General features: G+C 49.8%; 9 protein-coding genes and 1 long non-coding RNA gene across 15 annotated transcripts in view; 4 read left to right on the plus strand and 6 right to left on the minus strand.

The window, feature by feature from the left end:
• The window catches only part of FAM78A (family with sequence similarity 78 member A), a 9,397-nt gene extending 620 nt beyond the window's left edge, over nt 1-8,777 (plus strand). Inside the window, exons 1-2 of the mRNA XM_056505408.1 lie at nt 1-580; nt 7,696-8,777. The exon at nt 1-580 is cut by the window's left edge and continues 620 nt beyond it. Coding sequence (XP_056361383.1) covers nt 318-580; nt 7,696-8,224 — 792 coding nt within the window. The 5' untranslated portion in view covers nt 1-317 and the 3' untranslated portion in view covers nt 8,225-8,777. The remainder of the gene's footprint in view (nt 581-7,695) is intronic.
• An 8,103-nt stretch (nt 8,778-16,880) lies between these two features.
• NUP214 (nucleoporin 214) lies at nt 16,881-55,980 on the minus strand. 4 transcript variants are annotated; one of them, XM_056505405.1, is made up of 37 exons: nt 55,891-55,980; nt 54,456-54,651; nt 53,651-53,802; nt 53,187-53,391; nt 52,646-52,716; nt 52,170-52,233; nt 51,807-51,910; nt 51,422-51,528; nt 51,213-51,279; nt 50,594-50,717; nt 48,622-48,783; nt 47,468-47,554; nt 47,098-47,359; nt 45,619-45,794; nt 45,030-45,118; nt 44,618-44,707; nt 44,134-44,283; nt 43,748-43,906; nt 41,586-41,689; nt 40,922-41,101; nt 40,412-40,497; nt 40,227-40,310; nt 39,662-39,907; nt 38,812-38,976; nt 38,221-38,329; nt 34,950-35,025; nt 34,178-34,286; nt 33,120-33,222; nt 31,508-31,581; nt 28,021-29,775; nt 26,533-26,603; nt 25,879-26,035; nt 24,439-24,588; nt 23,011-23,182; nt 19,662-19,804; nt 18,823-18,847; nt 16,881-18,147 (listed from the first exon to the last, which is right to left on the minus strand). In XM_056505405.1, exons 1-37 carry the CDS (start codon nt 55,930-55,932, stop codon nt 18,114-18,116), a joined length of 6,150 nt encoding a protein of 2,049 aa, XP_056361380.1. In that variant the 5' UTR covers nt 55,933-55,980; the 3' UTR covers nt 16,881-18,113. The 4 variants fall into 4 exon arrangements, with proteins under 4 accessions (XP_056361380.1, XP_056361381.1, XP_056361379.1 ...); XM_056505406.1 differs by lacking the exon at nt 47,468-47,554; XM_056505404.1 differs by having other exon boundaries at nt 25,879-26,032; nt 47,098-47,554.
• Nucleotides 55,981-56,039: 59 nt separating this feature from the next.
• Nucleotides 56,040-58,251, plus strand: LOC130260214 (uncharacterized). The gene is made up of 2 exons (XR_008841755.1): nt 56,040-56,200; nt 57,328-58,251. It is a non-coding gene; the product is annotated as an uncharacterized LOC130260214 (long non-coding RNA).
• On the minus strand, nt 57,999-69,951 carry AIF1L (allograft inflammatory factor 1 like). Its single transcript, XM_056505410.1, has 5 exons — nt 69,826-69,951; nt 65,315-65,381; nt 62,317-62,358; nt 61,039-61,201; nt 57,999-59,453 (listed from the first exon to the last, which is right to left on the minus strand). The coding sequence occupies exons 1-5, from the start codon at nt 69,901-69,903 to the stop codon at nt 59,366-59,368; spliced, it is 438 nt and encodes a 145-aa protein (XP_056361385.1). The 5' UTR covers nt 69,904-69,951; the 3' UTR covers nt 57,999-59,365.
• A 618-nt stretch (nt 69,952-70,569) lies between these two features.
• Nucleotides 70,570-89,424, minus strand: LAMC3 (laminin subunit gamma 3). Of its 2 annotated transcripts, none has more exons than XM_056505345.1 (28): nt 89,021-89,424; nt 85,115-85,419; nt 84,815-84,945; nt 84,103-84,269; nt 82,989-83,177; nt 82,725-82,842; nt 82,546-82,644; nt 82,201-82,337; nt 80,675-80,791; nt 80,179-80,374; nt 79,864-79,976; nt 79,416-79,634; nt 77,866-78,054; nt 77,506-77,751; nt 77,025-77,178; nt 76,776-76,918; nt 76,516-76,694; nt 76,289-76,427; nt 75,701-75,906; nt 75,363-75,439; nt 75,113-75,247; nt 74,676-74,820; nt 74,399-74,557; nt 74,045-74,147; nt 73,744-73,943; nt 73,473-73,619; nt 73,176-73,275; nt 70,570-72,548 (listed from the first exon to the last, which is right to left on the minus strand). In XM_056505345.1, the coding sequence occupies exons 1-28, from the start codon at nt 89,397-89,399 to the stop codon at nt 72,304-72,306; spliced, it is 4,737 nt and encodes a 1,578-aa protein (XP_056361320.1). In that variant the 5' UTR covers nt 89,400-89,424; the 3' UTR covers nt 70,570-72,303. The 2 variants fall into 2 exon arrangements, with proteins under 2 accessions (XP_056361320.1, XP_056361319.1); XM_056505344.1 differs by having other exon boundaries at nt 74,399-74,560; nt 75,363-75,436; nt 89,021-89,415.
• A 12,149-nt stretch (nt 89,425-101,573) lies between these two features.
• On the plus strand, nt 101,574-116,973 carry FIBCD1 (fibrinogen C domain containing 1). Its single transcript, XM_056505085.1, has 7 exons — nt 101,574-101,645; nt 106,388-106,864; nt 107,719-107,878; nt 108,566-108,702; nt 113,333-113,429; nt 113,597-113,776; nt 114,353-116,973. The coding sequence occupies exons 1-7, from the start codon at nt 101,574-101,576 to the stop codon at nt 114,610-114,612; spliced, it is 1,383 nt and encodes a 460-aa protein (XP_056361060.1). The 3' UTR covers nt 114,613-116,973.
• A 2,031-nt stretch (nt 116,974-119,004) lies between these two features.
• Nucleotides 119,005-119,376, plus strand: QRFP (pyroglutamylated RFamide peptide). Its single transcript, XM_056505355.1, has one exon. The coding sequence runs from the start codon at nt 119,005-119,007 to the stop codon at nt 119,374-119,376; it is 372 nt and encodes a 123-aa protein (XP_056361330.1).
• Nucleotides 119,377-123,806: 4,430 nt separating this feature from the next.
• Nucleotides 123,807-200,930, minus strand: ABL1 (ABL proto-oncogene 1, non-receptor tyrosine kinase). Of its 2 annotated transcripts, none has more exons than XM_056505036.1 (11): nt 199,845-200,930; nt 146,223-146,396; nt 145,187-145,482; nt 139,906-140,178; nt 136,038-136,122; nt 135,505-135,682; nt 133,179-133,363; nt 130,919-131,071; nt 130,199-130,288; nt 129,706-129,870; nt 123,807-127,379 (listed from the first exon to the last, which is right to left on the minus strand). In XM_056505036.1, exons 1-11 carry the CDS (start codon nt 199,978-199,980, stop codon nt 125,680-125,682), a joined length of 3,435 nt encoding a protein of 1,144 aa, XP_056361011.1. In that variant the 5' UTR covers nt 199,981-200,930; the 3' UTR covers nt 123,807-125,679. The 2 variants fall into 2 exon arrangements, with proteins under 2 accessions (XP_056361011.1, XP_056361012.1); XM_056505037.1 differs by lacking the exon at nt 199,845-200,930 and adding an exon at nt 155,189-155,749.
• A 5,280-nt stretch (nt 200,931-206,210) lies between these two features.
• On the minus strand, nt 206,211-210,557 carry EXOSC2 (exosome component 2). Its single transcript, XM_056505300.1, has 9 exons — nt 210,209-210,557; nt 210,023-210,124; nt 209,883-209,928; nt 209,521-209,610; nt 209,355-209,420; nt 209,149-209,217; nt 208,135-208,311; nt 207,835-207,963; nt 206,211-207,003 (listed from the first exon to the last, which is right to left on the minus strand). Exons 1-9 carry the CDS (start codon nt 210,508-210,510, stop codon nt 206,923-206,925), a joined length of 1,062 nt encoding a protein of 353 aa, XP_056361275.1. The 5' UTR covers nt 210,511-210,557; the 3' UTR covers nt 206,211-206,922.
• Nucleotides 210,558-212,409: 1,852 nt separating this feature from the next.
• Nucleotides 212,410-219,690, minus strand: PRDM12 (PR/SET domain 12). The gene is made up of 5 exons (XM_056505309.1): nt 219,477-219,690; nt 218,494-218,684; nt 217,333-217,488; nt 213,675-213,786; nt 212,410-212,792 (listed from the first exon to the last, which is right to left on the minus strand). The coding sequence occupies exons 1-5, from the start codon at nt 219,688-219,690 to the stop codon at nt 212,410-212,412; spliced, it is 1,056 nt and encodes a 351-aa protein (XP_056361284.1).
• Between the last annotated feature and the right edge of the window lie 8,307 nt (nt 219,691-227,997).

Below are 227,997 nucleotides of genomic sequence, written 5' to 3' on the forward strand. Positions count from 1 at the left end.
GAACTCAAGAGACTTTTTTTTAACCCAAAGACTGTTTGAGCAAGAGATTTAATGGGTCTTTAAAAGGGGGAAAAAATTTTAAAGGCCCTTTTGCTTCTGAAACGCAGCTAACCTCAAAAATAGAAGCAGTACTTGTAAGACAGATATTTGAATTAAGGCTTTACACGATGAATTTTCTATCCTATGGATATCAGTTTTGAAATTACAAACCAAGAAGATCTGTAATTGATCTAGCACCAGATAATTTCAATGCCTAATATTCCCCAGGATTGCTGGAGTACCCTAGGAGCTGCGTCGGACTGTACTCGGGGTATGCCATGGGCTGTATTCAGAGTATTAGCTGCAAATCCAAAGTTTTCCGGGAGAGTATTTCAGTGATTGAAGTGAAAGCCTCCATTGATCCCGTTCCCACCAGCATTGACGAGTCCTCCAGCGTGGTCCTGCGCTACCGGACCCCTCACTTCCGAGCCTCTGCCCAGGTGTTGGTGCCCCCTCTTCCCAAGAAGGAGACCTGGATCGTGGGCTGGATCCAGGCTTGCAGCCACATGGAATTTTACAATCACTACGGGGAACAGGGAATGTAAGTGTTTCCAAGGGCATGTGTGGGTGCCTGATGGGAAATGGGAGCGGGAGGGCCATGGCCTGGCTGGGAAATAGTGGATTGAACCAAAAATTATGATCCTTATTTAAAAACCCAGCCACTCTGGAACTTAACAGGACTTTCCCATGTGTTTAAAATACAGGAGAGCTTGTCCCTGCCCTTTTAAAGCAGGGGGTGTTCTTCTCTTCGAATGGGAATTTGCCCAAGCCCCAGCCAAACCCCGCTTGTTCTGGTAGGAACCCAAAAGCAGCATTATTTCACAACAGCTTTTGGGCTGCACAGGAGATCCCAAAACCCTGGGAGCAGCCCTGCCAGGACAGGCAGCCTTGCTCTGATACACGTTTGACACGAGTGGATCTCCTGACCTCCAGCTCCTCTTGCCTGCATCCCTCCCCATCCCAAAAGTGCGCATTGAGGAGCTCCAGGGAGGGCTGAGGGCTGACACTTGTGGCACAGATCCGTCCCTGGTGTCTCTGCTGTGCTGCTGCTGCTGCTGCTGCAGTGAGCCGTGGCTCAGCTCGGTGCCCACCAGCTTTGGGAGCACATTGAACGTCACAGGAGGAATCCTGCTTGCTTTGCCCACAGTAGCAGGCAGCCCACGGGAAAGCACAAGCTGGATTTAACCCATTGGTAGTTAAACCATCTGCATCACTTTGGAGCAGGGTGCAAATTTCACGTTGCACTCCTTTATGGGTAATGTGAAAGGGAATATATAGGTACAAATGTGAGGTGGAGGAATCCAGGGGCTGTTTGCACACCAAGAATCCCTGTGTTACTGGTCAGACAGTCATAGTGAGACAGGAATGAGTCAAATCAGAATGTCACTTCCCTGCTGAGAAAAGTCATCTCTCCCCAGTCCCCCAGCAGCTTGTTCTCCAAACGTTGCAGGCTTTGGCCCACAGCTCAATCAGCCCCAGCACCTGATCCCCAAACGCCTGCACAGAACAGCAATTCTGCAGCTCACGGTGCTGGGCAGCACCAGGTGCAGCAGCAGTGTGTCTGTCCAGCCACGGGGACAGAGCCAGTGCTGGCAGATGGGCCAGTGCCTGCAGGTGCTGGTGCTGCCCAGTCCCTGGGGTGAGGGAGGAAGGACAGGAAGGTCAGGTCCCAGCAATCCTCTCCCTGCTCATCCCCCAGTGCCCGGAGTCAGGGAGATGCTGGCTCAGCCCCTGAGGGTCAGTCTGGGCAGCTTAAAAAAAACCCTGAACGAGGAGGGAGGAGGGAGGAGGGGGACACGGCTGGGGAGCAGGGCTGACTTCATGCAGCGCCTTCCTGAACATCTGCACGCACAGCCCTCTCCTCCTTCCCTCCTGCTCCTCCCAGCCCGCTCCAGCATCACGGCCGGGATGCCAAGGGCACGGCAGGAGCAGCCCGAGGCCACACTGTCCCCCCCTGTCCCCGTGTCCCCTCCCTGCTCAAGCACAAAGTTTCTGCACCTGGCAGTGCAGCCAGGCTGATCTTGGTTTTTAAAGTATTTACAGCAGGCCTGAAATCTGTTTTTGGCTCCAACAGCATCTTTAGCAAGGACGATTTGTTGCTCAGATGTTCCTGATTCCAGGCCTTTGGGATTTGCATGTGTAATTCTCAGGCTCGTTTAGGGATCCTGTAAATGAAAATAGGAAAGTCCACTTTATATAAATACAGCTCAGATGCACTGAAATAGAGAGGACTGGGCACAGAGTGATGCTGCTGGTGCTGCAAACCTCAGAGTGGCCTTTTATTTCCCTGCACCTGAGTTGCCCTGTGTTTAAAACAAGGATTTGGTACAGCCTGCCCTTGCTGGAATGTTTTGGGACTAAAAAAAAAAAAAAATGAAAAAGAAAGAGTAAAAGAGTAAAAAGAGTAGTAGCTGCTGCTGTAAACAGGTAGAATTAAAGACTGCAGCTATGTATGAGAGCTTTTAGCTAGAAAATCATGGAAACAAAGATTTTTCCCTAGGAGATTCATTGACATTTAACTGATAACAACAACAACAAAAAAAAAAGTTACCCGAACACAAGCAGGAATTGCTGTGTTCCTGCACTCTCTTTCTATAGACTCATTGCCATCTGAAGGCTATAAATAAAGGCATTTAGGAGGAAAGGCCTCTTCAATGCCATTGAAACAAGACCTTTGCAGAGAGAGGGACACAGGACAGAAACCTAAGGGGAAGGATGGGCCAAGGCTCTAGCTGGTGTAACTCAGAGCAATCCCACTGACCTCCACAGAGCTCCACATTGATGCCAACAGACTCCCAACTTTCCATGACAGGGAGAGGCTCCATGTTTTTAACCCCTGTGGCAAACAAAAAACCCCAAACAGTCAAAAATCAGTCATCCAGCCGAAGCACCAATACTTACAGCAGGCTTTGGATTAATTCTTCACTTCTCTGCTGGGAAGTTGTTAGCTGTGCATAAGCTGGCCATTACATTGAGGATGGAAACAGCTGAGAAATACTGGAGCAGATGGAGCTGTGCATAATGCTGCTATAGGGATGGCAGCTACAGAGGGGATAATTTAGACACGCACGTTCAAAGTGGCACTGACAATCTAGGGGCTAAATGCAGCATTTTTAAATTTAAAGGAAGAGAATTAAAGCTCAGCTAACACATAAGTGCTGGCATTAGTTTACATGTGAGTCAGTAGATGCTGCAGGGAACATGAAAACCCCCAGCATGAGGATGTGGATGTGCTCTCTGACCCTTCTCTGTGCAGGGCTGGGGCAAACTCCTTGTTCTCCCCATGGCTGGTATTGCTGCTCTCCCATGCAGGATTTTACCCTTGTCCTTAGGAAGGATGCTGCTGTGCAGAGGAGGCATCAGGGTCAGTCCAGAGCTGTGACCTGTGCAGGAGCAGCTGGACCAGGTCCCTGCTGGCATCTCCTGGGGTTGGTGCTGGTTCCTGCACCTGGTAGAACCTGTGTCAGAGGCTGGGCCATGCTGGAATGGCACTATCCAGCCTCCTCCATCTCCATGGAGATATGCAAGAAGCTGTGCAGATGGAGATATGCAAAAGAGAGAGATAAATAAATTGGAGTTGGGATATGATCAGCCAAGAATCTAGAGAAGTTTCATGTGGATGTTTCTCCCCCTGGAAGACCTGATGGGGCTATTGCATCCTTACATCATCACTTCATCTTCCCAGGCTCTCTCCCTGGTGAGATTAAATCTTCCATGCCCTGCAGCAGGGACATAATGAACTCAGCTTGTCAAGAGAATAAACCCCCAGTCTCCAGGAGGGAGGATACAATCAAAAAACCCACAAGGGTATCTTTTCCAAACAAAGTGAAGGGAGGTCAGTTCACTGTGGGAATTTACCCCTCCAGGGATTTAGAGGAAAAGGCTTTGCTGCCCTGCAATGTTCCCTGGATCCCACTTGTGCTGTGGGCACCACCTTAGCCCAGTTACAAGGGTTGTCCAGCTGGACTTGAGTCTGCTCCCCCAAACCAGCAGAACTGTTCCCTTTTTCCTAATGGCAGTTCTGTGCTGGTTTCACTGCCTGAGCCAGCCATCAAACACTGCTGCTGGAGGCAGGAGCACACAGCTGGAGGGTGGGAGGAAGAGGGACCACAGCAGCACAGCTCTGTCAGCCAGGGAACAACATCTTAAATTTCCTTCCTGTTCTTCACTCTAACCCTGCCTTGACTTGTCTGACATGCTGGAGTAGGTGAGAGAGGCACTGTAAAGGAGAATTTAAAATTAAGCAGCTCTGGCTATCAGGTTTTCTTTCTCTCAGCGAGTCCCAAGTGCAGGCCAGTGGTGGAGGGAGGCAGGAGCAGGGATGTGAAATGCCAGGGTTTCACTACACCCACACGTGGCTCTGGTCCCTGCACCAAGCAGGGGCTGTCCCAGAGGGGCTGCTCTTATTTGGGGAGCTTGGAGAGGATGGTGTTGGAAGGCACAAGGTTGTGCAAGTCCATCTGGCCTGGGACTAATTAGGAGCTGGCTTTAAGCAATTTGAGCTGAGGACGCAATAGTGCCTGTCTGGAAAGGTTACCTGGATGTATCCACACTGGGCTGGAGGCTGCTGGGCTGGGTTTGCTGTCACTGCCCTGGGACAGATCTGGGAGCTCAGGATGAGCTGGGGGATTCGTTCCCTGTGACAGAACAGGAAAAAAAGTGTCTGAATGATGACTGGGAAGATAAAATCTACATAAAGCTGCTTGGCTGTCAGCAGCAGGGCTCTGGTTGTACCACAAGAAATAGCTCAAAGTTCCTTCTGGTAGCAAGGAGACATTTGTTCAGAGAGGTTTCTTGGCAGCTCCAGTCTCTGGCGATGCCCACACTGACTCTGAAGGTTTCAGAAGAGGCAGAAACAGGCTTGTCAGTGTTACAAGGCAGAACCTACTGATCCTGGAGCTGATCAGTGAGCCCACGAAACCAGATAGCTTGGTTTCTTTTCATGCCTCCTTCCTGCTATTGTCAGCAAAGTGTTTACTGGGCACTTTCTGGTCTCTCCTTGGCTCGACACTACCAGAGAAAGATGCTGATGCAGCCAAAGATCATTCCACAGCATTCTTTCCAAAATCATCCAGTTGTTGGCATATTATTTGCCATGGACACACTCTGCAAGCAGGGGCTGCCAGCCTGGCTGGCACAGAGGCTTTGCTGTAGCATTAGGCAAGGGGCAACCCCAGCAGCAGCCACCGTGCAGCCTTTGCTCTGCTCCAGTCATGGGATCATCATGAGGCCTCGTTTTTCTGCTCATTCCAAGCTGTGCAGATGAAGCATGATGGTTTTGAAACCCTGGGGTTAACCACAGTGGCTAGAATTAGGCACAGCGTGCTCTGTGAAGAAACACAGGCTGGTTTCTCCTTCCCCATTCCTGCCCACGCCTTTCCTCAAGCTGGGTGCCCTCCTGGGCCACCCTGAGCTCAGCTTTGTCCTGGGGTGCTGCAGGCTCTGCAGGCACCATCCTGCTCAGTCTCTGACACAGCTCCACCTTTGTGCTCTTGTTCAAATCCTGGGCACATCCTGAGAAGCTGCTGCAATTCCATACTGAGCTGGGGATGAAGATGGGGACAAGCAGATCTTAGAGGACCTGCATTTACTGAGCATCCTCTATCAGGTTGTCCTGCCATTCACCCACCAGCTCTGGTCTGAGCAGGCAGGAGCAGCCCTGGGACTCATTACCCTCCGTGGCAGCTCAGCTCCTGGTTTGGCACCTCTGTACCTGCAGAGATGCTGTGGCTGCACCACGCCTGTCACCTCAGAGTCAGCCTCCAGGACTGTCACATCTCACCCTGGGTGACAGCCAAGCTGAGTACCAGCCAGTCTGAATGGAAAGTAATCCTAAACCAGTGGCTGAAAGGGAGAGAAGAGCCCCCAGATGGGGTTTCGGAGCTGGGCTGTGCAGCAGGGAGGGGAGGGGGCTGCAGAGCACGACCTCTACTCATCCATCTGCGAGGGCTGGGTCACCCAACATCCCTGGAGCCTTCCCAGAGCCCTCCCAGAGCCTTCCCAGACCCTTCCTGGAGCCCTCCCAGAGCCTTCCCCTGCTCAGCTCTGCCGAAGGGCATGAGGGGTGGTGAGCCAGGATGACTCTGGTTTGCAGGGCAGAGCGTATAAACATCTCTGCAGTGCACAAGGGTCCTGGCAGGACTGCTCAGGGATCTCCTTTTGGCTGCCTTCACTACAAATTTTCTTCCAGGGAAAGGACTCCCTCTGCCTGCTGGCGACGGGCTCGGGAGGGAGGGATTGCTGCAGCCGAGGCTGACAGCCGCCAGTAAATCTGTGCAGGGAGATGTTGTGCTTGCATAACCCCTGCTCAGCTCCTGCGGCTCGGAGCATCCCTGCATCCCCGTCCTGCTGCTCAGAGCATCCCCTGCCCTGCTGCTCCCGGCAGCCCTGCAGCCCTAGGGCACACCACATCCTCTCTTGCACTTTATCTCCCGCTGGGAAGGTGTTTGTCAGGACCCCCTGCTCGCATGGAAAAAAGATAAATGAGACCTTTAAATCCCCCGTGCTGTCCTCTAGCCAGAGCCAGACACAGCTAAGTGCTGAACGATCCAGTGAGTACAAACATGGAGGCACTTCACGGTCATTAACTAATTAACAGTCAAAACAGCCTTATGAGAAGGTCACATCAGGCCTGGCCAGAGCAGCTCATCCCAAAGCTGTGAAAGAGCCAGCCAGGCCCACGAGCACCCCCAGCCACAGCCTCCTCTGCAATCAAGGGGCTATTTTAAGCTGCAGCACCAGACTCACAAAAGGCTTGGACAGTCACCCTGACCCTGAGGAGCCTCAGGGCGTCCCCTCTGTTTCTCTCCAAGATAAATCATTTCCCATGACCCAGCCTGCAGCAGGGAGCCACAAGGCTTGGGGGACTGGAGCACTGTGGCAGGGTCAGGTACAACCCCACTGCTGCTGCCACCCGGTCCCTTCTGCCACCTCCATGGCTGGGACATCATCCCTGAGTGCTGGGGAGTGCTGATTCATGAGCAAGAGAGAGAGCAACATCTGCCAGCCTGGTTTTTAAAAGACTGTCCTTAAAACAGCTGGTGTGCACTGAGCAAGTGATCTGTGGTTGTGCAGTCTCAGAGCAAACATCCAACCCTCCTTCTGAGACATTTACAGCAGTTTGCTTCTATTGGCAAATCTAATCTTAAAAATTAAATTGCAAGTTAATGAAAAAACCCACTCTAAGTTGTGACTCAGCAGTACAAGGTGACAGGGGACTGTTTTCACTCATATTCCTGCTAGAAACACTGACCTCTCTGTCCCTCTCACAGGTGAGCAGCACGGGCAGGTTTACAAGCAGCTCGACCTCGGGCTCTCTGATTACTGTAACACCATCCCCAGCCCAGAGCCTGGTGTGCAGCTGGGTCCTTCCAAGGGCTGCAGGAGGATGGGTTACACTCCAGCACCAGGCAGACAGCGGGGAGGGACAGTGGCTCATCCAGAGAGAAATTTAGGGAATGGATGGATTGAGAGTAAACCTGATGCTTTTAATGGCAGGGATGAGCTCTTTGAGCAGGATGGCACAAAGGGCACAAATTCCAGTAAAGACTGGAGAGGGAATGCATCCACAGCTCTCCCCTCTCCTTTCTAAAGTCCAGCATGTTTCTAAACTAATTAATTAATGCATTATCCATAATTTGCTATTGATTGTGGCAGGTCAAGTTGGGAGCTTCCAGATCTACTGGATGGTAAAATCCAGGCCATCAGTGACTCAGACGGGGTGAACTATCCCTGGTATGGGAACACCACAGAAACCTGCACCATCGTGGGTCCCACCAAGAAGGAGTCCAAGTTCAACATCAGCATGAACGACAACTTCTACCCGAGCGTGACGTGGGCGGTGCCCGTCAGCGACAGCAACGTGGCCAAGCTCACCAGCATCCACCGGGATCAGAGCTTCACCACCTGGCTGGTGGCCACCAACACGGCCACCAACGAGATGGTGACCCTGCAGACTATCAAATGGCGCATGAGGCTGGGCATCGAGGTGAACCCCAGCCGGCCCCTGGGCCAGCGTGCCAAGCTGCAGGAGCCCTCTGCTCAAGAGCAACCCCAGGTCCTCAGCAAGAATGAGCCAATACCACCCAGTGCCCTTGTCAAACCCAATGCCAATGATGCTCAGGTACTCATGTGGAGGCCAAAGGATGGACCACCCCTGGTGGTGATACCCCCAAAGCATCGGTAATACACGCCTGGCGTCCCGGCACCGGAGGGAGAAAACAAAACCCGCAGCAAAACAATCACTTAGGGATTAGGATACACACCTATAATCTGAGCAAAATCAAAATGCACTTTTTATTCATTCAACAAATGCAACCATTCTACCTTCTCCCATTGGGACGGATTTCACTGTGCTAAAGCTAAAGAGGAGACCTTGGACCGGGTCTGTCTCATCACTGGATTCCTAAGGGAAGAAGCTAACACTGATGTCTACCCTATAATTTTTTTTTTTTCTTCCCTACTTTAGTTCCCGTTTGAACTTCAGCCTCATTAGCTTGTCCAGAACTGCCCAGAACAATAAGAACATGTTATTTGGGATTTTAAGAATTATTTTTTTTCTTTTTTGGTTGAGAACGAAACAAGTTCCTGGAGCAAAAAGTTGACTATTTAAGATGAGGTATTTTTTTTTAAGCTGTAAGGTTCTGAGTTGCAAATCCAAGTCATGCGGCCTTATGTAGACTTTGCTTTGCATTGCCAAACTTTTGCCTTAAAGCTATGTTTGAAAATAAAAAAAACAACAAAAACCACCACCAGGCAGAATGTCCTTTCTACAGAATTCTGGAGAAAAAGTTTTGGAACAAGGAATAGATTGTCAGCGTGGCATGGGCTGATGGATAAAAAGGGCATGAAACTGGAAGAAGGAAGAAAATCTTCCTCTTTTTAAAACCTGGAACAAGGAAGCATGGAAATAATCTCAGTTTCAAAGCAATGCAAATAACAAACTTGCTGTTGGATGGCTCTCGAGGGGGAGCTCCCAGGCCACCTCCCTGCTTTGCAGGAGGGGTTGGAAGCTGCTCGTGCTGCTCACCCGTGGTGATCTCAGCCTCCTGGTAGCAGTTTAATATGGAATAACTCACAGCTGGAATTGTGGCCCAACACCAATCAGGGGGAATGTCCCACTGGGTTTGTCTTTAGGACACACAGATGTTTTCCCAGCTAGCCCACAGCCTCACCTTCCTGTGGATAAGAGCCAAGGGCTCGTGCACCTGCTGCTGTTGGTGAAGCTCTGTTTGCCCCTGAAATCCCCATGACGGTGCTGTACAAAGAGTGGGATATCAAAAGGATCCTGCTGAAGTCACTGGAGACCCACAGGTGTCAGCAAGGGCAGATCTGACCCACTCAGCCTACCCAGCCAGATCTGTAGTGCAGGAGCAGCCACGTCTGAAAATAACAGGGATCCACTCCTGGCAAACACAGCTGAGGAAAACTCTCCCTTCTGTGGTAACAAATCACATTGGGATTAACAGATCATTTCCTTCCCAGGGACCTCATGATCTACCTGACTGTCAGCAACGAGGTGCAGACAGGACCACGACACTGTCCCTGTCTGCCATGGCAGGAACATCCCCTGCAGCAAGGGGTGAGGTGCAGGCAGGGCAACACCTGAGCCTGGAGTGTGGATCCTCAGTGAGGAAGGAGCACTTGGAGAAGGAGGTGAAATCTGTCAGTTTTAATAAGAACCAGATGGCTGCTGAGATAACTCAGCTCTTCTGCAGAGGAGGATGAGGCAGAGGAGCATTTTGAATGGGAGGGATGGGTCTGAAGGCAGAGGAGGTTCTGTAGTAGAGGTGGCATCTGGGGGCCAGGGCACAGGCTGGGGAGTGGAGGATCTGCCCTGCTCCAGCACATGGCCTGAGGCAGATCACTTCCCTCTGCACCTCCTTCCCCCTGAAAATATTTCTTCCTCCTATTAACAACTTGCCTCAAGAGCTGGGACTAAGGAGAGTTCTGCATGCCAGGTACAAGCCTGGCCCTGCTGAGCTGGTCTGAACAGGTCTCACAACCCCACACACGCTGCTCAAAAGGCTCTCCCCTCGGAGAGGCACCAGTTAGCTGCTATTCCTATCCTCATCTTCCACACAGGACGTTACCAGCAAGGAATTCTCCTTCCTCACTTCTGCACAGCCACACCACCTCCTTCAGCAGCAGGTTCAACATCACCCTCTGCCTGGGGAATGCACGCCCAGAAGTTGTGTCCCCCACCAAGACAGCCTCAAACCAGCAAACAAGGATCCTGGGGCCCTGCAGCCATTCCCCTGTCCCCAGGGGAGCCCACCCTCCTCCATCCACTGGCTTTCAGCTGCTCCTTTCCACGGGCAGAGCTCCGAGGTGGGCAGTCCGGCTTGCAAACGGCTGGACTGATCAAACCCAAATCCACAAGCCTAAGGGTGCCTAAATCTGGCTTTGGGACTATAAAGGATGAAGCTAGGGAGACTTGGACTTGCACAGTCATTCTCTGTATTAAACTCAGTTTTCTTACCTGGATTCAGATCCAACTATAGCTCCACTGGCACAGCCCTTTGGGACTTGTCTGTATTTTCTCCGAGGCAATACATGCAGAAGAGGACAAACTGTGGGCTGTGGGTGAATAGCTGATCATGCTCTCACGCATCCTGGCTGCTGCTGAGTCCCATGGGTGGGAGCAGAAGGGGGATTTGTGTCTGGTATTCACTTTGTCTCCAGGTGCTGAGTACTTACAGTTCTCACTGATGTCAGCCTGGGTCGAAGGAATCGGACCCAGTTGTCTTAATTAGCTGCACGAAGGAATTCCAAGGAAAGATTTCTTCTCAGTCACCAAAAACCACATTCAGGGAACACCTACTTCCTTTTCCACTTAGCTTTGTGTTGGACTTAGTCTCCCAAGTAAATCTGGTTCCTCCTATTCCCCCTACCTGGTGGACTGGATACATCCATGCAATTTGATAGTAACCTCCTGGCTAATTTGTCCCATTGCACTGAACGGACCCAGCTAAGCAGTAAACACAAAATCCAAATTTCATGTTGGGGTCGGCTTTGCATGGACTTCTCCCTTCCCAAAGAATGCCTTTATCCCGTGCCTAGGTCGAAACGTGCCCCTTCACCTCCATCTGCATCACAGACATGGCACAGAGAGTGATGCTGCCTCTTCTGAGATCTCATGCATTGTGATTAAAAGTGATGTTTTTCCAATGCTGCTTCATTACCAAACTGATGGGGACAGAATGTCTATAGCAGGAAGGATGGCTGGGAGTAACAGGGGCTCTAAGACACTGCCGTTGCTACGGCTGGTTAATGGCCATGTGGTTAGAACAGGGATTGATACAGGGTTCCAGTGGGGACTTAAATGTCTGGGGACCCAGGGCAGAGTGGTAAATGAGCAGAGGTGAACCAAGCTCCTTCTCTGGCAGCTTTTTGCAGAACCGGGAATACACAAAGGATACACTGGGAAGGTGCTGGGGCACCGACACGGGATGCACGGATGAACGTGAGCATGTCTCTGCCTCACCCTTCCCACCAGTGATGCTCTCAGCTCTTTATCGACCCAAATCCCCCCAGGGCCATCCCTGTCCCAGCCCCGTGGTGGTCCAGGGTGGGGAGCAGCCCTGCCCAGGGCTCACTGCACCCAGGCTGGGCAGGGGCTGCCGGGCACGGCCAAGGCACGGACCTCGTGGTTCTCCTTCCCTGCCCTTGACACCGAGATGAGCGTGGGAAGAGAGGGGCAGCCCCTCGGGGAGTCAGAACAGACCCTCAGCACCTTGGGGAGGGGCAGAGACCGGCTGGGTCCGGCGGGGGAAGGCAAATACACCGCTGTCCCTCCTGCCCGACTCCCGGCGCAGCAATAAGAATCGTCCTTGGTCTTGCAGAGATACTGTGAAAACAAAACCAAGATGTATCGAGTCTGGACACTTACAGAGATGTAAAAAAAAAAAAAAAAAAAAGAAAACAACCCCAAAACAAAAAAATAAAACCCTGCTTTTATAACAGACAGAGAAATAAAGTGAAGTTTTCAAACGCGTCTGCCTGGAGTCGTTTGGGCGGTGGCTGTTTTTAAGCAAGTGGCTCTGCGCTCACGTTTCGAGGCAGCGATAAGCACCCAATCTACCAGCAGTTCTCTCTCCGTGTCAGCTCTTGGGCTGCAGCAGACAGAGCCAGGAGGTTTCTGGTGAAAAACAGCAGCCAACATCCTGCATTTTTCATCACCAGGCTGCTGCGCATCGCGGGGCGGCCGGAGCCGGGCCGGGCGCTGAACTTCCGCACGCTTTGGTTTCCTGACACCGTTTGCTTGTTTAGCAAAAGCCGGGTCAGATGTTCGCTGAAAATACCACATCTGGAGAGAGGCAGCAGCGCGGAGCCCTGGGCAGTGCAGAGGGGAAAGCTGCTGCAGTCCGTGGCTGGTTTGCAAACACCACCTGAATGCATTCCCTGCCCGCTCCCCAAAATTTTCACGTTCAGGTTTTGTTTGCTTTCCAGTAAAGGGAAGTGCTGCCATGAGTTCTGCAGAGCAGGGGGTGCCTGGCCAAGCACAGCTCCACTGCTGATCCCTTAAACTCACTGCAGCCCCCGTCCCACCGGCTCTGCCCAAGTGAGACACAGGTTTCTCTTTTTTACGTTTTTTTGGTCTTTGACAAGTTTTGCTGGTCTATGATCCAGCCGGCAAAGCAGCATCAAAGCTTCTCCAAAAAAGCACCAGAGCAGGGACCTGCTCTGTCTGCTGTGGTGTCAGAGCTGTGGCAGCGACACAAACAAGTGCAGAGGGGAAGAGGAGGAAGGAAACTCCCAGCTCCAGAAGAGGAATGTGCAGGGATGGAGCTGGAGCAGGGGAGAGGACAGATTCTGAGTGGGATTCCTTTCCACAGTGGAAACACTCCAGCCTCATCTGTTGATAGCAGGTTAAATTTAGATGTCCCAGTTCTGGAGGGAGGGAGGGGTGGGGAGGGGACACCAGCCAACTCACAGCTGCTTTGGTGAGATCCTGGAAAAGCCAAAAGCACCCGGTCACTTCTCCCTGCCCAGGGACACTGGAAAAGCCCCTGAGAGGGAAGAGGAGGCCAGAGGGAAGGTCATGAGTGCTGAGCCCTGTTCTGGTGCTTCAGGTAACACCAATCCTTGACTGCAGCACATCTCAAACTTCACCTTTCTACAAGTTTTGTCCCTTGGCTTTGTGATTTTCTAACTGATTTTTAAGCAGAGGCAACAGTTCCTTCATTTGAAGAAACCCTCTGACCTCTTGAAAGAGTTCCTTCTTGAAACTCTGCAGGGACTTTCCTCTGCTGATGCAAATCAGATTTTGTTCCTATATCTTGTCTCTCACATCTCCTTAAACTGTTCACGTGCAGCACCTGCAAATACTCCTTTCATTCCCTCATGTTCTCAAGTTTTTAAGCAAAACATTTTTAGCAATGTCTTGAAGAACCTTGAAGCACCTATTAAAAATAATATAAAAATGCAGTGCTGTGAATTGACATGTGATTGTAACAGTTCCTGAAACAACCTGCACTGAGATTCTCAGGGCTACCTTTGATAACTCTCATGAATTGGTCCCCAGAAAGCTTTTGGTTGTAGAATCCTGGAGAAAAGGAGTTCTCTGTGAGGGTGGTGAGGCCCTGGCACAGATGCCCAGAGCAGCTGTGGCTGCCCCATCCCTGGAAGTGTCCAAGGCCAGGTTGGACAGGGATTGGAGCAGCCTGGGACAGTGGAAGGTGTGGAACAGGGTGGAATGAGATGGGCTTTAGGGTCCCTTCCCCCCCAAACCATTCCATGATTCTGTGAAGAACCCAAACATGGGAGAGCAGCCCTGGAGAGTGAGGTGTGACTGAGCCATGGCTCATGCCTTGGGGGTTGCCCACATTTCCCTCTCAGCTCTGCACTGCAGAGAGGCTCTGTCTCTGTGAGGAGCCCTGAGTGGCAGTGACTGCAGCTCCCTGCTCTGAGAGGGGCTCACAGCTCCTGTCCCTGCTGGGATGGGGCTGTGAGGAGGCACAACTGCAGCCCAGGCTGGAGCAGCAGCAGTGGAGCCCCAGCCCTGGAGCTTATCTGCTGTGCAGGGAACACACAAGTGCTGATACAGGCACTGGCAGCACAGAGCCTGCAAGAGATAAGGACAGGCAGGAGAGGTCCTGGCTCTGCAGCAGGGCACAGACAGTGGCAGAGGAGGAGCTTTGTGACCTACTGGGAGCTGCAGAAAAGGAGGTGGGGATGGGGTGAGTGAGGAATATGCTGAGTGTGACCACAGAGCCCCTGGACACACATAGGTGTGCACAGCTGGAGGATGTGTTGACACATCCAAGCTCATCCCTGGGAGAGTTATGGAGTCCCAAAGGTTGGAAAACACCTCCAAGGGACAGTCCTGGAGTCCAACCTTTGGCCAAACACCGCCATGTCAATTTAACCAGAGCACTGAGTGCCTGCTCTCCATGGCTGCAAGACCCCAGAGCCTCATGGCTGAGAGGGACACAGGGATGGACTCACTGCTGACCCAGGGCTGCTCATCCCTGCCAGCCACAGCTGCCTCTTCCCAGCCCCTGGGGCTCCACGTGACATTTATCTAGGAACAAAACCTTCCCTGGCACTCCCAGACTCACTCATGCCAAAGCCTCATGCAGGATTATTTTTCCTTGTAAGCAATGCTGGAAGCAATGTACGAGGGACACATGAAAACTAAGAAGGGATAAATAAAATGTCATTTCAGCCTCCCAGCCTGGACATGTACATGGCTGAGGGGAGAAGGGGCAGACCAGTGCCCTGATTCCTGGGCAAAGGGGTGGCAGGAGGGGTGGTGCCACCAGCTGCCCTCACCTTTCCCAGACTCACTCCCTGCTCCCTGGAGCAAGGGAATGCTCTGCAGCACTTTTCCAGCCTCCACCATCTCTCACAGGGTCCCTGTGAGACTCACCCAGCAGCTCCCTGCTGGGGCTGAGCAGCCCTTCCTGCCCAGGCATGGCAGGAGCATGGTCTGGGCTCTGCATGGAGCACTGCCAGGATTTGGTCAGGGACACATCAGCCCTGCCCTGGGCAGGAGGGTGGCTGTGAGGGACAGGCAAGCCAAGGGATAAACCCAGCAGCACAGGATGAGCTCCAGCCCTGCCATCCCTTCCCAGCTCGACAGCAGGATGCCACTGGCATTTGTCCTCTGGTCACCTCCACACTGTGGCACAGAAAGGCCAAAGGAATGATGTCCTTCCCTTTCCAGGAGAGAGAATCAGACAGAGGGATATGGCCAAGACCACATTTTGAAATACCAAGCATTAAAGCCTTTCAAACGTGAGATTTAAGTAATTCTTTTTCTACCTCTGTTACAAAGCTGTGATTTTGCCTTATTTTTCCAGAAAAAAAAAAAAATCTTTTTTGCTGTTTTAGCCTTCAAGGAAGCAGAGTCCCTGTTTTGGTCTCCCAAAGGGTTTGGGGAGACCTTTTTTGAGGCTTCCCTCTGCCCACCACAGTGACACCATCCCTGTGCTGTCACAGCAGAGCACTTCCAGCACCTGGCTTCCCCCTGCCTTGAGGCCACAGCATTGTCTCAGGGGAGGGGAAAATAAGTGTGTGCTTTCATTAGAAATAATTAAGACTTTGCCTTGGAAGATTTCTGCTCATACTGAAAGAGCAGGAAAAGAGAGGCACAGAAGGCAAAGCTCCTCCAGAAGAGTGGAGTGAGGGCTGTTGGTTTAACCAGCATGGACAAACCACTGAATGAGACTCCAAGCCTGCTTAGCCCTTGAATTCTTCCCCCAGAAATACCAAGACTTGGATTTTCTGCATTAGCAGCTTTACTCTTTGGTGGATGTCCACCCACAGAACACTGGACAGAGGCCACTCAGCACAGGTGACACAGCCCATGACAGCCTCTGGCAGCCACTGCCACACACACTCCCCACTCCTTGAGTCATCTAATGAAAATGCAGATTTTCCAGAGCAGACTCTGCTGGGTTTTGTGCATATTCCTGTGGGCTTGTGGTCACGATCAGCCTGAGCTGCTCAGCTCCTCCAGCAGCTACTATGGAAACAGGGAGCAGCACCTGTTTCTCAAGGGCAGAGAGTTCAGGGGGTTGGGCTGTTTCAGATTGGGGAACAACTGCAAGAAAATGTACTTTCAGTCAGGGTCTGGGGTAATTCTAAAGGCACTTCACTTGCCAGGAGTTAAAACAGGTACCAAGCAGCAGAGCAGGGACACCCCCAACTGCTGCCATCATTCCAAAAGACAAACTTTAAATGGCTCAGCGTGCCAGCAGCACATTCTTACCAAGCCAATCTCCACAGCAAGAGGCTGCTGAGCTATCTGGGGGTGCACAGCTGATATCCCCCCAGGAGGTGTCACATGCCACAGTGAGGGGAGATTAATGCAAAGAATTTAAGGTCAGTGGTTTGGGCCAGCTGCTATTTATAAAGAGGAAGGAAAGCACAACAGCAGTGTCACCTCTAGGCATTAAATGTTGTCTTGTCAAGGAGAACACACTGGGAGGGGCATGCTTCAATCCTCCTGCAGCTTTTCTTCACCTCCAGACCAGCTCCAGTTTGGGAGCTTTCTTCTGTCCCAGTGCTGTGGTTCCTGGATCACCACAACTCTCCCTCTTCCCCTGAAGGGACTGGGAGGTTGCACCCAAATCCCAAAAGTGCTGTCCATAACACAACCCATGGCATGCCTGGGTGCAGAAATCCAGAGGATATGGAAAAGCCCTAGAGCCCATGGCCTTGCAAAGCCTTTCCACAGCTAAAAACTCCTTGTACACTGAATTTCTTCATTTTTAAAGGTAACCTGTCTAGCATTGTTCCCAGGTGCACAGACAAGGACACCTGGCTCAGCAAGGATAACAATTAGAAAAATATTTTTAGGCTGATTTGAAAAAAACAATTTGTTCAGGAACTACTGAAAATGCAAGTAGTTTATAACAGATATGAAAACAAGAAGTTATAAATTGTTTACAACTCCCAAAAATGATCACATGCCCACCAAACCAGAAAATGTTACCTGTCATCATATCATGTGATAGTAAAAAATAAAAAAGAGAAAAAGAAACAGTAGAATGTTTCTGCTGAAAACAGAAAATGCAGAACTCCTCAAAACATCCTAATAGGACCAAAAAGAAAATCCCATTCAATCTGCAAGTACTCAGCTAACACAGGAGCTGATAATCCAAATGTGTTATCCACAGAGCAACAAAACCTGATTGCATCATTTGGAGGTTTCATGGAGGTCAGATGCATCAAACAGAAAAAAATGTTTGGCCAGAAGCCTTCAGGGCATTCTTTAAAACATTTGTTTAGTATGTTCAAGTATAAACACATGAGAATTTCACAAATGATATTGACTAAAGCCAAAAGCTAAGGGGAAAAAGCACAATCTTATCCCTGTTAGAAAAAAAATAAAAATGTATCCAACAGTAGAATCCAACAGCCAAAGCCAAAAAAAGCAAAATCACTAATGCCTCTGGATGGAGGTCACATGTCTGCTTCCAGGGCCAGAAGTTTTCCCCAGAACCTGAGTTCCATTTTTTTGAGTTCTGTAAGATTTACAGAAAGGTAAAAATAGGAGAGCTTTTACTTCCCACCTCTTTGCTGAATGTTACTGCCATGGGAACGTGCTCTGCACGCTGCCAGCTTCTTCCCAGATAATTTCCTATTTCTCCACTAAGCCTCTGGCTCACACATGACTCAGTTTCAGCACTTCACTGAGATAAGCATGTGCCCCATCCTAGACTTAAAATTAGCAGGGCAATCTCAGCCCCTTCTTCAGAGCCTGGGATAATCAGGCATGCTATTAATGAAAAATGTGCTGGTTTATGTCAGGAACCAACTGGATCTACTCCCTTGTGTAGGCAAGGGATGGACAAGAGAAAGCTGAGCCCAGCACAGGGCTGGTAAGCCCAGCACACATCCATCTCCTCCTGATGCAGGGAGATCACAAACCCTTCCACCACAAAAACATCAAGCCAGATAAAATAGTTTAATATAGAGCGAAAACAAGTATTGCATAAAAATAAGCAAAATCTTTTTCTTAAAAAAAAGGTCTGAGAACTGGTATTTAGAAGAAAAGCTGGTTGGGTATTGATCATGTGGGTGACTCATGAATGCAGGAGCTACAGGAAGAGTTCAGGATGTTCCTAGCTTCTCCATCCACTAAATCCAGAGGAAGATCTGTGGAGCAAGATAAAAAGAAAACCACAGAAGTGAGTGCTAGAGCCTCCCTCAGGCAGAATTAATTCAGCAGATCTCTCAATCAAACCTCCAGTCTCCCTAGTACCAGGAGCTTTTTATGAGAACACATGAGTATTTCCAGCCTCTTTTACCTGAGCCTGCAGCAACACACACTGACTAGATGTAATTGTGCTTATTCTAGAGCCTGCCATCTGCAGAGAACCCTGTTCTCTCTGCCTGACAGGGAAACAAAGTTTAAGGAACTTGCTGGAAAGGATCCAGCCAGGCAGAGGCAGAGCAGATGACAGAGTTAACCTTTAATTGTAAATCATCTCACTTCAGCCACAAAAGTACCAATTTATTTCATTCCTTGTTTCAACCTGATAAATGGAGCTGACTCCTGATTCACACACACAGCCTGAGCACACACATCATGTCCTTGAGAGGTGGAGAAGGAGCAGGATCCAAGTGGAAATTCTCTTAAGAGACAGGTACACCTCACTGGAAAACTCACATCCAGAGCCTGGACTTTGAGCTCTGCAGCATCACCAAAATGGAAATCAGAACTAGTATTTAAATGCTATTTTCAGACTTTGCTCTTGTAAAGCATTCCACTCTTTATTCTGATTCAACTGGCACTTTTAAGGAAGAGCTGAGACACAAAATGGTACTTACGTGTTAGGTGATCCAAAACCAAAGCCTGAAAGAAAAGCAAGATAAGAAAAATAGTTGGTAAAAGGGAAAATGAATGTGTAGGATTTGTAGTAAATGTCCCCTCCCACACAGACTGAAAAATATTTCTTTCCTGCCTTAGGCCAGGAAAAAAGGATAGGCAAACAATGAAAGTCAAATCTCCATCTACAAGAGAAGTGACTTGCCTGGCTCCTAAGAGAGCTTGGCTTTCACTGCTCATCAGGCAGGTCATTCATTAGCAGCCCTGCAGACAATGTGCCTGGTTTGCTCCTCTCTCTCTCTGAGCTGTTTCTGGAGGTGGTTTGTGCTTAATGCAGGTCCCTGGTGTCAGGCAGCCACCAGGGAACGTGGCCTTGCACGGGCTCTGCTCTGAGCCCTGCCTAAATCACTGTGGCTTCACTGAACTGCAGCACAAAAACACTTGGCTGTTGGTGTTCCAGCTCAATTTTCCAGTGCATATTCCTCTGACACTAAGTACTTACAGCACAGATATACCCAAGCATGTGGTAATGAAGAAATATTCCTTATTTCTCAGTATTTTCCTTTGAGGAGAAAGAGCATCTCCACAAAAAGGGGTGCAAAGCAATAATCACCTGAGGTGTGCAGAGAAGTAGTGCTGTGCTGACAATGCACACAGCAGGTCAGTGATGGAATTAGGAGCTGGAGGCTGCAGCCCACCCTGCACCTCAGTTCTGGCCATGGTGCCTTCCCTACAGCACACCAGGACTAGGCAGAATTTTGGCAGGCAGCTGAATTCCCACCCAATCTCCAGGAAAAACCAGACACATGGGGGCTGCTAGGGTGATTTTAGCTTCTCCTACCTCCTCCACCTGTCCCAAAAGCTGAGAATCCACTGCTCTGTGTGCCAAAGCCTGAGCCCTGCTGGGACAGGGAGCCAAACGTGGGCGTGTTTTGGTTTGCCAAGGTGCCAAACGACGCCGTGTTGTTACTGGTGCCACCAAACCTGCAGGTTTGAAAGAGAAAATCTGGGTGTGCAAACATTGGAAGTTTTTCCCCATACCCATGATAACAGTGCATTCCTTAAATGAGGATACATCAAAAGGTGAGACAATTTATATCAATGAATAATTGTTCATTTTGGAAAGAGATTTCCTGGTTTGGGAGGGACTGTTGTACATAGAAAGGTCTATTCAGCTCCCATTCTTGAAGGCAAATATGTTCATGCTTACACAGGGTATGTTTTCAAGTGCTTGGAAATACCAACTCCAGCCATCAAATGGAATATTTTAGTTCACCCTGTGTGTGGTTTTCACCAGAAGTACAGCATTGTTTTGCTGCGCAAACAGGGCAGCAAACACAGAGTTGGTGTGAGCTGCTCAAAGCCAGAGCACAAATATACAGAACCCAGATTCCCAAATTTCAGAGGGTACCTTCCCCATTGCCCAGAGAAATCTGCAGATTTCTCAATTCCTTTCTCTCTCCAGCCCACTTTGAACCACAGTGCTTCCCTGAAGATCTGTACCAACCTGGCATTTCTCCCCACCACCTCTAACTAATCACTTCCCTAATTGCTTTTGTGGACTGAAATGAGAAACACTTTTATATATGGAAATGTGTCTTTCTCCACCCACTCTGTCCAACCAGGCAGCACAAAGCTCTCAGTATGACACACTAATGAGCCCATGACATGCAGCATGGTTCTCTGCCCTTCTTTCCATTCTGAATGTAAGAAACATTCTCAAAGAACAACCTTCAAGTTTAACTTACACTGGGCAAAATGCAGACAAGAAGATTTCCAAATGACAAGCTCTGCAAGTGCACAAAAATCCTAAAACCCAGCAGCAGCCTGAGCAGAGCTGGACATGTCACAGTGTGCAAGGCTGTGCCTCACACAAGCTCCTGTCACTTCTCACTTAGAACTCGACCTGACAGCATGTTAACCCACCTCTCCAGCCATCCACATCTAGGAGATTTAAAACAGCCAAACACAGAGCACATCGAGAGCTATCCCTGCAGATAAAAGACAGCCCTTGCAGCAATGTGACAAGAATTCACCTGGCAAAGGACATCCCCTCTCCTCTCCCAGACACTGCCAAGTGTGCACACTGCTCCCACAGACAGCAGCAGGCACCAGGGCCAGCTCAGGGACTTGCCATCTCTGGCCCTAATTTGGCAAAACAGATTTTTAAATTTTTTTTTTTAGTTTAAAAAAATAAACAAGCAAGATTAGGTGATGTGTTTAGAACAAGAGGTTTTAGATTGCTCCATCTACAACACAAAAATCCTGTCTACTTGTGTGAAGAAGAGGAGGTGAAAATATTGACAAGAAAACTTGTGGTTCAAACTTCTGTAACCAGAAGAGGCCTGTTGGAAAGACTGCACACAGTATAAGTAAGAAACAGCTTAATATGGACAGATTTTTTTTTCCAAACACAAAAAAGACATGAAATGCAGTCATTGCCTGGTAATAATCCAACCAATCTTGCCCAGATTTTCAGATCTTTTGTAAAGCTGCTGTGCAAAACACAACTTGAGGTTAGTTTATAAAATCAAAATATCATTTGCCCACCAATGCAACTGCAGCCTCTGAAGAAGTGTAGTGGTTTCTATTTCTGACACCCCCATGGTTTATTGAGTGATGCAGTTTTTCAGAATTGAAGCAGTATGAATCACATGTATTTAAGTCAGCAGAGTATTCTCAGGAACTTGGAGCTAATACAACACCATGTAGTTGCAAGTAACTTCTTCAGAACTGGGATTTTTGAAGTTTCACTTCAAGAGAAAGGCAGAAAGCAAGTCCTGGACAGATGCTACATTATACTGCAGAATTAAACTATTGCTCAACATTTTGTGGTGAGATTTGGATTTTTGTAAAGCTGCCTGGGAATTTTGCACACTCTTTAAAAAAGTTTTAAAAATCAACATCCTCAGGGAAGTCTGAAAATATCAGACTGAGTCTGTACCTTTCTAGTAGAGAAAAAATTGTCAAAACTTCCCACAAGTTAAGAATTATCTTTCTTGAATCTGCAGACTGCTTATGCAAGACCTCTTTTTTTCCCATCAACATGCTGCTTGTTCTGAATCCTATTTTATCTTTAAGCTCTCCATGTTGTCACTCAGTCTCATTACAAAATCCTGCAGCACAATGGCTGATGTTGGAACTGAACAAACTACCAGTTGATTTAAGCTAAGCCATCCCTACAAACACATCCTTTGTGAAGATTTAAGTAAGCTGCCTGTATTTAATTTCACCCTTTCCAAAGGGACTCCTCAATCTGCTGCACATTCTGGACAGCAGGAGCACCTGAAACCTTCAGGATTCCTTCAGGAAACCTCCCTCAGCTCAGGGGTACCTGCCCACACTTCACAGGGAACCAACAAGCCACACTTCTGGATGTCCCCCTGTGCCTCATGTAAAGGCAGTTCCTCCTGAAACCAGACAAAGAGACAAACACTTGTGAAATATATAAACACCAAGACTGGGGAGACATCCTGTTTCCTCTCCTCACTGAAGTTTTTCTCTTTTTAATTGGCTCTGTTCAGTCTGTAAATGCAGGACATGAAGGAGTGTTGCTGGCTGGCAGCACAATGCTGAAGAACTGCATTTGCTGCCTCCTGCAGCAGCTCCTTGGCAAGGTTTGGAATTTTGTATTTGCTGAACAAAGCAAGGAATGATGTGCTGTCTGCTCTGGTGCCAAGCACAGGCTTAGGGGTACAGGAACAGGTAAAAACAATCAGTGAGGGATAAATACAAAGCACTCTGGGAGCACAGACTGTTACAAGTGCCTCATCCCACAGGTGAGAGAACAGCCTGAATTCTCATTAGCATCTCTAGCCCAAATCTAACCAGAGGATAAAGTGTCTGGACAGAGTAACAGATAACAATAATTGTTATTTTCTTTGCTAGGCATAGTTTTTTGTCCTAGATTTGCACTCATTAAATACACACAGAGCAAATACCCTCACATTTCCTCACACAGCTGACATCTCTAAAGCTGAAGATTCAACACAGGACTTATCAGCACTAAAATGATCACACACATTCTTTCCTTTGGGCTGCCAGTTTTAGTTTTACACCTTAACTGACTTTTAAACAAACAAACCAAGGATGCTTTGAGCTTACCAATCAATGACACAGTATCTTCATGTAAAAGCAGAGGTAACCAAGCACAATCTTGTCATGCAAGAAGGTTTTTTTCCCTGGCTTACCCAAATCCTCCAGCGCTGGCTGCTGCCGTCCCCTCGCCGAACACTTTGCCTCCCGTTGAGCCCAGAGGGCTTGAAAAGGTTGGGGCTGAACCGAATGCTGGCACCCCTCCAAACCCAGGGGATCCCCCAAAAGTGGGAGGGCTGCCAAACACTGGAGCAGCACCGAAGCCACCTGAGCAAAACAGAGGCAAAAAAGGGCAAGAAAGAGTATCACATAAACAATAATGCAGAGAGAGAAAACAAAGAGCAGCTTCCCGAGCAGATATGGGGTGTTCATCCTGTCATGTGGACACCAAAGCACTCAGAGAACTTGTTCCAGTCTGCAGGGTGCTTTGTTGCAAAGGATAAGGGTAAAAGAAATGCCTAAATGCATGAAAGAAAGCTGCAACTGGCAAGTCTCCCCCAACTCTTAAGATCAGAGAGGAGATGCAAACTCGGGTTTTAGGTGCTTCAGTGGTGCTAAGATTCAGGATGCAGGCTATGATCTAATCCTGGTTTAAGTGGTGGAAACTAAAATGGAAGGATTAAATGCCAGGTCAGTGGAACTGCCTGCAGGGAATGAAGAACTTATCTCTGCTCTTGGCAATTTCTGTTCAGGGTTTAGCAGCCTCCTGCAGCTCTGAATGGATTTTTACCCAGATTATTTCATTCTGTGTTCATCTGCTGATATTATTGGCCTGTTTCACATGGAACATGAAGGACTCTTGCTCCTTTATTTGACCAGGGATGAGGATGGGATACACTGCACATTTTAATACCCAGGGTGAAATTCCAGTCCATGCCAAGGTAATGGATACTGTTTGGCTGTAAACACAAAAGGTCTGGAAAAAAATAAATGCTAAGCCTGAATTATTTATACACAGATCAGATATTTTGTTACCTCTATCTCTAGAAAGTTAAGAACATTGATCTCAGGGGCTGAAGCTTTGGTCAGCAAACACTCTCTTTAGCAATGCATATTAATATATTTCACTTTCCTTTTCCCAATATTTTAAGTAGTGAAACAGGGATAAAAGAGGTTACAAAACCCACAGCAAAGTTTTTAGGATAATATTCCAAGGAAGTATCTAAAATGGGAAAAATTTATTCAGTTCCATGTTCTGTACTCTTGACTGCACAGAACATAAGACCAGAACTAGATTCCACAGCCCTCAGCTCTTAAATTGCAACAGGAATTTTTGGAATGAACATTCCAAACAGGAATTTTTGAATGAGGATGTGGCTTAGTGGATGCTGCATAAGAGAGTAAAATTCTACCTTGGACCCACCAGTTAAAGCTCCATGCACTCAGCCATTAGTTATTTTTTACTTTTGTTCAGAGACAATTCTTGTCCATGCACAGAGTCCAGGCTGTGGACAGCTAAGTAGCAGAACATAAATATCTCCCAGACAGTGAAGGTTGTCCCAGTGGGTGCATTCCCAAAGTACCTGCTTTGTTAGGACTGGAGAACCCAAAGCCTTGGGAGGCCACACTTCCACCACCAGAGCTGAAAGTGCCTGTAGGCTTCTGCTCTCCAAAGGAGGAGCTGCCAAAGCCAAAAGTCTTTGCTCCGCTGTTTCCAAATAAGCTCGAAGAATCTGGGGAGATGGAGAATATTTATAAACAGCCAATACTCATAGCAGACAATATTCTACACTGCACTTCATTAGCTGAAGCAGGAGAAAGGAAAATGAGTTTTCTTTCCCCAACCCCAAGCACACAATGAACATCCCACTGAAAGCAACACTGAAAACGAGTTTTCCCTTTTTCTTACAGGACTCTGTAGTAGAACCAAGATCCATTCTGGATCTGATGGACCACTAACAATCCTTTATTGCTGAATCTAGTAAACCACCAGGAGGGATGATTTGTTGTCAGTAAATGACAATTACTCAAGTGAGAAATCCCAGCAGCTACAATCAGTCTCTCCACACAGCACAAATATCAGCAAACCACAAATTAAAGGTTCTCAGCTGTTTTGGCAATGCTCAGTATTTCTACACAAGATTATCTAACAGGACCTTAAAGTAGGAGCCAAACTTTTCCAGCCTTACTGAGAAATTACTCATTTTTTCATCTTTCATAAGCCTACAGGGAGTTTTTGCATCAAGAGGCAGGACACAGAACAAGCAAAGCTCTTCTCTGCTGAACCATCTGTTTTGTTTCATCACAAAACCCAGAACTGCATTAAATTATTAAATTAGCAAGGTTAGAAAACTGACCTCAACCATTAATCCCAATGGATCATTAAAGATGTAATAAAATAAATAGATTTTCCCTCTTAATGCTTGAAGTGCTACTTGTAATCACTTGCAGCACTTATTTTTTTCCCAGTTTTCCTTTGTTTCCAAACTTTCATGTTCAGCCACTGCTTCCCCTTCTCTGTGCTTTCTACCTGCTTATCCATATGTCACAGCAAATTTTGATAAAGTACCTTGCATGTGCTACATAAAGATATTAATTTTTAGGCAGAGGTTAGTAAAAATTCTGTTCTTCACATTTGATTCTTCACAATTTTTACAGACTTAGGGCAATGAGAGATGATCAAAGCTTTCTAAAGTCCACCCAAGTTGGAGGCAGAAATTCAGTGACAAGAATTTAGAGTATTTAATTTTAGGAAGGATTTGGCCAAGAATTCTCTACAGAATATAGATATTATTCACACTTCTTGCATCTGCTTGCTTGTTTCAGTGGTTTCCCTACTTGTTTTCCATAAACCTAGAAGAAAAATTCTGGATTACACATCACACATTCACCAGTTACTCCCTCAAAGCCTTTCATATCCACACAGGATTTACTCAAAAACAATTAGCAGCAGAAGAGCAGATGGGATCACAAAAGCAGATGGAAATCACAGCACATTTTGCTTTCTTGTTTTGTTCACTTACTCTGGGAAGCTGCAGATCCAAATCCTCCACTGGAGGAACTGAAGGGATTCTTATTGGCTGCATCCTGGCTTGGTTTTCCTCCCAAACCAGTGAAGAAGCCTCCACCTCTCCCACCACTTCCAGCTCCAAACAAGCTTCCAGTGGAAGAAGATGGCTGCTGGAACACAAAGAGGACAAAAAAGGGATTTAAGCAAAGTCAAAGCAGTGTTTCCCCCAAGGCTGCTCTGCTGGGCCTTCTCTCTGGATGTCTGAAGGGGCTGACAAATCAGACAGCAATCAACTAACAAAACGGAATGCCATGAAATTTTATTTAAATCTGTCTTAAATCTTGTCTACAGCACAGAATAATGCCTTTGAGACTTGCCCTACACTTGCCCTACTTTCCACTTAGCATGGAATAAAGGCAGGAGACATACTGCACCTATCTTATCTTGCACATGATAAAATGTTTGTGTCTCCATACCCCCTGGAGTATCCATGCAGATGCTGCTTTGGTGCTTACTACAACAGCAAATATCTCCAGTACAGACTGGGACACATTTTATTAAACACATCAAACTTTATATTTAAAAAATATATCAGAAATAGGGAACCCTAACCAAGTCCCCCATATGTTACAGCCCTTTGTTTCTACAAAAAGCCATAAATACTTGCCTGGCCAAAAACAGTGCCTCCAGTATTTGCTGCTTGCCCAAACACAGAACCTGTGTTACTAGAACCAAAACCTAAGAGAAAAAAAAGAAAAATTAACCACCAGAACTATGACCAGAGTGTAAGGTATTCAGGGAGGTAACACTAGACCAGGACAGGTCTTCTATGCCAAAACACAGGGACACAAATGATGTTACCAAACAAATACAAAGCATGTGCCAACACACAAATAATAAATTACATTGGAAGTTTATATGAAATTCATTCTCATTCTCTCTCTGGCCAACTTGAAAACAGACAAAAGAAGGCCTTTTCACTTGTGGGATTGTTGCTAACACTAAGAGAATTTGATTTCTGTTAACATGGCTACAATAATACTGCAAGTCGTGCACAAGCACTGGAGCATTCTGATTGCCCTTGTGTAAAGAGGATCTGAGCTTTGTTACTTGAAGACTCCTGTTAAAGATAATGAAATGTTTTGATTAAAAAAAGAACTCCCCTTTCCATTTCCCAGTTCACTTAAATGTGCCTTTTGTAATAAACCTTGCATTTCTATAATTAGGAACATCTTTCTTGAGCAGAGTTCACTTCCCACAATTTAACTATTCTCTGCTACTGTAGTTAAAATGAACAAGCAGTTGCCTGCAGTGCCAAAATTTTTAATTAAATGAACCTAATTAGCTTTTCTTCCTTAGAAATACATGCTCTCTATTATTACTATGCACTTGCCACTTTTTCCTGGGAGCTCTCTGAAGATTGTACAGACAAACCTTTGGAAAAGCCCCAGCAATACACTGAGCAGGTGAAGAAAAAAAAGGGACTGACCAAGGAGCTTTAGTCTGTGCAAGAATCCCATTTAACTGTGTGGACAGGTAGCTGATGCTCATGTTACTGCTGTATTTAATTTTGAGATGTTTCCAAATGCAAAAAAAAAGTAGACTTAATAGATTTTTCCCTGCAAACCCATCACATTGAGGGCTTACATTTTTTTGGCCATTCTAGCTGATGACACAATATTACACCTGGCTGTGCATCCACTGTTGCATGTGTTCAGTGCAGGTCACTGAAGGAGGTGCTGCATCTGTATTTATTCATTGCCTTGGTTATGGTCTCACAGCTGCTCTGCCCCTTTGGTGCAGCCATTTACAACACTGCCAGTTATTGTGCAACAAACAGGACAATATGTAATTCAAAATTAAATCAAGGTAGACTTGTAAGTACAAAATGAAGGCAGGATTGGATGACAAGGCTACACTCAGAGGCCTGCTGATGAATAGTGAAGCACAGCAAAAGCTTCTTTTGTCTCCAGCATTAGTCTGCTTCTCACATACACTGCAGCTCCTGTTCTTACTAATCAAAAACAAAACAAAACAGAACAAAACCAAACCAAAAAAATTAAACCCATCAGGTGCCATAGGGGAAGAAAAGGCACTGATGCCATCCTACTTTCCCCAAGCCAGACAGTGCCACTGGACAAAGCTCTGCTCTTACCTGAGGCCTGGCAGAAGCTGAACCCAGCAGAGGACGTGGTGGTGGTGACAGCAGCAGTGCCACCAAACACAGATCCCCCTTGCCCAAAGCCAGTGCTCTGCCCAAACCCAGGAGGGCTGCTCTGCCCAAAGAGCACCCCACCTGTGCTGGCTGGCTGGCCAAAGGAGAAGGAGCTGCCACTGTTGGTGCTGGCTGGGGCTCCAAACACATTCCCACTGCTCGAGGCTGCTGTGGAAGCTGCTGGCTGGCCAAAGGCTGGCATTGTCCCAAACCCAGACTGGCTGAAGGTGAAGCCACTTGAAGAACTGCTTGCAGGTTGTCCAAAGACTGGTGCTTGCCCAAAGGCTGGCTGGCCAAAGCCCCCCGTGGTGGTGGTGCCAAAAGCAGAAGTACCAAAGCCTGAGGTGGCAGCCTGGGTGGTGGCAGTGGCTGTGGACAGAGTGCTGGTGGTGAGCTGCCCAAATGGAGAGGATGCTGTGGTACCTGCTGGGAGCTGTCCAAAAACAGGAGGTGTGGCAGGAGTGGCAGCTGCTTCCCCGGCAGGCTGGGTGAATGCTGAGCCAGAAGAGCTGGAACTCGGCGGCTGAGCGAACACGGAGGAGCCTGCAGAAGTGGGGGCAAACACAGAGGCACCAACAGCTGGACTCTGCACACCTGTAGTAACATCAGAGGTAGCAGCCAGAGCACCTGTGGCTTCTGCAGGAGAGGCAACACTTGCAGTGGAGGTTGTTGCTGAGACATTCTGATCGGGTGGGGCAGCTGCAGAGACAGCAGGAGGCACTGGGGCCTTCAGATCGCTGGTGGAGCTGGCAGCAGCCACGGGGTCAGGGGGAGGTGGTGCCACCGTGGTCCCAGAGCCCTCGGGGACAGTGTCCCCAGCTGTGGCCTGGGGCAAGGTGGGTTCTTTCAGCGGCTCTGAGAGCTGTGCCTGGGGCTGTGGCACTGGAGGTGAAGAACCAGCTGCTACAGCTTCGTTTTCAGATGGTTTTTCTGAGCCAGGTGGTGATTTGGCATCCCCTGCAGACTTACTGGGAGTTGCAGCAGGGACAGCAGTTTGTGATGAACTTGAGAAGCCTCCAAATGGGAGGGTTGCTGAAGCAGGGAGAGTAGAAGGGGTGGAGGTGGATGTGCTCATACTGTTTGTCTGCTGAATACCAAATGAAAAGGTGGGTTTGCTGCCAGCAGAGCCTCCAAGATTAAACACCCCAGAAGACCCTGTGCTGGTTAACTGGACATTGCCAAAGAGACTGCCTGTGGCACTAGTGCTGCTGGACAGGGATGCTGTGCCAGCTGACGTGACTGATGTGGAAGCAGCTTCTCCAGCTTTTCCTAATGTCAGGGGAGCAGCAAAATTAAACCCAGAAGGTACTGTAGACACTTTAGCTGACTGTGTTCCTGCAGCACTGGTTGTTGGTGCTTTACTGGTGGTCTTGGCATTATCATCTACTTGGCCAACTCGTAGTCCTGAGAAGCTCCCAAGAGTTTCCCCAGCTAGATTGCCCTGAAACAAGTGATCTCCTGGCTTGGATGGAGCCATATCCAACTTGCCAGAGGTTGTGGGGGGAGCAGAAGATGATGTTGCAGCAGCTTTGTTTGACTGGGTGCCATCTGCTGAGGAGCCACCTCCCACCACACCTCCTGGAGCACTTGCTGGTTTGTGGGACCCAAAAGCAAAGGAGGTCTCAGGAATTGCTCCAAGTTTGGAACTGCCAGCAAACAAAAATGAATCTGGCTGGGCAGATTCTTTTGCAGGGGCTGTCAGGGAGAGAGAGACAGAGGTAACAAATCAAGTTAGGGTATGCAAAGCTCATTTATCATCCTTGCAATGATGGTCCATTTTAGTGCTTCACAGACTGTCAGTGTTCTTGCCTCAAAACCATAAAGCCTCTGTCCATCAGGTAACTGCAACCTTTATACTCATACAGGACACAACAGTGACACCTGAAGCCTTTATGGCCAAGGTGGCCGTGACAAATATGTTACTGTCACATCATAGCCTCCACTTAACCATTCTTCTCTTTAAGTACAGACAACTCCAGCCTTTGGCTCCTATTTCTTTTCCAGCAGTTCAATAAAAAACATAAAAGACCTGGTTATTACAGATAATTTTCTACTGATACCACTGTCACACCTTCTTACTTGGTTCAGGTAAAAAATTCCTGACATTTACTACAGCACTTTCTTTTTGAACCAATGGCTCAAAGCAGTTAAGGTCATAAAAATACTTTCTGACACTTTAAGAGTCTTCTACAAAATCAAATCTTTCTTTACAAATTCAGCTATTTATAGACCAACCAATTTCTATACAGCCTGTTTTCAGCTTTGAAAAACTAGAGACAAACTCTCAAATGTAACATAAACTGCTGTCCAACAGTGTGAAACTGTTGAAGTTGTTTAAGGGAGACTGGGCTAGTTTTATTTAATGTACTATCATTTCATTTCTGAGCACCAAACAAATTCTGACCTGAAAACACTGCATTGGTGTTTGAACAGAGTACAGGAAATCTGCATGGAGATCAAACAACAAAGAGCAAAAGCTTCTTAGCTGATCTGGTATTATCCTTGTGTTTTCCCCTCTATTAAGTGTATTTAAGTAACTGACACTCCATAATGTAGCTTTTTTTTTCCTCCTGAGGCCCTGAAATTACATTCTGTAGTTCTTCCATTACCAATTACAGAGACAAAGGTGCTCCTACCAGCTCACAGAACAATGTACCTGCCCTCACACAATGCTGTGGCTTACAAGTCTGTCTCCTGTACCTCCCACTCCTGCTTTATCTCTGTTATTTACCTAAGCTTTTATGTTAATCTTCCAGTTTTAAGCCCAGTTCATTCTCTCTCCTTAACATCAAGAGTATCAGTAGCATTACAGTAGCTGTGATAATCTAAGGATAGAAACAAGCCAAGATTTTTAAGAAGAGGTGATATATTTTATCAGAGATGCCAATAACATTGGGAGCAAATTTTTTGACTGTGTGATCTCATCTGCAAGACTGAAATTAAAGGCAGAAAGCTTCAAAAAGAATACAAAACAGATTTTATCAGTTCCCTTTTATGAGACTGGGCAAGTAGGGTCTACCTACATGGAAAGGCAGCCTGTGTATTGTCACTTCAATTTTAGAAGCACCACAAAGCCACTCCAAGCACTTCCCTCTGATTTTTAAAAACTCACTGGATAACAGCTCTATGTCAGTCCACCTCAGCAACTTTAAATCTACATATTAAAGACAGCATAGGAAATGACCACAGATGCTACACTTTTCATCAACTAGTGCCTCCTAAATGTTATTGGCAACAAATATTTTGCTTAATTCATCTGGGTGGCCCAGATTTCTGTGTATTACAGGGAGAACCTAGAGCATGCATGAAATGTTATTGCAATTTTAGTAATAGAACTGCAACACAGAACAAGAGCCACATGAATCAGGAAGAGGAAACACTCAGTTAAGAGGGAAGAGATGCTGTTTGCACACTCTCCCAAACCAACCTTGTGAGGGAGTGAGGCTGGGCGGCGTCTGTGAGGAAGCAGCTGATGTGACACCACTAAAATTAAATACAGACCTAGGAGGAGAGAGGAGAAAGGGAAAGAATGACTTAGCTCCAAGTGCTGAAATTTCCAACCATATGATGAGCACAACTCTGAGACTCAGATTTCCAGTACAGACTTGCACAAAGCCAGGCACACAGGAGCAGTTTCTCCAAGGATAAACAGGAAGAGAGAAGCACACACACACACACACTGTGCTCCATTTGTTCCCTCTCTAAAAAGGCTTCTAGAGGGTTAAAGACAGCCAGGGTTCAAAGTTCTTTTGACCACCCCCCATCCTCCCACATTCTTTCTTTTCTGCTGTGTATTTCTTCCCCATGCACCAAAACCTGATGGATTTGGGGAGACTGGTGAGAGGAGAAACCACAGTGGCAACTAGAGTTTAAAAGAGCTAAAAGGGAAGAGTCAGTGCACGTGCAGAAGGGAATAACTGGATACAACCATCCATCAGACAAGAGATCACTCAGTGCAAGACAGAAATGGAAAGTTATCATGACTATTTTACACTGAAAATGTTTTGTCTTGCAAAAATACTGTGATCTTTCATAATGAGTCTTGCAGAGATCTTCATTCCCTGAGGCTTTTTAAGCTTTCTCTGATTCTCAAAGACCAGCTGCTGAGATAGAAGTCAGGCCATGGGACTAAGACATCACTGACAACAGCACTGTATTTAGCATATGGTTTACACACTGAGGCACTGCACAAGGGACAAAGGCAGGGCTGTTTGCTTTTTGAATCTGAATTTCCATCACTCAAAAGGACTCTTTTTGCCCTCTGAAGAGCCCAGCAAGGGATTTGGGTAGCATCCACTTAAAAAAACATGCAGAGAGAAATGGGTAAGACTGAAAGAAACCAGCCATTTGAATGTGTATTCTGAAATACTTAATGTTGCACCCTTAACAGAGAAATTCACTTGAGTGTTAGATGAGCAAACATGAAGAATTTCAAAAAATCATTCCTAAGGAATTAGCCCACTCCCCTAAACATAAGATATAATCAAATAAAGATTTTTGCCATCCCTGAAATAACATTCCATAAGAGAGATTTCAGAGTAACTGTATGTTCATAACATGTGCCTTGTTTTTTGTTATTGTTATGTAACAGATATCACCAGATGGCTTGGGGCCCCTCTTGTCACCTTCATGAACTGATTGCTTTTCAAGCCAAAACACAAAATTTGTTCGGCATTATAAAGATAAATAAGCAATTCAGACAGTGTGACCATCAGTACATATTTCAAGTCCTATCTGGGAACTTGTTCAACAGTCCACTGTAGATAAACCCCAAAAGCAAGCCAGTCATCCTTTACTCTTGATTAGTTATACACTGAAAAATCCCAAAGCAACATGATATTGTGTCTCACAGACCTTCAGACCTCACTCAGCCTTCCACAAACAAGGTTTTCAAAGAGCTCTGGTACAACCCCTGCCCTCCCAGTGTAACATTTGCAGGTGCCATTTCACAGTACTGCACAGCTTGTAGGCAACACCTGCTGTAACAGCCAATATTCCTATTTAATGTCATTACAAAGAAATGTAATGTTCATACAGACCCTGCAGAAGTAAAGGAGAAGGTTTTGTTAAGCTGTATTGTTGTTGCTTGTACTGATGTCACAGTAGAAGAAACAGCTGTAACTGTTTTTGCTGTCCCTTGTCCTGTAAGTTACAAGAACAACAAATATACTTTTAAAACATATTTACAAATAAAAAAATAAACAAAGCACCCTGTCATCCATCTATCAGAAAAGGAGGGATTAGCTTGCACACACAGTCTTTAATTTAATAAATTTAAAATAAAAAAGAAGTGCTATCATATTCAAGAGCTGACATTTTCAATAAACCAAAATTTAAGAAGCATATGATTCCAGTTATTTTTACAGCTTCTTACCCCTGGCAAAGAGGCAACCTACATCCACAGATTAAAGGCAAAAGACCAACAGAGATGGATTTCAGACATTTATGCAAGAGGCTTATAAAACCATGTCCAATGCAAGCATTATTATCTAGCTCACATTAAAAATCAATTGCTTCCTTCCCCTAATGTTTTCTCTTTCCCTGTTAAGTTGTAAACTGAGCATTCCTTTCTTTAGAAGCTTCCCAACTCTATGAGACTGATCCCTATGTCTGAACTGGCTCTGAAGCTGATCCTATAGCTCAAAGCTCCATAGATCCTTCACAGGACTTAGATCAAACTTGTTCAGGTCCTCCTATAATGCTGTGTGTCTAAAAATCAAATCAGCACATTTAAAATGTTTTAAATCAGCAGGACTTTCATGTTTTAAAAACAAAGATCTGCTTCCACAGTAGCCTTGTGGAAGATGTGCTTTCAGCATTTCCTGATAAGAGTTACAAGTCCTGGGTGCACTCTGAACAAGGAATTGTGTCACTGAATTCTAGATGCAGGAACAGACAAAACACAGGGAGTACAGAAAACCACTCTCCTGCACTTCTGAACCTTTGTTTTACAAATTCTCCCCCTCAAGTCTGGCACAGCAACCTCTCAGTGGAGGCAAATCTATTCTCCTCAGTGTCCTCATTCTGTGGACTGTGCACCCTGACATGTTGCAAGAGACATCCAGGCCTTATTTCCACCTTCAATAAGACAACTTACCTGAGATCTTGTTGCCAGATGATGTTGGAACAGCTGTGGATGCCATAGGAGAGGGTGCACACACAGAGGAAGGTGGAGTCTGGCCCTTCACTGAGCTTGCCAGAGGTGTCTAAAAACACAGCACCACTTCAGGTCAGTGCAGTCTGTCCATTAACAAAGGTCCTTCTGACATTGGTTTGGCATTATCAGTGTCATGCAGGGACTTAAGGATAAAATAGAGGTGGGTGGTTGAAGCACTTAGAAGAGCTCTGCAATCTTGGGCCCATTATGTCTTGACACTTAAATACAGGGTCAGTCCTCAACCTTTTCAACAATTCAGCAAGCCTCCATGGGCAACAGCTCAGTGATTCCAGAGGACAAAGACTGCTGCACTGGGTTTTTTTGATGCATAGATATAAAACTCAGCAGCCTGTCAAGCATTAAGCAATATTTTCAGTAGAATAACAGGGTAATAAAGAACTCTCTCCCTTGATTGCCTGTAACTTTCTTTTTTTGGTGTGAAATTTAGTTGTATCTACCTAATACAGCCTCCTTTGCTGTTAGCTGCAGCCCTCACTGCAGCAAGGGTAGGGCCATTACAAAGCTGCACATCTCCAGAAGAAAAGAGAAGAGAAGAGAAAAAGCAAGACATAACATAGATATGCACTGCTGAGGTCACAGATACAGAAATGGTGTCAAGAATGCAGGGCAAGCTATGAAAATTAAACCTCCTAACTCTGCTGAGCATGCCCAGGTAAGTATTCCACAGGGAAAGGGTTCTATATCAAAATACCTGTTTAGCTTGATTTGTAGCAACAGTTGCCAAAACTTGATGGACTGCCTGGGCTGCAGAGTGAGGTACAGATGATCTTAAAAAGAAAAATTAAACAATTATATGAATAACTAGGCTGAAAGAAGATTTCCTCTCCTCTCAAAAAGCACAACTCCCAGAAGCCTTGAACAACAGCAGCTATTAAAGATTCCACACACAACTCCAAATGAACAAATCTGATTAGAGAATAAACCTCTTAAATGAATCAGCCACATTTAACAAAGGAAGGCTGTAAATGTGTTTAAACCTCGAGACTTAAACGATCAAGTCTTCTCCAGACACTCTTGTCTCTGAAGAGAGTCAGGGCTTTCTATTTCACAGGGAGTTGATGAAAAATCAGCAGGTAAGGGGATTACAATTTTATGCCTAGTGGATAACAAATTTAAGCAGCTTCCTTCACAATGTGGAGTCCAGACACGTACATGCAATGCTTAGAAATGCTGAGTAAGGAGACAGAGTTGGGAGGGGGTGGAGGGAGCATTTCCTGTCTTTGAAGTGTATTATAAACATTGACAAAGTCATGGCAAGCACTGTGATAAAATAAACCTGTATTGTACATTGTTGATTTGATGTTTTTGACCATGAAATAAAAACCCCCAGACAATTGCTGCAGAATGGCAGCATCTCATGGGTGCAGGATTTTACCTTGGTACTTGGGGGCACAAACATATCAAATCACTGTGGCTTGGGAACAGCCAACCAGTTTTTTAGCAGCTCAGTCTGTGGCCCAACAGGTTCAGAAGTTTCACCAGAAAATTTCAGAAGCTTAAATTCAACCATGATTGCACTCTCTTGGTGGCAAAGCCCAGCCTTCTTACCCAGACAGGTTCTCTCCATCTTGACTGGGACCAGAAGCTCCCTAAGGCAATAACCAATCTCTGGCTGAGGCTGCAAATCCCAAATAGTAAGCAAATTTGGATATCCAAACCATGAGGATTCCCAAACTGCATTTACTGTTTGGTCAGTTGCAGGCCAATTCACAGGAATTTTCTACCATATTCCAAAGGAAGAGGACACATACATACATTTGGTCTTGGATATGGTTTTGTGCCTTAAACAGCTTTGCTTCACTGGGAAGACCTTCCTTCCTTCCTTCCAGCAATGACTATTCTCTCTCTACATTGCCTGGCCTGGATTTGCCCTCTGCTCAAAGCAAAAGTCCAGCATACAATGAAAACTTCAAAATTAACACTGGAAAAAGTCGGTGTTGGGATGGTGCAGCTGTAGATTTCAAGCTTATACTGAGCAAAGAAGAAAACAACAGAAAGTCTGTGAAATTCAAGAGAGGGTGGGACTTGATCTCAAGATTTGACAATACTATGAAAATTCTGGGTTTGATTTCAGTTGTGGAGAATGGATTTTTTTGCACTGAAAACTATGCATTAGTAACTGGACTGGAAGCACCAACACACTGAGTCACAGGCCACTGAACAACTGATAACAACTGAAAAATCATTTCTGCTTAACAACCAAAGAGTGTGTTGTGGCAGCAAAAGGAAGCCAGGATGCCTGAAGTAGCAAAAATTGGTAAATTAAATTGCTGGGTGAATGCTCTTCATTTGAGTGCTGAATCTGACTGGCAAGCACTGTTCATTTGGGGAGAATTTTTAGAAAGTACATTTTTATGAGGTCAGCTATAAAGTAAGACTGTAGAAAGCCTCCAAGATACCAAGCTAGCTGGTGTTTTATAAATTAGAGAGATCAATCAATACTGCCAGTCTAAAACTACTTGAAAGAAAGACAGGTCTTTAACTACAGTTCAAGTGAAAACCAATCTCATTACAAATTGCTCACTCACAGCCTTCTCTATGCACAGCCAGTACTTTCTACCTTCTACATCATAGTTCTGATGAAAGAGAGGGTGGAAAACTTTTCATGCTCACAATACCACTTTTAGCCAAAAAATTCCCAAGCAGAGCTGTCTGCAAATCTTTCAAAAGATGTAGCAATTCCCCTCCCCATTCCAGTTTATCACTTTTAGGAAGAAATAAAATAGCAAAAAAAGTGCCCAAGCTGTTTCTCAATTAAAATACAAAAGAAACCATGAAGTAAATGTCAAGGTCAGCAGTTGAGAACCAACCACTGTGAGATTGTTCCCTTTTTGAAAAGCTGAACCAAAGGAATTTCACCTTTTTTCTTTGACAGTGAAGAGTACACACCAATGTGTGAAAGGCAGTGGTGATGCAACAACAGCAAGTGTTCAGGAGCTGCACACACAGCTCACAGTTATAGGGATACAGTATTTGCAACTCCCTATGTGGTGAATTTATCTCTTCATGCAGTAAGCCAAACTTTGCACAGACTTTTCAGTAGTGCTCTTGCCTCCCCAGCTCAGAACTGGCCATGCACTGCCCTGGTCTTTAGGAACAGCAGGAACTTCAAAAAAAGACAGTTTCAAGGTCATTACAATGACAGAGAAAAAGCTTAGTCCTAGGCTGGTGACAGAGCCTGGTGATAAGGCAGAAATCTCTGGAATGAGCTAAGCTGGCTGTTGTCTGCAGGAAGCAGGGCAGGGAAGCCAAGTGTTACAGCTAATTCACAAGAAATGGTAACAAATTCAAGGTTAAATACCAGAAGTCAAAGTTCATAGTTTAGTCAGGAGGAACAGCCTTGCAGCTTGTGGTGTCCCAAAGTGACTGACCCTCAGTGACACCCAACCCTTCAGTCAAAATTCTGATGTCAAAACATTTGAAACAAGTTTCCAGAAAAGCCAGAGCACAGTTCTGCTTCCCTTCAGGGGGTGAATCTGGGAACAGACAGAAGAGGAATAACTCCAGAGAAGGTTTTCTCTGCAAAGGATGACAAAGTAGAAGGAAAACACAGACAGCCTGAAGTCACAGACCACACTCAGTGACAGAGGGCTGCAATTTCCTCACTGAAAGGTACAACAGAGGTAGTGATTGGAGAGATACCAGGGCCAAATTTCATATTAGCAGTAAAACCACTGACTCCCAAAAGGAGAGGATGCACATAAATGCATTTCACAGACAAATGGAGAAGGAGGTTAATACTGGTCTCATCATTTGTTCACGACAAGCCATTAGCAAATCCTTGAATGACCTGGAAAGATCTTTCTTTCAATCCACAAACCCAGTACTCTTGTCTAAACACATCCACTTGAGGTCTTACACAGCCAGACTCACTGGAACACTGCTACTGCTCCCCACTGGCAGATGTGCTCCAGTGCAAATGCTACCAAAGGCCACCAGAAAGAAGGGCAGCACTCACTCACCCTATTACTGCAGAGACTGCTGGAGTCAGTGCACCAGACTTGAGTTCTCGAACATTCACCACCTGAGGAACATTCTTCAGAGTAGATTCAGTCAAGGAGGTGCTCACAGCTTTAAGGACAGAAAAAAAAGGAGGGGGGAAAAATAGGTAAAGATAAACACCATATTAAGCATTTAATTTCATTTAATATGGTCTGAATAATTCCAAAAAGATCCATCCAAGATTCTAGAATATATAGTGTACCTGGCCTGAAACATTTGGAACTTCAGACTTCATTGAGGAGAAGGACAAAAGAAGCTACAGTAATCTGTATAGTTGGTACATTTTTTGTTGTTTGCAAATCTAATTATTATGAACTCTCTCATACCAACATTGTAACATCTTCTATTAACTGAAATGGGAGTTTCTCAGCTGTTTTACACTAGCAGCTTACAGGAAAAAGGAAGACAAAGTAACACTGGGTAGCTCAGAGGTGCAACAACTACAGATGTGCACCATATTTTGTTTGATGATCTCCTCTGAGAGCACTAAATCCCTGTGAAAGCCCCATACAGCTGCTCAGAGGTCACTTGTGCAATTAGCCATTCTTTACCTGGGGACTGGTTAGCAGCCATCTGCCTCTGCAGAGCTGCAGCAGCAGCTGCTTGTGGTGCTGGAACAGTGACAGTGGGAGCAGGGGCCCCGTGTTTCACAGTCTTTGTTGCAAGCATTGTACTGTCTGCCCCTTGTGGGATGATTCTGTTCGAGGTTGCAGGCACTGAAAAAAAAAACAGATTAACAAAAGTATTAGTTAAATGTTTCTCTATAATCAGGGAGTCTTTGAAAGTCTTTGCTTAACTGCAGTTCCTTTAAGTACACAGCTTCCTTCTGACAAGAGTGGTGTGCAGGCCATTCAAACAATCAACACAATCTGTCCCTGGCAGATTCTGGTATTTCCCAAGGAATTTACTAAGTCTCAATAGATTTTATTTCAATGTATTAGAGGACTTTCAGTCTGCTGTAACAGACACTTCTGCTGACACTTTCTCTTTTCTTTCTGGCTCCAGAGATTAAAGAAACCTCTCTTGCACAAGGAAAACTGAGTGTATGCAAATGCAGTTCTTAGTAAGACTTGCTGGGCTCAGAACTCCTAACCTTGGCCACATCAACCAAACAGCAGTACTCCAGTTTCTTAGTCTTTGGGCAATATTTTAGGTCACTGCAATCTGAAAGAACCAGGCTATCACAAAAACACAATCAGTGAGTCAAAGTGCTTTAGTGCTTTTAGCTCAGGTTCATGAGGTTACAAAGCCACTCTGTTACTCCTCCTGGGAACCTGGCAATGTAAATCTGTATCCTGCAATCTCATTTCTCCAGGGCCTGAAGCACTGGCAGTGGATAAAACAGTAGTTAAAGCTACCCACAAGACCACATTGAGAAGAGACAATGCAAACATAACTCACACAAAGTACCCAGGGAGAGGTGCTGCTTCCCAAAGGAGGGAGACTGAGCCATCAAACCAGGCTGGACTGAGGGAGTTCGGACCACAGGAGCATGACGAGGGACTTGGACTGGGGCAGCCTCTTCTTCCTGGTCCACTGCTTGGGAATCATCATTCTCCAGTGACTGGGAAACTGAGGATGTTGAGCTGACTTCATCCAAATCTTCATAGTATCTCGTGGACAAAAAGGCAGATCGGGACAAACTTGCTGCAACATCAAAAACAAAATTCAGTATTAAGCTGAGGGAGCCATCCAGTGTAACAGCCATGACAAATGCACCCTATTTTAGGATGGTCTCCTATTGGCTTGTTTTACTCTTGGATTGATAGGATTTGACTTCTGAACTGCCTGGAAAGGCAACCTTCAACCAGACAGCAACTGTAAGCAAGTCCTGCTGAGAGCAGATGGGAGAACAAGTCAGGAAAAGTAGGAGTTAAGAAGTCAAAAGCTAGTTTCAGGTTTCCCACAGCAGGTAAGTCATTCTCCTGGAAAGCATTTCAGAATTCTATGGTAACTAAAGGTTTACCTGGAGCTGTAGACCTAATTGGTGGAGTTTTCCTCTTGGCTAGAAAATTCCTCAGCTGTGCCTGCTTCACTGGGGATAACTTAGCTGGAAAATAGAAGACAGTTATTAGTCTAGAGTCAAACTGCAAGTCAAAAAGAGGTAATTCACATTTATTGTGTGAATGCCAGGAAGAAAGGATAAATTACCAGGTGCTTTGGGCAGAGGTTTGGCATGTGATTTCAAAGTAGTTTTCATCAAATCGTTGCGCAGGCTTTCAAGGTCACTGTCAAAACTGGGACAAAGCAGAGCAGTGAAAAAACAGCAGCAGTAGAAAGAAACCAACTAAAGCAGGAACAAAATCAGGCCAAAGTAGCCACTAGAACCACTAGCATATCTGGAAGATACTGTGTGATGCATCTTTAACTATTTCAGAAACTTCAAGAGCCATTCACTCCTTCCCCTGAAGTCAGACACACAACCAGCAGTATCTCAGCCTGGAGGCTCTATAATCTAAAACTCCTTAAACTTTTAGGGGAAATTTCTGCTAAGCACTAAACAGTGTCCTACAATACAACCAATGAGCTTCTGTAATACCTGGGCATAGTTTAGCATAATCTTTAGGAGGTCCTGTCCTCCCATACCATGCCCACAAAACAACATTCTCTGGAGGATGCACCTGGGGGCAAGAGAGGAGGAGGAATTCATGTTCCACATACCTCTGAGCACTGTTTAGAGAGGTGTCACTGGGAACACTCCACTGAGATGTCTGGTTGTAGAGGCGGAGCTGCTGCAGGCTGTTCACCAGGTGGTTCAGCCTCTTCCTCTGCTGGTTGATGATTTCCCGGTTATTGGCCAGGGTGTTGAACAGGGTCTCTCGCTCAGGGACTATCAGACGCCTGCAGAGATCACATCAAGAAACGGGATAAGGACCATTCTGTGCATCTGGGCCACAGGCAGGCAAGCAAACAATGGTTCAGTGGTTCTGGCTACTGAAACTCAAGAAGGTCAATCACCAAAGCAGCTCAGTTCATCTCAAATACAGATTTCTCCTTGAATATCCTGCCAGTTTATTTATTTAGCTCATTTGCTTCAAGATGTTTTATTAGAAGAGGTTTCATTAGCTGCCATCAATGAATTTCTACAAAGCTTTCAGTTTTTTTCCATAAGCACTATTTGCACTGTACACACAGACACAGCAAGCTTGTAACACATATGAAGGCAGAGAGTCTGAACCTATGGCTCCCATTAGTTGTCTGAGCCAAGCTTTTCTCTCAGACCCTCAAAAAAGATGAAACTGTTAAACAGAACAAGGTCTTTGTTGATTATAGACTACTTCCCAATTCACTGCTGTAGCTCTGTAGTCCAGTTTCAATTACTTACTTCTGCTTTCTCTTCTGCTCCAGGTGCCGATCCCACTCCAAATCCAGAACGTCGTTCACATCCTGAACAGCAAACTTCACGTACTGGTGCAAGCGCCGGATTTCCTGCCATGCAAAGCAAAGTGAGCTTTCAATTCACTGCAGAAGTCTCAGTTTCAGTAGAAGGAGATGAAGACTCTGGGCTCATTCAGTCCAAGCCATAGGGTACTTGGCCATATTTCTGCCTGGAACATTTTCCCAGCATGACAAAACACAATAGAACCCAACATGGTGAAAATTTACATAATAATCAATGGGGCACACACAGGGTTTGGCCTGGACATTTCACCTCAGCTCTCAACCAGGAGCAAAACTGTCCATAATATTGCCAAAACACTGCCAGGTCTTTACAGAAAAGATTTTACAAACACCAGGCATTATACAACAATCTTCATTTCAAATGCCACTTCCAGAACATGAGTCATTTGCTCCCATCTTACAACACTGAAACTTCTAACAATTATAAGTGATCAAAGCTTTGCAGGCTACTCACACAGCTTTAGAATATTAGATTCACAGACTATGATTCACTCACACCCCCTCATTAAAGTAAGGAATTAATTTGACTTCTATAGGTAAGAAAATAAAAATAATTAAAAAGCAAGGACAGAGAGTAAAGTGACTTATCCATGGCTTGAACAAGCTGTGGATTGAACTCTACCCTTGCAAAATGGAAATGGGAACTGCAATTGGCTTCAGCTCACCTCAACAGAATGTTCACCTAGTATAATGAAGCAGCCAAGGAACACAGCTTGGGAAGAATTCCACTGCAAATGTTTTCAAGATACAGCATGAAATTCTAATGGGACATCTCCAACCTGAAAGCAAACCCAGTCCTGCTGTGGGCTTAGGAAACCTGGGCTTGGCAGTGTTTAACACTTTCTCCAGCACCTACATGGCAGCAACTCTCTGGACACCAAGTTGATACACTGGACATATCAGAGAAGTCTCAGGGTCTTGAAAACCTCATTGAAAACTAAGACAAAAAGCTGCCTAAGTGAGCTTTTATCACCCAAGAGAATGGGGATGATGCAGCCTGAGCAAAATTTCAGAGTCAGCACAGAGCATCCTCAAAGCCAACTTCCACAAAGTTCACCCAAAAGCTCTCTCCTTCCATTCCAATCCACTTCCACTTCTCTCCCACTGTGTTATTCTTTCCTCATGGTCCTTTCTCTACACAGTAAAACACATACTTCAAGATTATCATCTCTCTGAAGTCACAAGCATAAGCTTTAAATGTCACAGAGATGTGCTAGACATCAAAGCAGGCATGCAATTAAGACTGTGAATCAATCAACAGAATCCAGGTGAAGATTAGAGATCAGATCTAAAAGAAATTACTTTTTGTCAACTGATTTCTAATAACTGCATGCATGATCTTGATACCTACTGCCACAAAGATGACATTCAATTATGCCTTCATCCTGCCAGTCAAACCTCTTGAGGGAACTTATCAGTGTATAAAAGACCAAGTATTATTTGTAGGGCACATTCACTCTATTTTGCTTAGGGTTAAATAGTCCTTCATCACCAGAGCTGTAACAAAAAGTGCTTCACCCCTACTTTCCTCTTGTCTTTGAAAGCCTCTTTATGTACTGCTGGTTATTTTCCTTTGTGCCCCAGCTTTTAGAATATCATTAAGCTTTATGCTCCACCATCCATGAAATTAACCACACAATTCTGTAAGTCATAATAAATCATCACATTGTTCCATAAGGCACTTGCTGAAGATAAAAATAATTCCAAGAACTCTTCTATAAAGTGTAGGAAAAAACCCAACATTCTTTTAACTGAAATCCCTGAGCAAACACTACAGGCTGAGAAGGAACAGGATGTCAAGAGTCACATTCTAAGATTAGAACAGACTTGGATCTCAGGTGAACTACATCCCTTCAGAAGGAGTTTTGAATCATCACTGCAAATGGCAACAACAGAGAGGAGCTTCAGGAGAGGATTCCAGGATCTTTTGCAAACTCATGGAAACCAAAGCTCACCACACACTTACTAGACCATTTACTGAAACAGTGAATACTTTGGGCAGAACAATGCTGGGCACTTGAACACACAAGCCTGTTTTACTTTATTTAAAGCTCTCTATCAGAAGTTGGCTGACATGATTCATACCTGAAGCTGTGCTTCACTCTTGGGATCCAAAGGTTTCTTATAGAGCAAGTGTAAATACCCCGAGCTACGATTCTGTTCATTCTGTTCTTTAGCCTCTTCTACCCCTGCAAATCCCTCCAGCAGGGCTGTCTTCAGAATACTGATATCTCCATGAAGTGACTGAAATAGAACAGATGGGACAAGGTTCAAAATAACATTTTCTATTGCCATCTCTAGCACAAGGGGTTCTGCAAGCATCTGCCTGAAAGCACAAGGGCAAATGCCACCCCCTCATTAACAGAGCAGAGTCAGATTTTCCATCTACAGCTCAGCTGTAGCAGGTTAAGGAGGAACATCAGGTGAGGAAGAGTCACTGCTGGTTCACAGCTTGAAGATACTCTGCTCACCTCTGTTGTCTCTTTAATTTCCAAGAGGAAGGTGTGAAGATCATCTGACTCAGTTCGCAACACTTTCATTTCCTCTGGAGTTCCAACTTGGAAACAGGCTTTGGATGTCCGGGCCTTCAGCTCCTCCATCTCCTTCTGAAAATGTGCAATCTGCAAAGCCAAGCAGAAGAAAGGGCAGCCACTGAAAACACAGCAGGGACTGGAACAAATGTCTCAGCTCTTGGATCATGCCTCAACTACACCATAAACACTGGTCACTCTGCAGCCAAAGCAGGAAATTCTTCTTGAACATTAACAGGAAAGAATACTCCATCTTCTCAACACAGTGACTGAAGATGACTGAACAGGACACACAAGTAACTACAAACCAGGCTGATCATTTCAGGAAAAAATTCCATTCTGATTCCTAAACTACTTACAGACACCATCAGAACACAGCTGAAGTGTGTGTGTCATTATGAAAAAAACTGCTTGAAAATCTCACCTCCTCCCTGATTCCTGCTATAACAGGGTCTGACTCCTTCCATTGGTGGGTCTGTTTCTCTAAAGCTGTGCTGGGGAGTGCTGATTTGCCCTGGGGAAAAGAAAAAAAGACAAAACCAAAACCAATATTAAGGATATATCTATTACAGCAAGGAGCTTAGAATATCAAAGAAGGCCTGGTGTTAGAAACTCCATTCAGACTCCAGACACTCTGATTATAACATAGGTCAAAATACAGTTTCTAAAGACATGCAGAGAACACTGTTTAAAAACACAGATTAGCTACTATTTCAAAATCAGAAGTTAGCTAATTCTTTGACCTAAGAACACTAGTTCAGTCCAAGGAATTCTAAGCAATTCATGGGCCATGAAAAACATTCACCCTCCAAAGAACCCAGTCAAGTTCCTGTTACCTGAGTAGGGCCTGGCTTTGCTGCTGATGGGGTGATTTTGGGTGTCTTCTGCACCAAGGAAGCTGAAGTATTTTGAGCAGGACGTGCCACTGGAATTTAATAAGAACAACAGTAACTGATGAATTTATACAAAGGGCTGTGATCAAAAACAATCACCACCAAGTCCAAAAGCAGTAGTGCTATGCCCCTATGTAAGAACACACCTTCCTCAGGTGCCTTTTCACTTCCACCCACCTTCTCTGTGACTACTCTGAACTCTAGTCAATGCAGATAGAAAGTAAAGCAGAAGTTGCCCAGAAACATTCATAATCAGAACACTGAAAATGTCAGAACTTCTAGGCAAACTTAAGCAGCTGAATTTAATTATTTCACATATGGCACTCTGAAAAATAGAGCACAAATGGAAAAACTACTCAGTTTCAAGACAAAGTGATTCACATCATGATGATGTGCCAATCAGGAGAGCCTCTGGAGCAGGAAAAGCAGGAGGAAAAATAAGAAATAAGCCAAATGAAGCTCCCTATGTCCTAAAACTTTTAGATCTCTTTTTACAATGCATTATTCCCAACAACAGGGATCAGACTCCTACCTGTGGCAGGCACAGGGGATGAAGTCTTTAGTGGTGTGGTAGGAGGGGCTGCAACGGGTGTGGACTGGATCAGAGAACCTCCAGGAGCAGTTTTGGAACTGGTTGAGAAGGAAAACATTGTGGAAGTGCATTGACCACTGCTGCTCGTGGGAGAAGAGGTGTCTACAGCACCAAACCTGCAACAGAATGAATACATGAATGAGTGAATGAATAAATGAAAAAATGAATGAGCATCCCCTGGGATCAGCAACAACTCAAGCTCCAGATAAAAAATCATGACTGTAGCTTCTGGAGACAGCAGGAAGAAACCATTCAGGATAATTTCTGAATACATGGAACAACAAAGACTTCTATCTTAGATCCTCCCATGAGCAAAAGCTAAATGCCAGCAAAAAGTACTACCCTGCTCCAAATGCACCCCATCATTTTGTTCCAACTATAGCAAATCTGAGCTGCCCTTCAGTGTCATCCTCAGAGTAAGGCTCAAACAAAAAGTCTGCAAGAAAATATGAATTCCTATTAATTTGCAAACTCAGCTCCTCAAGGCAGTCAATTTAAATATTCAGCCAATTCACTGGTGTATCATTTGCTTTATACACAAATATAAAAAGCCCTAAGAGCTCCCATCAGATTCTGGTGTAGTAAAGATTTTTCTAATTCAAAAATAATCATTTGAACCAACAGAAATTTCTTATGATGCATCTACATGAAATTTCTTCTCCTTAGAAAGCAGCTTCAATTAACATAGCTCTGTGTTTTAAACCTCTCTTTTCTAAAAATAAAGTCTCAGGAGTTGGAGGGAAGAGTGAGTATATGACATCTGAGAACACTCAAACCCATTTTGCATAGTTTCTAATCAATATTATTTTTTTTCAGTCAGTGTGAATAACCTTTGAAGATTGCAGATTCAGTGCTCAGTGAGCAAGTGTTCATTTAAGAACAGAACCAAAAGGTCTGGCACCTTCTCTGCTGAACAGAGTGGCAAAGCAATTCATCAACTGTGGCTCCAGCTTCCTCTCAGGCTGGGGTAAGGAACCTTCAACAAACTGTCAGAGAAACTTGTGCTATCACCACCCCACTAAAGCAGCCCCAAGCAAAAGAGATTTCCTAGCAATCCTTAGCCATGACTTGCATCAAACCAAAGCATGGAATCACTATTTGATGCCTATGAAGCAAAGATATAAACCCCCCACTAAGTCTCTGGCAATTTATCAGTCTAAATTTTTGGCATTGTCCCTTGACTAGTACCATGCCCATGAACATAACCTCTGGCATGAGAAGCACTGAAGGTTTCCACAGCCACAACACTCTTGGATAAAGAGGGGCTTCCTCAGTGCTTTCTTGGGAATGTGGAGAACTTTTGTCAGGGCAAAAAGCCAGACACCATCTTCAGAACTACCATACATTATATTACATATATAATGCCTGCAGCAATTTAACAAGCATCCAGCCCCTGCATTCACTGCTGAATCTACTTACTTCTCATTGAGGTTCACTTTGACTGAAGAAGCTGAAGGTGCAAAAGATGACTTCTGAGCAGCAGGTGCTGTGGAGAGTGATGGCCCAGATGAGCTCTCTGCAGCTGGTTTAAAGTTCATGGACCCAAAAGGAAAGGAGGTGGCAGGAGCTGCTGTAGTGCTGCCTACAGAAGCAGGAGTTATGGATGTCTTGGAAGAAGCAGAGGAGAAGGAGAATGTTGCTGCTCCAGTCAGAGCAGGAGTCTGGGCTTGCTTGGAGGCATCTGTGGCAAAGGAATATTGTGGAGGATCACTGCCTGTGGAGCCAGGAGTCTTCACAGCTGAAGGCATGAAGGAAAAAGCAGCTGCTCCACTCCCTGCTGGAGGCTGACCTGAGGTGGGCACAGTGGGAGCAACAGCTGGTGCTGTGTCAGGCTTTAGAGAAGTTGGAGGAGTGGTTGGACTTGTGGCAGTACTCCCTGGAGAAAGACAAATGGGGAAACAGGAGGCTCATTTGGCTGCACTGACTAATGGCAGAAGGCATTGCAAGGCCAAATCTACTTGATAGGGACAGCTCAGCACTGCTTCTCTCACTGGACAGTGAGGAAGAGAGATGGCAGAGCTGGGCTTGCAGTCCCCAGTTCCAGTAAGTGATACAGAAACTGTAAAAAGCCACAATCAGTACAACAATCTGTTCAGATTAATGTTGTCTGCAGTTTCCTGTGAAAAAGCTTCACCTTCCTCCATTGATTTTGATGAGGTTCCTGCCATCTCAAATAAAATAAGCAGTCAGCACACAAGTTAGCCAGCACTGCAGGAAGGCAGGCTGCCAAACAACAGCATTCTGGCTGGGGAAGGAGAAGCAAATTTAGGCACAGGGAAGAAAATGGTGCATTTGCAATTACTTTTCCATGAATGCAGACAAGCAAAACAATCATCTTACCTGCCTACATCACACTACAGGACAACACATCTAAAACTCAAAACAAAACTGCTCATCTTCACCTGCTGACACAATTTTCACAGTGCTGAGGAAAGCTTTAAATAGAATTTAAATAGAATTTTGTTTAAATAGGATTTTGCTGCAGTCAAACACCCTAGTTCATATCACGACCTCCTGTGGCAAAACTATGGAGGAAAACCATCCCCTCTCTGAACTGTGGAGGCCATGCTCAAAGATGGGCAAAGAACCTCTTAAAACTGCTTTGGCCTTATTCTCCAAAGGCTGATTGCACAGGAGAGTCTAAATGCACAGCCTGCAAAGTGCTTAGATCCCACAAACAAACAGGGTTGAAGGTTGGACTCTGAGAGGTCTTTTCCAAACTAATTGACTCTGTGACTTGGTGAACAGAACTAGGTAATTTCACACTGATACACAAAAGACAGAGAACAGTCCTGGGAGCTCAAAACACCCAAGAACTGCTCCCCATTATCATTATAAAGGAAAAATATGCTTTCTGTGACCACATGTGTGTCTGACTACTGAACTGACAGTATGACAAAGATCCACAAATCCAGTGTTCCCCATAGCCCTTGGAGCACTTACCTGCTGACTTTGGAACTCTCTCCCCTGCCAGCTGCAGTGGCTCTGGGGTCACAATAAGTGACCTGACTCCTGGGTTTTGGTTGATCATGTAAAATGGGCAAAGCACACCATCCGTAGAGAGCAGGATCAGAAGTGGAGCTGGAGCAAGGATCTTCTCATCACCTGCCAGAGACCACACACATAAATCCTGCAGTCAAAGCTTCCTATTCTGTTCCTACTGGAATTGCCACCTCCATGTGACTTTCTCCACACAATATTTCTCACATTTCTCCCTTCTTGCTTTAATTTGCATCTTTTTTCCCTTACTTCTCTGTCAGTGCTCAGCTCTCTTTTTTCTTTTGTATTCCTTTCTGTTCCTGACTTCATGTTTCTTAAAAGGGTTATTTTGACAATTGAATGTCATGTCCTGAATGACAAAGCCCAACTTTCACCCATCAATTCCTGTGCCAAGCTTTTTCAGATTTTGAAGCAGTCATTTTTCCTCACTGATACTCTGCTCCCTCCTTCAATTCCTTTCAGCAATCCCCATATTCCATTGGGTCTTGGCATCTCATTAACATTCATATGCATAAACTACAAAATGGAATTGCTACATAGGAAGCTTTTTAACGTTAAAGAAAGCCAACATCAAACAAATATCCTCGAGATCTGAACCACTGATATAAAACACTTGTGTTTTATGCAGCTGCTTTGTGAGTACAAAAACTCTCAGCACAGTTAAAGGCCCCAGAACACACTTTGTATTTCTAAAATTCTGTAATGGTTTAACTGTGCTTAATTAAACACAAAAACCCAGACCCAACACATCTAGAGTGCAGGAAAAATCTGCTATAATACTGATGCTTTGTTTGTCAGGCAGTGCAGTGGATGGCCATTTTTCTGTACTATTGGTTCTTCAGGAAAAGCATGCTAAGGAAAAGCGGTTTCCACTCAGGAACATGCTCCAGGACAGATAAAGCAACCTAAACTTGCTGTGAACTGCAAAGCCAATTAATGTGCAGCCAAACCCTTGTGTCAGAACACAGAGAATATGTCTTCTCCAAAATCCTTTTTAAAAACTCTGAGGCAGCACAACACAGGCTTTAAAAAATCTGTCCTGACAGATTTCTTAATCCAGTAACTGTATAGATTAACAGAGAAAAGGCTTCAAATTCAATTTGGCATTCAAGTACAACACTTGACCTCAATTCCCTATGTAGGTTTTCTTTCAGGTAAAGGTCTCAGTTAACTGGCACCCTCCTGTGCTCTTCAGGAGCTCCTGACTGCAGTACCTTCCACTCTGCCTCAAGGCATCTCTATTTCCATCTGTCTCTGGCCTTCCATGTAGAATTCTCAGAATTCACTAAGATACAACACAATAGCTTCAGACTTTGACAAGGTACTTTGAAGTGCCTTCAGGCAGCACAGAAGGTACAGCAATAATGCAGCTGAGATGTAGAGCACAGCAGGGTTTAAGCAGTACAGGCCCTGTGCTTTAATGCAGAATTAAAACCTCAGCATTCACCTCAGCAATCTTTGCTGTTTCTGGCTTTGAAACCAACCCACTTTTCCCTTAGATCTGTGCAAATGCACTTGATACAAAACAGTTCTGCTAAAGGACATAAGTGACAAGAATAAAGAACACCACACAGGCAGCCTGAAATCCCTGGTGTTAGAACACAACTCCTTTAAACTCACTAAAATCCCAGTTCTGGGGAACACAGACATAACTCAGGAGCTTTGTTTGCCATGTCTGTTGGTGTTGTATCCCAGGATGCTGAAAGCTCCAGGAAAGAACTGTATTTAATACTTTGCCACTGAAACCTTACACAGAAGTAAAGCCACGTGCTGTGGGCTTGGTATAAAAACAGCAGGTGAGTCAGTCTGCCTTTCAGAATGATCTCCCAGAACTCTGAGAACAAGGCTGCCCTCAAAAATACCAAATATACTGAGATTTTTGGACTACTCCACAAAAAAGACTAACAAGACTTACTGATCACAATGGGCATGTTACTGGTGTAGTCTACAGCAACACCAACAGGCAGAGTGTCATCACTTTTATCTGTCACAGGAAGTTCTGCTCTGCTTGAGTCCTCCAAAACCCACGACTCCCAGTTCTGCAAAAAGTAAAATTGTTGTTCTATCAACTACTGCTTTCCTGTGACCAGCCTTCAACAGCTGAAACACCAGCTAGAGAGTATCAGCTTAAATTTGTCAGATTAGCAAATGCCAGAAAGATCAGGGTCCTGCACAGACTTGTGTATGACTTCTCATGTATCACTACATGTCAGAGGTCAGACATTTTTAATGCTTAACTTCAACTGATGACCTCACATCAATCACTTTATTATATTACCAAATTTTGGGACTGCCAAGTGAATAATGAAAAACAGACATCTGGTACTTGGCTCACAACACACATCTCTTGTTCATTTAAGAGTTATCTTAAGATACTGTAGAATTTAGAAGCTTGTTTACTTTTGGGATGTCTTAAAAAAATCATCATCTCATTGTATTCCAGGTCTTATATAGGTTATATTTAGTGAAAGAAAATGTACATTTGCACAGATGCAACACAAAATACATTCTACAAATGGAATAAAAAATATTACCTGATCCCCCTGCCTGGCAAGAATGCCAACTTCTGTGGAAGCTGCTGAAGCTGCCAGAACTAGGTCCCTGTAAGCATGGACACAAACAGGTTAAAATTAACATGACACTGCAAAGTCTACAAAAAGGAGGAACACAATCTATGGAGAAGAAGTGACCCCTCAGACACGCACACCAAGGGAAGGAGCTTGCCATGATTCCTGCCACTCACCAGTCCTCAACAAAACTGAGGAAGTAATGATGCTGTCTCTCAGTGCAGCTTGTGTAGCAGGGCTCCATGAAATTCACAAACTTCTCTGGTCTCTTCTCTTCCTTTTTCTGTAAGATCAACATGGCCAATTTATCTTTCAATGTACAAACCAAGTAATCTCCCTTAAATTTGACAAGGACACACCAAAAACATCAGAACTGCATCTCAGCAGAGAACAGATTACTCATTGATTTTCAGGTGGATCCTACTTCCTCCACTTAATCCCCCCAACCTGAATCCTATGATTCACAGCAGTACCAAACTCAAATTCTGTGTGGTGCCCATGTCATGAACAAGTCAGGAAGAAGCCACAGACACTTGTGTGGTTGTGAGTGCTGGCACTTACAGGCAATATGGCTATGACCACTTGTGGAGACATTTCCAGTGTCCCATCAGCCTCTGCATACACGATGGCAAAGACATATGTGCCAATCCAAAGCACATCCAAAACTGAAAGAGAAAGCACATACCTCAGCCAGGAACATTTTATAATAATACTTTCTTGTTGACTTTAACTGTGCACAGCACACAAAAAGAAATGACAAATGGCAACTAACTCCTGAACTACCAAGCTTAAGAATCACAAAAAAAATCACACTGTAATTTCATAAACAGTGCTATACAGCTGCTAAAACTAAAGACAAAGGGGGAAGAATGAGTAAAATACTTTTAAAGAGAAAACAAGTTAAGAAGTAATAAAAATATGTACCTTTAACAGGATTGTCTGAGTCATAAAAGGGAGGACAAGGGATTACTTTCTTCTCCTGCAGATTCTGCAAATAAAACAACTCTTAAATACACAGACAAGGCAATGAACAAATTCAGTTGCAAGTTTTTGCAAAAAGCCCAGAGAACTGGTTTAGAGCAACTCATCCATTCTTTAACACTCATAGTGGGCCACATTGAAATCATGAATTCAGTGACCAGCGCAAACTTTAAACTAAACCAAATATTGGCCTAAGACACGTGAATATTATTGAAGCACTTGGGTAGCATTACATGGCTCACACCATGTGCCACCTAACCAGATTCTGTAGTTTATGATAAAAAAACAACCAAGCCCCCCAACACCAAAAAAGACAAAACAAAACAAAAAAAAAAACCCAAAACCAACAACCCAGACCACAAAATATCACATTTCAAACTCCTGAAAAGGCATAAGGCCTTAACACCACCAATACTTACAGGCAGATATTGCACCACGGTGCCATTTTGCCTCCCTGCAGCCAGTTGTTTTCCCTTTGGGCTCCAACACACTAGGCAAAAAAAGAAGATAATTTCATTAGCACTAAGGAACAGGATAGTTATAAGGTGCCACAAAAATAAGACCAATAAATTAAAATGTTTTTTTCTTTTCCACTGAAAAAATAATCATGAATCTGAATCAAAGAAAGAGTCATCTAGTCACCGAAGGCAAGACCACACAGGTCAAAACCCAACAGGTGATGATGTCTATTTGCATGTTTTCCTGGAAATGAGTCAAGCCTGAGACATCACAAACCACAGGTGGGCACATTTGATAACTCACAAGACTGCTGCAATCAACTGGGAAAGAGTAATTCCATTGCAATACATTTTTTGAGTCTCAGAGTTTAAACCCTTCCCTTTTGTGAAGAATTTTAAGAAGCCTCCTCCTGAGACAAACAATTTGTATTTATACACCTCTCAATCAGTGTCTGCTCTTCAGTGTCCAACATTCTGAGTGCCCTTCAAGGCTGTCACTCACCAGATGTGACAGCAGCAGAGGATGGAAGTGTGGCATAGACCTTCACAGAGTCTGTGACCTGCAGGACAGAGATGCTGCCATCGGACAGACACACGGCCACCATGGTGGGACTGGCAGGGTTCCACTTCAGGTCATTGACCACAGCTGCACCTCCTGAGTCCTTGGCCAGTTTGTGACAAGCAAATGCCTGTTTCTGCTGTTTTGCCTTTTAGGAAAAACAAATACACAAGACAGTCAAAGTGGAGTACAAAATCAAACACTCCTGAAGTCATAGCTCAAAGAAGTTTTGACCTGCCTATAAATTAATGACTGATAAAAACAAGCAGATTTTGCGTTTATTGTGCAACTCCTCTACAAGACAACCCTCACAGAGACAGAAAATCCCACCCCAGCTACACCTCTTCTCTGCTGCATTCTGAAAAAAACCCCAAACCCAAGCCAAACCCACTTGGCACATGCTGTACCTGATTCAGGAATGTGCGGACATCAAAAAAGCTGATGAAGGGCCCGACCTCACTGGACATCATACAGACAGACAGGGTGAGATTGTCACAGCTCAAAGCCAGGTGCTGCATAGGAAACTTCATGGGAACCACAGTACCTTGAATATTCTCCACTTGAAACACAAAAGGAAAGGAAGATGGATTGAAGGGGACAAATTTAAATAGAAAGAGTTGTTCTTGTAAAATAATTCAACAAATTTATGCAATAATCCTCAGTCCCAGTAACAGCAGCTATCAAAGGTAGCACATAGAAAAACTGAATGAAAGCAAATCCCTTCCTCTCTATCAATATAATCTTGGGAGTTGCCGAATTTCTAAGAAAAGAAAATTCCACTTTCCTTCCTCAGTATCCCAAGTAATAATAAGTGGAAAGGTTTTTGGCTTTACTTATGTATGTACAGAGTGGAATAGCTACTAAGGAGAATGAAAACCATTTTGCAGCCAGGTGGTGGAGCAGTGGTTGCTTCCCCTTTCCTGGTCAGTCATCTAGTCAGAGTGGGTAACTCAGTGTGAAAACTTAGTGTGTCCCTCCACTCACACACATCCCTGATACATGCACAGGCTCAAAGCTCAAAGAATGGCTACCAACCCAGCAAAGAATGGCTAGCAACCATTCTTCCTGCCTCCCCACACAAGAAAATGTGGCAATTCAAATGCCTGACAGAGAATGGCAAGGACTTTAACATACCAGAAGCCAAGAGCTCCATGTTGTAAATCCCATATAAACCTGTCTCTGCCAAACCCAAGAGATTTAAGTGTGCCTTACCAATTTTATTGGGATCTTCTCCCAGCTGTTTCTGTATGATGAGATCTCTGGTGTGGAAGATCTGCAGGCTGGTCCCTCCACCAGCAAAGACCAGCCCATATTTGTTGGACACTGCGAGGAGGCTGGAGCGCTCTTTGGGGAGATCATCAGGGGTATCAAAGATGCGAACCTTCTTCAGAGCTCTGAACTGAAAATCCTGTTTGAGAGAATTGGGAAGTAGCTGTTCACATGCTGCCCAAGAGGAACAGTTTACTTTGGCTTCTCTAAGATACTAGGTGCAGGAGCCTGTCCATGAGAGCTGCAAATCCCTGCCACACACCCAGGCAGCCTCTGGCCACTCCATCATATATGAAAGACTCAGATCACACCACATTTTTTTTTTTCCATTGGTTAAATCTCACTTGTACCCAGTGCCTGTGTTTATAAAATCTGCCTGGGGACATCTGACCTCCTCAGGAGCACACCAAAACCAGCCAAGGGATAAGAGGAAAAGAGAAAGGAATAAAGAAAAGATGGGACAGGACCGAACAAAACTTGCTGCTACAAGGCACACATTTGCTGACCTACATGCCAGTAACTTCAGTCAAGCACCTGAGTTATTCCCAAAAGCTGCCACTAAATAAGTACATTCTTGCAATCTGAGGAGGAGGTAGGAACTCAGAAACTTCTGCAAAACAAACAGCCCAACTACCCTGTTTCTGAGGGCAGAAGGCAGCTGTCCAAAGACCCATAACCACTCCAGGAATCAGTTCCCCCATGTCCCTTCTTACCCAGCCTGACAGTAACACTGGGTGACACAGGACAGGCTAGGCTGGCACACAGCAAAACTCCAGCTCACACTGCCCCACAGCCACACATCTCCAAACCAGGAGATTCCCTGCACAAGGGAACCATTCTGTGACTCCCTCCCCAGGCATTAAACACCCCGCTACACCAAGGCCACGCCAGCCTTCCCTTTTTCACCCCACAGGCTTGTACCATACTATGCTGGAAAGTGCTCAAGTACTTGAGAGTCCCCAAGATTGCCCAGAATGGGTGTGGAGAGTCCCTCACTGGAGATTCCAGACCCGTTTGGACGAATCCTGTGCCATGTGCTCCGGGACCAACCGGCCTGAGCAGGGGGGTTTGACTAGATGACCCACTGTGGTCCCATCCAGCCTGACCCATCCCGGGATTCTGTTTCACAAACACTGCAAGGATGTCTCAAAAAGCCCCGCCATATCCCGAGCTGAACCCCCGGTTTGTCACCGCCACGGTCCCAACCAAGCATCCCCAGAACCCACCACGTCTCGCAGCCCAGGCCGAGCCTTCTCCAAGTCCCTCCGGCTCTCTCCCCTCCGGCTCCGAGCCAAGGCCCCCCGGCCCGAGTCAAACAACCCGTCAACCCTTCCCCGCGCCGGACTGCCCCTCACCCCCCGCTCTCGCCGTGCCTCACCTTCATCTCCCGCTCGGGGATCACGTCCATGTCGTCCCCCATGGCGGCCCCGCGGCCGCGGTCCCGCCGCCCGCGCCCCGCCGGGAGAGCCGCGCGCCGCTTCCGCTTCCGGCGGGGCCGCTCTGGCCGCGCCTCTCGCTGCTCCGGGTCCTCCCGCCGGGCCCTGCCCCGAGCTGCTGTGCCTCACGAACCCCCTTTGCGCAGAGTCAGACTGCAAAATAGCTCTGAAACCATCGAGCCCAAGCTGTGGCCGCGCACCACCTGGTCACCCAGCCCACAGCGCTGAGCGTCGTTCCTTGAACGCCTCCAGGTGCGGTGACTCCACCACCCTCCCCGGGCAGCCCGATGTCAAATCACCCTTTCTGTGAAGAGATTCCTCGCAATGTCCAACCCCAACCTCCCCTGGCGCTGGTTAAGGCTGTGTGCACCTGCCCGGATTTTTCCCTCACGTTCTGAGGCGCTGGGAGCGGCAGGATGCCCGTGCCCTGCTCCGGCCTGAGGGGCCGAGCCGAGGGGACAGAGCCAGGGATAGACAGAGCCAGGGATGGACAGAGCCAGGGATGGACAGGCAGACTCCAGGGATGGGCTGAGCCAGGGATGGACAGAGCCAGGGATGGACAGAGCCAGGGATGGACAGACAGAGCCCAGGGATGGGCTGAGCCACGGATGGACAGAGCCAGGGATGGACAGACAGAGCCCAGGGATGGGCTGAGGCACCGGGATGGACAGACAGAGCCCAGGGATGGACACAGACCCAGGGATGGACAGACCCAGGGATGGACACCCAGGGATGGACAGACAGACCCCAGGGATGGTTCTGTCTGTCCCTGCCAAGCCATGGGTGATCCTGGCAGCAGCTGCTCCACCTCAGCCACCAGCCCTTGGTGAGGGGCTCTGATGCTTTTCCCATGTCAGAGATCCAGTGTTGCTTCAGGTCTCAGGAACCACAGAAACTCCCAGGATCGTTAAATTGAATTCCTGACCCTGCACAGGACAAGCCAACAATCCCACCATGTCCAAACACTCCTGGAGCTCTGGCAGCCTTGGGGCTGTGCCCATTCCCTGGGGAGCCTGGGCAGTGCCCAGCACCCTCTGAGGAAAGAACCTTTTCCTAATTCCAACCTAAACCTCCCCTGATGCAGTTTCATGCCTTTCCCTCAGGTACAGTCTTGCTTCCTTGGGAACACAGGGATGCTCTGGGTCAGCCCATGTGCAGCTGCAAATACAGAAGCTCTGTGAGCTAGAACAGCCTTACTGTGCTCCAGGATCACACAAAAGCAGAATGTGCGGGCTTGATCACACCAGGTCCTCAATTTCTTTACTTGTTCAAGTTTTGAGGGATTCAGCTCCCACTCAAACAGAATGCCAGCACTCAACCCTATGGGACACTTTGAGAAGGGCTGTTTCCATCTCTAGCAGGTCATTCTCTTTTTCCAGGACCAAAAAGGACAAGGATTTCCACAGAGACAAGAAATGATGGCTTTGGGCAGTGACTTGAGCTGTGGCAAACCACATCCAAGTCTCCCTTGTGTAATATGCTTCCTTTATTTTCTAACTGAACAACAGCTTCAACATAGAGCCAAGAAAAGCAAGTGCATTCCCAGAGGCTACCAGGCAGCAGAAAGCAGACATGGGGCTGTGATCTCAGGGAAATTCTGCCCTTTTGAGAAACACATGGAAAAAGTGCACCCAGTCATTCCCCAGGAAACCTGGTCTCCCCTTTTGATAATTCAAATCAGACAAGAACCTTGGGCAATTGCTTCAAGAGCAGAGAGAATAATTTAAAAAATCCTCCCTCAAGAGAAGCATTGCAAGTGTCTGCTCTCAATAAACAAGTTATTCCATAAAGCAAGCACTGGCACCTGCTCTTTTTCAGTAAGTCAGAAAAAAACACCAGCTTTCAGGAGGTGGCCTCTGCATTTCATCACACAAACTCCATGGCTTCCAGTCAGTTATTACAGACAAAGATCAGATCAAGACAGTCCAAACCTATCTCCAAGATCTGTTTAAGGGTTTATATTAACAGACTTGGAAACCAGCTTGCTTAATCTGCAACCAATCATACAGACCAAGCTTCAGAGGAGATAACAATAAACACTGATACACTGTTGTAGCTTCAAAAGATTTATTTTCAGTCCTTGAAGTAGACTGGTGCTGCTTTTGCTCATAATTTTTCTGTCCGTTACAGTTTTGGTTTTAACACAAACAGTAGTGAGAATGTTTTTGTTGCTTTTTTTAATTATTTAAAAGTGCAGCCTTTGGCAGGAACAATCAGCCTAGTAGAGTTAATCATCTGTATTTCCTTTAAAAAATGTACTTGCTAAACCATGATTTTAAAAAAGTTAAAAGCTGTCAAGAACATTTAAAAGAAGAGTAGGGAAAGGGCAAAGAGCAAACACCTGGATTCCAGAAATTATGTATGGAACAAGAATAACCACAGTACCCAGAGCATGGATAGCACAGTCCCAGCTCATATTCCATACTTAAAGCCCTTGTTATTTTGCAGATTTGAGGGTTTATCCATCAGGGAAATGGATAGTCCCAGGGGACCAGGCTGAAACACATACAGGGAGGTCTGCAAAAATCAGAGGCACAGAGCAGCTGCCTGAGGACAGATCCTCACCTGCAACTGGTCTGGCCAGGCTCAGTTTGGTCACTCAGCTTCCTTTCAACTGGAGGTTTCACTTGCCCTGAGCATCCTGTGGGGCTACAAAGGCATCACAGCATGTTTCTGGACTCCATGGATGGGACAGACAGTCACCTGTCCTGAGATCACTCCTGGTCAGACCCAAGTTGTGATTTATCAGGAAGGGGGTCCCCAAGGTGGCTTTAACCATCCTGACTTGCAGTGGCTGGTGTTGGACCCTGAGATCTGCCTGCAGGATGAGCCCCCAGAGCAGACAGGAGCTGTCCCTGTACTCCAATGGACTGTGCAGGCAGATCTGTGTCCAAGCACATTCCCCTTATAATCAGACAGATGTGGGAGCCTGATTTACATTTTGGGGAGGTCAGGAGGGGAAGAACTAAGTCCAAAGTAGGAAGAGGAGGATGGAGCAGAGAAGGCACTTATTTCTTTGCACCCATGAAGCCTTTCAGGGGCTTTGTCCACATCTGGCAGCAAGGACCATATGGAACCTGTCGTGACAAGCACAGCTCTGAATCCATATGCTGGGAACAAAGTAGCTCCTCGTCTGAGAAATGCAAGAAGGGCAGAGGGAAGTGTAAAATCATAGGATATTTTTTGTTCTTTTTGGTCTCACATTATACTTGGTGCTACGACTTCTGTCTAACAGATCAAGTTGGCTAAGGGATGCAGCAGAAAGACACGAGCTGGAGGTCTCCAGCTTCCCTTGCTGTTCCTCTAAGGCAGGTTAGTTGAAAACTAGGACTGTCCACAGTAAAGAGTAACAAAGCACAGGTAACCTCTGTTACAGACCAGCAAAGCAAACAGTGCCCATTTTACAGCTTGTTCTCTTCAAGGGAGGCTGGCTATGTCTCTCTCTGGAGGTGGACCAGAAGGTTTTGGGTTTCTTTCATTGGCTTTTCCTTCAAACATCATGACCCTGCAAAACACAACAGATATTGACAATTTTTTATAAAGCAAATGCATATTTATCCATCATTGGGGGTGGCATTCTCTGCTGAAAAAGAGCATCTGGCTGCCTTACAAAGATAATTAACAAAGCAGGGAAAGCCAACAGAGGGCAGTGCTGCCAGGCTGGCTTTTCCAGCAGCTACCAGGAGTGGGTTCCCAAAGTCTCTGCCAGTTTTCCTCTCAGAGCCCAGAGGATTAGCACATTTTATTTAGACAGCCACTTCCGAAATCCCCTGGGCACACACTGCATGCCAAGTGTTCCTGATGCACAAAAGCAAATACCACTCCTGGCCCACCTTGCACACAACCACACAGCAGAACATTCAGAAGCCAACACCGAGCAAGCAACAGCAATTACAGCCAGGGGAGAGAGCAGAAACAAGGAGCAAGGCACTGGCTGCAGGAATCTCAAGCATTTTGCAACCACTAGCACTGTCTTCCTCCCTGAGGGCTGCAGCTACGCTGGGAATGCCAGCTGCCTCCATGGATCAAAGGGCTGTACTGCTCTTAGGACGAGTTTTACATTTCTGCTCCTGCTCTACAGGGTCTAACAGACAAAGGGGTGCCTGTTAGCAAGAGAAGGGACCTGTTTGTGAAAGCTGCTGCAGCTGGGAGGAGGGATGGAAGATACAGGACAGGCTGCAGGCTCAGTCTGGGTCTGTACAGAAAAAGGAGGAGCAGGGGTGGCAGAAATCTGTGTCTGCTTGGAAGAGGAGCATCACAACAGAGACACAGCACACAGTGGGGAGAATCTGCCAGCAAGCATGGCCCAGCTTAGAGAAACCACATGAGAGGTGGGTGCAGGATCCCTCCTCCCAACCTGCCTGAAGCCGGCTGTGCTTCTAAAGCTGCTTCGAAAAGGGGTGAGGAGGATGGAGAGGATCAGCTCCTATTCATGGTGGCTTCAGATACGAAAGCAGGGCCAGCCTCTGAGCTGTGAAAGGAAATGCCAGGCTTCAATGGGATGGAGATGGAGCCAAGCAAGTGTTTAGAAGCCATTTGTTAGAGCAGCACTTTCAGAGGGCAGAGGGGGCCGTGGGAGGCTAGTGCTGGCAGCCTGTACCACAGAAAACCTCTCTCAGCACAAGCCAGCTGTTTCAAGCATGTGTCCCATCTTCATCTACTGCCTGTCCCTCCAAGATCAGGCAGGGATGGAACATCCTGTGGCAAACAGGAGCCAGCAGTATTGGTGCTGGCAGGACCATCCTTCACTCAAGTCCTGCCACCATCCACAGGGGAAGTCTGTGTCCCCAAAGCCAGCAGGATCCTCAGGGAAGAGACAGGAAGAAGTCCTGCAGTGATGAATGCCTGCACACCCTCGGGAAAGGAAGGGGGTGGCTCCCATGGAGCACAGGGGAGGAAGCCTGTGCTAGCACACAGCAGGCAGCAGGCTCAGCCTCGACATGGGCTTATACACCCTGCAGAGTGCCCTGCACCAGCATCCTCATCTCCCTCCATGATCACTGGGTGTGCACAGCTCCAGCTGCACCAGACAGAGCAGCAGAGCAGCCTGGGTGCTGCTGCCCTCCCCAGCTCCATCCCAGGACACTCACAGTTTCAGCACAGCAGAGCGTTTCCCAAGCATCACGTTGACAAAGTCCTGGTACGAGATGGTGTCGCTGACCCCTCCAGTCACCTCAGAGATCATCCTCTTCAGTTCCAGGTGGGTCTTCGGAGCCCCCAGCTTCTCCATCATCCTTTTGACAGACATCAAATCTACAAGAGCAAGGCAATTGCTGCTGTCAAGGGGTGACCCCACTGAGCACAGACCAACCCCAGGGACAGAGCCATGAGTTCTCACCTGAGACCACCTCACCCACAACTCTGACAGCATTAAGCTGTTGCCAAAAGCCACAAGAAACCTTCCAGCTCACTGCCACTCTGCCCAGTACAAAGCATCACTTCCCAGTAGTGCAGCTGAAGATAAAAGTGCCACACACGCAGAGAAGAGGAGCAACTCTCCAAGTGCCTCAGAGACACGTGGGGACGGTGCTGTCTAGCTCGGATTGTGGTGCCAAGAATGACAAGGATGGGGAGGAGGGAAGCAAGGCCAGGGTTAAAGCTGGACACAAACAAGCTGTGGGGAGCAGACGCCCCTGCCCATGGCCACAGGCCATTTCCTCCCATTGCGCTGCTGCCTGCTGAGACCTGCGGCCCCTTCCCTCCGGAAGCCTGAGCCAGGCCCCTTCCAGCTCCCCACAGGCTCCACTCCAGCTGGAACACTTATGGAGGAGGGGAAGGAGGCAGCTGCCTCCTGGAAGGGCACAGAGCACAAGTGATTGCACTTTTTACGTAACTGCTGCTTTCTGGACGCAAAGCAGGGCTGCTCAGCTGAGCCAGACTCACACCCAAGTCCTCAGCTTCCCTCTGCTCCCCTCCTTGCAAAGCAAAGAGCTTCTCTGCACCAGAAGTGCTCATGGATTTATACAGCTCCTGTCTCAAGCCAGGTAAGCCCTAGGATTGTCCAAGTCCTGCAGCTTCCCAGCTCTGAATTCCCAGCTTTGTAACAGAGGATTGAGAAGAAGGCCTCCGTGGAGAAAAGAGGCAGAAGAAAAAAAGGCATTTAGAGCAGAAAGAAGTGGAGGAGATAAACAGAACTTCAGGAGAACAGCATTGAGAAGAGCTTAGATCTTGAAATAGGCAAGGAGATACTGAGAAAAAACTGAGAGGCAGGGGCTGGAGAGCCAAGGAAGCCCCTGGCTGGCAATCGAGATCCAAGCCAGACTGGACATAGGAAAATCCCAAAAGTTTTCCTGCTCAAGACCATGAATGCAGAATGAAACATCAGACAGGCTGTGGCCCTTCCAGCCCAGCATCCCTCAATCACTCACCAATCTCGCCTTGGTTGTTCAGGTCAAACTCCATGTATTTCTCTGGAAGAGACACAGAATCAGGTTAGCAGGGCTCCACAGCACAGGGGTGTGCAGGGCTTTGGAGCACTGCCTGCTTACAGCTCTGAAATAAAAAGCATTTGGGGATAAGATTGATATAGTGCTGAATGCAAAGTTCAGAGGGGGAGACCATCTCAAGGCCTGGTTTTAGCACCCTTATCTCAACTCCAGGGCTCTAGAATTAAGTGCTCTGTAATTGTGGCTGCTTTTCATTTAAGCTGAAGGAAAACACTGGCATGAGAACAAGGTATCAGCTGGCTATGAACAGCGTTAAAACGTTTCCAGCCAGAAAAACAAAGCTCTGGAACAGCCTCCCAGAAGGAGTAGCAAGGAAAACAAACCCCGAGCACTCCCGAGATGAAGCCTGATCGGATTAGGGGGGATTAAATGACGCAGTTGCCTGCAATAACGAGGGACAGACTCCACAGTGCTCCCACCCAGAGCAGCACCTGCCAGGAGAGATGCTCAAGGACCACATCAAGAGGGCAAAGCCAAGAACATGCCTGGGCACAGTGATGCTGGAGCAGGTTGTTTGCCTTCCAGCCTGCTGTCAAACACTGCTGACTTGAGCAACTCCAGCATTGTCAGAGGCACGGCCTGCTCCAGAAAGTCTGGTTAGCTTTGCAGGACAAAAACCTCACATGCTGTAACAGGCAGAGCACTGATTTGAGTTAGAAAATTCAGGAATTCAGTCCTGTGCAGTTTCTGCCCTTTGAAGTGGCACACCTGAGCTTCCTACACACCCCCCACCCCTTGCTAGCTGTTCCCCATTTAGACTTTAAGCTCTTCAGGCAAGGATTTGTCTGTCTTACAGACCATACAGCTCCCAGCACCGCAAGGGGCCCCCCATCACCTTAGCTCTACTAAATGAAAAGAGCAAGATGCCTGCTGGCACCATCCATCCATGCTGAGCTGGAGAAATCACCCTGCAGTGAGCACTCGTTCCCCACAACAGCTCTGGAGGACTCAAATTAACCAAACCCTTCCAGGCTGCTCCTTTGCCCCAGGAAGGAAAATGGAAAAGAGCTTTTGCCTCTGCTGCAGGGACACCAGCAAGTATATGAGTATGAACAGAGAAGTGGCAGGCTAATTTCAGGAGCCAAAGGGAAGAGTGGTTATTTCACACATCAGAGTTTTCCCAGGACCTGGGCTTCCAAAGGAAATTGTTGGGTTAACTGGACTGATGGGCAGGAGGTAAAGGAGTGGTTTGGCATATCTTCACCTGGGTCTCAGCCCATGGATTACTGCTGCCATGAGCTGACCAGGACAGACATGCAGAAATAGTGTGTACAAACCAAAGCTGTTCGTGTTTCAGGCAGGAGGAAATGTCTCCCTTCAAGCATCAAGCAACCAATCCTAGGAGAAATCAGGGCTGTAACACACATTTTTAGGGGCCAGAGTGATGCTTGATGTGGGACTGCCTCTCCCCACACCCTGCCTCACCAGAATGACCTTGTGCATTTGAACTTACCAGGGTCAGGCACCCCTGCATACGCCTGGGGCACAAACCCTGCTCTGCCATGCCCATGCCCAGCACATGTTTTCTTTTCTTCTGAGCTGACACTTAGCCAGCAGTGCAGAGAACAGAGGCAGCTTTACATCAGCCTCAGCTCACACATTCATGTTTCCCTCCCACCCCAGCAGCGGGGATATAGTGGGGCAAAAACCATGCAGGGTCCCTCCCTCACAAATACATTTCCACAAACACTGCATGGGGGCTCCATCTTTGCCTCCCCCAGGCTGGGAGGGGGGTGGGAATGTGGGAAGGACAGCAGAGAAGAAATATTCCCCCCATCATCACACAATGAGCTGATTGTTGGGGGAGCTGGAGGAGGCCTTGGAGAGAGGGACAGGCCACGGAGACAAACTCACGAGGCAGCAGGAAGAGATGCCAAAGGCTCTCGTTACAGGGAATTCTGTGCCTGTGACCTACAGTTGCAATGTTTGAAGAGCCCCAATTGTGATGGGAAAAAATAATGTGGGGCTGCAGCCAAAAGCCAAAGCTACACAAAAGGCAACACAAAGAGATCGGAGAGCACAGGAGGCTCCTCTGTGCCCAGCAGTGTAAGGGATCACAAAACGCCAGCCAGCTTCTTCCTTGCTGGATTGCAAAGCCAAAATTCAAAGGGAAATAGCAGACAATGTCTGAAATGGAAGCAAGGTCAGGTTCTATTTGGTTAGAGCCAGGCTGAGCACAAGCCTCGAGGCAGTGTGACGCAGGCATGTTTTCTCAACTGCCTTCAGCCACTGCTTGGAAAGAAAGGGGGTACACCAGAATAACCCTGCCAGATCTTGTCCTGTAACCAGTCTGGGGACAAGCTCCAGAGGACTCCAGGCTTTTAAGCTGTTTCTCTATCCCCTGTTCCTGCAAAAGGCCCAAACCTAAGCCCTTTGGCCAGAACTGGACATATCAGTGCTGTTCCCTCTGGTGTCAAGGGGCTGGGAAAGGACTAAAGAAACTTTTTCAGATAGAAAGTCCCCAACTCCTCCAGAAAGCAGCTGATACTTCTGCTTTGTGGAATGAGGTCCTCCTACTTATTGGAAAAAACAAAAAGAAAAAGTAAAGAGTCCAGCTATTGCACAGTCCATAATGCCAGTTAGCTTGCTGGGTAACTAGTCAGAAACCATCCTCCTTTGCTGCTCCCCAGGGTTTTGCCCGCACAGCAGGTTTTGCAGTAACAGCAGCTGCCAGGCAGGATGTCTGTAGGGTGACATGTGCCTGCCCTGCAAGTGGGAGAAGCACAAAGGCTTGTGTGGAAAACACCTCTCCAGAGAGTTTCACCAAGTCCCACAAGCAAGGAGGAAGGCATCAATCCCAGCTCAGTCACTTGTATTTGGCAGAGAATCTCAGGCTGGTGAGATCCAAGAGCTGAGGAAAATAATCTGGTTCAGAGCAAAGAGTAAGGCTCAAAGGACAGGGAAACCCTCCAGTTCTCACCTTTGAACACTGCCAGCTTCTCCTCCAGGTCTTTTTCATTACTGAACTTTGGGTCACAGAGAAACTCCTAAAACAGAAAAAAAAAATATCCTCAAGGTTAAAGATGAAAAGGAAAATTACCTAAAGGGTACCTCCAAAGGCAGCATCAGCCAGAAGACTCACAATTCTCAGAGTAACAGCTGAGCAACAGCACCAGGAGACTTGAAAATGGGCTGAATCCCTCCACACCTTGTCATTAACATTCCAGTGCAAGGGGAATCCCTCTGATGTCTCAAATTTCCCACTGGCAGCTTGTGGGAGGACTGAACCCCACCTGCCTTTGGAATAACTGCATGAAAGCCCCTGTTCTTGCTCACCCAAGGTTTCAGCTCCTCACATCTCTGCTTAAGCACACTTAGCATGTGGATTGGGCACTTATTTCCAGCAAGGGCTCCTAGTCCTTGCAAAAAGCACCCTTATCTCAGATTTCAAACTCTTAGATAAACTCAGAGGGCTTGCAAATAGAGCAGGCCAAGTTTGCAGAATGTCATACGCCCAAGAGGACGGGTATTTTGGGCTTAGGAACTCTCATACCAAATATCCATTTTCTCCCTCTATTGCTCAGGCTGGAGAGGAAACCCTGGATCACTTCTGGTCACTTGTCCCTAACCCCATCTCAAAAACCTTCAGATACCCAAAAGAACAGACACAGCTTGCACAGCCAGCTCTTCTGCTGTGCCCTGCCAGCAAGCCTCCCTGCAGCCGTGAGCAGCAGGGTCCTGCTCCTGTCCCTGCCCTCCCACACCGCCCAGCTCCAGCCCAGCACAGCTTAATGACTCGAGCTGTGTTCAGCAACAACACCACATTCTTCAGTGTAGAAATCATTAACATCTGCACAGCTTATGCATGGCCTGTCCAGAACAAACCCCTGGAGGGGTTAGTGCATGGAGGGCTGAGGCTGTTCCCTACTCTGGGAATGTGTTCCTCACCTGCTCCCCATGCTCATGGGTCACCAAGAGCCATGTGTGCTGATCATTGTTGGTCATCCTGATCCTGCTCCTGTGCTCTGGGTCCCACACACCTGGAGCTGTCCCTCCTTCCTCACTGGGGCAGGGGAGCTTGGACTGCCCAGGGAGTCCTCAAAGCTTCACTGCCAGTTATCCACTGCTCTGGCAAGACTTCTACCTGCAGCTGATTTTAGGGTTTTGTAGGAAGCTCACTAGGACAGAAGTGACTGCCACCCCCTCCTTCCACCCCAGAACTCCAGATGGGACACCAGAGACCATGGCCACCAAACCAATGTGACAGTGACTTAACTCATCACCATGGTCACCAACTCAAATTGAAAGCTGTGGTGAAAAGCAACATTCCTAGTTCCTTCTTTTGCTCTCCTTTGCCAACTCAGTTTCATTTAACTCAGTTATTTCTACCCAGGGGTATCATTTCCCAGCCCAACACAAAGGGCCCAATTCAGCTTCGAGACCTGGGCTCAGGCAGCAACAGGAGTCACCAGAGACCAGAGTAGTGTTACCTGCTGCCATCACCCCTGAATAGCCTCTGGAGAAGGCAAACATCACTGAAAACCAAAACAGAGCCAAAACACCTCCTGGCCACCAGGTCACAGCTTCATCCCCGCCCTGCAGGAATAGAAAGCAGCTTCCACCTCCCAGCAGGGCAGGGGATGTGAGGGCAGGGCACAGCTTCTCTCTGGGAGCAAGAAGCAGCACAGAAATGGTGAAGCCTGAAGGGAATGCATCCATATGTGAAGGCTGAGTGGCACACGCCCAGGAACCCACCAGCCCCTGGCAGTGTGATGAGAGAGCAGCACAGGTGACACTGCACACAGGATCAGGACTCAGTTCCCCTGTGTTTCAACTGGAGGGGGCTGGAGAGCCCACCAGCACCACAGCCCTGCTCCAGGTGCAAGGAAGCAGCAAGGGGCTGCATTTGAAAGGCATTCCACTCTCCACATTGTGTGTGAGCTGGGCTGTGACTTGGATAAGGAAAACACTCACAATGGCACACAGGAATTCAGTCCCCAGGGCCTGTGACTCAAACTCAGAGTAGCTGAAGTTCCTCCTAGAGCCCTTTGCTAAAGTTCCCATTTTAAGGGTCATGTTCTATTAATAAGAACTGCTTTAAAAGCCTCTCCCCCCTCCTGCTCTGAACAGCCTTTCTTGAGCTGTTGAGAGACTTTTCTAAGCCAATAAACTCAGCCAGTCAAGTCCCAGCTACCTGCAAGACAACCTAAGCAAAGCCAGACCCATCCTGGCTCCCCAAAATGGTGACTCCAACTGGCAGGCCAAGCTGTCACTGGGGTGTTTAAGTGCTGAATGGCAGCCACCCTGCCTGCAGGGGCTGGGAAGGGCTGAGGGATGCTCGTGCCTGCCCTGGATGGGAGCAGCAGGCACCTGCTCTCTAACAGGCTGAATTCCTTCCCTGCAGCCCAGGGCATTAGAGGGTAAAACAAGGTTGAAACTAATCTGTGCTGGATTAGACCTGCCACCTTGATGCACGAGGCTGGACAATGTGATTGCATTGCCTGAAAAGAGGGGAACAACCAAGAGGGAAGCCCAGAAGAGTGTTTCAGGCTGGAGCAGAGAAGCCAGCACTAGGACTCAGCTATCCTTCAGCAGCACATGTGCACTCTGTACTGCCTGCCAGACCCGTATCCCAGCAGAGCTCTGGGGTAGAAACCAGCCAGGAAAACAGGGCTGGAGGGAGCTAAGTGTTAGGATGAGACAATGAGATTAAGCCCGATAGGAATTTGGCCTGATAGGTTTTATTAGAAGCACTTGACTGTTTTACAGCCTTAGGGCTCTTCAGTGCTGGGGAAATCCCTGGCTCCAGCCACAGTATCAGCCCAAGTTTCTGTATCAGCAGCTTGTCAGGGAGGTGTGAGGCTGTTTGCTGCACTCCCCCATTGCCACATAGAGCTGGCAAAGCACAGCAGCGTGGGGGTTGCTGCCCTGAGCACGATGGCTTCTGAGGATCCATGGGCATCTGCCACCCGTGCTATCTGCAGCTCAAACCCCATCTCATAGTGCTGAGCCAGCACACAGGGCAGCAAGGATGCAAACAAGCAGCTCTGCCAGTGGGAAGTCACATAGCTTGTTTCATTTTTGTCATCCAAACCTCAGCCAAGAAAAGGCCAGAAGTGACAGCAGCTTAGGGGAGAAATAGGAACCTGTCCCCTGTGTGGGAACAGCCCCGAGCCCTGGGACACAGCAGTGGCACAGCAGCAGCATCCCAGGAAGCACAGCTTCCCAGACTCAGTCCTACAGTTCCTACCAGCTTGAGGATCATGCATCCTTACAGGATTGTGTATCCTTACAGGATTGTGCCTGTGTGATGCTGGAGAAGCAGAAACTGCAGCAGTAGGTACAACACAGTCCCTTCATCCTCAGCCTAAGGGCCAGCACCACCTTGGCTAGGGGAGATATGTTAGACCCAGCTAACACACCTTGGTGCTGGGTGTGCTGTGTCTGCCTTCCAGCAGCAGCTTACAAAGGCTCCTTTACAACACCTTATGCCATCTCTTTTTCCACTCTTATTCCACAGCACATCCTAATTTCTAGTTAATTGAGTAATTTCTAACGACTTAATTCCCTCTCCAGCAACCCAAACTTCACCTCTACTGTCTCACTGGTGGAGCATGCTGTCTGGTGGAGCATATTGCCACTTTTCATAGCTTGGTCAGTGTGAGGGCAAGGTGAGCCCATCTCCTCCGGGCTCTCATCTTGCACAGCAATTTGATTTCTGCACTTGTAACACCAATGTGCCACTGACTAAAAGAGCATCTAGAGGTGCTAGAAATCCCAGCACAGTTTGCTTCAAGGTTAAAACCTTCTTTTCACCCTCAGAACTGCTCTTAGCTGGGAGGGATGCCAACAGAACTGCCCCCACAACCATGCCAAGCAAGGGACAGGGTAAGCCTGAAGCTCGGGGGAGAGGACCTTGCCTGACCCTGCCATGAAGGGCACGAAGCCCAGTGCACTTTGCACTAAACCAGGAGGTGCCATTCCCTCTGCCCAAGGCTTGCGGGACGTCCAACCATCCTGGGCAACCCATTGACCCGCTATAGTGAAAAGCTAGGAGGGCTGGAGTCAGCTCCGACCAGCAGAAACTTCTCATTCCGGGAAGAAAAAGTTGAAGTGCTCGATAGAGCAGAGGGGAGGTTGAAGTGCTCCAGGAGAACAATAGCCCCCATTCTTGCTGGAGCACGTTCCCAAAGGGAATTCCATAGCAGCCAGTCCCCGGGCGCCCACCAGCCCCGCTCGGAGCCGCCGATGTGCGATGCACGGGGTGGAAAGAGCCGCCTGAGAGGGGAGTACCAGGAGCGGAGGGGATGGAGAGCGATCCCCGTACAAACCCCGCTTCCTCCTCCGGCAGGATCTCCTCTCCAAAGGGCTTTGGGCAGAGGGGTCGGCAGCCCCTCCTGCACCCACCGCCCTCTTCCTCCTCTCGCCCCGCCCGCTCCCGCCGCAGCCCCCTCCCCACTGGGGTCGGGTGGGAGGCGGCCCCAGCCCCACCTTGTTGATCTCGTCCAGCCGCCCGTCCTGCGAGGCTCTCCGCAGCCCCCCGCCGCTCGGCCGGCGCGGAGCCGCCATCGCACCGAGCCACCCCGCGCCCGCCGCCGCCTTAAATAGGGGCGGGCAGCGCCGGGCCGGGCCCTCCGCCCCCCGCCCTTAACCCATTCCCCGCCCGGCGCCGGCAGCGGGCGGGTGGTGGAGCCCGCATCCCTCCGTGCATCTCCCTCCGAGGGAGAGCAGCGTGGTTCCGCCGTGGGTACCCGAGCACCGGGGCACGCACTGCGCTTCCCGCAGGAGGGAACGGACCGGCTCCCTCTGCCCGCACCGCCCGCCGGGCGCGGCTCCGGGACAGCGGGGATCGCTCCGGAGCTGCGCCGGTACCGGCGCCAGAGGGACGGGGGCGGGATGCTACAGCCGCTTCCAGGCTGGATAAACCCTGGAGGGCGAGCAGCGGGAAAAGGGATGGCCCGAGGGACAGCCACGGCCGAGATGATGTGTCCCGGCCATTCGTGTCCCGGCCATTCCTGTCCCAGCCATTCGTGTCCCTGCTACGGTCGCACACCCCTGCAGTGTCCACCTGACACCTTATGTTAAAATTATGTACCAAAGTGAAGTTCAGTGGGAATTTTCAGACATTTGCCCCCCACCATCCCAAATGCAGCCGCATTTCAAGCCCTGCTCTTTAAAAGCAGCAAACTCAGGTACAGTGTGCTCTCCTGCCGCCACACAGGATGGACAGCTGTGTGTTATATTAAGAATTTTTAATGGATACAGCTCTAGGCAGGTGGCCCCAGCTAAAAGCACAGTTCCAGGGAGAGCAGGAGGCAGCGTGAACCACATCTTCAGCAGCAGGCACACAGCAGAGGCTTGACATTTCTGTAAGAGCAGCAAATTTGTGTGCTCACTGGAGATGTATAATCGTCCTCCCAGGGAGACAGTAAGTGGCCATGGCTCCCTGCCTCTGGCCAAGCCGGATCACGCTGTGCTCTCACTGTTCCATGGTTTTGCTTTCCCAGAGCTGTCCTTGGGCAGCAGCAGGGGAGCTCCTGCCATCACACCCCCACAGCACTGCAGCTCTGGCACCCCACTCCTTGGGCAGCTTTTGTGCAGAATTTGAAGGGTGATAGCTTTGTTCTCAGTAGGAAGATCCCGTGTTCCTTCCAGGCCACTGGACCCACCAGAGATGTTGCTGGGGGAATTCAACATCGATGGCAGCAATTTTACATAAATTACACAAGACTTCAGCAAACCTGCTTTGCAGCACTGTGAGCAGAAAAACATAGGTAAAACCAGTTAAAAAATGAAGCAAGCTCCAGCCTGGGGACTTGTTTCTGGTCCTATGGGAATGACTTCAGCTACCTGGAGTCATGGCACAGCCAGCACAAGGTGGGCTGAGCCAGGACCTGGCCTGTCCTGCAGCCCAGCCCACACGGGAGCACAGAGGAACATAAATGCCTTTCCTTTAAAGGCAATACAGCCACTGGGTTCTGCCACCCCGTGGGAGTGACACAGGCAGGAGCGGGTGTCCAGCTGCTCCCCATCCAGTCCACACTGGCTGCACAGCCTGCTGCCACCAGCCAGCTCCTCTGCAGTGAGGCACAGGTGCTGATGTGGGGCTGTGGGTGCTGCTACTCTGACATCTCCCTTGCCTGCATCTCTGGCACCCAGCCCCTGGGACTGGTGGCAATTGGCTGTTTACAGCCATGCCTGGTGACATTCAGTGAGCCAAGCAGAGCTGGCTGTGGCCTTGTGTTAGCCTGGAGTGAAGGAACAGCAAGACCTGAGCTCCTCTCATTCTGAAGCAGGCTGAGAATGTCCCACCTGCCTTCCAGGAGCTGGGTGAGGATCCATCTTTGCCTCTGCTTTGTTTCTGCTCATTAATTTAGCCCTCCCTGCTGTGAACTCCCTTCCCTTGGGAAGCAGGTGAGCTGTGTGCCCTCCAGCGAGCAGCTCTCTGCCTGGCTTCACCAGGATTCCTCTCTGCACCTCTGTGACCACAGCCCATGAGCATAACACTGCAGGGAGCTGTGCAGCAGGACCAGCTTCCAGCACGTGTGTGAGAGCCTCTCTCTTCTCCTGGGGCAGGAGGGAGTGCCAGGCAGCACAGCTTGGGTACATTACATACTTGGTAAGCTGTCTCTGCCCAGTGCTGCGATGGGAAGGGAGGGATGGAGGAGATCTGTGAGGATTCTTTGTTCACTCTGCAGCGAGACCAACGCTGGAATGGCTCCATATCCTGCACAGGAACATCAGTGGTCCCTGTAGGTGGGTGTTCCCCCATCCCAAGGACAGAGGTGGTGGCTGGAGTCACGCTGCAGAGTGCTTGGGTGTGGAAAAGGACCTGGGTGTGATACTGTACAGAGGGCAGTGTGAGGAGCAGGGGGAGGGATTGATGCTGGTGAGTGCAGAGTGTCCTTCCCTCTGCTATTCCCTGTGCAGGGTGGGCACAGAGGGCATGTGGCAGCAGCCAGTGACCTGTCACTTGGAGCAGCTCTCAGGGAGGCTCCTCAAAATGTCCTCCAAGTTCTGCTTGTCGGCCCGGATCTCAGCCAAGTCGCTCTCAAATGCTTGGATCTTCTCCTGCTGCCGTGCTGCCTCCTGCTGCAGCTGGCTGAGCTGGCCAGCCAGGGCTCCTGGTGTGGCCAGCCGCTGCCACAGCTGCTCCAGCTGCAGCCTCCCAGCACTCAGCACTGCGTCCACCTCCGTGTCCTGCTCCAGGTTACCTGGGCAAGGGGAGAGAGGACATGGCTGGGAGCAGAGAGATGGACACGAGATGTTCTGGATGTACTTCATGGCACCAGGCAAACTATAGGGAGTGGGTGCAGCAGGGCATGGAGGCTTTGCAGCTTCTCACTGATCACAGATAAGCAAACAGAACTGTGGCTCCAGGCAGGGCCTGGGCACTTCTCTATCTCTTACAAATGGGTCATGGTTTCCACTCTTATGCAAAATTTCTTGGATACAAAAGTCCTGGAATGCTCAGAAATCTACCCATGTGATAAAAACGGGAGGAGCTGGAGCAAGACCAACCAGCAACAAAGAGCAAACCCAGTCTAGCACAGCCCTCACTTCCAAAGGGGTTTTGCCAGCCTTGCTCCCCCCAAGGGAGATAGTGCACCTAGAGCAGATGTGAGCACACACATTCAGCAAGCCCTAATTCATTCTTCATGAGGGTTTTCCTCAAGACAAGAGCCTTAAAGAAGCTTGGCTGAGACCATGGATGATCTCAGCCAAAGAGCACCCAGCTCAGCCTGGATGGCCATCAAGCAGGAGTAGCAGTGAGCAGAGAGCCTGACCCCGAGAGCCCAGCCCTTTCCCTGGGAGCTGCAGCCCATTCCCCCAGGTCTCACCTAGTCTGTTCAGCAGGTCATTCAGGGTCTCGATGTCGGACAGGAGTGAACCCCGGGCTTCCTGGAGACTTTTTGCCATCTCACTCACCTCTGACCCCACCTTCCAACAGAGACAGACACCCAGGTCAGGGACACCATTGGCCCTTGGCTGGATGGTAGAGGAGATCCCAGCAGCATCCCCAAGGCACTGTTGCTGCAGTGGAGCTCCCAAGCCAGATTGTTCCCTGTGCTTGGGCTGTGGGCAAAACTGCTTCCATGCTCTGGAGTACACAACCTGCCCAATGAGACCCAGCTGACCTGCTGTGCTTCCTCCAGGTCTCCCCTGAGCTTCTCAGCCATGTGCTCCTGCCGGGAGAGCTCCTGCTGGGTCTTATTGGCACGTGTGGCGAGCTGGCTGGCGTGTCTGAGGGTCTGTTTGCTCCCCTGCAGCACAGCCCGTGCCCTCTGCAAAGGGACAGCGATGGGAACAGTCGGACACTCAGCCCTGCCTCAGCAGCCTGGGCTCTGCAGGTGATGGCTGCCAGCCTGGCCATGCCCAGCAGCTCCCCCCACATCCCTCAGCTCAGACCTTGGCACTCTCCTCAGAGACTTGCTCAGCCTCCCCAGCTCTCCTCTGGGCTGCAGTGGAGATGGACAGGGAGTTTCCCAGTGTTTTCTCTGCCTGTTTAATCTTCCTCTGAGCATCCACCATCACTCTGTCTTGCACAGTGGCCATCCTTCTCCTCAGGGCAGCCTGACTCTTCCGATGCCCCAGCACCTTCTTCATGCCTATGGGAGCAACCTGGCCATCACCAAACTGTCCATTTCTCCCCTGATCACCTGGTGAGAGCCAAGTTGTGGCTGGAGATTCTCTGACTGGTGCCTTTTACCTTCCAAGCTGGCCAGGAGGGACTTGGCATCGGAGAGCACAGCTTTTCCTCGGGACACAGCCATGGTGGCTGTGTCATGGGCAGAGCCAGCCTGGTCCTGCAGCTGGGAGAGGAGAGAGGAGGAATGAGGCTGGGGAGTGGGTGAAGGGCTGCACCTAGCTGGGAAATGTGAGATTCAGCCTGTTCCTGTTTGGCAGGCGAGCCCCTAGAGCCATCTGGGAGCCCAAGGGAAGATGTCTCCCAAAACATCCTCTCCCAAAACATCCTCTCCCAGCTCCCTGGCTGCAGCCATGCCCCCCCCCAGTTGTTGGAGCAGCAGGGATAGGGCTCCCCATTCACGTGAGCAGCAATTACCTGCTTGAAGGCATGAGTCCTTTGCAGCTCCAGGCTCAGCCCAGCTGCCAGTGTGTGAGATGCCTCCACAGCCTGCTGAGCCAACAGCTCCTGGGCTGCTGCTGCCTGCTCCAGCACTGCCACGTCCTGTGCCAGGTCTCCAGCCTGCATTGACAGCACCTGCTGCAGGATCAGGAGTGCCAAAGGCTCCATGAGATCATCTCCCAGCTGGGGAGGCAGCACTGGTAAAGCAGGAGGTGGGGATGCCAGCAGGAGCTGGAGCTTGGGTGCTGCTCACCTGCCCCAGAGCAGCCACCTGCAAAAGTCTCTCAGCCAGGTCAGCATGTGCCTGCTCCACAGCTGTCAAAGCTCTCCTGGCCTCCACTGCCGCCTCTGCCACGCCAGCACCCAGCTCCTCCTGTGCCTGCTGGATTTCCTCATACCTGCATGGACAGGACACTGCTGTCAGCCAGGGTGCTCTGTCCCATGAAGGATGAAGAGGACAGCTTGAGACCTGGCCCTGAACATAGCAGGAAATTCTGGGGGCTTTTCCTGAACCTCCCAGCACACAGCACCCTGCCCCTCTGCTTTACTGTGGTGCAGTGAGTTTGAAGGTGCTCAGCACGTGCCTGTTGGGCAGGTGCCAAATCACAGTGACCAAGTCCTGTAACAGGGACCTGGCCAGAGGAGAGGGGCCATGGTGCCCTGCCAGGCCTCTTGCTGCCAGCCCCTCACCCGTTCTCCAGCTCTCTCTGCATGTCCCGTGTCGTGTTCCCCTGCAGCAGGTTCTGCAGGAGCTCAGAGCTGGCGTTGGAGACACTCAGTGCTCTCCTGACCACTGCCTCCACCTGTGCCATGGACTCCTTGTGGCTGCAGGGACAAGGACACCCAGAGAGAGGACATCAGAACTGGTCTCCTGGCAAGGGACTGGGCCCCCTGCACCCCCAGCTGGGCTGACAGCTTCCTCTGCCTGTTCAAATCTTACCTCTTGGACAGAGCCTGAGCCTCCAGTGCCCAGTGGCTCCAGTTTGTGGGCTGCTGTGGGATTTCCTGGGGAATCTCCTTGGAACGCAAACAGCAGCACTGAGACCCTGGCAGGGAGCAGGCACCCCTGGACCCTGCCAGCCCAGCACCACCAAGAACCTCCCAAAGGGAAGGTTTATCCCAAATAGCTCCGCTTGACTCAGCTGCAAGGAGGGCTATACCCACATGGAGCCCAGGCTTTCCTGCTCACCCACTCTGTTGGTCACATCCCACCCCATCCCAGCCCCCCAGGATTGCCACCAGCCCCCTCAGGAGCCCAGGGCCACTGGGAGCCCCCACCATGGTAGCCAGGGTGTCTGCAGCGTGCAGGATCTCCTGCTGTGCTGAGTGCAGCACAGCCCTGATCTCCGACAGCAGGGTGCAGGTCTTGGGGGGTCCGTGGTCAGAGCAGCTGCTGGCCTGGCTGGCATTGCTGAGACGGCCTTGTGCAGTGTTCAGTGCCCCTGCCAGCTGCCCCACCTGTACCAAGAGGGTGGCCCAGGCACCTGTGGGCACACAAGCAGCTCGTTGCCCATTGGGGTTGTTTCCCTGCTTCCCTGTGAAGCTGCCCCATGTCCCAGCCCCTGCCTGACACCTACTAACGAAAGGGAAATGCAGTCCCCCTGGGTGCTCAGGAATTCAGCACTCAAAGGGTACCCACATGTTGGTGCTCAGTCCCCAGTAATGCCCATCAGTGCCTGCTCCAAGACCTCAGGGGTATGAGCATCCCTGCTGTGCTCTATCCTCCCAAAAATGCATGTGCCCTCCACTGCCCTCCCCCCAGGTCACACCACACTGAGCCCAGTGCTCACCTGGGACCTCCTTGCACCCACCCAGCATGTCACAGCACCCTGAGGGGGCAGAGGGTGAAATGAGTGTGCCCTGTACCTCTCAGGAGGTGTGGGCTGGGCAGCCCATCTCCACGGGCTGCATCTCCCAGCATGGCAGACTGGCCTGGGTGGGAGTCACAGCCGGGTTTCTGCAGCCATTCCTCCATCTCCTGCAGCCTGGCCTTCAGCTGCTCAGCCTGTGGGCAACGCACAGGGGGACAGGGGGGACATGAGGCAGTGCAGGGCTGGGGTGCTGTGCCTTTCTCAGCAGTGCACAGGCTGTACCTCATCCTTCACCAGCCCGTAGCAGGCAGGACACTGCTGGCAGCGGGAGCTCAGTGGGTCAAGGAAGAAGTTGGCCTGGCACTGGTCACACTTGTAGCCCACGAAGCCGGGGTGGCAGAGGCAGGTGCTGTTCTCGTGGCACTGCGGGGTGGTGGAGCCCAGTGGGGAGCAGTTGCAGGCTGCAGTAGTGGCAGAAAGGCATCACACTGTGGCTGCCAGCCCTGCTTTAGGGACAAAGATGCAGCCCCCACTCCTGTTACCTCGGCAGCCCCTGGCAGAGAAGCCGAAGAAGCCGTGCTGGCATCGATCACATTTCTTCCCTGTGACGCCTGGCTGGCAGGAGCACTGCCCCGTCAGCACGTGGCACCCGCTCTCCCGTGACCCTGTTGGGTGGCACTCGCAGCTGGCATGAGAAGGGGAGGGTCATGAGCAGGCAAGCAGTGCAGAGAGCAGGGCTGGGAGGATGGAGCCATGGTGACCCCTGCAGCCCCGTGCTGTGCCCCACATACCTCCTGCACCCCACGGTGGGCTCCAGGCCGTAGTAGCCAGGCTGGCACTGCCCACAGGCTCTGCCTGTCACGTGTGGAAGGCAGTGGCACTGGCCTGTGCCAGGATCACAGCCCTCCAGCCCTGGGTCTGAGCCCTTGGGGTTGCAATCACAAGCTGTGGGAGACAAAATAACTCTTAAATCCCAGCATGGGGCTGGTGGGTAGGATTGCAGGAATGGGGCACTGGGGCTGAGCTCTTGACAACATGGAGAGCCACATGCCCCATCAAGCAGGGGTCCAAGAGAAAGAGCCCCTGCAGGCCAGAGTATCTCCAGGGAAGGATGGCAGTGGAGCAAGAGGGGAAAGGGCAGTCTGGAACATGTAGGGGTAACCTGGACCATCCATCAGCCCCTAAACCTGCTGGGCATCCCCTTCCACCCTCTGCCTTCCCTGCTGGGAGGATTTTGGCTGCAAGTGAGCCGTGCCCGGGGGCTGTACATACGTGCACACTTCCCAGCAGGGCTGGGAGCCAGCGCATCGCCGTAGAAGCCCGGCCGGCACCTCTCGCAGTGCTCGCCCATTGTGTTGTACAGGCAGCGCAGGCACCGGCCAGACACGGGGTCGCAGTTCCCCACGGCGTTGAGATCCACGTTCCCATGGCACTGGCAGGGTTCGCAGGGGTGCACGGGACCTCTCTGCCCCAGGGGGTCCCCGAAAAACCCGTCATCACAGAGCTCACAGCGCTTTCCTGGGGAAGGTGGGAAGGTGGAAAGGTGGAAAGGCGGAAAGGTGGGGAGGATGGGGAGGATCCAGCGGTCCCCACGCTGCCCACAGCCCCTGTGCCCAGCCACCCCAGGCTCACCTCTCTGCCCCGGGGGGCAGTGGGTGCAGACCACCTCCCCACTGCCGGGCACCTCGGTGCAGGGCGAGCGGCCGGGGCAGGGGCAGGGCTTGCAGTCATCGGCGCGCCCTGCGAAGGGGTTCCCGTAGAAGCCGGGGCTGCAGCGCTCGCAGGAGGGACCCTCGGTATTGTGCAAGCACCGGCAGTGCCCTGCGGGGAGGGAAATGCAGCTGAGGGTCTGCGGAAACCCAGCCCTGAATAACAAGAGGGGATGTGCAGCTCCAAGCGAGGGGTTGCACATCTCCAGCCAGTCCTCGGGACATTTCCCCTCCTTGCCCTGCCTCTGGTCAAGGGTGAAGGATTTGGAGAGGACACGGGGGCCGCAGCAGGGATACAGGGAGGAGGCAGCGCTGGCACAGACAGCACCATCGATGTGTGCGGAGGCTGCCGGCGCCTGCCGTAATCCACAACACATTTCTCAGCGTCGAGGCGCGTCCTTTCCAGCCTGGCTTGCAAAACACGAGCAGCCGGGCCGGCACCCACCGGGGAGCATCTCCTCCAGAGCGAGCCGAGCCGGTGAGTCAGCCTTCCGAAATCGGCTGTGAGGAGGAGAGGGAGGAAGGGGAGGAAGAGTGCTCAAGGAACCCCCCACCTCCAGGCAGATGCTCTGCTTCACTGGAGAGAGAGGAGCCTGGGGGAGGATTTCCCCATGTTTTGTGAGGTCGGGTCATACCAGGAAGGCTGCGCAGGAGGGGGTGTTATTCCATTTTCCCCACATCCAGGCAGTCAGACGATGGAAAAGAAAGAAAAAGCGGGTGGCAGGAAGAAGTGGAAAAATAAACCAAAGGAAGTGCGCGGGCTGGCAGCGCCCAGGCCGGAACATCAAAGGCCTGGGGATTGTGCAGTCGGCGGCGCCAGCCCCGGCTCTGCGGGATGAGGGCGAGTTTGCAGAGATGCCGGCACGCTTTCGTGGGCTTTCCTGGGCTTTCGTGGGCTGGGAAGGGGCATTCGCCGAACACTATGCCTCCTCCAGCCCTCTCCATCCCGGCCGTACATCACTGTGACTCCCTACTGAGGAGAACCTGTCACCGAGGGGTTGGGCTGGCAGCACAAGAGCTGGCTCTTCTGGTGTCTTCTCTCAAGCCTGGCACCTCTGTGTTTTCCTGCTTTCTTCCTTGTTTCTCTGCTCAGGTTAACCCTCAGTTTGCAGATTCCAGAGCTGTGCCCAGTCCTGCTCCTCTCATCTGGCAGTGACCCAGCCTAGCAAAACCCTCTCTGCTGCCCTGACCCCTGCTCCCTCACTCCTCTGAGGATCAGCACCCTTCCCTTCTCCTCCTTAAAGGTCATAAAGTATCATGAAAAATGCTCCTCTAATTATAAATTACCACCATTATTACACTTCATTAATTATCTCTATCTTTGCAGCTATGAACCCTAGAACCACCCAAGCAATCCAACTTGTAAATTTTGTCAACCACAGCCTCACCGATGGTTTCCAGCTTCCCTCAGAACACGTGGATTTGTCACCCACACATGCAGACAGGTGAGTGGAGGGGCCGGGGGGTGCACACCTGTGAGGGGGTGGCAGTCCCCGTGCTGGTTGCAGGTGCAGGGCACACAGCTGATGAAGGGGCTGCCGAATGGGATGTCCCTCTTGAATCCAGGTGCGCAGGACTGGCAGAACTGCCCGGTGTATCCCATGGGACACGTGCACTCCTCCACCCAGCCCGCCCGGCTGCCTGGCCCGGGGCGAGCAGATGTGAGCTGGACCTGGCTCAGGGACAACCTGCCTGTGAGAGGGGAGAGCAGGGTGGGGATGGGATGGTGCTCTGCTCTGAAATGCTTCAGACAGGCATAGGACACCCCAAAATACCTCCTTGAGAGCCCAGGGGTGCTCACAGAGAGGAGGTAGACCTTGCCCCAAATCACCCCTCACAATCCCTCTCATCCTCAAGAGCTGCTTGGATGTCTCCAGCCCCACCCAGTTTGGTCCCATGGATGTTTTCTGGAGCCACCCACCTCTCCCGGGGCCGGGGCTCACGCGGAGGCGCAGGGCAGTCAGGTTGGAGAGCAGGCGCTGGAAGCTGAAGGCTGACAGCAAAGGCTCTGCACCCTCCTCTGCCTCGTGCAGCCTGTTGGAGAGGGAGTGTGGGAGGCAGGAAAGGGCCAGCCTGAGCCAGGTGCTGCAGGACAGCTTGGCTCCTGACTGGGACCCAGGCATAGCACAGTTAAGTCACCGAGGGGGGCAGAGAGTGTGGCTGAACCCCCAGGTACAAGGCAGCCCAGACAAATCAGGCACTGAGCACTAAACCCCACTGATGCCATGATGGATACCTGAAGGTGACAGCCTGCTTTCCATGCTGGGGCTGGCTCTTGCTGCTGGACATGGTGATCTCCATCCCCTCACCCTCCAGCAGCAGCTGGACCTGGAGCAGGGGCACCCCAGTTTCTGTTCTTGTCCTGTTCTCCACTCCCAGCAGCAGGGACAGGAGCTGCCCGTAACTGAGGCGCTGGTCCTGCAGAAACTTATCTGCAAGGGGAGAGAGAAGCGAAGTCTGTAGGACATGGAGGCACCAGCTCTGCCAGGACTGCCAGTGCTGTCCTACTCCCACCACCATCATCAGGAGCCACAGTCACAGTGGTGCCAGCTCCAGCCTGCCCTCCTGGGGTCCTGGTCCACTGTTCCAATATCTCCCACTGTCTCCTGCTACAGAAACATGCTCAGCTCTGTCATGGAGCCCAGTGCCTCCTGCACCAGCATAGCAGTGGGATGAGAGCACCACAGGATCCTCACAGCTGAGCAGCCCCCCAGGGACATAGTACACAATACCTGGTGCAAGAAAATCCACTGGCTGCTCTCCATCCCACTCGGTGATGATCTCCCGGCCAGCCCAGTGCAGAGGCAGGTCTGTGGTGCCTGGAGCTGTGGCAGTCCAGCCCTCTAGCCCTGTGTGACAGGACACAGTGACAGTGCACAGCTTAGGGAGCAGTGAGTCCCCACTGGCACAGCACCAGTGGGGTGCTGTTTTTGGGGGCTCTGTCCCTCATCCCAGCACTCTCTTGAGTCTTGGAAGGGACCAGCACTTTGTAACACCCTGCTCCACTCTGGCTCTGTGCTCTCATGCACTGGAGGGTGGCCTTAACCACCCCTCATCTATTTATTTTCTTAGAATTGCAGGAAATTATTATCTTTAAACTTTTGCCCCCTGCCTGTGCTGCCATTCTAACATTACTGTGGGCTGGTGAGCACAGGAAGCCTGAGGAGAAATGCTGGAGAAGCCCAGAAGAGATGGGGTGTAGTTGCATTAAGTAGATTTCCTTAATAAACCAGTAAAACTCCCCCCACTCAACAGGGTTAGTTATTTCTTCCAGCCCTGCCTGACAAACACTTGGAAATCTCTCAAGTGGGCTGTGCTCTGTTATCAAATAATCTGCAGTTTCACCCAGTATAAGAAAATTCCATCTGCAGTGGACTGGGGAGTGTTCTGGGGAGCGGGGCTTTAGGAGGGTGCTGTGGTTGCATCTCAACTCGGAGATTGCCAAACCAGTCCCCAAAGGAGCAGCCCCAAATTGACTGTGTGAAAGATGGAAAAAAAGACTCGGTTTAAAGCCTGGCTCAGTTTCAAGGCCGCGGAAGACATTCCAGCAGCACAGCAATCGGCAGCGCGGTTTAAAGGCAATTAAGATCGGCCCGTGCCTGGCGCACTCGCATCCATCTGGGAGCCGGCGAGGCGGAGCGGGGTGCCCGCCGTGGGTGCCCGTCCCCGCCGTGTCCCCGCACGGGGCTGCACACGCCGGGATGCGCGGCAGATGGCAGGGTTTCCCCGAGCATCCCGCCCGCAGCCAGCCCTGCCACGCAGCCCTGCCAGCAGCCGGGCGAAAGCACCCCCTCCTGCCCGCCCAGCCAAGCACGGGCAGAGAAGGGAATAACTGGGAAAGTTCCCAACAGGCTCCGTCCTATCATTTTTTATCTTTCCGAGATGATTTTTAGCGCTCCTGCATTCCCCTGGTGTGGTGGAATGTCCATGCCTTGCCCCACAGCCCTCCCCTAGCCGGGCACAGCTCCAGGAGCAGGTTGGCATGGGGAGATGCCACGGGGAGTCACGGAGAGCCTGTCCCCGTGGAGCTGGGGACAGAAACAGAGGTTTGACAGTAAAACAGGGGCAAGCCAGAGAAAACCCTCTCCACCCATCACCACCAGTTAGCTCCAAAGGGGGATGCTCAGCCCCAAAAGGTGGTTTTCATCTCCAAAGAGGGATGCTCAGCCTCAAAGAGGAATATTCCTTCCCAAATATTTTTGGCTGAAGCTGGCAGAGCAGAGCCCTCCGTTTCATCCGGGGCTGGGGGGATCATTACCGTGGCTGAAGTCGGAGCGGATGTGAATCTCCTCGTAGCCATCTGCCGCCCTGCAGGCGCTGGAGTGGCCGTAACAGAAGCAGCTGCTGCAGCCGATGGGGTTGTGGGGCTGCAGGTTAAACCAGCCCGGCTGGCACCTGGACACGGGGAGCAAACGGGAGTGTGTGGCACAGGGCAGGCAGAGCTGCAGGGAAGCACAGCAGTGCCTGTGTGGGACACTGGTGACAGCTCCCTGTGAGTCCAGCCCCAGTGGTCCAGAGGAATGCAGTCCCGCAGCCTTGCCACCAAGACCAAGACCGGAAAGGGACAATGTTCCTGTCCCCATGCCAAGACCACAGTGCTTACCTGTTGCACAAGTGCCCCTCCACCCTCTCCTTGCAGGTGCAGTGCCCCGTGTTGGGGTCGCAGGTGCCCACGCTGCCCGCCGGGTCACAGGTGCAGGGTCTGGATGGGGTGAGATAAAGGCAGGAGGTGAGCCCGGCTCCCCTCCCGCTGCTCCTGCCCGGGGCCGGGCTCCCCCTCACCTGCAGCCCCCTTCGCTGAGGCTGTGGTAGCCGTCCTTGCAGCGCTCACACTTCCAGCCCGTCACGTTGGCTTTGCAGACGCAGGTCCCCGAGTTGTCACATTGGGGCTGCAGGGAGCCTGTGGGGACCCCGAGGCTCAACCCCAGCCGGGGAGATGGGGAAACCTCGAGCAAGAGAGAATCCACCAAAACCGTCCCACCCAGCAAGCTGCAGCTGGGACAGTAAGTGTGCAGCCGGAGCCCCGCTGGGCACAGCCGCGCTCACCTGCGGGGTGGCAGTGGCAGGGCTGGCAGGCTCCCTGCGGCTCCCAGCGGTAATAGTTCTGCCTGCAGCTCTCGCAGTGCGGCCCCGCCGTGTTGTCGCGGCAGTTGAGGCAGTGTCCCCCGTGCCCGCTGCTCCGGAACAGCTCCCGGTCGTAGAAACACTCCTCGGAGCGGCCGCTGCAGTTACAAGCTGGGGGAGAGAAGGGAGGATGGGTGAGCAACCTGGCGGGCACTGGAGGTTACGGCAACCTCCTGTGGGGTTGGATGAGCCAGACGGACCCCTCGGCTCAGCAGCGAGAGCTTTCGGTGGCCCCTCTGCCCTTGCAAGCAGAGTGGGTGCAGTGCCATGCACACAGCAGGGGGATGCACGGGTGGGGTAAAGCGAATGGGAACCCTCGGGGTGCTGCTGTGAGCGGGAGCCCCGGGGTACAAACCCCAAAGTGGAGCAGGTGCAGGAAGGGCAGGAGGTGCCGGATGAGCTGGTGCAGCACCAGCCCAGCCCGGGGGATACTCACAGGGACACTCATACTCACAGGGACACTCATACTCACAGGGACACTCATACTCACAGGGGCAGTCATACTCACAGGGACACTCATACTCACAGACACTCATACTCACAGGGACACTCATACTCACAGACACTCATACTCCCAGGGACACTCATACTCACAGGGATACTCATACTCACAGGGACACTCATACTCACAGGGGCAGTCATACTCACAGACACTCATACTCACAGGGACACTCATACTCACAGGGACACTCATACTCACAGAGGCAGTCATACTCACAGAGACACTCATACTCACAGAGGCAGTCATACTCATGGGGGCACTCATGCTCACAGGGGCAGTCATACTCACAGGGGCACTCATACTCATGGATACACTCATACTCACAGGGACACTCATACTCACGGAGACACTCATACTCATGGAGACATACTCACAGAGGTACTCATACTCACAGGGACACTCATACTCATGGGGGCACTCATACTCATGGGGGCACTCATACTCACAGGGGCACTCACACTCACAGAGGCAGTCATACTCACAGACACTCATACTCACAGGGACACTCATACTCACAGGGACACTCCTACTCACGGAGACACTCGTTGGCCGCCTCGGCCGTGCCGCGCGCCCAGGGCCGGTCCTGGTAGAAGGGCTGGCAGCGCTGGCAGTCGGGGCCGGCCGTGTGGTGCTGGCACACACACAGCAGCTGCCCGGCCTCGTCCTCGGCGCACTCGCTGGCGTGGCCATTGCATTTGCACCTGCGGAGAGAGCCCGGCGTGGGGGAGCTGCTCTGAGCACCGATGTGGGCAGCAGCAGCAGTGGGACAGTGCCCAGTGTGTGACCCTGCTACTGGGGTGAGAGCAGCTCAGGCTATGCTGGCCTTGAGGCCACCCCTTGTGTCCCAGAGGCTCTCCCAGACCTCGGGAGGTCACACTCCGAGGGTGGCCTGTGCTAAGCAGCTCCAGCTGCTGACCCCGGAGATGGGACAGCAGCTACAGGTCTGCTGGCTGGCTGGGAGCCGTCCCAGCCCTGCTGCCTGTGCCTGCTCTCAGGGATGGGGAAATTTTCCACTTCTCCCTGCTGGGGGAGGGCATGTGCAGCACAGCCCACAGGCAGCACCAAGTGGGTCTCCAGGCTTTATCACCCACCTCTGCACTTCCAGCTCCAGTTTACACAAGGAGGGAACCACATCTGAGTAGTTTGCCCCCAAAAACACAATTCAGACATGACTGAGGTGGGGAGCAGCTGCCCCAGTCCCACAGCCCCAAGAAGGTCCCCATAATTCTGCCTGGGTGCCCCTCACCTGCCACCAACAGAGAAGTCAGATATGGCATAGTAGTACGACTGCAACACCTTGGGGTCCTTGAAGATGTCGTCCCCAAATGTGTTGAGCCGGTTCAAGGAGATGAGCAGGTCGGTGACTGTCACCCACTCCTGCAGGGGACATGGGGAAGGCACCTTGGTGGGGAGGTCTGGGCCACCAGCTCCCACCCCAACCAGGACACATCCTGCAGCTTTCCAAGCATGGATGCAGCACATCCCCAGCACTGTTACCCTCGATGGGTGTAATACTGTACACCACACCCCCCCGCCCTGGTGGCACCTGCAGCGCGGGGCTTCCATCGAAGTTGTAGGCGCTGGGCCGTCCCTCCAGGGTGGAGAAGGCCACGTTGCCCCCGCTGAGCGGGGAGATGTCGCTGAACTCGTCGCTGCAGAAGGCCACCTGCTCGTCCTCGCCCGGCCGCAGGAACTGCCGCGGCCGCTTGCCGTAGGTCTTCTCGCAGGACGCGCTGTAGAACTGGAAGGGCACCCAGGGCCCCCCGGCGCGGCTGCGCTTGTAGATGGCGAAGCTCTCGGGGCGGCTGGTGTGAAACTTGAGCCGCACGTAGGTGATCTCGTAGGCTTTGCCTGGGGACAGACCCAACGTGCTGCGACCCTCTGCTGGTCACCCGATGGGCACTGCAGCCTGAGTTACCCAACAGCATCCTGCAGCACCCACCGCTGCTAAAAATCACCACCCAGCTGCCCTGAACCAGCTTCTCCTCGGCGCAGCCCAGTCCAGATCCAAGCTGGCTCTTGCCCCTGTTCACTGCCCTTGTGTGGGTGCCCTGGGTGAGTTGTATGGGCAAAGAGCAGCTCCAAATCCAGGCTCTATCCAGGGAAGAGTTAGGCCCACAGCACTGAAAGCATCCCCAGGGCAGCGGAGCTTTAGGGATGGAGAATTGGAAAGGGTCAAGGCCAATCCCTTCCCAGGGAGCTGCATGCCAGGACCCGGCATCGCTTCCATCTTTGCTGGGATGAAGACAAAGAGAGGCCACCAATCCCTGGGGCATCCGGCGAGCTCTGAAAGAGCTTGAAAGAATTAGCAGAAAGGAAAAGAGAAAACACCAAAGTGAACATCAGACCCACTTAATTGCCAGAGATGAAGGACCAGCTCAAAGCCCGGATTGCTCCACAACAGCACCACTCCTGACAGCACAAAACAATTAGCTGCAAGGTTTTGGCTTTATTTGAAAAGATAATGAGTTGGGAATGTTTGAGGGGTTATTCCGGGACTAGGAAAACAAGCCTTTAATTGGGCCCATATGAATACTGTCGCGTATGCGCTGCGACTTTGCTGCGGGGGAAGCCGAGGCAGCCGGCTACCAGCGCTGGGAAAAGCAGCTGCATCCCATCAGGGATGCGGGAAGCGCCCGGCAGAGCGCCTGGAGAGGGGGACAGACCCGCTCCCAGCCCACCCGGAGGTGACGAGGGCCAAGAAGGGGCTGCAGCTGGGCTGTCCCACCCTCGTTTTGTGCCGCTGCGGGCCGCTGGCAGCGGGGGTGCCGCTGTCCTGCACCCGCGCAGGGGGACGCCGGGCAGGCGCCCGTTCCCAGACAGCGCGGTCCCAAGGGGGCTGGCTACCAAAACAGCGAGGTCGGGGCCGTCACCTCCCGGAGCAGTTTCCTCTGGGAGAGGAAGGGAGCGCAGTGCTGTGTCAATAAACCGTCCCTGCCCCAAGTGGCCCCGTGCGAGGGGAGGGGATGGACGCACTGGGGGAGCCCCATTTCGGTGCCTCCAGCTGGGGTGGAGGAGATTCACTTTTCTGAGGAATTTTCATGAGAGAACATGTGCTTTTCCCAGACAGGCTTTTTAATCAGCCAATTTCTCCTTAAGAAAAAAAAAGAAAATCCAGAAAATAGCCCAGACTGGTTGTCTCCTCTTTGCTGCTCAGGTGTGACATGTCCCAAAGCCAGATGTGCTGCTGGACAATGATGCTGGGAAGGGTGCACAGGCAGCACCAGGACCCCTGGGTGCTCTCCTAGCTGTGCTGTCACCTGAACAAAGTGTGCACCTGCCTCCCCCTGAGCCCAAACTGCAGTTTGTGCTGCTCTGGGGCTCCAAGAAGAGAATTCTGGAGAGGAGGAAAGGAGCATGTGGGACAGTCATGTCACCTACATGTCCTGCCATCTCTAGTCTCTGCCAAACCTCTGCTCTGGGCTCTCATCCCACAGGAAATTCACAGTCAGAGTCCCAGACACAGATAGTGCCTGATCTAGACACTCCAAAATGAGCCATTGGCATTCAGATTGCTTCCTGAGGAGTCCTGGTGACTGTTGCCTTTGCAATCTGCAGATATTTTGGGTTCCTTCCTGACGTCTGACAGGGCAACTGCAAGAGCTGTGCACACTTGGGATGATCGACCAGCTGCAAGCCCAATGCACCAGAACAGCATGGCTGGAACCTCACAGGGAGGAGAGATTTAAGGGAGCATAATCTAATTAACGCCAATCAACAACATGCAGGTAAACACGGGTCTTGTTCAAGTCATCCCATGTCTTGTTTAATAAGATCCCCAGGTAACCAGGCTGGAGAACATACAAGAGGTGTGACTGAGCCAGACAGGCAGGCTGGGGGGACACGCTGCACAGGATGAAATGCCAAATTACTGCTGGAGCTCAGGAGCAAGGACTCAGCCCAGGCTGCATTCCAGGGAATGCAAGGCCAGTTGGGCTTTCCTGCTTAACCCGAGTGAAATCATTAAGGCAGTGATACAAACATCTATGACTGGGACAAGAACAGGGCCTGGCAGCTGTGGGAAAGGTCAATGATGTACCAAGCACCAAAATGGTACTTTTTAGCATGGCAAGATATAGGAGCCATGCAGGAAGAGGGGTACCATTGCAGAGGATGCTCCAGCTCACAAAGGGCTGTAAGGACAGGCTGGAAGATGAGCTTGGTGCAACACTTTAGCCTTGGCTAAAGTGTCTGTGTTAACACAGACAGACACAGCAGGGAAGCCACAGGGACTGCACTCCACAGGAAAGCCTAGTGTGGGGTCCAAGAAGAACCACAGAGCTGGAAGAAGGACAGAGAATGGAATTGAAGCCCCGGGGCTCGCAGAGCCCGCACATGTCGCTGTGCCGAGCTGGGGCTGGTGGCCACAAAGTTGCCCGGTGGCACTGGCTCAGCCTCACAGGCTGCGTTCGGGTGGTCCGTGCCCCGGGTCACCCACGAACGGATGTGGGACAATCTGACAGCCCGCCTTAGGTGGACAAGAGGCTGGCAAACCCCTCTGTCAGGGCTGGCAGGAGCAGGGGGTGAGGATGGCAGAGTTCTCTTCGTGCCCGGCGGGGAGCCCAGCCCCAGCCCGGGGACAGGACCAGATGTCCGCCCGCTCGCAGGGGGCTGGGAAAGCAGCGACCTCCACCCGGCTGAGACCTCCGGGACACTGCCGGGGCAGGCACGGACCCTCCACCGCCACCCGGACCCCGCTGGGTCCCACCAGCACGGCTCGGTGCCACACCGACGCTCGGCTGTCCCCTCGCCATCTCCAGCCGCAGCCCCTCCACTACCCGCCTTCGGCATGCAGATGGCAGGAGACTGCAGAGAATGAAGATTTTACAGCGCTGGCCTCCAGCCAGCAGAGTTTAGATGGCAGGAAAATGTTATAAAACCTTTTTAAAATGCCAGGCATGCCCCTTGGGTTTAAGCACCCTCCAAGTGGGCGGCTTGTACGGTATTTAAAACACAGAGGGTCGGATGCCAGCTGGGGAAACCCACGGGGGTTGCACGGCGTGTCTGGATCTCGGCACCCTGAGACGCACCAGGCACCCCGAGCAACGCACGGGGGTGAAGCAGGAGGGGCTTGGCACCCATGGTAGTCACCCTGCCCGGGCAAGGCTCTCCCAGGATAGGAACCATCTGCTGCTCCACAGGCTCCACAATCAGTAAAAAGCAGCCTGGGGTGAAGGGGAGAGCAGGCACTCCGGGCATGGCTGGCTGGGAAGCAGCACAGACAGGAACAGCTTCTGGCATCCTGGGGCTGGGCTGATGGACAGGGCAGACCCTCCCGAGCCCTTTCAGTGCTTTGCAGAGGACAGCTCCCTCCATACACCCCCTAAAAAGCCCTGGGGAGGGTCCTGTCCTTAATCCAGCACTGCCAGCAGGAGCTCCAGGGTGCAGGAGCATCCACCCCCATCTCTGCACCCTGATCTCGCTGCCCTCCACCGGCGCTGCTGGCACTTACCCAGGTGCAGGGTGATGTTGACGGAGTTGGGGTACTGGATGCCGAAGGCCATGGACTGGCTCTGCCACCAGGTGCTCTCCTCCTGGCTGTGGAAGTCGGTGAGCAGGGAGGCGTTGTGGTGGCGCCGGGGGTCGCTGGCGTCGCAGCGGTGGCACAGGGCGCTGCCGTGGTGCGCTCCCATGTGCAGGCAGTAATCCTCCGGGGGCGACCCGCACGTGTTGCTGGCCCGCACGGCCCGGCCGAAGGCGGCGTTCTCGAAGTCGGGCATGCAGCGGCGGGGCTGCCCCCGAGGGTCCCGGCAGGCGGAGGAGCCCCCCGTCCCCAGCGCCAGCCCCAGCGCCAGCAGGGCCAGCAGGCAGAGCCCGGGAGGCTGTGCCATGCCGCGGCTCTCCTGCGGAGCTCGGAGCCTCCTCTGGATGGCAGGGAGGCAGCAGGAGGGACGGGACGGGATGGGACGGGACGGGGTGGGATGGGACGGGACGGGTCCCCCTACCCGGCACCTCCTCTCGCTCCGAGGTCCATCTTGTGGAAGCTGCTGGGAATGTCGAAATATTCGGATGTGAGGCAGAGCTGTGGAGTTTGGGATCCTCGCTGCACGTCCTCGTCCCCAGGCCGTGGGGATAGGACCATCCCCAAAAATGCTCCGTCCCCAAAACATCACCATTGCTTTGTGGGTTGGGGATTTGCATCTTCAGCTGAGCGCCTCCATTTCTCAGCCCTGGTGGTACATACCTCACATGAGGCTTTTTCCTTTACTTGGTGGAGGTCACCACTTTCTTGCGGCCCCAAAATCAAGACGGGATTAGGGAAAGGCTTTGAAAGAGATTCAGCGCCTTCTTCTCCCCACACTGATTTATGGGGCACTGTCTGCTCTCCCACTTACACCAGCCTGCCTGGGTTGTGGGTCTGTGACGCCCCAGTGCCTCCACGCCAGCACCCTCGAGTGGTGTCATTCCTGCCTGTGGCCATGAGCCAGCCCAGTCCCTGGACCCACGTGAGGGCACATTCCTGTGGAGGCATCTCCGTGGGGTGGCAAAACCAGATCATCACCAGACCTCAATAGCAGCTCTCAGCTAATGCTAATTATAGTCTGTGCCAGGGGAATCCCTCTGGGGACAATGGCACCCTCCAGATTTGACCCATGGGGGCAGGAGGGGGACAGCAAACGGGAAGCAGCAGCCTGGCATGGTGCATTGCCCCTGGGCAAACCCTGACCCACAGCCCTTGGGACTGTATTTGCAGAATTGGGATGCACAGGGGAGCTCTGCCTCTGACCCCCACACTGCTTCACTGAGCTGCCCACAAAGGCTCTGGAAACTTAGTACTCATTTATAATTTAAGCTCCCTTCCTCCCCTTCCCTTCTACTCTTATTTATTTTATTCTCCCTCCCCGTGCACACTGCGGGAGAAAGCACCAGAGGGGAGCTGTGAATCAGAGTCCTGGGCAGCAGCTCCCGCAGCAGCGCCGTCTCAGAGCCCCATTATCATATATTGACCCAGGCTCTGACAGCCAGAGCCAGCTCCTCTGGGAAGGGTGAATTTCCCAGCACCGAGCTGTGCAGCAGCTGCCTGGGAGTGGGCGGCCAGTGGAAACCCACTGTCAACCTCCAGGGAGAAAGAGAAGGGTTTTCAGCTTAATAATTGCCCCATGCATTTCCACCATCAGTTTTAAGGGGATTTGCATCCTGCAGAGATGAGGTTTTCCAGGTGTTTTGTTTTTCCCATGGTACTGGGGCTGTGAGCTCCAGACTGGAGATAGAATCATAAAATACTTGGAGTTGGAAGGAATCCAAAAAGATCATTGAGCCCAACTCTTAAGTGAATGACCCATATGGGTGATTGAACCCATGACCTTGGCACTATTAACACCGTGCTCTAACCAAACCTTCTGTGTCATGGGTTTGCCTCCTCCTCCTCCTTGGGATTCAGCACACAGCCATGAGAGGATCTCCCTGCCCCTGTTACAGAGGGGTCCAGGTTAGAGAGTGATGAGACCACACAGCCAGGGCTCAGGATGCAGAAGGATTTGGGCAAAACTGGTAAGTATCCCAATCTCACCTCCTGCTCCAGCAGAGCCCATGGGTGTGGGGGATGGCCCACAGCTTGATGGAAATTGGTGGTGACACTGCTGTGCTCAGAGTGGGGATGCTGCAGCTGGAGTGGGAGCTGCACGTTCCCAGGTGGTTTCAGCTGTACCCCAGACTGGATGAGCCCCTCAGTAGGCTCCTGCTGGGTGGTGGGCACAAGTTTGCCCCTTGCCCAACAGATGGCCTGTGCTTGCTGTGATCCACTGGTAACAAAGCCCAACCTCACCTGAAGGCTTCTGTACCTGGAGAGACTTCACCCACTGGTCCAGGACCTTGGTCCAAGCACTTCAGGGATGTGGTGACCAAGGCTGTGATGACACCAACCTGTCCAGGAGTTTTCTTCTGTCCCAACACAGACCTGGAACCCCGCAAGGGTTAAAAGCCGTGGAGGCGGAGAGAAGAAAATGTTCTTCTGATTTGCTTAATGAACGTTAATTAAGAAGACAGAAGATAGCTGATTCCTTCAGGGTAGAGATGAAAGGCCCGTTAATTAAATCTGGAGAGCAGGAACAGGGCCAACTGATCCTCCTCCTGATCAGACCTGACAAGGCAGCAGCGAGGTGTGTGGATCCCACAGCCCCTCATGCCCCACAGCCCAGCTCCAGGCTGGCAGCACGGCCAGGTTTTGACAGGGTGTGTGGCACTGGGTGCCACTTACCTGCCTCCAGCACCCAGGAGGCTGAGGGTGGCCCCATCCATCCCCTGGAGCTGGGGTGAGAGCTGGTCACTGCCCCTGGCTCCACTGCTCTCCTGGCGTGGTACTGTGAGATGGACACCCCTTAGTTTCCAGCAGGACCTTCTCCTGAAAGGATGAGCTGACCCTGCTGGAGGAAGGGGAAGACAGGATGGCCAGCTCCACCCTGAGGGAGAGGAGGAGAAGGTTTGGTCACCCAGCTTGGTTTGCCCCAGGTCCCATCACCCACAGGAGCTGGCCACAGGTTAAATGGCAGAGGTCACAAAGGCAGTGACCAGCACGGTGTGCCATTGAGGGACAAGCTGTGGGACACACACCTGCTGTGTTCCAGCACACACACTGCCTCACCTTCCTGGAGCAGGCAGCTCCTACCATCAGTGATGTGCCAAAAATGGTTTTTCTGCCTGTAGCTGAGACCTGGAGGCCGTGGCACAGTAACAGGATTCTGCTGGCAGCCTGCTGCCTCCATGCTCTCCTCCAGCTTTCAGCACAGGCTTATTTCAAAAAGCAGAGCAGAGCACCCCAAATCACAGCCCAAAAGCACAGCAGCCCTACCTGTCCCTCCCTGACACAGTGTCCAGTTCCCTCACTCCATCCCTTGCCCTGGGACTGGAGCAGGGCTGGAGGCAGGCTGAGCTGCAGGATGCCACGAGCATCTCAATGAGCACAGACAATGCTCTGCTGCTCTCCCAGCACACACAGCCCTGCCAGGGGTACAGATAGGGTGGGGGGTGCTCCTCGTCACAAACAGCAGCCCCTTGGGTAGAGAGCAGGAGAGGATATCTGCCAGCACACCCCCAACTCTGCTGACCACCAGTGAGGACCCCATCCCAGTGTAGTGGGAAATGGAACGTGCACTGTAAATAATGGCTGGAGCATCTCTCGTGTGCACTGGCTTATTTTGTAAACCTGAACTTTGCAAAATGTCGCAAAATGGAGAAACGAGAGGCCTGGGATGAGTAAATCTCTATTAGAAATTCCCTGGGATGGCAGCAGTCATGTTCTTGCTGGATGATGGCACATCCCAGCCCGGGGAGCGGGGTCATGCCTGGCGCTGATTGCAGAAAGTATTTAATTAACGCTGCCGTAAATGCAGCGGGCAGAGCGGCGGGCACCGTGCTGCTGGGCTGAGGGAAGCTGTGCCAAGGCAGACAGCAGACAGAAGATGAGGGAGGGCAGAGAAAATCCAGTAGATTTCTCTCCCTGCTCTGCCACTGCCTCGAGGGGACAGTGACACTGTCAGGATGTCCCCTGAGCAAAAAGGTTCCACCATCAGTGCCCAGACCAGTGGGGAAACCCCATAACGGGGACAGGAGCTCTCTCCCAAAGCAGCTGTCGGGACACACATCACTGTCCTCTTCCCTGATGCACAAATGGTCTAAAGTCACCTTTTCAGAGATAATCATCCCCAAATTCTCTCAATACCTGGCAGACAGTGAAAATAGGAACATCTCAGCTTCACTCGTGCATGACCACAAGCTCATCATCTCACTGATGAGCTGAACTGCTCCAGATATGACCCTACTCAAGGACACAGGGTGACAGCCAAGCCATCACTGTCCCCAGGACACACATTTCACCCATTGCATTGGGCTCAGGAGCTCGGGGACCAAGACAGGAGGAAGCACCAGGTCAGAGCAGGACCAGCCCGTTCCAGGCACAGCCAAAAAGGACCTTTTCTTGCCTGAGCTCATCAGCAGCTTAATGACACTGGCTAAAAAGCTTCAGAGTCCCTAATCACTCATCATATTACGGCTGCTCACAAGTGAGGCCAACCAGTACAAACCTCCTCAAAGCCTTTCTAATTAACGAGCAGAGGCTTAGGTTCTCCCAGCCCAAAAGCAGCATCTCAGATAAAACCAGCAGCCTCCTGCCAGCCCCAGTCCCCTTGATAAACCCCTTTAATGGGCTTGTCAGCATCACCTGAGGCCACCCCATTGGCTAACAAGGCGTATCTGTTCCCCCCTGCCTCTGTGCTGTGGGTGGGGAGATGTCCATCTGCCCATCCATCCATCCATCCATCCATCCATCCATCCATCCATCCATCCATCCATCCCTCCCCACCATGGCAGGACCCATGGGATGTCCCTGCTCCCAACCCTCTGCTGGATCCCTGGACATCTCCCCTGCCTACCCCATCCATGAGGTGCCTGGATTTCCCCTTCCCCAGCAGGGTGGGTGACAGCTGAGCAGCAGCAGATGCCACCAGATGGTCACCACAAGGAGAGACCCAGCTAAATCAGTAACTGGGAGGACACTGGAGCCCCTCATTTGCTGAGTGACCCCCTGTACTGGTCCCAAGGGAAGGGAGCTTGGGATGGTGGCAGTGAGCTGCTGCCCACAAAGCTTCCAGGACCTTTGCAGCACTGCAACACCTGCACTGGCACTGCCACAAAGGTTTGTGGCCTCTCTCACAGCCTGGGCTGTCCCCTGAGAGTGGCTGAGCACTCACACTTCATCACAGAGATGGTTTCTCAGGAGGCTTTGCAAAAATCTGCCTTGGAAAGCACTTAAGAACTTTCTGAGCCTGTTTTTCCACAGCCCCCCAGAGCCCATCGCTGTGATGAGTGGTGAGTGCTCAGCCCCTCTGCCGGGGCTGCCTCCCCCTTCCTCCCACTCCCATCAATCACACATGCCCCAATATGCTCTGTGACAAATATAAGTTGTTGCAATACCTTTGACTTTAAAGTAGGAGAAATAACTCCTCTGTAACGTGATCCACCGTGTCTTTATATTCCCAGGCGTGTCGCCCCGGATCGGGGCTGGGCTCTGATTTAATATTCTCATGGAAACCGGTGCCCTCATCCAATTACCACGGGGATTTCGGTGCAGGCAGCAGCTGAGCCGCCGGTAGCCCCAGGCAGGGGAATGAGCTCCCGGTATGGGAATGAGCCCCGGGGGCCACCAGACCCACGGTGACCTCGCTGGGATCACCCCAAAAGTGCTGCAGGGGGTCCCGAGTTAATTTGGCACCCCCAGATAGCCGCTATGCAAGGGCTGGGTTAGACTGGGAAGCACTGGTGGGAACTGGGAGAGCAGAGGATCGCTCCCTGCAGGCGGCCGCGAGAGCTCTGCGGGGAACATCCCTGGGGATCTCCACTTACCGCGGGAATAAAATCCTTCTGTTTCAAACGGGAGTGCCTGCTGCTCCGCACCCCCCTCCAGCCACGGAGGCTGGATGCTCCCTGGTAATCCTGCACCATTTATTTTCATTGGCTGACAGAAAAAAGTGCCGTCAGAAAAGCGATGTTAGCTATGCTGGCTGGCATAGAAAATGTTGCTTTAATTGTATTTTATTTGGCAATAAGAAGAGAGAAGCAAGAACAAACCCTCGAGATATCCCCTCTCTCCCCCCATATAAAATTTCAATTTAGTAATTTTATGACAGTGTTTCTGACAAAACCCAACAAAGCACATTAAAGTGAGAGAAGTGATTTATCCTTTTCAATGGCACATGATCTTTGGACACATTTCCCAGTCTATACATATTAAGATAGTTTTTTTTTAAAAAAACAACAAACAAACTTGTTTGGGTTTTTTTTTTCCCACGTCAGCTGTTATTTTTCAGCAATAAAACCCCACTATTTTTTCCAACCCTGGTTTCCTGTTTTCTGATCTCTAAAGGCAAGATCAGGGAAGCATTGGACATCCCATCACGGAGCAGCCCCACTTCTTCATCCTAGGTCTGGCCATCACACCATGTCCTGCTGTGATTTTACACTTTCAAGGCCATTTTCCTTGAAAATTTCCCTTCCATCCTATCCTCAAAGAAACTGTGTCATTGATTTACTGTTGAAACTGGAAGAAAGGGCTGCCTGGTGCTCAGCCTCTCCTGGTGTCCATGCCAGCGGGGACCTGCATGGGCTGGCCAAGATTTGGGGGTTCCCTGACCTTTCCCCAGCATCTCCACAGCTCAGGAGGATAAAACCTTCAAAACTGATGTGACATTTAGGAACCAAACCACCAATACACAAACCTGAGGTTTTTCCCTGTGCCACCTGGAATCAAACACTCTGAGTCTTGGCTAACCAGCCCAGCTCGGTTCTCCCACCCAGCCGAGCATCCTGAGCTTCCTTCCAGCATCCTGCAGATCTATTTGCTGCACAAATCCCAGCTCCCACCCCGTGTGGCAGCGACGCCTTCAAAGCACCGGGTGTTCCACACAGCGTGGGGGGGCTTGGGAAGGGGTTAATGGGTGGGCACAGGCAGCACTGGGGAGTTGCTAGGAGACTTGGGGCTCTGGGATGCTGGATGTGATGCTCAGCCAATGGAGGAGTCCTCTGAGGAGTAAATCTGCTAATTTGGGCATGGTTGACTGCCGGGGCTAGGGGTGGATGTGGGTGCTGAGCAGAACTGACCCTGACCCCCTCCTCCCAGCCCCACACTGATGCTTTCCCATCCTGCTCCTGCGGTTTCAATTAAACCTCTGAATTAATCTCTCGCAATAAACTCAGCTGCTATTGTAGTTTGCTTTGGGATTCATCATCACTTTTGTAGCAAATACAGCAATTAAACGGAGAGGTCTTGGTAGCTCAGGAGGGAAAGCTGAGCTCCCCCAGGCTGATGTTTGGGATTGGGGTACCCAGACCTCCCCCCGGGTTAGTTTTCACCAGCCCAAAGCCCTTCCTGGAGGCTGCTGAGGGTGAGGGAGCTGGAGGAGGCACCACTGCCCCCCCTCACCTGCATATGCTCCTCCAGATGGCCCAGGCTGCTGCTCTCCATGTGGGAAAAGGTTTTAAATTAAAATCTTCCCTGTGTTTTTTGGCGATTTTTGGCTGGTTTTCTTTCCCCTCACTTTCCAGCTCTCTGGCCCGTTTGCCATCATTGGGTATAGATGGAGAGGCAGCATGGTGGAGGTGGGTGGGTGGGTGGGCACAGGGGGGTCTCCAGCCAGGGCCCAGGCCCACAACCAGCCCCTCTCAGGCTGGGGTCAGCCCTATCTCTCCACAGCCTTCCTTGGCTGTGGGGAAACTGAATTGTTCCTTTCAGGAGATCCGGGGTTCTGCCGAGCCCCCAGCCAGCCCCTCTCACCAGCACCCCCCATCACCATCCCCTGCCCTGCCAAAAGGGAGGAGGGCTCCTTCAGAAGCCCAGCACTCTGGATATCCACCCCAGCAGGATCTGACCTGGCTCTGCTCCAAACCAGAGCCTTTTCCCACCCATCAGCTGCTCGTGATGACCAAGTGTACAGGACCTGGATTTGCAGAGAGGGGACGGGACGGGAGAGATGGATGGGATGGGATGGGATGGGATGGGATGGGATGGGATGGGATGGGATGGGATGGGATGGGATGGGATGGGATGGGATGGGATGGGATGAGCATGGATGCAGCTTTCCTGCTATTCACAAGCCTGGCAGAGGAACAAGACTCACATCAGGGCAGGATCTGGCCCCTCCAGGGATTCTGAGATGCCAACTTTTCACAGAAACAGCGGATTACAGCACATCAGCTCCAATCAATACTCTGCCGTGGCAGAAAGCAAAGGGAAAGGAGGAACAAAAAGAGGTTTCTCATTTGCAGGGGATTTGGGGCTTTTATAGTGTTTGGAGCGAGGAGGGAAAAAAAGCTTGAGAAAGGGCAGGGAAGGAAGAGCTGGGGGGAACAGAGCAGCACCCACCCCTCTGGGACACTGCTGCAGGGTGGGACCCTCTGGAACACTCGGGGTGCCGGGAGAGCGTGTGGGCATGGGGTGGGGATGGGATGGGTGCAGGGTGGGCAGGGTGGAGTGCTGGCAGAGAGGATTCTATTCTTTTCTATTCTTTCCTCCCCAGACCATCATCTGCAGCAAATCCCTCCCAGCTCTGGCCTCCTGAGAGGGGCAAAAGTGGAGGAGAGTGTTTGGCAGAGGGGAGAGAGGAGAAAAGATGCTCAGCCCCTGGTCTGGTCCTGCTGAGACCCTCGCAAAGTACAACCAGGCTTGGGAATGCCCTAAACAAAACGGGGGTGTTAAAGGAGGGTTTTTGAAAACCCAAATATCTTACAGAGAGAAGAGCAGAAGTGATGCCACTGACCCCGTGTGGGCTGCAGCCCAGGACCTCTTTGTGGGTGGTTTGTCTCATTGTCTGAGCCATCGATTCCTCCCGTGGAAGAAAAAGGCCCTGACACAGCGAGAGGTGTCCTGTCGTGTCACTCAGCCATGGGCAGAGCACTCAGCTCCTTCCCTGGCAGCCAAAGCAGCTTTTCCTGCTGACCGAGGGGAACAGGGCAACCTGCACAGGGCAGTGCTGGGGACAGGAGCTGGGGACAGGAGCTGGGGACAGGAGCTGGAGACAAGGCAGCCTGCACAGGGCAGTGCTGGGGACAGGAGCTGGGGACAGGGCAGCCTGCACAGGGCAGTGCTGGGGACAGGAGCTGGGGACAGGGCAGCCTGCACAGGGCAGTGCTGGGGACAGGAGCTGGGGACACACCTGCTCCTGTGCAGGGACCGGCACAGCACCAAAATCTCGGCGGGGAGAGCGCCCGGCTGGGACCCGGGCGGGCTTTTGTCACTGCGGGTCAGTGGCCTGGTGAAGGACCAGCAAGGACCATCCGGGCACCGCAGCGCTCTCGCCACGGCTGCTTGGGATGAGGCTCACGCAGCTCCTCTGCATTCTGCGCTCTCGCCGGCGCGGGGACGAAGAGCTTTGAAGGAGCTGCCCTTTCATTATTAATATGGTGATGATGTCTGACGCCGTGCGTGTGCAGCGGCGGCGCTGCTTCCAGTGGCTCTCTGCCAAGGAAAGCACACGCTGTTCTGGGGGAGGGCTCGGTGTCCCCCCCAGCCTTTCCCCAGCGTGTCTCGGACAGTCCATCTGTCCCGCACAGCCGCTCTCTGGGCCCGACCCAGCAGCTCTGGCCCCTGGCACCCTGGGGATGCAAACCAGGTGTGTCTGAACGCACCAAGGAGGGTAAAGTGCCACCGAGCCCTGTCTTGCGGTGTGCCGCTCTCTGTCGTGCCCTGTCCCCACGGGGCACAGAGCTGACCCCAGCCCAGCCGCTGCCCGGCACCCCCACTGCAACTCTACTCACTCTCTTGGACCACAACGTAGAAGACAGTGTCTGAAGTGTTTTTAAAAGACTCTGTTTAGAGCTTGGGTCTGATCCTGTGTTGCTTCCGTCGTTTTCTTCCCCCAGGCCAAGCCGGGACCCCGGGGCAGTGCGGGCAGCGCCGGCTTCGGGAGGGGAAACGCTGCCGGGAGCCGCAATTCCCCGCAGGACCCGCAGCCTCTCGGCATCCTCACATCAAACTTCTCCCCGCTTTTGCCCTCGGGCCACAGCCTGAGACATGAATCATCCTCTCCGATGCCTATCGATCGGGGCTGGGCTGCTGGCAGAGCCCCTCCGCACCCCCTCCCCTGTCAGCCCCAGGGAGGGTCCGTGCCCATCGATGCCCAAGACAAGGCGCACCTGAGCCCCCAGTCCCTCCCGGCACAGCCTGTGGGTACAGGCCTGTGGGGCCGCAGGTCTCTGCTGGCCATGGGTACCCCTACCCATGTCCCCAATCCCACAGCTACAGCCGGACCCTATGACAGGTAACAGGAGGAGACAAAGTGATGAGCCAGGCCAGTGTCCCCACTGGTCCCTTGGCCAGGGCAGGGCTCACCCTGAGCATCACTGAAGCTCCCAAAAACACCAACCCCTCTGCCAGGGAGGCAACCTCCATCCCACTGAGCGCATTGCTTGAAGATCGGCAGCAAGGATCAACACTGGGACAGGGACGAGCCGGACCCTGCACCTGCCCCCAGTGTCACGGTGCCGTGGGGACACCCCACACAGGGCAGGGCTGCGAGGGGCCAGCCCTGCTGCACAGCCCGGCCAGCAGCCTCCCAAGCATCCCATCCTGCACCACCTCCGCCATTCGGCTGTGGGTTATGTCAAGGTATGTTGGATTGCAAATTAACCGTCAGCTCGCTGCACGGTCCCGGCTCCATCTGCAGAAAATGAGTTGCTGGACTTGGAGAGTGTCCAGTTGTGCAGCTCGGCGTGCCTAACGCCCAGGGCTGACAAGCCACTGAATCACTCCTCCCCGCGCTGCCAGGCCACATGAAGCCAAGATGCATTTCTTTTTAATGATAAGTTTTTATTGTTTAGAGTTCAGCTTAAACAGCTTCCCGGGGGCCAGCGCCTCCTGCTTCCAGCACGGGCGAGCAGAGCGGGAGCCGAGCCCGGCTGGTGCGGGCACCAGCGGCACGAGCTGGCCGGTCTCAGCTGTAAAGGGAAGTCCTTGAAAAGCGTCCATGGGGAAGGAGCTGGGCTACCAGCCACGGGCATCGCCCGGTAAATCCACACAAAACATCTCTGCAGCCAAAGGCAGGATTTGCACCTGGCTGGGAGACAATGCACACACTCCACACGCACGAACACACACACAGACACGGGTACCCACGGCTGGAGGCAACGCCTGTGCTCCCCTCCCCACCACAGAGAGCTCTTTGGGAATATTTGCCAGCCCAGCACGCATGCAGCTCTTCCCGAAATAGAGTGTGTGCCCTGGAGAGAAGCTGATTGAACCCCTCAACCTGCCACGATCTGCCACCCCTGTGCCACACCTGCCCCACAGGGAGGCGGCCCCCACCCCAGTGAAGCCACACGGGAGCTGCTGGGAGGTCCCGACTGGGGCTGAGCTCCAGGGACAGAGACCCAGTGGGGTTTGGAGGAAGCACTATGCCTAGGGGACAGCCTCATGCTGCAGGACAAGGGGCTTAAGGGCTGCCCAGGAGGTTTCACAGGGGATTCTTAGCCTGGAGAGGGAACTCAGCCTCCCCCCAGCCGGATTGAAGCAGCGCTGAGCCGTCGCTGCTCTCACGATGTTCCTCTGAACCTCTCAGCAACGCTCCTGCCCGCAGGTCAGACAAGTGGCAAATAAAAGATTTACGGGAGGTGCGGCAAAGCTATGGGAAGGAAAACCACATCCACACGGGAGCGGCGGCACATCAGGCCAGGAGGGAGCCTTGGCACGCAGGGCCAGCACCCGGCTTTGGGCTGGAAACGCTGAGCTTTGGGATCGCTCTGACCCCGGAGGGGGTGGGGGCGGCTGCTGCCTGGCCCCGCCAGCACCAGCTTCCCACAGTGCGCTGGGATTTGCTCAGAGAGCCCCCTAGCACTTCGGCTACCCTTGGGCACAAAGGTTTTGGGGGGGTGGCGATGACAATGCCACCCCCTCCGCCCCCCCGCCCAGCACCCTGCCCATCCCTGCCCACCGGTGGGACTGAGCCCCACCAGCTTGGGGTGTTGCTCTGGAGGATGTAGGGGCGTTTCTTTGGGAAGGGGGTGAGCGGGTTCCGGGGGCATCTCCCGCTCTCCCGCCGGTCCCCCGCAGCAGCCCCGATCCCGCTGGTACCAGCCCCCGCCTTACCTGCTGCCGCTCCTGCAGCTGTGCTGCCACATCTGGGCAGCTGCGGAGCCCGGGGCTGGAGCGGGGGTTCGGGTCCGGGTTCGGAATGATTGGGGAGGCCGGGGGGCTGCGGGCGGTGCTTGGGGGGGCGGGGAGATCCCCCAGGGCATCACCGGGCGGGGTGCCCGGAGCGGGGCCGGGGGAGCCCCGGGGGGGATCGGGGCGGGCGGGGAGGGAAGATCCACCCCCGTGTCCGTGCCCGTGTCCTCCCTCCCTCCTCTTCCTCCCTCCCTCCTCCTCCTCCTCCTCCTCCTCCGCCGCCGCCGCCGCCGCCGCCCGTCCTCCGCCGCGGCCAGCCGGGCAGCGCGGACGGGCCGGGGGCTGCGCCGCCGGGGAGGAGGTTTGGGGGGGTTTGGGGGGGTCCGGGCACTTACTTGGGCTGGAAGTTGGCGGCGCGATGGGGAACGAGCGTTGGAAAACCGTGGGAGGAGCCTCGCAACTTGAGGATGGGCAGCAGGAGAAATCACAGGTACGGGGCGGGGGGCGGCGGGGGGCGGGGGGGGTCAGCCTGCCCGGGGGTCCCAGCGAGCCCCCAGTGTCCCCAGCGAGCTTTTCTCCCGGCGCACCCCAGCGTGGAGAGCTGCCCCCCAGCCCCCCGTGCGGAGCCCCGCGGGCTGCACCCCCTCACCCTCCCCAAATCAATGTGTTTATTACCCTGCATCCAGCTTCCCACCCAGCCCCGGGGCTGCCGCACGCCTCTGCCGAACCGCTACACGCTCCAAACTGCTTAAATAACCCTTTAAAGGAGATTCGGCATCTCAGCTCCGCGCTGCAGCCGGAGTCATCCCTCCCGGCTCGGGGGCTCCCGGCCGCTGGACCCGCTGTGAAGCTCCGGGAGCCCCGCTGGTTTTTGGGGGGAGGCCGGCGCTGCGGCGGGGTGCGGTGGAGCGGCGGCAGAGCCTGCGGTGACACGCGGGGATCCGGCACGTGCCGGAGCCTGTTTGCACATCCCGCTGCACGTGTGCCAGCTCCGCCAGCCACCGAGCACGGCCCAGCAGGTAGGGAGCCCAGAAACCCAGCATGGTTCGGCTTGGAAGGGACATTAAAGATTACCCAGTTCCAACACCCCTGCCACGGGCAGGGACACCTTCCACTAGATCAGGTTGCTCAAATCCCCATCCAGCCTGGCCCTGGACACTTCTAGGAACAGGCACAGGCGTGGATGCACGCTGAGTGCAGGCAGGGTGGGAAGAACGAGTGCGGAGTTATGGGCAAACGTCTCTGGGAAGAGCTGGAGGACAGCAAATCTCCAGCCAGCCTGCGAGTGAAGGGAAGGAGCCAAGAGCTGGCAGTGCTGCCCTTCCTCGGCACCGAGGAGCTGGGCAAGGATGGGGGGAGCAGCCGTGAGACGCGCCCGACCCCAGGTCGGCCGCTTCCCTGTCCCCGACACCCGCAGCAAGGCAAGAGAGGGGGAGAGGGGTTTCTGCCCGACTTCTTCCTCCTGCGCATCCTTCCCCGCGCTCTCTTCTCCCCGGTCAGCCCCTCCATGCCGAGCAGCTTCACCGGAGAGGGGCTGCGCACCCCGGGACACCCCTGACCCCCCGAGAGAGAAACCAGCCTGCCCTCCCCTCCCTGGCAGAGCTCCCTGTCTGTGCGCAGCCCCTGCCCGCAGGGATTCGGGCAGTGCCACCCGTTTGGAGCTGCCATCCCCCCGCTTTGGTGCCCCCCGTGGCCTCGAGGGCGAGCTGGGCAGGATGGATCAGCCCCATCGCCCGTGGGGGGCTCAGAGCGGGGCTGGGTGGTTCACGGTGGGTTTCAAAGGATGCACAGAGTTTGCCGTGCAGCCGCTGCTGCCCTCCCAGCTCCCGCAAGCTCCGGTGGAATCCCAGCCCAGCCCGCCTGCTGCTCACCCAGAGCCGCTCCGGTGCAATCCCATCCTTCCCGTCCTCTGCTCTCCCCGATGCGCAGAGTGTGGCGTGCCGTGGGAGCGGTCGCAGGCAGGCTCTGGGGGGCTGAGGAGAGCAGGAAAACGGGAGAGGGACTCAGTTCCGCAGCTCCGTGCCCGCGGGGAGCCGGCGGAGCGCGGGGCTGCGCTCCGGGAGCGGCTGGGACACGGGGAACGCAGCCCTGAGCCAGGCGGAGCAGCGGGGCAGGGTGGCGGAGAGGGACGGAGGAGACGAGCAGAGCAAGGATGCAAACTGAGCTGCTCAGGCAGCTGTGAATGAGCGATAGGCTCGGGGCTGGGGACTGACCCCCGCTGCCCCGGGTGAACCCCGGCAGGAAGGTGGGGGCACCTGGACTAAAGTTTGCACCAGCAGCTGAGCCTGTGCGATGCAAACCACAGCGTCCACTTGCCTTGGAAGCAGAGCACAGGTTCTGGTCGGTACCTGGCTGAGGGCACAGCCCGGGGGCAGAGCAGCAAGGCTGCAGAATCGCTGCCTGCCATCCCACAGCAGCGCTTGTCTGCTGAGCTGGAGAGGAGCAGGGATTTGGGCAGGAGCAAAGGGCACCTCCTCATCTTAGAGCAGCTCCCAGGGCAGAGCTCAGCCTCTCCTGCCACCAGTCTCCAGGGACTGGCCACCTCTGGGTGCCTTGGGGACAAGCCTGCTCGTGTCCTTCCCTTCCCACAGGCTGCAAGTTCTGGAGCTGCTTGTCTCCATCCCCAGCACAGCCAGTCTGGCTGGCTGAGTGGGCTGGGGGCTGTTTTGAGGGGCCTGTGGGGTCCAGAGCTGCTCATGAATTGTGGCTGGGTCACCAAGGACTCTGCCCCCATGGGTGACCAAGTGCAGACCTCCTGCCTGTGCCAGTGCAGGGCACGGAGAGCCCGACTCAGCTTTGCACCAGGGACACAACCATCCCTTAGATCCTGCCTCGGGCTCCCTCCCAGGCTCCAGAGCAGGTTTGCTCATCCCAAGCACCACTCGGTCTCACAGCTTCTGCTCTCCTTAGGAAGGAGTGATTAGAAGACACTGGGACCTCCAGCCCAATGGATGTCCCCAGGGGATCATCAATAACTGTCCCCAGGGCAGGGGGATGTCCTACAGCTGTCCAAGAGTCTTGGCAAGCATTCCAGGAGCTTGAGGCCATGGAAAGGCAGCAGGAACCCCAGGGATCGTGAGAGCTGTGGTCATGATGGGGCAGGAGTGTGTGGCAGGGGGTACCTGCAGGGTCCCATGCCAGCAGCTGGGCATGCTGCTGCAGTTTTGCTTTGCTGGAGGGGCTTGGAGGGACCCCCACCCATTTTGGAGTGCTGTTGGTGCCACTGGCTGAGTTTCCCTCCTCTCCCCACTGCAGGTTGCCAGGTAACACAACCTGCCAGCAAAATGCCGTGGGACTCATGGAGCTGCCGCCACTCAGGATCTTGCAGTCACAAACAGAGGGGATCATTTTGGAAGGGGATTGGCCCCCAGTTGCTGTTGCCGGTGGGAGGGCAGTGATTCTGGGGATTGAAGGCTGGAAAACAGCTGGATACAGCTCCTGGTGTGGTGGTACAGCCAGGCAGAACTGAGGGATTTTGTTGTGTTACAGCCCAGCTGGGATTTGTGTGGCCATGGGAAGCAGAGATCATCCGTTCATGGCTCTGTTCTGGGAGCTCTCACTGCTCAGAGGGGATCCTTGGCCTCTGCAGCTCCTGCATGTGCCCCTCTAGCTGGCATGTCAGCGTTGTGGGGAGCAGCAGCAGCAGGATGGGAGGGCACAAAGTCCTGGAGATGAGGGTGCTGTCACAGCCAGGACACCCACAGGGACCGGGGTCCCTGCTCACCCTGTAGATCCCAAAGCACCTGACATTGGCCTTTGGGGAGCAGCCACCCCTCCTGTCACTTCTGTGCTTGTGGGGTGCTGAGGGGCCCAGCTGAGCTCAGGTCCTGGGTGCCCACATAAAGATCTGAGCAATGGGCATCTGCCACCTCTGTCTGCCACCATCCTGCTGCTCCTGGGTGTCCCCTGTGCCCCCAAGCCAGGGCTCTGTGTCTACACACACCAGGCCAACTCCTCAACCCCCTGCTTGCCCAGAGTTTCCCTTATTGCCTTTGACATCTCCTTTTAACGTGCACCGAGGGGCTGAGCCTGGGGCTGCCTCCTCACAGAGGTCCCAGCAGGTGGCTTCCCATGCAGTCCAGTGCTGTTTGCATCTGCAGCCTCACTCCACAGAGAGGGGGAGAAAGCAGAGCATGCCCTGGGGCTGCTGGGGCATCCTTGGCCCCCCAGCCAGCCCCGCTGCAGCTGGGGTCACCTTAATGCAAATGGTTGCGTGAGCGGGAATGGAATGAAGGGTGCTTGAAGGAAGGTGTCACTCCAGATAGATGCTCACGGGAGGGGACAGGGCCTGGGAAATCTTTGCAGATGCAGCAATTTTCCCCTCGTTTCTGGGGAAAGTAGTCTTTGTCTCTCTGAATCTGCAGTTTGCTGCCAGCCCTGCAATTCCTTGTGACAGCCGCGGCCAGGGTCAGGGGAAAATCACAGCCTCTGTCCTGCAGGTGTAACAGGAGGGGAGGTGGAGGGGGACCGGGAGCTGACGGGATCGGGTGGCAGCTCACTTGCTCTGCACTGCCTGTGCTGGCACTTGCGGCTTTGCAGGGAGAAAAGGCTCCTGGTGGGCACGGAGCAGGTCCCACGGGCTGAGCTGATGGCTCTGAACAGCAGCAGAGCTGCCAGAGGGGCTGGGGGGGCCAGAGACCATTCCCACAGCAACTCTCCCCTGCCGGGGGCCTCTGGGACCGATCCAAAGGCTTTGGGAGCAGCTCTGCCCCCTCCAGCAGGAAATGAGGTGACAAGGGAGATATGTTTCCACTCAGGGCAACGTGACCCCAGCACTGACCCACAGCTGCCTGTGCTGCTCTCCCTGCGGTCCCTGCTCTGAGGGACACGAGGAGTTTTCCATTTTCTCTCCACATTTGTGCCCAGGGTTGCAGGGAGCCCCACAAGCATCTCCGGGGGAGGTAGGGCTGCTCCAGCCGAGGATCACGGCCGTAAATAAAACATGCGGCAGGAGCCGCGGCTGCCGTGCCTTGGCTCTCGTTATTATTTCATACCCCGCTCCCAGGCGGGTTTGGCTGCTCTGCTCACTCCGTGTTCGCCCGTGGCCCCCACGTCCCTGGCACAGCCGCAGGGCTCCCTGGGGTCCCCACCCTCCCTCCTCTGCCACCAGCACCCCCATGGCCAATGTCACTGCCAGACCCGCAAAGCCCGTGCGCTCTGAGCTTACCTCTGGGATGGAGGGGCGGGGATGGGGCTGCCCGAGGGGCGCTGAAGGTGTGTCTGTGCCCGCAGAGGATGAGCTGCGGGTACATCCTGTGCACCGTGCTGCTCTCGGTGGCCGTCCTCCTGGCGGTGACAGTCACGGGCGCCATCCTCTTCATGAACCACTACCACACGCCCGTCACCGAGTCGCCGCCCGTCATCAGCACCAACCCCGAGGAAGCCAACGCGCTGGTGACCATCGAGAAAGCCGACAGCTCCCGCATCAACATCTTCATCGACCCCAACTGCCCCAGCGCCGCCGGCACCCTGGGGCGCGTGGAGGGGCTGCAGACCTCCCTGCTGCGCGCCGTCACCGACCACGACGCCGAGGCCAAGGCCACCAAGAGCCAGCAGAAGGCCCTGCTGGTCACAGTGGCGGACGAGGTGGCCAAGCTGCTGAGCCACGCCGTGCAGCTGCGCGCCGACTGCGACGGCCTCAAGAAGGGGCACAGCGCCATGGGGCAGGAGCTCAGCGCCCTGCAGGGAGAGCAGGGCAGGCTCATCCAGGTCAGCCGGGGCTGGCAGTGCCAGGCAGGGCTCCCTGGGCGTAGAAATCCCTGTCCCAATGTCCCTGCTTGCAGCCCCTGCCCGCAGCATCCAGGGGAGAGCTCCAGGAGAAGGAGCTGAGGTTGAAGTGCTTGGGAATTGGGAGCTGGGAAGTGTCTCCCTGCTAAACTGCCCCGGTGCCAGGTGTGCAGCCTCCCACCTCGTGGGTGTCCCAGCTCCAGGTCCAGTTTGGGAGCTCCAGTCAGAGCCAAGCACACACAGAACCTTCCCAAGGGCAGTTCATGCAGCAATCAGCTCCCCCTCCTTTACAGTCCCCAAAATTTCCCAGCCACTCAGCTGTGCTGAAATGCTTACCTGGGTATGCCAGGTGTCGTAGCAAGATCCAGGGCATGGCTGGATGCTCCATGCCTGACCCTCCTGGTACCAAACTCCCTCTGCCCAGAGCTGCTTGTTTCTCACTGCTGCACTTTGCTGCTGCTGTGCCCCGGCCCCGTGTCACTGTCCCAGCCTGGGTCACCTCGGGGAACGATGCAGAGCTGGCGGCTGCCTCAGGACACGGCTATTCCTGCCGCCTCCGTCATCCTGTCCTTGGCCCACAGCTGCTCTTTATCCCGTGGGGTGGCAGCACCAAGGCACCCAGTTTGGGGATTTCTCCTCCCAGTAGGCGCTCATCTGGACCCTGACCCCTGCCAAAAAGCAGCAGAGATGTTTTATAGGATTTATGTCCCCAGCAGCCCATACCCTGCCATTGCAGAGCAGTGAGAGCAGGCAGAGTGGTCAGGGGGCTGGGATGTGGGAGGAATTTAACCATTTAACCACAATTCCGTGTCCCCCCGTGTGTCCCCTGCCCGCAGCTGCTGTCGGAGAGCCAGACCAACATGGCTCGGCTGGTGAGCTCGGTCAGTGACGTGCTGGACACGCTGCAGAAGGAGCGCGGCGGGGCGCGGCCCCGGCTCAAGGCTGACCTGCAGCGAGCCCCGGCCAGGGGAGCGCGGCCCCGGGGCTGCTCCAACGGTGAGCCCGCAGCCCTGCCAGCCCTGGGGAGAGGGGTGTGCCTGGGGCTGCTGTGGGAGGGAGAAAACCACCCGGCATGGGGCAAACCATCCTGCAGAAGGGATTTAATACAGTGCAGGGACTGGCAAGGAGGTGGAGGGAGATGGAAAGGTGGGTCCTGGAAGGGGGAGTTCTCACCCTGCAGCTCCAGTTGGTCATAAACCAGCCCAAGAGCCCCTTCACAACCCTGCACAGCATAGCAGGGGCACAGGCAGAGCACTGACCTCCATCAGGTGTGGAGGGTGGCCCTGCAGGGGCTCGGCACAAACAGTCACATCCTCAGCGTTGGGTTAGGATGCAGCTGAGCATTCCTGTCCTGGAGCTGGGAGCCCGTGCCCACAGCCTCCCTGGGCATCCATCAACTCTCCCTTGTCCCCATCTGGGGCCCAGCTTGCCCTTGCCATCACACAGGGACATGGGGTCAGTCCCTGCCAGCTGCTGGGGAGTCCCCATGGTGGTGGCATCCCCCTCGGCACTGCTCACCCTGAGCATCAGAGGAGAAGGGAGGGAAAGAGCAAAGCAGCACCAAGCTGGCAACCAGAGCTGGAAGCAAGGTTGGGAGCCTGGAAGAAATGGCAAGCCATTAAATTAGATCATTAATTAACCAGCTCTCCCCTTGTCCCACCCCATCCCGATGCCACGCTGCAGGCTCCCGGCCCCGAGACTGCTTTGACATCTATGTGAGTGGACAGCAAGAGGATGGGATTTACTCCATCTTCCCCACACACTACCCTGATGGCTTCCAGGTCTACTGTGACATGACAACGGACGGGGGCGGCTGGACGGTGAGCTGCCACCATTGGGGACACTGTGATGGCACTGCTGGCCACGGGCTGTGCTGGCTGCTGGGGGTGGGCAGTGACACTTTGGACACTTGCATGTGACATCAGCATGGGCAATAAATGTCAAGGGGGCCTGGCTCTGCACCCAGAGCTTCCCAGTGGGGGAGCTCAGTGCCTGCCCTGCTCTGGGGAGCTTGGCTGGAGCTGGAGGGGGGTTTCAGGCAGGGAGTTGGATGCCACCACTGGAATTTGTCCTTCTCAGCAGGCTGGGGTATGTTTGGGGCACAGTGTGGCTGTGCCATGGGGCATGTGGCTCTGCCTTGCCTCATGGGCCCAGTGAGTCTGTCCTGGGGCTCAGGGCAGACCCCAAACCCGGGTGTTTGGCCTCATCCAAGGCAGGGGTGCCTGGGGCCCCTCGGAGCTGCGCTGATTCACTCCCTGTCCGATTCACTCAGCTGCGATGGCTCCGTAATCACCGTGATGGGGGCGGGGAGCAGGGGATGGGGGCACACGGCACTGCCAGCCCCCTGCCCCAGCCATCAGCCGGGTGGCAGCAGCTCCCCCTGCCCTGGAGGGCATCACCTGGGTGCCAGTAGGACAGAGAGGGGTCCCAGGAGGCGGTGGGGTCTCACCAGGAGGGTGAGCAGGCAGCCTCTGCCCCGAGGACACGCTGGGTGAGCCGAGCTGGCCAGCACCCCTCCAGCTGGGCGCTCTAGGAAACAAATCCCCACCATCTGATGATTCCCCTAAGCAGCTTTGAGCAGGGCCAGGAGGGAGCTTAGCCCCCCTGCCCTCGGGGGCTGGCGAGCCTTCCACCTCCGAGAGCCCACCCTGGGCAGGAGGAACCGGGCTGTCCGGGGGTACCAGCAGCTGCAGGGGGGAAACTGAGGCACAGCCCAGCCCGGAGACCTCAGCTGTTAGGGGCTTGCAGAGGGAGAGGGGGACCCTCCTCCTCCTCAGGGTTTGGAGGGTCCTTGCAAACCCCGTGCACAGACTGCACAGCCTCCACCAGCCCCAGCCGAGCCTGAAGAGCAGCCCAAGGTGATTAGCGAGACACTCAGAGGCTTATTTAAATCTGCTGCAGGAGGGGGGCTCGGCTGGGCTGGGGGCACAGAGAGTGATCCTAAGCAGCAGCGGGAGGGTCCGGGAGTGGAGTGGCACAGACACCTCGGCTCTGCCCTGCCTTGGTGGGGAGAGGAGCCAAACCAGGGCTGGATCCCAGCGGTGCAGAGACAGCCAGAGCTGGGTGCCGTGGTGCAGAGCCTGGGAAATTTCCCTTCTTCCCTTCCCTTCCCTTCCCTTCCCTTCCCTTCCCTTCCCTTCCCTTCCCTTCCCTTCCCTTCCCTTCCCTTCCCTTCCCTTCCCTTCCCTTCCCTTCCCTTCCCTTCCCTTCCCTTCCCTTCCCTTCCCTTCCCTTCCCTTCCCTCCTCCTCTCTGGATTACTCCTGACATTTGGGTTTATTTGCATGTGGGTGGGTGGGTGGAAGCGATGGCAGCAGCTGAATCAATTTTGACTCGGGAGCTTGGGAGCTGCTGAGCTCAGCTTTAGCCTGGGCAGCTCAGAGACCACGGGAAGAGCTCAGGACGTCCCTGTCCCCCCAGCACGACCCGCAGGGACAGGGTCCTGCTTGCTCCCTGTCCCTGCCCTGGGGCAGGGTGACCAAGGCACGGCTGTTTTGTCCCCCTGGGTGCTGCTCACCGGCAGCAGGGCCACGTTTGCTGCTGGTGGGGATGTGGGTCTGGGTCAGTGCCTGTCGGTGCTGATGGGAGCATCCAAATGCTGTGCCCAGCACTGGCTGTGATTGCAGTGAGTGCCCTGTGGCTGCCCAGCCCAGCTCCCCCCTGGCACCCACCTCTGGCACTTTCTTAAAGTAATAATGTGTCAAAAAGGGAGGCTCAGCATCCCAGGAGGGCTCCAAAAGTTGCCTTTTCATTTGATGTTGTCTTCAGGATGTCTTTGCAAATGCCCCACACTCCTCCCACTGCCCCTGAGCCTTCATTGCTCCTTGTCTGGGGCAGAATCCCCTGGGATCAGCATCTCAGCTCCATAAGCAACAGTGCTCTGTGTGCCTCAGCATCATCTCCATGCACAGCATTTATTGGGAAATGGTGGAAAGGACAAAGAATGCAGAAGAAAAGGCTGTGCCAGCAGGATGAGGGCTGTGGTAACATTAAGTGACAGCTTCCAGCTGCAGGGGTGCCTGCTGTGCTGGGACCTGGTGGGGACAGCTCCAGCAGCCTGGTCATGCCCTGCTGGAGGGGTCCTGGGATGCTGGAGCATTGACACTGGGCTGGGGTGAACCACAGGCAGGGAGTGAGAGGAGCCTGGAGAAACACGTGCTGTTTCCAAAGGATGTGGTTTATGTGCCACCTCAAACAGGGAGGAGACAATTCTGGTGTCAGGGCCAGGCAGGAGCAGCTCCTGGGATGGGCAGTGGTGCTCACGGGCTGTCCCACGGGATTGGCACTTCCTGCAGACTGGCTCTGCACTGCTCAGAGCTCTCTGCCTGCCTGGCTGAGCCCTGAGATGGTGTCCCTGCTGTGGCAGGGCTCAGAGGACACCTTGGGGACAGGGCTGTGGGGTCTGTGCATGACAACCAAAACTGGACCAGGAGCCTGAGCACTGTGGTGGAGAAGGGATGGCTGAGCATGTCCAGACTGAGGAGTCTCAAGCCCACCAGGAGTTTGGTGGAGCTGAGGCAGAGGAAGCTGCCAGTGCCACAGCAGGCACAGGTTGGTGCTCCCACTTTTCTCTGCTTTTAACCCATTTTTCTGCTTTTGTGGCTTTGCAGGAGCCTGTCCCTGCCCCATAAGGGCAACTGGGGGAGGCAGAGAATGAGGGAGATAAATATTTCAACCTTGCCTTTAAAGAAGAGAGGGAAATCCTTTTTGCTTAAGAGGGGGTGATGCATATTTGATGAGGAGGAAAAGAGCAGCGAGGCAGGGCTGGGAGCACGATGAGCCCGCGGGTCACTGGTGCACCCAGCACTCCCAGAACCCTCAGAGGGTGATCAGGGCGATCACAGCCCTGCCTGCACATGGTGGGAGCACAGAAGGGGCACAGAAGGGGCTGTACATGCGAGATGATGAGGATGGAGCGGGAGACTCGGGAGGCTGAGCCTGGTGGGCAGTGGGGCACTGAAGGTGATTCACTGGGGTGATTCCTGAGCTGTGTCAAGGCTCAGGCAGTGGTGCCCTGTCCCACACGTTTCCCTGGGCACCACCCAGGCAATTGGCCTATTTACAACCGTGGCTCAAAGCCGATTAAGAGGCAGCACTGGCGCTGCATCCGCCGCCTTCCCCAACGAGCCGCTGCTGGCTGGGGAAAATCAGCTGCAGGCCCCTGTCCAGCCACGCTGTCCCCCTTTCCCAGCAAGCCTGAAGAAAGCCCCTTTAAGTGGGCTTAACCACAGCTTCTCAAGTGCTCAACGGAGGGATAAAAATTAAGGCTCTAATTCTAGAAGGTAAGTACAGCAGGATCAGAGCTGTGCCGTGCCCAGCAATGTGCCAGAGCCTCAGCCAGCACAGAGCCCCAAAAACGCCCGTCTGGGGAAGGGCAGACCAGGGAGAGTTCACAGGGTGGTTCTGCTTCACATGCAGGGTGAAACCCTGGGCAGGAGGGCAGAAGCAGCCAGGGGGAGAAAAGTGACTGACTTCAGGCTCATCCACATTCCCCAGTCCTGGGTGCTGGAAGCTCAGCTTGGTAACACAGCGCAGCTCTGAGGATGGAGTCCTCTGGCCCCTGGGCTGCCAGAGCCTGGGAGGATCTGCCCAAACCACTGAGTGCCCCAGCTGTCCTCACCATCCCCACCACGGCCCTGGGAGCATGCAGCTTGGTGGGAGCAGGGCAGGCTTGCTCAGCTAACTTTAATGCAATTAATCCAGGGCTGGAGGCTTAATTAAGTTCAAATGGTCGGGCATGAAGCAGCATTTTCTGGATGGCTGTCAATAAATCAAACCCAAAACTATGGATAAAAGGGGATAAAACACATAGGGCACACACACCAATGAGCAGATGGGAGAGGAAAAGGGAAAGGCTCTGAGCAGAAAAGCTGCATTGAGCCCTGGGATCTGGCTGGGATCTGGGGGCTCTGCAGGGTCAGAGCAGCCAGTGCCCCATAGTTAATTTCTCTGGGAAACTGATGAGGCTGTCACAGAGAGGATGCTTTAGGAGAGCAAGGAGATCCAGGAGGAAGAAATCAGCTGCTGGGTTTTTACACAGCTCTGAGCACCCACGGTTGGCAGGGGAGTCACAGTGGCCTGGGCTGCAGGACAGACCTCGGGTCATGCTGCCCGTGTCTCTGCTCCCACGGGCAGTAACAGATCCTGGCTGTTTGGCATCTGCAGGATTCCACTGCTCCAGGGACACACGATGGTTTCTGAGCTCTGCTCACACTTCCAGACAGGGGATCCTGTGAAGGGTTTTACCTGAACCTACCCACCCACCCCCAGGAGCCAGCAGCAATGATCAGCATTTCCCCGGGGGGTCTCCCCAGCATCCCTGAGCCGACAGGGTTCAATTTGTGCCGGTGCCTAATTAGGCAGGACAGGGAGGGGTGGGTAGCAAGGGGGGAGCAGAGGAGCCCCTCTGCTGGGAGCAGCCCCACAGCTGATGCTCTTGGTGTCTCCCCAGGTGTTCCAGCGGAGGGAGGACGGCTCTGTGAACTTTTTCCGTGGCTGGGAAGCCTACCGGGATGGCTTTGGGAAGCTGACAGGAGAGCACTGGCTAGGTGTGTGGGGCTGGCTGTGCTGGAGCCTGCACTCCCTGGGGAGGTCTGGGGTTCCCTTTGGGATGGAGGGGACACTGAGACCCCCCTGGACAGCACCCATGTGGGCAGGCAGGGAGGAGATGGACCCCTGGCCACCCATCCCCACGCTCACCCCTCTGCCTGGGCAGGGCTGAAGAGGATCCACCTGCTGACGGTGCAGGGCAGCTACGAGCTGCGCATCGACCTGGAGGACTTTGACAACGGCACCGCCTTCGCCCACTACGGCAGCTTCGGGGTGGGGCTGTTCTCTGTGGACCCCGAGGAGGACGGGTACCCCATCAGCATCGCTGACTACTCAGGGACAGCAGGTAGGGCAGCAGGATGGGGGGCACACCGGGCCCATGGGCAGGGGGAGCCACAGACCCCAGACCCGCTTGCTGGGAGCTGCCAGCTGCAGTCTGAGCAGGATGAAAAGAGAGTGGGGGGTAGGAGTTCTGAGAGGTAAGAGAATGAAGTAAGGGAGCAAAGTAAGAGAGAAGTAAGAGAGCAATTTTCCCGTTTACAACACAATAAATCTCCTTCTATGTTGAATATTCTAATTTCCACTAACCAATTTAGTACAAGATACAAATTCTCTAACATTTACATACAACCTATAGGAATCGCTACATTACCATGTTTTACTGCTTTCTCACCTCTAAACCTTCTTTGGGACCCTTCCTTGCCATGCCTAGAGAGGGTCTCTGCTGGCTCTTTGGTATTTGCAGCACTTGGTGTTACCTAAACAAAGGGAGAAGATCTTCAAGCATCCACATTGCTTCTTTCCAGCCCCTCAGTCGAAAGCGAGATTGAAATGAAAGCAGTTTATGGTTTCCATATCCTCAAAATCTTTTGCTAGGCAATCATATTTATAAGGTTTTCCTGGCTCGTCCTTCCCCACACAGGTGACTCCTTCCTGAAGCACAACGGGATGAAGTTCACCACCAAGGACCTGGACAACGACCACTCGGAGAACAACTGCGCCGCCTTCTACCACGGCGCCTGGTGGTACCGCAACTGCCACACGTCCAACCTCAACGGGCAGTACCTCAGGGGCCACCACAGCTCCTACGCCGACGGCATCGAGTGGTCCTCCTGGACCGGCTGGCAGTACTCGCTCAAGTTCACCGAGATGAAGATCCGGCCCCTCCGGGAGGAGAATTAGCTGATGGCATGAGCCCCTCCCGCCCCACACCGTGTCCAGCCCCTGCCCTTCCCACCGCCCTGCAGACCCTTCCCCAGCTGCCATCCTCCTCATCCTCTCTGAGGGGCCCTGGGGAGCGCCTGCTGCTGGGAGGGTGACTTTGGCTCATCGGCACACACAGACATTGCCAGACCTTTGGTTCCCGCTGCTGCGGCTCCCCTGCCCCCAGAAAAAGTGTCCAGAGTGTGACCCACAGCCCGTGCTCGTGGCTGGGGCAGAGAGGATGCAGGTGTTTGGGCAGAGGTGTCCAGCAGGAAGGAAAGGGGCTGCCTGCAGGGAAGGAGGGAGGGAGGGAGGGATGCAGCAGCCCAGGCAGGCTGGGCACCCCTGGTCACCTCTGCTCTGGGCACTGACACCTGGCAGTGGGCCTGCCGAGCTGGCAAGGGACTGGGGGCACTTGAGATGGGGAACCCCAGGGCCCCCCAAACCCCCAGGACTGGGATGAGGCTGCTGCTCCACAGCTCCAGCTCCCCCCATGGTGCTACTGGTGATGGGGAGGGCTCAGCTGGGTCAGCCTGACCGTGCCAGCAATTCCTTCTCCGGACTGCAGAACGTTCTCCTCTGCCTCTGCAAGAGCAACGCAGCTGGGGAGGGACCACCAGCAGCTCCTTAGTCCCCATGGTCCCTGTCCTGGCTCCTGGAGCCTCCCAGCAGCTCAGGACAGCCCAAAGTGAGGCAGAGCAGTGCTGCAAGGACACACACCCAGAACTGAGCACGGCACGGAGCTGTTTGGGCAGCGCTGGGCAAACAGGGAGCACAACAAGGACGAGGAGGAGGAGAGGAAGGCTCACTTCAAACGCAGCTCTGCCTGCATTTCACAGCCCCTCCCTCCCAACCAGACCCGGTGATTCACAGCCAAGAGCCGTGACCTTTCCCCAATCCCTCTGGGCAGCTCAGCCACCTCTCCCAGCGAGCCCCTCTGCTCGCTGCCGGCCTGGGCACCGTGCTCCTTTCCACCCGGCTGAGCTGCAGCACTGGCTCGGCACCTGCAGATATCCAAAGCCTTTCATTTCCTCAAATCCCGTCAAGGTTTTGCAAAAAAGAAGCCCCGAGTGGGGCTTAGCATCTGCAGGGCCCTGATAACCAGGCAGCAGCAGAGCACTGGCCCAAGCAGGAGCTGCCATGGGCTGTGGGACTGATGTCTCCTGCTGGCTCCCTGGAAGGACTCAAATGGGGGATTTTGTTCAAAAAAACCAAGAACCAAATGTGAGCAGACTCTGGGCCAGGAGGGGAGGGGACAGACGGAACCCTGTCACCCTTTACATCATTTTCTGCCTGTGCTACAGCAGAGCCCTGGCCCCAGGAAACACCATCAGGCAGACGGATGGACTGAGGAGGGAAGGAAAACTCCTGCAGTTTCCATTTCCAGGGGAGCTTAAAGCACAGGGAGATCAAAGGCTCAGCTTCCCAGCTGTGCCAGGTTTGTACTTCCCTCTGTGATTCTTCTTTTTTTAAGCCTTCCCCACCTCAGATCTTGTGCTGCTGGACAAGCTCTCTCACCTACTGGGTGAGTTCCCTGTCTGTCTGCCCTGACAGACAAATGGACAAATTATACATTGGAATCACCACAGCTTTTTGCTCTGCCAGAGAGGTTCTTCAGAACCCTGAGGTGAGGATGAGCTCTGAGTGAAGGGCACTCAGCTCCACGCACTCCATCCATGCCCAGAGCAGCTGGCCAGGCTGGCTTTCTGGAGCAATGGGAACTGGGGAGCTCAGCAGGGGAATTTCTCAGCACAATTGCAGGAGCCCTGACAGCTTCCAAGGATCTTCCTGTATTCCACTGGACCTTTCTGGAAAGGGTCCTGCCTGCACCCATCTTTACTTTTCGGTCAGTTATTTTGGTGGATTAGCTGTAGCTGGGTTTTCTGATGCTTTGGGCAGGAATGCACATGGAACCATGTGCCAGGTGGGAAGGCTCATCCCCTCCCAGACCCCTCCACTGGCATTCTGCTGTACCGGGGAGGGAACATTGTACGTTGGTTTGTTGGTAGCACACCCTTGTGTCACCCAGGAACCCCAGGGATTTTGTTGACTTGCACGAGGGGTATTTAATCCATGCCAAGATGCAGGATTTCCCAGGATTATTCCCAAGAGCTCACGCATTGCTCCATGGCCCCGGATTAGGTTAAACCCCTCTGTGGTGACACCTCCCTGGGAGGGGTGGGCAGGGGTGACTGGGGGTCTGGGATGTGCCAGGAGCCTTCCCAGAGAAGCTCTGGCCAGGCCGTGGTGTGTAGCAGTGCTGTGAAGTCTAGGTCGTGTGTGTGTCCAATGCTGTACATGTGGACTTTCCAAACTCCTTAATAAAAGGATCTCATCGTTACCCACCGTGTGACAGCTGTGACAGCCTGGGGACACTGCCAGAGGGACCTGTGTGACAGCCAAGGGAGTGACACTGGATCACTGCAGCTCCTCGCTGTGCTGGGGCCCATGGCACAGCATCCTTGGGAACTTGTCCACCACTCTGAAACCACCCTGCAAAACAAGAGACCCAGGGTCTGAGGAGGCTTCCCAGGGCTCCCTGCAGGACTTTGGGGTGGCCCTGGGGCTGGCAGGGTGGCAGGTGTCCGTGCCAAGGGGACCTGCTGCCTGCTCTGATGGACAGAGCACCGAGTGATGCCCTCAGTCCCTCCCTGCTGCCACCTCCCATTCCACTGCCACAGCCAGGACAGACCTGGAGGGGACAGCAGGGTGCCTTGGGGACATGTTCCAGCACTGGTGGCTGTGTGTGTTGACCAGGGAGGGTGGGAGCACCTGGGCGTGTCCATGTGGGGCCAGCCCCTAGGCGGGTTTGGGGATGCAGGGGTCTCCAGTGGTGTCTGTGCACACAAACATTTGTGTGAGACCCTCAACATCTGCACACAAGGACACACCAGCCAGGTGATGGGGACATACCTGGTCCCTAAATGAGACCCTCCATCCCAGCAGCATCCCTGACAACTGCCAGGGACACAAGGCCAGCTCCCAGCTGCTCCTCCAAATGAGGCAGCAAACGAAGGCGGCGCGTTAATGAGTGGCGTTGCTGTGCTCCCATTGTGGCAGCTCCACCAACCCCTGTCCCCTCCATCCCCCTTCAGCTCCCTCCTCGAGGATCCCACCCTCTCCTCTCTGTGGCCACACGTCCAAGGGTGACATGGCAATCAGCACCAGGGGCTATTTAATGGCCCAGGGCGGGCTGGCCGCTCATCTGACACAGAGAGGTGCCAGGGGCGGCAGCGCTGGGCAGCACCGAGCTGCAGAGGTAAGTGACTGGTGGCCGTGTGTCTGTCTGTCTGTCTGTCCCTGCTTTACACCCCTGCCTGCATGGGCAGCACAGCCAGGGAGGAGTCAAAGGCTGGTGGGAAGCAGCTGGAGACCCACTAGCACCGCCAGACCCCAGGATGGGAATTTGGCAATTTGGCTCCATGAGGGGCAACGGGGTGCAAAAAGGGAGAGAGCAGAGCAGAGGTGAGGTGTGAGAAAGGTAGGGGTGAAGCCAAAGTGAAGCCTCCAGGCTGAGGGGTGTTGGGAATGGCAGGCAGGGCTTGAGTGCACATGGATCTGGTGCAGGAGAGAGAAACAGCCCCCTTAGGCAAGCATGGAGCGACAGCCTGGCCCCAAACACCTGCTGCAGATTTTAGGGCAAAATCCCAGATAATAAATAATAATAATAATAATAATAATAATAATAATAATAATAATAATAATAATAATAATAATAATAATAGTAATAATAATAATAATAATAATAATAATAATAACCCGTTTCCTCTTTCTGAGCCTTTGTGGGAGGAGGAAGGGAGGCAGAGCAGCCCTGTCCCTGCTGAAGGTCACCCCACTGCCTGTGGCACTGCACGTCGCTCAGGATTTCACTCCCTTCTCTCTGCTCAGACCCCTCTGCCAGGGTAGCCCCGAGCCCCACAAGGCAGAGGGATGCTCAGCACCTTCCTGTGCCCCTGTGTCACCCAGGCACAGCGGCAGGACCCGCTCCTGGGGGCGGTCAGGGGGATTGATGCTCCAGGAGGAACAGGCAGCTCTGGAGCCCCCTGCCCTGCCCTGCCCGGCTCTCCCCCCAGCCCAGCACAGCCAGAGCCCGGCTGTGGAGCAGCTGCAGGGCTGGAATCTGTGAGCCCGGCAGGGCTGGAATCTGTGCGCACAGAGCCGCTGCCGATGAAGGGCAGCAGCTCTCAGGAGGCAGGGAGGCAGCTCAGACCTCAGCTGGTGCTTGGCGCTGGTGTGGGGGCTGCAGAAGGAGCAGTGGGTGCCGGGGGGGTCCAGCAGCGGCTGCTTTGGGATGGGGAACTGCCTCAGCCGCTGCCCGAGGATGCTCGGAGCTTCACTGACAGTCCTCCCCCTTTGCTGTGCTTGCCCCAGATGAGAGCACCCTACTCGCTGTCCTGCCTCTTCCTGCTGAGCCTGGGAGCCTGCTTCCCTCCGGGCGAGCGCTGGGAGCCGGGACCCGCGGGGGAAGGGGCTCTGCTCGGGGCCGGCTGGCAGGCGGAGGGCCGGGGTCCCGGCTGGAGGGCAGCGGCCAAGCGGAGGAGAAGCGAGGAGCTGGACGCGCTGCTGAGCATCGCCCGGGAGCTGCGGGGACACGGCGCAGGGCAGCGGCCGGGCCGGCGGGGGGACACCGAGCTGCTGCCCAGCGCGGGGGAGAAGCGCAGCGGCGCCCTGGGCAACCTGGCCGAGGAGCTCAATGGCTACAACAGGAGAAAAGGGGGCTTCACCTTCCGCTTCGGGAGATGAGAGCCTGGACTTGATTCTCCAGCTCCTGCGGGTCACCCCGTCCCGTCCTTCCCTTCCGTCTCACCTGGGTTTGCTCGGACTAAAGGCTGTCGGGGGTTTTGCTGCTGGGGTTGCCTTGGGGAGGGGGGAGGCTGCGTTTGCTCCACTCCCACCCCTGCTCCAGATCTCCCATCCCTGCTCCCGACCAACGAAAGAAGAGGAGGGTTCCTTAAGGAGGAATCACCAAATCCCTTCCCTGATGGCACACAGCTCTTGCTGGGGCACGGGGAAAGGGCCTGGGCTGGGCGTCCAGGGCTGCAGGGCTGGCACATCGGGACAGGCAGCGCCAGCAGGGCCAGGCAGCAGGGCTGGAGGGTTACAGCAGGGTAGTTCTGGTGCTGATAGCCCCCAGGGACTGCCTGTAGTCCAGGGCCAGCCGTCAGGGAGGAGAGGGTCCCTCCGAGCTCTCCACCGAGTTGCTGCTCTCCTGCCTATTAAGGAAAAGTCCCTCCGGCAGCAAATTCTGCTTAGTGTCAAGATGCCTCTTACACGAGGCAGCTCCTGCCTGCAAAACCAGGGCAGAGCAGCGGGGCTCGAGAAAATCTTGTCCTTAGCAACCCCTGGTGTGAGCACGGAAACCTGCCCTGGCACCAGCATTCCTGCCAAGCCCCAGCGCCCTGCTCATGCCCCCAGACTCCTCACCAGGGTCAGACACCGATGTCTGACCTTCACTGTCCTTGTCACACCACCCCAGCTCCTGCCTGACAGCCTGGCCCTTCCAACACCTTCCTGGCCTCATCACCACCTAATCCCAGCTGTAGCTAGTGCAGGATTTTGGGTGCACAAGGACTGAAACGAGCTCCTGCACTTTCCAGGACCATTGAGAGGTGCTCCAGTCACTGGTGGTGCAGCTTTGAGAACCATTAGCCCCAAAAGCCAGCACAGAAAGAACCCCAATGCCCAGCCACTGCCTTTCCCTCTTTTGGGCAGATTTAGCTCTGCCAGTCCCAGTGTTTTCCCTGTGCCTGCCAGAGGTACCAGCAATCAGAGCTCTAACTACCTGCTGCAGGCACTCACGGCAACTTGCACACCGAGCCACTGCTGATATTTCATTGCAGGCACAAAAATGAGCCGGGAGATGATTTGCAAGCGCTAAATTGCACCCTCAAAAATCAGAGACCGTGGCAGGACTTGGTTGGGGGAGTAAAAAGATTGAAAAAAACCCCTAAATCAGGCTGCAAGAGGTGCATTGTAATATCCATCAAGCAGACAGACCACTTAATGCAGTGCTGTGTGAGTCGTTCTGGCAGCAGCAGCAGTGGCTGAGGCTGAACGGAGGAGCTGGAAACAGTGATGGGGCAGCAGCAGGTGCAGGGAGCGATGGAGGCAAGGACCAGGAGACACTCCAGGTTTGCAGGGACACAGTGCCAGGATTTGGCCCTCAGGCGAGGAAACAATGGCTGTGAAGGTGAGGAAGGGCATTTCCTGGGAAATTTTTCCTGCAGCCCTGGGGATGGCACACCGGGAGCACAGCAGTGACCGCGGGTGGCACCCGGGGGCTGAGCCCAGGCAGGTCCCCACCCCAGGCACCCCCAAACCCCTCTCCATCCCTCCCAATTCCCTCTTTGGATCGGGACGCAGCGGAGACGGAGCTTTATCGATGTTTCCATGGCAACCATTTCCCCCCACCCCTTTCTTTTGAGTGTTCAAACCATCAATAAACACGCACTGATCAATTTTACCCTGCGCTGGAGTCGGGGGGAGGGATGGAAGGGGGGAAGGGGGAAGAGTTTTGGAGTAACTCTGGGTCAGTGAGGGCTTGTAAATGCCTGGCTTTGCTGTGATGGATCATTGCAGGGGAAAGTGGCACTGACTGCTGCAGAAAGGGGAAGGAAACCTGCTGGGCAATGCTGTGGCTGCGGGGATGCCTGGGCTCCTGCACTCAAGTCCCAGAGAGGAACAGGCTCAGAGCAGCCTCATAAAAGCTCACACATAATGAGGCTTTGATTGATGTGCAATAACCTCTGTAGAACTCACTGAAAATTGGAGCACTTACCTGGCAGGTGGGACAGAGCTGGGCTCAGCCCCCACGCCCCAGGGCTCCTTGATGTACAGCTTGGTGCCACCAGGGCAATGCCATCACCCCCTCACCCTCTGCCAGGAAAGGGGCTCCTGCCAGGCTGTGACACGGGGCAGGGAGGGGCCACGGCAGCCCTGGACTCCCCACAGCACACCTTAGGGAGCCTGGGAAGGGGCAGCATTCCAGGCTCCTGATTACTGCTCCTTGGTGATGATTGCTGGGGAGGGGAGGTGAAAGTGAATGGAAAATAACTGCCTGGAGCCTGGGGGTGTGGCTGGGAGGAAGAAAGGGGGAACATGCCAAGAACGACCCCTGAGGGGCTGGAAAGCCCAACTCTACACCCCTTCCCAGTTCCTCTGCTCCCCAGGGGACACCCAGACCCCAAACATCTTGGAGAGGTGGAGAGCTCAGAGCCCACCCACACACCAATCCACATGGATCAAACAGGCTCTGGATTCCTCTACACACGGCCAGTGGGGAGCAAAGCAGGCATTGCCATCACTGCTGGCACTCTCCATCAAACACACAATAACTTTCCCTGCCCAGGCACTACCCTTGGCCCTCCCCTGGCCTCTGCTCATCTGCTCCACTCCCACAGGCTGCCCCTCTCTGTTCCTCCAGCCCAGGCAGACCTGCAGCACGACAAACACTCACAACAGGAACAGCAAATCCCAGAAACCCCAAGGATCCTCTGCAGAGGAAGAGCCCGGTTTAATTGTGTCCCAGGGACCCATGAAGAGGCTCTGTGTATCATAACTGGGTCATGCAGGCTGCAGGAGCACAGGTGGGACCTTTACCAGCAGAACTGATGGTAGGACAAACACAGAACCCTCAACAGGGGGGTGATGGCTGGGAAAACGTTCAGCCCGGGCTGGTTTGCAGGTCAGCTTTGTGCTGAGCAGCACTGCCAGAGGACAGCTCTGAGCCCAGCCTCAACAGTGAAAACACCACTGGCCCAGCCAGCCTGACCATAAAAACATTTGTAAGAAAAAGAGTGAGCATAAAACACTGACCACATTTTACATCTTGTGACAAGCAACTTCTCAATAAAAAGCAAGATGACATTAAAGGAAAACTTAAAAGAGTGAACATTGTAATTTCAAAGACACGAAAACCAAAACAAAACCACAAACACAGCTATTTTTCCCCCAGAGCACTCTCACTTTCAAGCTCAATAGCCTTGAAAATTGGAGCAATCAAACTGTTAAATGCATCGATCTGTTAAATCAACTCCTACTGTACTCAGCTAAATTTAGTCTTTAATCCCCTCTCTCTCACTCCCAACACTGCAGATCTGGGGGCTCTCCCCAGCCAGGTCAGCACCCTCTGCCTTCCCACGACACCATGGACTGGTCCCTCAAGCCAGCAGATATGGAAATCACCAGGAGTGATTGCATTTAGGGCCAGGTGAAGCTTCTCCACCTTCCCTCAGCCCACAGCTACTCACCACATTCAGGTTTGGACACTGACTTCGCCAGAACTCCCAGAGTGCTGCTCACTGCAGCTCTTCCCTTTGCTGTCCTGTGCCTTGCCAAGTGAAGGCCTTTAATTTCGTTTATATTCACCTGTGCATCCTCCTGCTTTTCCTTCACCTTCTTCATCTTCACCACCAGCAGCCAAAGCAGTTGCTGTCACAGCATCCCAAGGTTTCCCAAGAGCCTTGTTCTCCCTGCCCTGGAGTGAGCAGATCCTGGTGCCAGAACCCACAGATGTCACCAGGGACTTAGAGAGGGGATTAGAAATGCAGAGAACTGGGTTACAACCCAAAACATCACTGTGGAACTGTGGGACCTCGGGCACACCACATATTGTTACCTGTTCTTGTTTCCTTCTCATCATTTTTCAGTCTTTAACATCTTCATCAATTAAAGCAGTGGCTCATTTTAGAGGCTGCTCAGTACCTGGAAATGTCCCTCCCTAAAGGTTTACCAGAAAGGCTGAAGGGAAACAGAAAATAAGAATGGGCAACCAAAACTGAAGGAGGGAACTGTATGAGGAGAGAAACTCATGGGTCATTTCACAGCAGAGGAGGAGGAAAAAACAACAGCAGCTGAATTACAGACTACAAACCATTAACAGAGTAAAAGTTTAGTCAAATCTCTGAAATAAATCTCCTTGAAGACAACAGCAAAGTCTTTGATTCAGAAGAGGTGATGACACAGTGTTACTCTGTGCATCTCCTTTTTTCTCCTGACTTGCCAGAACCAGATCAAAAGAACACAGGAAAAGGAAAGGGCTGCTGGCCTGGCTCTGACCATCCCACTGTGCTGAAGGGTCACAGTGAACCCAAACAGGGAACTCCTGGTTTTGGATGAGGAGTCTAAGGGGAGTCAACTGGGTTGGAAAAGCCTCACCAACAGACAAAAACAAGTTTTCCTCAACATTGATTTATTTTTAAATATACTACACAAGAGAGACTGGAATAAAAAAAAACAAATCAAAAAAATGGAAATAGAGAAAGAGAGAAGAATTGAAAGTCATGTACAGAAACAATCTGTACTGGACTAAATTAAAGGGGAAACGACCCCCTTAAGTATCACAGAGATGAAGGACAGAGCTATTTACACACTGTAAAAAAGACAAGTCTACAAAAGTGTGTAATAACGAGATACAAATGTATAATATAGTGGCACAATATGTTATCAAAGTAAAAACAGTACCTCCAGGAAAAAGACAATTCAAGGGTTGGGTTTTTTCTTACATTTTTAAAGGCAGCCTGTGGCAGAAATGTGTATTTTCTTTTGAACATTTGTCATGTGTTAAGTCATGGCTGTTTGTGAGGGTGAGAAGTGTCATGAACACACAGAGTGAACTACTAGAAATCTGATACAAAACAAACAGTTCCAAAGAGAACAGCATAAAATACAATTGAAGGCAATTAGTGTTTAAGATACACAAGAGGGGTCACGAGTTACAGGGGAACAGAAAACGGGAAATGTGTTTTTCTCATGTTTGGAACTGTTAAGAGGAGTTAAATTGCACTGTTAATAGCCCTAAACCTTGTTCTTTCACTATTGTCACGAGTCACAGTTAGTTCCCAGCATTAATTGGGAAGGTCACAGGACCTTGGCAAGGAAGGCCAGGAGTCTTGCTGTCAGCATGTTGTGGCAGTTTCCTGGGGAGATGCACCCCAGAGAAGTGTCTGCAGTCTCCACAGATCCTTGTTTGCTGCTGGATGGAACCACGCTGCCATGAAGGTAGGAATGTTTTTAACCCCAGGGAACTGGCACTGGAGCTCCTCCCAGGGGGTTCCAGTGGCACAGAAAGGCAGGCACCACAGCCCATCAAAGCACAGGGCTCTGCAGGAGGGCAGGGGCCAGGCTCCAGCTCCCTTCACAAAACAAAAAGCTGGAAATTCGACTGGAGACACGGCAGCTCTCACCCACTGTGATGTGCAGGCTCAGCCCAGCAGTGTCTCAGAACTCACCCCGAGCCGTCTCTTCCCACTGCCACCCTCCCAGCTGCTCTGTGACACCCACCCCAAACACCAGCCCAATTAGTGTCAGACAGCACCACAGCACATCCTCCCCCAGACCTTCTCCAGGCCTGCTCTGCTGCCAGGGAGATCCACAAACAGGCTGAGAAACTACTGAAAACACAGAAATGAAGGGTAGCAGGTGAAGGGTAGCAGAGGAAGAATTTGGGCAATCATCATTTGTAGCATTCTGTCATTAAAAAAACCTTACATTAATAATTTTCCCCCTTCCCTCCCAAGCACCAAATCTGTTGCACTAGTGTCAGGTAAATGTCAGACTTGGGCCAGGGCCGTGTGCTGGGCAAACTCTCCCAAGAAATGCAGTGGGTATATTGCTATCCAGACACTCATCCTCATGTACAGAGGGGCAGAGGGAGGGACAAAAATGGCACAAAGTCCTCCTGAGGAGGATGGCATCTCAGTGTCCACCAGTCTGGCCTCAGTCTTACTGGTCTGTCCAGAACAATAAAATATTAATAAAAAGGCATGGTGTAACCTCAGCATTTAGACTTGTAGTCCACAAGGCAAGAACTCCACAGATAAGACGATTACAAGAATATGAAACACAGGGAATGTGAGTTCAGAGGGTGGGGAGTGCCTCCTTAACACAGCCCTGCCCTTAGGGCTGGGGCGTCCATGCACAGTCTGCGTCCTTGGCACAGCCCTAACCCCAACGCCCCGCTCAGTCCACACCTTACTCTCTCCACACTGGCTTTGGCCCATTGTGACTGATTGATTCACTTGCTTTGTTTCTCAGCCTGGTTTCTTGCTACCTCTGAACGATGTCGCTGATTTCTTTGACGGAGCTGAGCAGTTTGCTGAAGTCCTGGGTGGCGGCAGGGCCGCTGCCGGCGGTGGCCGGGCAGATCTGAAGCTCCCGCAGGTTGTTCTCCAGCTTATTGATGGCCTCCCGAAAGGCAAACTTGTTCCTCATCTGCTGGATGGAGTCCACGTAGCTCACGCAGAAGGTGTAGAGGTTCTTGCCAGCCTCCAGGACGGCGCTGTGGCTGGCCATTTGCTCAGAGTTCTTGCTGATGGCGAGCCGCAGAGCCTCGGTGCTTTCCAGCACCACCCCTTTGGTGATGGTGCCACTGGCAATCCTCTCCGGGGGCTGCCGGGTCTTCCGCAGCGACACCCTGGTGGATATGAGGGGGATGAAGGCTGTGGATGACGTCTGCTCCCCGCCTGGGGCAGAGGGTACGGATGAGGAAGAGGCAGCTGGGGTTGCTGTGCTCAGCAGCAGCTTTGTAGAGGACTGTGGCTTTGGTACAGAGGGGATCCCCAGCTTTTTCACACCTTCCCCTGACTGGTTTGGCTTGACAGCATCACTGCCTGCAGCCTCTCCAACCTGAGTCAACTGTTTGGATTTCGGCCCAGACACCACATCTGCTGCTGCTTCATGGCTGGGGCTGTGAGAAACCTTCCCAGGCTTGGCAATGGAGGATGAAGACAGTGGGAGTGGAGGGGCTGGTTTCAGCTTCGATAACTTCCCTTTGTCCTTCCCTGCAGACTCCGAGGTCTGCTTGAGCCTCCTCAGGCGTGGCTCCTCAGAGGAAGCTTTGCTGGCCCCCACGAACCCAGCAGGGTTGGGTTTGGCAGCAGAGCCTTGGTCCATCATCACAGTGGTACCTAAGGCACTGGATTTGACTCCATCATCCTTGTGGAGCCCACTGGAGGAAGGAGGGGCAGCAGGTTGCCTACGGCCAAGTTTTGGAGTCAGGGTGGGAGGGCTGGAACCAGGGCTGGACTCTGCATCTTTGAACACATCATCAGCAGTCTCCTCATTCTTCTTAAGCAGCCGTGGAGGAGGGGTCACTGTTCCCCTGACAGACACATCAGCCTTGGCCTCGTTCGCCCGCTTCCGAGGCAGCGCCGGCTTCTCGCTTTTGTGCCCCCCGAAAGTGGAGGAATCAAACTGGCGCCCCGTGGACTGCAGATCCCGGGGCAGAGTCACAGATTTCCACTCCGTGTCCTTCGCTCCATGGGGCACACAGGAGGCTGAGCAGGACCTCAAGAAACGCTTGCTGGAGTTGGAGCTGCTCTCCTCCTCACCAGCCACCCCTCGGCCGCTGCTCATCGTGCTGGACTTCTTCCGTAAGTGGGGAGACAAGAACCCAGAGTTCCCAGTCACGACCCCATTGGTGACACCAGCCCCGTTGCTTGGGCTCTGGAACTTGGAGGGGTCAGCTGTGTCTGCAGGGGAGGCAATGAAAGCCCCGTTGCCAGCATCCCTGCACTCCTCCTCCCCGCCCGCCCTGCGCTCCGCGTGTCCGTCCATCTCCCTGAAGGAGCTGCTCCGTTTCGGAGGGGTAGGGGCAGTTTTCTTCTTCTTCTTGATCAGGGCACTGAAGAGGTTGTGCTTTTTGTCTTTTGGAAGCAGCCGCTCATCTTCATTCAAACTGCTCTCCAGGGCCACCCTCTCCTTCCGTGGGAGCAAGGGAGAAACAGCAGGTTCGTGATCCAGGGCATCTGCAAGGGAAAAGGAAGGTTTTCTGAGTAGTGCTCAGAGTCAGAATAACCCATTTTCTTACAGGATCAAACCAGTGCAGCACCTCCAAAAGGTGCAGGTTCTCTAAACAGACACAACTTCGGAGCAGAAATAAAGTAAGTGCAGCCACACTCAAGCCTGGACTGAATGTGGTCCATGATCCTGCATCCATTTATTCCTGAGGTGGCCGCCAAACTACTTTCCCTGTGGGTTTCTGAGTGGAAGAGCGACATACAAACACTACATGTTTGTGTTCTGATTCCCCTCCTTAATCTGGAGACTTGTCTAAACTTCACACTGTGAAGAAGATAAATACGAAGCAGCCTTTGCTTTAGTCCCTGAGCTATTGCTGTCTTTTGAATCGCTGACCCTCTGAATTAATAAGGCACCACTGTAACCCACCTCCATCCCCAGGCTCCTCGTTCGTTTTCCTGATGTCATCCTTTGTGGGGAATGGAAGTAACTGTTTCATGAGCAGAAATCCAGATCTATGTATGACACTGCAGGTCATATATAGAAGCTCAGCTTTGTACAATAGCAGAGACAGGGGCAGTGCCAGCCTCCTCCAGCAGCGCTGCTGCAGAGGGAAGCGATGGGGTGACCCTCTCTCCACTCACAAGCGGCACTTAAAAATGAATAATGGTTTATAATAAATTCATAGAGTCCTGAAGGTCTCTGTGTTTGACTGACAGAGGGGCTCCTTCCCAGGCCAAGCACTCCAGTGGCATTCTAATCCAAAGGAGGAATGCCTGCAGGGCAGCATATACATTTACAGCTTGACTAGGCAGCAAGAAGGGAGATGAAGCAGAGTCATAAGGAAGGATGCTTCTTAGTCACAAACTGGTGATCATCATGCTATGGGTAGGATTTTGGCTGAGGAATGGATTTTGGTTGAGGAGAGACAATTTGAAAAAAAAATAAAAATTGTGTACTTTGAGAGGACAACATGTTTACACAGAAACACTGCAATTACACCATTCCCAAGGGACTCAGAGAGACCTGGACAGCCAGAAGAGCCAGACCATGGCCTTAATGACACAGGAGAGGTTTAGAAATCCAGAGAAAACTAGCAGCTAGCACTGAGGATCAGCTTCCAGCTGCTGGACTTGCCATGGAAACACTGACAATTGGAAGGAAAACTGCAATAAAACTTTATTTTGAAAAAATTTCTTCCACAGTAAAGAATGAAATGATTCCCAGAATAATGTTAAAATCATATTATGCCTGCTGTACTTGAATTTCTCAAAGCTCTCAAGTATTTAAATGAAATTATTTTAACTTCAAAAGTTTGTAATAATAGGCAATTATATTTCCTATATATGGTAAATAACCTTCCTTCCTAAGTCACTGATACTTTCTTCTCCTGACATTTTAAATCCCCTCTTTTTTCCCCTCCTCTGCCCAGATGTACATTGGGTACTGAAACATTACTACTGGGTGAATCTGACACTACACAAAAGAGGTCAGTCACATGAATGGTCAGAAGAGGCAGCCTCAACAGGAGCTGCAAAAACCCACTGCATTTCATTTTACATTCTTGTATTTCAAACACAGAGCTACATACAGCTCCTGTACTCATTCAGCCTTTTACCACTCCTTTTATTACCTCGGAATGGAAGGTAAGTGCCTGAAAAAACTGATTGGAAGTTTAATTTTATGGAAGAGTCTGTAAATACCTTTTTGTCCCTCACTGAAATGATATTTGGTGCCTGCCAAGAGCAATACTCTTCTGTGCTGCAAGCACAAATCTGCTAGGATGGAACAGTGAAGAAACCTCCCTTATGGGGCTTGCTAAACCTGAGCTATCACCCTGCTTTAAATTATGCAGCGTGGTAGTGTAAAGTGGCTTGAACACAGCAGATTACCCAGGACTCAGATGCAGTGGGAGATCCCACTGATAGCTCCTGCCAGAGAATGGAAAGAGGATATGATCAGAGAGCTCTATGCTCAGGCTCTGGTCTTTAGGGAGCTGCAGGCAACAGCCATTAAGTTAAAAGAACTCCAAGGGCTTCTCTAAGCAACAGCAGGGAGATCACCAGTCCCTCAGCCAGTTAAGGATTCACACTCCCAGCTGCTGTGTGTATCTGGCTCCAGAATTAACAACCTACCTTTGCAAAAACTAATAAAAGGAGTTCTGGACCCAGGACAGCAAACTCAGCAGCCTGTCACCCAGAAACACAGCGCTGGTACAGAGAGATGGCACCTGTTATTAGGCACAGCTCTGCCTACGTGAGGGCCTGGAGCTAGATGTGCATTTTGTTTCCCCCTGTATTTCCTGCAGGAATAATGACTTTAATTAAAACCTACCACATTCCCCCTGGCCTCGAGCATGTGCAGTCTCCAAGCCCTCGTTGGCATCTTTGCTTTCGGCAGCTCTCCTCGATGTTCGCGTTTTGGTTGGCAACTCTGGGGCTTGCAGGAAATTGCTCACTACACTCCTCATGCCCTTCTTTCCCAATTCCTTCTCCACCTCTGCAATGCACAGAAGAAACACAATCACTGCAATCAACTGAAGATAAAAAACTATTGCTCTGTCTGGAATTAGTAGCACAAAAGAAATGCAAACAACACAAAAGAGGGGGTTCCTTAGGGTTGTTCAGTCATTTGGCCCTTTAAAATGAGATGTTTGCCCAGAAAAAAAATACCCACATGTAAACAAATAATTGCTTTCTACATCATTTACACCAGGTACTATAACACAGGACTGAGTTTCACTGCCAAGCAGTCCATAACAGGCAGAGTTAAGGATGCAAGCAGCCCTTTCCTCACCCCTGGAACTGCTGGTCCAACAGGGACCTACCATCCGAGATGCTGGATTCCTGAAACATCGTTTCAAAGGCCTGATGGATCTCAGCAAAGGAGGGTCTATCAGAAGGACTCCACTGCCAGCCTGAAAAAAAGCACACCACCACTCAAAACTTCCCTCCAGCAGCAGACACTCAGTACTCTGCACCAGGAGGAGCCAGAAATCACAGCTCCCTTCCAATACACTGAGATAAAATACTGACATGAAAATCTGATTTACAGGGTGCTGAGCGTCTGCAACCACTTTGGTTCAGTGACAGCTGCAGACACCCAGCATTCCCTAAATCAGGTTTTGGTGTCAGTGTGTGACAGTAGGTGCTGAGCACTGCTGGGGAAAAGTGCAGGGCACTGAGTCACGTTCCAAAAGGCCACAGTGAAGAGTCATAGTCAGTCCTGCAAGAAACCAAATGAAGCTCCTGCTTCATCCTTGGAGCACAAGCTTTTCTTTAAGTTGTCAGGAAAAAGGAGACAAAGGAAGCATTGAGATCCACAACAAATCTCCTCTCTGGGCCTGTGGGCTCCTAGTAGAGATGAACAGCTGGTTTCATAACATGCTCATCCTCTAGAGAAAGCAGTTTTACCTAAACACTTCCACACAGCACTGCACCTTCCCTGCAACTGGCAGGGGACTCTCATGCCTTGTGGTACATAGCCAGACTCCTGCACTTTTATTGCACCCTCCCAGAGCTACAAAGCAGGGCTAAGAAACACTTACATGCTCTCATGAGCTCATAAACTTTCTCAGGACAGCCTTCAGGACGCTCCATACGATAGTCCTTCTCCAACAGCTCATAGACTTGAGACAGGTCAATCCCAGGGTAAGGGGACATACCATAGGTTGCAATTTCCCACAGCAGAACACCAAAGGCTGCAGTAGAGAACAAGGGCGAACCAAAAAAAAAAAAAGGGGGAGGAAAAAAAATCAATAAGCTTTTTTTTCATCTTGAATCTGAGAGGCTGTTTAGTGGGAGTAGTCACTAAATGGTGCTGCACACTTGGACCAGCCCTGGGTGGCTCAGATCCCATGCTCAGCAGCAGCTTAAATGTTAAAGAAGCGTAACAAGCCTCTCCGTCAGCACAGACAAGTCTCCTGCGATATGACAGGGTAGAATTAGACTAATTTTCAATGTATCAGTTGTCTCAGACCTGAACGCCTTGAGATCCTTCAAGTCCTATTAGAGGCACAATTAAGAGACTTCACAGTGGATTAGCTGAAACCGCTTCACTGCTGCACTGCAGTCGCTCTCTCAGTGTGGCAGCTCCTCTCATTTGCAACCTCTCCCTGGAGGACTCGCACATTTTAATAGCTCAGTGTTTTTGGGGTGCCCTTGTTTAGCTGCAGTGTGGTCTGGAAGGGGAATTTGGGAGGCAGCAGTGAGAGGAAAGTTTCAGCAGTTGCTACCAATGAGATTTGGTGAGGGTGAAACATTTTGGTCCCAGGGAAAGCTGAATAGGAAAAGGGAGAGCACAAAAAGGGTCTTGGAACAGGCATTCAAGTGGCAGCAGTCAGTGGGGATGCAGGTCAGCCATGGGGTCAGGCAGCTAACCCAGGAGTCAGGCACACAGAATAAACCCAACACCAGTTCAACAACCTGCATGTAATTAGTTCAGTCACCCTATTCTGTTCTTAACCTGAAGAGAAAGCGATTACAATTCTGCATAAGTAAGGAAATCACATCACATTACATGGCAACGCCACCAAGGGCAATTTACATTAGACATTTCTGTGCACAATTTTCTTTGATTGCTGTCTTGAGGCAGTGAGGTGAAAACATCTAAACCCTGGCGTGCCCAGCAGCAGCCCTGGCCTGCGGGGACAGCTGATCTCAGATGAGATCCCAAAGTCCACTGCCCCAACTCTGCTTCCTGAGGTTACATTAACCCTAACTAAAGATACCCCATATTCCTTTGGGATCTTTCCTCCCCAGAGTACTCTGCTACTGAAAGGCACCAGGGATCCTGCACCCACCACAGCAGTACAGCAACATCCTAAGACTATGGCAGATACTCAGCAGCCAACACCACACAGAAACCCAAAGCAGCAGGAACACCTTTGTGAGCAATCACACACTCCTTGGGAGGCTGTTTTGGCTTTTCCTCCTCCCTCTACAAAATATTTTACATCAGCCATACACCTAAAAGTTTTCTCAGCATAAAACCTTTCTCTGCACATTTTTCTCCCCAACTGCAGAAAACTTCATCTCTGCTCCCCTACTGTCTGTTGGCTTATACACAGAGGATGCTCAGGATATCATTTTCCAAGTGCCTTTGGGACCACATTCCACAAACTTCTATCTCATGCCACTGGGCACACTTGAGAATTTGACCAACAGCTATGGCAGAGATATAAAACCCAAAGAAAGGCTGATAAAATTACAATGAGATTTTCTGTGGTCAGATTTGATACAATATAGCTCCATTCAGCTAAGCCTACTCTTATCACTAGCACTTCAGGGCTCTTCAATAACCATTTGTCATCAAATTTTCCCTCTGCTTCTCCTCATCTCATTGCAAAGATTATTCTCTTAAAATGCAGAAAGACAAGCTTGGAGCTATCACTAGACAGATACACACATAATTATTTTTTTAACATAAAACGAACGAGATTCTTTACTCCTTGAAGTAGTTAGAAAGTTTTTGGCTATATAATAATGTATCACTTCATGGTCCTGTGCCAGAACTTCACCAAGGCAGCAGCACTGGTGCCCTTCAGCCCCATTTCATACATTTCTATAAACACTATAGTATCTTTTCGTATTTGCCAATAACTCAAATAAAATCAGGTGGGCATTCTCTGTGCTCTGCTCTGAGACTGCCAAGCAGAGATTAACTCCTGCACTGACAAGCTCACAGAACAACATGGCTCAAACCAGGGAACCTGCTGCTCCCTCCTGAAATGTTCCACAGCAGCCTCATTTCACAGCCCTGGAAAAGAAGACTATCATCTGCATTCATCTGTCCATGCAAATTCTTACCCCAGACGTCAGATTTAATGGAGAACTTGTTGTAGGCCAGGCTTTCTGGTGCAGTCCACTTGATGGGGAATTTTGCTCCAGCGTGGGCTGTGTAGGTGTCACCCGTCATTAACCTGCTCAGGCCAAAGTCTGCCACCTTCACCAAGTGGTTCTCCCCTACAAGGCAGTTCCTGGCAGCAAGGTCCCTAAAAAAGGAGACCAAAAATAGGCAATGAGAAGTCCTTAGCATCTCACTTCTAGCAATAGCAAGGAAGCCTGCTGTTCCCGAAGAAACCTGGGCCTGTGTGATTATTTTGATCCAAATATTACACAGAAATTCTGGATTACACGCACACACACAAGAGGGAAAGTTATTTTCCATTCCGTTTTCATAAGACTGTCATCCCAACTTTTTTTTTTTTTATTCTAATTTGAAGTGAGAGCTTCAAGAAGCCCCCTCACTTTCAATAAAAGCTGCCACCCTCAGGATAAAAATATTTCAAAGAAATGTCAGCGCTCAAGTTATCAATAGCTGGGGATGAGCACTGAATAAACCGAGTTTCAGTTCCTCGCTTCTTGCCCACCTCTGTAGCACTTCAGTCACCCCAGCCAACACCAGTCACTATCCAGAGCTCCTTTTCCAGTCCTTGCTTAAACACCAGGATGAGCTCCCAGCCCTGCTCTTCCTCCCAGGTGTACCACCTTTTACAGCACAACTTGTTCACAACCAGCATTTGGCCTTTGCAAACCTGCTGGAGCCTCTGCTACCAGTACTGGCATTTTCAAAGAACTGGGCAACAAGCAGATTTAACTTTTTCTCTGCATTTTTTTCCACCACTGGCCCCAGTGCACGTTGCATTTGCCACTGCCCTGGCTTGTACATGCTGTTTGCACCCTTGGAAATGCTTCAGGAGGATAAAAATGTAAAAGCACAGAAGTACATTTCTCCTAATATTAGGTTTTGTTAAAAACACTTTTCCAGATTATGTCACATTAAACTAAAAATTGATTGTACCAGGAAGCTCCTATGAGATCTTTAGATATGAGGCAGACACTGCTGTTTTTGTTGCTTGTTCTGCTCAATCAGAATAAATTAAAAAACAGAAAAAGTACATCTTAGTAGATGCCCATTTAAATTTCACAGTGTTTTTGAATGTACCTTCTTATCAATGTTGATTACTACAATGTGTATCTAAATAAAAGCTCCTTTCCATAATCAAATTCCTCCTCCTTCCTGATTCATTAAATGAGGTCAGAACACTGCATTTGAATCCATGGAAGTGAATTGTGACAACACACTTCAAATAATTGGGTAGGTGGTTATGGGGGTAGCTGATAAGGAAAAATGCTACTATTTATTTTAGATAAATGGGTCATCAGAAGTAAGAGGAAATGAAATGAATGGCAGAGAAGACAAATGAGATTCACACAAAGGCGTTTTTAAAGTTTACTTCCTGCAGGCTGAAGCAACAAAATCCTTTCAACAGAGCAAATCAAAGGCTGGAAATTTTAATTGGCAGCATCACTGTTCAATTTATTGACTGATAGCAGCATTTAACCAGGCCTTTCAAGCAGCAAAGGCAACTCATGGCTCAGAAGAGCACCTAGAACTTTACACACCGGCTTCATATTTGTCTCTATGAAAAAAACACGTGCTAATTCCATATTCCAGTTAATTGGGCAGGAAAGGTCACACTACAGCACCGAGAGCATCTTGTACAAAGCTCAGGCACTCTCCAGCCCCGGCGCAGGATGTGTCATTACATTGCCAGGAGCCCATTTCTGCAGACGAGGAACGCAAAGCTCCAGCCATAATTGCAGCACACTTTAAAGGTCAGAGTCCCTGAGACTTTTAAGACAGAAGAGATGCTTATTAAAGTGAATACACAATCTGGACAATAGCATGGAACAATCCCTGCAGTGGAAAACAAAGTGAAGCAAACAAGAAAGAACAGGGGCTGAGGCAGCGCTCGGAGGGTGATTCTGCTGTGGGGACCTGCACACATCCAGCATCACCAAGTGCAGCTGGTTTGAAAGGCTGTTAGAAACAAGGAAGTGCCTTATCTGGTCTGTGAAAAGTCCATTACTTTGAGCTTAAATTCACATTTAAGGCCTTGCCCAAAATATGTAAGTACTGATGTGTCTTTCACTTGCATCTACTTCAAAGTCAAGAGAAAAGGGCTGAGAGAAAAACCCATCCTTTGGACAGGTTAATAGACTGTGCCAGATTTGCACCAGTGTGTTAAATATATGACACCAATCAACGCTGTGATAGCCTGAAATGGAGGAAAATCCATCAAGGAATGCTCTGTGCTCGAGATTCAAGGGTGCTCACTGTCCTTCCTACCTGTGGATGAAGTTTTTCTTCTCCAGGTACTCCATGGCTGAGGAGATCTGAGTTGCCATGTACAGCAGCACCACAGCATTCACCTCCTGCCTGTTACACTCCCGCAGGTAATCCAGCAGGTTCCCATACGTCATGAACTCTGTGATGATGTAGAAAGGAGGCTCCCGTGTGCACACCCCTGGGGAACAACATAAAGTTCACAATGAATGCTGGAGAATATCTTCAGGTTTCATCTTCAAAGGCAATTTGTACCTCCAGAAGGCAGAAAAATGGGGCTCGTGGAAAGAATGGATTCTGCTTGGAAGTGGTTAATAGAGGGGTTTAATTTTCTGCTTCAGGCTCTGGCAAATTAAACATTAAGGAGACGAGATCATTAAAAATCATGTATTAGTGGTACAAATTGTGAATTTTTCCAGACAATAAGTGTCTGTATTTAAAGCCTTGGTATGGTAAGCAGCTTATCTGCTCCTTAACATCCATATCACTGCACAAGGGTTTAGTTCAAATCCCTCTGCTTGGTATTTATCACTTACCTAATAATTGCACCAAGTTCGGATGCTTGATCTCCTTCATTACTGCAGCTTCTTTCAAGAACTCTTCCACCTCCATAGTATCCTCCTGCAGAACAATTGCAAAGCTTTGGCAAAGGCAGTGTACACAAAGGAGAAACAGATTTTTGTATTAGGACAAAAAAAGAACTGCAAACTGACAACATAAGCCACAGTTCTCACACAGTAATTTTTCCCTGTAGCCACAACACAAAGCCAGGGAGTTACAAACATTAATTTATTGTATGATTTTAAAAATACATATTTTTGTCATTTTCATACTAGCTGAGCTTTCTGGGGCAAGAAAATCCATATCCCTTTTGTGCAGGGTCTCTCACAGAATGCTCAGGAGCTGAAAAGGAAAAACAAGCTTGTTCCTAACATGAAATAAAAAATACAGAAAAGGAACAAGAATGAACATAAAAGAAAGGATACACCACAATCAAATGCTTGAGAGGCTGCTGAAAGGCAGGCCCTTGGGTTCAGTGGGCAGGAATAAGAAATCCCCTCTCTCAGTCAGGGAGGCACGACTGATGGCAGCCGCTGTGTGACTGAAAGCCTAAGATTTCAAAATTCATTTCTGGCATTCAGAGCCTGACCCATGACGTATCCATTCGTGTCACTACCAATTTGCTGGGTGCCATAAAGTTACTTGGCACAGCACAAAACCAAGGAAGATACAATCTTGCTCAAAAGACATCTTTTTCTGAAGCAGATCCGCCCCAAATGGCCGGAAGGTCATTTCAAAGTGGCACAAAAATACGGATCCATTCCTAAAGCAATGTTTCTTTCTAGATCCATATTTTTTTTCAGTGATGGATTAATGTTGACAGGCTACATGGACAAAGTGTTTTAGGGAAGGATTGGAAAGGATTTACTGCTGCTGGTGAGAACGATAACAGTGGGCTGCCACTGTGAGATCCAGCCAGCTCCCTGCTCTGCACTTAGCACTGAGGACATTTTTCCAACACTTCCATTCAATCATTTACTATTCATTGCCAATTAGCTTGATTGACAGCTGCGATTTGCTCAACACACTGTCAAAACTACGAGTGCAAAGGTCCTTGTGAGCAGAACCTTAAACTGTTCTCTTTGGCAAAGGAAACTGGGTTAATAATCCAGGTTGCAAAATTATCCTAAATATGCCTTTGTCTTATTCGTGCTACACAAACCTTGGAAGGTTTGTCCTTTGCATAGCTGCTCCACAGTTTGAAATTTCTTACCTCTCAGTGACCATATTAATAGGAAGGACACATACAGAGAACCACTGTAGCAATGACCTCTCTGAAAATTTGATCTTGTGAGGAAAGGACCAAGCTTTAACTGGCTTCTGGCTCCCACTATGCTAAACCATGGCAGAAATACAACAGTTCTGGCTGTCCAGCATTTTCCCAGCACAGCACAGGGCCATGCCATGGCATTAAGGGACACCAGGGTTACATGTTGCCTAATTTAAAACACAGGCTTCTCTGCTGGGGAAAAAAATAAAGGAGAGAGAAAAAAAAAAAACTGCAAAGAAAAACCAAAGGCAGTCCTAGGGGCAGCAGAGCCGAGATGAGCAGTAAGAAATGTGCTGAGCTGACCAGCTCACAGCAGCCCAGCCATTAAATGGCTCTCAGGAGAACCAGATGTGGCCAGAGTCACGACTGGCTGCGCTTGGTCCAGTGCAGGGCACAGATCTCCCTGGCCCCACAGCCACTGCCTTGTGCTCCTGTCCAATTTGGGGCTAAAAACACAAATTCAGGGCGTGCCCTGTTGTAACAGCCCTTTATAAATACTGTGTCCTGTGCAACTCTAAGGGCTGCCAGGGGTGGATTTTAAAAGGCAACATCTCATAACCAAAACACAGTCTTGCCCTCTCCAGTTAAACACTGAGGAACAGCATGTGCTGCTTCGATCACTTCTTCTCCAGCTCTGTGCCAGCCATGAGCTATCTTTAGATACTTGATAGAAAACTGAACAACAAATGGGTGTTCATAAGCATCATTATTCAAAAAGATGCTGGAAGGACTTTTCTCCTCCTCTCTCTTTTAGTCTTTGCTCTCCTTTATCTTTCCTATAGAGGTATCTGAGGTAGATGGGGAAAGAGCAAAAAGAATCATACAAAGTTTTGAAAAACATTCTCTCAAAGGAAAATAAAATGAGTCATCCGAAGATTTGGGCAGAAGCTGCAAAAGGCTTGTTTTTCCCAGCAGAACTAAGATATAAATGTGATTTTAAAATGTTTCCCAAAACTTTGAAGAAAGCTATAATCCCACCTGTCAGGCAGTAGACTAATGGATTTAAAGAAGGTGGATTATAAATTTGCTTTTAAGGATGGTTTTAGCATGCATAATTGCATGTTGAAGTGTTTCTCAACTCTCTTCTTGGTTATTCTTACACTCCCCATGGAACATGCTGCTCCATACCACATTATGAACCACTTTCAGTTGTGTTTCATTAAATATTTATTTATTTGAAAGAGCCATGGTCTGTATTAAGGTTTCTCCTTTGCACAAACAGATTCGATGGGACAGCAAGCAATTCATCTTTGTTGATGGGTTTCAGGGAGAAGAGAACGAAAGCACCAACTTCAGTTTGGAGCAAGATGGGAAGTCTGAAAGCATCAGGAATCCTCTCACTGCAGCCAGCAGCAGGAAGATGTTACTGCAGGCTGTGCTCCAGGGAAGAGCTGAGCTCTCCTCAGCACGAGCAGGTGTTCTGCTGAACCTGGGCACATCCCAGCACTCCGAGCCATCCCGAGCAGGGACAGCACTGGATGTCACAACACTAGATGTCACTCGCTCCCTGTGCAAGCAGCACTTGGACTCCCCCGCTGGGAGCAGCAGCAGGAACCTCCAGAGTACAGAAAAGGCCAAAATGAAAATACTTTCTGCAGCCATGGCAACCCAGAAGTATTGAGGCAGCCACTGCTCCGAGAGCAAGGAAGAAATATTTTCCCCAAACCAAGGAAAGGTTCTTCCCCTGACACTGAGGCATCTACACAGTTCTCTCCACTTCAAAATTTCCATTGCAAAAAAACCAAAACGAAACAAACTAAATCCCCGGTTTTGTTTGTTTCTGCAAGACCAAACCACGTCCCCATCCGAGGAGAGAGAACATGGTGTCAAGTTCACATAAACTCCTATTAAGCAATCAAATGCAATGTGTGCAGATGGTGCCAGAAGATCTCAAGACAGTTTTATAAACATAGATGAATTAAGCAATGACCTTATGAACTCACAGAGCACTATTTGCATTTCAAGAGACAAGGAAACCAAGATGCAGAAATCAGGGAGCAGAGCCAGAAACAGAACTGATTATCCAGTTCTTCATTAAAGCCACTTATGAATTTTAATATACCTTAGCTTGCATACCATTTTTCCTCCTCTTGTGTCTTTTGATAAGAAGCAGCTGTGAACAGTTGCTTAAGACTTCCAGGTATACAGGGAGTTTGTCTTTTGAGAAAGACGCCACATAAGACAGAAAATCAAAACATGTAAAGCCTCCCTGAAGCACAGCCTTTGAATTTTATGTTGACTGACTCACAATCCTCAATTTTCCTCAATACACCAGCTTGTGCTGGTGTGCTCATCCGTGAACAGCTCACCTTTACCACACCCTGAACGCGAGACACCGCAGCACTATTTACTTTTCTAAGGTTTCATCCATTCTCCAGTAAAAATTGTGCTGTTAACATCCTCCTTTGTTTAAATACAAGTGTTACAGGTATCACACAAACCATAAGAGTATCAAGCTCTTTAAAAATACTCTATTTCCACCCTACAGCACTCAAAGGGAGGGCTGCCATCACAGCAAATACCTAACTAGAACTGAGAGCAGGCAGCTGAATGGCGAGTGCTCTGAGTCCTACCTTGAGAGTTTTCACAGCCACTGTCAGGTTGTACTTCTTCCAGACTCCTTCATACACCTCTCCATACTGGCCTCCCCCCAGCTTGTGCTTCATGGTGATGTCGGTGCGCTCGATCTCCCACTTGTCGTAGTTGGGGGACACGCCGTAGATGGTGGGCTTGTTGCGCTTGGGCGCCGGGTAGTGCAGCGTGGTGATGAGCCCATCTGCCACGGTGGAATGGTGGTGCACCAGCTCTGCCAGGGTGTTGAAGCGGCTCTCTGAAGACACATAGAGCTGGGAAGCAAAGGGGAAGGGAGAAGCTCGTTCAGGTAGTGCCCCTCAGAGAGCTCGTACACAGGAACTGCACCATGAAATTGTGAAAGCAAAGTGCGGCGTTGTTTCTGCTCCAGCCGTGGAACTGTGAGCTCCACCAGCTCTGTAACCAGCTCCAGAGCCTGAAACAACCAATGCTTACAAGGGAAAGGCATGGATTCAGGAGAAAATACATGCACTTTGCCAAAACAACAGGGCAGAAATGGCTGCAAGTAGCACTAGACTGGCATGCTGTTGCTTGAGATGTCTTTTTTCAAAAAGGTTGGTCAGTGGGACATTTCCTGGAGAGTATGGGAGGATGTCAGCCTCAGTGTCTCATCCTCACTACTACTATCTGGGTTATTTCTACCTGCCTGAATTCTCCTTGAAGCATCCCTGGCAAACCAGAGTTTTCCCTGATTTAGGCCTAAGCTTCTGTAGAAGTTTAGCATGATCAGGAGCTGGTCTGCTCCATCCCTGTGATGGGCACTGATCAATAACACAGAAGGAAAATCATTACCACTGAATGAAAACCTGCTGCGAGGCATGATAACCCATATTTGTTACCTTCTTAACATTTATACAGAAGATCCATTTTAAGCCTAAAATCCTAATGCTAAAGATAATGGACAACTGACTCCCTCCCACCAGAGCTGTGTGTTTCCAGTTTTCATCCTCAAGCCCAGTCTTCTGCCAGGCAAGGTGAAAAAGCTAGAAATTTAATTATTAGAAAAGTGCTGGTTATACCTGAAGGACAGTGAGAAATCTTTTCATCAATGTGCATTTTGCATCATAATCTAGCCTACAACACAGAAGATGGAAGAGCTCAATTTGTCACAAAGGACCAAGTCTGGCAAGGGACAAGCTTGCAGGAAGAACAGCACCACGTTTGGCCACCCAAATTCCTGTCCAGTCCACACACTAGTCCTACTGCTCACATCACATGCCAACAGCTATGATCAGACTTCCCAAATGCTTCTGAAATGCTGGGTGTACACTCAACAGTTTCTGCATATGCAGTAGCCATCTGTCTGGGATTTCAGGAGGCTAGGAAGTTGATGGAGCTGCCAGGCATCCAAAAATCCCAGATTTAGGGTAAAATTCTACTTCTTCCACCTAGACAGAATTTTTGGATGGAAAAAGAAAATGCGTCAGTGAAGCTCCAGCAATAAGAGAGTATCACCAACAAAAAAGGATTTGCATGAGAAAAAAGTGTTTGCAGAAAGGGACAAAACCACCCTCAAACTTCATTAAAGACTTTTTAATGGAAACTGGAAAATAATGGCAACCTCCTGGGGAACATGTTCACTACTCTCTACCAAAATGAATCAGATATTCTTTTGGTAAAGTAACTGGGCCAAATCTCATTTCAACATCATGGCTAAAGAAACCCCTAAAAAAACCTGCAACACTTTTCATGATCAAAGAGGTGAAATCACCTTAAAACCAGATGTTCTCAGAAAAGAAAAGTGACAACATAAGAGGTTGTTACAACTGCTTGGTGTGGGTGACCAAGCATTAGCCAGTACAACCAAAATTTAGAACAAGCCATGCCTGTTTGGGAATGACTTGAAGTACTTGCAGTGGTATGAGCAGCTCCCATGTTATACTGAGAATTCAAATCTAAAAATATAAATGTAGAGAAAGCTCTAATACTTGGAAGTATTAGAGAGGCATGGAGAAGGAAGCTCCCCCATGGTTTTATGACAACTTGTATCTCAGGAAAACTAGAGATATTTGTATTTAGTGTGACAGATTGTATGATCATGTTATAGAAGGAGAAAGAAGCTAAATAAATGGCCAAAGATTTCAGAAGAAACCTGTAGCAGGATGAGGACAGAACAGGACTGCCCTATCCAGGCCACAAAAACAACACTCCATGTTTTAACACTCATGAAGTTTTCAATTTACATTAAGATAAACTTCCAGCAGTAATTATGTTTATTCTGGAGGCAGATTTTTTTCTAACCTCCCACTGATGACACCCAACAAGAAAACCATGTGGTGCTGCTGACTTATACTCTCACAGAGGTGACAGACCCAGCACCTGAGTTTTGCAGGGACTCAAGTTTGTTTTCTGGCTATGTTGTTGAGACATTATTTGGTCCATTTTTGTGTATAAAGCAAACCATAAACACCAATCCTGTTCTAAGCTTGCCCCTGCAAATGAGCTGTTCATCTGCACTTCTGCCACCAGACTATATCTCTTTTTCTTGGCTGGGGTGTTTTATACAGGTGGTTAAACTGGCCCATGCTAACCTCAGCACATCCTGAACCCAATGGCACTCCCACTCCCCACTCAGCAGACAAAACTGAACATCCACACCAAAAAATCCATGAAGGTTCATGTCTACATCCAATTCAGCCACTGGAGGATCCAAGAGACCCAAGCAGGACCTGCTGAGGACAGCAGGATTTGAAGAACTGGCTGGACAAGGCTGTTTATTCAGTTGGGTTACTCAATAGGAGGCTTTCCCTCAAGTACTATTAAGTCAGGAAAACCAAATTCTCTGTACCATGGAAGTGGTTTACCAGATGACTGGCTGCACTGTGCCAGCCAAATCAAGAAAGGTCACTTTTAATACCTTCCTTTAAAAAACACCAACCAACAAAACAAAACATTAGAGGGTGGTCCAGAAAAACATGGCCCATTAAAGTGGGAAATAAAGAAAAAATTCCCAGAAGAATTTTTTCAAAGTTGTTGAATGCCAACGCATTCAATACAATTTGTACTAAAATTAAGATGTACAAACCTCTGATCTCTCTGGTGCTTTCAATTTTCCCCCAGGAAAAGTCTGGGTAAGGCTTTGCAGTGCAGGACACAGCACTGTGCTGAGCAACAGCTGCTCCACATGTTCCTCTAATACCTTTCTCCCTAAGCGTGTTCTGTCAGGCACAGGATATGATCCCACCAAAGCCACTCATCCTTACTGCAGCACTGGGAGATATTAAATTCCCTGGACAGGCTGATTAATGATACAGCAGGCTGGGAGGGCCCCAGGTGCTCAGGGCAGTGAAGGTAAGAGCTTTCCCCCAGCACAGCCATGATCTGCTGCGAAGCTGGCGATAAATAGAGAGCGACACGAGCAGCACAGAGCAGGACCTGCTCCAGCAGCCTCCATTCCTCAGAGGGACAAACAGGGATATTGGCTGTTTCTCTTCCCAGCTCCCCAGCTTTGACAGCAGGGACAGGGTGCTGGAAGAGCACAGTGTCCCCAGCCCAGCAGCACATCTGCTGCTAAGATGTCGCAATTCACTGCCCGGCTCCTTAACGCAAATTGAAACCGATGAGGTTCAACACGCCAGGCTGAGAACTGCAGCACATGATGCATGGCCATGGCAAACTGCCCCTTCTGCAGGGATGCTGGCACTTGGCACAGCATCAGGAGGACTGTGGCTACCTCTTTGCTTGATCCTACAATGCCCAAAAGTCACAGGTCTCGGTCACTGCTGCTGCCGAATTTTGTATTTCCAACTACCATGAGCTGCAGATCTGCTTTAGTGAATTGTTCCAACCTGTGCTTTTTCTCAGAAACACCAATGCAAGCAACTTTGTGGAAAAGAAACAGTTAACCTGGCTAACACAGACCTGAATGGATTATTGGAGCTCTGCAGAATTATTTTTCTGGGATAAAAACAGCTCTGCTGGGATGAAAACCTTCATATGCCAAACTCTGTTACAGCTCAAATGGAGAACATGTGCTATCTCCTCATGGACACATGCTTATTTACACCAACCCAAGGAGCCTTCAGTCCAAAATGCTCACATGTGTGCACTGCTCATCTGTCAGCATCTATGGGAGTAGAAGGAATATCCACTACAGAGACAGGAGGTGGAATAATATTCCAGATTGCCATGTAGTCCTTCAAGTATGCTGCATGTCAGCACTTCACAGTGCTGATGCTGACCACAGAGAGTGTCTACATGGGAGGGAGAAGGAAGAATCAAAATGTTTTAAGTTGGAAATATGTTGCCTTAAATAACATGGTCAGAATTGTCTCAATTACAACAGATTTGCTAAAGCAGACAAAAAGTATTTCATCACTGAATAAAATCTGGTTGTCTTACTGGAGGCTTTAGAGTGCTGAGTCTGATAAATAGGAAACACAGTGTACTGGTTCCCAGTATTTTCATACTAAAGATTTTGCTGTCAGCATTGCTGTAGGAAGAGTAAAGCTCTCATAGGACAAAGGAAAATTTGGCACAGTGGGCTGCTACTACACTTGATTACTTTCATTTTTTTCTTTTGAAGAAATTTAATGGCACAGAATCTGTCATCTATTAGATGCTGGCAAGAAGAGCCTCGCAGCCATGCTCCAGACCCACACTTCAACTTCTGCACAGGATCTAAAGAGACACTGCTTAAAATAGATTTGTTAAAAAACAACATTTTCCAAAATCCAATGCCAGTAGAAATGTTTCCATGAAATTAAAACAATTTTCTGTGGAAAACTACACTTGTATGCTAACATTTCTCTGCAGCATCCACAAAGCACAGCATTGCAACACTGCTACAGCACACAACAATCTAGGGAAAAATGAAGGAACTGGGGACAAAGCCCATATAAAAGTGAAAGTGCCTACCCGTCTCCAATGATCACGCTGAAATACTGTAGAGAAATCAAAACAGTAGTTAAAAATTCTGCAGAACACCTCAGAAAGCATTCTGTCCCTAATATTTATAGGATTATTAGCAACTGACTTTTCTGATTTGACAGTCAGAGATTATCTTTTGAACATAAGGGACAAGAATTCACAGAATCTCTTGTTGCAGGTCAATTAGATTCTGCTCTATTTTCTCCCTTACAGTGTTTCACTGCTGATCTGTATTACAGTTTGCTGAAGCAATAAAAGAGTCTTGTCCCAGCCACGCCAGAATCTCAGCTCACTGTAACTCCAGCTGAGGAGCCCCGCGCTCAGAGCTGCTCAGCTGTGCTGGCCCTGGCGCAGAGCGAGGATCCCAGGGAGGTTTGCAGAGCCTGGACCCACCTTGCCGTCGGAGGCAGTGTTGATCCTGTAGTGGTAGACCCTGCCCTCGTAGCGCAGGGAGATGGATCTCTGCCCGGGGCTGCTCTCGCTCTCGCGCACCAGGAAGCTGCCGTTGATGCCGCTGCTCAGCAGGTACTCGGCGGCGTTGCGCGACACCGGCCCGTGGTACCACGAGTGCTTCTCCAAGCTGTTCACAGGGGTGATGTAATTGCTGGGCACCCAGCCCTGCCCGTTCTTGGTCTGAGCCTCGCACCACTCCCCATTGTGGTTGTAGCCCAGCACACGGAGCTTCTCACCTTGGGATAAGAAAATGGGTTTAGACACGGCGAGCCCGGCAGCTGAGGACAAAGATAAGTTCTTTCTGCCTAACAGATCATTAAATAATCTCTTATAAGAATAGGTATCTGACTCAGCAGGGAGCATGTGTTTCTCTTCAAGCTTGAGTGGACCTCTCCAAGCCAAATAAAGTCACATGCTTCAGATTTTTAGGCTCTCCTGCAGCTCTGCACCAGCTCCAATACTGCTCGAGTTTAAAAAATGAATCCAGCAAATTTTATTTGAACTGAGTTGGCTTGTTGGAGCCAGGAAAGAACTGAAGTGGATAAACAATAAAAAAATAATTTCAATTAGGAAGAAAAGTAGATGTGACTTGGAGTACATACAGTGTTTTCTTACTCAGTCCTTCTGGTCCTTATATCTGTACACTCATTTTTCATACAGGGACTGTGTTTTGGAGAACTGTGAAAATAAGAGGCCAGCCTCCAAAATCAGCTTAGTTTAATTTCTCAGTTCAAATTCTTGCTCCTAATGGAGGCTTTAGTTTCGACAAACAATTCCCTGCCCAATGCAATAAAAAAAGACAGTTATAACCTTTAGAAAGGTCATGACTTTGTGAAATATTTGTATTTGTTTAAGATGATTTCCCACACTAAAAAAAACTCCACAGGGTTTGGTGTAAAACTTAATTAACTCAAAGTGACTTTCCTTCCTGCACCTTCTCCCACATTCCCAGTGGATTTCTGGCCAGTGACCTTACCTTTAGTTATGCTGAGAGTGTTGTCCCCACTCGCCACAAAATCATACAGTGCAACAAAGAGATGGGGGTCATTTTCACTGGGGATGGAGAGAAGGTTTTCCTTGGAGTTCCAGCGAGCTGCTTCGCTCAGACCCTGCGGCTCAAAGTCTGACACTACTGGTCTCTGAAGGGCTTCTGGAGGAGAAAGAGGGAGAGAAAGGAAAAAACAGGTTCATTTTGGTTGATAAAAGCCATCTGGCCAACCCACACTCTGCCTTTCTAAGCTGCATTGTTTCGTGACACGTGTGCTCCTCGTGCGTCAGAGGACAGACACGGACAGTGCCTCAATGCACTTCTCCTGCCACATAGGCAGGACACTGCTGCTCCTCCCAGAGCCCCCAGCTCCAGCCTCTCAGGAAAGGCAGGAAAGGGAAAGCCCCTCTCCATGCCTCCACTAAATGCAGCTCACCTGTAAATCCTTTGGCTCATACCTAACTGCTGGAATGGTTAGATTTGAAAACAAACCCAGGACCTTTAAAAGGTAAATCCCTTAATTATCTTGTAAATGAAATGGCCAGAATGTGCAGCAAATGGAGCCAAGCAGAGTGAGATTTATAAGACGTGGTATTTAAGAAGGAGTTAGGTCTTTCTGTTCTTCACAGTAGTTTTAATAATTTATCTCCCCATTTGAGGACAAGGCAGTGTCTTTTTTGTTCCCCTCTTTCCTGCTCATCACTCTCAAACCAGAGCAGTGTTGAGCATACTTCTACATTTTTAGGAACGCTGAGACAACTCCAAAGACAGAGATTCTTGAAAACTGAGCTTCACAGGTGAGTAAAAACCAACCTCCAAAGTTTTTGTACACCACAGCTCATTAGGCATGTAATATTCAGTAAGTATCAGGCAAGTCCCAGTATATCAGGGAATTTTATTGCAGCTGTTCCTGCAAGTCCTTCACTTTGGAGCATAACTGCAGAGTTTGGAGCAGAAATACTCCAGATAATTGTGCCTCCTCACTCTTTAACATGCTACCCCTGACTGTGCTGGCACAGAGCCAGGACAATAAGTTGTGAAACTCTCTATTTTGAAGGGTCATTCTCCATCTGGATGAGTTTGTTGAGCGAGGTCACAGCGCTGCACACAAAGCATTGCGTCAGTGTGGCCCTGGGGACAGGAAACACGGCACTGTCACAGCAGCCCCTTGCACCATGGAGCTGCCCTGCATCACACAGCATCAACCCCAGCAGGGCTCTGGACACAGAAATACCATGCCAAGGGTTTCCTAGACTGTCAGCTCACCTGGGAGCACAGTACTGTTTTTATACCTGCAATACTCAGCAGCATTGTGTTGTTATACAGACACAGTCCCATCAAAACGTGGTTTTAACACTACCATTTGTTTGGCCTGGAAATTCAGTGTAAGATGTGCCAGTAAACCACTGAAGAACTGATGCAACTGACACCAGAAAAGAGATGGGTAGTGTGGATTGGTATATGTCCAAAATATGTTCCCAATGGGGAAATGCTAAAACAAAAATACCCTTCAACCCCACAAATCCTAACAATACACATTATTTTCTAATATTATCTTTGATAGTGTAAGTATGAGTAGTAGTGGTGGCCACTATTTATCCAAAGACAATCTGGCCTCCCTAATGGCAAAGGCTCTCTGGGTGGTTATTTATGTACATGAGTACTACTGTGTACATGAATACTACTGTATTCGTTGGAAAATGTATAAGATGTATGTGAGCAAAATAGCAAATACAGACACTGCTGGGGCTGTTTTCCTAGCCAAACTGTAACTGCAGGGAGATATATTTCCATAGTGAATCAGAGCAGTTAAATAATTCCACTTTCTAAATTATTCCACAGTCAGAAAAAATGGTAGTGTGTTGTGTGGTTATTTTAAAGCACCTTGACATCCTGGCTTCTTCTTCCTGTGTCCTGCAGGAGAATATACTTTAATAGCCTGGATTTCCCTCAAGAGTGACAATGAGAAAAGAAACAGAAAATTCACTTTCAGAAATTAAGCTATAATCATTTTACCATGAAAACACTTTGATCCTGTCACACCCATTAAGCTCCCTTATCAGTGATGGGAAATATTCCAAGGAGTTAAACCATCAGTGAACACCTGGAACAGACAGACAGACAGCAGAGCTGCAAGTGGCAGACACACAACCTCAGCAAGCAGCAATGCTGTGATGCTCTCCCCCAAACACTGGACAAGCTGCTGCTCTGTGGGATGGACCATAACCTCTGTTAGGAAGGAAAATGCCTCCCACACGGGGCACTGATTCGACAGGAAGGCAGGAAATCCAAGGCGGGCTCCCCTCCAGCCCCAGCAGGATCGCAGCCCAGCGGAGGATGGCGCAGGCACAGACAGGGATGGGATGTGGGAGCAAAGCCAAGCGCTCCACAAGAATCCCACCCTCCCTCCCTCGTGCCCAGGCCGTGGCGAGGCTGGGCCTGACTCATTTCACAGGGTGCCAAGGTATGTGCTCCGATTCAGCTGTGAGACAACACCGTGCCAGCGCCAGCAACACCCACGAGCTGCGGCACGGCAGGCTCGGTGACATCCCCACAGACACTGACTCAGTGATAACGCCTGCAAACCAAGCACCAGCAAGGGCAGGGGCTGTCAAACACACACACGAGAGTTTGCTAAGCTGGAAAACCACACTGCTGTCCCAGTGAAATCAGAGGATGCTCACACCCTCTGTCTCTCCCAGCCTGACCCTCCTGTGCAGCCACAGGCACCCCAACAGAGCTGCAGGCTGTGTGTGAACGTGCTGTGCAGGACAGCACCATGGGGAGATGCCTGACACAACTCTTGGGCTGAGTGGGGCTGGCTCTTCCAGAAGGCAGGAACCCCAAGTTAAGAAGTGGGGTGGGGAAGGTCGTGAATGAAGCTTGAAGAGTGTCCAGAAAGGCAGGATGAGGCCCTGAGTCAACACAGAGAGGAGCGTAAAGGGAAGAGAATTGTGGTGACCCGAGTGTAGCAGAAGCTTGATAGACCGTGACAAAACACACTTTTAAAGGCCTGGGCCCCAAGAGGAGACTGTCAGCAGGGTGAGGACACAAAACCATGAAGCGAGAGAAGCAGACAGGACATGTCCATCTGGGAGCCGCGCACCGCCGGCTGTCAGCAGCGCTCATCCCTCGGAGCGATTCCAGCAAATCTGCCCAGACATCCCAGTCCTTCAGAGCGGGAATTAGACATTGCTGATCCTACATATTGAGGGTCTTTTTCAACACACAGCTTCTTCACCTCCTACTGCTGGTTTTAACTACAATTTTACAGCACTGCTGAGATCTTCAGTGGGCCAGACTCCTCCTAATAAATCAGCCTGGCTGCTGCACCTACAGGAGGCCATCCTGGCATGGTGATGGGGCAGGAAGCGAGCGTAATTCAATCTGTTATCGCTGCGCTGTCCTTCCTTCCACACATCCACTTTGTCTTGTGCTGCATCCCAGCAAGGCTGCAATTTATTACTCTGATCATTCTGTGCTCTGGATAACACCTGGGCTCCTGATAGCAGTCCTAATGCAGCATTGCATTCAGTTCTCCACTAACATCCACTAAATGATGACTCTTAATTAAAGTAGTGCAGACTTTGAAACAAGAAAACAGCAGTTTGTATTTTGAGGCATTAGCCATAAGAATGTCATCATTTCCTCCCAAATTAAGTTTTTACCAGAAGGTATTTATGCTTGTAAACTAAAAGGTTTCATAAGTGTAACTATCTCCTGCTCATTACACTCATACAAAGCCATGAATCATTGTTAGGGGCTGTGTGAGAACTTCTCAGATATGAGAAATCCTGGTCTAGATCAACGCAAGCAAATTTCCTTCACAGTGTAAGGGAAGGGTTGGAAAACAGGCAGGAGCACAGAATTGCACTTGGCTCCTCCATAGCTGACTGTGAGGCAGTCCCTGGGGAAGGAGGAGACCTCCTGTCTCCCTACAAAACAAACATCCTGTGGGCTTACAAACTGTGCTGGCATTTTTTCCACAAGGTTTGTAGAGCAAGGGAGTGCAGAACACATCCAGTAATCTCCTTGGAGGCACAGCACATGCCACCCAAGCCTTCTCCTTTCCCTACAATCTCTCTACTCTTCTTTTCCTCTGGAAGAAATTATGATAAATGGCAGAATAGCAATGCAGATTTAATACTTCCAAATGTTTCCAACCCTGAGCACACATGATGGAGCAGCTGCCTCTCTGTTTCAGTATTTTTCCTGAGTGGCCCTCACAGATTCCCTATGCCTGATGGAATATGGATTTAAATACAAAATTAAAGAACCTGTAAATCAGATCTTTCCAAAAAGAAGAAAGGATTAATGCTTTATTTCAGACTCATCCCTGCAGTGGTATCAGGCTCAGCCTCTCCTGCTACACACTGCACAGCCCAGACCACAGACCCTCCTGCAACAATGGCAATTGCTGGTTTGGCTGATATTGGGAAAGTCTACCTTCTTAGAGCCAGCATGAAGATAAATACCACTTTTTAAACATTTATACAAAGAGATGAAGCAGTGCAGAGACTGATCCAGCCCCACTCCCCTGAGCTGGGCAAATCTCCCCAGCTGCAGTGCTGGATCTTGTCTGAGCACCCCTGGTGATGCACCATCTCTCATTCTTCCAAGAGATGATTCCATAATTTTGGGGGTTTTACTGTTGGTTTTTTGTTTGGTTTTTTTTTGTTTGTTTGTTTGTTTGTTTTTTTGTGGGTTGTTTTGTTGGGTTTTTCTTCAAATCCACTCTCACACAAACCTGTAGGTGCTACCTGAGCTCATTCATTGAGTTGATTCCATTTACAACCCCTTAGTGACATGGCAAACATCATCTTTCTCCTGCTAATCACAGCTGTAGATGGATGGAGTGGAACAGTGGATATGGCAGAAATTTGAACTTTACTCTCAAATCTGCCACTGAGTTCTGCCTGACCTTATACAATAACCTCTGGGAGAGGAAGGGGGAAGAATAACTAGATTCAAGTGAAATTCAATGGCACTTCAGTATTTCTGACAACTTCACTTTTATAGCTTTTGGTTTTGTTTCCTTACTGAAGGAGCAGAAGCAGGGAATCTGCCTGGTTCTGAGCCTTGGACAGGGAAAGCACCAAGCAACAATGACCAAGATTTACTGTTATATTCCCTTGTTTTACTAAATAGCCCCACAGACTGCTCTGGGAAAGGACTGACATATCTGTGGATGATCCAGTTTAGGTCTGAAAACAGTTACAACTTTTCCTGTGAAATGATAATCCTTTTCCTCACCACCTTCCCATCTTATGGGAAACTGCAGCAAACACCATCAACCAGATTTTTAAACAACGAGGGGACAAATGAGAACCACGGAAACAAGCACAGAACAAAGAAACCACTACAAAGCCAGAAATGTGGATAACAGCAAGAACTCCACTGAGTGGTGGTATGTGAGGGACCATGAGGTGAGGAGCAGAAAATAGCCAAGAAGAGAGGAAACAGAAGGGAGGCAGCAACTCCAGGTTAATGCATTTGCTCTCTCTAACAGGGTGACCAAAGCCCTGCCTGCTGATCCCAGTGACACTGGGGCAAGTGAGAATCTGTGCTGCCAATTTAGGTCTGGCTTAATATGTGCCCAAATGCTTGACAAAAATCCTTCTCCAGGAACAGGGCAATGGGTACAGGCTGCCACTCCTCCCCAGGCTTGTCTACTCTAGCTGTAACAAGACGCTAAAATAAATAAATTAGAAAAAAAAGAAAAAGTCTGACAGCTGGCAGGGCAGGAGTCTTTTCAGTTAGAAAACAAAAGGACTCTACTAGCATCACCAAAATGTTTTTTTTAAGCTTCGCAGAGAACACTAACAGGTTTTAAACAAGGCTTTTGCCTTTCAGTGGTAGAGCCAAGCCCAAAAAGGCAGCAAGACTATTTCAGTCCCTATTTGGGACATGGACACGTTCTGTTTTCCTGATCAGATTGGCAGCAGTACTCACTGTGTCTCTTCTCTTCTACTCTTTACCCTTTCTTGGTGTGAAGTGGGTGAGGAATTACTCACTTTGGCAAAGACAGAAAGGAGAAAGCAGATGACAGAAATTCAAATCTGTCACATTTTAAAATAATATTTACTAGTGGGAATAGAAATGAGGGCAAAGAAATGCCCAGCTCAAACATCAATACAAACACTCAGTCATTGTTAGAAGCAGTTTGAACTTATTTTTGATCAAGTTAAGAGAAGATTTCAGCTTTTTCAGGGAGCAGGACAGCAGCACATGGGCACGGGCCACAGCACCTGCCAGCCCTCCACACCACACACAGAGCATCCCCAAACAACCCTCATTCCTGCAAACTAACAGAGCATAAAAGCCTTTCAGAAAGGACCACCATGAAAAGAAAACCACATTTCTGATTACTTGGTCAAAGACACGTACACCTACACATGTACCTGACACCAAATCCAGACTCAGCACAGTATTCTCAAACAGCGTGTTTAAAAATACAACAAATAGACTTGATTTTGTTACATCCCATGCTATTCATCAGGCAAGAACTGAATTATTACATATGAACACAAAAACAAGGAATTAAGTAAAATTTCAACTATTCTCCTGGATGCAACTGGTTTTCCAAGCACATAATGGACCTTTCAGCCTTTAAGCAGTGATCTATTATGGTAAAGAAACTTTCAGCTTTCCATACAACTAAAATAACAACAGCAGAGTTAAATCCTCCAATGATATCACCATCATCTCATTAATTCTTTCAGAAGCTTCTCAGAGGCTGAGGGATGTGCATGGAAATGGACTGGCCATCCCAGGCTGTTCACAGGGATCCAGGAGCAATGATCCAGAGTTTCTGACCCTTGACACAACCCTGCTCCCTTCTCATGATCTGTCAAGCTTAAAATAACAAATCGATATGTAAAAACTTGTTACATTCTTAAGGGCAACACAAGCAAATGGACTTCACTTGTGCTTTTGGAATACAGGAGTTTGGGACAAGCCACCACCATTCTTTTGGAGAAGTCCTCAACAATTATACCAACCTCATAGCAATGTTTATAAGAGACATGACCAGGAATATATTCAGCTTTAGAAAGGAGTAAGGGAAAATCCTGCTTTTTTAAACTTCTTTTTCCTCAGATGAGTATCTCATCCTGCTCTCCAGGAGTTCCCCAATCAATTATGGGGTTCTGGGCTGTCTATGACCCGAGTGTCACATTTGTACACCTTTAACATAAACTCTGACACTGGCTTTGGGTTTGCCCCATGCTGAGCTGAGAAGTGAGACTGAGATACCTTGAGAGACTGAGTAAAAGTCCTTTCAATGTGCATTTCCCATTCCACCATAAAAAACAAATATGCAACCACAGTCTCAGGGAAGCAGAAGGTGGAAATACTTCAACATTAATTGTGTCTAACAATATGTGCTCTTAACTCATACTGCCTATACAGCCAAGTCAAGCTATGCTCTAATCCTATTATGAAACTGCATTGCAAACTGGGGAGGGGGGGAGTGGGTGTAATGAACACAAAAGAGAAAAACTTGCAAAAAGAGTGAGGGCAACACCCTTGTAACATCATCCTTCAGCATTCATTTCTGCAGAGGGAAACGAGGCCCCAGATGCTCTGCCTGCTCTCCCAGGGCTGTGTTGAAAGATCCAGCAGCACAGACAGGAGGCCCAGCACAGCTTGGGGCTCCTTCTGCACACACACCCTGAGCAATACCAGAGGCAGGGGACACAGACAGAGGTTTTGTACACTTAAAGGATTGCAGAAGAATTCAGTCACATAAAAACATCAAAATTATTCATGCATCTGCCCACCATTTGGTTTCTGAAACTTTAAGTAAGCAGAAAAAGTCCTCTGGAAACTGTTCTTTGATTTTAGAGAACAGAAAATTCCTCAGAGTCACTGAATGCATCCAATAAACAGACTCTTGATCCAAAACTTCTTCAAGTGAGTTTGCCACGAGCAGCCATTTGTAGATTTTGAGATTCCTAACCTATGAATTTCTGAGGGCCATTTCTGCACTGAATATTTGAGAGTTGAGCAACAGCGACTTGCGATAGGCCCCTGGAAATCAGCTGCTGCCTTTCGTGCCTCTGATTTGATGAGTTAGCACGGTCCTCCTGGCAGGAGGATTATTTTTACTGAAACAACATGCAGCAACACAAAAGAAGTTGAAGGAGCCTGGACCTGTGGGATGGACACGGCCCTGGGAGTGCAGTGAAGAGGCTGAACAGAGGGACCACAGCGCTGATCCACGGGCAGGGTGTGAAGCCACGTCAGGGTGAAAATCTTGCTTGAGGTCACACCAAGCAAGACCTCAGCCCAAATTCCCCCCCATCCAGCCTCTGTCACCCCAGCTTTCCATCCAAACCAGTTGAGTCCATATGTTTAACATCCCACTGTCTACAGCTAACCACGGGTGTGACTCAAAAATCACTTTTTAAAAGCAAACATGCAAGAGAATTCAGTTAAACGAATGCCTGTGGAAAGCACACTAAGAAGGGGGATAACCAAAATGTACCAAGACATTACGTATTAACACATGCTGAAAATATTTTACTGATGGACTCATCTAAGTTTTCTTCTTGAGTATGGAGTTGGGTTTTTTCACATCCAAAATAAGGAAGATTTTTCTCCCGCTCCCCCCGCCCTCCCCGGGAAAAAAAAATAATAAAGCTGAGGCCTGAAGATAGGGATTTGTTTATGGGCTCGGCAGTAAGATCACTTGACATTTTACAACCATAAATGGTAGAGGCGCGCTCCCTCTGTAACTGCAGTAATGAAAGGCACCTGGGGCCGCACGCTGCCGGCACCGCTCGCGTCTTCACCCCCGCACGGGAAAGCGCAGCCCGAGCCTGGCCGGCTCCGAACACCCCCCAAACCCGGCCCCCAGCCGCAGCCGAGGGATAAACTCGGGATGGTGCCGATGGGATCGGGCTGTTCTCCCCCGGGATCATATCCCCAGCCCGGCCCCTGTGGGTACTCACCTTCCAGGTAGCAGCTGGAGGAGGAGGAAAGCCCCTTCTTCGATTTGCAACCCACCAATTTCAAGCAAATCTCCAACATTTTCATTTGTTAGAGTTTGGCTTCGGCAGTCTGTTTTCCCTTCCCGCCCCCCTCCTTCAGCTTCTTCTATGTGGAATTATCCGTTAGAAGTTTAAGAAAAAAAAAAGTCTAAAAAGATCCGGTAAAAGTTTAAAAAAAGTCCAGGAGAAGTCTAAAACAACACATCCAAGAGAAGCCTAAAACAAAACATCCAGGAAAATTCGACGAAATCCAGCGCTCCGAAAAGCATTACAAGGGCGAGCCCGAGAGGCGGAAAATCCAGGGGCCCCGCACCTCCTCTCCCGGGGAGTTCGCTCCAGCCATCTTCCCTCCTTCCCAACTCTTTTGGCGGGAGAGAGAGGAAGGGAGGAGGGGAGGGGAATAAAAGAAAAAAAAAAGTAAAAGTAAGAAGAAGGTGGGGAAAAAAAGCGAAGGCAAGCAAGCGGGGCAGAGTGAGCGGTGCCGGCCGTGCGCGGCAGCCGCCGGGCGCTGCTGGGGCTCGGCTGCCAACAAAGGGCCCCCGGCTCGGCCGCCGTGACATCAGGCGGGAGCAACGCCCTCGCTCCTTAACCTCCTCCTGCCTGCGCCTCTCCAGCAGCGCCGAGGGGAAACCACAGCTCTGGGAGAGCGGAGGAAGGCGGGATACAGGCGGGATGCTGGCGGGGTGCTGGCGGGATGCTGGCGGGGTGCTGGCGGGATACAGGCAGGGTGATACAGGCGGGGTGCAGGCGGGATGCAGGCGGGGTGCAGGCGGGATGCAGGCGGGATACAGGCAGGGTGATACAGGCGGGGTGCAGGCGCGATGCAGGCGGGGTGCAGGCGGGATGCTGGCGGGATGCAGGCGGGATACAGGCGGGATACAGGCAGGGTGATACAGGCGGGGTGCAGGCGGGATACAGGCGGGATACAGGCAGGGGGATGCAGGCGGGATGCAGGCGGGATGCAGGCAGGGTGATACAGGCGGGATGCAGGCGGGATACAGGCGGGGTGCAGGCGGGATACAGGCGGGATGCTGGCGGGATACAGGCGGGGTGCAGGCGGGATACAGGCGGGATGCTGGCGGGATGCAGGCGGGATACAGGCAGGGTGATACAGGCGGGATGCAGGCGGGATGCTGGCGGGATACAGGCGGGGTGCAGGCGGGATACAGGCGGGATACAGGCGGGGTGCAGGCGGGATGCAGGCGGGATGCAGGCGGGATGCAGGCGGGATGCAGGCGGGATACAGGCAGGGTGATACAGGCGGGATACAGGCAGGGTGATACAGGCGGGGTGCAGGCGGGACGATCGGCAAAGGCTGCAAAGCGAGCTCATCTCACAGCCCATTGAGCGGCTGCTCAAACACCAGAGCAGAGGCAGCCCCAGAGCGATGCCCATTTGTAACCCGGCACAAAAAGGTCGGGGGAGCTGCAGCTGCTGCCCTGGGATCCTCTCTTAGCATCTCTGCACTAATTGCAGGCACAGGGATTCAGGTTTAGGATAATGCAGTTACTGCTGCTCCTCTGGCGCAAGGACACAAAAGTTTTCACTCGTCCACTACCCACTATTCTTTTTCCCTGCAAACTCTGTGCCCTTTCCCTGCATGTTTCTCAAGGCTACACACCAATTAATGCTCTCTGCTTCTGCATTTTTTATAGATTGTTTTCTGGCATTATTGTGTGTGTCCCATTTAAACAAGCATTTTGTTATATATATATATATATATATATTATCTACCTACCCACTTCTCTCTCTAAAGGTGACAGCATATTGGGTATGTATACAACTGCATTATTTCTACTCAAAAATCCCCTTTCACCTCCCAAAGCTTGGGGTGCTTTTGCTGCTTGGAGCAAGAGGTGCTCAAGGGTGCAGAGTTCATTAGGAGTGCAAAACACAGAGCTTGGGGAAAACGGCCTGGGAAGCTGATCCCAGCACAAACCACGCCACAACGTGTGGAGCCCTTGGTGTGTCACACACAGAGTCAACCGAGCAGCAAATCTTCCTTTTTGTCCCTGAAAACTTGCCTTCACATCTGACAGTTTATTTTGGCAAGGTTTCTGACTAGTGCTTGTGCTCTTTTGCCCTCCAACATTTTCAAACATTGAATACTTCAGGGGAAACTGCATGCTTCCAGCATCTGAGGTCTGTGCCTCCGAAACAGCAAACATTGCTCAGACTCTTTAAACATTATTTTACAGCATCACTTCGCCTCAGTCTTCTGATGCATGGTGCTAAAACATGAAAGACAGCTGGAAAAAAAAAATCCTTGATCTCTCAACCCATACTGAACTGCAATAAGAGCATTCGCTTTTTCTTTTTTAAATACCACAAGTCACATTTCTAACAAAGAAATAAAAGTAAGGACAGCATGATGTTCAAAGCACTTTCACCTTTTTGTCAGAAAACATTAAGATGGATATTCCCATTTAATATACCAGAAAGCAGGTAGAGAACTTCAACATTTCCTCAATTCAGACAGTTCAGCAAAGAGCTGAAGCTACTATCTCCACTGCTGGCAGCCTGCATGGACATTGGGAAAACAACATTACAGTTCTCCCCACTCTATCCCATCTTCTCTCCACTTTTAGAAAATTTCTACTTTATGGAAGCACCACAGTTTTAAGAGAAACCAACACCTATCTACTTGTTCCTTGCCTGCCTAACAGGGAACTTGTGTACAACTGCACTGGGGGAGAGAAACAAAAACAGAAAGAAAAAAAAAAAAAGAGGAGTTAAACACAGATTTGGAGGAGAAAGGTGACATAAATCATAGGAGGGCTCAATCTTCACATGTTTCAGCCCAGTGTCATGTTTAAGGAATGGGATGAAATGAGGTTTTAAGAACAGACCAAGCATCCTGCACACAACTTCTTTTCCATGAGATCCCCATCCCGATCCTGCCTCTCCTGCAGCTGTAGGAACACAGAATCCCCAAAGCTTTCCCTGCAGTACAAAGGCTGCCCCCCATGAACACCACCCAGCCATCACAATTAAGGTCAATACAATGAGTGCCAGCAGAATTAATGCGGATTACACTTCTGATGAACTCCTGGGGTTCTTATTCCTGAAGAAGAATGCCTCATCTCAAATTAAATTAACCCACTTGCAGAAGAACCTCACTGTAGGAGAAACACATCCACTTGGGGAGTTAAACACAAAGAGCTATCTGGGATAACTTCCTCTGTAGATAAACAAATTAATTCCCTTTATGCTTCCAGGCAGACACGCTTGTGTGGTCCCTGTGCTACAAACATCATCCTTCGACGTTTCCTCTTTTGTGTCATGGCAAACTGGGCTGTAAATACTTTGAGCAAATACCCTCTGCCTTTCCTGAATGCCATGAAATTAACTGGTAATACAGAAAAAAATGTCATACTGGTAGTGTCACAGAACCTCTGCCACTCTTACTGCTGTCAGCTATTAATCCCTCTCACATTTGTTTGTCATATACACATCTTAGAACAAGATCAGTCATGTAATGTGTGCAGATTTCTGGACTACAGTGACTGATGCAACCTTCAACTCAGGCTCTCTGCTGCAGAATGGCAACACAATTTGGTTGGGAGCAGGCTCAGATGATCTCCAGCTCCTGCTCAGAGGGAGGCTATCTCCCTACATCACGATTTTCCAGGCTCTATGCAGCTAAACTTTAAACACTTTTTATCGTCTCATACCAGCCCAGCTTTGCCTTGTTACAAGTTCTAAGTGTTGCTTCTCCTCTTTTGGCTGTTCACCTCTGAGAAGAGTCTTTCCAGCCCCCATTGGGTGGCTATGAAAGCTCTGGGACCCCTTCCCTTCCATCCCCTCCCTCCCTCAGCCCCGGGGGCAGCGCCGGCTCCAGCCCCCACCAGGCTCCCTCCAGTGCCTCGGCATCTGCTACAGGGGAAGGAGCTCCAGATGTGGCTTCACAAGAGCCAAAATGAGGGAAATAATCACTTCCCTCGACCTGCTGGCTCTGCTCTCATTAATGCAATCCAGTATCCATTAGCCTTTATTGTTCATGCTCCTACAAGAGCATAAAGCTATTTAGCCAACAGCCTTTGTGTTTGTGCTGCTTAAAGCAGACAGATATTTATTCTTTACGTTCTTAATGCTACCCAGAATTTGAGGACAGATTTTTATCCAAAAAAGAATGATCACATACACACACAGCAGCAGCACAAGGACTGGACCCCATGAACAGAAAGTGAGTTTTGGCATGATCTCACATGTTAGCAGCTGGAGTGAATTTTCTTGTGATACTGTTAAAAACAGCTTGAGTGTTTGTCACCCATTTAAAATCTGAGCTTAATTTTGTTTTAAAATCCTCTCCTGAAACATGGAAAGTTAACAGAAATTCAAATCCCAAAGTCTGAGCATTTTTTGATAGGCACATTCAGCTGATTTGGGATGGAAAAAGTCACTTGAAATAGAAGTATCACAAATTAGTGGTTAAAGGAGTAAAGAAGCATGCCTGAAAAAGCAAGTTCTTGCTTACATTTAAAGTTACCTGTGCCTTATCTTTCTCTTCTTTAAATGCAGTTGAGAATTTCCCCACTGGTGATAAAGACTAACTCAGTGCCAGCTGTAAAACATTTTTTTTGTCTCTGTAGCAACAAAATGTAGAACCACATAATTTATGGGATGCATTTTTCTAAGTAAGTGGTAAGATAACATGGGATTTAGGGCATTTATAGGTCACTGTCCTTAGGATTAAAAATACATCCATGCCACAGAACACTCCCATGCTACACAGCTCTCTTCTAATGGTATTTTTCACATAATGGACATTACCTGATAAAAATGTGTGTATGTGTATATGCAAATAACCAAAGAAGCCTATGTTAAAATCCATGAATGACCACAGCATGTGCTACAGATGCAGCTGTAACAAAGCTGAGCTTTGATCACACAGCAAATTCAGCATTGCCTGTTTTCCTGGGGGTTAGTCCTCCTTTGTTTGACAGGTTGCAATATTCCTTTGGATTTTCAGATCCTCCACCTTTAAACAACTTTATCTACTGCTAGCCACAAAGTGCCAAACATTTGGGAAGATAGCGCTATCTATCAGATAGAGAGGACTAGCAGCTTTCAAACCCTGGCTACTCAACTCTATCTTCTTGGCATGTGCAGCACAAAAACTCTGGTGGAGCCTTGTAGAGCTGTTTGCAATGAATACAACTTCAGTGAGTTGAGCACATTGAGTCATGAGAGCTTTGTCACAGTAGAGAAATTCCTTCTGCCAAAGAAAGCACAGCAGAAGGTGAGCCCAAGGTTGGCAGGGTTAGAGGTGAGCTAAAAGCCACCTCAGATTTAAACAACTGTCTCATGAGTTGATCATCTCTTAGTCTCAAGTGATTGTTCAGACACCTTGTAGCTGCTCCAAAGGACAAGCAAAAACAAGTTTTCAGGATACTTCAACGTTCTTCACTTCCTTGGCTATGACAGCACTACACAAGAAGGCAATGACATTTGGGGTTTATTTGTAATATCTGCCACGTATTGAGGAGAGAGTGAGAAAGTCCTTACTGGTGTTTTCACACAGAATGTGCTCTGCACCAGCCTGGTGGAATCTCCAAGTGTGCTCACACACCACAGGAGAAAGCCCAAGGACACTGAGGGATCTACAACTACCACTTATTTGGTGAGCCCTAGGATTCCACAATACCACTGGCGTCAGGAATGCACACCCAGATAAACAGGGCTCAGGTGGTTCTCCCACTCTGCCCAGATGAACCTTTGTGCCAGAGATGTGTGTTAATGCCAGCCTTTCTCTACCACTGCCCTAATTCAGAACCACTCCACCACTGCTGCCAGTGTCTCTCTTCCAGCTTTTTATGTAGAAACCTCTGTCTCTCCTTTTCCAATTCACAAAACATTTTTAGAGACCACTGTTCTACCTTCCTGTTTGAGCTCTTTTGAAGATCCAGCTGACATGTTTACAACAGCTAGTTAAAACAGCATGTTAAAAACAAAAGCTTCTTGCTACTACTCTGACCATTCTAAAATAGGTATTATTGTAAATAAGATAAAAAACCCCACAAACAAAGGGAAGTTAATACCTGAGGGCAAAGAGTGTTTTTCTTCCTTCAATCACCATCCAGCACAGCTGGAATAGCCTTGCAAGAGCACACAGAGCTATCTGCATGTATAGGGAGATATTAAACACTTTTGGTACTTGGACTTACTAAGTCCCACTCTCATCGGTAGAAACTTAAAAAAAAAAAAAAAAAAAGAAAAGCCAGGTTACAAAAACTCCACTGTACACATCAACAGAAAAGCCAAGGATTTTGCAATAAAGCATGTGCATTTGTTGGTTTTTCTCCTTGATTTAACAGATGTTTGTTATTTGCAATTTTCATGAGTGAAGGAGGTGGCTGGGAAGTGGTGGGATTTCAGACATGGGATGTTCAACTATTTGAAATTCCTTTCAAGCAACAGAGCAGAATCCTTATTTTTTTAAGGTAGTAACAAGGCAGAAGGTACTACTAAATTCCTTCAATGGTGATATGTATTCACTGCACTCATATAAAAACACAAGATGGGTCACGAGCTCCGCAGGGAATTGTTGGAGTATTAGCATTTGAAGCTTGCAAGGTTAAATTCAAGTCCAAAGGGGCTCATCACCCATCACTGAAAAAGTTTTGGGCCTCTTCCACTGAATGCTTTTTGAAACATCTGCAGGCAAAGAAAAAAGAAAAAAAAAATAAAAAGAAACTTCTTGCACTTTTCAGATCTGAAAAAAAAAATAGCCTTGTACCTTAAAGACACAAAAATCCCATAAATTCCTACTGACTATTAATGACTGAACTTCCATTGCCCAGGCAGTTTATTAAGGTTGTGAAAGAGGGAGCAGGGACTGGAAGTTCCTGTGTATTAGGTAGAATTCCATCAGTTTAGGGATCCTGCTGAAGTTCAGTGTTTTCTGCCAGCCCAGGGAAGGGAGGAATCACAGACACCCAGCACGCAATCAGAAAACATACATGCTTGGAAAGGATCAGCAAACAAATTTTAGAGAAATATCTTTGCCAAATACTGACTCAGATGTAGAGTGGGAGCATTTCCGTATTTCTTTTAAATGAAAAGTGAAGGAAATGCAGATGAAAAAGTCAAGGTAAGAGAAGAGGTTAAAACGGGGAGCTCAGAGCTGATGACTTTGGGGGCTTTTCTTGTGTAAATCCGAGCAAGAGCCAGAGTGAGCAGTGAACAGGGGTCAGTCCTGGCAGTAACTAAGTGGTTAATTTCTTCCATTCAAGAGCTGAAAAATCTGCCAAAGCAGAAGAGCAGGCCTCGGAGATCAAATTACACATGAGGAGGGGGTGGAAGGGGAGAAGAAGAAAAGAAAACAAGTATTACTGAAGCAGTGCTGCATGAGACCCAGCGGGGATTAGCAGGAACACGGAGGAGGAGAGGTTTGTCCAGGGCTGGCTGTAAACACACGGCTGATCCCATCCCACTGCGGGAACACCGACCTGTCCTGAGCCCCTGAGCCTTGGACAGCGTGGAAAAAACCTCCTGTGCATCAGCTCTGGAATTCCAGCCATGGGACCAGCTGGAACTCCTGGCTCTCCCCACCCAGGCAAAGTGGTTGTGCTGCTTTTTCTCTCCCAGCTGGAGTTTGGGCTGGGGCACAGATCTGTGGATGGGTCCTGCTGCTGCCACAGGTGTGGGAATCACCAAAGGACTTGAAAAGCAAATGGATAAAAGCCACAGAGCAAATAATGGTGCACAAATAAACAAATATTCCATCAAACTGAGCAGCAATTCAGCTCCTTTGCCCTGCAGTTGATCACACAAAGGAGGTCTCGCAGCAGTATTAACATTTTCACAGCCATTTCAGGGCAGGTGAAGGTTCCCTTCCCAGCCACACATCATTTCTGTACTCACTCACATAAGCTTTTTCAGCACTGAATTCAGCAAAGATTATCCTGATTTACTGAAATGTAGAAAATTTCAAGTAACACACGCACACAGCCACAAGAGAATAGGATAAATTCGATGGCAGAGATAATTTTTCTCTAGGGATCTTATCCTAGACAGTTCATGCCTTTGAACACTACCAATATCGATGGGCAGAAACCTTTACAACATACAGATATTTTGACACTGCAATGAGTGTGCTTTTCCCTCCTCTTTTAAATTATTTTTTTTAAAAAACCCTCAAAAATTCAACCCAAAGCCCCAAACTCCAGTGCCTTCTGCTCAAGAATTCCAGACGTCACTAATTCATCCACAGGGAATACACATTATTTTGAGAAAGTAGTAGAAGCCCTTTGTGACTATAGAAATAAAAAAGCCACCATATAAGCATAAAACCCACTATATAAAGCCATCTACAGTCACTTGATTTGAATTACTCTACTTATCCACCCTCAGGATCTACTCTCAGCTTCCCTCAGATGTGCAGGTTAGTGCCTGGTGCTCCATAGCACTAATTGCTTATTATTCCCAGTGTAAGAAAGTAAATATATGCTCCCAGAAAAGAAAAGCTTCCCAGTTAATTAGAACTGCCTGCAGCAATGATTCCCTCCAAACAGTTCAGCATTTTATTTTGTTGTCAGGACACAATATAAGAAGTTTTAAGAGTCCTGCTGGGACTAGGATGTAAAGGCAGGACCAGTATTTTTTCCTGTGTAGGCTGGGGCCGACAGGAAGAAACTTCAGATAGAAATAAGCTACTTCACCATGAGGAAAAGCAAAAGCAAAATGTATATATACTCCTCTGTCCTGGTCCAACTGGAGCAGGGATGCAGGAAAAGGGTTTATAATTTACTCATGCACTGCTGAGCATAACCGGATGCAGTTCAAGTGCTAAACTCTCACAAAGGTTGGCCACTCTTTTCCACTTTCTAAACATAAAAACACATTGAAGGAAGCATTTTAATCTGCATTTTTTTGTTTTTAAAAGCTAGGGAACATTTTCCCTAGGTTGCACCATTAAGACAAAGCAAAAGGCTGATGCTGAATTCAAAAGGGGAAAAAGTTATTAAGCTAAACTCTTTCAGAATGAGTTTTTTTGGTATGCTTAATCATGCTTGTCATATTTGAATATAGATTTAGAAAATGGCACGAGACTGTGCAATACCATTGCATGTTTTCTTCCTTTCCAGGCAAAATTGGAAAGACAAAGGAAGGTGTAAAAAAAAAATTAAAAAATCAGTGCTACTGATCTCCAGTAACCCAGAAGTTCCTTCCTATTCACTCCCTCTTTACCTGCCCATCATTAATCAGAGCCATTCCCAGAGCAGATATGTTACATGTGGTCTGAGGTTTCCAGCTGATTCTGTCTGCCCACAAACCAGACAGAAAATAGGGAGAAGTACCAAGTATCAAAGAATAACAACCACTGGCACCCTCCAAGCCATCCCACCCTGCTCCAAAGGGTGAGCCAGACACTTCTTTCATGTCAGGCTCAGCTGAGTCACTTCACTGTTCAGAGAGAGAAGAGGATCTTGATGATGTGCACAAATATTGAAACAAACAAACACAAAACTAAAATACCTGTGACTGCTCTGAAAACTTGCACAATGGAGCAGCAGGGCAGGAAGCAGGAAAGTGCTGCAGACAAACACTGAGATGAGTTGGGCAGAAATCCTGCTGGCACAGAGTGAGGGTCTTCAGCCAGTTAACCCCATGTAAGCACAGTGCCTCAGTCCCACCTTTCCCATCTTCTCCCCCTTGCTGGCACTGGTGCTCACACAGCCATGTGGTGACCCAGTTCAAGAATGTGAAGTCTCATCAGTGTAACTTCACACAAATAACAGTGCTGGCATCATGAGGGGGCCAGCAAAGCTGTTCCTTAATTCAAAATACTGAGTAAACCATCTGTATTGACAGGTTGTGTAAACAGCTTAATCTTACCAACCTTTCCTACTGAGAGAGCCACAAACAAATCTCAAAGAAATAAATGAGAATATAGAACTGGACCAGCTATAGATGGACTTCATCAATCATTCAGAGACCCTCAAACAGACCACAGTTATTCAGAGCTGGGAGACATGCTTCCACCTGAAATGGAAGTACTTCATCCAGTAACTGGCTGCACTCCAGTCTGGACCTAGGGAATGCAAAGCCTCAAATTCCTAGAGAGCTGACAGATACCCAGATATGCAGCAGTGCTGCAATACAGACAGCAGTGAGAAACCTTCTGGAGTAAGAAATTCCTCTGCAGCTCCACTCTAAGCCTCTCCTGATTCTGGGGTTGTTCCATGAAGTTCCAGACAGAAGACACCATAACTCTGTCATTTAACTCACAGCTTTTCCTATTTCTCACTGATTGCCAGTCCATACTGAGGTCTCATGCCAGTGATACAAAAGTTCCTTTGCCTGCTCAGCCAAGTTAGGGATGTTATATTGAGTTACTACAAGAATAATGACTAAAAAATAGTGAACTAACAAAAGCAGCCTGAACACTGGAGAAGGAAGGCTCTGGGTTGAGCTGACATCAGGTGGGAGTACCCAGAGCAAAAATCAGCAAACTGGTTTTTGTTAGGCTACACATCCTGATTTTCTCCCTTCCTTGGTTCAGCTCAGTCTTTGCAAGTCCAGCGTGACCAGAGGATTTTCAGATGGTGAAAGAGCTGCTGTGTTCTCCTAATCCCTTCCTCCCACACGTACAGCAGCCAGGGTGCCAGCAGAACCTATTTTAAAATTAATCTCAAAGTAGAGGAACATTCATAGAAAGAATCAGGACTAGAAACCTTGAGCAGCTCTGGAGTCAAGGGGAATGAAGCAAGGGTACTGCATGGACAATAGAGGATATTGAGGAGGTGACAAAAAGGATTTTAAGCCATGTAACACATAATTTATAAAATAGAAAAACCCCAGAGACCATGTGATATCTCCTTTTTTAATTCTACTTGAAGTGTTCATAAAGGACATCACAAGGTCACTGGGAGGATTAGAGGTTATTGTTTTGGAAAGACCTGATGATAGCGTGGGTCACTTTTGTTCACACTGTCAACCCCTCAAGCAGGACCTGGATTTTAAGAAAAAACTAATTATAGGAAAAATAAAGAAATAAAATAAGGGAAAATTAACTATTCTGCTTCATAATATGAACAGACTTGCCATAATTTTATTTCCAGCTCTTCTTTAGATTTCTCCAATCACTGTGGATAAACAATTACCTAACTTGTCATCTCCACGTTGTTTTTTTTTCCAAATATAACTACTACAAATCTTCAAACTACAAATCAGGTCCTAGCCTTGGGACCCACTCCTAGAAGGTCCTACACAAATGGGAACCATTCAGTAACACACCCAACACACCAACTTCCAGCTCAGAAACCACACTTCTCATGTACTTCAAGGGCACTCACATTCTTTCCATCAAGAAAGCCTCTCATGGCTGTGGCACAGGGCAGGATTTTAAGACACTTGAATTTGAAGGAGGCTTTTCACAGCTCACTCAGGGTGTGCTCAGTATCACCAACACACCCTGCACCACCTGCAAAATGTCTGCACATGCAGAAATTCTAACAGACATGAAAAGGAGATAGTTCCAAGCACAACAGACAATTTTTTTCTCCCCTCACACAGGAACACTTTGTTTGCATCCAAGAGAAAGGAGGTTTTTCATGTGTTGGAGCACCAAGAAGCCTGTTCTGGGAGGAAAATCAGGTACCTCAGATGAAAAGTTGTCCCACAGAAACGTGCTGGGACTCCCTGACATCTCAGCACAGACAGAGGAATAACAGAAGCACAGGGAGCTCGACAGCCTGAGCACAAAAGTGCTCCAAACCACTTCAGTCTTGAAAGCTTGAGGAGTCAACATCATATTAATTGGAAAATACAAAGGCTTCCACAAATGCCTGTGAACACTGATTAGTGCCCTTTTCTGAATCCACTCTCTTCAAGCTTCTTATAATATCATAAGAAAAAGCAAACATGAACAGCAATGAGGAACAGCCTATTCTGAAACCACTTCCAGGAACAGGGATTGTTTAAACAAAATACATTAAGTGAAACCATCTGTATTAAGGGTCAAACGCCATCTGAGGCTGAATGTGCAGAAATAGCCATTTTACAAAATTTGGGCAATTATCCCTTTGTTGTTTTTGTTTTTAACATGAATAATCAGTGTGTTGGAGGTGTTACCAAAGGGGCAAAGCTTGAGGACGGAATTTAACTCTGCAGCTTCCAAGCTGATGGTGCCAAGAAGATATTCCTGTTAATCTTGGTGCTACCCTCTCCCAGAGGAAGGGAGGAAGGTTTGCTCAATCCCATGTACAGAGCATCCTCTCCCCAAGCACTGAGGGGTCCAGAGGGGGTCTGGCCTTGGATTGCTCCCCACAGGAGGGTCCTCTGCCAGACAGTCATTTGATCTGAATCACAAGGGATGCTGCTTTCACAAGACTTGCTGGCAAAACAGAGGTGACAGAAGAGGCTCACAGAAGAAAAAAAAAAAAAAAAGGCAATTTAAAGCTGCAGAGCCATGAAAGATGTCTTTTAAGTCATTTCAGCACAGAGCACTAGTGCTGGAACTCAGGGGGATTCAAAGACAGTTGACCATTGCCAAGGATAAATCCAAGCTAAAATATTCAACATTTATGTGGAGTCTGTAAATGGGCATTCTGTATGAGACTCACACATTGTACTGTTTCAAATACATGTTGATCCTTTACCACCCTAAATCCATCCAACTTACCTGAAACTTAATTTTAATCAGAGCAGCAAGGGAACCTCAGTGCCTCATAGCAAAGGAAACAGATCTTGGGCACTAAGCTCCTCCAAAGTAAAGGGAATGGAGCAAATCTTGGACAGTAAGCCCCTCAAATATTTATTTAATAGAAAGTGTGAACTGGTAACACTATTCAAAGGGGTAAAATGCCACAGAAGGAAATCTGCCCTCAAAGATCCTGCTCATTGCAACAACTACATCTGAGTATGAATCACCTGCTGTGGATTTGATACCATCCAATTAACTGCAGAAATATTTCCGTGTTCATCACCAGTGAAGTCAGACTGCAATCAAATGTTGCAGCTGCAAAAGCTAAAGCTCATTAATCATTTTTTCTGGAAACCAAGAAGGATGACGATGGAAGGGAAAACTACAATTCATTTATTTTCAACAAAACTGCCAGCAAGAAGCCCAAAAGAATACCAACTTCTAATTTTTTTTAATTAATATTTACATGCTAACATGTTAATGCCTGCCAGCTCTTTAAGTGGACAAGTATTTAATGGATCCAACAAAAATGTACATACTAGTTATCAGAAGGCAAATTGCACAGCTATGATGTAATGAAATAGCTTTGCTTTATGGGAATGAGGTCACAGGTTTGAAATATGGCACTGGGTGTAAAAAAAAAATTTTTTTTTTTCATAGAAGCCACAAAACTGTAATGCAATTATTTGCCTAAGTCTAAAATTTTATAGAAATTTAAATTCAACTCTAAAGATATAAATGAGTTATCAATTTGCATTAGGATGGCTGGGGACCATATCACTCTTCAATCAACATGAACTAATGAAGCTTTCCTAGTCTGAATAAAACAGCTAAACTGTAGTGCTGAGGTGCATACACATCACAGTCACAAAATGCTTTTATGCTCTTGATAATAAAGTGTCAGAACAGCTGAGGGAGCCCAGGGACTGAGCTGCCCCTGCTCAAAAAACCCAAATGAATGGGGAAAAGCCAGGTTTTCTCATTTTATTTCATTCTTGGCTCTCCAGAAACTCATTATTTTATTTACAGAAATGTCACTCTGGAGTTTCATCTCAGCTATAAAGGGCCAGCTCACTTTGATGCCTCTTACCCTGCCCTGCTCAGATAAACCAATGATGTTCAGCACCTCAAGTTACTCTGTCCCAGCAGGGAAAGAGCCTACTTAGAGGGGAATTTTTCAGGACTTTTTGCTGTTCTACAACCTCTTCTGGAAGGAACAGCCTCGTTCTGCTGGTCTGATAAATGAGGAAAATGAGCTCTCGATACTCAATTCCAATTTCCTATTGGAAGCAGAACCAACAGGAAATACATAAGCACAAGACACTGTCTTTGACTTCACTGTTAGGCCACTTTCCCCCTTTTCTTTGTACTTTTTCCCTCCAGAAACAGACCATAAAGATGAATTTATCTGTGGGTTTGAGGCACCCAAACACTATAGTGGTTCACAGTCTTGAAAGCTTTCAAATAAAGCAACCAACACACCAACAGTATCATGACAGACCTCGGCTATTTCATCTGCAACAAGAACCAAAAGCATTTTAAGGAGAGTACACCTAATCTCTGAAATGTCCTGCTGTGGATCACTGCTGGGTTTGGAGGGAGGAGGGATCCCATACCCACTTTGACTGGCTGTGGGTGGACACAAAGAGAAAGAGCAGCGTGCACTGAGCAAAACCTCCCCATGGTGGTGACATAGCCCAGCAAGGACCTGGACATGTCCTTACAAACCACACTGGGCTCCTAACAGGACCTGGGGCATCTCTTGTCCAGATGAGCTGGGCCAAGAGCAACCCCAGCACAGCTGCACTGCAGCAACACACAGCTCGTAATGCTGTGGAAACCATCCCAAAGCTGAAGGCGGTTGAAAACGTTAAGGAAAAGGAGGAGTGGGGGCCAAACCAAGAGCTGCCCCCACCTTCCTTCCTGTCCATCCCCATAAGTTATTCATTAACATACCAAAATACACATATCAATGAAGAATTCATGGAGATTCCTTGAATACCAAATTACTGAGTATAATGACAAGGAGAACTTGCTTAACACCCTCTTCCAGTTCCACACCCTGTCCCGGGTGGATCACTCACAAAGCTCCACTTGTATTTCACAGCAGCAAAGTCCTTCCTGAACCCCTTCCTCACCAATGCCTCCAACGAGGGCAGACCATCTCTTAACAGAGCAGCAGCCACAAATGCTGTATCTTTAAATCCATCCCCATTTCATTTTCCAAGTTTCTGTTTGAGCCGTTACAGCTCCCTCAGGACTCCACTGACTCACTGCATTTTCTGGATGACGCAAGCATGCTCTTCTGCACAGCTTCAAAACAGGCTCCAAACATTTCCAGGCACAAAGTGGCCACCAAAGAACCATGGAAATTAGGTGTTCTTCCTGAGCAGGCATCACCCCATGAAGCAGGGGGCAAACTTTAGTTCCTATCCTTATTGCAAACAGATTAATCACTGGCACTACTTCTCCCTGGGAATATTTCTAGGAAAGCTTAAGCTTCCACTCTGAATCCTGTGGAAAATATTTTGGTCCTGACAGAACACCTACGAGTAGTGGTCCACCACTTCCTCTGACCCATCCAGCTCTGCCCCTACTCCCATGGGAGTGTAGTTCCAGCTCTATTACTGAGTGCAAACCTCTGCTCTCAACTGCACCCTTTTCAAAGCACCCTGAAAATTCCAAATCACACTAAATTTTCCAAGCTGATTCCCATTTTCTCAGTTCTATCTTCCCAGTAAGGGCAGGCAGGTAAAAGAAGAGAAAATCTATTCCAGGAGGGAATGTTTAGGGACCACTCCAACAGGTTAAACACATGCTCATGAGTGGACTCAGTGAAGAGACCTGAAACCACCATGGGGAGAGACACATGTAATAAACACTGGATTGGGAAAAGCGTTTTGTTTTCCATGACTCAAGACTGAACTCTGTTTCTCTTCCTTCTGAATCCCTTCACTCAGCTCTTTGTGTTCTCCCAATTACTGCAAGTCAGCAAACAGCCCTTTTATGTACATTTTTTTCATACAGGAATGGTAACAAAAGCAAAATAAACACTGGGCTTCTGACTGATGTTTGCAGCTTGATAGCAAAGACAGCTGAAAAATTCTGGTTTCTGCTTGTAGCCTTCAGCTTTTATCCACTCTGAAAGATTTCCCCATGATAAGAGAACTGGAAGTGACATAAAAATGTAAAACTGAATAATGAAGTGGGGAACAAATTCCGAGAGAAAGATGAGTGTCGTGTTTGATCATCTCCACTAACATTGGTAACACACAGCTTAGGGAAAGGCCTCCTTGCTGGACTGCTCATTCCATTCAAGCCAAGTGAAGGAAGATAAATGTCTAAGACAAACCTGTTCACACTTCACTCTCTGGAGCAGAAAGGCCTTTTGCTAGCAGAGGGCTCCTGATTCCTGCCTCACAGGGAGCACCCTAACACTCATTTCCTCACACTGCAGAGTAACACATGTTATCACAAACACTGCAATATCTGAGACCAAGAATACAGAGCACATCAGGAGCTTGGAGCCATCAGGAGAAGAGCAGGACTGGAGCATGGAGGTGCTAAGAAGTGCAGGATTGGCTTCACATGGGCCAAGAGCCCTGGCTCCATTCCTACTGCAAAATGAGGACTTGGAGGGTACCTGCAAAACTTGCTTTAATCTTTATTTTCAGTCATTCATGAAAAAAAAAAAAAAAAAAAAAAAAAAAAGGCACACAAAGCTTCACACACTCTGTACAGAATTGGGAGTTCTGTCTTGAACCATATGTGAAAAAGATATCTAGTGTTAATATATGCAAACAACTTTATTTAGATATAGATTTTTTAATTAGTATTTGAACTGTCTTGGAAAGAGAGGATTGAGGATCTGCCAGTTCTTAACAAAAAGAGCAAATTTTCTAAACAGACAAACACACTCTGTTTTACAATGTGTGAACTGAAAACTGCATACAAGGAATGCTTTTGCTCATAATCAAATTACTGGTCATTTATCACATTTCTACAGCTAACCAGATTTCTCTTTCTAATTTTTTTGTACCTTCTGGATCGCTCTTAAAGCAACGGAGAAAAGAAATGAGCCATGGAGTCTTGACATAGGATTAATGCATTGGTGTAAGAAACTGGCAAACTTTTAAACTGCTTGAAAGCTCTTTTCTTCCAATCAGACTGGCCTGGCAGCCCGTGAACCAAGGACGCAGTAAGGACAACGATTAGAAAAGCGTCAGGAATTATGATTCAGAGAGGTGAATCACCAGCAGCTCCCCTGGGGGGGGTGGATTTGGGATAAGCATCCCCAAAGTGCAGCCTTATGCCAGATTACACAACCCTGGGCAGCAAGCACAGGATCGTTGACTTGGAGACAGAACTCGGTCCTGGTTCCCAATCCTGTCCCGGCGGGGCAGCACAAGGCGCCTGCTGCTCTCGCTGGGCTGTTTCCACTTGCAGCCTGAGGTTTCTCTGCCCAGAGCCCACACACCAGCACAGCCCCGCTGCCAAACACGCGATGGAGCCCTGGCATGGAAGCTGGACTTGATCTTCTCAAGAGCTGTTTGTTATTCAACAGATCAGCCAGCTTCACTCTGACTTCACACGGGCAGAGCAGCGGTGGTGTGCTTTAATCCTGGTGTGCTCCGCTCCACTCTTTCCATTCTACGCATTACCTTTAGACAGCACAGGATTTGAGCTTGCCTAAATTTTTTACCTCTGGCAAAAGCACAGCCCAAGCTCAGCATTAGGCCAAATAATCCACAATGCTTTCAGAAAGTGAGTTTTGCTCCATGGGAATCTCAAGATGGGTTTTTTATGAGGGTGCTTTGAATCACGGGTGTGCAAATAGGGAGAGAGATTCTGCAGCCCATATTTGAAGACAGGAGATGGCTTTTTTTGCTCAAGTAGGAGCAGTGGAATTTGGCCTGCAGTGCTTCATTCAAGCAGCCATCTGATCTCATGACTAAGTGCATGCAGAGCAATGGGGGTGGTGGGGAGGAAGAGATGCAGGAAGATGGAGCTCTTCTAGTAAACATCTGAGCTGTCTGGAATCAAGGCTGTGCTATTAAAATGAAGCCACTGCTGGTTTTCCAGTATCTTTCCCTCTGTTTATCTCAGTTGCCATGGCTCTCACTTGAATCATCTGCACAAATTGCATACACATGTCCTGGGCCACATTATTTCCACTCGCTCCACAGCTCCAGATCAACTTTCACTCACCTGGCAGCCGCTCGTGCCAAGCGGTGTCATCGTGGCCAGCGATGGAGCACTGCTTCAGACACCCCTGCTTGGAAAACCATGGCAGTCGTTTCAAAAGGGCTGATTAATATTTCAGGAATTGCAGAAAAAGGAAAGAACTCAGAAAAAAATGGCCTCATGCTATCCTTCATCACCTGGGTTCCAAGGGAGTTGAGTCTCCAGGGTTGACACAACCAAGAGCTCTTCTGGGGCAGATGGAACAGCCAGCTTTGAGCTGCTGAAGCTGCTCCCCTGCTCCTCCAGAGTGAGATTGAAAGGAATGGAGTCAAAATTCATCCCCCTGGCACATCAAGCTATCTAAATAATCCAGTCTATTGTCCTGTGGCTATGGTTCTGTGCCATGTGTTCCAAACTAATTACTTGTACAATCCAAAACTAGGTACCAGCCTACTGAAAGAGGGTCAGACCCTTGGTGCTGCTGATCCACAGCTCTCAGAAATACACTGTATTATGTTGGAAACTCAGAGCTTAACAAGGTAACCCTAAAGCATCTTACACCTGCAGTAAGAAAGATGTATTGCCTGAGGGTTTCTCTTTGCATCAGAGAATTTACAGAAGAGAACCATGCCCTGCCTTAAACATAGAGCATAAAACCCAAGCTCTACCACTGCTGCCATGCGAAAATTGTGAATACAGAAGATTCCTGTCCCCTTTTCCCACTTCCATCCTCTCCAGACCATTAAGAAGCAGAAGGCGAGTGCTGATGCTGTCTGAAAGCAGCAGCTGAGGCAGCACTGCAGACAGGATCCTCTGCCCAGACAGGGGATCCACTGCTGCTGGAGACAGAAAGACTCCTTGGAGAGACTGCTGTCCTGTGGCAGAGACAGACAGCAGACACCCACACCACCCAGACACACTGCTGCAGCTCAGGCTGCACAAAAAACAAGCATCCCTCAGAGTTTGTCTTGGGAATGACATTTTGTCTGCAACTGAGCAAGATGGAAACATAAGGGATTGCTGTTGTGGTTCCAGAAGCTGGATTTCCCCTGCTCACCTGCCCTCAGCTAAGGGAAATCTCACTGACCCAGGCAGTGCTGCACAATCACCTGCAGTCACACAGCTCAGAAACAGCTCTGTGGTACCATGATGCTGAAAATAGAAAATCATCCTTTGTAACACTAATGTTCCCACCCTGGGTTTTTAAGAAACAAGCAAAATACAACAAGAAAATTTCCACTGTAATGTTTAATCGAAACACTGTAATGTTTTAATCGAAGTTTGCCTTAGATAAGGAGCAGGCCCAATGTCAAAATCCCTCTGTCGCCTTCAGCAACTCCATTAAGCAGGTTTATTCTAAAGGAAATTGGTCTTTACCAGGTTTTTTTTTTTCTGTTTTATAACCCTGGGATATAGCTGGAAATTCATAAAAGAAGCTCTAAAAGAGACATGGTTTAGTTGTGGCCTTGGCAGCACAGGGTTAATAGTTGCACTTGATCTTGGAGGGCTTTTCCAACCTCAACAATTCCTGAATTCTGTGAAAAGCACTAGTGCTTTGACTTCACTGAGTACCTCCACAGTTCTGCACTGAATTGAACACAACACAAATTATCTCACTTTGCAGCACACCAGATTTCAGAACCCAAGAAAATTGATCCCAAATTCTTTAGATTACTGATTTGCTTCAGGACTGTAGCTACTAGAAATGTTCTCCTGGCATCAGCAGCATAAAATCCACTAAAATAACTTAATACAAGATGGGTTCATGAATGTTTCAACAGGCCAAGTGTTGCCACAGAGCAGCACAAGAAGAGCAAACTTAATTATTTTATTCTACTGTTCTGACTTTCTGGGAGAATTTTGCCAGATTTGAATGGAAAGACAAGATAAAGTGAAATGATTCAATGAATTCTGGTGGTTAGTGCAGTACAACATAAATGCTCATCTGACCAGCTTCTGCTGTGCAGGAAGATTGACAGATGAGCTTTCCCTGTTTCTCCCTCTATTCCTGGATTAAATTTGGCTGCAAGGTATTAGGTATGGACCAGCTACCACACAGACACTACACAGGAAACGTGCCTGAAACATATTTTCTTAACTTGAAAAAAGTTCAGCTAAGAGATTCACTGTCTAGAATAAATTAGCAAAAACCTCACCAGCACCAGGATTGTGCCTTTCCACGGAAAGATGAGCAGCATGGCCTGAACAGCCTCTTAGGCTGCTCACAAGGTGTGAACATGTGGGTATGTGTCACCCCTGGTGACAACCTGAGACACATTGCAGTGATGGAGACCTGCCATTTACTGTGTTTGACTGCTCCACAAAAAAGTCCTACCAGCACGTGATATTCCAGGGATTGATTTAATGAGGAGTGATAACCTGGCATTTAGAGCAAACTGGCATTGAGGAGCTGAATCCCTGCACTCTACTTCACATGCAAATAAATCCCTGTAGCCCAGCCTTGCTTACTTTGAGAAACAACACACTAGTCAGCTGAGCTCAAACCTTGCCTTTACTGGTGATGATTTTATTTTAAAATGCTGTCACCAAGTGGCAGAGCTCTGAACGGCTGCACGAGGTCAGCAGAGCTGCAAACACACCATCAGCTGGAGCAAGACAACCAAAAATCCACTGTCCCAAGACATCTCAGCACACTGAGGGAAATGTCAGGATAGATCATGCAACTAAACCAAAATAAGCCATGGGAAAAAAAGTTGTCTCGGAAGGAAACTTCAAATACTGTGAGTTTTGTTCTGTCAGTATAAAAAGTGGTGGATTCAGTTTCTGATCCTTTCCTTTGAAGCACAAAAATCACTGACAACAAAGCCTGATGACAGTGTTTCATGTGAAACAGCCACCTTGGGGGCTGTAAAACAAAAAGAAGGAAAGACACAGCCTCCCACTTTAATCTGCAGTTTGAGTCAAAACTCAATGTTTTATACCTGACATGAAGTGATACAAGTTATTTTTAACTATTATACTTAGTGTTTTCCCAATGCACTACAAAAAGGCAATTTTTAAGAGTACATACATCTACGCAAAGCAGGCATTTGAGGATTCATCTATTAATCAAGCTGGAGCCTGGCTGGTGAAGCTGTTAGCAAACTGCATTAGCATTGCACCCACAGGGATGGGAGACTCCTCAGCTGCATCAGGCACACTGTGATCCACAGAGGAAGTACAGGATCCATTTGTTTCATTCCATATCTCTAAGTAGCCATCTGCACTACAACAGTAGCCAGGCTGTTCTTTTTGCTACTCCTCCAAGCAAAATGCCACAGTTTCTCTTTTGAATTGCTTATAAGCTTAATTCATTTGGAGATGTTGATTTCTCCACTTGTAACTGAAGGTGAATAAAGACAGAGAAGGGCATTGCCAGAAACCACCAAGATTTACATCAACAACAACCAATCTTTGTGGTTTACTACTTATATACAGACTATATCCAGAGAGCAGAGACCATCAGAGCACAATGATGGAGCACGTGGCACCCAAGTAGTCTCTTGACAACTGCTGTCAGTGCTTTAGAAAGAGCTTTGATGCACCATCATTAAACCTGTGTCAGCTCTCTGGGTCTAAACTGGCAGTAAATCACAGAATATTCTGAATTGGAAGGGACCCATAAGGGTCATCAAGCCCTGAAGCTTGGAGATAATTTAGGCTACCTCTGCCTCCTTTCCTATTAGAAACTTGCCTTCTAGTTTATTCGGGGAGTAAACCAAGTGAGTTTAGGTGGAATTTTCTTTGCACTCTCTATTCATTACCCAGAAATCCAAAACAGTGTTAAAGATTTTCAAGAGTAAATTGGAGGTAGTGACTTTCTTGCAAGACTCCCAGCACGCAGCTGATGTTTTTTTAGGCCTGCTATAAAGTTTTCTCTTCAATCAACAAAGTTTCCATCTCTCAGAAGTTACAGAAGTTTGACAGGTTTCCATCCTCTGTTCCAGACTGGCAAGCCCAGCTGCAATGGGCCTGGATTCACCCACGAAGGAATTACTCTGAACTGTACAAAGAGAAGACAGTGCCACATTTCCTCTGCAACTGGCAGTGTACTTAAAAACAGCACCACCTGAGAGAGGAAAACATCAAATCTGCAAACTGGAGTCCCTGTGCTTCTGCTGTAGCTGTGCAATGCAGAGAAAACCACAGGCTGCAGGCTGGCATTTGTTACAGACAGCACACCTCCATGCCAGGGCTGGAAACAGGTCGATTCAGCTGCCCCTTGGCTGCTTGCAGCACCAGAGCTGGCTGGCACAGCCACAGGGAACCCACCAGACCCACACTCCAGGGCACTGACACAGGGACATCTGCAGATTCAGGAGGCTGGGAGCACCAAGGAACTCAGCTCACCCCCCAGAACCCACAAAACAATGATTATGCTTTACTAATTGCTCTACTCTAGATCCCAAAAGGGATGCAGAAGAAACAGCCGCCAGCCACTCCCTGAAATAACCCATCATTTCCTCCATTCTTCTTGTCTCTCTCAAAAAAATAAATCCTTCTGCCATAGCAAACTGATCTGGAAGCTTTACAGCTCCTGGAGGAAATCTTGCCTCATGCCTAGAGACCTTTAGAAAAGCACTAGCAGCAGAATAAATTATTTACAGTACTATTTCTGACAATACCATCTCCATAAATGATACAAGATTGAAGGGTTTAAAAATGTGTGTATGTGGCAAAGGGCCCAAAGATGTGTCTAATAGAAATATTGATTAACTCGATTTCTACAGACTCTGTAAACAGTCTAATGAAAACAGAAACTGCAAGTAGGATTTTTTTTCCCCTTTACTATAAAGTAGGACAAAGCAATCACTCCACCCATTCAAACTAAGCCAAATTAAAGTGGTTTTGGACATTTACAAAATTATTTTCTCTTTAAAGCAATCCAATCTACATGTTGTTTACCTGATTCTAATTCATGACTTATTCCATTTCCCCAGAATAACTCAGTCAGTAGAGGCTTCTGGCTTGAAGCAAAGTTCCTGCTGTTTACTTAGGTTTTCCAGCTGGGTTGAATGATATGCAAAGAGGTCTGAGGACTTGCTGGAGGTCATACAGAGAGGAAAGTCAGTTGGCTCCACTGGCGTAATAGCCCTGCACTTTTACAGCTCCCAGGACTTTGCTCTAAGCACCAGGCTAACCTTCTCATCAAAAGATACTAAATCTGTTCTCAACATTTCAAACATTTCCCAGTTCTTAGGAAAAGACACTTCCCTCCATAAAGAGTTTGAAGCAACCTGCTAAAGGGCACAATGAAAAGCTGAAGGCACTGAGTGCACATGCTCACAATTAGAAAATTCAGTGGAAACTGCCAGTGTGGAGTTTTCCATTTTCAACAGCAGAATTTCAAACTTACTTAGGCAAGCAATATAAAAGAAAGGAAACTGCAGGGGATGTTTAAATAGAGCCTGCCTAAATATTTTGTTTAAAGGAATTATTTTCATTTTGGCTAGAATTTATAGGGTGAAACATCCCAGGCAATCCATAATGGGCATCAGCTTTCATTTCATCCCAGTCTGGGCTCCCTGCACAGCCAAGGACAATCCAATGCATTCCCTGATGCCTCTGATCCTGCAGAGCCACAAGAAAGGTGGGGACTACACCCTGAGGTTTTCTCACCCCTACAATTCCAGCAGGATAAACTGCTCTGCTAAGCAGGGCTCTGGAGCATTGGATTGGCTGCAGAGCTTTTGATTTGTGATGTTTGCTGGTGCTGTCCCAGAGCAGCACCAGGGACACCAACCACTGGAAGAGCAATTCACCTCTCTTGTGCCACTGCCAATGTGCTTGACACAAACAATCCCCTCTGAAACACTAACAAGACAAAAGCAAGGGCTGTAAACTCCCATTTGAACACAGCACTGACACTAAGAGAGATTAACAATGATATTTTGAAGAAAAGGCATTTTGCTAGTAATTCAACACCCACTCTCATCCATTGGGGCAGAACCATTACAATCCATCCTCCAAGAACTGCAGGGCCCTGCAGCCAAAGACCTTCCACTTCATCGTTTCACACCAACAGGCCTCCTGCTCTTCAACATTTGTACTTCTACCATCTACAACCCACTTATTTTCACTTCTAAGCTCCTCAAATTCATGCCCTGATGTTCCTCAGCTCCTCTCCTCTTCCATCCCAGAATAATTCAGTCAATTGTACTTCTGAGATCTGCTCTGCCAGCTCAGCTGTTCTAATGCCCTCTGGCTCCAGTGTGGCTTCTCAGCCCTTTCTTTTCTCCTCCATTGCACCAATATTGCATCAGCTCCCATTTCTCAGTTTAGTATTCTTTAAACTTTCTTCTTCTTTTCAACCTTCACAGTTTATTCTCTTTATTTTCTCCCAGTGTTCCTCACTCTATTCTCCTAATGAACATCTCCAATTAAACCTTAATTATATCTCGTACCAGCAGCTGTTCTCAGGCTGATGAGCACACTCTAGAAGAAAACCCAAGGCAAAAGGTCTTGCCTGTTAGATACTTTGCTATAATCCAAAGGTCACACACACAGACACATAACCCAGCAATTTACACTTACTCCAGCATTACAAATTTCTTTTTCTGTTTCAATTACTTTGGAAGAGGTTACCCTACCCTTAGCAAGGTTAAGTATCTTTGCATGGTGAAGATTGCACATGTCTTGGCAAGCTGTGCTGCTGGTTTAGCACATCAGGCACAGGATGAGTCTTGTCTAGGTGCCACCCCCTCCTGTCACAGCATTCCTGCTGTGCCATGGTGGGCTCAGACCCTGAGCTGCTCTCTGGGCTCCAGGCACACAGTTAAGCAGGCCTCAGGTCTGGCTCTGGGGTTACCACGGTTCTCCAGCCCGATCATGAAGCAGCCAGGACAGGGGGTGGGGATGGAGAAGCCAAGTTATGCCAGGAATGAGGCTGGGGAATGCAGCGGAGGTCACATTGCAGAGCGGGTACGACACGCCGCTCCTTCCAGCCCGAGGCTCGCTCAGACCCTGGATGGAGGCTCCCCCAAAGCCTGGGAAACTGGCAGTGGGCGATGACCTGCACCCACTGATCCTCATCCTGCTTAGCATATGCCAAATACAATAAGATGCATTAAGGCAAGTCTTTGCTCTACCCAGTGCATGATGTGATTGGCAGAATAACCTTTTTTCCCCCTCTAATTCTGCTGATAGTATGTAATTCTGTTCATCCCTTTAGCTTTAGCCAAATATTTATGTCAAGCTGGGAAAAAAATGCCAGGCACAGAGCAGGGGGTGGAGGGAAAGCAATCTAGAAAAGGCTTATAAACCAATTTCAGTGCATAAAGAACTCACTTCTGCACAGTCATACTTGGATTAACAATCAAGTCCCTGTGCTGGCCATTCCTTTTTTAAATTAACCTTCAACCACTTAAACAGCCCAAGCCAACGCTATTAGATGATCAATAAACCTAGGTGCTAATTCCATACACACAACACAAATGTTTTCCTGGGTTGGGATAAAACCTCAGTTGCTTGTTACATACAGCAACTGCCTGCTAGTGGGGGGCAGATGGACCCTAAAGTACTAATGATCCCACACACCCATGGATACCTCAGCCTGCCCAAACTGCTTTCAGTTCTTCAGTCACACTGCTGCTCCCAGGCAGGGATCTAACACATACATCACTTCTAACACTTACCCGGTTCTGGATGAATGGGAAAATTCATTATTCATTTAATTCTAACTAACAGCCAAATGGCCCAATCATCAGCAGAGTGCCCCAATGCTGTGCCAACACAGATGAGGAACAGCTTCTCTCTGATGCAAAGGGCTCAGTGCTGTAGCTCTTGAGGTAAGAATATGCCATCATTTTCTTAGGAGATTCAAAAGCAAAAGCAAAGCCATAAATTATTTTCTAATTGTTTAGCAGTGAACAAAGGCAAAATGGGCCTGCTGTGTCGCAACTCTTCCAAAGGCACACGTGAATAAACAGGACTGCTGGAAGCCTAACAAAATGACAGCCCATCCCAGGGAACACAAAGAGGAATGTTTGCCTAAACACTGTCTTTCAGCAAGACTGTAATCAAAGGGAAAAAAAACATGTATGATAAGAAAGATTCCTGGTGGTTCTGGCACAGTGATTACTCTCTACGTAATTGGGAAAGTTTGGAAACACTTGACTACACTGTTCTGATGGCATGCTTTCAAAAAACACTAAAAACCCCAAATGGAGTTGTTCAAACAGCAAACAAGCCCCCAAACCAGTTACTAAAGCAAAGCTCTACAGATTGACAGGAAAAAATCCCAACACATTTCTTCACATTTTCTGCACTATGAATGAAGAGATAATGGAAGCCTGTACAGATACCTGGTGTTAGCCTGTCCACAGGACACGGGTATAACTATTACAGGTTGAAATAATCAACTTGCTTTTATGGAGGAGTCAAACAAAAGGGCAGAGAGGGGAGTTCCAGCTGCACATCTCAGCAGGGACAGGACTGGGCAATGTGACACCACCAGGTATTGTGGCCTGAACATTGGCCCTCCTGTGAGGAGCCCAGGAGGTTCCCATTTGATGGCTTTGAAACTGATCCATAAGCTCTGCTAGGTTTGCAGGAAATCAAAGAGGCAGAAAGATCATGGAAACAGGAAAAAAAAAAAACCAGGAAGACCAATAATACCAGTCAAAACAAGTAAGTAATATAAAGAGAGGAGGATAAACTGGCTTTCTCCTTCCTAGAGAAGGAAGATTTTGGTGAAAAATTTCTTAGAACTATGGAAGCACCATTTCAAAATCCTACCACAAGACAGCAGGTCTTGAGAAAATGATGTTCTTCTCACAAGAAGATGAATCCAATCAAAACTACTCCTAAAACCCCAGGGATCCTGGGGCACTCCTGTGCTCCCCATCAGCTCTCCCTGGGGACAGCTGCATGCAGGGAAAGGATTTACCTTGGTACAAATCACCTGTGCAAGGGAAAGGCAGCACAGCCTGTGCACACAGGGTTTGGGGTTAAATACAAGTTAATACTGTTTATCTGAACTAGGCCACAGGCAGCTGTGGGATATAATAAGATTGTGATGGAAAGAAATGCACAGCCTGAACTTCTAAGCCACAAAATTTAGCTAAGCCAACAATTCATTAATTACTTTTTCTAAAACTCATTGAGGGGGGGATGAATATCTACTGAAATGTGAGCTAGATCACTCAGCAGGTATTTCTCAGATGCATGGGAATAAAACATCCTGCAAGGTATTATTAATGTTTATTATGTAGGTCTGTTAAAACACCAATTATCACCAGCTATCTTCAACAGGCTCAACAATCCAGGCTGAATTAGCCTGGAGTTTTCCAGAAAAAAAACCACGTGGGTGCACAGCCTGAAGGGGATCTCCCCAGGCAGGGCTGTGCCACTGCTCCAGCAGTGAAGTGTGCAGGCTGGCACTCTGCAGATTGACACCCACAAAGCCCCCAGAATGCCTCTACATGCAAGAGTACGTAAGTGAAAGAAAAAGTAATGCATAACCCCTATCATCAGTCATGTTGACAAATCAGAAATACCTCAAGACATCTTAATTACAAAGCCCAAAATTCACTTTCATGGCTCTCTGGGGAGTTGCTGGAAGGGAATCAATCCTTCAAGGGAAAGAAATGAGCTAGTTCAGGTTCTTAGAAATGGGAAAGGGGCCACAAATGCTGATTTAAGTCAATAAAAACATTTTAATTAATCATTCCTAGGAATATTTTTTTCTTTCTACTATGTTATTTTATTTTAAAGATGTTTGTTGTCCTGAAACAACTGAAAAGAAATAAAGAGATCACTCTGAATTTTCCCACTAGACCCACAAGCCCTCAGGTGGATATCCCAAACCATACACTCTGATTTATTAAACCAAGTCACAGCAGTTGAAGAACTCCTTGCATAAAAGCCCCATTGAAGGCAGTTCTGCAGGGGGACCCTGCACATTGACCCCAGGCAGATGTGGCTTCCCTGGCCTCAAATGGAGAAGTCTGGCATAAAAAGGTGTTTTGTCCAGGAGGCAGAGAAACCCCCCCCACCCCAAACACACCTGCCACAAACAGCTCTGGAAGAGCAGTGCTTTAAGGCACTCACAGAGTGAAACAGCCATAGGAAACCCAGAGCAAAGAGGGATTCCACCAGACACCCAGGGAAGAGCTAATATAAGCTGTAAAAATAATTTCATCTTCAAGAGTCAGTTCCTCTCTATGTCTCTAATTGAGCAGGAGAGCAAGCCATGAGGACAGGAGAGGAGAGCTGCTCTTGTCCTCTCACAGAGGAAGGTAATGACATGATGGCAGAGCGTTTCTATCGGCTCCCCAGACTGCCAGAGCACCATTCATCAGCAGAATGGACCGGGAGAACAATCAGAAATCCATTAGCAAGCTGCTGCTCCGCCTGAGCTCCTGATCAAATGTCACAGCTCTGAATGGCTTCTGTGGCTCCAGAGGACAGAAGGAGCAGGGAATTGTTACAGGGTGATAAAGATATTATTACAATTTTTAGCTTATATTAGCATGAGGGCAACCATTTGCAATCTACGTTGTGCCTTTAAGCAAGTTTCTCAAATCCGGGACAAAAGCTTCCAGGGTAATTAAAATGGAAGGAGATCTCCTCCAGTTCCACCAAGCAATGGGGGAGAAGGAAAAGCTGGGGGTGGAGGGCTGTGATCAGATCTTTTACTGCCCCTATCCAGCAGCCAGGGCTCAACTAGGAAACACTGCAAATGTGCAAGAAAATAGCAAGAATTAACCAACGCTGCTATTTACTAGCAGGGAAGTGACCCCATAGGAACAAATCAGCTTCTCAGCAGCATTTGACCCTGCTCTTCTGCAGGTTCAGTCCTGCTCAAAGTAACTTCACTGTCCACCTATCACAGCATAAGACCAATCTGCTCAAAATCTATCCCAGTTACTTCTTCCCTCAGATGAAGGGTGATCAGGGCATTTAAAAAGCAATGCAAATAACCAGGTTCATAAATACCTTTATCCATTAAGGAGTCTGCACTATGTCTCTGCAATGTTATTTACGTGTCTGAAAGCTGTTATCCAAGCTATTATCCAGCACAGAGACTACAAAAAGATATTCTGAGTGTATTAGCTGCATATTGAAATGATTTGTGCAGATTCCTTCCATTCAGACACTGTTGATGCTTGAAATATAATGAGGAGTCTCAAACAGTAAACTTGCATCTGTACTATAAGCAGGGAAAAAGCAGTAATTAAAAAAAAATTTAGGAATTCTCCAGTGCAAATATTTCCAACTGCAAATTGATTTTCATTATCTTTCATCTGCCAGAAAACCAAATTAAAATATCAATCAAATGTAGTGATCCAGGTAAAAGTCTTAAACTGCATCTCTGGTTCAATAACAGCAATTATTGTGTCACTGTTCTCAACTCGTTGAGCTTCTCAAATGAGATCAGAAATGACTACAGAAAAAAACTCAACAACACAAAATCTCAAAAAAATCTGTCATCCACAAGACCTGAATTGCATATGAACAATGACATTTTTGTCTCCAAAACAGGTAACAGCAAAATGAAAATAAGGTTGTCAGCACTGCTATTATGAAATGTTAGCCATAAAAACTGCCTACTGTAGAGTTTTCATTTGCTTTATTTACTAGAATTTTTCTTTATTTTCTCAAGAGAGAATCAGTCTGAAGCTTTGAAGCGTGTGAAAACAACGTGTCAGTATCTGATCCTGGAGGAGGAAAGGCTGCTGAGCATGGCTGAGAGACACTGTGACAGTGCAAGCCCACTGTGGGCACAGAGGTTGTTTTATATCAGACTACAAAACTATCATGAGTTACACACAGGAGTAGATCTTAAAGCTCTGCTTGTTTTCCACCAAGACAAGAGAAAATATGTATTCAGATCCACATGAGTCCCAGCAACTTTCCTTCATCTGTGTGGATCAGACCACACACATAAAAAAGAAAATACTGTCAAATAATGGAAAGTACTAGAACTAGTGGCAAAACTCTTCCTGTAACGTGCAATCCCAGGTCTATCTGAAGTCCCAGTGCTTTACAAGTTGAGATTTTATAAGGAAATTCCCTACAGCAATGCCTCCAATATTATTTTTATTCTGGAAAAGCCACTTAGGGGTGTTCAGACTCTGATCTCTCCTACGCCAACTGTCAGCAGAGCGTGAATCGTCTTTAAAACAACAGTTAAAAACCAATGGAGGGGGGGTAATTTCCTTACTGGTACCAGGTCTGTGTTTTCCCCATAGCCCATCCTGGCAGGGATCACAGGACTGTGGTGTGGCTGCTACCAGATGAGATGAGCCATTAGTTATGGCCCAGCTCCTACAGGACAGATGTCCTCCCTGCAGCCCATAAGCACAGCCATCAGCCTTGCTGACAGCATCAGCAGCTGGGGAAAATGGGCAGGACACACTAAAATACCCATTCTGTCCCTAAAAAGCCCAGAGACCTTCCCCCAGCCACACTCTCACTGTCACTGCCTGCAAATCTTCAGGGACTCTTCTGCCAGGGGTTTCAAACTGACACCTTTTGAAGTGCTACCTTCATGTAAATAAGTAGTTTTTCTAAGAACAAATTAGTTGAGCATATTCTCTGAAGTTATTTCATTTGTTTTTGCTCCTGTTCATTTATTCCAATCTGCTGCACCTTCCCTTGGAGAGGTTATTAAATGCTCTGCTAATGGGCGCCAGCACTCGTTTAATTCTTCCTAATGAATGTATGAGTGAGTAGCGGAAGCTATTATGTAGGGCTTAATAAAGGGCGGGAAGGAATTTCCTAAAATTTATTGCCACAGGCTGCTGCTTGAAGATAAAATAAATGGTAATTGCTTGGAACAGGAAAGAGGAGGATGATAAAATGTCCCCAGACATGAGGTAAAAAAAATACCAAATGCTCCGAACCAAAATCTCAAAGCCTAAAGGATCATGAAGGCAAGATGGCCTCCTCCAGCTTTAGCTTTTTGATAATCCTTAGGACTTTTCTTTTGAATATGGATGCTGAAGGATGAACTTGATCTCAGCTGGAATGGTTATTTTATAACACAGAAAAGATATATATATATATAAAAAAGACATTAATTCAGACTGCATCTTATGAAAATAATATTTGTAGGGAAGAGACAATGTAGAGGAAATGGAAGGACAATGTTTCTGGACTATTGAGTCCAGCAATACAATCTTCCCTAAAATACAGGCTTTGCAGAATAAAAGAGACATACATAACATTTTTCTACAATTATGCTCCTTCTTTCCCATCGCTGCATCGGTCAGGGTTCAGGGAAGAAGAGAAATTGCCGAGACATGAACCTGTGCATTGTTTCTTCAATTTCTGTGACTGTTAAAAGAGATAAAAATCTGCAGGCTGGATGAGGAAAAGTGTCTGAACTGGAAGTCTCAAGTGTCTGTCCTGCTCCAAAGTGCTGCAATCACACTGCCAACCTCCCAGCAAGCTCCAGGTCAGTGCTCAACAACTGGCGAGAACAAAGTGGAAATCTACGCCCCATCCCCTGGAATTGCAATGCAGGAAAAAAACCCACAGGTTTTCAAAACAAAGCTTCTTGTTATAACTCACAACAGCCTCCTGTCCATGTAATCCTTCAGGCTTCGTTCACACAGCATGATCCAGTCATACAGATGAGTTTGGCTAAAAGCTTTGATCCATCTCATCAAGAAAGCTAAAAAGCAAGTTTCCCAAGAACAAGTCTGATTTTCTGGTTCCACTGAGCTGTTGCAGGTGTGTTTTGCACCTTAGAGACTGCAGAAGTGTTCTCTACCATCAGGCTGTTCAGGAGTTACTCCAACATGCACGACTAATTACAGAAGCAGTGATCAATAGCTCAAGGGTCACAGGCTGTGGTGGGAGAGGAGAGAGGGATGTCAGGGATGTCTGGAGGTCACCTTATCCAAATGCCACCAGCCTTTCATGTCCAGCTGTCCCAAAAAGGACACTGCCAATCTCTAAAGACCATCTTCCCAAAATGCAGCAAGAAGGAACAAGTATAGAAAGATGCCAAAATATCAATTTGAGTGGGTAAAGCAGCCATCTCCCTTTACTTAATGGGGCAGAAAGAGAGAAATACTATTTTCAATAGCAAGCTAATATATCCAAGAACTGAAAAGGTGACCTGAGAAGAAAAATAAGATTAGGTTTGCTCTTTTTTACTGCTCTGGGCAGACAAAGCCCCTCTGAAAACCACCATTTTTCATGCCAGCTTTGACTATCTTAAAACCAGGGAAAAAGAGGATAAAATCCAATTTTTCTTTCTTAAATCCTTGGCAGGTCACCTGCAGGAGCAGGCCAACAGCTTTTCAAGCAGGCAGTAAGAAATTATTACTTCCTTTCTAAACAAGGATTTCAGTTGCTTCAGCTCAACAGCAGGATTTCCATAGTCTTACACAATACAAAGCAATCACTCAACCTGCAAGAGCATCCAATTTGAAAATGGACAGTTGTTTCTCCAAGACAAAAAGCAACAATTTGATAGAGACAAAGAAAGCCAACAACAAACAACCCCAAAATAATCAAAACAAATAAAAACAAACAGCTTTAGCACACTGGAAGACAAAAGGTCAGTTACAAGATGAGACTGAACTATCAGGGATATACAACACAGATTTTCAAAGGATCAAAAAGGATCAAATTTGGGTGGCTATAAGATAGGCATCACTGGAAGCATTATCCAAGAAGAGTTTAATCTTCCCTCACTCCAATGAATAAATCAAAGCCAAATAAATGTGCATAGCATTCCATGTTGGCATCAATAGCTGTACAAAAGGCAGAGCTTCCAATTTAAACCAGCAAACACAAACTATTCCATCTCTGAGGACCTTCAAGTACTTCCACAATTTCAAACCTCTTCCCCTCCTATGAAGAAATCTTATTACTGATTTATATGGGTTATAGAGCAAGAAGTTGCAGCTTTATGATGATAAAGGACATAAAGGATCTGGTTTTGACTTGGGGACAATCCAAGCAGGTATTTGTTAACAATCTGTGATGCTGTTCCCTGCTACAAGGAATAAGACAGGACTTCATCTGCCTCAGCACCTGTGCATCCCTGGAATCACTGCCTACACAAACCTCAATTACCCAGCCTGAAAATATACATTTTACTTATCCAAGGACAGCCTCAGCACGAAGGAGAAATGATTGAAGAAGAAAATCTCAATTATTCTTTGCAACACAACTCTGATATCAGGCACAAATAAAAAGCTGCTTTTCTTTCTGTACTGTTTGGTCTGCTTTTGGAAGCACATCGCTGCTGTGTGCAAGGGCCTGATGTGGGAGGAAAAGTGGAGGTGGCAGAAGGAAAAGCAGGATCCAGAGCCCCTGCTGTGGTTTATCTGTGGTCTCCCAGTAACAGGAGCTCTGTCACCCAGAGCTCGCAGCTGCCCCCGCAGCAGGAAGCGGCAGAAGAGCCCCGGAGAAGCCGGGAACATTTCCATGGCTCTCCTCCCCCATGCTGTTATCTGCTTTTACTTGTGCATCTCATAAAACACCCCCAGGCCAACCCCTGGCAAGGCCAGCTCCCCAAGCCAAAGCTCCATCAAACATCCCAGGTACGGTCCCAGGCTGAAAGCGACTCCCAGGCGCAGCCGCAAACCTTGGGCGCTCCGGCTGACACGCCAGCTCTGCAATGAGCAGCCAGCGCGGGTGGTTTGCACTCCAGAGGACTCACAAGTGCTGCAAGGCACAAGGAGTGAATTCAACACCCCTGGCTCCTGTGGGGCTTTGTTTGGGCAGGAGCTGCACTCACACAGCTCAGCCCCACCATGGAGTCAAGGTGGAGGTGCACTGACAGAACTTCTCAGCAAAGCTCTCTCACAGACATCCTCCTCCACCCCCTTTCTGCCTTAAGTATTGCACTCAAATTGGCTTTTTAAATACCTTTTTTGATGGGGAGAGAGGCACAAGGAGAAACGTGCAACATGCTCTAATCCCATTTGTTGTAGTCTAAAGGAATCCATTTGTTCAGCTTTGCATTTGGCATCCTTGTGATAATAATTCGTAATAGCACTGCTTATTTGAATCCATTTTAAATAAAACAGAATTTGATTACAAGTCAGGATTACACCCTGCAATTACCTTTTGAGTGTGAGTCCTCTCAGGTAAGACCTTATTCTCCAGAGGAGGCTGCAGAGCTGCCCTGGACTCATCCCTCATGGACACCTCCCCAGGGATACAAGCAGAACACACTGCAGCAAGATAGAGAGAACTCAAACCCAAGTGTGATTGTGCAAGACTGGAGTAAAGAGGTCTTGGAGTAGAAGACAGCACCTTTACTTGCAAAGGGTTAGTTTTACTCCTAAAAATTTTAGAAGTTTGTACATTTTTAAAATTCAGCTGCTAGCAATTCCAATTTGAGAACCATAAAAAGTAGTGTATTAATAATTGAAATGTAAAATGCCTGTTTGATTCACTCCAGCCCTCAGTCCCCCTCCCCAAAGGGCTTGTTTGCCTTAGGGGAGCATTTCACAAGCAGCACATCAACTTTCTGAAACGCAGCTCCAGCAGATGAAAGCCTCATAACCACACAAGAGCCACCTTCCTTCTAAATCTGAAATTTAAAAAACTGTGACACCGATGGAGCAATTTAAAGGTAAAATGGCCAATATATTCCAGCCCAACCAAGCACTTTGGCTACCACATGGTGCAGTTATTTCAGACGTGGCTCACTGGTGATGTCCCATGTCAGCCACAACATCCACCTTTATCTCCCAGCAGACAAAGTTCTGCCACTGCTGTGACTCAGGGCACTGGGGTGTTTCAACTCAAGGGTGATTCAAGGCTGTCCATGTCCATGGAATGTGTCTCATTCCAAGGGCTCCACATCATCCCCAGCCCTGCTGAAGCCCCCCATTTCCTATTTGGGGAACATTGCAGATAACACAGATGTCTGAGCTGGAAAACAACTCTGTTGGTGTCTGTGATTTTCACCTCGATGGTTTTAATGCCTCTGTAGTTAGGCAGGACTAAATGATGTGACAATGCAATACTCACTTTTCTGGGGAAAAGGAACCCAAGTTAACAAATTAAAGCAAAAACACCTCACTGGATTTGTGCTACTTATTCCTAAGAGTGGAATGCAAATATTTCAAGTTAACATTGCACGGTTCTTTGAATCCCTACCTGATAATAAATGCAGCACTGATCTATTTTCATTTAATGTTTTTCAAATCCTGTGTTTTTTAACCACAATTACAAAGCCATGCTGCTGCTCAGTGAAGTTCATGATTCCTCTCAGGAGAGGTCGGCTTATCGACATTGCAGCAGGTCTTCAATGAAATGTCATGCACTGCCTTTGCTTTGCAGAGGCAAAGCTGCAGTCACCAAGATGATTATATTAGCATTTCAAGCAAGCATTTGCCTCCAAAAATCCAACCCTTATTATTCTAATTCTTCCTTTTGCTTGGCTCAGAATATTACCTGCTTAAGAGGTAGCTCAGTACATTTTGCTAACCAGCCCAGCCTTCAGGATTTGGCCCTCTCCAGACCCACTGCAGCAGTAAACCCAGAATTAATCCCAGATTATGTCTCCAAATTGTAGTTCACAAGCACAACGACCCACACCACATCTAGTGGTGTACCTGTGGTAATGAAAAGCTTTTTTTATCTTGCTTTTCAGCAAGAGCAAGGTAAAAACCACCCTCACAGTGAGGGCTAAATTAGACTGAAGTTTCCCCAACACTTTTTTTTTTTTAAATCTAATGACATGGAATTTGAAGGGTTGAGCAACACTTACATTTATGTGATCACCTCATAACAATAATTACTACTTAATACCTGAAACATGATAGCACCTTGACATCCAAACCTCTGTGTGGGAGGCACTATTTAGACATAACAGACAATCTGCAGAGCCCAGGGAAATTACAGCTTCTATATGAACATCAACAGTATCAAATGATGGGAAGAGCTTTGTCTTCCCTCCAGTTCATTTCCTGTAAAGGACATCTATTTTCTATTTAATAGCTGCACATTGAGGAAAAAAAAATGTATACAGCAAACACAGTTAGTGCAATCCATCAATAAATCTTGTAAGAAGTAACAGTTTGATTGCAGAGACTTTCAAATGCAGCTTCTTATCCATCCAGCTAAATATATTAAAGAAGAAATAACAGCTTGGCATTTATTCAAAACTTTTCATTTTAGCTTTCCTAAGTTATTTGCAAACATGAGGTACAGCCAGACAACAATACCTCTAATAGCTGTTCCAGTTATTCAGGCTAAAAAGGGATTTAGTTTTTAAATTAACATTATGTGTTGTCAGACTTGTATCAGGAATAAAAAGAACTTAGAGCCAATAAAAAATAATAACAATAAAAACCCATTCACACATACATATTTATAGCTTAAACTATTTTGCTGGATACAATAAATCTTCGTTATTATAAAATTCTTCCACCCAAACGAGATTTGAGTAAAATAGAGTATTACTATAGATTACAGCTTTGCTTTTGTAAGCAGTGTTATGACTTCATAACAATTTAACTCCACAATTAGCTGTGAGAGTAATTCTGACACTCAGATTGTGTAAATAAGTGTCACAGGCTGAATTTGTTTCCAGATACTCCCTGAGCATCCTTACCATAAAAAGCTCATGTTCATGAATATTGAACTCAGTGCTACAAGAGGATTTACCAAAACAATTTCTATACTGAGAGGAATCTAATATTTAATATTAATACTAGGAAAGTATTTGTATTTTTAAAAAGTCAGTGCAGCATAAAGAAAGAAGTAGGGGAATTAGAGCAAATGCAGAAGACATCAATAAGTGAAAAGGAATGCAGAACTGAAAACTATTTCTTTTATTTTTTAAACAAAGAATGGGCTGAAATGGAGCTTGAGGAGATGAGGAAGCAAGATTTTCCCATTAACACTGAAAGCAAACATCACCTACCAACCTTTTTTTTTCATCAGCAAGCAAGCACACAGAGATTACAGGTTCTAATAGTATCTAAAAAGAACTGACAGCCACTATTTCTGAAATTCACAGTTGTCACTTCTGACCCTGCTTCTCACCATTAAACTTTTGCTCATTTCCAAGACTATTCTCACTGCAGGGATTGCTTCAATCAGAGCAAGCACTCTTTAGTGAAGAGTCACAGAAGACATCTGGTGGCCAGTGCCCCAAATAACAATTTCATTTACTTTACACCTCTGTAATAAAGCTTAAATTTTAATTAAGTAAATAATTTTAAACACTTTAAATTAATTCAATCATTTTATTCACAAAAACCCAAGTGAAAACAGTTGTGTTTCCTGCATAATAGCCCTGTGACAACCCTCTGTGGTCAGGCCAGGAACTGAGAATTTGGGAACAGCCCTTCACCAGGTATGTTAAATGAGGCAGAACCTAACAAGCAGCCTTTGAATTTGGGCAACTTGAACATGAATGACAGAGCAAACATTTCCTGAAAGCCCAAGGAATTTCCTATTTAAAGTTTCCATGTCCTTATCCTACTACCATTCACACATTCAGCCTCTGGAAAAACAACCTTGTTAATTCTGGGACACACACACACAAAAAAGGCCATGAAATAGCCATGAGTGTCCCCAGGTGTGGAGTGGCAGGAGATCAGCACACTGGGGTCACTACAAAACCTGACAGAGCTCATGGTGAGCGTGTTTGGGGAGATTCTGGATGTGCAGAGCAAGTGAAATTTCCTCCTCTAGAGGAAAGAGAGGGAACATGCCCAGGTCACTGTGTACTTCCAGCAGAAATGGACATTGGACAGGGAACAAACAGCAGGGCAGAGAACAGGGAATCCTGTCCTCCAGCAAGCCCTGCCATCCAAAACCCAGGCATTCAACAGGCAGCAGAGTATGTAATTCAATATAGTCTCCATCACACATTATTCCCAGTTTCTGAGGCCATCACTCCCTCTTTGATGCAAATGTGGAGTGCAAACCATAGCAGAGGAAGGTTCAGCATTTTACTATTTCATGAGCTCTAAGGAGAGACTGGACCCAACAACCTTTGCTACTGCTCAGACAGCATTTCAAAGGAGGAGTCTACAGAGAGGCAGACTGGACACAGCTCAGGGCCTGGGAAGACGTGGCAGGAATAAGGCAGGAACTGAAGTCAGCCAAAATGATAAATGTAGCAGAATGCCTTAGAAAAGCAGCACTAATGGATAAGCAGCTTCTCAAGGCAGGCAACATGTAGCAATATTGATTCTTTAATACACACGCTGAAACCAAAGTCTTAATGATTAATAATGTGTTGTGAAACTCTATTCATTAGGTAAAAACAGTGCTCAGAGATGACACAACATAAATCAGGCAGTCTCCTCACTCATGAAAGAATGATGAGCTTGCTTGCATCCATGTAAATTAGCAGCAATCACTCTGCATAAAAGCAAGCTCCTGCTTTTCACAACCCAGCTGGTAACAGCCAGGAAAAAATGCTGGGGTAAAAGAAAACACACACAAAAATCCCTAAATCTAATTTCAACACTAATTTCAGAAAGTACTTAAGCAAAAGCTGAAGCAAGCTGGTATTCAAGGACACACTTGCCTTGGCACTACAAGGAGATGTGAAGAAAGGGACTCCTCTCAGAGCACAACACACCATTTTAGCAGAATTATATCAAATTTTGCCACAAGCATGATGAAACATCCAGCCATCTCACAAAAAATTATGCTTAATATCAAAGTGCAACACTGGCATTAAACACAGAAGTTTAAGAAAGACCAAAGAACTAAGTAAGAACTAATTTATTAAGAACTAAGGAAAGGCATTGCCTGAGGCAGCTTTACTCACTCAAATTGAATGTTCATTACCTTTTTGCCCAAGAATCCTCCTTAAACCAATTAAATGGACACTCTGGGAAGCAGATTAATAACCTCTACAGATTGTTTAGATTGATCTTCAGTCAACATAAAGTAGAGGAAGAGCTGACTGATAAGAGAGTCATGGAAGCAAAGAAGCAAGAGTCCCTGTCCCTTCTGCTGGAACTGCTCTGGATGTTCCTACAGCAAAGGACTTCTGGGATTCACAACAGACCTTCTACAAGGAGACAAGAATGGCACAGCATGGCTGAACTGACAGAATGCTGCTGGGTGCAGACACTGGTGCTCCTCACACAGCTCTTAACAGACACTGCAGAGAGAAGGCAGCCAAAAGAAAAAAGAAATAAAAGTCCACCTGCAAAAATACTCCAGAAGGTCACCAGTGTTTCCTTCAGTCTTTGTAGATGCAAATCTGAGTGTTTTATTCTGGAAACACATCCCTGTTGTTTCAAGGCACAACCCTAAAGTGACAGTCAACAGGACAAGACTTTGCAAGGCCATTTTCACCTTTCTGCATCCTCATGCCACAGAGCCTGACACTGAGAGCACCAGGGATGAAAGTCGGGACTCTCAGCAACAGGGCTGTGTCAACTCCTCACTTTCAAGCTCAAGATTTAAACTTCCCAATGTAAAATACTGTGAGTTTGGTGGTAAAGAGATGATGGCCTACAAGGAAAGATTTCTATGCTAATACCCTATAGTTTTCTCTTGCCTTCCTCTCCTGATTTCCCACCATAGCCTTCCTATTAACATTTGTAAATAAGAATGCAGAACTAGCATAATCTGTTAATGAAAGTCTGGCATACGAGCAACCACTACAACTGCTTAAATATGGCAAGTTATCAAAGATTAGTCAGTGCACAAAACAGAACTGCTTTTGCCCAAGAAAGGGATTAGCCTTTCCCCATCATCATCATCATCCACCTCCCCTGTGGAAAAGCAGTTTACAAAGTCTTAGGTCTCCTTCCAAACATATTCCAACCACAGATCAAGTTTTGTGGAAGAGCTTCTTAGCAAAACCTAGTGGTATTTGATAATTGGACAGGAAAAAAAATACAGCAAGTGATTTTTATGATGAAAAGGGATACAGCCAGAGGCAGTAAACAAATCTGCATTCAGCATGCAGCAGATGTCAGCATTAACCAAGCTAATACTGAGGCACAGTGAAGTTGGATACACAAGCAATGATCCCAAAAGCTGGGGATAAGTTTTTTCCTAATACAGATGGAAATTGAAATTTGGGAGCTGCCAAATCTCCAGCCTAACAACAAGTTTTGTCAGTTCAGAATGAAAACCTGAAATACTGAAGGCAGAATCTAAAAAATGGCTTCCAATTAGGCCAGTGCTAATGATCCAATTTCAGGTGAATGGTCTAAAGTGGAGTCAAGAGTAGTAAAGCAGTTTCTTTGAAGTCTCAGATTTTGCAGTTGGTGAAGCAGAGACAGAGTATAAAGATGCCCTGAGGTACAATGGAAAGAGATAAATGGAGGGGTTTTAAGTACATGGGTTTGAAGAAACAGTTTTAATATGGAAGGAGTCTCATTTAAATCATTTCCATGTATGGGCAATTGACTGTCTAATAAATGTATATTGCATATCAGGAAGACATATTGTGCTCACCTGCAGGATAAAGGATAATGAGTACAAAAATCAGACCTTGAAGATAATCTTGTTCCAAAACCCTGCCATGGGCAGGGACACCTTCCACTGTCCCAGGCTGCTCCAAGCCCCATCCAGCCTGGCCTTGGACACTTCCAGGGATCCAGGGACAGCCACAGCTGCTCTGGGAACCTGTGCCAGGGCCTGCCCACCCTCACAGGGAAGAATCTCTTCTGTATATCTAATCTACCCTCAGGCAGTTGGAAGCCATTCCCTGTGTCCTGTCACTCCAGACCCTTGTCCAAAGTCCCTCTCCAGCTCTCTTGCAGCCCTTTTAGGCACTGAAAGGAGTTCTGAGCTCTCCCTGGAGCTTTCTCTGAGCTGAACACCCCAGCTCTCCCCAGAGCAGAGGGCTCCAGCCTTGGAGCATCTCCATGGCCTTCCCTGGGCTCTTTCCAGCAGCTCCATGTCCTTGCCATGCTGGAGACAGCACTGCAGGTGGGGTCTCAGCACAGTGGAGCAGAGGAGGGAGAACCTCCCCCCCTGCCCTGCTGCCCACACTGTGGGATGAGCCCAGGATGTGCTTAGAACCAGATTATAACGCAATTTATTCATTTTCACAATTCAAGTATTTGAAACATCAGACTTAACATTATAAAACAAGATAGACTATTAAACACAAAGAACCTTACATTTATTTTTAATCAATAATGTAGGAAATAATACTTTTAACTTTTGGGATTTTTCCTCACAGTGAACTGTATAGGGCACATCTCCAATTGGCAGCTGTGGCAAGCTGGTGCTATAGATCCATTTTGCACAATTGCTTCCTAATTAAAGCAGTAAAACTTTCAGCACCCTTGTAAGAAAAAGAATTCAGATCTAATATGACAGAGACTGTAGTTGGCTGACTTCAGCTATATTCAGCACTAAATGTATAAGAAATGGATGCAGTTCTGCAGTTTATCTCTCTTTACAGGGAGGTAAACAGCTCATTTAAGCTTCCCTATCACTCACCTGCTGCAAGAGAAACTCTAACACCACATTTTATCACTATTAAAGACTATGAAAAGGCCATTTTTGTCTGAGTGCTTTATCCATCTCTTCCTCATCTCAGCATCATGTATGCAATGATTAGAGTTCATTTCTTCAGCCTTCAAGTGCTGCTTTTGCTTGGAGATACTGTTCTACCAACATGCTTCAGGGGATCTGCTCATCATTCAGCACAGCAACACCTCCCTGAGACAGTCAGAGAAGGTCTGGTGCTTGCCAATCACTCCAGTCAGCTCCTGCCAACCCTGGGATCAGAGCTGAGCCCTCTGAGAACACACCTTTCTCTCCAGAAGTTTGAATTTTGCTGAAATTAACGTTCTGGAAAGGCACGAGATGCACCAGTGTGCAAATTTCAAGGTGCACTGACAGAGTCTTTCCCCTTATCTACTGACCACACTTTTTTCTCAGCTGGATTTCCCCAAAAAGCAGTGACTATAGACTCATTTCTCACCAAGAAAAGCAGAGAGAAAGAAGCAAACTTTGCCTTTATAATTCCTCTCAAGTTCAAGCTTGCAAGCAAACTGTGAGCTGGAGTAAATCTGCATCAGGGTGAAATTTGTAAAATCCCAGCAAGGGCCACTCTGCTGCCCAGGGTAACGACACGAGCATGAACTCCAGCTTGTACAACACCCTCCGTGGGGAAAGCAGCAGCACAAAGAGAGAAGCCCAAAACTTGCCCATAGATTACTTCTTTCCCCTTAAGGCACTCCTCACTTGTCAGCTCATGACAAAATTTAGAGCCTTTCTGCATTATTCTCACAGAACATTTGAGCACCAGCAGAGCTGATTTCTGGCCAGTTGCCTCCCTGGCTTTTCAGAAGCCTCTTGATGTGTTGCTCTGGGTTCTAAGGAGAGTGCGATGACCGAGAAATGGAATTACTTTCCTGAAAGTTATTTTGCTTTATCTAGTGTCTGATAATATTCACTAACCCTTTCAGCCAAAATCTGAAGCAATCCAGATTTTCCATTAAATGCCTGCTGAATGAGCCTCAGTAGAACTTTGCAGGTAATGCTACCACCAAAACAGGATCATGAATACCTTTATAAAAACACAACCCTAACAGGAGAGCCTTGCTAGCAAAAGTTCCATCTCTATTGTTTGTTTTATCATGGGCTTTAATACACTAGAACTTCAGACAAGTACATTTAAGAATTCACCTGTCTCTAGCGGGTTAAGTGGCCCACCATGGAATTTCTCCTTAAGCATTTCTTAGTTATGGAAAGCCAGAAACATGATTTTCCTGGGACAAACTAGTTCCCACAGTGTGACAGAGAAACCAGATACAGTGTTTGGTATTTAGAAGAAACTATGTAATAACAGTACTGAAAGGGAAACATGCAAATATTTAAGCCCTGAAAAAACACTAATCTTATTTTTATGAACTACAGCCCATGGCACAATAATTGAACTGAAGGCATTAAATACTGATCTGTTCATTAATTATTAAGTATGTCAGTCTATGTATTTCTAAGGCAAATTACTGAAAGGAAGAACTTTCTAAATTGAACTTTGTTCCCTCTTAATTTGTCCAGATTTTTAACATGGCATTTTTCAGGACAGGAGCAGTCCAAACTCAGAAGAGAGCTGAATAAACAATGGGGGTACTGCCTTCTACTGCCAGGACTTGGAAGAACCTTTGCATCCACTCAAAGGAAGAAACTTTTCCTCATGTGTATAAGCGAGGCTGATCTTTTGCAGTTCTCTTAACAGATGTCCTAGCCCTGATGTCCTCTTTCAAGTTTATTCTTTTCTAAATCAAGACACCAAGGTCTCCTGTGGACATGTGGCACATGAACATGAGAGATGTGAATGTGCTGGGATCTGCTGACCTCAGGTCACACTGGCAAGAAGTTACCATCTGCCTATTGCTGTTAGGTGATCAAAAAAAGAACGTTTCTGGCTTTTCTGCTGCAGCAAAACACCAAAGGGACTAAGAATATTGTATTGCTTGTAGCAAGTGCTCTACCTGTATCTCATCTGACCTTGAAACTCTGTCCAAAGTAGTAAAAGCAGGAACCAAACTGGAGGTGGAGGAGTGGGTATATCACAGGACTGGAAGCAAGGAAAAGTCCAGCAGCAGATTTAACATCAGAGGGCCAAGTTAGCCCTGATATTCTCTAACCTTGCCTTAATTACCTCAGGTTTCTTCAGTGCACAAACATTGTATGGCAAAATAAAACGCTGAAGTAACTCAAAACAGTACTTCAGCAGAGCAGTACAAACATGGGATCTCTGTTGAACACTGCAGAGAATTTCTTGGGCCATTCTAGAAGCACAGAATGAGAAAAAGTTTGAAAGCCCTTAAAAAGTAAGGATAAAACAAAACTTTTCTTCTAACTAGATTGTATTCTCAGACACAGCAAATATTTCAATTCTTAGTTATATGAAGATTACAGATGCAGTTTTGTTTTGTTCACAGATAAACTTCCTCTACAGGACAAAACTGTTGCAGAAGCTTTGTGAAAAATCACATTCTCCAGCCAAAGACAGCAGCCAGCAGCAGTCATCTCAAAGAACATCAGAATTTTAAAAGTGTTGTGCAAAAAGCAAGGATTACTCCAAAGAGTTTAAGCAAAACAATGCATTTCTGCAGCTCACTTCTGTAGAGATGCCTTGTTTATAGTTTCTTTGGTTTTGGGGTTTTGGGGTTTTTTTGGTTGATTGGTTGGTTTTCTGTTGTTTAACGAATAATTTGATGCAGTCATCAAATCTACCTCTGAGTCCTACCGAGGTTTTCATCTGGCTTCTTTCCTGAGATTCTGAGCTCCACCCATACTTTGCAGAAGGCCAGCAAGGGACAGAGTTGCTCTACCCCAAACTTTTGGCCTCTACCACTTCAATCCATTGCACACAGGATGAAGGTTTAACCAGATATGAGAAACCACTAAACAAAGATGTTCCCAAAGCACCAAGAAACTCTTTTCACAACAGCAGTAAGTTTACAAACTTTCCAAAATAAGGGTTTTGTTTCCCTTCCAAATAGCAAAGTCTCTTTGGTAAAGATAATTAAAGAACACCTGTGACTGACCACAGCATCACCACTGGCTGAGGCTGGTCTGCACTATGACACAGACAACTCAAAAAGGATCAAACACTTTCCCAGACTGCAAACCAGGACATAACCAAGGCAGATATGAGAAACTTGTACAATGTTAAAATGTTACTTCCTTCCATTAGCTGTACAATAACCTCTCCCCAGGTTTCAAGCAATCTGACCCAAGTATTTTCTTAATAAACAATCACAGAAGATTTGCATTAAGCAGCGAGGGAAAGAAAACAAAACTTCCATAAAGCACATGTCTGTATCTGCTCCATGGCCTTGAATAAATCCATATTGTACCCATCTCAGCAAACCAAAATTAAACCAAATACCAGTAGAAACTTCTCACCATGTTCCACGAAGACGTTGCAGTGTGGGCCCGCATGCCTTGATGACTCCTTCTTCCCTGCTCCTTTGATGAAGTGCAGGGCAGGCAGACTTGGCCTCCTTTGGTCCCCAAGAACTTTTCCAGGCTGCTGCCCCATAAAGTAACTATGGGCAGCCTTTCCCAGGAGGAGAAGTTTTTGAAGAAGTCTGTGATCCCTGATCTTCCAGGCTGGGAAGGAGTTTTGAAGGAGAAGGTATTTAGGTGGGTGCACTGGCTGCACTCACAGTGGGATAAAGTCACTTGAGGTGAAGAATTAAGACAAATTCCTCCAATGCTCCTGAAGACAGCAACAAGGCTCCTTAGGTGACTTGATGAAAAAAAAAATAAAAATAAAAATAAAAAAATCAAACGAGTAAAAGTTCCAACCGCTCAGCAATGACCAAGCATTACCAAAGTTTCAGGTTGTCATATGTAGTGTGTCTTCCACCCGGTAAAGGAGAATTAGTTCATCTCACAAGCAAGAAACCACACATTGGCTCACCCAGGGCAGGAAACAGCCATTCCCACCACAACTAGTGTCAGCGTTTCTTTTTTTTTTCCTCCTTTTCTTTTGCATAGCATTGAGTTAGCAAAGGCCAAAAGAGCCACGGGTTTGGCTTTCAAGTATCGCTGGAGTGCAGCAGGGTCAGGTGCGCTGGAACCATGTCAGCTCTCCGGGCGAAGCAGCAGCGGCAGCTCCGGGCGGGCTCGGCGGGGACGGCACCGGGGGCCCCTCGGTCACCGCGCCTCGGCTCCTTGCACCGCCGCTACCTGGGGGCCGCGGGGCCCGGCGGGGCCATGGCGGAGTCGGAGCAGCGCTGCCGGCGCCCCGTGCCCGCTGCTGCCTCAGGCGGAGCCGGGCGCGGGACTGCGAGGCCGGGGAGCTCCGGGAGGCCGGGTCCTGCCCGGGGCAGGCGGGGGGCACCGCGCCGGCCGCATCCCCGGCGGGGCGGGAGCGGGGCCCGGCGGGAGCGGGGCGGAGCGGGGCGAGGGGCCGCGGGTACCCCGGGGCTGGCGGGGGGCGGCGGAGGCGGCGAGGGAGATCCCGGAACCCCCGGGCCGGCGGGCGGGCGGTCACATCCCCTTCCGGCCCCTCCTCCTCCGCCGCCCCCGCCTCCCGCCCGGCGCTGCCCGAGCCCGGCCCCGCTCCGGCTGCGGGGACCGGCCGGGCGGGGAAGGGCGGGGGGGACCGGGGAAAGGCTCTGAGGAGCGCACGGACGTCGAGGGAGGGGATCCTGCCTTTCCTCGGGCCTGGTGAGGCACATCTGGAGTGCTGTGCCCGGTGCTGGGCTCCTCAGGATGGGATGGGCAAGGAGCGGCTGGAGAGGGGCCTGAGGAGGGCACCGAGGGGATGTGGGGATGGAGAGGGGCCTGAGGAGAGCACCGAGAGATTCGGGGATGGAGAGGGGCCTGAGGAGAGCACAGGGGGGATTTGGGGATGGAGAGGGGCCTGAGGAGAGCACAGGGGGGATTCGGGGCTGGAGCATCTCTCTGATGAGGAGACACTGAGGGAGCTGGGCCGGGTTAGTCTGGAGAAGGGAAGGCTCAGAGCGATCTCAGCAATCCGTGTAAATGTCTCCAAGGTGTCAGGTCAGTGCCAGACTCTCTTCAGTGGTGCCCAGTGACAGGATGGGGAGCAATGGCCATAAGCTAAAACACAAAAAGTTTCCCTTCAACATGAGGAAGAAGTTCTTTATGCTGAGGGTGGCAGAGCTCTGGAACAGGTGCCCTGGGAGGGCATGGAATCTCCTCTGGAGACATTCCAAACCTACCTGGGCCTGTTCCTGTGTCACCTGCCCCAGGTGACCCTGCCCTGGCAGGGGGGTTGGACAGGATGATCTCTAGAGATCCTTTCCAACACAAGTTAATCTGTGATTCTGTGAAAAAAAAACCTGTGAAAAGGCCCCAGAAAGCTCATGTGAAATCCTTTACCTTTTTAGAAGGGTCACCCAAGTTGTTTTCCCACAGATCTGACTCTGCAGGGGTCTGAGAGCCTCTGGCCAGCTCTGGACACTGAATGCTTGCAGGGATGGACAGGGAAGAAGAGATCTTTACTGGATCAGCTGTGTGCACAGCCAGGGATCTGTCACCCTGCTTGCACAAAGGACTTCACTTCCTTATGAATGCTGTCAGCATATGCTGAACTTCATACCAAACCAGCCACAGATGCCAGTGACAATTGAAAAAAATATTTTATTGACCTAGTTTTGTGCACCATTTGGTACAAAGATGGAGATAACCACCCAAATTCTTCAGCAGGCACTGAGAGTTCCCTGAGCTCAAAAGCAGACCATTGTGCTGAAGGTATTTAGTTTTTCATACATTCTCCTGTTCACCTTGGGGATAGAAAAGGGTCAAGTCAGCAGCTTGAGGTCAGGGTGCTTTGGTCAAAGGTCTGTGGTTGCCCCCACTCAGCAACAGGAGAACACAAAATTGCAATTATGTGCTGTAGCCTCCTGCTCAGGGCAACCATCTGGACACAGAGCAGCTTGTTTATATTGACTCCTCCCTTGTGACAAATCCAAACACACTCCACGTCTCCTATGCCATATTCAAGGTCTCTGGCAGACCTGTAGTTTTCATCTTCCAACAATAGAATCCAAAATGTAGCACTTCATACATCCCTGCAGGATCCTCCATCTCTGCTGTGCCAGGCTGCTCCTACATCTCTAATTCTTAGTCAGGAGACTAAGCTCAAACCATTTCTATTGGATTTCTCCATCAATGGCTCAATTTGCAGGTACTGAGGCTGGTTGTGCTGCATGCACACCCACACAGGAGAGAGAAATTCTGGTACATTGTGCTGAGACAAATCCAGGGTCACATCTCTTGAACTCTGCAGAATTTCTCCAGGTTTATCTCAGTAATGGAGATCAGCTTCTCACCGAGGTGATATAACCCCAGCTCTGCTCCCATGGATTGGAGGAAAGTGAGGAAATGAAGCTATCAGCACAGGGCAAGCAGCCCAAGAGAAATTTGTTACAAAACCCAGTACCAACCATTCTGCTCTGAAAAAGTTACTCTCTTCTGGGTCTGACTGGAGCATCCTGGATAACCTCTCCTACCATGGCAAGGCTGAAGCAGAGTAAACTCCAGAAGACAACCATAGGTCCACAATGCTCAGGAAAACCTTCACCAAATTAAGCAAAATAATTGCAAATGTGCAGGACCTCATAGAATCACAGAATTGTTTGGATTGGAAGGGACCCTAAAGACCCTCATGTTCCAACCCCCCACCACAGGCAGGGACATCTTGCACTGGACCAGGTTGCTCCAAGCCCCATCCAGCCTGTCCTTGAACACTTCCAGGGATGTGCTGTAGGCAGTAGAGGCTGTAAATATTCTCTTCACTGGCTTACCTGAGATCTGTGCAGATGAATGCACCTACTTCTTATTTAACAGACCAGGTGAGTTTACCATTCAGGCCAACAGGCAATCATTCCTTCTGATGCTGTGCAATCATAAGCAGCAAAGTGGGGCATGTTCTTTGCCAGCAGTTCCCAGCCTTTTTCCACTCAGCAGTTTCTCCAAAAGCATTTCCTGTTTCCCAGAGCACTGCTGTAGTTAATGTGGGACAATACACAGGCAGATGAGTCAGCTGGTCACTCTGAAATGTCACAGCCAGATACCTGCCTTCTTCCCCTTCCTGAAGGGTATTACATTTTCTGTCCCCAACCCTGCTGCTACTTTTTGTGATCATGACTCTCATGTTAAACTTGGAAGTTGTCCAGTACATTCAGAAATTGTTAGAGAAGACAGAGACAGAAAAGTTGTGTGAATACAAAGGAAAAAAAAACCAAAAAACTACAGAGTGTTTTTCCAATCAAGCCCATGTACATCCTACCATTTATTTTTTTCCTCAGAGATACTTCAGTACTTTTTCTGCTTACCTCCCATTAAGTGTAGGTTCTCATCCAACAGCTGCAGTGATGTTTTCTCCATAACAATATCTTAAAAGCTTCAACCTCTTCACCAAATAGTAAAACTTTGCATGTTAATTAACAGTCCTCAGGAACCTGAGAGAAACATTTCAAGATGTCTCTAATCTCAGTGGGATTTCAGTCTCTTCTCAGGTCCACACAAAGCTTTTCATTTGTACCACTCTCAGCTGAACAGCAAAAGTAATGCAATAAGCAGCAGTAATTGGATTAATAACCCATTAGCACAAATTTTAAATCTCAGCAGTTATTCCTAGGAGTAAAGGAATTCTTCCTAATAGTACATGAACACTGGCACCAAGTAACAAGAAAATTCTTCCTGCAGATGAATGATGTTGTGTTCTTATTCCTACAGGCAACACACACCAGCAAGGGAACTAGCTGCCAACTGCACTTCTGAGCACAACTGCACCATGAATTAACCCTGGAGTAAGCAGCACAGGAGGTGCTACAGCTGCTTTACAAACAGTGTCAGATACTGGTGAACAAAGAAATCAGGTTGGTCTGAGCTGTTTTAATTCCTGCATGGGCCTTTTAGTTCACCATATAAAAATGAACACTTATTAGTTTTTCCCACCCTGCTTTCAACTACTTTTTTTTTCTTAAACCAGAGAAGCCCTAGTTTCTTCCTTTTCACCCTTCCTGCTTGGAAGTTGCCCAGCAAAATCCCACAGATTATTTCAAGAATTTAAGTGGACACTGCTGTTGCTGGCTTGCAGAGCTGTGCTGGATGGGGTTGCAGGAGCTGCCAGCAATGACCTTGCTGAAGCCTTGTTACAGAATTTAGGTCTTGGCACCAACACTGCTGAATGTGGAAAGATCAGTAATTACCCCTCATGGTCACAGGGGAAAATACTGAGACCTTTGGTTCCCTCCCAGCAGGAAATGACCCCTGCACTGGCTGAATGTGGAAAGATCAGTGATTACCCCTCATGGTCACAGGGGGGAAAATACTCAGACCTTTGGTTCCCTCCCATCAGGAAAGATCCACAACCAAACCTCACCAGCTGGTGTTCTTCTTGGGTTTAAAAACAAAAGTGCCAGGTATTAAGGAATAAGGGAACTGGATGAGTCACGTGCCTCCCCCATTTAACATATCATTAATGCCAAATATCAGGAATCCTGCAGCAAGCAGGAGGAATAAGAAAGCTCAGAGCTGAAGCAGTTCAGCTTTTGAGTTGTTTTTTAGCAGGAATCCCTGAATCTCCCCCTGTGGCAATAAGACAAACAGCTGCTGAACTACAGCAAATGGGTAAGGGGGGGAAAAATCTTTTTCTAAGAAAAATATGCAGACTGCTAAAGCTTTTTTAGCCTTTTTGAACTAATCTTGTCCATGCAGGTGTGTTATGTGGCTACCAGCAGCCTCATGGAGACCTGAAAGTGTCACCATCAAGCCTTGGTTTTCAATTTCCCCAGTCATCTTGAGGATGTGATTGTTGCAACACTTATTAGGGAATCCTATTAAAAACTCAAAAATAACAATTCCCAGGTCTTGTGTGGAGCATTCCAGCAATACCCCTAACAAGTTCAGTACTATTTTCAGAGGCAGCACAGGCAGTTGTGCAGCAGCAGAATGGATTAGCCATGTCCTTGCTTGTCCTTAGCCCCATTATGCTTTAGGATTTGGGCAGCAGTGCTGGTGGCAGCCATCCAGGCCCTGCTGTTTGGCAGGGCAGCGAGGTGGAGCTGCTGGCCAAGGGAAGTGCCACAAACATGATCCAAAGGTGCCATCTAGTGCCTGCTTGGGACCACAGGGAAAGCAGCCCGAGCTGGAAGACAGCAAGAAGGGAAACAGTTTTCTAGTTCCCAGGAAAACACCGAGCAAAGAATTCTCCCTTGTGCCTGAGGCAAGAATTTACCACGTGCAATTGGATTCAGGCACAATTGGGGCAGGTGTTTCATCATCCTTTTTAAGAATTACAGTGCTGTGGTGCAAGGATATATTTACAATACAAATCAATAGAATACATATATAATAAACCAGCTCTAATACAGCACCAGGAGCTGAGAGGATTCTCCAGGGAAAGCATCACATTCTGCACAGAGAATGTGACTGACTGCCAACACTTGGCTCAACATTTCCACCTCTATCCACTGGCCTGAGGATCTTCACCAGTGTCATACTGAGCTCCCTGTCATCCCTCAATTCCCCCTACTTGACTCACCCCTCTGTGGGATCCTGCAGGGAGGCAATGCTTGGAAAGCCACTGTAAACACCAGGCAATCCTTGCAGAGGAACCCTGTAAGGGCTGAAGAGGAAAATCAAGTCCTGCTGGGATGAAGGGCAGCAGCTGAAGAGGAGATAAGACAGTGTAACCATTCCATGTGTCCTGGCACAAGGAACTTGAGCCAACCACAGCTCTCAGGCTAGGCTAAAAACAAGCCAATGCACACACTGCTGAAGGACTGATTTGTTTCAAAAAATTTATTGAAATGTAAAATACTTAATAAAAAACCATAGTGGTGCCTCTTCAGAAGAGAAGCTCACATCTCAGGCATAAAAAAAAAAAAGACCAGCAGGATACACACAAACCAGGACACTGCTTGTCCACAGCTCCTGGCTCATATGGATAGTGACAGCCACATCCCATCTCATACCCCTGAGACATTCAAGCCATAAACAGCCAGACCCAAACTGTGGTTAGCAAGGGTGTGGATACTCCTGTTCTCTAAACACATGTGCCTGGATTTATATTCTTAGAAACAAGGGCTCTCAGTCAGGGGACAATCTAGCAGATCCTTATCACATGTAAATTCAAATCCAAATCATCTTCTAGGGAGAGAGAAACATCACAAAACATATCCCTTCCTCTCTGTCATTCTGCACAAAGTTCTGGGGCACTAGACACAGCAACAGGTTCTAGGAGACATGTCCCAGTTGCACCTGCATCTTTATAAAGGTCAGATATCAATTTTTCAGGCCATTGCACTAAAAGGCTATTGCAGTTAAGTACTACTTTGTACTAAAATGACACAGGAGATATCCCTAGGAGTGAGGAATTTTGGTGGTTTCTGAAGGGTGGAATGAATGCTGGAGAGTAGAACACTGAAAAAAGCCATATAATACTGAGAATCAAAGCTGCCATGCTGGGATTTCAAATGACTGCTTCTGGCCATGTGCCCTATCCCTCCAAATCCAGCAGCCTCTGTCGAGCTTCCAGAACGATCTCCTCTGTCACCTCAGGTTTGAGAATGTCCTTGATCTGCAGTGGAAAGAAGAGCAATATGAGCACCAGGAATCAACTACTGCTTTTGCACTCTGTGGGGAGACAAAGGTCCCTGACACATGGCAGTGACCAGCAAGGGAGTTTAGAGGGTTGTAGTGAAAAAAGACATTTGGCAGAGGGTCCAAGGCAAAATTAACTTTACCAGTTGGGAATTCTTACAAAGATAGAGGAAATCAAAGAAGAGGCTACTAACCCTCCTCATCTTCCCTGAGGGACACACACTGAATTTGGGCAGGGCAGAGATAACTTAAACACAGTTATATTTCAAAAGAACACCTCATTGGGAATGAAAGCAGAAGACAATTCAGATCTCATTTATTTATGGGAAGAGAATTGCCCATGATTGTGCTGGCAGGAATCACAGTGAAAACTGTACAGCAAGAGTCAAATGGAGGCAGCCTTCCAGCAGTGCAGGATGTGGACACAGACATGAGACTGCTCTCTGTACAATACATGACATTTACTTTTTCATTGCTTCATAAAATGCACTGTACCCTCATACAATGCCAATTTTAACACTGTTTTCACAGGAATTAAAGGTCCATAATCCCAGCAAGGGATACACAACATCTATCAAAAAAGGGACTGATCTCTTTTTAGGAATAGTCAGACTGTGCCAGAGGCAGAACCTTTCAAACTATCCCTGAAACTGTGCAAGGCAACTTATGTTATGCAGAACAGGAGAGTTCATACTGTTACTACAGGATGCTCTGGTAAGGTGAAAAGAAACTCTGACTCCAGCAGCAACTGATGCAGCCTTTCTGTTCCCTCCCCTCAGTGTGGAATAAACACTACTGGTTCCTGTACCTGATGAGGAAGGGAAGCTTCATAGCAATACAGGATGCTGGTGTCAAAGAGCATCATCTTGTGAGTAACCAGAGCCACGATGCAGTTTCGGAGCCGCGAGATCACCTCCCGGTCAGACAAGGGAACGGGCTGAGGAAGGGCAGAGGAAAAGGGCTGAACACACAGGGAAATAATGCAAGTAAAAAAGCCTTGCTGTGAACCTAGCACAAGATCCAGAAAGTCTCAGGTTACTCACATGCCTCTGACTGTGTCAGACTAAAACCATCACTGGTAGAAGGCTCACCTTCCCTGAACACTCACCTCCAAGTTTGAGGTGTAGCCTCCAGCCTCATCATCCTTCTGCTCTGGAGTTGGATAGATCCAGATGAAGCCATTGTTGCCAAGGATCACGGATGCACCACAGGGCAGGTCATGGAAATGAGTCTTCTGGCGTTTCACAAGGGAGGGAGAGACCTGAACCAGCACACCCTGGCCAAGCTGGAGAGCAAGGATCAGCATGAGAGACATCATGAGCCACCACAGATAACACCAAGTCACTGACACACACTCCATTCCTGGCCTAGGAACAACTCTGTTCTAACACCTTTTCCTGTGAAACAGTGAATATAAAACCTGCCTGCCTTTGGGAGCACTGGGAGGATTAGCTAATGCCTGTGCAGCCCTTTGAAGATGAAGAATACTCTAAGTGCTTAGCACAAATGTTAATAATATCTTGATCGTAACTACACATCAGCCATCCCTGCAGAAAAATGAGGAGTCAGAGGCCCAATTTAGCAGAACACTTTCCCTCGTAATCCAATCACTGTCCTTCACCCTTTGTGCAATAAGCACACTTCCCTTTCATCTTTTAAGTGCTAATACCCTTGGTCTGGTAATCCCAAACTGCAGCCTACGCTCCAACGGCCCCTTGGCTTATTTCAATGCACAAAACCAGACATAAATGCCAATTGCATAAAGCCTAAAATAGAGCCCTGGGGAGAGGAACAAGTCATAGGGGCAATGGCCAGCAGAGGAGGAGTGAGGAGATCTCTCCCCAGGATTTAATTCCCAAATGGCTAGTGGGGGGAAACAGAACTAGCAGGCTGAAACTGCAGACAGGGAGAGCAGTGGATCAAAGGGCAACTCAAGGACACCTCCTCTGCTTTGGGGAAACTCTGCTTGGTGCTCTCTTGTAGGAGCTGAGTCTAGCTGTCCTGCAGGAACGAGTTATAAAAACATCCTGCAAGCTCTTTTCTTTAAAAACCCTCCAAAAGGCCTTATACAAGTCAGCTGGTGCAGAATTAATCCAGGATCAAGGGCTTTGGAATAACTCACCTTCCCATACTTCAGGCTCCGGGTGTGCAGTGATACAGCCCCATCAGAAAATATAGATTGCACCTCTGCCTGTTGGTGCCACTTAAGGAAAAAGGGTCCCTAAGGCCCAGTGCCACCCCAGCATAGCTCTCACCCCCAGCCAGGCCAGCCAAGCTCTCCCTGTTCTTCCCTTGGCTCTTCTGTCAGTGGGAGCAGCAGAAGGATACACTGATGAGATCCCCTTCCTGCAGGTAGTCCCTCATTGCAAGCTCATCTTCTGCTGATTTCCTTCTCTGAAACAACACAAGAAAAGTTACACAGAGCCCAGAATGAGAAAACATCCATCAGAAGCGCATTGTGGGGGGACCTTAGGATGCCATGCAAAACACTCACCAGCTCCCCACCAGGTAAATTTATAGACGACAGCAACAGGACTGAATCCAGCCTGGAATTTGTTTCCACTTTCCATCGCTTCTGCTGAACCTAAGGGGGAAAAAAGAGCGCCCAAACTTATGGGTACACACTCAAAAATTGAATGGGAGCTGCAGCTCACCAAGCTGCAGGAGGGGACAGCTCTGCTGGCTTCTTCTAGCCTCATCTCGGTTAAAATTCACATGTTCCCAGTACCCTGCGCAGGGACACTGATGTGTATCAGTGCTTTAGGATCCGGGAAGCGTTTAGAGTCGGACTGAGCCCCGACCACCCTCCTCCTCCTCCTCCTCCTCCTCGGCACCGCGGCAAACACGGGGCTTTACCTCCGTAATCCTCCCGACCACGATGTCGCCGATCTCGCCGTTGTACCTGCAGGGAGAGCGGCGGTCACACACCTCACCTCACCTCACCTCACCTCACCTCACCGCCGAGCGGGCCCGCCGCCGGCCCGCGCCCGCCTCACCTGGCCTTCAGCGCCCTCACACACACCAGCTTGTTCACCCTCTCCACCACGCCGGCCACAGAGGCGATCAGCTTGTCGTCCTCCACATAAGTACCGTGGCCCCTGCGGAGACACAGCGGCTACCTAAGCACAGCCCGAAGCCGCGCCACCCCGCCGCCGCCGCCCCCCCTGCGCCGCTGCCCGCACCTCATGTATCCCGTGTCCGTGGTGATCGTGTCCCCCGGTGCCACCAGGTGCTTCTCGCCGCCCCGGCGCGCGCCGGAATCCAGGGGCGCGCGAACCGCCGGCAGCCTCATGGTGACCGCCGCCATCTTGGCCCCGCCGCACGCGCCTTCCGCCCGCGATGTTGGCTGCTGGCGAGAGCGCGCCTGAGGGCGCGGGCGCCGCCATATTGAGTGAGGGCAGCGGGGGCGGTGACTGGGCAGCCATGTTTGTTCCTGGCAGCGAAGGGCACAGCGGAGCCCGGGGTGGGTGGGAACCGCGGCCATCTTTAGTGCGGGCAGAGTGCTCCATACTTCAGACAGCCCTCAGTTGTGACCCGCTCCCTCAGAACCCGCCCGGCAAACCGGGGCACGCCACGGGCCTGTCGCGGGACTCACCGGGCCCCACAGCCCGGGGCCGGCTGCAGCGCTGCGGGTCGAGGCGGGGAGCAGCACCCCCAGCTTGGGTGCCCCTCACACAAGGTGTCCCCCTGAGGGCAATGCTCTGGTGCCCTCCCCAGCTTTGCTCAAACATCCCCCGGGACTCGGGACTGATCCCTTCCCCTCGGCCGAGCTGTGCCCGCAGGAGCTGATGCGGCCCTGGAAAAGTTTTATCCATTCAAGCACCGGTCCGGCTCTCAGAGCTGCGGAGGAAATGCCACGGGAAAAGCAGCCCGGGATGACCCTCAGCAAACACGTCGCTTCCTTCCAGCGGGGTTTGCACCTGTATTCCGTCACAGCCAAAATGTGGGCACTAATTCATGGAATGTATCAAAGGATATCAGTAGCTGTGACTTCAAAGAGAGACAAGTTCACAAGGATAGGGACTGGCTGAATCAGTAGATACAGCCTGCTCCGGAGTGAGCCAGCGCTTACCCCAGCTTCCAGACCTGGGAAAAGGCTTCTTTAGCCAAAACCTGGGGTTTTCCGCCTCCCAGATGCACTTCTTGGTCCAACAGATGACACCACATCTTCCCATTCACAGATTGTTGTGTTAGTTAAGACCTTCACTCATCCCAATCCTGGCACATAAAATAAAGCTCTCCATGCTATCCCTCTTCTAAATGATAAATGTTCCAAGTAATTTTTATTTAGAATACAAGAGAGGTACAAATGTATTTACACTGTGTACATATACAATCAAATAATATATAATATCAAAGTCTTGTAAATAATGTTTACATAAATATCTACAAAGTTAAAGTGACAGTTGTTTAGGATTTTTTTCTTTTGTTTTTATTTTCTTCTGGAAGTGAAACATGGTTTGTGAGAACTTTATACATCTTAGACTTATAATTAATATTAGAATACCTTTTTTTAGGATTTATGATACACAGCCCTCTTCCTCATTGTGGGAACTCCAGAGGGCGCTTAGAGTTGTCCTTGGGGACAGAGCTGGTCCGGGGACAGGTTTTCTCTGTCCCCAGAGGGCAGTAGCAGTTCCAACCAAAATGTTCCTTCACAGGAAAGGGATGGGGAGAAGAGCTGCCAGGGCTGGAACAGACACCGGCCCGGCAGAGCTCAAAAGCTGCGTGTGGATGGCATTCCCAGCTGGCACGGTGTCCCTGTGGCACCTGGCCCGTCCCTTCTGCCCACGGCATCGCTTGGAGCAGTGACAAGCCCCAGCGCAGGGCTGGGGCAGGGCAGGCAGAGGGGCTCAGGTGTGGGAAATGCAAACATTCACTGACTCGGGGCTCCCAAGGAAGGAAGGGTGTCCCTTGGAAGGAGCCATTCGCGGGGCAAACAGACACTATTGGGCTGTGCCAACCTTTCAATGGGGCACATGTCTGCTAGAGCAGAGGAGGATGGATAAGAGGAATTCTTCTTTCTACCGAATAATCTGTAAAACCCAGGCATGACTCTCCAGGCCCAGCTTTTTGCCCCCATCCAGTCCTCCCCCAGTGCACTGGCAAACCCACACAGGACATCCCACTGCATCCCTTCTCCCCTGCCAACCCCAGAGGCCACCAGCCCACCCTGTGCCACATCTCTTTGGGGATGATCCCGCACGCCTCAGCTGCAGAGCTGGGGGCTCCCCTCCTGTGAACCCCCACAGCCAGCAATGCCCAAAAACAAGCCAACACTCCTCCGAGACACAAAGCAGCTCAGCCAAGGGCCACCCCCCCAGTTCATTGCATGTCTCAGCACAGTCTTTGCTGTCCCAAATCCCGCTGCCGCAGCGGGGCTTCACAGCACCATGGTGGGGATGTGATGGGCCAGCGAGGCGGGGTGGGGCACGGGCAGGGCGGGCGAGTGCGCCTGCAGGGAGGCGTTGGGGGGCCGGTGCCGAGCGCTTTTCTGGTGCGCCCGCAGCCCCGCCAGCTGCGAATAGGCACTTTGGCAAACCTGGCACTTGTAGGGCCGCTCGCCCGTGTGCAAGCGGACGTGGTTGCGGAGCGTGGAGGACTGGCTGAAGCGGCGGTTGCAGAAGCGGCACACGAAGGGCTTGTCCAGCGTGTGGATGCGCATGTGGGAGCGCAGGTTGCTGCGGGAGTTGAAGCCGCGGTGGCAGATGACGCAGCGCATGCGGCCCGTCGTGCTGGCCCCCGTCTCCACCGCGTGGAAATCCTCTGGGGACCACAGGAGATAGTCAGGCACTGCCCTCCAGCACAGCAGCTCACCCCGCCCCAAGTCCCTGAGGTGCTGGGTGCCTTGGAAATCCCCCTGTGCCCTCTCGCTGGCTCCCTGCTGCTGAGGTCACCTATCCTGGACAGACTGGCATCCAGGATGGCTCTTAGGATTTTGGGATGCAGCCAGTGCTGAGGATGGGCTCAACCAGATTTATGTAAGGGGAACATTTGAGCTGAGCTGAATTAATCCCTTATAGATGGACACTAAACCAATTTTCTCCTCCCTGGGCTGCAGCAGAGCTGGAGGGTGTGGGTGCAGGAACTCTCAGGACCCCCAGCCATGCTGTTCAGCCCCGGTCCCAGCTTCTCTCCTCGCTCTGTTGGGCTCAGACATGACTCTCTCAGAGTGGGGAGCAGAGTCAGGGAGCACAGAAGTGGCTGCAAGCACAGCCTGATCCCTGCTGTGCCACAGAGCAGCACCTCGGGGAGCCTCTGCTCGGGGAGCAAAAGCTCTAGGAGAGAAAAGCCTCCTGTGTTGGTGATTAAAATCCCTTAAATGCAGAGAGGGGATGTAGAGGCATCCACTTGGTGTTTCATGGAGTGTTGGGGCTGCCTTGCACTCACACCCTTCATGGCTCCTCCCTGCCTGGCTGGGTTGCAAGAGCCGAGGGCAAACTGGCCTGGAGGCATCACCCTGAATTACTGAGGAGCTGCTCAAGCTCTGCAGATCATTCACAGTGTCTGTGCTTCTCCACAGAGATCTGGGATATCTGACACACCCCTGGGATGTCCCTGCTTTGTGCCCACCCAGTGGCCTCAGAGCTGGGCGCAGGATGAACAGGCAGAGATGTTGCACCCTTGGCTCTTTCTGATGTTACCTACCATGTTTGTTCTTCTTCTGCTCCTCTTCCAGCCCTGGCACACCTGGGATGCCCAGGAAGGTGTTGTGGGAGTTTCCATACCAGACCAGCAGCTCTTGGTCTGGAGGAATCATCTAGAAACAGAGATAAAGAAAGGGTTGTTGGGAGGAGCGATGAACATCCATCCGTGTGCTGGTCCATTTGGACCTATCCTGGCTGTGCCCTATTTCTGTGAGACCCTGCTGCCAGCTGGGACCTGCCAGCAGTCCCCAACACCCACAGCAGGCATGGAACAGCCCAGGATGCAGCACTGGAGGTGATGGCACAGCTCAGCACCACCCAGCACCAGCACAAACCCACCCCAGGCTGGGTTATTGGATTATGGAAAAATCTGCAGCTACGGTGCACAGGGACAAATCTGGAGTCTCTAAAGTGAGGGACCAGAGGTCCCAGCAGGAAGACCAGGACAGAGTGGAAAACAGAGACATGGAGAAATAAACCATTGGTGGAGCCACAATCAGCATAAGTGACATAGACCAAAAGCAGGGAGCTGGGACACAGAGCCCCATCTCAGGGCTCCAGCAGAGCATTTTGTCTTTGGACAGAGCCATCAGCACTGTCCAGCTGCAGGGCACAGGCAGCATCTCCCACCCACCCCTTTTGGGGCTGATTTTAGAAGGTGGAAATGCAGATCCACCAGCAAAGGGCTCATCAGCCCATGGAGCAGAGGAGAGCTCAGGGCTGCTGTAAGAGACCATGGCTCAGGTGAGAAATGCTGCTTATATCCCCCACCAAAGCTGCAGTGCCTGCAACAGCCCAAGGACAGCTGCAGGAGCAGGGCAGGGGTTTTGCATCATCCACACTCCCATTTCCCTGAAGCCACAGCACTCCTCCTGTCCCTGCTGTTCCTGTCCTGTTCCCGCACGGCCGGGGCGAGCGGCCAGGAAATGCTGCTCAAGGCTCCCCTCGTGCAGCAGCCCTGCCTGGGAAGATGGATCCTCTCACACCAGTTCCAACAACACTAATAACAACATCACTTTATAAAAAAAAAAAATGCATATTTTCCCTACCACTCCCTACTGTTAAGAACCTAATTTAGAAATAGGAATGTCCTGCATTTTGGAGGATGGTTTTCTGTACACTCAGCATGTTAGATCCAAGTAAAGTATCATCCACATAAAACACAGATTCTAAGTTCAATCACCTCAACACTGAAAATATGTTGAATTTTAAGCATCTGAAATCAATAGGAATTTGACTTCATATTGTTGTCCATCTGCATAAAGACCTCACTGGGCTGCAGAGGAGGAATTTGGGAGGCAGAGGAAGCCGATATCCTTTTGCATCCAAAATTGATGACACTGTTCCTTGGCATTATTTATTCTTAACAGAAAATTAGTAATTTTTAATACAAGCAAATAAAATACTGCTGAAAGGATAAAACAATCTGCATTTTATTCTGATGAAGCTGCTGCAGCCACCCAGCAGTAGATGAGCACCCACATGCATAAACCCGAAAGCAAATTCAAATTGCCCCCCACTAATCTTGAGGCCTTCAGATCAAAGGCCAAAACTTTCTACCCTCACTTTATTTTCCAGCAGCAAATTGGTATTGTTGAGAAAGAGGATGGGAAAAACAAATCAGCAAATAAGGGCAGGAATGGGCAAAATGCATAGGGAAAAAAGCACAAAATAAATCTGACTTTTTGGCATGTAGCTGAGATGAAAGGCATCCAAAAAATGCTTTTGGAGCCCAGGTGCAGCAGAGATGGGTGCAGAGCAAGAGGAACTGGGCAGATCACCGTGCCACAGCCAGAGGGGCACAGCAGGCACGGGCAGGAGGATGTGCAGGGGGGCAGGAGGAGAGGAAGCCACCAGGGCTGGAGGGTGACAACAGCTACACATGGATATGTGTGGTGCTGAGCAGGGGGTGCTCAAGTTTGGGTCGGTGTGTGCATGTCCTGCCGAGCCTGGGGAGCAGTGGGACAGCAAGGACCCTTCATATCCACCCTCTCCCACACATCACTTGGGGTTCAGTGCTCTCAGCATCTCAAATTCACTGCTTGTGCCAAGGGAATTAAACTCATCCTGCTCCACTGCTCACTGCTTCAGCCCCAGGAACAAGCCCACAGCTGGATCATGGCTGTACCCAAATATTCACTCACCCACTCCCTCGTCTGTGCCTGCATAAGGTGTAAAAACCACAGCTGTGCTCCTAATTACACTACAGCTACCTGGAATTATTTTACTTATTTGCATAATTTAGGAACAGTAGTTAAAAACATTTAAGATGCTGTCACAACAGGCACAGCTGTTAAAACTATAAGCACCTGAAACCCGTGGAGGGGTGTCCAGCATGAGAACAGCAGGGAAGTGCTTGGAGCTCTTGGGAAAGGTGGCAGAGCCCAAGGGGCACACGGGACTCTCCTGCAGCAGACAGAACATCTGATCCTCTTCCTGCCCACCCATCCTCCTTTGGCACCCCACGGCATCAATCCCTAACCCAGCCCTGCTGCTCGCTCAGCGCGGGGTTGGGCTGTGCTCCTGTGCCATGGAGCATCGAGTCTGTGCTCCTCCGTGAGCCAGGAGCCTGGAGAGATCTGGAGAGCTGCCCATGTCCATGGGACCAGCAGGCACTCGTGGTCATTCCCCCTGAGACCCTCTCCCAGCTGCAAACGCTCCTCAGGTGAGACTCTGAACCCAGTGCTGGAGGGGGACAATCTGGGACTGGGACACGTCCCCTGTTGTGACTCTTTAAGCCGAAGCTGCTGCACGGGGCCATCTCCCCAAGCTGCCACCTTTCTCCAGCTGCAATAGCATGGGTTATGGGGACACTGCACGTGAGCAGGGCTGGTCCCCACCATCACCCTGCTCTGGCACTGTGTGATTTGTATGCACATGTCATCAATAATGTCGGGGAGCCCGACACCCACCTCCATCCCAGAGTCTCCTGTAGGGAGCTGTGAGCACCCTTCAGCCACCACCCCACTGCAGTACAACCTGTGCCACCCCTGGGACCCTGCTGCTGTGGCACACCAGCACAGACCAGCACTTCTTACAGGAGCACAGGGATGAGGGGGCAGGAAGGGCCCCTTCCCTGCAGTGTAAAGCCCAAGGCACGGCTGCCCCAGCACCACTCCCTGCCCATTCCATGGCTCCCTGCTCCCTGCACAGCCAGAGGGTGATGCCCAGGAAAAGCAGTGCAGAGTCAGGCACAGCCAGCACTCAGCACCTGGGTTCACAGAGCACCTGAAACTTTACCCTGAGATATAAAAAAGCAGGTTCTGCACAAACTCCTATTTTTTCAAAAGAGCATCCAATCTGTGTCCTTGCCCAAAGCCCCATGTGGGCCAGAATTGCAGCTCTTTACGTGCTTTACACCCCAAACAAGGATCTACTCTCCTTCTGTTCAACACACATCACTCCATGAGCCCAGAGAAAGGGGACAGAGAGAAGAAAGGGACCTTTGCTATTCCCTGAAGCCCATACAATATCCCTTCCCTGTGGTTTCTACCTCTTCTGGTGGATCTGAGGAATCAAGGATGGAAAAGCTGCCGTGTCCTTCCACAGACACCCCACCAACAACCCAAAGAACAAGGATGGGACAGCCTATGGGATGGGAGATCTCATCACCCTGCTCCTCTATTGCAGGTGCCCGATTGCTCTTCAGCCCCACTTACCTCAATGGCCTTGTAGAAGATGCTGTTCCCGATCTGAACCACCTCGAGGTTCTGCTCCTGCTCGTTCCGAGCACATTTGATGTAGGTCATCCAGCTGCGGTGATCCTCCTGGCTGGCGTCGATGAAGTACCGCACTGTGCCGTCCTCGTTAAAGACCTGCGAGGGGAGAGAGCACTTGGTAGCAATGCTGCTCACAATGGGATGAGCCCCTCCACCTCCTGCCTCTGGGATAAAGCCCCTGCACCGGGACAAGCTCAAAGCCAGCACAGCCTCGGGGCTGAGATCCCAACAAGCTCAAAGCCAGCACAGCCTCGGGGCTGAGAGATCCTGACAGCAGCCAGGAGATGCCGAGCCCTTCCTGCTCCAACCCTTCCTGCTCGTGGTGCTGGACTGAGAAAATGTGCCCTGCTCTCACTGGCATGGCTGGTCCTGCCAGCCCCTATCTCCCTGGATAACCCAGCTCCCTTCCTCAATCTCCCTGCTCATCAGAGCCCCACCAGCAGCTCAGCCCCAGAGGAAGGGGCTGTTCAGCATCCCGCAGCTGTCGTGAGAGTGGGAGAATCCCTGGGTGGAGGGGAAAGGTGCCTGGGAAGATGCTTGGCAGGGTGCCAGGAAAGATGAGGCAAGTTTCTGCCAGGCATAAAATTATAATAATAATTAACAATAATTAAGAAGTGCAAGTCTGAGTCAAACAAATAGAAAAATAGAAAAACCCTCTCTATTGGCTTGGGAAAGGTGGCATTAGTGCACAATGTCCTGGCATCTCAGATCCCCACCAAATTCATTCAGGATTAACCTCACCAGGGCTGGGGCAAAGCAGGGAGCAGGGGACAGGGCAGAGCTGGTTTTGTCCACGGCGGCCAGTGCAGGCAGCACTAGTCGGGTGTTCCTCACTGCCCTGGGCAGGGCAGGGTGTGATCCGGCTGCACGGGACACGAGCAACAGCATTTCGGGGCTGCTCTGTGGGCTGGCTGCACCCCGAGGGCTGAGGAAACCTCATCCTTCTCCTGCAGGGGGTTCCTAAACCCACCTGCCCAGATATTTGCATGAATGGGGAAACTGAGGCACAAGGATGGTGCCCAAGCACGGGGCAGAGCCCCGGCACCCCGTCCCTGCTCCTCCCCAGACCAGTCCGGGCTCGGGGTTCAGGGGCGTCGTTACCTCCCACATGAGGTTGTTGTTCTTGCACAGGTCCACATGTTCGGGGGAGATGACCCTGCCCGTGAACGGCCCCATCTCGGTGCCAGCCTTGATCCAAGTCTTGGAGAAGATGCCGAGCCCTTCCCCGGGAATGGAGCTCTGGGCGATTATCACTTCCGACGGCAGCACCAGGCTGGAGAGCTTCTGCACCTCTGCGAGGGGGGAGATGGCTCAGAAAGGGACAGGAGCGGGGGATAGGGGGGAGATCGGGGGCGGCGGGGACCCCGCCCAACCCCGGCCCCAGCCCAGACCCCGGGGCTGAGCCTTTTAAACGCCCAACCGGGCTCCCACAAAGCGGTACAAGGTTCCCCCGGGGCATTGAGGAGGTACCTGGGAAAAGCATCCCGGGCTGGGCGAGGGAGCGGGGCTGGGAAAGGAGGTTAAATGGTGTCTATTTCGGCCCATCCAGCAATTTGTCATGCTGTTAAAGTGATCTGCATTCATTAAACTCAACTAGAAAGAAATTGCTAATTCTAAATTCATTAGTCCTTTAGGAATGCTGTAGCGGTACATTGTGCCTGAATGGCGCGAGGGCTTGTTTAAAAGGGCCCAGGAATTCCTCTTACAAAATGGGGAGATGAGATGGTTGACATATCGTGAATGGAAATGGAATTAGCCTTCATGGTAAATTAAGAGAGGAACAGAAATCCGAGAGGGGGAAAAGGGAGCTGGGACGCCCCGGCGATGCCGGGGCGAGAGAAAAGATATTGTCCCGAGCGGCTGAATACGGGACTGCCCCGGCCCCCCCAGCCCGCGGTTTAAGTGGGAACTTTCTCAGGTCAAGCCCAAGTTAACCAAATGAATTTAAAGCCCTTTTTTCCCCAGTCCCACGCCTGCGGAGAGCGGGGCGCCGGGACCGCATCCCGCCGCCGGGCACCGGGAGCCGGCCCGGGGCCGATGGGGGAAACCGGGGGCATCGGGGACGGCCCGGGGGGGTCACTCACCTCCGGAGAAGGACTGAGCCAGGACTTCGGCCGTGAAGGCGGTCTTGGGGCTGCTCTTCTCCTCGAAGAGCTGCTCGCCCAGGACGTTTCTCCAGCGGCCGTAGAGGAAGCTGTGCAGGATGTCGGAGGTGATCACCTCGGCCAGCGAGAGCCCCTGCGGCTTGAGGCCAGGCTTGAGGACCAGGGCCTCGGCGGGCAGCACCGAGCCCATCATGGGGGCGAGGCGGCGGGGCCGAGCGCGACGGGGCCGGGCGCGGCGGGCGGCGGGCGGCGGGCTGGGCTCCGTTCGGCTCGGCGGCTCCCGCCCGGCTATATATGAGCTTCATTGACCCTCCTAATTGGTTATTAATGACCTCCCTGACGTTGGCGGAGAGACTGGGGCTGCCGGAGCGAGGCGAGCCGTCGGAGCCCCCCCCTCCCATCTCCTCCTTCCCTCCCCTCCCGGGGGTGGGGTGGCTGGAGGGAGGGAGGGACACGGCGAGCGCGCACACACACACACACACACACACACACAGATAAACACACACACAGGATACACACACACATATACACACACGGATACACACGCGCGCTCGCTCGCCCCCCCGCACCTCCCGGCCCGGGCAAACCCAAACCCGGGCACCTGTCCCCGGGCACGGCACCACAGCAGCCAAAAGGGCAGAAATGTCCCCGCCGGTGTCCCACGGACGGGCCGCACCTCGGACATGGTCCCGCTCCCCACCGGGTCCCCGCGCTCGTTTTGGGACTGAAACGCTGCGTTTTGGGGCCATTGAGCATCACAACGAAATCGGCGGCCCCGAGCCCGACAGCTCCCGGTGCTCCGCGGCGTTTGGCCCTCGCAGCCCCGGGGGAACGGGCTGAGCTCCCGCAGCTGGCCCCGACCGTGCTCGGCTCCCCGCTGCCCCCCGCATCCCCGGCTTTCCCGGCAGCTCCGGCGCTGCTCCCCCAAACGCCGGGAGAGGGTCCCCAAGCACGGGGTGGGTGGGACGCGCTCCCGGGGCCGGTCCCCGCTTGACCCCGAGGCAGGGCTCGCCCGGCTGCCGTCACCAGCCCGGCCGGTCCCCAGCCCCGCATCCCCGTGGGAATTGTGCCAGGTGTGGGTCGGGGACCTCTCCTGGATCCCCCGTCTCCCTGCCGTGTCCCCCCGGGGCGGGACCCCGACCAGGGGAGGCTGCAGCATCTCCGGGCTCTGCCGCCGCATCGGCCCCGTCCCCGCACTCGCAGGCATTTCCCGGAGCCCATCCCCGCCCTGCCGAGCCCAGCAGCTCCGCAGCCACCTCTGCTCCCCGCAAGGTGCCATCGGAGCGGTGCCCCCAAACCCAGCGCTCCCCTCCGGACCCGAGCTTTGCCGGCGCAGCAAAGGGTTAATCTTTCCCGGATTTAAACCCAGTCCTGCTGTGTCGGAGCTTAGAGCCCTCTCCTTAGCCTTGTTCTTTTGATTTTCATGGGGACGAGGGGCTGCAAAGGGCTGCGGGAAGAAGGCTGGGCCCCAAGATCTCAAGCGCTCAAAGGCCGGTTCCCGCAGCCCGGAATCCCGGGGAGCCCCGCCGGTTCTCGCCGTGCCCGGAGCAGCCAAGCACATTCCAAACCCCCAGCCTGTCCCTGGGTGGTGTCTCATAGGGTGAAGCTGTGGTGTGTCTTCTGTCCTGGGTGAAATGATGCTGAAACCCATGTGCAATTATTTCTATTAATCCAATCAAGAAGCAACGCAGATGTCAGGAACCCACCCAAACCTGCGCTTACTTTCGGATTTTCGCCTGGCAAGAGGCAGCGCTGTCCTGGAAAGGGGAGGTTAACAACCTACAGGGACTGGTTTGGGGTTTAATAAGCGTAAAAATGGAGTTTATTTTGTTTTTCTGGACTTTGTCTAGAGCAGAGAAGCCGTCAGAATATTTCAGCCTTGCTAAACATAGCGCATCAGGTGGAAAGGTTCCCAACACCGGCTCCCTCCAGCCGCCGATGCAAACCAGCCATCGGATAGGTTTTTTATTTTTTCTTCCCCCTTTCCCCAGGAAAATCCTTCAGCCTTCAAGTTATCCCGGGACAAAAAAATAATAGATGCTCTTGAACCCCCTGCGGCTCGGTGCGGGCTGCGCTGAACCCCGCTCCCGGCTGCGGGGGCTCGGCTGTGCGGGAGGGAGTGATAGAAGAAGGTGGGAAAAAAAATTCTTCAATTTTCTGCGTGGTTTTAAATATCCCCAGCTGTTTCCCAAAGCTTCTTCCCGGTCCTAGGAAGGTGCTTTGCTGTGTGTTCCCCCCAACCCCCCCCCCCCACCCCCTACTCATTTCTCTTTTTTAATATCGCAGCTATCCCTCCTTTTTAACATTTAAGAGGAAACAAGTTTAATATTCATGGCTGTTAATAGAGAAGGGCCATTATCGCCGCCCCATTGTTCTGAGCCCCGCACAATGCTGCTTGTATTTTCATGTGTATATTCCCAAAGTTCCTTCTGAGCGTTTAGTGAGCACTTTAATATTCATGGGTGTTAATAGAGAAGCCCTCAGTATATTGGCATATTGTTGGGAGGTGTACATATTGGTCTGACTCTGAATAGCCACAGTCCTCTTTTCTTTTGCTCTGTTTTGCAGGGTTGATGGGCCAGGAGTAAATGGGCATTTTTCCCCCCCGTCTCCCCCTTACAGAGAGAACATCTTTATTCCAGTCCCAGACTTTCTGGTTTCCCATTCAGGACCCTCAGAAATAATGTCAGGCAGAAGAAAAGTGGAGCAAATCAATCTTTCATGGTCTTTTTGAGACCAATTTGACATCCATGGACTCTTCTTTTCTTTCACAGCCTACAAGGGGATGGTCAGGATCTGGACAAGGTTGGGGTCTGATGAGGGGAGACATGGGATCATAATGCAGCAAAGAGAGAAAAGAAAAGCAAAACAAGAAAAGATTGCAGGGATGGGGTGATGGAGGAAAAATGAGGGTGAATGACAGTGCAAGAAAGGAGATTAGAGCCCAGCAGCTGCTTTTTGGGGGGCGGGGGGGAGGGGGGAGCTCTCTCCCCTCTTCCAGCCCTTCGCATGAATAGGATTTGAACAGAGCGGAGATTGATTTATAGTTATTGCAGTTGAACATTTATTGCTCTTAAAGAGTGGCGGGGAGAAAAGAGAGAAAAGGGGTTTGAAAAGCTCCTTTCTGTATTAAAGAGGTATCAAATGAAGACTGCTGAGATAATATACAGTGGCCAATGGGAATTTGATTTGCTTTAAAATTTAACTCTTGTGGGGCCGCCGGGATGGAGCCGGGATGCGGGGAAGGAGCGGCCGCTGCCCCGGGCCGGTGCAGCCGCGATCCTTTCCTCAAGCCCCGCATTCGCCGCCCGCCTTCGCTGCAAAGATCTGCGCGGCTCCTGTGCGGCGGGGAAGGGCTGCAGCGCGGAGGGAGGATCAGTGCTTCGTTAGTACAATTTTGCATTTTTTTTTTTTTTTAATTTGTTTTTCCGTGGAAGGTGAACGCAGGAGGGATGCAGAGCTACGAAAATCACCGGAGCGGAGAAGAGCCCTTTTCGAAGCCGAGTTTTTCTTGCCCTAAAACCGGAGGTTTCTCCTCTCCGACAGCAGAAACGCGATCGCAGCCGAGTCCCCTCGGGCGCAGAAAGGAGCCCATTGTTCAATGGGGAGAAATACATTTTTAGCGGTGATTGAAAGCTCCCCTCTCGTTTGAACTTTAGAAGAAAGTCCCTGGCAGGGAAGAGCATCCCCCTCCCTCTGCCCCAACATCTGTTTGGAGCAATCCAGGCTCTAGGGCAGAGCCGGGCTCTGCCCCCTCCCAAAGTCATTAAAAAGATATTAGTTGAGCTGAGAAAAGTCCAGCAGCCCCGATCCGAGGTGGGGTGGGGGTGGTATGTGTCATTAAAAACGATTTTGGATTTGCCGGCGCTAATACGAGGCGAAGGGACCACGGGGTCTGAGTTCAGAAGCCCCTGGCCCCGGCTGCCCCTCCGCGCCCTGCCCGGTGCCCACTGCCCGGTGCTCGGTGTCCCGGTGTCCGGTGTCCGGTGTCCCACTGCCCGGTGTCCGGTGCCCGGTTTCCCCGTGCCCGCTGCCCAATGTCCTCTGCCCTCTGCTCTGTGCCCCGGTGTCCCGGTTCCCACTGCCCGCTGCCCGCTGCCCTCTGCCCAGGGTCCCACTGTCCGGTGTCCCGGTGCCCGCTGCCCGGTGCCCAATGTCCCGGTGCCCGGTGTCCCGGTGTTCCGGTGCCCGGTGTCCCTGTGTCCCGGTGTCCCGGTGTCCCGGTGTCCCGGTGCCCAATGTCCCGGTGTCCCGGTGCCCGGTGTCCCGGTGTCCCGGTGTCCCGGTGTCCCGGTGCCCGGTGCCCGGTGTCCCGGTGCCCGGTGCCGGCGCAGGGCGGCTCTGCCGACCCCATCACCTGCTCCGAGCGCCCCCCGAGCTCCGGGAAAGGGGACGGAGGGCGGAGAGCCGGGCTGGGAGCAGAGGCGGTCAGCTGCTCCGGCCGCAGCCTCTGCGCCTCCACGGGCTGCAAATGCCCCGGGAGCGGAGGGAAAGGGGGGCAGGAGGGATCATCGCACCCCTGCGGGAGCCGGGGGAGCCGGGGCAGGAGGGATCATCGCACCCCTGCGGCTGCCGCAGGAGCCAGGCGCCTCCGAAGTTGCTAAATGTGTCATTTATTAAAGCATTCAGGGGGCTTTTCTTTGGCGTTTGCTTGCAAACTCACAAAGGCCGAGCTGCTGTTTGGGGGTCTTTTCTGATGGAAAAAGGGCTCGGAGACCCCCGGCACAAAAGAAATCCTGGCAGTGCTTTCAATGGCCAGGACTCAATGAGGGGGACCCTGCGCGGAGCGGGCGGGGGCGAGGGGCCGCCCGGTGCTGCCTGAAAGGCAGGCCTGAATGTAATGGGGAGATCTGCGTTTATTTGTTGGGATCACATTTAATTAGCTTAGTACAACCCTTGAAAGACAAAGGGACCTCAATCTGGATCCAATCTGAAGCTCGTTTGGAGAGCGAGGGCTCCTGGAAAAGTCAAAAGAGAGAAAGGAGAAAGAAAAGGGAGGCTGGGAGAGAAAGGGGCTGGGGGCCCAGCCAGGTGACTGGCACGCGTGAAACAAGGGGGCCTTTTGGGCACAAGGCAGGGCTCAAAAGGGAGGGAGGAAAATAGCCTCTTCCTCAGGTTTTACCTACTTAAACCCCCTGAAGGGGCTGGAGCTGAAAAGCCTCAATGGGGGCTAAGGAGGCTGCAAAGCAAACAGCAGCACTGGAGAGGGGCTGCGGCCCTGGCGCCGCAGCAGTTGGTGACACTCGGTTATGGGAATGTGCCCAAATGTTACCTGGGCCCGGGAACGCTCCCGCCGGCCGAGCAGGGGGTGCGGGAGGACGAGGCGGTGCCCGGGGTGAGCCTGGGCTGAGGGGCCGCTGGATCCTCCGCACCTTCCCTCTGCAGGGTGGGACTTCCCACCTGCGCCTTCGCCCACCCCCCGCAGCCCCCCTGCATCATCACTCGGGGAGTTTCAGCCCGAGGAGCCGTGGCTGGGCTGGGACACCGAGGAGGGGTCCCCACGAGTGCACCCCTTGCTTCAGAGCAGCCCCCGGCATCCCCCATCCCAGTGCCAGCACTCGGCACACGCAGGTGCTGTGAGGAGGATGCGCTGTGAAAAGAGAGGTAAAAAGAAAGGTAAAAAGAGTGACGGCCCCCAGGGTGCCACATCCACGGGCGGAGCTGCACGGATGACAGGCTGGCCGCTTGTCCCCCTCCAAACCGGGCACTGCCACCTGTCCCCGCTGCCCTCCGAGGGGCACTGGGAGGGCTCGGGCGCTCCCGGGCGGTGCTGGCCGTGCCCAGCGGTGCCCAGCGGCTCCGGGCACCGAGGGTTCGGGGCGGTGGAGCCGCAAAAGCTCCGGCACAGGGCACGGCAGCCCCTCGGAGCCGCGGGCTGGCTGCGCTGCTCGGGGAAGGAGCTTTAGGGCATTATTTGCCTCCATTTCACTCTGCGGGAGGCCGCGGAGCCGAGCAGAGATGCTGAGTGCTCTCCCTTCCGCTCTCACTCTCTTCCTTGCCTTTCTCTCCTCCCTTGCCTTCATTTTAAATATTATTTCCACGATGGTTTCGGCGAAGGTGTCTCGGCACGCAAGAGCAAGAGGAAGAAAATCACCTTCAGCTGCGTCCGAGCTCAAGCGGCGTGGAAAGGGAACACGGAGGTGGCGAATGGCGGGGGCCACTCCTCGGCCACCACCGGGGCTCGGTGGCACGGAGGGACAGAGACGGATGTGGATTGCAAAATCGGGAAAATCTCTGCGCCTTTTCCTCACTCTTAGCAGTGATCTGGGGATGGGACAGTTACATCCCAACAGCATCTGTCCCACATCCCATCCCTCCTGCGGCATCAGCTCCAATGCAGCTGTGACCTGCGCTGGGTGACACGGACAGGGGCTGTGTGACAGGGACAAGGCTGAGTGGCAGGGACAGGGTGACACGGACAGGGCTGGGTGACAGGGACGGGGCTGGATGACAGGGACAGGGCTGGGTGACAGGGACAAGGCTGAGTGGCAGGGACAGGGCTGGGTGACAGGGACGGGGCTGGATGACAGGGACAGGCAACCCGGCAGGTGACCCCGGGTGGGACTGAGGGCTCCTCTGGCAGCTCCTGCCCTTCACCAGCCCTATTTCCCCCCAGACAAACAGAGCAGCAGCTCCAGCCTCGCCGTGTAACCACTCACGGCAGCAAAGTTTAATATTCCCTGGCGCACGGTCCGGGCGAGGAGGCTGCGCTGAGTGACGGCTCCACAAAGGGCAGGGACCGTCTAATCCCCGGCACCGCGGCACCTGCACCCCGGCCCGGCCGGGATTAACGGGGAGCAAACCGGGCTCTGCGAAGATCAGAGGCTTCATTAGAGCGGCCTTGAAATAGGATTTCCTCAAGTGATAAGGGGCAGGGTGGGAAGATAATCTGGGGGGCTGTTGGCACCTGCCCCCACACATCAGCCCCAGAGATGCTCTTTTGGGTCACCTGCCTTGAACGTGGTGCCCCAGACCGGGAGGGAAGTGGCAGGGCAGATCTGGGTACCCACTGCCCCAAATCCTTTATCCTTTATCCTCTGCCGTCTTCCTCCATCCCCAGCACCCTTTGAGGAGCCTCCCAGACACGAATGGGACTCGCTGCTCGCTGCCCTCCCACTGCCCTCGGCCCCTCCTGCCAACAGACCCGGGAGCTGTGGCTCTTGCAGCTCATCTTCACATCACATAACATCAATTTCTGCTCATTTGCATCATTAAAATTCTAGAAAGTTTATTTTGTGTCTTTTCCAGCCTTATGAGAGCAGAGAAACACTGCCTGCCATGGGCACCCTGCACTGCTGCTACCCACAGCAAATGCAACGAGAAAACCTCCAAACCAAATAAAGCCAAACTGGTTTGGCCAAATAAAGGATAAACTGCTCCCAGGATGCACTGACACTGCAAGATCCCAATTCCTCGCCCTGTGCCACCATCCTGCAAACACCAACAGCCCTGAAAATCCCCCTGAGAGTGGGAGGAACCAGGTGGGTTTAGGGGAGCAGCAGCAGTGCAGGTGGGACCTTGTGAACATCCACATCCTGTGGGAAGCTCCATGTTAAACACCAGGAGCTCTCACTCTGACCACGCTGCCCATTACTGTAAATACAGCATTCCTTAAATGCAATTAAATATTTAATACTTGGAGAAGGGGGAGAAAAGGTCCCACATCTTGTCTCTTTCAATAGACATTTCAGTCTAACTTGCAATGGCCTAAATGTTATTTGTTCTCAAATCATGCAAAATTAAATAAAGTATTTCAGACTATCTCAAAGTCTCCCACTCCTAAAAGAGCTGTTACTGTTCAGGCTCACTGAATATTGAGCACAGGAGAGCATCAGGGTCATCCTGGGCTCAGTGATGCTTTAGTGACAAGGTTTTTAGGGCTGGTAATAAGAAAGGGATTGCAGAAAGACCAGAATTAATGTCTGCTCAGAATTTGGGCTTTGCCAGCTTGGGGGGTCCTGTGGGACACGGTTCAGACACCCACACACACCCAGCAAAGCTGTGCTGCTGGGTAGAGTGAGATGGATTGATCCTGGGGGGACAGAACCTTGGTGTGCCTGAGCCAAGGGCTCTGGAAAGGGATTGAGGGAAGGAGCATTTTTGTCAAAGCTAGGAAAGAACAGGGCCTGGGCACCTCCTGCCAGGGCCATTGACCCCAGTCCTGCTCTTCCCAAATGCCACACTCTGGAGGCCAAGCCTTCCCCAAACTGATCCCATCTCCTCATGGGATCACCTCACTGCCCTCAGGATCCTGTCCTGGCGTGGCCCCGTGCTGGGATCTGGCTCCCAGTGAGGAGGAAAAGGCTGCACCATCCCCATCACCATTCATGGACCCCAAAGTCCCAGATGTGTCCCACTTGCCATCTTAATCCACGTTACTGGGGGTTAAATTTGCCCAGAGCTGAGCAGATTTGGTTCTTCCTGGACACCAAGACTTGGCTTTGAAGGCACCACAGCAACTCCTGGGCTGCACCACACCTGAGCCAGGGGACTGGAGGAG

This window comes from Oenanthe melanoleuca, chromosome 17, assembly GCF_029582105.1.
Source record: "Oenanthe melanoleuca isolate GR-GAL-2019-014 chromosome 17, OMel1.0, whole genome shotgun sequence".
NCBI lineage: Eukaryota > Metazoa > Chordata > Aves > Passeriformes > Muscicapidae > Oenanthe > Oenanthe melanoleuca.

Coding starts and splice junctions, on each gene's coding strand:
- NUP214 (XM_056505403.1), bottom strand. CDS start 55,932: ATGGGGGACGACATGGACGTGATCCCCGAGCGGGAGATGAAG. Junction 51,911..52,169: donor CTCAGACAATCCTGTTAAAG/GTACATATTTTT, acceptor TTTCTCTTTCAG/TTTTGGATGTGCTTTGGATT. Junction 19,805..23,010: donor GCCAGCGCTGGAGGATTTGG/GTAAGCCAGGGA, acceptor TCAAACCTGCAG/GTTTGGTGGCACCAGTAACA.
- AIF1L (XM_056505410.1), bottom strand. CDS start 69,903: ATGGCGGCTCCGCGCCGGCCGAGCGGCGGGGGGCTGCGGAGAGCCTCG. Junction 65,382..69,825: donor GGCTGGACGAGATCAACAAG/GTGGGGCTGGGG, acceptor TTTCTGTTTTAG/GAGTTTCTCTGTGACCCAAA. Junction 62,359..65,314: donor GAAGCTGGCAGTGTTCAAAG/GTGAGAACTGGA, acceptor TGTCTCTTCCAG/AGAAATACATGGAGTTTGAC.
- LAMC3 (XM_056505345.1), bottom strand. CDS start 89,399: ATGGCACAGCCTCCCGGGCTCTGCCTGCTGGCCCTGCTGGCGCTGGGG. Junction 84,270..84,814: donor GACTTCTCTGTTGGTGGCAG/GTGAGGGGCACC, acceptor CTCTCTCCGCAG/GTGCAAATGCAATGGCCACG. Junction 75,440..75,700: donor CAGACACCCTGGCTACCATG/GTGGGGGCTCCC, acceptor TTGCGTTCCAAG/GAGATTCCCCAGGAAATCCC.
- FIBCD1 (XM_056505085.1), top strand. CDS start 101,574: ATGGGGAACGAGCGTTGGAAAACCGTGGGAGGAGCCTCGCAACTTGAG. Junction 113,430..113,596: donor GACAGGAGAGCACTGGCTAG/GTGTGTGGGGCT, acceptor CTGCCTGGGCAG/GGCTGAAGAGGATCCACCTG. Junction 113,777..114,352: donor TGACTACTCAGGGACAGCAG/GTAGGGCAGCAG, acceptor TTCCCCACACAG/GTGACTCCTTCCTGAAGCAC.
- QRFP (XM_056505355.1), top strand. CDS start 119,005: ATGAGAGCACCCTACTCGCTGTCCTGCCTCTTCCTGCTGAGCCTGGGA.
- ABL1 (XM_056505036.1), bottom strand. CDS start 199,980: ATGGGGCAGCAGCCTGGAAAAGTTCTTGGGGACCAAAGGAGGCCAAGT. Junction 140,179..145,186: donor ACACTGCCTCCGACGGCAAG/GTGGGTCCAGGC, acceptor TTTGCTTCCCAG/CTCTATGTGTCTTCAGAGAG. Junction 133,364..135,504: donor AAGAAAAACTTCATCCACAG/GTAGGAAGGACA, acceptor CTCCTTTTTTAG/GGACCTTGCTGCCAGGAACT.
- EXOSC2 (XM_056505300.1), bottom strand. CDS start 210,510: ATGGCCGCGGTTCCCACCCACCCCGGGCTCCGCTGTGCCCTTCGCTGC. Junction 210,125..210,208: donor ACGGACACGGGATACATGAG/GTGCGGGCAGCG, acceptor GTGTCTCCGCAG/GGGCCACGGTACTTATGTGG. Junction 207,004..207,834: donor AAGCTTCCCTTCCTCATCAG/GTACAGGAACCA, acceptor TTTCCACTGCAG/ATCAAGGACATTCTCAAACC.
- PRDM12 (XM_056505309.1), bottom strand. CDS start 219,690: ATGATGGGCTCGGTGCTGCCCGCCGAGGCCCTGGTCCTCAAGCCTGGC. Junction 218,685..219,476: donor GGCTCAGTCCTTCTCCGGAG/GTGAGTGACCCC, acceptor CCCCCCTCGCAG/AGGTGCAGAAGCTCTCCAGC. Junction 217,489..218,493: donor ACAACAACCTCATGTGGGAG/GTAACGACGCCC, acceptor CTCCCCTCGCAG/GTCTTTAACGAGGACGGCAC.